General features: G+C 39.1%; 1 protein-coding gene and 1 long non-coding RNA gene across 4 annotated transcripts; one reads left to right on the forward strand and one right to left on the reverse strand.

Moving 5' to 3' along the window:
• The first annotated feature begins 74,693 nt into the window (after positions 1-74,693).
• GDA (guanine deaminase) lies at positions 74,694-206,147 on the forward strand. 2 transcript variants are annotated; one of them, XM_089913308.1, is made up of 16 exons: positions 74,694-74,882; positions 77,732-77,844; positions 82,613-82,619; positions 126,621-126,709; positions 134,082-134,253; positions 146,395-146,482; positions 148,227-148,332; positions 149,790-149,817; positions 150,964-151,071; positions 154,351-154,458; positions 155,700-155,797; positions 161,545-161,612; positions 193,029-193,175; positions 196,275-196,405; positions 204,145-204,172; positions 204,929-206,147. In XM_089913308.1, exons 1-16 carry the CDS (start codon positions 74,760-74,762, stop codon positions 204,997-204,999), a joined length of 1,485 nt encoding a protein of 494 aa, XP_089769434.1. In that variant the 5' UTR covers positions 74,694-74,759; the 3' UTR covers positions 205,000-206,147. The 2 variants fall into 2 exon arrangements, with proteins under 2 accessions (XP_089769434.1, XP_089769435.1); XM_089913309.1 differs by lacking the exons at positions 77,732-77,844; positions 82,613-82,619; positions 149,790-149,817; positions 204,145-204,172 and having other exon boundaries at positions 148,227-148,333; positions 150,931-151,071; positions 204,895-206,147.
• LOC149748976 (uncharacterized) lies at positions 152,712-155,605 on the reverse strand. 2 transcript variants are annotated; one of them, XR_016393573.1, is made up of 3 exons: positions 154,986-155,605; positions 153,553-153,659; positions 152,712-153,274 (listed from the first exon to the last, which is right to left on the reverse strand). It is a non-coding gene; the product is annotated as an uncharacterized LOC149748976 (long non-coding RNA). The 2 variants fall into 2 exon arrangements; XR_016393572.1 differs by having other exon boundaries at positions 152,712-153,659.
• Positions 206,148-288,358: the final 82,211 nt, after the last annotated feature.

Consider the following 288,358-nt stretch of genomic DNA (forward strand, 5'->3'; position numbering starts at 1 on the left):
CTGGAATTCTCATTCTTTGTGGGAATACAAATTGGCAGTGTCTTGGAAAAACAGTTTGGCAGTTTTTTATAATAATAAACATACACTTATCATATGACCTAGCAATCTCACTCCTACATATTTACCCAAGAGAATGAAAATGTATGTTCACACAAAAACCTGTACATGATTGTTTATGGCAGTTTTACTCATAGTTGCCTCACAATGGAAGCAATCCAGGTGTCCTTCAATTGGTGAATGGGTAAACAAACTGCAGTACCTCCATGCAATGGAATACTACTCGACAATAAAAAGTAATGAACTACTGATATACAAACAACATAAATAGATCTCGGTTGCATTATTCTGAATGAAAGAAATCATACCTATAAGGCTGCATATTCTTTGATACCATTTAAGTGGCATCTGGAAAAGGCAAGACTATAGTGGTTGCCAGGGATTGAGTTGGAGGGGAGGGACTGACTACAGAAAGATAGCAAGAAGAAATTTTGGGGGGTGATCAAACTGTTCTGTACTTTTTTGTGGTTGTAGTTACAAGACTATGCATTTTTGAATTTTAGTGGATATAAATTTTAAAATTAATGGGAAAAAAATCCCTGAGTGTTGGCAGGGGGAGATACTGGGAGTTACAAGAAACAATAAAGGGGGGGTATTCTAATTTATTATTTATACTGGGGGATCAGGGAAGACTCTGAGGAAGTGGTTTAAGCTGAGCTGTGAAGGATGTGGAGAGGAGTTGGCTAGGAGAGAGGTAAGGGAAGAGAAGGTTACAGGCAGAGGAAATAGCTTATAGAAATGCTTGGCAAGGCAAGAGAGGACTCTAGTTCTTAAAAGCTGAGAGAAAGCCAGTGTGGTTGTAGCCCAGAGCACTAGGGCAAGAGCGATGCGAGGTGGGATTTAAGAGAGAAGGCCTTATGGGCCATTTAAGGATTTTGGCTTCTATCTGAAAACAATGGGATTTTGCTAGCAGTTAGGAATAGCTTGATTAGATTAAGAATTGTGCTTTAAAAATAGGGCTGCATGTTGGAGAACAAATTGGAGAGGAGAGAAAGTAGCAGTTGGAAGATCTGCTTGGTGAAGTGACAGTTCCAGCATAGAAGAAAAAATGGTCTGGTACATAATCCTTTCATAGACTGTATGTAATTCACACCCTCCTTCTGGGAAAAATTAGCACGTCTAATAAATAGTTATGACAGTTCCTAATGAATTTTGATGAAATGAAGAGTTGTTCTGGTTAACTAGTGACCCATGTAGTTGACTACCAGCTGACTCTCAGTCAGGGATCTACTGACCTACAACCAGACTTATTCTTCCTTTCTGTATCTAATCCATTCTCTTTTCCTAGAAAATTTCCCTGCTAGAAATAGATATTTTAATTGACCTAAAAAGAGCATTTTTTTCTTGCATGCATGCAAGATTATAATAAAATGTTGACACATGTTTATTTTAAAAAAAGATTTTAGCAGAGTTTCTGGGTATAAGATCAATGTTCCAATATTAACTGCTTTCCTGAATATCATCAATAAACCACTAACAAACATAAATTCTAAATAAAAGATGCCATTTCCAATAGCAATTGGAGGAATTTGGGAATAAATACAACAAAAGTACATGTATACAATGGAATATTACTCAGCCATAAAAAAGAACAAAATAATGCCATTTGCAGCAACATGGATGGACCTAGAGGTTGTCATATTGAGTGAAGTAAGTCAGACAGAAAGACAAATGTCTGATATCGTTTATATGTGGAATCTAAATAAAAGGGTACAAATAAACTTATTTACAAAACAGAAGTAGAGTCACGAATGTAGGAAACAAACTTAGGGTTACCAGGGGATAATGTGGGGGAAGGGATAAGCTGGGAGATTAGAACTGACATATACACATTACTATATATAAAATAGATAACTAATAAGGACCTGCTGTAAAGCATAGGGAACTCTACTCAATACTCTGTAATGGCCTATATGGGAAAAGAACCTAAAAAAAAACCAGAGAGGATATATGTATAGGTATAACTGATTCACTTTGCTGTACACCTGAAACTAACACAGCATTGTAAATCAGCCATACTCCAATAAAAATTAAAAAAGAAAAAAGAGAACAAACTACTATACATAAAATAAATAAGCTACAAGAATATATTATATAGCACAGGGGACTATAGCCATTATTTTATAGTAACTTTAAATGAAGTATAATATATAAAAATATTGAATCACTATGTTATATATCTGAAATTAATATATTATAAACTATAATTCAATTAAAAAAAGTATGCAAGGTCATTCTGAAGAAATTATAAAACTTTATTGAAAGTATGTGGCTGTACTAGGACAGCCATATCAAATTACCACAGATTGGTAGATTAAAACAACAGAAATTTATTCTCTCACAGTTCTTTATGGCAAAAATCCAAAATCAAGCTGTTGGCAGGGCTGCAGTCCTTTTGAAAGCTTTAGGGGAGAATCCTTCCTTGCCTTTTCCAGCTTTTGGTAGCTCCAGGTGTTCCTTGGCTTGCAGCTGTATAAATCTTATTTCTGCCTCTACCTTCACAAGGCCTGTCTTCTGTGTCTTGTCTTCTCTTCTGTATCTTATGACACGCTATTAGAGTTAAGGTCCACTTGGATGGTAGCATCTTGAGATCTTTAATTATATCTGCAAAGACCCTTTTTTTTTTTCAAATAAGGTCACATTCACAGGTTCAAGGGGTTAATACATGGACATATCTTTGGGGGGCCATCATTCAAAAATAAAGAACCAAATAAATGGAGGGACGTACCATGTTCAAAATAATGAGGACGTCTATTATAATGATGTCAGTTTTTGCCAAATTGATCTTGCCAAGTTGATTTAATGTTACTGTATCTCCAAAGGTTTTTTCAATGGAACTTAACTAATTGGTTCTAAAAAGGACAAATAGCCAGGATACTTTTTTAAAAAACTGGGCTAAGAGATGTGATCAACTAGAGATAAAGATTTATTTGAAAACTGTACTAAAAAAGATCACATAGCATTGACACAAAGATAAACAAACTGACCAATGAAACAAATTAACCTATATATATATAACCTACAAATATATTGAAACCTGATAGATGTGGCAGTGCGATCTGTGGGGAAGGAATGATTTTTTAGGAGATGTTCCTGGAGCAATAGGTTATCCACACTGAAAAAACTGAAATCAGATCCCTACCTCACACGATATCCAAACATGAATTCCAGATGTATTAAAGCCCTACATGTAAAAGCCAAAACTTTAACAGTATTTGAAGAAAATACAGAAAATTATGACAGTCGAGCAGGAAATGACTTATTAAGCAAGAAACAAAAGTACTAACAATAAAAGATAAAAATGATAAATTTTACTACATTAAAATTAAGATTTTTTTGTAACTGAAAAGATATCATAAAGAGAGTAAAAAGATATGCTGATTGTCCTTTATATGCCCCCATAACTTGCTGTATATTACACTACTATATACCCCCATCCTCACCTCCTTTACCTTCCACTTTCAGGGGGCTTCTTGTCAATATCTCCTGTCCAAGGAGAGTTCCATCTCCTCAAAAAATGTCCTGCTGGTCATTCTTAATCACTTCCTTTTGGAGTTCTTAGATTGTTTCCATACCTTTTGCTATTTGTAAAAATGCTGTGAAGAAAAAAAGTAAAAAAGATATGCTGAAAACTTAGAGAAGACATTGGATACATACAACAAAAGATAGATATCCAGAATATGTAAAGAATTTCTGAAAAAACTAAAAGACCAACAAAATATTCATATATATTCTATTATATCTACATGTATTACTATATCTATTAAATTATATTCTAATATAAAATTGGGCAAAATGCATAAGCAGGCATTCTAAAGAGGAAATGTGAACGAAAAAACTTGCTCAATCTCATTAATTATGGAAATACAAATGAAAACATTAATGAAGTACCACATTACACCCACTAGATTAGCAAAAATTTACAAGTTTTAAAACATTGTATTCTGCTAGGCCTGAGAAGCAACAGAAACTGTAGTTGGTGGTAGTGGGTATTGGTACAAGCATTTTGGATCGCAATATGGCATTACCTAGTAAATTCCAACTTGTGCACACCATATGACTCAGAGATTCTCTTCCCAGGAGTAGATTCTGGGGCTTAGAGAACCTCTCAGCCTGTAGACAGCAGGCATGTATAAGAATGTTCACAGAAGCAAGGTTTGTAATGACAAGTAACTGGAATCAACCCACACATCCATCAGTAGGAAAATGGATGAATAAAGATGTAGTCATAGGGTAGAACACCAGAGGACCACGAAGAAGGGTGAACTACAGCTGCTCACCTAAGCACGAAGGACTGTATGAGACTTAATATTAAATGAAGAAAAAAGAATGACTTAGAGGAATATATTAATGTTTTATAAAAAAACTGTGGTCAGTGTTTTCTTCTGTTTTTCACCTGTCGTAATTGGCCTCAGCACTGTGTGAGGAAAGAAGTTTTTGAGGCCTGCTTTGGACAGTAGAAAGGGCCAAACTAGAAGAAAGGAAAATAGACATAGGATCTTGGATGATTTAAGACAATGGGTGAGAAAATACTGATTACAAGATCTACACAATGAAGACACAGAAGCAGAAGGGGAGAAGGTATTCAGCATCTGGAGGTTGGTTCCTCATGGGCATGGCTGTGGACCATGTTACTTCTGGTTGGTCTTCTGCTGGGATGGGCCTGGAATGACCATTGAAGTGTATGTCTCTGGCACCTTGGTTGCCAGGCTGAGTAACCAATATCTCGTAATAACTATAAATGGAGTATAACCTTTAAAAATTGTGAATCACTATGTCATACACCTGAAACTTATATTGCACATCACCTATACCTTAATAAAATACTTTTTTAATATTTTAAAATAAATAAATGAAATATCAAATTTATGGTAAATTTTGTATGTGAATTTTGCAAATCTGGTAATTTTGTGTATTTTGCCTTTTAAAAATATTTTCTTGTTCAGTCTTTCTAGTAGTTTGTCTATATATATGATTGGTCTTTTTACAATCTAGCCTCTAGGTTAATTTATCAAATATTTTCAAATTCTCCAGTATATGAATGTTTCATATTTATCTCTTTTAAATTCATTCTTTTGGTTTGATTATATATATATTGGATCTCTTGGATTTATACTCCACAGCTCTTATCTTTTGTTTATCTCTTTTATTGCTTCTTCATTTTTTCCCCAAGTTCTGGGAGGATTGCTTGGGGCTTAGATTCCAATTCACTGATTTGCTGGAAACTTGACAAACCAGGTTTTCTACTTTCTCAGTCTTTTCTGATTTCATATTTTTCCTTTTTAATTACTGCTTATTCTGATGTTCGATATGCAAAATCCTCTTCAACCAATCAGAGAATTTCCAAATTTTCATCCAGAAATATTTAATCTCATTATTCAGATTTCACCCAGATTAATACATTTTTTGACTTGTGCTACCTTTTCCTCTTTTCAGTTATTTACTGAATTAAAGAGGGAGGTCAGAGTTTGTCCAGTGTTGTTGGTCTAAGTGCTTTTAGAGCTTATGTGGGTTTGAAGTTCCAGACCAACTAAGCCTAAGATTAGCTGGGGCAGCAACCCCATTCTTTCTCTGGCAGAATTGCCTTTATTTGGAGAGATCTATAGCAGCCTTTTTTTTTTTTTTTTTTTTTGCGGTACGCGGGCCTCTCACTGTTGTGGCCTCTCCCATTGTGGAGCACAGGCTTCGGACGCGCAGGCTCAGCGGCCATGGCCCACGGGCCCAGCCGCTCTGCGGCATGTGGGATCCTCCCGGACCAAGGCACGAACCCGCGTCCCCTGCATCGGCAGGCGGACTCTCAACCACTGCGCCATCAGGGAAGCCCTATAGCAGCCTTTTTATTTTTTTCCCAGCATGGCAGTCCATTTGCAGTGTAAGATATTTGAAAGGACCCCAAGATCTCTGCTCCTTGTGGCTCTGGCATGTAGTGCACTCCCCAGAGCTACAGGCTGATTCACATTTGCCCCTTACAAGGTCACCGATGACTATTGTTGACTCCAGCCCTTGCTACTACAGTGAAGGACATAGTCAGATTTTGCTGAGATCTCTTTTCATTTAATTTCCAGACTTCAAAGAAACCTGAGGTGATAGGTCTTTTCTTTGTGGTATTTAGCAAAGATTCCTTCATTTCTTAATTACCAGCATTGCTATGTTTCCTATTTATGATAGCTATAGGTTATTTCAGTAGAAAACTTGGATGGAATATAAGGCAGTTAAATGTATCCTCAAGTCACCATTTTTAGCTGAAAGCCATCTCTGCCTTTCTGAAATCTGGGACAGCTACCAAACCAACACCCCCACGTACTAGTAATGGCTGGCAGAGTAGGGAATTGGGGGCAGAAGATTTATGCCCTATATTTATTACATTTCTCAGTCATCACCTACAAGCAGATGTCTTCTACAAGAACATCAATTCGGTGGCCAAGAGTATCTTGGAAAGAGGAAGCCAAGATATTTTCCATAATGCTTCATCTTCCAGTGTTTTTGATATCTCAAAGTCACCAGATCAATTAAATGTTCAGTAATGGCCATCTGCTTTCTGCATTCCGCAATCCCATCTGTTGTTGCTATCAGGGTCCTTCAGGATCACAGGTAGATACCTTTCTAACATCTCTGTTTTACCCCCTACAAACCGTTTCTTGTTAATAAGATTTACCTTAAGGTGGATGGAAATTTAAATAATTCCTTCCACATGTAAATTTTCTTCTTTTAAATTTAGATTGTCAGCATCCCTTTGCACACGCCCACCAACTAGACAGGAATTTTGACAAGCATGCCCAGGTTTTAATAGTGACATCAAGTTTCCTTTTAAAATTCTAGACACACATACTTGGCTTATCATTTTATATTTAGGTTTTATTTCCCATATAATTTTGTTCCTCAGGTACTGGCCAGATTTCCTCTTATTTTCAACTAATTACTGTGTAGTAGGCAGTGCTCAAATTCAGTGAGTTAGGAGCAAAACTTTTGGAAGCTTAGCATTTGGCCAAAGCCTTGAAACTTCAGCAAGAAGAATGCCAAGACTTCAGTTATTTCTGGGAAGTACATGCGAGATAGGACACTTGAGCAGAGAAGCCTGTTAAGGGCTGAGGTTTGATACAAGCGCTACTTTGGGGACTTAGCAGGAAAGCCTAGATGGAGTGACACTTAATGTGAGTGAACCCAGTCTTATTCATAAGAAGATTGCCAGGGGCTATTTTTTTTTTTAACATCTTTATTGGAGTATAATTGCTTTACAATGGTGTGTTAATTTCTGCTTTATAACAAGGTGAATCAGTTATATATATACATATGATCCCATATCTCTTCCCTCTTGCATTTCCCTCCCTCCCACCCTCCCTATCCCACCCCTCTAGGTGGTCACAAAGCACCGAGCTGATCTCCCTGTGCTCTGTGACTGCTTCCCACTAGCTATCTATTTTATGTTTGGTAGTGTATATATGTCCATGCCACTCTCTCGCTTTGTCACAGCTTACCCTTCCCGCCAGGGGCTATTTTACTGCTAACACTTATGAACAAAATCGGAAGCCTTCAAAATCTGTAGGTGACTAAACAAATTTGACAAGAGTAATAGAGTGCTACTGATGCTACAGTACAAGTGGTTATTACCATTCAATAAACATTTATTGAGTGACTACTGTATTCCAGTCACTGTGCGAAAAGCAAAGTCTACCAAGATGCTTAAGACCTGCCCACCAAAAACCTGATCATTTGGGGATAAGATTATATTAAAAAGAGGAGCCTATAGAATTCTGTGATTCAACCAGTTGTGTTTCATCTAACTCCTTATTGATGTTTTCAAATGTTTGATTTTAGAAAATTTGAAACATATACAAAAGGAGAGAAAACAGTGTAATGAACCTGGTGTATTCATTGCTCAGCTTTAAAAATTATTAATACACAGTCAAGCTCTTTCTATCTAGATTCCCTCAACTCTTCCCTCATTGAGATTATTTTGAAATATATCCTGAACATCATATAATTTCCTCTGTAAATATTTCAGTCTGTATCTCTAGAAAATAAGGACTCTTTTAACATACCCACAATACCATTATCATTACATGTAAACAAATTTATAATAATTTATTAATATCATCACATAAAAAGTTCCCATTGAACTGATTGCTTGCCCTATTTTAAAAAACTTTTTTTTTGTTTTTTTTATAATAACTTTTTTTAAAATTGGGGTATAGTTGCTTTACAATGTTGCATTAGTTTCTGCTGTACAATGAAGTGAATCAGCTGTATATATACATATATCCCCTCCCTCTTGGACCTCCCTCCCTCCCCCCCTCCATCCCACCCATCTAGGTCACCACATAGCAGCGAGCTGAGCTCCTTGTGCTACACAGCAGGTTCCCACTAGCTATCTCTTTTACACATGGTAGTGTATATATGTCAATCCCAATCTCTCAATTCATTCCACCCCTCCCCCCTCCCCCCATTTCCACCTGTCTGTTCTCTACATCTGCATCTCTATTCCGGCCCTGCAAATAGGTTCATCTCTATCATTTTTCTAGGTTCCACGTATATGCGTTAATATACGACATTTGTTTTTCTCTTTCTGGCTTATTTCACTCTATACGACAGACTCTAGGTCCATCCACGTCTCTACAAATGACCCGACTTTGTTCTTTTTTATGGCTGAGTAATATTCCATTTTATATATATATATATATATATATATATATATATATATATATATGTACCACATCTTCTTAATCCATTCATCTGTCGATGCACATTTAGGTTGCTTCCATGTCCTGGCTATTGTAAAGAGTGCTGCAATGAACATTGGGGTGCATGTATCTTTTTGAATTATGGTTTTCTCAGGATATATGACCAGTAGTGGGATTGCTGGGTCATATGGTAGTTCTATTTTTAGTTTTTTAAGGAACCTCTATACTGTTCTCCATAGTTGCTGTATCAGTTTACCTTCCCACCAACAGTGCAAGAGGGTTCCCTTCTCTCCACACCCTCTCCAGCGTTTATTGTTTGTAGATTTTCTGATGATGCCCATTCTAACCGGTGTGAGGTGATACCTCATTGTAGTTTTGATTTGCATTTCTCTAATAATTAGTGATGTTGAGCAGCTTTTCATGTGCGTCTTGGCCATCTGTATGTCTTCTTTGGAGAAATGTCTATTTAGGTCTTCCACCCATTTTTTGATTGGGTTGTTTATTTTTTTGATATTGAGCTGCATGTGCTGTTTGTATATTTTTGAGATTAATCCCTTGTCAGTTGTTTGCAAATATTTTCTCCCATTCTGAGGGTTGTCTTTTCGTCTTGTTTATCGTTTTCTTTGTTGTGCAAAAGCTTTTGAGTTTCATTAGGTCCCATTTGTTTGTTTTTGTTTTTATTTCCATTACTCTAGGAGGTGGGTCAAAAAAGATCTTGCTGTGATTTATGTCAAAGAGTGTTCTTCCTATGCTTTCCTCTAAGAGTTTTGGAGTGTCCAGTCTTACATTTAGGTCCCTAATCCATTTTGAGTTTATTTTTGTGTATGGAGGTAGGGAGTGTTCTAATTTCATTCTTTTACATGTAGCTGTCCAGTTTTCCCAGCACCACTTATTGAAGAGACTGTCTTTTCTCCATTGTATGTTCTTGCCTCCTTTGTCATAGATTAGGTGACCATAGGTGCATGGATCTATCTCTGGGCTTCGTATCCTGCTCCATTGATCTGTATTTCTGTTTTTGTGCCAGGACCATACTCTTTTGATTACTGTAGCTTTGTAGTATAGTCTGAAGTCAGGGAGCCTGATTCCTCCAGCTCTGTTTTTCTTTCTCAAGATTGCTTTGGCTATATGGGGTCTTTTATGTTTCCATATAAACTGTAAATTTTTTTGTTCTAATTCTGTGAAAAATGCCATTGGTAATTTGATAGGGATTGCATTGAATCTGTAGGTTGCTTTAGGTAGTATAGTCATTTTCACAATATTGATTCTTCTAGCCTAAGAAAATGATATATTTCTCCATCTGTATCATTTTTGATTTCTTTCATCCGTGTCTTATAGTTTTCTGCATACAGGTCTTTTGTCTTCTTAGGTAGGTTTATTCCTAGGTATTTTATTCTTTTTGTTGCAGTGATAAATGGGATTGCTTCCTTAATTTCTCTTTCTGATCTTTCGTTGTTAGTGTATAGGAATGCAAGAGATTTCTGTGCATTAATTTTGTATCCTGCTACTTTACCAAATTCATTGATTAGCTGTAATAGTTTTCTGGTGGCATCTTTAGGATTCTCTATGTATAGTATCATGTCATCTGCAAATAGTGACAGTTTTACTTCATTTTTTCCAGTTTGGATTCCTTTTATTTCTTTTTCTTCTCTGATTGCCATGTCTAGGACTTCTAAAACTGTGTTGAATTACAGTGGTGAGAGTGGACATCCTTGTCTTGTTCCTGATCTTAGAGGAAATGCTCTCAGTTTTCCACCTTTGAGAATGATGTTTGCTGTGGGTTTGTCATATGTGGCCTTTATTATGTTGAGGTACATTCCCTCTATGCCCACTTTCTGGAGAGTTTTTATCATAAGTGAGTGTTGAATTTTGCCAAAAGCTTTTTCTGCATCTATTGAGATGATCATATGGTAAAAAACTTTTTTTTTTTTTTGAATCACAATCCAAATAAGGTCCATAGTTCGCCAATGATTGATTGTATTGAAGTTTCTTTTAATCTATGGTGTCTTCCTACATCTCTCTTTTTTTCTTGAATTTTTTTTTTTATCTTATAGTTTCCCACAGTCTGCATTTTATTAATTGCATCCCCATGGTATTTTAAAGTATTTCTTTATATGCTGCATTTTATATAAATTGGCAGTTAGATTAAGAAGAGGCTTGATATATTTCAGGTTAGAGTTCTTCTTTTTTTTTTTTTAAACTTTTTTTTTTAAAGAAGATGTTGGGGGTAGGAGTTTATTAATTAATTTATTTATTTTTGCTGTGTTGGGTCTTCATTTCTGTGCGAGGGCTTTCTCTAGTTGTGGCGAGCGGGGGCCACTCTTCATCGCAGTGCGCGGGCCTCTCACTATTGCGGCCTCTCTTGTTGCGGAGCACAGGCTCCAGACAGGCAGGCTCAGTAGTTGTGGCTCACAGGCCTAGTTGCTCCGCGGCATGTGGGATCCTCCCAGACCAGGGCTCGAACCCATGTCCCCTGCATTGGCAGGCAGATTCTCAACCACTGCGCCACCAGGGAAGCCCTAGAGTTCTTTTTTTTTTTTTTTTTTTTGACACTACTTCATTCATGGTGTGTTTTCTTTCATGAGGAAAACAATGTCCTAGTGTCTTTCTTTTTGTGACTTTCATTAGAGGTTACAGAATGGTGATACAACAATTCTATCATTCCTTTTTCATTTACTTTTTGAAATACTTCTATAAACAGAAACTTCCCCTCATCAACTATTTGGTTATCCTGTAATACAGACTCGATAGGAAGGGCAGGAAAGGCTTGATTCTGTCCCTTTATTTATCAGATTTCAAAACAATGAGACATTCCCCTGGCATCTTCCAAAGGATACCAAGTATTTTGGGTTTAGTATAATTATAAACTCACAGTTTTAAACATATATAAAGTATTTCAATCCATTGAAGTTATTATGCTTATTGATGCTCAAATAACCTATTTTAGCCCAACAGAACTTGTTTAGATTGAGTCCTGAGTCCTTTTGACACAACCCTGGTGGTCTTCAATAGCTTCCTTGCTTTTTAGAAGAACAAGATTTCCTAGCATATATTTTACACTTCCTGTCCTAGACCCAAAGAGCCCTGGTTGTTTAAGAGGGAAATGATATTTAGAGATTATAATCTGGACACTAGGGGTGCTCATTGCTACTGAGTTGGTCATTGGTTCTTTGCCTTTACAGTGATTAGAGTTAGGGAATATGTTTGTTTGTTTTTTTTGTTTAGGTAAAAGACATCATGAATTCATACTTATCCTTTCAAGGCTAAGTTATGACTTGGTTTTTACTTAACCTTATCAATTATACATCTGTATCTCCTGGCAGTTCTCTATGATACTAGCCTAATTAGATGTTTTATTTTTCCCATACAGTACACACAGCAATCTCAGAGAGCAATTCTAACACTACCACCTCCAATATGATTACTGAAAATGGTTGAAAAAAATTTTTTGCAGCTGTTTTTGTCCTTAAAATACATCACTAATGTATCCCTTAGGAATATACATTTCTTGTGTTTTAAAATCCTTTGTTATAATTTCTCTCTTTGAGATTATTCTCCCAAGTACGAATTGTTAAAGAGGAAACCACAGGCTCAAGATGACATCACTTGTACTAAAAAGCCTGTTATACCAGATGTAGATTTAATACCTCACATATTGCTGTTTGGACCTTCACCAGAAATGTAATCTTAATCAGCCAGTGTGGAATTTTCTGGTCGGCACCAGTGGGGTAATCTGTCATATCGGCCCTCTCCATCCCTTAAAAGAAGAAGTAATTTGCATGGTAGACTTCCTCCTTCCCCAGCAAAATGTAACTTGGCCTGAAACAATATTTTCTTTTCTTTTGCTAACAGCTTCCTTGCCCCATCCTCCTCCTGCCTACAAAATCTTCTATTTTGTACAACCCCTTGGGGTGCCTTTTTATTTATTAGGTGGGATGCTACCCAATTCATGAATCCTTGAATAAAGCCAATTAGATGTTCAAATTTACTCAGTTGTTTTTAAACTATATATAGCCAGATTCATTTTTTCATATTACTTTCAAATTCAGAGCTTGTTTTTATTATTTAATTTTGTTTGCATTTTAAGTAAAATATCTACATGGTTCTAAAGCCAAACCTACAAAACAAGGCATATTTAGAGAAGTCTTCTATTCTTGTCCCCTCTACCATGTTCCCTTCCTCCTCCTATAAAACGCCATTTAAAAAAATGGTTTATCTTTTCATTATTTTAAAATATATAATTAAATAAATACATCTATAATAATTATTCATTTGGACCTTTGAACCCAGCCCAGCTACAAATGAATACAGTTGATTCAAAAACCCACATGAAGCAAAAGAACTGCCTGTGGGGCCCTACCCAAATCTCTGTCCCAAAGAATTATGAGAAATGATAAATTATTGTTTTAAGTAAATATGTTTCAGATGGTTTGTTATACGGCAATAAATAGATGATACTACAGTATATCCTATAGTTCATGCTATAATAGTGTATAGAATATTAATATTTATCTTTTAATGTGTATCAGAAAATAGGTTTTTTTTCCTTTGAGAATGTGAAAGGAACATCAAAATGGAGTTAGTACTGCTAAGAGAGCTCTTTAAAATGGAGGCAGGAGGCCATTGTGATTTATGCACATCTCAGCCCAGTTGGGATCTAAACTTTGACCACTTATTGTCTTAATGCAGACATCCAGAACATCTGCACAATATTCCAAAAACTGAAGATACTTGTTGGGCCCATATCGTAAAATAACTAGTGACAGCCTATCCCTGCAGGACAAATATTTCTTTCAATTTTACCCAAGTGGCAATTCTTAAAACCCCAAATAAAACTTTTTGTTTTTTGCAGCCTAAATACTGATTATTGTTTGACAGGAGTAACACGTAGGCTGAAAAATCATCGTTAATTAGGGCTTCCCTGGTGGCGCAGTGGTTGAGAGTCCACCTGCCGATGCAGGGGACGCGGGTTTGTGCCCCGGTCCGGGAAGATCCCACATGCTGCGGAGTGGCTGGGCCCGTGAGCCATGGCCGCTGAGCCTGCGCGTCCGGAGCCCGTGCTCCGCAACGGGAGAGGCCACAACAGTGAGAGGCCCGCGTACCGCAAAAAAAAAAAAAAAAAAATCGTTAATTAATATTAATACCATCATTAGGCTGACATTGGAGGGATTTGCCCGACAATCAACTTGATTACAAAGATACTCTCAATGGAGAAATGACATGAAAATACACCATTTTGTGGTGTTAGGGAGGAAAATAAATTTCCCTCTACCGTTCTGAGTCTTTGGCTGAGACCCCCTGTAATAAAAGACAGATTAAAAAGAGAAAAACAAGCAGAAGTTTAATAACACGTGTACCTCCTGTATACACTGGGAGAAACCCAGGAAAACTGATTAACTCCTCGAAATGGCCCAAGCCTCCACCTTAAATACCATCTTCAGCTAGTGACAAAAGAAAGAGTTTTGGAGTGAAGGGGAACCAGTAATCGGAGGATACCAGAAAAAGCAGGGTAAATAAGGGTAAGGTTTGTTATGCAGACTTAGATCTTATAATTTAGTCATCCTTCCATTCTTGATACAGAGAGGGAGACACACAAATGGAGGTTCCCTTTATAAATTGTAAATTTCCCTTACAGAAGGGTAAATTCTACTGTTTTCAGAGCTTCTCTTGGATCTGCTGTTTCTCAAGATAATCAGCTCAAAACAATCATTATGCCAAAGAGATATGTTTTGGGGTGGTACCTTCTACTACCCCTTACTGGATTTGTTTGATGGACTAATAGAGATGCTGCAAGAGTCTTTGGTTTAAGGGTGAATTTGTATATATGGCCTGAGGAGCCATAAGATTAGACTTCCTTCAAGGTGCCATAATGCATTAGTGTTCTCACCATTCATTCATTCAGACTGTTTTGTTATCCCTTTAGGAAGAGCTAGGAGTCCTGTGACTCTTTTATTGCTGAACTATTGTTTAAGCTATCATTACTTTTCTTGCTTGACTGCTTTTCCTTTCTTTCTGCATTCCCTCACTTCTCTAATTAATAACTGCTTGAGTCTGCTCTTTGGAACTTGGGGAAGACCTGGAAGACTAAAGCCTTTTTCTATAGGCAAGGAATGGAGGACACAGAGGCGCTCTTGTACTTGGGAAGCCCTGCAGGGTCCTGCTCAGTTTCAGTCCCCCGTTTTCTTTGATATTCCTCAATCTTGATAGGAACAGGAGCAAGACAAGAAAGGGAGTAAATTTTTGGATAGAGAGGTTAATCATAGACTTGGCAGGGGAACTCTGTTGTAGGGGGACTTGGTTTCAACCCCATGTGACTAGGAAGCCATGACACTATTTGAATTGATGGAGATACCTCTTTTTCTGTTGTCTGCATTCCACCACCTCTCTTTAGTTTGAATAAGCCTTCTTAGACAATATGGGTAGAGGAAGGCCCAGTGGGCATACTGGACTGACAATAATGCAGTGATTAATTGAAAAAAAAAAAGAAGCAAAATAAGGAAATGATGTGAGGACAGTGTTCCTGAGTTTGTGGAAAAGGCAGTACTAGTGATTTCTAGAGTGTACTAGCCTATAGCCACGAGACCAGTAGTGCACCTCCATGTGCCTGACAGGCATTTAGCACTGTTGGATTTGCTTTGATGCTGGTGATTCTGTAGTTCTACCCATCATAAACTTCTCTCTGATTTCCAGTGCTTTGGTTTCTTTGGAACAAGCTCGCTGGTTAAACGCTTCTGGGAAAGTGGAGACATGGTTACACAAAATACATAAATAGGTGTAGGGGAAGAAAAATAATTTTCCCCCTACCCCTCTAGGTTCTTGGCTGAGAAACCCCCTGTAATAAAAGACAGATTAACAGGAGAAAAACAAACAAGTTTAATAACTTTTTAACCTCCTGTACACATGGGAGATACCCAGGAAACTGTATAAATCCCAGAAATGGCACAAGCCACCACCTTAAATAACATTTCCAGCTAAAGACAAAATAAGATTTTAGGAGAGTGGGGTGGGCAGTTATGGAAAGTTATCAAGCAAAGCTTGGAAAACAAGGGTCTGGTTGTTATATAGATTTAAATGCCTTTCCCATTGATGAATTTCTTACAATTTAGTTATCCTTCCCTTCCTGGTACAGAGAGGGAGACTCTCTTAAAAATGGAGATTTCCCTTATAAATGTAAATTTCCCTTACAAAAGGGTAACCTACTCATTTTTGGAGCTTTTCCTGTGTCTGCTGTTTCTTAAAAATGACCATCTCAAGATAATCCTATGACAAAGAGACATATTTTGGAGTGGCCTATTCTGCTCCCCTTCACAGGCCAACTGGCTTACAGAAGTATCTCCCTCTTCAGGGTCATTTCTTGATTTATTTAATTCTAACTGGTTTGGTTCATGGGGACCATGCCTCAGAAAACTCTTAGGAATACTTTTAATAATAATAATTATCTCCCTGGTACAGTTGCATTCTCTCAAGGGTTTTAAATGCTTGTACACAGCCAGGGGCCAGCCAACAAATGGTCTCCTTCAGACTGGAATGACAAAAAAGATCGAAGGAACAAAGACAGCGTCAGGATTATGAACCTGACATCATTTCCTGCAAAATATATACCACAGAGGCAATTATAACTTAGAATAACTTGCAACATTGTCTTTGATCAAATCTCTTGCTTGGCCAGAGGTTGATCAAAAGGTAGAATTGTCAAACGGATCCCACATTAACCTTCCTTGGTAGATCAAGTGCCACTTATCTTGGGAAACCACATCAGCAAAATGAAACTTAACTTTTAGGTTTCATATTCTTGTTTATGTTCTATCAGCCCAGAATTCAGACCATGTGGCTAACCAGTTCATGATCGCCAAGTAACACAGGTGATCTCCTGTTCCTATGTAACCCCAGCCAATCAGATATTTTTATTCCTTATTTTCCTTGTCCCCTATTTTTCATCCAATAAAAGCTTCCTTCCTTCTGTCCCACCTTGCAGTTCTCCAAACTCTTTGAGAGTGGAGACGTTCCAGTCCATGAAGTGTTAAAAATTTGTTTCTATTGCCTAAATTGTCTTTTTAAATCATCTTAACAGCACATATTGGGCATTTAAAAATATTGAATTGATCTATGCTAGGTCTTTCTAAATGCAGAACGAGGATTGAGCTCTCATAATCACCAGAGCAATTTTCAAAAAATATATAGCTTTATGTTTAAACAGATCTACTGAATCAGAATTGTTGGGATATGGAGTCTGAGAATTTGTATTAAATAAAAGTCCCTCAGGATGATTTTAATGTTCAGCTAGGATTGGGGACCAGAAGTATATAACAAGACATATGAAAAGAATTTATTTTAACCCACAGAGACGTCAAAGGCATCCTGTTCTTCGCATTTACTTTCTTTCCTTTGACTCTCCTAAAACAATATCCATAAATAAATATTGAAAGCAAAGAGATTATTGACATCGTTGCTATGTGTCATGCCTTCCGTTTGAGAATGTTTCTGAGTTCTCGTTGATGTTTGGCAGTCTTGCCAGCACATCCTAAATTAAATCAGATAGCTGCTTCTCCTAGCAGGGCATTGGAATGACTCCAGCTAAGAATCGATCCAGTAACAAACAACTTAATTTATGATGGTATAAAAAGCCCAGCCTCAGAATATCTGTAATTAGGAAGAGTCCAACTGAGATTGAGCTGTGCTAAAATGAATATTCTCGTCTCCTTCCTTTGCACACTGCGTACACACACACACACACTTCTTATTTTCATAGATTCTCATAGCCAGAATACTGTGAAAAATCATTTGTTCTATCATGTGGGCTTTTAGGCTTTTTGGATGAATAGAATATCCTGAAACTGTGATAATCCTAAGGGATGAACTTGCCCTAACAGCCCTTGGAAGGTTAGAGGAGCTCAAGATAAAAGAAAATAGAGTCCTTTATAAAGATGTTCATGGTACTGTCAATATTCTGGCATGTTCTTAAACTGAAATGGACTCATTAATAGAGGTCTACCCCCCAGCCCTGCTCCCTGAGTCACCTAGCATCCCCTCCTGAATCAGCTAGGGCTAGCTTTAGGTATGAATGATACAAACCCCCATGTATTAATGATCTAAGATAGAAATTTATTTCTTTCCCATGAAAACAGAGTTCTGAGGTAAGCAGTCCAAGGCTGGTGTGATGAGACCACCATTAACAGGGACACTGACTCTTTTCTGTTGCTTTGCTATTGTCAAAAGGGGGCTTTTCTCTCATGCTCCAAGTATAGGAAGCCTGAGATCCAGGAAGCAGGTCCACGATCTTGCCGGCAGGAAGAAATGGGAGAGAAGAGAGCACAACTCCTTTTTAAAGGACACAGCGTTGGCCAGCCAGAGCCACACCTGTTTGCAAAGAGAGCTGGGATATGTCGTCTTTATTCAAGTCAGCCATGAGGTTAGCTAAAAGCTGGGGTTCTATTACTAAGGAATAACTGGAGAATAGATAGTGGGGGACAAATCAGTGATTTGATCCCATCTCTTTATAGGCAACCTTTGTTATCAATTTTTTGTGTAGCCTCAAAAGATAGTCTATATAAATAGTTAAGCATACATGTGTACATATCCACACCCCTGCTTCCTTTCTTAAAACAACTAGAAGCCTACAAATTACACTTCACTGTTTCTTGTTTGTTTGTTTTCTGTGTAAAGTATATTCAGGGGGTCAATTCCTATCTGTCAATATATAGATGTATCCTTTTTAAATGGGTGTGGAATTCCCCATTAAGGTGATGCACCATAACTAAAATACCACTAATGGCATTTAACTGTGTTTTGGTCTTTTTCTACTAGTATAAATATTCAACAATGGCTATAATTCTAAGTTTGCTCTCATGTGTAAACAAATCTATAGGATATATATATAGGAAAGGGAACACTGGGTCTAAATTTTGATAGCCGTTATCAAATTGCCTCCAAAGAGTTTGCTCCAGTAGTTTTTTGGGAAAGCGTTCCTAAGAGAGAAAATATTCTGAGATCTCACAATATTCTACCCGTACACTTGATGTACATTTATATTTTGCCTGGATATGGATTTCTAGGTGGAAAATAATTTTCTTTCAGAACTTTGAATGCTTCGTTCCATTGCCCTAGTTCAGTGTCATTCTGATTCCTAGACCGTTTTATTTGATACATAATATGTTTCTTTCTGAAAGTGTCAAAGACATGTTCATTCCTGGCATTGTGAAATTTCACAATGATGTGCTGTAGTTCTCATTTTCACTATGGGACCACCCACTTGCTGGGTCTTCCAACCTGGATACATAAGACTTTTAGTTGCAGGAAATGTTCTAGTACCCTTTCTTTTACGCTTTGCTCTATTTTCTCTGTTCTCTCTTTGTGAAACTCCTATTAATCAGATGTTGAAGCTCCTAAAATGATCATCTAATTTTCATATACTTCATATCCTATTGTCACCTCTCTGACTTTTTAAATTCTACATTTTGGTGTGATTCAATAGCTTTGTCTTCCAAAGGGAGACTTATTGAAGTCTGAAAGACTTGAGTATATGCAGGAAATAAGTCAACAAAAGAGGAGAGATTGAAGATACGGGAAAGACAGAAGGAAACTGATAGAATAGATTCCTGAAGGAGTTAAGAAGGAATGGGATCCTCAAATGGGTTCACTAGTTTTGCTTAAGATGAGGCGAAAAACCTCATTGTCAGATATGCTAAGATTCTGCACCCAAGTTTCAACATGTGGTTTCTTTCTTTCCCCCAACAACACCAAGCAATTCTTGGACATGAGCTGGGTGTCTTACAGTTCAACTCAATTCTGACACTATATCCAAGAGATAGTGTCAGATCCCACAGATTAAGGGCTCAGCCCTACAAGACTACCAACTCCCAATCACACTTCAAATGCCAGTCGCAAGTCCAGGTTATCACCTGTGCCTCTGAGCAACTGACTATAAACGAGAGGTTCCAAAGATTCCCTCCCTGGGTTCAGTTGATTTGTTAGAGTGCCTCTCAGAACTCAGAGAAACATTTTACTTACTAGATTACTGGTTCATTATAAAAGGATGTAACTCAGGAACAGTCAGATGGAAGAGATGCATAGGGCAGAGTATGGGGAAAGGATGAGGAGCTTCCATGCCATCTCAGAGAATATTACTCTCCCCAAATCCCCATATGTTCACCAACCCAGAAGGTCTCCGAACCCTGTCCTTTTGGGTTTGTATGGAGGTGTTGACCTAAAACAAATAGACTGCCAGCTATTTCTCCAGCAAAAATGGGTTTATTCAGGATCAGCAGAGAATTGCAATTTGGGGTCTGCAACCATGGTGAGCCATGTGCAAGTCCCCCACAGCAAGGGAAGGAGAACTCTTTTTTAGAGGGGAAAAGGAAGTTGGGAGGGCCTTAGTAAACAAAGTCCGTAGTTATTTATTAGTTAAGTCCTTGCCAGGAAAGGAGAGGAGTCTTTCTTCTTCCTGTTGGGCTCTGCTATCATCACAGGGAGAGAGCACTCTCCTTTCTGGTCTCCTGATTCTATTTAGTTGAGGTTTCTGTTTATTAATTTTTTGCAGAGGCATGAATGATTCATCATATAAGTATGATTAAAATTATTGGCTGTCGCTGTTTGATTCAACCTCCAGCCCTTCTCTCCTCCCCAAAGGTCGGGGGTAGGACTAAAAATTCCAACCCTTTAATCACATGGTTGGTTCTCCTGGCAACCAGCCATCATCCTTAGGTGAATCCAAAAGTCATCCATTAACATAACAAAAGGCATCTTTATTGCTCTCATCACTTAGGAAATTCCAAGAGCTTTAGGAGCTCTATGCTAGGAAAAATGGAGGAAGACCAAATACATATTTCTTATTATAAATCCCAATATCATAGATGCAGTAAGCAAAGCTATGCATAAGCACTAAAAATGGCATTGTGTAGTTTTAAATGTGGGCTCAGAGTCAGAGATCTGTGTTTAAGTTCTGCCTCTCCTAGTTACTAGCTCTGTAACCATGGCCTTGATGGTGGACCTCTCTAAGGTATGTGTGTATAGATGTAGATATAGATATAGATATGTATGTGTATCTGTATATATATATATATCCATAAGGAGAAAGCAATAATAATATAATACTAGTTCATAGGGTTGTTGATATTATAAGGATTATAGGACAAAAACGTATATAGAAAGGATTTAAGGGAGGAAGTAGAGATTGAGTGTATGGGCTCTTACACTTGGACTAATCCCTTTACTTTCTGTCACCATAACTACAAACATCTGTACTTGGGTTCATCATTCTATAGCCAACATTTATTGAGTGCTTAGTAGATTAGAGTTACTATGATACATAATCGTAATAAATGCTCATATGTTAGCAATCATATTATGTAGCACAGTACCTGGCATCTAGTAAGCATGTTGTGAATTTTAGCTCTCCAAAGATATGGTCAAATATAGATTATTTTAAATAAGGAAAAAGAAAATGATTTAACACCTAATAATCTCCACCTTCTTTGTGAAATATAGATCAAAGCAATCTATAAAAGTGTGGGTGTGAGTGTTTGGGAGAGTGATTGGGAGTGAGAAATAAGCTTAGATAAATGCAGTATAGCATTGTTAAATAGCGGTGAGGGTCTGTTGAGATTAGACCCCACAATTAGCTGCTGAGATTAGCAGTTCCATTGTCATATCATTAAGAAAACTAAGTCATTTTCTCCAGCAGTTCTCATCAGCATGGAGGCAAATATTTGGACTAATCCAGGTTAGAAATTAGAGGATGACTGCCATGTTGAGATAAGGGGATAAAAAATGATGCCACAGTAATTGTTGAAGCAAAGTCCCAGGGAGTCTAGACTAAATGAGGAAAGAAGTGAAGCCAGGGGGCTTCTCATATGTTTGGAGATAAAGTGGCGTCAAGATGGACAAGAGGAAAGAGTGTAGACTTGGTGGAAGTATGGAAGTGAGGACACGGATACCTCAGATTTAATGTGAGTTTGGGCAGAGTCCTCAGGGATCCAGTCTTGAGGACAAAGTCATCTCAGATCAAGATCTCAGATAAAGATTTAAGAAATTAATCTTTAAAACTCTACTACTTGCTGTAGAGGTACAAAGCTGTAAGAATGATCAATCTGTGGTTCATTTAGTTTTGGAGGAGTCATTTATATATGTTCCACAAGAATAGAATAATTCTGTGACTCTGTGACTTCTTATTTATAACCTTAAACACTCAAAAAGACAAAAGTGATGCAGGCACAAAAGTTTAAAAGGTAAATCTTTCCCCTTCTCCAATCCAGTTTCCAGAGGTAATCACCCTTAGAGATGAGTGTTGTCCTAGTTTGGGATCCCGCAGAAATAGAGCCTGAGACAAGGGCTTGCAGGACTATGGTGCAGGTACTCCATGTGGAAGGTCACGGGGAGCAGGAGAAAGAGGCAAGAAAGAAGGGGCGGCCAATATATGGCACATTATCAAGATCCTGAGTGTAAATTCCACCAGAATCTAGAAATATACAGTTTGACAGGTCCTCAAAGATTTAAACTTGTAGTTATCTTATGACTAGCATTTTCACTCATGGGTATATATATCCAAAAGAATTGAAACAAGGACTCAGATACTTGTATACCCATGTTCATAGCAGCATTATTCACAATAGCCAAAAGGTGGAAACAGCAGAAATGTCTCTCAACAGATGAATGGATAAATGAAATGCAGTTTATACATGTAATAGAATATTATACTTCAAAGTTGGTAAGAGACAAGATCTTAAATGTTCTCACTACAAAAAAGAAATGACAATTATGTGAAGTGATGGAGATGTTAGCTAACACTTTGGTGGTAATCATATTGCAACATATAAATGTATGAAATCAACACACCATGTGCCTTAAACTTACACAATGTTATATGTCAATTATATCTCAATTTTTTTTAAATAAAAATTATTCAGATTTAAATTTAAAAAAATGCAATTCTGTTAGATGCTACGATATGGATGAGCCTTGAAAACATTATGCTAAGTGAAATAAGCCAGACACAAAAGGATAAATATTAAATGATTCTACTGATACAAGGTACCTACAATAGACCAATTCACAGACAGAAAAAATAGAGGTTCCCACGGTCTGTGAGGAGGGGAGAATGGGGAGTTATTGGATTTTGAGTACAGAGTTTATGTTGGGGATGATGAAATGGAAATGAATAGTGGTGATGGTTGCACAACAATTTGAATGTACTTCATGCCACTGAATTGTGTACTTGAAAATTGTCAAAATGGCCAATTTATGTTATATATATTTTACCACAATAAAAAAATAGAAGTATGAAGAATGACTCCCAGACCTGTCCATTCAAAGTTGCAGCTGATGGTCTGGAGCATTTATCCATTAGCTTTTATTCCCCATTAGTTGAGTGTTTCTCATGGAGGTGTTCACTCACTTGTCCTTCTGGGTGGCCCTTTTCGCAAGTCTCAGTGGGCTCCCTTGAGAATCCCCAAGGCAGAGTTTGGAAGGGCCACAGGCATCCTCTTTTGGTGGGACATCATCAGCTTGAGTCTGAGCTTGTGTGGAATCGTCTGCCACAACTGTGGCTGATATCAGAGGTGGACAAAGGAAATGTGACACGGGGCCTCAAAAAGTCTCTGGCACAAGTATGTGTTCTTTCAGACAATTCTCTCATGCATTTAAAAATATACAAATAAGGCTATCTATATCTATACCTACACACATTTCTACACACTGATTTTTTTTCCATTGCAAATATGCAATCATGCTATTCGTGTTATTTGCTGACTTGCTCTTCTTATAGACATAGAAACTTAGAGCTATAGATGCACCTCAGTCTTTTAAACCACTGCAGAGCAGTCCATTGTACGGAGGTGCTATACTTTTTTAACCCACTGCATTTGTGCTCCTACATTTATCAATAACAAAATGACTCTTGCCAAGGTCACTAATAACCTTCATATCTTTAAATCCAATGAGTCCATTTTTAGTTCTTCTCTTATGTGGCCCTCCCTTGCTGTCATCATCTTTGTTGTGTTTTTCTTTGATGTGTGTATTATGGCGGGTATATTCTTTGCTTCAAGTCACACTTATTTCAGACATGATTTTAAAAGAAGTAGCAAATGTGATGATACATTCAAAGTCAAATCGTGATATAAGATAGAATAGGGTTTGTTTTTCTTGCCCTTTTTTTTAAAGAAAGTATGTTTTTCCAAGCTGTTTGCTCCTGAATTTTCTGTAAGCAAGAAAAAATTCTCAAAAATGTTTGACTTGATGTTTGAAGAAGATATCTGCTAATTATAGTTTTCGGGCATGTGCAACAAAATAACACACATGTGGATTACAGCATTCCATATTCTTTGCTGACACTGAGTGAAATAGGCTATTATTAGTTGAGAATTATGTGGGCAGAATACAGATGGGGGGGATTTTAACAATTAAGTGAAAAGACGTTTTCTCCTTTCAGTGTCAGTACATTTTATTGTATTTCAAGAGCCAGTCTTATTTAATTGAAATCATTTCAGGAGACTTAGAAATATTAATTTTGAGCTTCCATTAACTTTCAGAATTTGGATTTGGCGCTTGGGACTAAGAGTACAAAGTATAACATTTATATTAGTTGGAATGCAAAGAGCATAGGGGTGAAAAGCACAGGCTCAGCCATCCTGGGTGTTTTAATCATCTTGGGCTGCTATAACAAAATACCATAGACTGTGTGGCTTACACGACAGACTTTTATTTCTCACAGTTCTGGAGGCTGGAAAGTCTGAGATCAGCATGTTCTGGGTTTGGTACGGGCCATCTTCCTGGCTTGCAGTCATGAACCTTCTTGTTGTATTCTCACACAGCAGAGAGAGGAAGCTCTGGTGTCTCTTCCCTTTCTTATAAGGGCACTAATCCCATCATGGGGGCTCTACCTTCATGACTTTATCTAAGCTTAACCACCTCTCACAGGTCCTATCTCCTAATACTAACACACTGGGAGTTAGAACTTCAATATATGAATTTGGGGGTGGGGGAACACAAACATTCAGTCCATAATACTGGGATGTGTGTTTTGGCGCCTATTACCTGTATGACTTTGGTTATGTCACCTAACCTTAGTTTTCTCATCTGTGAAGTGATAGTCACATTTCATAATCTCATACAGCTCCTGTGAGGATGAAATGGGATGACGTTTCGGAAGTTCTTGATGAAGTACCTTTCGTTTATGTAGCTATTATTAGGACTCTTCTATGACTACAGAGTGTCAATTACTCTTCAGAACCATTCAGTATGGTGGTGATCAGTTGTGTTGAAAGAGGAGGCTCTCAGACACAGTGGAACCTGAAACTATTAACTGTGCCAACAAGGACACCTACTTGGAGAGGTGACCATCTACACTTGCTGCATTCTGACAAGGTTTTAGGATGCACTGAGGATTCACAGAATGCTAACTGACAGGCAGGTAGGCCAAATTCATCACGCTCTAACCCCCACAGGGAACTACAGAAGTGCAAGAAGCCAGAGACCTGATGCAAGTGCTTTTAACTTAGGATCCCACCAGGATTGGAGGGAATGGACAAGCTTCAGATGTACCCATGCAAATGGGTTTTATCTGCAGAGAAGCCCAGAGTGTCCTCAGGTTCTCAAACGGGTCTCCAGTTCAACAAACTTTAAGAGTCTCTGACCATAAAGAAACTTACAGTGTTTTCCAGAGCATCCCCCTTAACTAAATTTCCAACACCCCATACTTCTGAATGAAAAACTCGTGTTTTTCTTCCCTAGGAAAAGATTAAATTCGATTTTGATTCTCAAGATCTAAAATTTGATAATACATTTTTTGGAGGGAGTTTTTAATTAAGTAACAGAAAAGAACTATCTGTAAATTAGAAAATAATGAAGGAAAAAGAAGCTGCAGTCATTTTCTTTAATTTTAATATTGCAATGTAAATGGAATGTCCCCAGCTCACCAACCAGTGGGTATAAATGAGATCACTGGAACATTAATAAGGCCTGCATTTAGCTTCCTCACAGACCATATGTCAGGACCTCTGTTCATCTCCAATTTTTTGGCAATTTCATGGGTATCTCACTTGAGCTCAGGAATAAGTCTGCACATGTTCTAATTTTGTGTCACTACTGACGTCCATTGCTATTAGCCATTGTATTGTAGTTCTGTGGCTAGAATCCTCAGTGGGAATGCTGCTTCCTGGCATTCCTGCTCCACAGCTGCCTTGAGATTCCTGCCAAATGTCACCCTGTGCTGTGCAGAGATTGCAGACATGCTCTTCTCTCTAAGTAGCAGTTTGGCACATAGTGCTATTGTGTATGCAGTATGTCTTATAGGTTTCTCATCAAAATGCTTTAGCTTTCAGTTACAACTTCTCCATTCTTGCCTACAGGGAGTCCCTGACAGATGGGGTGGATAACAGACACTTTTTAATCTTTCTTTTCCACATCACTCTTTTCTCTGTCCCAGATGACCATGAAAAAGGTCCCTGCATTCTTTGGTGTGTGTGTGTGTGTGTGTGTGTTTGGGGGTGGGGGAGGGGACAAGTCTTACATACTGAGTGACACAGGCAAATAAATCTCTGGAGTTAAGGATTTGAGGATGTTACCAACATCTGCTTATGCTCAGCTTAGATACCTATTTAACTTTTTAATAAAAGTAATAATAAACCTTTTATATCAATTAGAATGCTTTGGGCTGCAAGTAACAAAATATTAAATTTACAGTGTCTTAAACAATAATGACACTAATATCTTCTACAATGTGCTCTGGATAAATGTCTAATGTAAGATTGTCTATTTTATTTACCAGTGTATCCCTAAAGCCTAGGACACCTGGCAAGAGTAAGTGCCCAATAAATATTTTTTGGATGAACAAATGAATGTCCACACAGTTCTTCTGGCTTTCTTTCACAAGCACAGGAGAGTAGCAGCTGCTCTAAATATCATGTTGTAACCAAAACAAGAATAAAACATGCTGGAGGATAAAAGACTCTATCCATATGTACCTATTCTAGCAGGTCTTTCCAAGAAGACCTCAGCTGACTTCCTATTCTTCAATGTCTAGAAATAGATTACAAGCCCACTGCAGACCAATCACAGTAAGAGCAATATGGGATTGTCATAATTGACTTAAGTCAGTCTTGATTCATCTGATGAGGCTGAGCACTTTGTAACCTAAACAAAATTGGTAGCTTGAACGGAGAGAATGTCTGTTGGGTTGCTAATCAACAGTGTCTGTCATACCCTTTCCAGTATTTCTAAACCCAGTTTTTGTATTTGTTCCATTTCCTCACTTGCAAACATATGTTGGTGATTGGAATAAAATAATCGACCATGTCCTCATTTTTAAAAGTCTTCCATTGGATAGAAATGGGCAGAGTATCTGGTCTGTGTATTTTCTAAATGAAGAAAAAAAGCCCAGCAGTCCAGATCTTCATTATCCTTGGAAACTAGACTATAGCAAGGGCCTCCAAGTTGGCCTACCTGCCTCCAGCCTCTCTCTGCTCTAATCCATCTGCCTCACAGCCAACAGAGTAATTTTTCAAATTCCAGACATGATAGGTTAATTTTTCTGCTTAAAAATTTCTGATAGCTCTCATCACCTCTCATTCATTAGTATCACAAACAATGCCCTTCACAATCTTGACTCATTCTCTCTCTTCAGTGTCATCTTCAACTCCCTTTCTTACCCTCTTCAGATTCATTTTGCCATGAAAGGCATTCTCACATATCTGTGCCTACTACAGTGGCATTCCCTCTTTCTGGAACGTCTTTCTCATTTTGTCTGCCTGGTCATCTTTATTTTATGAGCTTTCCTTGATAGCTCTGAGAGTCACAGATGCAAATATCTGTAGTTATCAGGTGGATGAGTGAGGTGAGGTAGGTATAAGGAAAAAACATGCTTCTGATCATTGAACTTAGTGTCTTAGAGACAATAGGGAGTTGTGGAGACTGTGGCCAACTGGAGAACATATGCTAAAGGGGGCGTTCATTACTCAGCTTCAGCAGGTTGTTGCCATGATGGAACGTGGGCCTTCACTTCCAAATATTCTGACTACTCCAGAGAAGCCAGAAATGAATATTTTATGTGAAATCTCCTAATTTTATACACGTAGAATTTTAATTTTTCAAAATATTGTAGACCAAAACCAAGCCAGATAGAGTGGGCCATCTGTTTTTCATCACAGCCTTGGTTACACCCTCCTCTGAGCACCCATAGTATAGGAAATTGCTGAGTGGCAGTTATGTAAGTTTCAATTTGATACTTTGATCCTGCTATCAGTGTAGCATATAATACAGTGGAGAATGGTTATTTGAGAATGGCTTGAGTTGTTCCATAAACCTTGGGTACAGGATGTCAGACTTCTTAATTCCTTCCCAGAGTCTGCCCCAACTGGCATTGGTATGACATGCAATTATTTATTGTTTAGGGCCTTCATCCCCATCTCTTCCCTGTGGAGAACACCCCTAACTTGAACAAACTACAGTGTGGGACAAGGCCATGGTGGGGTTTCCTGTCATGCTTCTAGTTCCATTCAGAGGCAGGCAGTTCCTTTGCTCTAGGCGCATACTCTCTCTGTCCCACTCAGCCCTTGGGACTCGGCTGTGGCTTCCAAGGACACGGTACTCAGTAAGGAGGCATCCATCTTTGGGGTGCTGTGTGAGAGCAGAAAGCAGATCCTCACCACTGGTGGAACCACACCTCTCTCCTTATAGTCTGGGGAAATCCAGTTCTTCCCAGAGTTGGGCTGTTCCTCTCCGTCAAACTTGGAGCATTTTCCTTTTCAGACAATCTAGATTTTTGCATCCCTGGGCTTGGATTTTGAAAAGCAGAGACCTCTTAAGAAGGAAGAGAAGGCTTAGCCCTTAAAATTAGAAACTCGGGTCCAACTATTGAGGCTTTAAAGAAAACATTACACAGATTAAATGTGCCTATTAACTTATAACACTAGAATATCAATAATTCATGATGCTACATTTGTTCACACAAAAACCTCCCTTACATTGTGTAGCTCACACACTTAGCAAGGCACCTGGTACTTAGTAGGTTCCCAACAATTGATCAATGAATTGACCTCAGTATACCAGGTTTATACTGAGAAAGAAAGGGTTGGAAAATGAGAGGGAAAGAGAAAGAGTGAAGAGGGGGCTGGAGGAAGAGGACAGGCAGGAGGGAGAGGAATGAACAATTATTGAGTACTGATCATATTTTGGTTCTTTATAGTTATTGCATTTAATCCCAAGAGAAATAATCATATAGGCATTTTCATTCATATTTTACGGGAGAGGATACGAAGGCTGAGTGAAAGGTTAAGTAATGTACCAAGATCACTGAGCTTCTTAGCTGAGCTGGGATTTAGACTGATATGCCTTTCACTCCAGAGTCCTGCTAATTATTACACCTGCCTGTCCAAATAATCCCAACTAATCTGGAGATACTTGAGAATCTGGTGGAAGCGGCCTGCATTTGTTGAATTGAAGATAATAGAAAACTCGCCTATTATTTGGCCTGGGGTCACCATGGAGTGAAATGCAAGAAGCTGAATGGATGAATTGGGATATTGGGATTGACATGTATACACTAATATGTATAAAATAGATAACTAATAAGCACCTGCTGTGTAAAAAAACTAATTTAATTAAAAAAAAAAAAGAAAAAGCTGGAACCTGAGAGATGGTTTCCGTAGAGGCCAAATGTGACTGTAGCATAGCATGGCTTCTACCGTGCCTCTGCAAGAAGTCCAAATGCCCTCAGTTAACCAGTTCTGTGCATTCTAATGGCTCTGAACTCAGTTTTCTTTTTTTTTGACTTTATTTTTATACTTTTTTAACATCTTTATTGGAGTATAATTGCTTTACAATGGTGTGTTCTGCTTTACAACAAAGTGAATAAGTTATACATATACATATGTTCCCATATCTCTTCCCTCTTGCATTTCCCTCCCTCCCACCCTCCCTATCCCACCCCTCTAGGTGGTCACAAAGCACTGAGCTGATCTCCCTGTGCTATGCGGCTGCTTCCCACTAGCTATCTATTTTACGTTTGGTAGTGTATATATGTCCATGCCACTCTCTCACTTTGTCCCAGCTTACCCTTCCCCCTCCCCATATTCTCAAGTCCGTTCTCTAGTAGGTCTGTGTCTTTATTCCTGTCTTACCCCTGTGTTCTTCATGACATTTTTTTTTCTTAGATTCCATATATATGTGTTATCATATGGTATTTGTCTTTCTCTTTCTGACTTACTTCACTCTGTATGACAGACTCTAGGTCCATCCACCTCACTACAAATACCTCAGTTTTGTTTCTTTTTATGGCTGAGTAATATTCCATTGTATATATGTGCCACATCTTCTTTATCCATTCATCTGTTGATGGACACTTAGGTTGCTTCCATCTCCTGGCTATTGTAAATAGAGCTGCAATGAACATTTTGGTACGTGACTCTTTTTGAATTATGGTTTTCTCAGGGTATATGCCCGGTAGTAGGATTGCTGGGTCATATGGTAGTTCTATTTGTAGTTTTTTTTTTTTTTGCGGTACGCGGGCCTCTTACTGTTGTGGCCTCTCCCGTTGCAGAGCACAAGCTCCAGATGCGCAGGCTCAGCGGCCATGGCTCACAGGCCCAGCCACTCCACGGCATGTGGGATCTTCCTGGACTGGGGCACGAACCCGTGTCCCCTGCATTGGCAGGCGGACTCTCAACCACTGCGCCACCAGGGAAGCCCTATTTGTAGTTTTTTAAGGAACCTCCATACTGTTCTTCATGGTGGCTGTACCAATTCACATTCCCACCAGCAGTGCAAAAGGGTTCCCTTTTCTCCACACCCTCTCCAACATTTATTGTTTGGAGATTTTTTGATGATGGCCTTTCTGACCGGTGTAAGATGATATCTCATTGTAGTTTTGATTTGCATTTCTCTAATGATTAATGATGTTGAGCATTCTTTCATGTGTTTGTTGGCAATCTGTATATCTTCTTTGGAGAAATGTCTATTTAGGTATTCTGCCCATTTTTGGATTGGGTTGTTTGTTTTTTTGTTATTGAGCTTCATGAGCTGCTTGTAAATTTTGGAGATTAATCCTTTGTCAGTGGCTTCATTTGCAAATATTTTCTCCCATTCTGAGGGTTGTCTTTTAGTCTTGTTTATGGTTTCCTTTGCTGTGCAAAAGCTTTGAAGTTTCATTAGGTCCCATTTGTTTATTTTTTTTATTTCCATTTCTCTAGGAGGTGGGTCAAAAAGGATCTTGCTGTGATTTATGTCATAGAGTGTTCTGCCTATGTTTTCCTCTAAGAGTTTGATAGTTTCTGGCCTTACATTTAGGTCTTTAATCCATTTTGAGCTTATTTTTGTGTATGGTGTTAGGGAGTGTTCTAATCTCATACTTTTAAATGTACCTGTCCAGTTTTCCCAGCACCACTTACTGAAGAGGCTGTCCTTTCTCCACTGTATACTCCTGCCTCCTTTATCAAAGATAAGGTGACCATATGTGCGTGGGTTTATCTCTGGGCTTTCTATCCTGTTCCATTGATCTATATTTCTGTTTTTGTGCCAGTACCATACTGTCTTGATTACTGTAGCTTTGTAGTATAGTCTGAAGTCAGGGAGCCTGATTCCTCCAGCTCTGTTTTTCGTTCTCAAGATTGCTTTGACTATTCGGAGTCTTTCGTGTTTCCATACAACTTGTGAAATTTTTTGTTCTAGTTCTGTGAAAAATGCCATTGGTAGTTTGATAGGGATTGCATTGAATCTGTAGATTGCTTTGGGTAGTATAGTCATTTTCACAATGTTGATTCTTCCAATCCAAGAACATAGTATATCTCTCCGTCTATTTGTATCATCTTTAATTTCTTTCATCAGTGTCTTATAATTTTCTGCATACAGGTCTTTTGTCTCCTTAGGTAGGTTTATTCCTAGATATTTTATTCTTTTTGTTGCAGTGGTAAATGGGAGTGTTTTCTTAATTTCACTTTCAGATTTTTCATTATTAGTGTCTAGGAATGCCAGAGATTTCTGTGCATTAATTTTGTATCCTGCTACTTTACTAAATTCTTTGATTAGCTCTAGTAGTTTTCTGGTAGCATCTTTAGGATTCTCTATGTATAGTATCATGTCATCTGCAAACAGTGACAGCTTTACTTCTTCTTTTCCATTTTGGATTCCTTTTATTTCCTTTTCTTCTCTGAGTACTGTGGCTAAAACTTCCAAAACTATGTTGAGTAAGAGTGGGCAGCCTTGTCTTGTTTTTGATCTTAGTGGAAATGGTTTCAGTTTTTCACCATTGAGGATGATGTTGGCTGTGGGTTTGTCATATATGGCCTTTATTATGTTGAGGAAAGTTCCCTCTATGCCTACTTTCTGGAGGGTTTTTATCATAAAAAAAAAACGACCAGCTTGCTGGTCGTTGAGTGAAGCTGGGTGTTGGTGTTGAGATGGAGATCTCTGGGAGATTTTTGCCGTTTGATATTTCATGGAGCTGGGAGGTCTCTTGTGGACCAGTGTCCTGAAGTTGGCTCTCCCACGTCAGAGGCACAGCATTGGCTCCTGGCTGTAGCACCAAGAGCCTTTCATCCACACGGCCGCCCTGCCGTGTCCACAACTATTGCGGCTTCGGCCGCTGGGGCCCCTCCAGACCCGGCAGCCTCAGTGAGGCCGCCCTCCCCTCGGGCTCCGGGGCAGTTCCGTGACGGCGGAGGGAAGAGACTCTGAGCCGGGAGTTCCAGCTCCGCGCAGACATGGGCTCTGTTCTGGGCGCAGGGGGTGGGACCGCTCTCTGAACTCAGTTTTCTAAAGGAAAGTGCTCCCCTGCTCTACTCTGTGCTCTACACTGTGAGCTCTTAAGAGGACTAAGCATTAGGGCTCTCACACTGTTCCTACGAAATTATACAGGATTATTCCTCTAGTTGAGAAAGAGTACCTTCTGTCCCCAGAATGTTCCAGACAGACAAGATCTTCTGGGGTCCTCAGCACTGTAGGGGACAGCTTATTCTTTTCTTTTACACCTTCTTTCTTTTCTATGCCTCCTTGATGTCTCTGTGTCTACAGAAACTCCTTTAAATTATTGCCTGTTGTAGCCAAGACAGCTCTGTGTATAAAAGTCTGGTTAGTTTCACTCCAGTGTCGCTTGGATTTCTTTTCTGTGGTGCACAGTTTACAATGTGAACCCAGATTAAGAGGGAATGAGTTGATCCATTACTGGTATATTAGTAGAATGTCAATTTAACAGAACCTACTCAAGCATCCCACAAAACAAAGGATTTTTTGAACAAAGCCTTCTGAATTTGCATGATTTATAAACTTGGGCTAGTTATGAGGGAGGTCAGCCAGAATTAAGAAAAACTCTGAATTATAGTTTAATATACTAGAAAGAACATTTGTTATTCTTATTATTTTCCTCTAAGAAATAGAATTAATTCAGTCTAAAGTATTTCCAAATCAAGGTTACCTAAGCCTGCTTTTACATGTAGAAGCTTTGCATTTTTGGTTGTTAGGATCACTAATTTATACTTAAATTAATACTACAAAGTTGTAAAATACAGGCAATTCTCTTAAGTAAGTCATTGACCTTCAACATGATATGAATTTTTTAAAAATCAGAAACATATACAAATGTAAATAACAACTGAACTGCTTGAAAATGAGGGAGAAGGTACACAAGCAGATCTTCAGATGGCAGGAATAGCTACTATTTATTGTGTTCCAGTGCTGTACCAAAAGGATAATCCTAAGAGGTGATGATTAGTATCCTAACTTTTCAGTTAAGTTACAGCTTTTGAGGAGGCTAAACAACTGGCCCAGAGCCACACAGCTAGTAAATAACAGAACCCCAGCTCAAGCTGAGTGAGCTTGTCACAGACCTTTGTTGCTAATGCCCACTTTACACTGTTTTCATTTTAGTGCTAAAGGAGATTTTAGAGTTGATCTAGTCCAGTGTTTCTCAAACTGAGTGATGAACGTATCCCTTATATATATATTAAAAAAAGGGGCTTCCCTGGTGGCACAGTGGTTGAGAGTCTGCCTACCGGTGCAGGGGACACGGGTTCGTGCCCCGGTCCGGGAAGATCCCACATGCCGCCGAGCGGCTGGGTCCGTGAGCCATGGCCGCTCAGCCTGCACATCCGGAGCCTGCGCTCCGCAGCGGGAGAGGCCACAACAGTGAGAGGCCCGCGTACCGCAAAAAACAAACAAACAAAAAAAACTCATGTGGATTCACAGTGTTGACATAAATTATTTTTATTATAAGAAGCTTAAATATGTATAAACTATGTTCCTTTTATGCCCATATTTCTTATATAAGCCTAAAGTCAAGCCACATTACAAATTAAATATCAAGAAAATTATAAAACCAGTAAAATTTAATAGCATTAACATGACAGAATGCTTTTCTGCTGAAACTAAATTGCCTAGATTAGCTTTAAAAATATCAAAAGATATCTACTAATCACTAGGGTAGAAAATCGGAGTCTGTAGCAATGGGATGTTCATATAAATGTAATGTTCAGAATGTTATTAATAATTTCAAGGCAGTGAGAGATGTTCAGATGCCAGTTTTAATGGAGTCTTTTATAACTCTGTAAGTTATCTTATTTACTTGAAGGTAAGGTTAGCATTCTGCCTTTTGGGAAATCTACATTAAAGAATATCTGATTGAATTATCACTGGACTGTGAAACTAAAATGTACTCATTATGTGTTAACTGCCTTACAAAACTGTTCTTGAACTATTGCAAACTGGTACGGAGGGTACCAGAAAGTGGATTCTCTTAGGTTCAGCAACTCTAAACTACTGCTATGCTGCATGATGGTTCAATGCTCTGTCTACTTGTCTCTTTTCAAAGTTTTGTGTACTAATTTAGTATAGTGTTAGCAGTTACAATAGGTAACTGAATTTTCAGTAATTGAACCCAGTAAAATTTTGCTTCTCACTCCACAGTCTGGTCAGGCAGCCTTCCATGTTACCCTCTCAGGGACTGGTTTCCTTCCATTTTGTGGCTCCACTTGCCTTTGGTCCTCAGTGGCCTTTCTGTTCAGCTGACAGATGGGGAAAGAGAGCAAAGGCTCTATGTGCTGTGGGGAGGCGAGTGGGTGCTTATTTGGGCCCAACGTGGAAATGGCACACATAACTTCTGCCAGTCACCCAACCACACCCAAATACAAGAGAGGCTAGTAAATGTAGTCCAGCTGTGTGCTGAAAAAGGAAACAGTAAATATATAGCAGAATATTTCCTCATTATAAAAAAAAACACTGTTTTTTTTTAGTGAACCAGAATTTCTTAGATGAGCCAGATTATAAACACAAGTATGAAAATGGGTCCCGTAATGATGTAGTAGTGACTAGATTAAGTGGCTATCCTGACCTACATATGCTTACACTAATATTTTAGATTATCCCTGAAGTGAAAACATTAAGTGTAAAAATTGTCTCTGAAAACTCAAAGGCCTCTAAGAAGATACATAGAATCCTCAAGGTCCATACATCCTAATTTTAGGGATGATCACCCTAAATGAAATCTCCATTCTAGTCTGTCTAGAGGGTTTCCTGGCGCCTGTTCATTCACCATAATTATCCCTAGCCTTAGGCTTTTGTTTATGCAGTTTACCTGCCTAGAACGCTCTACCCATTTCTTTTCAGAAATTTATCGAATTCCTACTGACCACTTGGCTAATGGTCCCACACCTCTAGGAAGGTTACCCAGCCTTCCTGTCATCCAGGATCTCTGATTTTGCAGAACTCTTACCTTACACAGAACTAAAAAGTTATTCATATCATTATTTAGTTTATGCATATATGTCTTGTTTCATGACCTGTTTCATCAAGTGATTTCCCAACCAGAGCCTGGAGGAGTTTTTCACTCCACAAAGAAATGAAGAAAGTAAGGATAGAATGCTGGGTTTTTGAAAAGGTTTAATTAATTCAACCTCCAAAATTTTTTTCTTGAGAGTACATATTTTCTATTTTTTAAATGTTAAAATGACTTTGCTTTTATAAAATGATGATTTGAAATACAGAGAGCAATCTGTCTTTCTCTCTGTTTCTCTGTCTCTCTCTCTCTCCCAGTGACGAGACTGAACTCAGAGAGGTGAAGTGACATTCCTAAGGTTACATTGCAAGGTCAAACCGAAGTGTTTCAGTCACGATATTGTGGACAATGAATGACAGGAAAATCAAACGAAACCCAAGTGTCTTAAGCAGTAAAGAAACATATGAAGAAGTCCTGAGGAAAGGCTTCTATGCAGGGTTGATTTATTCAGTGGCTCGATGATGTCATCAAAGGTCCAGATTCTTTCTGTATTTCTTTTTTTTTTAAATTTAATTAATTTATTTGTATACAGCAGGTTCTTATTAGTTATCTATTTTATACATATTAGTGTATAGATGTCAATCCCAATCTCCTAGCTCATCCCACCCCCACCCCCCCACCCCCGACTTTCCCCCCTTGGTGTCCATCCTTTTGTTCTCTACATCTGTGTCTCTGTTCCTGCCCTGCAAACCAGTTCATCTGTAACATTTTTCTAGATTCCACATATATGCGTTAATATACAATATTTGTTTTTCTCTTTCTGACTTACTTCACTCTGTATGACAGTCTCTAGGTCCATCCACGTCTCTAGAGATGACCCAGTTTCCTTCCTTTTTATGGCTGAATAATATTCCATTGTACATATGTACCACTTCTTCTTTATCCAATCGTCTGTCGATGGACATTTAGGGTGCTTCCATGTCCTGGCTATTGTAAATAGGGCTGCAGTGTACATTGGGGTGCATGTGTTTTTTTGAATTATGGTTTTCTCAGGGTATATGACCAGTAGTGGGATTGCTGGGTCATATGGTAATTCTATTTTTAGTTTTTTAAGGAACCTCCATACTGTTCTCCATAGTGGCTGTATGACAATTTACATTGTCACCAACAGTGCAAGACAGTTCCCTTTTCTCCACACCCTCTCCAGCATTTATTGTTTGTAGATTTTCTGATGATGCCCATTCTAACCAGTGTGAGGTGATACCTCACTGTAGTTTTGATTTGTATGTCTCTAATAATTAGTGATGTTGAGCAGCTTTTCATGTGCCTCTTGGCCATCTGTATGTCTTCTTTGGAGAAATGTCTATTTAGGTCTTCTGCCCATTTTTTGACTGGGTTGTTTGTTTTTTTAGTATTGAGTGGCATGAGCTGTTTATATATTTTGAAGATTAATCCTTTGTCCATTGATTTGTTTGCAAATATTTTCTCCCATTCTGAGGGTTGTCTTTTCATCTTATGTTTTCCTTTGCTGTGCAAAAGATTTTAAGTTTCACTAAGTCTCATTTTTGTTTTTATTTCCATTACTCTAGGAGGTGGGTCAAAAAGATCTTCCTGTGATTTATGTCATAGAGTGTTCTGCCTATGTTTTTCTCTAAGAGTTTTATAGTGTCCGGTCTTACATTTAGGTCTTTAATCCATTTTGAGTTTATTTTTCTGTATGGTGTTAGGGAGTGTTCTAATTTTATTCTTTTACATGTAGCTGTCCAATTTTTCCAACACCACTTATTGAAGAGGCTGTCTTTTCTCCATTGTATACCCTTGCCTCCTTTATCAAAGATAAGGTGACCATAGAGGTACATGGGTTTATCTCTGGGCTTTGTATCCTGCTCCATTGATCTGTATTTCGGTTTCTGTGCCAGTACCATATTGTCTTGATTACTGTAGCTTTGTAGTATAGTCTGAAGTCAGGGAGTCTGATTCCTCCAGCTCTGTTTTTTCCCCTCAAGATTGCTTTGGCTATTCAGGGTCTTTTGTGTCTCCATACAAATTTTAAGATTTTTGTTCTAGTTCTGTAAAAAATGCCATTGGTAATTTGATAGGGATTGCATTGAATCTGTAGATTGCTTTGGGTAGTATAGTCATTTTCACAATATTGATTCTTCCAATCCAAGAACATGGTATATCTCTCTGTGTCATTTTTGATTTCTATCATCAGTGTCTTATAGCTTTCTGCACACAGGTCTTTGGTCTCCTTGGGTAGGTTTATTCCTAGTTATTTTATTCTTTTTGTTGCAGTGGTAAATGGGACTGTTTCTTTATTTTCTCTTTCTGGTCTTTCATTGTTAGTGTATAGGAATGCAAGAGATTTCTGTGCATTAATTTTGTATCCTGCTACTTTAACAGATTCATTGATTAGCTCTAGTAGTTTTCTGGTGGCATCTTTAGAATTCTCTATGTATAGTATCATGTCATCTGCAAATAGTGACAGTTTTACTTCATTTTTGCCAATTTGGATTCCTTTTATTTCTTTTTCTTGTCTCATTGCCATGTCTAGGACTTCCAAAACTATGTTGAATAACAGTGGCGAGAGTGGATATCCTTGTCTTGTTCCTGATCTTAGAGGAAATGCTTTCAGTTTTTCACTTTTGAGAATGATGTTTGCTGTGGGTTTGTCGTATGTGGTCTTTATTATGTTGAGGTACATTCCCTCTATGCCCACTTTCTGGAGAGTTTTTATCATAAGTGGGTGTTGAATTTTGTTGAAAGCTTTTTCTGCATCTATTGAGATGGTCATATGGTTTTTCTCCTTCTATTTGTTAATATGGTTTTTCACATTGATTGATTTGCATATATTGAAGAATCCCTGAAATCCTGGGATAAATCCCACTTGATCATGGTGTATGATCCTTTTAATGTGCTGCTGGGTTCTGTTTGCTAGTATTTTGTCGAGGATTTTTGCATCTCTGTTCATCAGTGATACTGGCCTGTAGTTTTCTTTCTTTGTGACATCTTTGACTGGTTTTGGTATCAGGGTGATGGTGGCCCTGTAGAATGAGTTTGGGAGTGTTGTTTCCTCTGCAATTTTTGGAAGAGTTTGAGAAGGATGGGTGTTAGCTCTTCTCTAAATGTTTGATAGAATTCATCTGTGAAGCCGTCTGATCCTGGACTTTTGTTTGTTGGAAGACTTTAAATCACAGTTTCAATTTCATTACTTTTGATTGGTCTGTTCATATTTTCTATTTCTTCCTGGTTCAGTCTTGGAAGTTTATACCTTTCTACGAATTTGTCCATTTCTTCCAGGTTGTCCATTTTATTGGCATAGAGTTGCTTGTAGTAGTCTCTTATGATGTTTTCTATGTCTGCGGTGTCCATTGTAACTTCTTTTTCATTTCTAATTTTATTGATTTGAGTCTTCTCCCTCTTGATGAATCTGGCTAAAGGTTTATCAGTTTTGTTTATCTTCTCAAAGAACCAGCTTTTAGTTTTTTTGATCTTTGCTATTGTTTTCTTTGTTTCTATTTCATTTTTTTCTGCTCTGATCTTTGATTTCTCTCCTTCTCCTAACTTTGGGTTTTGTTTGTTCTTCTTTCTCTAGTTCCTTTAGGTGTAAGGTTAAGTTGTTTATTTGAGATTTTTCTTGTTTTCTTGAGGTTGGCTTGTATAGCTATAATCTTCCCTCTTAGAACTTTTTGCTGCATCCCATAGGTTTTGGATCGTCGTGTTTTCATTGTCATGTATCGCTAGGTATTTTTTGATGCCTTCTTTGATTTCTTCAGTGATCTCTTGGTTATTTAGTAATGTATTGTTTAGCCTCCATGTGTTTCTGTTTTTTATGTTTTTTTCCCTGTAATTGATTTCTAATCTCATAGCGTTGTGGTCAGAAAAGATGCTTGATATGATTTCAATTTTCTTAAATTTACAGAGGCTTGATTTGTGACCCAAGATGTGATCTATCCTGGAGAATGTTCCATGCGCACTTGAGAAGAAAGTGTAATCTGCTGGTTTTGGATGGAATGTCTTATAAATATCAATTAAACCTATCTGGTCTATTGTGTCATTTAAAGCTTCTGTTTCCTTATTTATTTTCATTTTGGATGATCCGTCCATTGGTGTAAGTGAGGTGTTAAAGTCCCCCACTATTATTGTGTTACTGTTGATTTCTTCTTTTAGAGCTGTTAGCAGTTGCCTTATGTATTGAGGTGGTCCTATGTTGGGTGCATATATATTTATAATTGTTATATATTCTTCTTGGATTGATCCCTTGATCATTATGTAGTGTCCTTCCTTGTCTCTTGTAACATTCTTTATTTTAAAGTCTCTTTTATCTGATATGAGTATTGCTACTCCAGGTTTCTTTCGATTTCCATTTGCATGGAATATCTTTTTCCATCCCCTCACTTTCAGTCTGTATGTGTCCCTTGGTCTGAAGTGGATCTCTTGAGACAGCATATATATGGGTCTTGTTTTTGTATCCATCAGCGAGCCTATCTCTTTTGGTTGGAGCATTTAATCCATTCACATTTAAGGTAATTATCGATATGTATGTTCCTATTACCATTTTCCTAATTGTTTTAGGGTTTTTTTTTTAGATCATTTTCTTCTCTTGTGTTTCCCACTTAGAGAATTTCCTTTAGCATTTGTTGTAGAGCTGGTTTGGTAGTGCTGAATTCTCTTAGCTTTTGCTTGTCTGTATAGCTATTGATTTCTCCATTGAATCTGAATGAGATATTGCCAGGTAGAGTAATTGGTTGTAGTTCCTTCCGTTTCATCACTTTAAATATATCGTGCCACTTCCTTCCGACTTGTAGAGTTTCTGGTGAGAAATCAGCTCTTAACCTTATGGAAGTTCCCTTGTTGCTTTTAATAATTTTTCTTTGTCTTTAATTCTTGTCAGTTTGATTACTATGTGTCTTGGTGTGTTTCTCCTTGGGTTTATCCTGCCTGGGACTCTCTGTGCTTCCTGGACTTGGGTGGATATTTCCTTTCCCACGTTAGGGAAGTTTTTGACTATAATCTCTTCTAACATTTTCTCGGGTCCTTTCTCTCTCTCTTCTCCTTCTGGTACCCCTATAATGCAAATGTTGTTGCATTTAATGTTGTCTCAGAGGTCTCTTAGGCTGTCTTCATTTCTTTTCATTATTTTTCCTTTATTCTGTTCCGTGGCAGTGAATTCCACCATTCTGTCTTCCAGGTCACTTATCTGTTTTCTGCCTCAGTTATTCTGCTATTGATTCCTTCAGTGTATTTGTCACTTCAGTTATTGTATTGTTCATTTGTTCTTTAATTCTTCTAGATGTTTGTTCTTTAATTCTTCTAGTTCTTTGTTCAGCATTTCTTGCCTCTTCTCTATCTTTGCCTCCATTCTTTTACTGAGGTCCTGGATCATCTTCACTATCATTTTGAATTCTTTTTCTGGAAGGTTGCATATCTTCACTTCATTTAGTTGTTTTTCTGGGGATTTATCTTTTTCCTTCATCTGGTACGTAGTCCTCTGCCTTTTCATTTTGTCTATTTTTCTGTGAATGTGGTTTTCCTTCCACAGGCTCTAGAATTGTAGTTCTTCTTGCTTCTGCTGCCTGTCCTCTGGTAGATGAGGCTATTTAAGTGGCCTGTGCAAGCTTCCTGATGTGAGGGACTGGTGGTGGGTAGAGCTGGGTGTTGCTCTGGTGGGCAGAGCTCAGTAAAACTTTAATCTGCTTGTCTGCTGATGGATGGGGCTGGGTTCCCTCCCTTTTGGTTGTTTGGCCTGAGGCAACCCAGCACTGGGGCCTACCTGGCTCTTTGGTGGGGCTAATGGTGGACTCTGGGAGGGCTCATGCCAAGAAGTACTTCCCAGAACTTCTGCTGTCAGTGTCCTTGTCCTCACGGTGAGCCACAGCCACCCTCTGCCTCTGCAGGAGACCCTCCAACACCAGCAGGTAAGTCTGGTTCAGTCTCCTATGGGGTCACTCCTTCTTCCCCTTGGGTCCTGATGTGTGCACTATTTTGTGTGTGCCCTCCAAGAGTGGAGTCTTTGTTTCTCCCAGACCTGTTGAAGTCCTGCAATCAAATCCCTCTAGCCTTCAAAGTCTTATTCTCTGGGAATTCCTCCTCCTGTTGCCAGACCCCCAGGTTGGGAAGCCTGATGTGGGGCTTAGAACCTTCACTCCAGTGGGTGGACTTTTGTGGTATAATTGTTTTCCAGTTTGTGAGTCACCCACCCAGTGGTTATGCGATTTGATTTTATTGTGATTGTGCCCCTCCTACTGTCTCATTGCGGCTTCTCCTTTGTCTTCGGAGGTGGGGTATCTTTTTTGGTGAGTTCCAGTGTTTTCCTGTCAATGATTGTTCAGCAGTTAGTTGTGATTCTGGTGCTCTCACAAGAGAGGGTGAGCACACGTCCTTCTACTCCACCATCTTGAACCAATCTCTCCCTTTCTGTATTTCCTTCTCAGCCATCTGGAACTGGGTGGCTTTGGTTTCAAGGTGGTACTCACGGTTCTAGATGTCATAAGCAGACATGCTGCCAGTGTTTGGCAACGTGAAAAGAGATGGTTTTTCTTTCTGTGTTTTTCTTTTGTAAAAGTGAGGAAACCTTTGACAAAGGTTACCAGCAGACTTCTCCCTCAACTCACTGGCTGAAATGTGTCACATGCTGAGACCCAAACCAATGACTGTGGAAAAAGGAATGGGGTGAACATGATTGGTCAGGATGTACCACTGAGTTGGTTTAGGGTCACCTTCCCTGAGGAGTAGAAAAAAAACAAAATTGGGTTTTGTGAACACAAAAGAAGGGGGAGAAATGGCTGTCAATAAACAATCATTAAGGCTCACTATGCCAGACTGATTCTAGGGGTCTTCCTACCGCACAAAATACTGGTTGAATGAATAGAGTGAAGTGAAAATATACATGTAGGAGAAAGATATTTAGAATATCAATTAAGACATTGAGAGAAGGAAAACTGATTTCTCATTCCTTTCTTTAGAACCATCAAATACTTTTATAATTTATGATAATGCACATTTGTATGAACCATATAGAAATTCCTCCTTCAGGCTTTCTTACGTTGCTATAAAGATAAATGAGCTCTATGAAGTCATACACCATAAATATAAGTTTTTATCACAATACTGATTATTACAACTCTATTTCTAAAGAGCTGTAGAAATTTCATGAAAAGAAAAATGAAACTCTAGGAGATGCATATAAAAGCCAAACAATTGCATAGATTTTTAAAGCAGCATTTTCCAGAAATATGTCAGTGCAATATAAATATATGAAAAAATGTTCAGCTTCACTAGTAATCAAAGGAATGCAAATTAGCATGAGAAACATTTTCACTCATCAAACTGGCAATTTTTTTCCTAAGCTTGCTGTTAAAGGTTGGTGAGTGTGTAAGAAAATAGGCATTCTTATATACTGATGGTGGGATTGTAACTTGCTGCATCATTTCTGGTTGTCATTTTAACAATGTGTGACAAAGGATTGTTTATTTTCCGTCTTCACTAGACCTTAGGGTCACTGATTGCAGGGACTATATTTGTTCTGCTGAATATTCCTGGTGTCTAGACCATTGCCTAATAATTAAATAAGTACATATCTAATAGTTATTGAGTGGTCACTAAATATTTGCTGAATTAATAAACAGATAATTTAAAAAGTAAGCATAGCCTTTAACCTGGCATTAAAGTTTCTAGGAATATATATGGGAAAAATAAGGATTATAAACCAAGAATCATTTATAAAGATATTTATCCCATTGTAATTTACAGTTTCAACAAGATAAAAATGTCAGTGGGAGAATAATGTTTAGCATAAGGGATTAGTATTCTAAATGTTAGCACATCCAGATGATAAGAGCTAATAAAAAAACATTGCGGAAGGTTATTTAATAACATTGAAGATGTTCATAAATGTGTATTATCAAATCAAGAAAGTTTTAACAATAGCATGACCTCTTTTGTTAAATACATGGATATGTGAAAATGCTTAGAAAAAGTGCTGTAAATATATACAACAAAATGTGCACAATGATTATTTATGATGGGAATATAGCTGATTCTTTTTCATTTTTTAAATACTTAACATGTATTGTTTTGTAATAAGGAAAAGAAGAATAAATGTTCTTTTGTTCAAGTGAGTGATTTGGAAAAAAAACCCCTCTCCATTTGATTACTCCTAATCAAATGTCATTTTATTTTGGTAATGATGGCTTGATAAAGATATATACTATATCAACCAAACTAAGCATAAAGAATCAATCTGTGGTACTTTTGTGGCAGATTGTGGGATGTTTTCCCACTGTGACTCCTGCAGCAGGTTTTAAAATGATATTTTAAAGATTACCGAAAAGAGTCACAAATTTCTGTGTAAACTGTGGAAAAAAATCTATTGTATTTGAAGTTAAGCTTCAACCTTGTATATCTTATACTCGAGAGCAGCAACTTAATGTTTTAAAAAGCTGCTTGCCTACTTCTCTTTCTTTGACAGTGCTATTTAAAGTGCGGTTAAGCACACTTATCAATAGGATGTATGAGTCATATCAATAATTATGAGCAACAGCAATAGTTTTCTCAAAGATGTGCAGCGTTTTTTTAAAACATTAAGCAAAATGGCATCTTTATGCGGTTGAAAGGTGTTGGGGGCTGTTTAGAAGCAATGGAGTCTTTTGTTTCCAGTCAATCTGTATCATTGTAGATGAGAAACAAATCAAGTCATCCATTAACATAAAACATTTTTTACCATGACGTAGTTGATGCACATATTATTGGGCGTAAATAAACTCATTGTCCCTAAGACATGATTCACGTTCCCTAACATGTTTTATATGGTCTAACTTTGTTTATCAGCAGCCTCCAGGTAGCTCCCTGGTTTCTCCATGGTAGATATTTGAATTTTTTCCTGCTCTTATCAAGCCTATGCTTTCACCAACCTGTCCCTTAATACATGACTTCAACACTTGCATCATTCAGAAAATAGAAGGCACCAGAAGGAGAATGACTGTACTTTGCTTCACTGAAACTACAGATTTACCTACCTTAGCACCCACCAATCCACTTTCCTTCCTACAGTGAATTCCTCTATCTGTGCTTTGGATCTCATCTTCCCCTGCCTTCTCAGGACTATACTCCACAAATTAGCCCCCTTTTCTTATCTCCAACTCTGACTTCAACCATAGGCATCTCAATATCCTCACAAGTAGCACATGGATAGCATTAATAAAATGGCAATTCCACATTTACTAAGCATTTCGTCTGTACTGGGCACAGAGCTTTGAATCTATTAGCTTATTTCTTTCAACCTCTTTGTATGGTGGGTGTTGTTTTCCATATTATGCAGATGAGGGAATTGAAGCTCAGAAAGGTTAAGCACCAGCTAAGATTATGCAACACACATGTGGCAGAGTTGGGATGCAAACCAAACTCTGTCTGATTACAAGATTATATCTTAACTGTTGTGTTATTTTGCTCTTGTTTGTCTCTGAAAAACCCTCTCTTGGACTCAGTCTCTATCTCATCATAGACAAAGTTCCTGGAAGACCTGTATTCACCTGCTCTCTCTACTTCACTCCTTACACCTCAACCCACTGCAACTTGGCCTGTGCAACATCGTCAGTTACCTTCTCATTTCTAAAGCCAGAAGGTCTTCTGAGTCCTCTTCACAACTTGATTTGTCAGAGACCTTGACTCTGTTGACAGTTCTCTCCTTGAAACATTTTCTTCTGTGGACTTTCATAAAATACCCACTTTGCTAGTTTTTTTCCCTACTTAATCTTTGGGGTTGCAAATTACTTCTTTTTTTTCTCTATCTTTGTGTTAAAATTCCTCAGATCTGTCTTTTGTTTGTTACAAATACAAATGTTTTCATTACAAATACTGTCCTAGGGATCTCATGCATTCCCATGGCTTTATGTCTATTTGCTGATAAATCCCTCATTTCTATCTGGAGCCCAGGTCTTTATTCTGACCTTCAGACCTGAATATCTGCTGCCTGTTTCACATCTGACTTTACCTGTCCCTCAGGTACAGAAATGGAGTAGTGAAGTATTGGGAGCATCCTATCTAGAATCACGCCGGGGCTTGAATCCTGGTACCACCACCTAGGACCATGTGCCTCTGGGAATTCAACCCTCTGGGCCTCCATTTCCTCACCTCATCTGCACTTACTAAGTATACACACATAACATTTTTCTCTTTTTTAAGAAAAACAGGTCTTATGCAAATAAAGATACTACTATACCATTGAAGGTTATTTTTCAAATTATTGTGCAGGCCACCTGCCACTCCATCAAGTGAGAAAATAATAGTATGTTCTTTATTTTAATAGTCTAGTATCCTATTTTTTATGGGTCAAAAACTGCAAAGGAGAGAGAAAGAGAGATAAAGGAGGGAGGAGGAGAGGGAGGAAGAATGGTTGAAAGTTTTAAAAAATAAAAAAAAAGAAAACCTGAATTTTCATAAAAATTTACACAAATTACTATTAATTAATGGTATCATTCAAGGTAATTGGTGTCAGTTATTCACTAAGAGGGACTTGTGGCATTCAAGCAGATTGGTACTCAGTAAACAATAATCAAGAATAGTGTTTCTCAAATACGGTGATCATCAGAATCACTGCAGAAAATTTAAAATATACCTATGTGAATTCCTCCCCAGATTTACTGAATCAGAATCTCTGGGGATGGGAGCCAGGAATATGTATATTTTAAAGCTCTCAGCAGATTCTAATGATCTATCTTATTTGGAAATCACTGTTGAGCAGGGTTTTAACCTCCAATATAATAAAATAGTCATACCTTCTTTAGAACAAATGAAAACTATTTTTAGTGCTCTATGAGATTTTATGTTTGAATCCTGGATACTTTGAGAGACGACTCAAAGGACTCATCATTAATGGCATTGACCTAGGTAAAGACTACATTTAGGAGCTTCAAGATGGCGGAAGAGTAAGACGCCGAGATCACCTTCCTCCCCACAGTTACATCAGAAATACATCTACATGTGGAACAGCTCCTACAGAACACCTACTGAATGCTGGCAGAAGACCTCAGACCTCCCAAAAGGCAGGAAACTCCCCACGTACCTGGGTAGGGCAAAAGAAAAAAGAAAAAACAGAGACAAAAGAATAGGGACGGGACCTACACCAGTGGGAGGGAGCTATGATGGAGGAAAGGTTTCCACACACTAGGAAGCCCCTTCGCGGGTGGAGACTGCGGGTGGCGGAGGGGGGGAGCTTCGGAACCGTGGAGGAGAGCGCAGCAGCAGGGGTGCGGAGGGCAAAGCGGGGAGATTCCCGCACAGAGGATCGGTGCTGACCGGCACTCACCAGCCTGAGAGGCTTGATTGCGGACCCGCCGGGGCGGGCGGGGCTGGGAGCCGAGGCTCGGGCTTCGTTGGTCGGAGCGCAAGGAGAGGGCTGGCGGCGTGAACACAGACTGAAGGGGGCTAGTGCGCCACGGCTAGCCAGGAGGGAGTCCGGGAAAAAGCCTCGAGCTGCCGAAGAGGCAGGAGGCTTTTTCTTGCCTCTGTTTCCTGGTGTGCGAGGAGAGGGCATTCAGAGCGCTACTTAAAGGAGTTCCAGAGACGGGCGCGATCCATGGCTATCAGCGCGGACCCCAGAGACGGGCATGAGACGCTAAGGCTGCTGCTGCCTCCACCAAGAAGCCTGTGTGCGAGTACAGGTCACTATCCATACCTCCCCTCCCGGGAACCTGTGCAGCCCGCCACTGCCAGTGTCCCGAGATCCAGGGACGACTTCCCCGGGAGAACACACGGTGCGCCTCAGGCTGGTGCAAAGTCATGACGGCCTCTGCCGCCGCAGGCTCGCCCCGCATGCCGTACCCCTCCCTCCCCGCAGCCTGAGTGAACCAGAGCCCCTGAATCAGCGGCTCCTTTAACCCCGTCCTGTCTGAGCGAAGAACAGACGCCCTCAGGCGACGACACGCAGAGGCAGGTACAAATCCAAAGCTGAACCCCAGGAGCTGTGCGAACAAAGAAGAGAAAGGGAAATCTCTCCCAGTAGCCTCAGGAGCAGTGGATTAAATCTCCACAATCAACTTGATGTATCCTGCATCTGTGGAATACCTGAATGGACAACAAATCATCCCAAATTGAGGAGGTGGACTTTGGGAGCAACGATATATATATATATATATATATATATATATATATATATATATATATATATATACTTTTTTTCCCTTTTTCTCTTTTTGTGAGTGTGTATATGTATGCTTCTTTGTGTGATTTTGTCTGTATAGCTTTGTTTTTACCATTTGTCCTAGTGTTCTGTCAGTTTTTAAAAAATTTTTTTCTTAATAATTATTTTTTATTTTAATAACTTTATTTTATTTTATTTTATTTTATCTTCCTCTTTCTTTCTGTTTTTCCTCCCTTTTATTCTGAGCTGTGTGGAGGACAGGCTCTTGGTGCTTCAGCCAGGCATCAGGGCTGTGCCACTGAGGTGGGAGAGCCAAGTTCAAGACACTGGTCCACAAGAGACCTCCCAGCTCCACGTAATATCAAATGGCGAAAATATCCCAGAGATCTCCATCTCAATGCCAAGACCCAGCTCCACTCAACGACCAGCAAGCTACAGTGCTGGACAACCTATGCCAAACAACTAGCAAGACAGGAACACAACCCCATCCATTAGCACAGAGGCTGCCCCAAATCATAATAAGGCCACAGACACCCCAAAACACACCACCAGACGTGGACCTACCCAACAGAAAGACAAGATCCAGCCTCATCCACCAGAACACAGGCACTAGTCCCCTCCACCAGGAAGCTTACACAACCCACTGAACCAACCTTAGCCACTGGGGACAGACACCAAAAACAAGAGGAACTACGAACATGCAGCCTGCAAAAAGGAGACCCCCAAACACAGTAAGATAAGCAAAATGAAAAGACAGAAAAACACACAGCAGATGAAGGAGCAAGGCAAAAACCCATCAGACCTAACAAATGAAGAGGAAATAGGTAGTCTACCTGAAAAAGAATTCAGAATAATGATAGTAAAGATAATCCAAGATCTTGGAAATAGAATGGAGAAAATACAAGAAACGTTTAACAAGGACCTAGAAGAACTAAAAAGCAAACAAACAGTGATGAACAACACAATAAATGAAATTAAAAATTGACTAGAAGGGATCAATTGCAGAATAACTGAGGCAGAAGAACGGATAAGTGACCTGGAAGATAAAATAGTGGAAATAACTACTGCAGAGCTGAATAAGAAAAAAGAATGAAAAGAATTGAGGACAGTCTCAGAGACCTCTGGGACAACATGAAACACACCAATATTCAAATTATAGGGATCCCAGAAGAAGAAGAGAAAAAGAAAGGGACTGAGAAAATATTTGAAGAGATTATAGTTGAAAACTTCCCTAATATGGGAAAGGAAATAGTCAAGTCCAGGAAGCCCAAGAGTGCCATACAGGATAAATCCGAGAAGAAACATGCCAAGACACATATTAATCAAGCTATCAAAAATTAAATACAAAGAACAAATATTAAAAGCAGCAAGGGAAAAACAATAAATAACACATAAGGGAATCCCCATAAGGTTCATAGCTGATCTTTCAGCAGAAACTCTGCAAGCCAGAAGGGAGTGGCAGGGCATATTTAAAGTGATGAAGGAGAAAAACCTACAACCAAGATTACTCTACCCAGCAAGGATCTCATTCAGATTTGACGGAGAAATTAAAACCTTTACAGGCAAGCAAAAGCTAAGAGAATTCAACACCACCAAACCAGCTTTACAAAAAATGCTAAAGGAACGTCTCTTGGCAGGAAACACAAGGGAAGGAAAAGACCTACAATAATAAACCCAAAACAATTAAGAAAATGGTAATAGGAACATACATATCAATAATTACCTTAAATGTAAATGGATTAAATGCTCCAACCAAAAGACATGGACTGGCTGAATGGATATAAAAACAAGACCCATATATATGCTGTCTACAGGAGACCCACTTCAGACCTAGAGACACATACAGACTGAAAGTAAGGGGATGGAAAAAGGTATTTCATGCAAATGGAAACCAAAAGAAAGCTGGAGTAGCAATTCTCATATCAGACAAAATAAACTTTAAAATAAAGACTATTAGAAGAGACAAAGAAGGACACTACATAATGATCAAGGGATGGATCCAAGAAGAAGATATAACAATTGTAAATATTTATGCACCCAACATAGGAGCACCTCAATACATAAGGCAAATACTAATAGCCATAAAAGGGGAGATTGACAGTAACACAATAATAGTAGGGGACTTTAACACCACACTTTCACCAATGGGCAGATCATCCAAAATGAAAATACATAAATAAACACAAGCTTTAAATGATACATTAAACAAGATGGACTTAACTGATATTTATAGGACATTCCATCCAAAAACAACAGAATACACTTTCTTCTCAATTGCTCATAGAACATTCTCCAGGATAGATCATATTTTGAGTCACAAATCAAGCTTTGGTAAATTTAAGAAAATTGAAATCGTATCAAACATCTTTTCTGACCACAACACTATGAGATTAGAAACAAATTACAGGAAAAAAACTATAAAAAACACAAACACATGGAGGCTAAAAAATACGCTAATAAATAACCAAGAGATCACTGAAGAAATCAGAGAGGAAATCAAAAAATACCTAGAGACAAATGACAACAAAAACACAACAACCCAAAACCTATGGGATGCAACAAGAGCAGTTCTAAGAGGGAAGTTTATAGCAATAAAATGAGCAATAAAATGAAAAAATCATGTTGCCAACAGACACATGAAAGGATGCTCAACATCACTAATCATTAGAGAAATGCAAATCAAAACTACAATGAGGTATCACCTCACACCAGTCAGAATGTCCATCATCAAAAAATCTACAAACAATAAATGCTGGAGAGGGTGTGGAGCAAAGGGAACCCTCTTGCACTGTTGGTGAGAATGTAAATTGATACAACTACTATGGAGAACAGTATGGAGGTTCCTTAAAAAACTAAAAAGACCATACGACCCAGCAATCCCACTACTGGGCATATTCCCTGAGAAAACCATAATTCAAAAAGAGTCGTGTACCACAATGTTCATTGCAGCTCTATTTGCAATAGCCAGGACATGGAAGCAACCAAAGTGTCCATCAACAGATGAATGGATAAAGAAGATGTGGCACATATATACAGTAGAATATTACTCAGCCATAAAAAGGAATGAAACTGAGTTATTTGTTGTGAGGTGGATGGACCTAGAGACTGTCCTACAGAGTGAAGTAAGTCAGAAAGAGAAAAACAAATACCGTATACTAACACATAGATATGGAAACCAAAAAAAAAAAAAAAATGGTCATGAAGGACCTAGGCGCAAGATGGGAATAAAGATGCAGACCTACTAGAGAATGAACTTGAGTATATGGGGAGGGGGAAGGGTAAGCTGTGAGAAAGTGAGAGAGTGACATGGACATATATACACTACCAAATGTAAAATAGATAGCTAGTGGGAAGCAGCTGCATAGCAGAGGGAGATCAGCTCGGTGCTTTGTGACCACCTAGAGGGGTGGGAGGGAGGGAGATGCAAGAGGGAAGAGATATGGGGACATATGTATATGTAAAACTGATTCACTTTGTTATAATGCAGAAACACACCATTGTAAAGCAATTATATTCCAATAAAGATGTTAAAAAAAAAAAAGACTGCATTTATTAGTCTCCATTGCAGCAAGGGGTTACCATGTGACTAAGTTCTGCCAATTGCATGAGAGTGGAAATGAGGCATGCAATTTGGGGTCTGGCCTTTCCAGCAGTGGATTTTATTGGGTTTTGTTCCGTAGGCCCTTTTGACAGCCTGGAATAGACTAAAGGCTCCTTTTAAAAATAATATTTGTATATGCATCAAGTAAATACTTAGGATTATGAGGAGACCAATTATATGACATACTGATATCAAAATATTAAAAGAATAAATTTGTGATACAGTGATATAGATGTTTATCAACACATTGAACAAGATTTAGCAGCAGGTTTATGGCAGAATTATGAACATTAGGGTTGCTTGGGGTGAAGGTGAGAGAGAGAGATATTTCAGTGTAGGGTAATGCTTGGATTCAAAGCACTTAGGTTTCTCTGGGTTCTAAGAGTAAATGGACTCTATTCTCATGTTTTCTAGACTCTAGAAACTTCTAACTTTGTCCCAATTCTACTTTGTCCCAAAGTCCTAATTCTCAAGCATCACTTAAAGGAAAATTATAGATGCATAATGGACATGGCTTTTCTGTGAATTAGGAAGGTAAAGAGCAGGTTCAGGAATGTTTTTAAGTAAGACGGGGACCTTTTAAAGTATTCTCATTCTGGTTTACTTGATTTTGTAAACCCAGCTAAAAGAAGTGGTATTTCCTTTATTGGGCTCCTCAGTACTTAATTCATTTGTCCATCCATCCATCCATCCATCCATCCATCTATCCATCCGTCCATTCATCCAACAAATATTTTTTGAGAAAAATGAATCTGCCATAGTCCAGACACTATACCGGGTTATCTAAAAAATGTTGGCGACTCATAAACTTGCCAGATGTTTTGTAGTGGGTGTGACCTGTAGTGGCAGGCCAGTGGCACCTCAACCTTAAGTCTGATCACATCTGCTGGTCCAGTTAGAACAAGATAGGAATTAGGTTTACAAAGCACTCTAAAGGGATAGTGAGGAACTAGTTAGTTTTTGGCTCCCTGTTTTAAGTTTGTCGTATAATTGCCTGATCTTTTCTGAGAGTATCTGGGTCTCTCTTTGAGCAAACTTCTGGCTTGTAATAGGTTAGTTCAAGGAGAGCATACGGTCATTCCTAGGAAATTTCCATAATAAAAAATTCCCTGTGACCCTAATGATTCAAACTGGCCATCTACCTTGCTCAAAATCACTGGGAAATATGTTGCATCCTAAGTTTCCATTTATTTGTGTCTGACTTAGCCTGATCTTTTAAAAACAACATGGCACTTGCTCTATTGAGCATTGCTATATTTAATGCTCATCTTGGAGTAAAGTAGAAATTATATCCTTTTTTTAAAAAGATATAAACATTTGAACCAGGTTGAATCAAAATCAGTTTTTTAATTTAAATTGGTTGATGGGAAAATAAATCTTTCTGAAATGAGCACAAAAAAAATATATGAAAGTAAATCTTTCCTGGGAGAATCTACAATACGTCTGTAGGTTTAGTTGTTTTTTCCTTTCAGGCTCATCCTTGGACATTTTCTCAGGTTACCTGCCTATATTAGATCAGATGAAATGATGTATGAGACTGGCCTTGTAAGCACCACTGTTCTGTGCAAAAAGAAGGCATTGCCACTGTCAACTAATGGCCTAAGAAGTTATTTCCTCCAAAAGAAGTTAGGTGGTTTTCCCCATTATGTATCTGTTTATCTTTTACTTTTGTCTTGTTTATTCTTTTGTGTATCTATATGTAACTGTAAACCATTTATTAGAGAGGACTTTGAATCCTGTCTCTCAATTCTATCAAGTATTTTTCATGGTGGATTCACTTGAGCCAAAGACTTCTAGATTTTCTGTTTAGTGGTTTACTGGATTTTTGTTACTTGTTACCCACATTCCCACAGAGAAGGGACTTCTGATAAATGGAAAATAATTTCATATCGGAAGGATATAAATGTAACTGGCATAGAAATGAATAGGTAAGATAAATGAGAGTCGTATGGCTGCTTCTGGACCTGCCTATTACCACCATATTATCCTTGATGTATTTAAAAGCTATCTTTATAACTAAGTAAATGGAAAATGGTTTATTTACCATTCTATGTTCTCTTAAATAAGGGGTTCAAATATTGGAGTGGTAAAATGTGGTAGGGTGGGAGTGTGTTGGATGGCTTTCTTGACATTCTTTTGAAAAATTTGCTTTACATTGGCAGTCTCTTTGCTAATCGTAATAGTAATAATGATAATTAAAAACTATCATTTTGGAGCACTTACTATGTGCTAGGCATTTTATATACATTATCTTCACAACAAAAAGGGAAAATAGATGCTATTATTTGCTTGCCAATGCCTATATATGTGTGTATATATATATTTATATATAGATATATAAAGTAGTAAGCACATAATGTTGATATAATTAGAGTGGATTAGTTATTTGCATTAGGATTTTGACAACTTGTAGGAGTTCTTTACCAGATTTCAAGCCAGCTCTAAACCCTCATAAAAGTCTTGTGAGACAGGCTGGCAGCCAGCATCTTTATATAGGCAGGGCTTGAGCCTGATTCAGTTTTTTGCCTACCACCTAACTTATTTTTAGAATGCAATACATAGTAATAAAAATAAAATAGTGAACAACAATATAATCAAAGTAATACAGATTTACTTCTCAGATTAGCTGTGCTCTCACTGGAATTTCTTTTAGGGTGTCTGAGGTATTCCTTGTCTGGCAATAGAGATGGAATAAAATTACACCAATTTTAGATAAAAATTATTCAAGCTTTCAACAGAATAGGCCAGCAGCCTCTCCCTGTGAGTAAGCTAGGCAGAGCTGGAGTCTCCACTGACTGCTTCACTCCTCCTGGCACATTTGCCTTGCCACAGTGAGCTTGTGTGTGCCTTCCACACCTGTGGGCATCCTCCGGCTGTGTCCACAATCCTTGGGTAACATTAATCACCACCCCTCTGCTTCCAGACCAAGTTAGGACTTGTTGGCACATGGGATGTAGTCAGGGTGTCACTGAAGAAAAATTACTTTTTGGGACCCACACAGGGCTCATGGCATCTGCTGCAGTATATTCTTCACATTCCCATATTCTGGTCTTCAGTCTTACAGCTCCACTGATGTGATATTGCTAGGAGCCTGGAATTCCTCGGATACAGGGAGACAGATTACTGCTTTATCTAGCTCACAACAGACTCCATGTAAAAACACAGTGTTAGGGTATTTAACTGACAATGAGAAATGTAACTGCCAAAAAGAATTTCTCTTAGTGAACTCTATATGAGAAGCTAAATCTTAATCAGAGGGTTGCTTGGTTAGCATTAAAGCAGGGCAGGGGAGTTAGCATAATGAGTTGAATATTTAAAGACCCCAGGGTCATGTTAGTCTGGGACCAGGAATCTTGTGGCCACCAAGATGGGAAATGGTAAATTCTTAAGCCAGAGCATTTCTGCCCCTGGAAGTTCCCTGCCCTGGAGATAACTAGTGCCTGCTGGAGGCTGTTGGATGATGCTGGAAATATTTCCCCTGGCCACTGGCACCTCCCCAGTGCACTGCACTGAGTAGGCACTAAGAGAAAGATAGTTAAACAACAAACCCCTGTAGCACATAGACGTAAATGCCTTTATTCTAATCCTACATTCACATTGGGAAGTGATCATATTTCTGAACTAAGATGCCAAGTACTTAAAAAAAAATTCATCTAGCTAGAGAATAAATGTGGTAGATTAAAATAAGCCAAGAAAAAAGGGGGTGGGGTGCAAATCCCATATAGATGTTTCAATTTCATTTGATGGCTTATTTATGTAGATAAGAGCATTTAAAAAAACACTTCCAGGAGGTTTAAATCTACCTAATATTCATAACTTAGTACACTTAAATGAATAATTTTTGGTGACATATAATGCTTGATTTACAGAAAATGACAAGATACAGAGAACAAACTAGTGATTACCAGTGGGGAGAGAGAAGTAAGGAGGGGCAAGATAGGATAGAGGGTTAAGAGGTACAAACTACTCTGTATAAAATACATAAGCTACAAGAATATATTGTATAGCACAGGGAATATAGCCGATATTTTATAATAACTTTAAATGGAGTATAATCTATAAAAATATTGAATCATTATGTTGTACACCTGAAATTAATATAATATTGTAAATCAACTATACTGCAGTTTTAAAAAATGACAATCAAGAACTTTACACAAGAAGCTGAGACCCACAGAGTTGAAGACATACAAATGGTTAGAGGTAGAAGCAAAATATACACGTGCTTAACTTTCAGTCCATAGTTGTTTGCATAATTAAGTACAGCTTATTTTTCTTCTATCACCCAGTTGATATGCACCAAATAAGGAATGGAATTTGGGTTTGAGAGAGAGGGAGAGGGGTAAGGGGTAATTTTTTTGAGAATGACACAATGTTAGGGGCCAGGGAACCTAAGTAGAGCCCCAGTGGAAGGTCATAGGGTGCAGAGAGGACCATAATGGACATCTTCAATTCTGCAGTTTTTTTAGAACTGGTCAGCGGCTCTCATGCCAGATTTTGGATAGCTTTATGTTCTGTTACTTCAACTACATTAGTTTTATAATATACAAAACACTCGTCATCAAGTACATGAGAGCTGCGGGAAGATGATGACCCTAAGACCTGGAGATCCTGGTTAATGGATAACTTATGAGAATGTAGCAAACTCATTTTTTTTTCATTCTGTATTTATTGAGTACCTCTGCCCAGATATGCCCTGGGCATAACCCAGAGGGCACAAAGATGAATAGCACATGGTCCCTGCCCTCAAGAAGCCACAGTCCAGTGAAGTCTTTCACTTAATCAGTTACAGTTACTGCATAATATACCCAATGATCCAAAGCTATATAAGACATGGTGATAATATAGAGGTAGGAGAACATAATTCTATTGGGAGTGGTCAAAGAAAGCTTTCCAGAAAAGGTGACCTATGAACTGGGTTTTGAGTAATGAATAGCCTTAACCATGGCCTTAAGCTGTTACCTCATCTCACCACACCCCTGCTTCATGAATCCTGTGCTACCTACTTTGCCACTCTTAACTGCACCATGGATTTCCTTAATTGCAATGCCTTTTCTCTATTACTTAAAAAATAAAAAAGCTTACTCATCTTTCAAGGCCTATCTCTAGCACCCTCTAAACCAGAGATCAGAAAACTATGGCTTGTGAATCAAATTTGGTCCACTATTTGTTTTGTAAATAAAGTTTTATTGGAACACGGCCATATTCATTCAAGTATCACCTTATAGCTACTTTGGTGTTACAATAGCAGAATTAAGCAGTTGTTTCAGAGATGGCATGGCCTCCAAAAGTATGTATCCTTGAGATAATAGTTATTTAGCTTTCATGTTTCAATTTCCTTATGAGTCACATGGCAGTAATTATTAAAGCTGCAGCATGTTTTTATAATGATTAAATGAGCTGTTGTGTATTTGATGGATGCTGTGATGTGGCACCCTCATCCCTCTTCTGAATGAGGATCTGTTTCCTCAGTTGTCAAAACATAGCACTTAGCTGTCAACCTTCTGCTGTGTTGGAAGAAAACTTCACTTCAGGTCATGACTCTTTTCTGGGGCAGTGCCCATCTAATGACTAATCACTCTGGCAAGTATGGACTTACCCCCCTACCCCCCAACTCAGATCTGTACCAGCACCAGAGGTCCCCATGGATCATAGAAATTCAGGCTTTTCCTGTGCTGGATCCTGCTACCTTCCTCACTGTTCCATAGGTGTTGATCTCAAGAGCATTCCCTAAACTCCTTCTCAGGGTCTACACCTAATGATCCCCACCTGTGATAGTAGGTACCAGGATTGGTCTCCAAGCATAGACACTAAGATGGCATTTTGGAGTGGATCACCATCTCCTGGCTGCCAATGTGAGTGCGGTTACTGGTAGGTAGAACGTGAATAGCCCAGGCATCTGTGCAGTTGTTTCACTAGTCATGATCTACGAGTGGAAGGGGATGTGCTGGCTGATGCTATGTGTCAGGCATTTGAGAAGTGAGAAGGAAATAGTAATCTTTTTTTTTCACTGTTGTGGGCTCTCCCGTTGCGGAGCACAGACTCTGGACGCGCAGGCTCAGCGGCCATGGCTCACGGGCCCAGCCGCTCCGCAGCATGTGGGATCCTCCCGGACCGGGGCACGAACCCGTGTCCCCTGCATCGGCAGGCGGACTCTCAACCACTGCGCCACCAGGGAAGCCCGGAAATAGTAATCTTAAGGGCAGTGAATTGGCTGGCTGTGGTCAAGTTCCACTGATGCCCTGGAAAAGGGTAGCAAAAGAGCTGAGATGGATTAATCAGCAATTAAATCCTAATTGTGAAGACCAGACGGCCTCCCTCGAAACATAAAAAAAAGGCTTATATCAGAAACTGAGGATAAGGGGTTCAAATACGAGGACCAAGGCCAGGATTTAATGGTAAGAGTAGCTGAGGCAGGTTTGTTATGCCAAGGTTGGGAAAAATGGGCCCCGGACACAAGAGGTGGGTGTATCTGTGTGGATCCCCCCCCCCTCCAAGAATCTTTAATTTCCAGATTACCCTGAACCCTCTGAGCCTGCACAAATGGGCCACTCTTCCTCTCTGTTAAGGGCTAGATACACACACACACACACACACACTCTCTCTCTCTCTCTCTCTCTCTCTCTCTCTCTCTCTCTCTCTCTCTCTCTCTCTCTCCCCCCATGCTTGAAGTTAATCCTCTGTACTCATTCAGGATCTCCGCCATCCCCCCTCCCAATAACCAGGTCAATAACTAGGATTAAATCACAGTATACCTCTGCCAAGGACCTACTGGAACGGCTAAGGGAGGAAAAGGACCATCCCCCTATAGTCTAACTTCAAGACTAGCCAACTGGGGAAGTATGCATGGGACTGGGTTCTGAGTGTGCCCGGCCAAGGTGGGTGGACGATAAATTTAGATATGAGAGTTTGCCAATATGAGAGCATTTGCCCACAGTAGAGGATGTAATAATATCCTGGCAAGGATCCAAGAGAAAGGATGTGAATGTGTTGCAGGCTGGCTCCCAGAGCATGGAAAAAGCAATGCCCCATACTAAGTGAGGTAGAAATGATGGAATTGATGTGCCAGACAGATGGAGAAAAGAAAGAACATGTTTACATGTTCTTTACACAATGGAGAAAGGAAAGAACGTGTTCAACGGCTCTTCTCCCTTGCCCAATTTGACAGTAAATGACATGTGCAGCAGTCTCAGCCTAGTTTTATTATTGCTATATCATTCTGAAGATGTCCAAATCAGTCAAGAGGATGCAGATTTGTGTCAAGAAGAGTACTCCAAGAATGTCCCATAGGGACACAGTAGTCCAGACACACTGGGAGATACACAGACCATTGAGGGTTCTGCTGGATCCAAACAGTTATAGTTTCTGCAATCCTCTTACCTCCCAACACCACATCCTCAACCAGATATCCCTGTATCTGTCCTAGGTGTGCAGTTTTGTGGCTCTGGCTTATGGGACCCCATTATGCAGGGACACCTTGTATAGTTGTGTCTGGCTATGAGATGGGGCCCATCATTTCCAAGGACAAAGTGTAACAGAGGAAGAAAAGGAGGCAGCTGGGTGCCCTTTGTGTGATTATCAATTTCGGGAGAACTGTTCTTCTCTAATAACAAGAAGTAATTTTTGCTTAGGAAGCAATCTCTGAGCTTTCTCTTTTCTGGTCTCCATCTATATTATTTATTGATTTGCAGGTTCCAGCATGTCAGCTATTTTACACGAATTCTTTTCTATTTTAATAATCAGTAATGTATATAGATACTATTCGGACATCCCTTGTGTATTGTTCTTTGGGAACGTTGAGCTGAGAATGCTTGCTTTTAGATTAGCCAAGTGACCTTAGCACACAAAGAAATTATTATCCATCATTTTTTTTTAACATCTTTATTGGAGTATAATTGCTTTACAATGTTGTGTTAGTTTCTGCTGTATAATAAAGTGAATCAGCTATAGCTATACCTATATCCTCATATCCCCGCCCTCTTGCGTCTCCCTCCCACTCTCCCTATCCCACCCCTCTCGGTGGTCACAAAGCACCAAGCTGATCTCCCCGTGCTATGTGGCTGCTTCCCACTCATCCATAAAAAGAAACAAAATTAGCTTATTTGTAGTGAGGTGGATGGACCTAGAGTCTGTCATACAGAGTGAAGTAAGTCAGAAAGAGAAAAACAAATACCGTATGCTAACACATATATATGGAATCTAAAAAGAAAAAGTGGTTTTGAAGAACCATCATTTGTTTTTAAACTCCATGGCCTTACATCGGCCTGATTTTCCATGGGTAGAATACATTTTCATGCTGGTTGCAGTTTAAGGAGAGTTAAGAAAGCTCCCTTATTTTCTCTTAGACTGACTTCCTAGAAATATTCTCCCCCAAAGTGTTTAAATTCCACTATAATCAACACTGTTGTACAATAATGCTATGAATGGGTCCAAAGTAGTCACTCTGCATAATGCAGTGCTGCTTTAATGCACGGTTCAAGACATAAGCCCAGGGAGCCTGCTGGAAGGACTGAAGCCAATGCCAAATCCCATTACGTTGGAATCTGAGCTATCACAGGACTGTGTTATCATCGTTTCATTCCATGTTTGGCAAACTGGTCTCTGGTTACTCGTTGAACTCTCCCTGTGTTTCTCATTTACTGCAGAAGAACCAGTCGGATTCTCTCTTTACTCTTTGTCTAAAGAGCGGAAATCATTGATATAATGGGGAGTAGGAAGACCATGAAAAAGAGAACAATAGGAGAACAAAGGGAAGGGTTTCAGCAAATAGGTATAAACACCAGTTTGGGGCTGAAACAGTTTGCTCAAATAAAAGACCAAATAGGGTGATGGAAAGGATTTTGAGTTAGTTGCCAGAGTTCTGAGGCTCTTAGAGAACCAGTGTTGCAGTCTTGGACATAGCAGTTAATGTTTGTTTATCTCAGTTACTTCATCTGTAAAATGCAAAGTACTATGCTTGCCTTGCCCATCTCCCTGGCTGATTGTGAAACCCAAGTTTATATTTCTGATGACTCTCTGTGAAACATACTGTGCTCTAGGAAGGCACTTGGTTTTGGTTATGGGTTTCTGAGTGTGTATAAATCATGCCTCAAAATCTATAGGGAAAGTAGTTGGGTATAAAAGAGTACATAGAACTGAATTAATATTTATGAGACATATCAAGAATAGAGGAGCGTCTACTTGACAATTTTGCCTGGTTGCAATCCTGGTGCTGCTATTATAGAGCTGAGGATGTCCCAGTTGACCAGCCTCCACTGGGGGAACTGTGGTTTTGGCGAAGAAGGTGGCTGGTCCAGTTCACATCCAACTATGATATCCAGTAACTTGGGTTTATTGTTGGTTACCTCTCAGTCGAGTGATATTTCTCTGGAAGCATAAGGTTCTACAGTTTAGGGAAGACAGTGTCAGCTAAAAAAGAATTCCTGCTCCATTTGCTTTGTTTTGTTTTTCTGTATCAGTATCCACAGTTAGCTATTCATTGGCAAGACTGACCCATTTTTACATCCACTTTTGAATAAATAAATTTTTACCCAAGAAAGAATTAAGGTATGGTCCTGGACATCATGGTCTTTTTTTTCCTTTGAGTTTTCAAATTTCAGTCAACAAAAGAAATCACATCATCAAATAATAAAAATAAATAATATCGAATACCTTCTATATTCTAACTGCTGTGCTAAGAATTATATGTATATTATTTCACCAATTCTAATAGTGAAACTGAGAGTAGGTATTTGTGTTTCTGTTTGGAGAAAGCAAGATTTAAGATGAAGCCACACACACGAGATTGCATAGTCATAAGGGGTAGAGCCAGGATTCAGATCCATCTTTCACTTATTTTGAATCCCAGATCCTTAATCACTTTGTTCTCCTATCTTCACCAAAGGGCATCTGCTCTGAGGAAGGTGTGCTGTGTACTGGGGATGGAAGGATGAATAAAGTAGTAATTCTGTCATCAAGTTCCATTTGATGTTTGAATGAGCATTATAAAAGCTATTATTGAGAGGCCCACAAGACTGAAATGATTACCGTAATAGTGTTTCATAGAAATAATAAATTTTTACAATTTGAGGGGAAAATATTCCATTTTTAAGCAGTAAAAATGATAGCAGAATGTATGTTATATCTTGACTTCAGCAAGGCGCCAGACAGTATTTCATAACATTTTTGAGGGAGAATTGTAGAACTGTCATGTAAATGACAGTGTAATATGGAGAATTCAGAGCTGATTAAACCCATACATCAAAATGTATTGACTAATACAGTCAAGATCAAGCTGGAGTGAGGTTCTGGAGGTGAGCCATTGGGCTCTGTCTTTACTCATGACCTACTCATCTCTTTTAACAGTGCCTTAGGTCATTGATTTGTTTAGCACATAACAAATCTGTGGATGGCATAAGACTTTGAGAAATAATTGACACATTAAATTAAACAAGGTCATTATCATTAAGGATAATGTAAAGCCTTTGATTTAGGTTCAGAAAGTCAACTACATTTGTATAGAATGATACTAATAATGGGCTAGAAAGATTTAAACGTGTAGTATGTCTAAATAACAAAATATGTATGCTAATGGAGCAGGTGTTACCTTAGACTGAAATAATAAAGTCTTATGTCCAGATCAACGAAGATAAGTTTCATTGTATTTATTTCTGTACTTTAAAAAAATATTCTGATAGTTCCAGGTGTCTTCCTTGAAATGAGATATTGACCAGATAAAGGCAACAGAGACATTTATTGAGGACCTACTATGTGAGGACCAGATTATGTGCTAGGTGTCATCCAAATCTCACAACATCTCTGTGAAACACTTTTAAAGAAGACGTAACAACTGAACCTCAGAGAGGTTAATAAGTTGTTTGCAGTGAAGCTGAGATTTGATGTCAGATTGATGTAACTCCAAAACTCATAGCCACACCACCACATCAGGCTCCCAGAGGGCTCTAAGCTCTGAAGGGAGCAACCTGGGGGTGGGAATGAACGGAGGTAGCTAAGAGTAGAGGAGAAGTGAATTAACATTTATTAGGCATCTACTATTTGCTAGACATTTTACATGCATAGTCTCAATTAATATAGTAACTCAACAAAATAGGTATTATCACATACCCATTTTAATATGAGAAAACTGAGGTTCAAATGGCTAAATACGACCTAGGCATTTTGAATGTATAGAAATATTGAACCACTATGTTGTATAACAGGAACCCACATAGTGTTGTAGGTCAGTTATATCAATATTTCAGAAGCAAGCAAACATGCAAACACATAGAAAAAGAGAGTAGATTTGTTATTAACAGAGGCAGGGGGGTAAGGGTGGGAATTGGATGAAGGCAGTCAAAATGTACAAATTTCCAGTTTAAAATAAGTACTAGGGATATAATGTACATGATAAATTAACACTGCTGAATGTTATCCATGAAAATTGTTGAGCATAAATCCTAAGAATTCTCACAGCAATGACAAAATACTTTTTTCTATTTCTTTAATTTTGTATCTATATGAAATAATGGATGTTCACTAAACTTATTGTGGTAATCATTTCATGATGTATGTAAGTCAAATTCTGTTGTACACCTTAAACTTATACAGTGTTGTATGTCAGTTATATCAAAATAAAACTGGAAGAAAACAATAACTTACCTAAGGTCACCTAATAAATAAGTGGTAGGGTCAAGATCAGGCTGCTCATCTATTCTATTCTGTGACCATGGTTTGCCGTCCCCACTTTCAGATATAACACATGGCACCCATACTGATTTTGCCCAGTCTGTAAATCTGTGTTGTAATTAACTTTTTAGAAAAAAAATCTCAATTTTTAAAACTTAAATTCAACTATTTTAAAAAATATTTATTTATTTTTGGCTGCGTTGGGTCTTCGTTGTTGCATGCGGGCTTTCTCTAGTTGCGGCGAGTGGGGGCTACTCTTCGTTGCGGTGCGCGGGCTTCTCATTGCGGTGGCTTCTCGTTGCGGAGCACGGGCTCTAGGTGCGTGGGCTTCAGTAGTTGTGGCGCACGGGCTTAGTTGCTCCACAGCATGTGGGATCTTCCCAGACCAGGGCTCGAACCCGTATCCCCTGCATTGGCAGGCAGATTGTTAACCACTCTGCCACCAGGGAAGTCCCTAAACTCAACTATTTAACTGGAAAATTGTATACAGAACCATAAATGAGAAGCCAAATCTATGTATGCCAAATCTATAAAAGAGAAACTGTATGCCAAATCTATAAAAGAGAAACTAACACCCCTTTGCTATAAACAAGAAGAGACCATAAACATAAGAATGTTATAAACAAAAGGATGTTGGATACTAGCTAGATATTGTTGCCTGCAGAAGGCTCTAACTCTGAGGTCCCCTTTCTCTTTGTTAGAAAGCGAAATTAGCCTGGTTACTAAGCCGTTTAGATCCCTGACCTGTAAAGAACTGAAGAATTCAAACAGAAGTAATTTTCTCACAATAATTATATGTAATTCAATGCTGTTTAATGCAGTGTCTGTGAGATAGCTGAAATCATCTCCTGAACCATCTGAAGACATCTCAGCTTTCACCAGTTGCTCACATCCGATATTTTTGAATATACTCTTTACCATTCTTCTTAATTGCCTTGAAGAATAGTAGGATGGTGCATCTGGTAGGGGGAAAAAAGGCTTAGGACAGTCACCACCATTTCAAATTCTGGAGGGCTGACATGTGGGAGATAGTACTGAGATAGTACTTATTTCTTATTTTATCCTCAAGAAAGTCAAACAAGGACAAATGGTGTGACACTTTGAAATACAACTTTCAGTTCAATGTAATATACAATATGAACATTAAAACTAACAAAATAAATGGCTATTGCTCAAAGAACTGAGTTCTTTGCTCATGAAAATTGATAGTGGACCATCTTCCAAGATTGATATAAAAGAAATGATTCTATTGTTTGGGGGATTGAAGTCAAATTAAAGATCATTTAGAACTTTAAGATCATTTTCCACTCCATCATTCTCTATGATTCCATGATGCTGCTAGTAGCTCAAAGATCACTGGACATTTAAGATCCTATAGCTGATCTTACCTAGACAAAGATTTTTCAACCTCAGCACTACTGACATTTTTTGACTAGAAAATTCTTTGTCCTCTGACTTCTAGGATGTTTATCAGCATTTCTGGCCTCTACCCACTAGATACTAGCAACACCCCCCCAGTTGTGACAACCAAAAATGTCTCCAGGCATTACCAAATTTCCCTTAGGGGGCAGACCGCTCTTGGTTGAGGATCACTGTTCGAGACCCACTTCTCTCTGTGCATATTTGCTCTTCTGAGATAGTAATCAGTAAGAAGTTTCTTAAATATTTATATCTTATATATGCCTTTACCATTGCACTTAATGCATTTAACAAACATCTGCAACATGCCAGATGCTGTGTAGCCACAGTGGTAAAGGAGACAGAGCCAGTCCACACAGAGCTCTGTGGTGGGTGGGTGGGATTGCAGGGGTCGAGGGGCGAAGAGACAGACCTGTATATGGTTTATCATAGTTAACCTGTGTTCCTGTCTGTTTCCACCATTATCTTGGGAGCTTCCTAAGGGTGAGAACCACGTCTTTGAAATCTTTGGGTTCCCAGGGCCTAGCTGAATGCCTGGAATATAGTAGGTGCTCGACAAAACATTTGCTGACTAAATGAATGAGAGGGTAGAAGATTGGGTAAGGGCAGGAAATGGTAACCTACCCAGCACATTAAACCACCACCACAACAAAATCAACCATGTTTAGTTGATTGGGGAAGGAGGAAAATTTATATAGTTTTTGTTAGGTCTTGTGGAAGATTAATATCATTGCATCTTTCCATAGTTTCATTTTTTTTAAATCATAGAGTTTTACTAAAAGCCAGGAATAGAGAAATCTCAGAATGAGGGAAGTGTATTTATAGGGGTATGGGTAGGGGGGAGGGAGGGGAACTTTGGCTCAGAGGATTTCCATACTTTCATTGTATGTTGTTTTTATGAGCATTGTCCCTTATCCTAACACATCTAGGAATATAAAAAAAAGATGAACCAGGCATGACCGGCCACCCCCTCTTTCTAGCACTTTACCTTAAGGTTGACAAGTAAAAATTTGACCCAGAGAAATGATCAAAGCAGTGCTTTTTGTTGTGGTTCATTTGAATTAGGCATTTTGGTGTATTTGGTGCAAATTTACTGATTTCATTACCAATTTCAAGATGGCATGAGGGATAAGTAAGGATTGGGAAGATTAATGATCAAATTGACATTGCAACTCTATATGTTTTACGTCATTAAACTATCTCTCCACTGAAATAACCACATCAATATGTCCCATATCTGGAAATGACATAATTTACATAAAGTAAGTACATGGCAAATAGAGAAATTCCTTATGGCACCAAAAATGTTAAATATCTTTCTTCTAAGTCATAATGGCTGAATCTCTGACCCAGATCTATGTATTTATGTCCTTCTAAGGGAAGAGCAGTCTGTAAATAAAAATTAAAAGAGTAGTTCACTCTGCACTTTATTTTTTAAAAGGTCCCTTACACTTGCGATTCTTAGTGTGAGGACAGGAACTATTTCACACTTATTTTTATATCCCACACAACACACAGCACATTGTCTTACTCATAGGAGGCACAAAACAAAGTTTATTGAAGGAAAAAAGAAAGCATGTTGCAATATAATTATTTCATGTACATCATGGATTCTGTCATACTTCACCAATATTTATACCTGTTATATAGTTGACCCTTGAACAATATGGGTTGGAACTGCTCAGGTCCACTTACTGTATATGTATTTTTTTTCAATAAATATATTGGACAATTTTAATGGAGATTTGAGACAATTTGATAAACTCTCAGATGAATCATGTAGCCTAGAAATATCAAAGAAATTAAGAAAAAGTTAAGTATGTGAAGAATGCATAAAATATATGTAGATATTAGTTGATCCTTACATAGGCATAAGGTGAGTGATATTTAATATAAAACTAATAATGTGTTAGTTTTCTTACTGTTTCATAACTTTGCTTTCAGAGAATTACATTACTGTTCACTATGCCTCCCTCTTTCATAATTGGTGAAACTGCACATCAGTCTGTCATCACAGGTAAGTGATTTTTTAAAAAATGAAGTTTCCAATACTGTATTATGAATATGATTGTAATACTGTATGCCATAAAAATTTTATAATGATTCATTCATTAGTGTATAGGGTAGGCTGTACAATCGATATGTGAAGCAATTGTATTGATTACACTAGGCTACCACATTGCTGCTGCTTTATTATCAATGCATGAATCGTTACACCTGTAAATAGATATGAATTTCCTTTTCATGTTATCTTTTCATTTTTGATGTCTAGTGTTAATAACCTCTACAGTATTTTATATCATATAAGACAATTTTGATATAGCTACTGACAGATGATTCAGCTTGTAAACAGACGATTCAAACTTACTGTAACGATAAATACAATACCGTACTGTAAATGTATTTTTGCTTACTTATGGTTTGCTTAATAACATTTTCTTTTCTCTAGCTTACTTTATTGTAAGAATACAGTATATAACACATATACCAACTATGTGTTAACTGTTTATGTTATCAGTAAGGCTTCTGGTCAACAGTAGGCTATTAGTAGTTAACTTTTGGGGGAGTCAGAAGTCAAACACAGATTTTTAACTGCGTGGGGGTCTGCACCCCTAACCCCCAAGTTGTTCAAGGCATCACATCTCACATTGCCCTCTATGGTGATTGTTGTGGGACTGGACATTGGTCCAATTAGGGCAGATAAGGCAAAGAGCTGTCTGTTGTTGTTTTCTTGGAAGTTTGGAGGAAGGTTGTTTGGTGCTTCCCTCAGTTGAATTTGAGAGAGTATGAAGTCTAGAGCTGTTGCTGCCATGTTGTAGCCATAAGGAGAGATATGCTAGAGAATTAAGTCTGTGTGAAGGAGGATGGAGGATGGGGGAGGGAGGGAGAGAGAGAGAGAGGGAGAGGGGAGAGGAACAACCGGGTGCTGTAGACATTGACGGAACCTGCAACCAAGCTGTGCCAGAAGCCAGTGAGATTATGTTTTTGGTTTTGTGAGACAGTATATTCTCTCCTTTGGCTTAAAAAGTTTGAACTGATTTTCTGCCACTTTCAACTCATAGTCTTTACTTACACATGCCCTAAACTCAAATTACATTTTCTTCATTTCACAGCATATTATAGTATTATACACACTATGGCAATTTTAATGCTGCAGTGGGGGGAGATGAGGGAATCTGAGTCGGAGGTTTAGGGTATATAATGTAACATTAATTCATCTAATATTTACTGAGTCCCTATTATATTCCATTGCACAAAGAATTCTGAAAAACACACCAAACTTATAAAAGCAATTAGAAAAACTGCTTTTCTTAGATGTTTTTATTCCCCGATTAGGGCTAGATTTTTGTTATAAATATAATCAACGGTTTTGCATTTCATAAGGAAGAGTCTTCTGTAAACGGTAGGTTCCTTCACTTATACGTAATATTAAAAATGATCCCTTTAGAAATATGCAGAGAGGAATTTTTGACATGTATAGTTTCCCAAATAATTTTATACATTCAAATAATACTATAAGAATTCCTCAGAACTCTTTTTTTTTCCTTTAAAAACATCATTATTTTATCATTTAATTTGAGTTTCAGTTAGCCTTTAATTTCCATATCCGAAGGGGCTCTAATTGTGTAGCTTTTCTAAGGATGGTAATATTTGGCTTTCTGCTGGGGTAGAGTCCAACCTTGACGTGGCTTCTAGAAGCATGGACTCTATAGACATGCAGTAGCTGTTATAGTATATTGACTATCATGTCATTAGCTGGAGCCAGCATTTTCCCAACTTTGGAACCATGATTGCTCAAGCCACTTGAGTTGTGCATTGGTATCCTTGAGGAAAACCAACCTTTCTCTGTGATCTCAAGAATTAACACCTAAGTAGTATTCACTTAATCCTCTAGGTCTCAGTCATTGATGTGGCATGATGGATATGTGTAAAATATACTCTTTTAGTTCAAGGCAGAAAATTAACAACTAATTCCCCAAAATGTGTGCCATCAGGTCAATGATTCCCTACCCTAGTTTGGTTTTTATCAACCTAGAGTCCCAGGATACTAAGGAGGATTATTCAACAAATTAAAAAACATATTCCTTAAGCTATTTCTGACATTTCACAAAGGCTAACAGAATTTGTCCAACTTGAGATAGATTGCATGGGCTGCATGAAATGTTAGATCTGCTTTTGTTTTGAATTATGTTAACTCAACATACTGATACTAGACAGTTCATGTTGATCAGCAAAATTTGATTGGTAGTTAATTTGGTCTTTAATGAAAAATAGGGAAATAATTTATTCAACAAAAATTTATGTCAAGCATCTATCTTATCTTCTTGATGGATAAAATGTTTTAAAACTTAAGATCTTAGCAGTCCTTGAGAGTAAAGAAGTATGGAGCCAGTGATAGTATGTGACCTTCCATCTTATAGATGGAGAAACCAAGCCAAAGAGGTGGAATGCCTTTCCCAAGGCACCACTGGCTAGTGGCTAAGCTGGAACAGGAGTCTATAGATATTGATTCTATCTGGTGCTTATCCTTTGATATTAAACATAGGAAAATATCTATGTTAGGGCAGAAATGTAGACAGAGTAACACCAGGTCGATAGTATTTGCTTTGAGCTTGCTGTCATGACATGGAAAGTGGCATAAGGTTATCTCTGCTCAGGCGCTATGTGATTCTAAGGGTCAGCAGTATGAGCGGGTGGAGGCAGCTACTTACATGGTACTGAAAGCTTTCCAGCCAGGAAAAATATCTTCCTGCACCAGCCTGGCATAAAACCTAATTCAAGTTGAAGCACAATCCTCTCGTTTTGAAGTTTTCCTTTCTTCATTAAAATTCAAGTGAAATATATGCCTTTTCCCAGATTTCTCCAAATTTAATTGCTGTTCTACAAAGTAGAGGTAGCTTCTCCCTAGCTTAGTTTTCCTTTCTACAAACTTCTAGGCTGTCTATTTTTTGCCTTTTCTATACTTGAACTTTTCTAAGAAAATCTCAAGGGTGCTAATGGCGATGATATATCTGGGTAGTGAGATATGAGTATTTTTTTTAAATAGTCAAATCTTGAAAAATGAACATATATCAGTTTTACAAAAGTAATAAAGTAGCTACTTAAAAATACAGACTTCTTTAAAACAAATAATGTTAAAGAAATCACATAACCTCTGCATTGTTATCAACATGTGTCACTTCAGCCTTAGTCTTAAGTGCATTTTATTATATTCATATAATTTACAATTTGATATGTAGTATATATGATAATATGCTATTTGCCAGCCATGCTAGGGAAATGTTATAATAACACTATGAAAACTAATCCTACTCCTAGAGGTGATGGAGAGAAAGAAGATTAGTATAAATTGCATATGGACAAGATAATATCTGTTTCATACACTGTTACATCCACAGAGCCTGGCAGAGTGCCTGTCATAATATAGATTTCCAATAAATATTGGCTGAATGAACAAACAGAAGAAAATGTATAGGGACTAGTACCATATTCTCATAAAAATCGGCTCAGTGAGGTTTGGGCCATTTCTCTGTTGCCAGTAAATGCAGAAGTGATATTCACAGACATAACTACTGCTACACAGATAATTTTCGGGAGCCAAGGGTGCTCCTTTGGTGGGTATGCAATCCTGCGTTCCCACTTAAGAAGTGGAAAAATCAAGATCATTATGATTTGCCATCTATCAAGGCTTCCTACTCAGGAGCAAACAGTTTTAAAAGAAATCCATTTATCCCATCTCAGATTTTTGGTGTGTGTGTTTTTTTCCCTAAAGCATAACGAGCTTGTCAGAGTTTCCATGGTGAACGTGGGGCACCATGGAAACTGATAGATTTAGCTACACGAAAAGAATAAATAAAATAGGCAGGCATTTATTTCACTATGCAATGACAACTTCTCTGCCAGATAGGAGAGGAAAGTGGCTTCTCATTTAACCCGCCTGACCTTCACTCTCCATGTCTCTTGAAAGTGTGAGTTATTCTCACTGGATCGTTTTACTGACTTATGTTGATTGGATTGTTCTTCTCCTTGAGGTCCATTAGTCTTACTTTGGTTTTTCTTCAGGGTAGATCTGTATGTCACTGGCAACTGTTGAAAAACCATGTACAATGTGAAAGTTGTAGATGACAACCCACAATGCGGTGACCAAATGAGTCATGGCAAAATTGAATGGAAATTCTTCACAGTCTACCGTGATGAGACGAGTGAGAATAACTGGAATTAAAACCCAGGTCTATCCTATACTAATTGGATAGGCAGGCCAACTGCCCTGAACCTCAGTTTCCCCATCTCTGAAATGGTTAAAATACATCCTCTTCCTACTTTATAGCGTTGTTGTGAGGTTCAAAATGAGATAGTAAAAGAGAAAGTTTTTTAAACAGTCAGGTTCTGTCTAGCAGGAGAGATTGACCAGCTGCAGGTATAGTTACACTGATAAGGTGATCAAAATGTCAAAACTGGTCATGCTATGGTCCTGTTCCTTGCTTCACACAATTAGAGTTTCAGTTTCTACTGGTCCCATCCAGTTGTTGTTGAGTTTGAGATCACGTGGCTCCATCTGAAGAAGGGAAAAATGTGATCTTAAGAAATGAAGCTTTTCAACTTTTCTGCATGTTTGAAAATTTTCACAGTAAAATGTTAGAAAACGAAATAAATGAAATAAAACTCTTCCTTAAATTCTAGTCCCAGTGAATTGCTCACCATTAGCACACACCTGCTATTCTCTTCTTTTTCATCACTAAAATATAGACAATAGAGTCATCTCTTGAAATCCAGCATTTATATGTTTATTGAGCAGCTCCTACTGGTCAGACGCTGTGTTAAGGGGGTACAGAGAAAGAAGGGAAGGAAGAAAACATGGTCCTTAAGGAAACAGCAATCTTCTCAGGGAGACAGACTGATAAGGAATACTTATAGCAACCCCACAAACTCAGGAGGAGCACTTAACACCTGAGAGAGAGAGGAGGTGTAAAGATTTCCTGGAGGTGGGCGGGAGTGCACAATTAAGATGAGGGATTTAGCCAGGGGAGAGTGGGCAGTAAAATGAGGCAGGCGCAGTATAAAGTGGTATAAGGGCGCTGCAGGCAGAGAGATCGTGAGCAAAGCAGATGCATGGTATGTGGGATACTGGAAAAAGAGCCTGAAGAAGCAGCCAGGGCTTCAGGAAGCGTCCATGACAAGGAGAGTCTCTTTTCTTCGGTAGGAAGTGATACGTAGGGGTAGGGCACTGAAAAGTGCATACCACCGTTGGATTCCCTTTAGAGAAACTGAGTTGGTGAGGGTTGAAAGGAGTCATTATTGGCAGGGAACAGTGATTCTAGAAAATAGCAGTGAAATGCACGTTGAATAATAATCTCTACGGCTCTTTCAGTTCTAATATTGCATGAATTTAAAATGGGCTACAGAAAGAGCTGATGAATACGAACAGGTATTTCCTTGAGACTCTGGAGGCACAATAAGCACCACTTGTCACATACTTTGCCCTGGTCAGAATAATTACACTAAACCAGAGGCTGGCTTGCGGTGTGCTTGAGCTGTGTTTCAAAGGTAAATATAAAAGCTCTGCACTCCTTTCTTCCTCCAAACCTCAGTAGCCTCCAGAACGTTTCCCTAGAGATAACAGGATGGGAGTCAAAATTGCAGGAGGACTGGGAATTTAAAGGAGTCTCCATCCCTGAGGGTGGAGGACAGGTGAGAATAGTTGGGAAGCCAAGATTTCTTGACGTGTGGCTGAGCTGAGGGTACTGGATCCTGAGCGAGGCGCCTACACCTTGGCTGGGAGTGGAAGTGAAATTGTGCCCTGCTTGGAAGAGCTAACACTTACCTGAGAAGTGCTAATGCCATGTCACCTGGAGGCCCATGGCCATATCTTCTGTTTAAGAAGATCAGCTTTATTCAAAGCTACACAATGACTAGTCATTCCATAAGGCCACATGAAACAATGTCAATAAACATCAAAACACAATTCCCCAGCAATTCCACTACCTCAACAGAATGACTGCCATTGTTTGGTACACTTTTTTTTTTTTTTTTTTTTGCGTTACGCGGGCCTCTCACTGTTGTGGTCTCTCCCGCTGCGGAACACAGGCTCCAGACGCGCAGGCTCAGTGGCCATGGCTCACGGACCCAGCCGCTCCACGGCATGTGGGATCCTCCCGGACCGGGGCACAAACCCGTGTCCCCTGCATCGGCAGGCGGACTCTCAACCACCGTGCCACCAGGGAAGCCCTGGTACACTTTTTAAATTCTAGCCATTATGCCCTAGGCTTTTCCTGATTTTAACCATAGCATAAATGGCATTAAAAAAAAACAAAAAATTGACATTTTATTATACGTAATTCCTACAAGGTTACATATATCCCGTATTGTTTTCAATAACTGCATAATATTCTACTAAGTAAATAGATTCTAATTCACTAGACTCAATTGTTGGACATTTAGGTGGCTTTCATTAAAAAATATATTAGCTGTATTTATGTTAGGAAACCAATATATGTTTTAGAAATACTTAATTGATTCCTCTTTTACAGTGACAGCCAGACATTTTCTTCACTTTTCTTTCTGAGGTTTGTGTATATACAAGCCTAGATCAAGAGGATGTTTTCAGTGTTCTGTCTCTTGCGACTGCAAGCAGGGAGTGTGGTCTGCATAATCAGAAGTAAGCAACAGGGAGAAAGGGCTGATGTCTCCCAGAGGCAAGTGCAAAGCTCTCAGCTTCCTAATCTCAGGGCTTCCTAATCTCAGGGCTTCCTAATCTGAGTTCTTGGCAGGTGATCAACCAGCTTGGTGTGCCTGGGACTGAGGAGTTTCCTGCATTGTGAGACTTTCAGTGTTACAGCAAGGAAAGTCCCCATGAGTTGGTCACCCTACACCTTGGTAAGGGGGAGGTGAAGGTACTGAGAAGGGAATGAATCATTTATATAAGCTACCCCTGTGTCATAAAAGCAGCAATTCAGAGAAAGCTTGCTCATGCACGGCAATGTGAAACCCTTATCCTTTATGTAGGAGCCAAAATCGATATTTATCTCAGGTTACTGCTCTGCTCCCAGAAGAACCATTCATTCATTCATTCATTCAATATGTATGAAACACCAGGCACTGTTCTAGGTATAAGACTCCTGTTCTTGTGGTGCTTCTATTACTCTGTGTGTGTGTATACTGGGGGAAGGGAAGCAGAAATAAATGGAAAAGCATAAAATAAATGAGAATGGATATGATAAATGCATAGCAGAAACAAAATAGTCTAATGCGATAGAAACTGCCAGGAATGGGGACGTGCTATTAGCTTGGTGTTGGAGGGAGGTTACTCCGAAGAGCTGACACTTGAGGCAAACCAGTGATCAGAAGAGCCAGTCATGTGAGTATCCACAGGAGGCATTAGGGGCAGAAGGAGCAGCATGCGCAAAGGCCCTGAGTGGAAACCAGTTATTCTTCCTGGAGGAACTTAGTAAAGTACTTTGTGCACATACTGTAGGGAAGGAATGCTGACCTAGAATCAACTTTAGCAACCACCCAGTCCCAGTTCCATTTTCACAAACAAGGATAAGGATGCTGAGTCCCACCTGCATTGACCATAGTCTCTTGATTCCTAATCCAGGACTCTTTCCACCAAGCCATGCCACACTGCCATTTTTAGCTACTTGGCTTGAGTACTTAATTTTCTCCCCCTGTACAACTGGAAGTAAATCAAAGAGATTCATTTATTTTAGGTATGAGAAAAACTGGAATTGGAGTTGTTTGTGGGTGGACACAAGGCCCAAAACATTGGCCTCAGGTGAAGAGAGGAACTTTGGGGTCGAGATTAGCCTCCACTGGTGGGGCCCCCATAATTCTGTAAGACATGCTTTCAGAACATGAGGTTAGGACAAATTCTTCAGCCCGCGGAAAATGAAAATGAAACTGGTTGGTAAAGTAGGCAGCCCTAACAGACCTGTCACCCTGGCACTAAACTCGTGCCCGTTCAGACCTTGTGGTTACTACAGGTTGAAAAGTTCCAGGGTTTGGCCACAAATAGCCCTAAGAGTTTAAAGGGCAGAGAAAGCAGATAGATGCAACTCTGGGCGTGCCAACTAAAGGAAGGTGGAGGAAGTTGGGGCCCGCGGCAAAAGCGAATTTAATGACCACTTAAAGGTACAGGGATGGAATCCTGAATCCTCCACCTCCTTCCTTCATCTCCCGCCCCCTGGGTGGGTGACGACAGCCAAGGGTTAAAAGAACCGCAGCGTGAACGGTGATTTTGGAAACTCAAAGAGTTAACGTATCAAAAACTAAAGCAGGGGAGGAGAGACTGGAGCCAACTCACGGGAGAAAAAATCCTATTGGCATCGAGGAGGCAGGGAGCCAGCCCCTGGGCGCGGTCTGCAGGGGGCAGGCGATCGCGCGGGGAAGCGGGGGCAGGACGAGGCCGGCGCTGGTGCCGGCTCGGCAGCTGCCCGCAGCCGCAGGGAGTCCTCGCCGCGCCTTCGCCTGGTGCGCCCTCCTTGGGCCGCGGACTCCGCACTGCGCTCCACCGCTGACATGTGTGCCGCCCGGATGCCGCCCCTGGCGCACATCTTCCGAGGGACGTTCGTCCACTCCACCTGGACCTGCCCCATGGAGGTGCTGCGGGATCACCTCCTTGGTGTGAGCGACAGCGGCAAAGTAAGCGGGTGCGGGGTCTTGCGCACCCTGACGGGCGGGCGGACAGGTGGAAGGAAGCTCGCCGCGTGAGCCGCGGAGCCCGGAGTTAGCTCCGTGTGGAGCTGGCGCCGCGGCGCTGGAATTGAACTTGAGCGTTTTGGCTTTGGGAGAACGCCGGGAGAGCCCTGGCACTGGGTTCGTGGGCTGGACTGGGAGTAAAGTGTTCCCAGGTGCTGGGAGCCATGGAGTACGCACACCCACGATTGGTTCGACAGCCGTGCAGGCTGTGGTGGCAGGGAGCGAGGCTGTGCCCTGCCAAATCTTAAGAGATCATTAATAAACTAGCACCGCGCTTCATTCATTTTTGTATCTCAGGAGCCTGACACAGTGCCTGGCACCACCTAGGCGCTCCGTAAATTTGATTGAATTTATTGTGAAAGAAATAACAGAAGAGTCATTTGATCAGTGTTGTTGAGCCCTTTTAGTGCATTGGAATAAGTAAAGAACTGATTTCATTCACCTGATCATTCAGCAAACAATACATGAATGATTCAGACTAGACAACTTGTAATACTAGAAAGGATAGTCTGAGATAAATTACCCACCCAACCCCATCCCCTAGCCATTTGCATCAAAGCAAGCAGTTCCATTTTAAGGTTCAAAATGTCTTCTATGAGAGTATCTTTCACACTTACATTTCCAAAATCAGGATTTCTGCAAACGACATAGGTAACTTGACTGTTCCATACACACCAGTGGTAACTGTATTGGCAGTGGCCTGGCCAGTTTCAGTGAAAGCCATTCCATTTTTAGGAGAAAAATTAAAGATAGAGATGGGTTATTTTTGAGCTTTTCCCCAACTACCGGTTTGGTTAGCATAAGTACACATATTTGGAACTTGCCAGCTTGAAGATACTATTCCTGACTAAAGATGCTTCCGAGTCAGTGACAGTTTTGAATCGTGACTCTTACATTTGGGGATAACTAAACCCTGTTTTCTTTTGGTGCTTAAAAATCTATACTCCCTGTGTATATTCGGGGAGCCTGCTGTTGTGTTTCCAAGGTGATGAAACTCTCAGAGCTCTCCTAAACGGGGAGACTCCAATAAACCCTGAGACTGATGAATTGTTGCCTTGGGTACTTGACCCTCAAGTTTCAGGGATGCCTTAGGCTTGGGACAAGTCCCAAGAAGCAAAGGAAGAGAGACTGCTAAACCAGGGAAAGATTAGAGGTATTTGCTTAATCACAAGGAACTGTTCAAAAATTAGGTTTCTTTTTACAATTTAAATTTTCATTTCCAAAATTTGAATTGGTAGGATAGCAGGTGAGAGAATTGACTAGGGGACTGTCTTTAACCGGTGGAGAGGAGGAAGAAAAGGAAGTAATTTATCTAAAAATTTACCTTTTCTGGGGGTTGTACAGAAGAAGAATAAAAGAGTGTCCTGAACATGAAATTAGTAGTTGAGTCAGGGAGTCTGTTCATAACTAAGGAGCATATTGAAGTTATAAATTTAGAAAAATGCCATTCCCCCACAAGACAAAATGAACTAGGGATCGGATACAAAGGTGAGTTAATCAACTGGATTAGATTTACAGTGTACAGTGTCCTAATCAGTGAAATGGTAACTGTTTTATTGCTCTCCTCCTAAGTGCGAGGCAGTTGATCCCTGACTGTGTGTAAAGGGTGGACATGTCATATATATTTTAAGACTTGATTTCTTTCATTTTGAAAATGGGACTGCCTCACCTTTAGAGTTACTGGGATAAATATATTATTCATTTAAAAATTTTCAAGGTTCTTACAGAAAATTATATTCCCATGAAGTAAATAAATATGCAGTTGATCTTTATATTTTTACTGAGCTCCCAAAGCTGTTCTCAAACCTTGGGATGAATCAGAAACATCTGGGGTGTTTGTTAAAATGCCAGTTCCTGGGTGTCATCTTCAGAGAATCTGAATCTGTAGGCCTGGAGTAGGTCCTAGGAAGTGGCATTCCAACAAAGGTCCCAGGAGATTCGGACACAGGTAGTGGATGGATTACATTTTGGGTAACCTCAGTATATAGGCTGTGTGATGCAACCAGTTATGTGGGGTCTTGGGTGCTCAGTTCTCCGTTTCAAGCCCTGGGCTGGGGTAGCATCTCAGAGAGACAGGACATGATTTCCTCTGTCCTCCCTCTCCCTTCTAGACCTAATCTTTCATTTCATGTAGGCCCAGAGAATGGTAATGATTAACTGCTTTTAGTTCATTAATTAAAACTCATTCAAAATTAGGTTAATTTAAAAAAAATTCTCTAGTCAATATTGGGCATTTTGAATTCAGAGTTAGTTTTTCTACTCAAGTGGCGTGTAGCTTTTTGAAAGAAAAACTCCAGCATGTGTAATTCATTTGCAGATAGATAATTAATTGTGAGACATTGTGTGCTCAAATATTACTAAATTATCTGATTCTTCCAGCAGGGTCAAATTGACTTTAAAGATAGGTAAAGATGTCTTGGGTCTTTTAAGCACACTTAGCTGAAAGCAACAGCAAGGAAGAGAATCGTTTTGGAAGTAGTGCCCTGGGGTAGCAGGAGCAAGTCCTATGGAGACCTAAGTTCAAGTCAGGTCTCCACCACCTACACGTTCAAAGTCCGTGGGTGAGACCTTAACCTCTCTGAGCCTCAGTTTCCTCCCTTGTAGAATCAGATACTTTTGCTAAGTATTAAATGAGATAATGTATGAAAATGCCTGTCACTTAGTGGATACGCAACACATACCATGTTCATTTTGTCCCCTTCCTTCCCTCTGTGCCTAGCAAATCCTTAACCTCTTGCTCACTGTAGCATTTTTGCATATTTCCGCATGGTGGCACCCATGCAGGCCAACAGGTAGAGGAGGAAGCCATGGCCTGGGATGAAATATGTGGGAGGTGGGGGAGGTCACTGGGCCTCTGGTGTGCAGCCTCACTGCTCATGCCATCGACCCTCTGGGGCACAAAGATGCATCTAGGAAGAAAGATCTAAACAGCATTTGCTGCCAGTTCACTAGCACATCATTTTCAGTGTCTCTTTTAGTCTTCAGTGTGATTATTTCGTCTTAAAGTTAGGAAAGTTGAGACTTGAAAAATCATGCATCCAGAGATGGATTTTGAATTAACATGGCCAAAGCCCATATTCTCTGTCTCTCTCTGTCTCTCTCTCTCTCTCACTCACTCACTCACTCACTCACTCTCTCTCTCTCTCTCTCTCTCTCTCTTTAATTGGGTATAGTTGCTTTGCAATGCTATGTCATATTCTGCTGTGGTCACCGCAGAGGATGGAGCTGAGCTCCCTGTGCTATACAGCAAGTTCCCACTAGCTATCTACTTTACACATGGTAGTGTATATATGTCAATCCTAATCTCCCAATTCATCCCACGCCCTTCCCCACCGGTGTCCACACGTCCGTTTTCTACATCTGCATCTCTGTTCCTGCCCTGCAAATTGGTTCATCTGTACCATTTTTCTAGAGTCCACATATATGCATTAATATAAGATATTTGTTTTCCTCTTTCTGACTTACTTTACTCTGTGTGACAGACTGTAGGTCCATCCACATCTCTACAGATGACCCAATTTTGTTCCTTTTTCAGAATGGCCATCATCAAAAAATCTACAAACAATAAATGCTGGAGAGGGTGTGGAGAAAAGGGAACCCTCTCACACTGTTGGTGGGAATGTAAATTGATACAGCTACTATGGAGAAGAGTGCGGCGGTTCCTTAAAAAACTAAAAATAGAACTACCGTATGACCCAGCAATCCCACTACTGAGCATATACCCTGAGAAAACCATAATTCAAAAAGACACATGCACCCCAATGTTCTCTGCAGCTCTGTTTACAATAGGTGGGACATGGAAGCCCATATTCTCTTTACTAGAGTAGCCCACCTCCCTGAGGCACAGTCCCTGACCTCAGTGAACTTGCACTTTTAGCAAGGGAGCTTAGAATTGTACCTGTAATAAAAGTGGATTGATTCCTGAACCAAAGACTGGGCTCCTAGCTGGAGATACGCTGATGAGTGAAATATGCAAACTCTGCCCTGCTCTAGTGAGGTTGATCATCTCGTGATTAACAGAATCTGCTATGACCTGTCAGAACTTGAACTAATCTGGGAGGTAGGGAAGAGCCTTCTAGGTAGAGGGAATAGCCTGTGCAAAGGCCCTGGGGTAGGAAGGAATGAAAACATCAAGGTGGTTAGAATCCAAAGTTCTAGAAGAGGATAACACAATGTAAGTCTGGAGAGGTAGGCAGGGCATAGGGAGTTGGGGGAGGGATTGTGCCATGACCAAATTTTGCATTTTTTTTTTTGAAGATCATTTTAGCTTCAGGATGTAAAGAATGCATTGGAGAGGAGTTAAGTGCAGACAAGGAGATCAGATAGGATCCTGTTGCAGTAGTTTAGGTGAAATGGGATGTGGCTTAGAAGAGAGAGGCGGTGTAATGTATCAATTAAGAAATGAACTCTCAAGAGTACTTCTATCCCTTATTACCTATGTGAATTTGAATAAGTTACTTAACAATTCTATTTCCAAGTTTCCTCATGTATAAAATGATTACTATAATCTACCTCACTGGGCTATTGAAAAGACTAAATGAATTAATAATTGTAAAGTGCATAGAATAATGCCTTGCAGCGTAGCGCATGCCCAGTAAACATCAGCAGTTATTATCAGCAATGGAGATGGAAAGAGGTGGACAGAATTGGTAACTATTTAGGTCAAATTAATTGGATTTGATGATAGGATTAGAAAGATGTTTGTGAATGTATTAAATAGTATGGTGGGATACAAATTGGTTGGTGGTAGGAAAAACTTGATGAAGGAAGCCAAAATTGAACTGGACATTAAAGAACACATAGGACTTGAACACGCAGAAGAGGGTTAAATAGCCCTGGTTAAGGGAAATGAATCAATGTTCTGTAATTTCTAAAACTTCTGGGAGGAGCAAGAGTTGTGTTTCACCTGGGACTGCATCATCATCTTGCTTTACCAGGAGTTATCATAGTCTGAATCACAAAACTTAGTGGTTGTGTGTCATCTTTTCCTTCTGCTTGGCCAGGTGAAGACCCATCTTCCTATAAGCTCAAGACCTCAGAATATCTTATCATTTTGAAGAGGGAATTTGGGATAAGCTATCCCTTCTGAGGCTGCTGAATCAGGGCTTCACTTTCATCAGAAACGTTTTCATGCCCAAGGATCACATTATCATCCTGTAAATTCCCATTTTCTGGAATGCAGATTGCTTTGTTCAAAATGCTCATGGCAGACCCTGTTGGTTACCCACTCACTAGCCATAACCACTTCTTTCTTATTAACACTTTCTGAGTTTGATAGCCTGCAGTATACTTGGCTCATGGATAGATCATGGTGTAAGCCAGTCATAGTAATCATAATCCTGTTTGCTGGATACTTATTTTTCCAGTTTCCTGGTAGCTAAGGGTGGGCAGCGATGACATTCCAGCATTCAGGAAGTCATCTCAGAGGTTTCCGGGAAATATTATTTTCCCTGATAATTAGACACAGACGTGGGAAGAGAAGTCCTTCCTTTTTTGGATACTTTCATGCGAGGAGTGGAGCTGCTGCCACCACTGTTTGAGACTATGAGGAAAAAGTTAAGAGGTTTTCAGAGGCACCAACCTAGTCCCTCTTTGAACATCATTGAATGCATACGTGAATTACATCATTGAGTAGTTAATGGTCCCTGGAGCTGCCTACTACCGTTGACTTCTTTTGCCAGATAATGAAATATCTTTATTATCTACCCTTCTGTCAATTGCAGCTCAAAGCACCTCTAACAATTATACCACTTTTTCAAAGAATCATGTTATTTTTCAAAGGACTGCTAGCTGCCTTCTCCTTTTTCCGTTTCTATCTTATCCTTATTTGCCAAAAATGTCAGTGTCTTTCCAGGCACCCATATCAGTATTCAGGTCCCCCCAGTTATCCCCTGGGGTATCTTTGTGCACACCCCTTTCCATTGTCATTGGCCCTGTCCAGCCTTCCATTGTCTCTTGCCTGAAGTATTACAGGAACCTCCTAACCGTTTTCTCTTCCCCCATTCTAATATCTCTTCCACATTACTGACAGTTACTTTCCTGGAGCATGGGTAGTGTCATATATCTTCTCTTTTGTAACTACCTATGGCTCTCTATTGCCTCTAAGATCCAAATGCCCCAGGAAGATATTTTAGACATGACATTTGGCCCTAACCTGCTTTCCTAATACTTCCTCCTGTTCCATCCTTCTCTCTTGCAAGTAGGAGTAGGATTACCATGAGGTATCCACAAGCTGAGGGATATCTATCCATGCCAACTTCTCACTGTTTCCCGGCACATCATATCTTTTTGCACCTCCACTTTGTTGGTGACATTCCCTAAGCCTGGAATAGTCCTCCTTTATATAATCCCTTTTCCATTCCACCTCTGTCAAAATGAAATCTTGCTTTTCCTCCAAGGCCCAGTTCTGATGTCCCCTTCTTCCCAAAAGCTTCTCTGGTGACCATCCCCCAGTTGAAATAAATTACCTTTTGTTTTTCCATAAAATTTGCATATATATTCAAACCAGTGTTTTCCTGGTGGTTAAGAGCATGGCTTCTGGAGTCAGATTATGTGGATTCAAATCCCAGCTCTGCCACTTACTTGGAAACATTTCCTAACATATTTGAGTCTTGGTACCCTCACTTATAAAATGTGGACAACAGCACCCTGAAGAAGAGGTAAGGCAGATGAGGTAGTGTGTGTAAAGCATTGGCACATAGTAATTGCTCAATAAATACTGGCCATTGTTATTATTTTTCTCTCGCTAAAGTGATTATTTCACTTTTGCCTTTGATTATACTTAGGTTTATAGAATGTTCCCACTCACTGAACTGATTTGAAGTTCTTTGACAAGTGGGAGGTGAACTGGAGAGAAGGTAACGTTTATTAAGTCATAATTTGTGTCAGACACTCTGCCAGATTCTTTATACGTCAACAGTTCTGAGATGAGAACACATCACCATCATCTTCTTCTTCATTATCCCTACTCTACAAATGAGGAAATGGAGGGTCAGCTAGTTAGTTGACTTGACTGCAGTCATGGTGAGTAAGTGGCAAAACCAAGAATCACACCCAAGTCTGTCTAATTTCCAAGGTTTGTGCTCTTTCCAGGAGTTCAGGCTGCCTCCTGTCATGAGGAGTGCTGACACTCTGTTGTCTTTAAGGCTCCTCAACATTGTCTTATTGTTTTAACACAAAGTAGGTGATCAGAAAAGTGTTTTGAAAGTGATGTGTAGTACAAAGACATTTGTGTGTGATGATTAAAAAAAAAGACATTTCTAATTCCAGAGAGTTTTTTTTAAAGCACTATTTGACTTACTCTTCGAGGCCTTGAAGCAACACTGCTGGGCATGACTGGAGTTTGCCACCCTTCTGGTTGTGTAAAGTTGTTTGTTAATTCCTGGAATTTCTTGGCAGTCTGGTTGATTCAGTGCTGTGGCTGTGAGGCAGCATAGGTGTTGGTGTATCTGACACATGGCTGACTGTCTGGGAGCTTCTGACAGGTGCAGAGGTGGTAGGCAGGATCTCCTGCAGGCCTATGGCATGCCCATTCACTTAATGGGCATTGATCTAACTATTTAGGGATAAAGGCCAGGTGGACTTCCCTTACCTGCAAGAAGAGAATCCAATCGGTCATGTGTTTACAACCCCCTTTTTGTAGAAAAGATTTAAGGCAGCTCTAGAGGGCACAGGCAAGTGGTGATGCTTTTATACATTTAAGGGAGAAGAGTCAGTTGTTGACATAAAACAAAGCTAGGAATTAGATTTAAAATGCATCGCGAAATGACCTACACTGTTATTGGCCTCTAACTTTCCTAGGTGCCAGCCATTAAAAGGACACATGTTACCTAGTTGGCAATATCTGTACTAAAAGCAATTGCTCAAGAGAAACACCCCTGTTCTTGATGCTGAGTTCGGATGGGAATTTCTCCTAGATGGACACTGTCTCTTATAATTATGCTTAGCAACTTTACAGTGCAAGGTAGCATTTCATAGGATTGCCTCTCTTGAGCTGAAGATGTGACAGGAAGAAGGGGGTCCATAAAACTATTCTGTAGGGCTGAAGCTCTGGGGAGGGGACAGTGAGAGGTGGTCCAGGTACCCAGGTCTTGGCTGATCTGAAATGTCCTAGAGATAGACTTCAGGATGTCAGAGGGGTGGCAGGACCCCATGTCTTCCAGGTACTCCTAAGAGTGGTCCTTTTGATGGGGTTATGATGAACAGCAAGAGGGAGGAGCCTCATAGTTATTTGGCATAAGCCTGGAGTGCAGTTTGTTTCGTGTTGCCAGTAAAATGCAGAACCACCTACCTTTACTGCTAATCCAGCTTTGTGGATGTTGAGGAGCCTCACAAGAGACTATTCAACAATTTCAAACCCATTTACATCGGTTAGAAATCCATTTCCATGGTGGCCGTGGCTGCCCTTTGTGACCACACGATGCTACACTTGGGTGCTAATCCCAGCCATCTGTCTGCCATTACTATGCTGTTCTGTCCAGGCTGGAAAGGGCTTTCCTCTAGGTCAGCTCAGTGGCAACTCCACACCCCTGTGCTGTTTGTTCTAGAACAACTCATACAGACTGCTGTGGTCACACTGGTCTTAATATTTAGCTTCCCCCTCTAGGGAGGAGAACAATGTGTTATTCTTTCCTGGTGCATCCAAGGCACTAAGAAAACAAAATACAAGAGAAATTCTCAGTGGGTCACTCAAATACTCAGTGGTAAGTTTTAAAAATGAGTTCCATGGTATATTTAAATTCTGATTTTAAAAGTTTGATCAATAAAAATATAAGTAGCACATTTGTTATATTAAGCAGATGTGCATTAAAATACTATAACATGAATAAAAAGGAAATAAATTTTGTGTGTAAGTCATTCTTACATTGCATTGGGTTTCTAGCCCATGACACTGGGTTATAAGCTCGTAGACAGGAGGTACATGGATGGCGCTATTGCTCACGTTAACAACTACGATAATATTGAACATTTATTAGACACTTGTTATGTGCTAGGTTCTGTACTCAGTGCTTTGCAAAGCATAATTCTCCTGACTACTTTATGAGGTGAAACTCTTACCGATTCCTGATTAGGTTCTTTCCCTACCTGGTTATTGTTCACATCAACAAGGTGAAATTACCCTTTTAGCAGCAAACAGAAACTTTATTCATTGGCCAAAGAACGGAGAAGGAGGAGCTCATGCTCTAAAATCACCTTTTCCCCATTACAGGCAAGGCAAAATTCCTATAGAAAAAGGTGAAGGAGGCTAGGGGGCACGGGGATCTTTTATTATCCTGACTTGTGGAAAGGGGTGGTGACTTTCCAGAATGCAGCTCATACCTATTTTCAGCCCTTGTATGGTCCTTCAGTGTCTGGGTCAGAAGTGGGTTTAACCAGTATGGCGCAGGTGGGAAGAGATCTTATTACAATGAGATGGTAATGAGCTGTAGAGAGACCTTTGTCCCAATTTTTAAGTCGGCTAGCTTATGCCAGTTTCTTGTGGTTAAGCCCTCTTGTTCTAATTATGTAAAAACAGCTAGAAGATACAGTCAGTTTTTGGTTTTCTGCAAGTTTGCCTGGAGTAGAGAGTTTACCAGAAGTGGGGCACTTCTTTGCCTCCTTGCCTAAGACAGGTGCACTTTTGCTTTACAGAGACAGTTTAGGTACAGATGAAGGACCCTTGACTTGATCCCCTGGGTGACAAAACTTTTCCTTATTTTATTGACAAGGAAGCTGAGACTCAGAGTGTTAATCCTAACTCTGAAATAAACATCTGATTACTATACATTGGATGACTTCTCTCTCCTAAAGCCACTGTGTAGCTCTTTGTTTTCAGATAGTCAAATGGCAAAGTTATAATAGCGTTTTGTACTTAAATTGTAAATACCAATTTAATCCCTAAGATTAAAGGTGAAGACAGATTCATCTCTTCTGATACATTTTTTTTTTTTTTTTTTTTTTTTTTGCGGTGCGCAGGCCTTTCACTGCTGTGGCCTCTCCTGTTGCGGAGCACAGGCTCCGGACGCGCAGGCACAGTGGCCATGGCTCACAGTTCTAGCCGCTCCGCGGCATGTGGGCTCTTCCCGGACCGGGGCACGAACCCGTGTCCCCTGCATTGGCAGGCGGACTCTCAACCAATGCGCCACCAGGGAAGCCCATGATACATTTTTTAAGACTCAGCAATAGGGAATTTACTGGCAGTCCGGTGGTTAGCACTCTGCACTCTCACTGCCGAGGGCCCAGGTTCAATCCCTCGTTGGGGATCTAAGATCCCACAGCCACAAGGCGTGGACAAAAAAAAAAAAAAAGATTGAGCAATAAATGTTGATCATCTCCCGCCAAATCTTACTTTGACGTTATTTCCTACCTTCGAAAAAGCCTCACCCTTTTCCTTTATGAAAGCATTGTTTCATTGACGTTATTACACTAACTTATTGACTCTAAAGGATAAATTACATTAACTTTATTTTTTTCTTTTTTAAAGTATCTCATATATTTTAAGCATCAAACAATATACTACATGCTGTGTTAGATATTTTATCTATTATCACATTAATACTCTATAATCATATGAGGTAGATTTTTTTTCTCTTATATTGGAGTAGAGTTGATTAACATTAACTTCTAACTGAGATCTGTTTTTCAAAATCTTTTGACTGTTGAAGTTGGTGCCTTTGCTTGTGAAATGGTGATTTGTTTTTCATGAATTAGTTATTCATGCACTGTTACCTGAAACTGTTTCATAATAAATACCCTTCATGCCTTCTCTTCTCATCATGGTTCTGCTCAGGTTGGCATCACCATGAGACCTGCTTCTATAGTCACAATGCTTTTTCTCTTCTCAGCCTGTTACTGGGTTTTAAAAAATTATTTTGACAGAATGAACTTTCCTCAGTAACCTCCACCTGAAAACCCAGCTGTGTTGACCTCAATTTATCAACCAGCTATTGATTCGTGAGTTAAAAAACTTTGAAGGCTAAACAATTATAAGGTAATTCTAATTTAAAGTGAGTCCTTCTAGACTTACATATACTGATATAGGAATTTTAAGAACCCAAAGATTTCCCAATAGTTTAAATGGACAAAAAAGTGTATGACCATACAACACTCTCCATTCACCCACACACTTATATACACACATATAAAACATATTTCTGGAAGGCAGTATTAAAATTAAAAACCTAAATAAGGGCTTCCCTGGTGGCGCAGTGGTTGAGAGTCCGCCTGCCGATGCAGGGGACACGGGTTCGTGCCCCGGTCCAGGAAGATCCCACATGCCGCGGAGCGGCTGGGCCCGTGAGCCATGGCCGCTGAGCCTGTGCATCCGGATCCTGTGCTCCGCAACAGGAGAGGCCGCAACAGTGAGAGGCCCGTGTACCGCAAAAACAAAAACAAAAAACACCCAAATAACAGTTTTGTGGAGTAGGAGTGGAGAAGTGGGGATGTGGAGAAGAATTTTCACGTTCCACTTTATAACTTTCTGCATTATTAGTTTTTGTTTTATAATTTTCCATAAAATTCACCATTTTAAAGTGTACAATTCAGTGTCATTTATCACATTCACAATGTTGTACAACCATCACCACTAACTAGTTCCAGAATATGTTCATCACCCCCAAAGGGAAACCCATTAACCATGAAGCAGTCACTCCCTATCCCTCCCCTCCTTCCCCTGAGCAACCACTAATTTGCTTTCTGTTTCTGTGAATTTGCCTATTCTGGATATTTTATATAGATGGATACATATAATGTGTAACCTTTGTGTCTGGCATTTTTCACTTAATTTAATGTTTTCAAGGCTCACTCACGTTGTGGCATGTGTCAGAACTCCTTTCCTTTTTATGGCTGATTAATAATCCATTGTATAGATATACAACATGGTGTTTATTCATTCATCAGTTGATGGACATTTGAATTGTTTCCGCCTTTTGCCTGTTGTCAACAATGCTACTCTGAACATTCACGTGCAAGTTTTTAAAACCAGTTTTATTGTTTAAAGTGATTTTATGGTTCCACATTGCTTAACTGTGGGATAATTCCTGGCCTAGCCTTGCTAACTGATTGCCCCACCTTTCATATTGTTTATGCCCTTGTGTCTTTGTTTATGCTCCTCCTTCACCTTCCTTCTGCTGGTTGAATGTACCTTAGAAACTAGTTTAGATTTAAACGTTACTTCCTCAATGAGGTCATTGCTGACATTGCTCCCTGCCTTCTGTTTGCAGGCAGAGCTGAACCTGGCTCCTTTGTGCCTCAGTTTCTGCTTGGCATCTCTTTGTGGCTCTTTATTTTGTGAGTCTCTCCTATAACCCAACTTGAAGGCAGGGGCCATGACTTGATCACTTTTGTATTCACGACTCCTAGCACGTGGTAGGTAGGCACTCAGATGAATATTTGTTAGATAAACGGTGCTTAGATTTTTTTTTACTGCAGGATAACCAGGTTGGAAAAGTTCACTTTAGGATCACCAAAATGTACAGCCAACTAAAAATATCTTCCAAATAATTGTTTGAATAAGAACTCTGGGTTTTTCTAATCTGGGTGTTTGATACAATGTACTTGGCCACTGGGAGCTATAATTAGTTTCATGTCCTAGTGAGTAATTAAGAACCCTGGAAGAGTAGATTCTAATTGGAACTCTGAGACCACATAAAGTTTTCAAATGCCTTTAACTTGGACTGTGTTAAGGATCTGGAATAATGTAGATTATATAGGCCTGCTTACTCCCTTTGGTTTTATATTATGGTTTAAGTGTTCACTTCTTCATAAAATGGTAATTTACTTGAAATGTTGCTTGTAAATTGCCACCTACAATTTACAGTCCTGGAACATGGTAGACCCTCCAAAAACAATAGCTCTTATTATCCATCTCCTGCCCCTCACAGTACTTGGTGCTTTAGCACAAAATCAGCATTCAATAAATGCTTCTGAGTAAAAGAATGAACAGAATGGGCTGCTATACTCTGAGAGTACACTATTCCTTTTGACCCTCAAATAGTCCTGGCTGTGTAGGCAGGCAGTAGTTAATCAACATGCTCATCTGGTTGTAGCCAATATCTGTGAAGGTGCAACAGAAGAAGTAATATTGTTAATGCCTTCCAAGAGTGGGACAGATTTTTTTCTTTGTGCTCTTTAACGTGGAAGTTGTTTCCCTCCTGCCATGTGGAGGGTGGTCTTATGTAAGCCCTAACTATTTTCTGAAGTGCAAAACACAGGGAGAAGCCGTTCCGGCTCCCTGGGACATGAACCTTCAGCTCCAAGCATGTGGACTCACTGGCCTGTGGAGTTAGTGCCCTTGGAGCTCATAACAACTGATAATGGCTGATGAAGAGCAAAGACTTAAAGGGGTTCAGGATAAAATTGTGAGCAAAAGGAATGCAGATACTGCCTTATTTGTACTCAGAGTCAATAATCAAATGAGCATGAATAAGTATATGATCTCTACAAAGGAAAAATGCGGAGTGCTATGGAGGTATGAAGCCAGAGGACCTGGCTTATTCTGAGGAGGTGTTTCAAGATGCATCCCTAAAGAAGTGACATTTGGTTGAGTCTGAAGTCTAAATGGAAGTTAACTAGACAAAGGAAAGGAGGGGAAAGGCCATGCAAAGACCCAGTGGGGTGGAGGAATTAGGAACCTGTGATGGAGGATGGGGGTGGAAATAGATGAAGCCAGAGAGATAAGCAGTAGCCACGGCAGTGTCTTTGTAGGCCTTTCCCTTTATTCCAAGGCCAATGGGAAGGCAATGAAGACTGTTAGAATGAAGAAGATAGATCAGATTTGCATTTTAAAAATATATAAACAGTCACACCTGTCAGAATGGCTATCATAAAAAACCCACAAATAACAAATGTTGGCAAGGATGTGGAGAAAAGGGAAACCTAGTACACTGTTGGTGGGAATGTAAACTGGTGCAGCCACTATGGAAAACAGTATGGAGGTTCCTCAAAAAACTAGAAATAGAACTACCAGCAATTCCACCCTTAGGTATATATCTGAAAAGAACGAAAACAGTAGTTCGAAAAAAGGCATGCACCCCAATGTTCATGGCATCATTATTTATAATAGGCAAGCTATGGAAGCAACCTAAGTGTCCATCAACAGGTAAATGGATAAAGAAGATATATATATAAATTAAAACAAACAAACCTACATATATATATATATGAATTGCAGGGTGGAGGACAGACTAGAGCAGAGCAAGAGTGGTTGCTGTAGGAGATGTGTTGGAAGGAATTGCAGTGAACCACGAAAGAGAGGTAGGTGGTGGTAGACTTGGAGAGAAGTAGGTCCATCTGTGAGACAGTAAGGATGCAAAAAACTCAATGGGATTGGGTGACAGGTTGGATACGGGGTGGGGACAAGCTTCCCCTAGATTTCAGGCTTATAAAACTGGATGGATGTGGTGGACATCATTGAGTTAGGGAACAGAGAAAGAGGTCAGACCCTGAGGTCTGTTTTGGTCATGCTTAGTTGAGGTGCCCTTGAGATATCTGAGTAGGAGATAGTGGAGTAAGGATTGAGCACCAGGAGGTAATGTCATAGAAGGCAAAAGATGGGGATACTTCAAGATGGAGGGAGTAGAGCAAATGTCACATGTTACTGAGAAGTAGGGGAGGAATAATACTGGAAAAATGTTCAATGGATTTAGCAACATGAGATTATTGTTGAACTTACGAAGACTTATTTTGGTGGAGAGAGAGGGTGACAGTCATCTTGGTTTGGGTTTGAAATGGGTGAAAGATAAGGAAATACAGATAGTGATCATAGACAACTCTTCTGAGATAACTGTGTAATGTTTTTACTTATCATAAAGTGCCTCCAATAGTGATAAAATACAAATAAGTTACGTATGTTTTATTCCCCCAGTTAAGTTATTTGAGACCTTTTCTACAAGTGTTTGTGCTTGTAAAAGTTACATAAGCACTAATATTGCCCATTTACAAATATTTGGGTGGACGCTAACGCCTTGGCAAATGTATATGTGCCAGAGTTTAGAATTAGTTACAGCCTTCTTAATAATCATTTTACTATCTTATCTCAGAAATGTAATTTAGCACCTCAGAGTCACTGGAAATCTTGATATTCAGTCAGTATTTTTGTTTCAAAGTGTGGGATGTTACTAGTGAAGCTATTTTCATTTTATTAAGACCAAACAGGGAAGGCATAATTTTTCTGTACATTTAAGGTTGTTTTGAAATTAAAACAAACAAAAGCAGGTAAGACAATCGAGACAGATGTTTCCTGTATTTTAAATGCGCTTTGATCCTGGGGAAGCATTTTTGGACTCCTGCCTTCTCTAAGGGAATTAAGAAAACCTCACCTCCTCCCTCTCTCCCAGGTGGATGACTGTGCAAGAAAGATTTAATCCAGTTGAAAAAACACCACATATAAATGACTCACATTAGGAAGGAAAACTGCAACCCTTATCTGTATGAATGGAGGCCTGAACAATCATTCTTTTTTTCTTTCTCTCTCCAGACAATCAAGTAGGAAGGAGAAAAACAAGACTTATGCTAGATTTGTGACAATTGAAATTAGAATAAGGAAAACTATCCGTGTAATCTAGACAGGATTGGATTCTTCAAAAATGCCAAATCATTGGGTATGTAGAGTGAGAAGACAGTTAAGAGGAAAATATGTGGAAAAGGAATGATGTGACAATTATGACAATATAAATACACATCAGTTTACATTTTTTTCATGTCTTTGGGCTTCCCCATCTTTGTGTCTTATCCTGAATGCCCTAACCCCTCACTCTTCCCTACTTATAACTTATCCATCACCTCCTCCAAAACACAGAAAAAAAGAAAAGAAGATTTCTCCTTTCTATGAGTTTTCACAGCTCAGTTCATAATGCCAATTTGGCTCTTAGAAACATGCCACTGTGCACTGTTCTCAGTTTCCTATCTGCACATAAATTTTATTTCCTCTGCCAGAAAATAAACTTTCAAAAGGCAAGAATTATTTCTTATACATTTATCTGAATCCTTAACAGTTTGATGGGCATATGATGTACATTTAAACAATATGTGTTGCCTTGAATCATTACCAGGTAAAATGCGTTACTGAACATGACAAAAGGTAGGCCAAGGAGTATATTTTATACAAATTCCAGCCAAATCTTGGCATTTTTCCTCCTAGCCTCTGTACCTAATGATTTGTTTGCCATGCACCCTGTAACAGGCCCTTGGTGAGCACAGGTGTGACTTTCTCAGATGAATTTGCAAGGTGTTTGTAAGTTAGTGGAGGTGTATGTCTGAATCCCTAAAGCTGCATGGTGGTTACTGGTCAGTATCACTTAACCAGCCATTGAGCCCATCTTGTCCTCCGGCGTCAGCACCTCAGTATCATTTCTTGTCCTTTTTGTATATGCAGTAACTCTCACGAAGAAGGTGAAAAGCAACCCACACTTAGCATATTTATAAAATGTTTCTATGTTCTTGAAAAATTGCGGACCCCAGTGTTTGTAACAGGATTATATACCATAGCCAAGATATGGAAGCAACCTAAGTGCCCATCAGCAGATGAATGGGTAAAGAAGATGTGGTAAAAATATATACAGTGGACTATTACTTAGCTATAAAAAGAGTAAAATCTTGCCATTTGTGACAACTTGGATGGACCTGGAGGGTATTACACCTAGTGAAATAAGTCAAACAGAGAAAGACAAATACTGTATGTTTTCATTTATATGTGAAATCTAAAAAAGCAAAACAAAGAAATATAACAAAACAGAAACAGACTCACAGACATGAGAACAAGCTAGTAGTTGCCAGAAAAAGGGAAGTGGAGAGAGGGGGGTGAAATAGGTGAAGGGGATTAAGAGGTATAAACTACCAGTTATCGTATAAAGAAGTCACAGGGATATGATCAATATGTTATAGTCAATATGTTACAGTAACTTTGTATGGTGCATAATCTATAAAAATATCGAATCACTACTTGTACACTGCAAACTAATATAATATTGCAAGTCATCTATACTTCAATTATTAAAAAAATGAGCAAGTGAAGATGTACTGCTATCAAAGCAGTTTCCTTTTACTAGCATTGCTGCTGCTGTAGATTATTAATTCCTTGAGGGCAAGGGTTTATGTCTTACTCCTATCACATTCTTCAGGCTGGGCACATCATCTGGTAGATAGAATGTGCTCAGCAAATATTTGATGAATGAATAAGTAAGCAAATTATTAATTTCTAGGAAAGGTAAAAGATTGTATAACATTTATTGTGTGCCAGGCACTAGTCTGAGTCTTTTACATATATTAACTCATTTAATCATTACAACAACTCTGTGAATTAAGTACCATTATATCTCCATTTTGCAGATGAGGAAACTGAGTCACCAACAGTTTGAGTGCCTTGTTCAAGCTCACATAGCTGGAAACTGATGGAGTTAGGGTTTAAATCTACATGGTCTGGTTCTAAAATCTGTACTTTTAGCAGCTCTGATTTGGGAGAAATTAAGTGCTGTACTGGTAATCAAATATTTGGGGATATATGAAAACCTTAGGATATAGTCACCAGTCTCTGTTATAAAATTTTTGTTTGCTTTTGGCTTTTTGTCTTACCAGAGAAAACTCATAAGGCATTTTGGCAGTTTGTCAGTAAACTTTCTAAAGCAATTATGTGTCCTTTCCAAGATCACTAATTTGCTAATCCTTACTCAGGTTTTTAGGGACGCTGTTATGTCGTTACAGGTCAGAGCTTTGGAACTGGGGGCATAGACACTGGCCTTGGGAGTGGGGAAAAGTAAACTAGTATCAGTGCTTGGCTCTGGCATCCTCATACAGGAGAGGGATTTGCAAGGCAAGTAGCGGGGCTTGTTCTGAATTTCTTTTATTAGCTTCAAGAGTTGAGTTTGTTGAGCTAATAAGCAGGCAGTTCAGTGAAACTCACAATATGTTGGCTGTGTGAAACCTAATGTCACGTCTATCTAGAGCCACCACAAAGAAAAGAGAGACAAACAAGAGGGAGTATCAATCACGTGGAATATTTCTGATTGGACTCAGACTTTATTTATTTTTTATTTTTATTTTTCTTCACACACACACACACACACACACACTGTATTTTATTTTTACAACAGATAAATAAACTGACACCAAGCATTGTAAATGGATGACCACAACAAAAGCAACAATGATTGAAATCACCAAACACGAAACACACTCATACTATGTCATAATATTGACCTTCAGTCCAGGAATCCTCCGCTGTAACAGCTCCTTTACTTTGCAGTGAAAATTGATTTGTATATTTTTTGCCTCTGAGTCCTTGTGGGATTTTTTTAAAAAATTCAAACAGAAAGTCACAAAAATTATAATCATCCTCATCAGTTCACTCAGTCCCATGTAATTAATTTTTTTTATCTTGATCTTTTGTTAGCACTTTTATGAATTCATCAATTTTCCATTAGAGCTCTGAAATGCTTATTCATTCAGTTCAGCAGTATAGTCAGTTACCAGAAACCTGTACTTGTCAGAGTCTTTTCCATGGATTCCTTGAAGATGAAACCCTTTTATAGGAACATTTTTGCAAAAGCATCAGAGTATACCCAGCACTGTCTGTAAATGACAAAAGACGTAAAAATGACCACGGTTAAAGATCTGATGAAAGTTCAGAATAATGCAACTGACAAGGAAAGATTTTATTTTATTTAATTAATTTATTTTTAATACATTTATTTAATTTATTTATTTTTGGCTGCGTTGGGTCTTCGTTGCTGCACACGGCATTTCTCTAGTTGTGGCGAGCGGGGGCTACTCTTTGTTGTGGTGCGCGGGCTCCTCATTACGGTGGCTTCTCTGTTGTGGAGCACGGGCTCGAGGCACGTGGGCTCAGTAGTTGTGGCACACAGGCTCAGTAGTTGTGGCGCACGGGCTCTAGAGCACAGGCTCAGTAGTTGTGGAGCAAGGGCCCAGTTGCTCTGTGGCATGTGGGATCTTCCTGGACCAAGGCTCGAACCCGTGTCCCCTGCATTGGCAGGTGGAGTCTTAACCACTGCGCCACCAGGGAAGTCCCAAGACTTCATTTTTAAAATCTACTCTTTTGGACATAGAGCCACAATTTGACAAACCTTGGCTGCTCTGCATGCATATTCTCTAGATGGCCACCATGATTTCCATACATGTTCATACCGACTTTTAAGTAGGCTTTGTAAATCAAACCTTGGACTAATTGTCCTGATGTAACTTATTTAAAGAGCTACTCCCAGTCGTAGGTACAAAGTCTTGGGAGTTCTGTTCGGCAGAAACAAACGGAACCAAAATTTTGCTTTTCTACTTTCATCCAACTCCCTATATAGTCAATCTGATTAAAACAAACTAAACACCCCAAAAACAAACCTGGCTACTGAGCTCACACTGGAATTGGAAATTGTGAAACATTTGGTTTTCCAGGGGCACTGGGAAGGTCTTTGTAATTAATGTGATAGAAACAAAGAGGTTTTCAATTTCACCACATATGATAGAAAAAAACAGTAATTTAAAAAATGTATCTTCCAGCTCTGAGAGCAAGTAAAGGTCCCCTGAACCTCCAGTATGAGGTGCTCTTGCTAATTCATACAGCTGTGTCCCAATGACCAAATGGGATGAAGAGAGATGAACTGTAAATTAAACAAACAGAACGAAGCATATATTAGGGAATATGACATCAAATAGCATTCTCTGGTTGCCATAAAAATACAACAGGAAAATTGGATTAGAACCACAGTTTTGACTAATGAATGCTGTGCTCATGAAAACACATAATTATCCCTGAGCTCTTGATGTGAACCAATTGCAGTAGCTTGGGTGAGGGGGCATTTGCACATATTAATTTTAAAGATAGAATACTGGTTGGCAAAAATGACTCTCCTAGTACTATATTAAAAGATACAGCAAGAAGCAGGGAATATACATAAAGACTGAAAGAAAAATAAAGCTCATTGCTGTTTTCATTGAGTACAGATTTCTTAGAACTTAATAACTGGATTTTTGTGGAACTGTATTTAAAAGAAATTTTATAGATTAAATATCGTGAAAAAATGTATTAGGCCATAAGTTGGGATTCCTGAACTAGAGAAGGGATTCTACTACTCATAGGATTGTGTGATCACGGGCTAGTCTGGATCCTTTGTGTGTCTTCCTTCCTCATCTGTGAAGTGGGTTTGGGGATAAGGTCCTCCAGAAAGGATTTTTATTTTCTTCTGTTGGGAGCTTGGGACCGTTGGGGTCACCGGGCATTTTGTCTGAGCTTACTGTTCATTGTTCCTCTTTCACCCCAGAGCCTCTTTTTAGTCTCTCTCTCTCTCTCTCTCTCTTTTTTTTAAACCTTGACACTTCCCCTGTGTCCTGCAAGCATTACCTAAAAAGTCTTATGCAGCATAGAGTTATTTGTACCTTTAGAGTATCTCACCCCCTTATTTATGGAAGCAGAACTTGCTGGTGTTACTGAATACTTGCTCTATGCCAGGCATTCTTTTGAGCATTTTACTTGTGCCATCTCATTTAATGCCAACAACAACTTTATGAGGAAGGTAGTATTTTTATTCTCATTTTATGAGTGAGGAGACAGAGGTCTAGTGAGATTAAGTAATGATTTGCCAATGTTACACAGCTGATAAATGCTGGAACTGGGATTTTAAAAAATACACCAAAAAAAAGAAAAAAGAAAATTCATACACACGATAGGAAATTCCAAGTTTACAAAAGGATATATGTAGTGGCTAGCAGGTCCTGTTTCTGTTCCTGTCTCCTAGACATGACAGTGCCCCTCCCAAAAGACAACCACTATTACCAGTTTCTTATATATTTTTCTAGAGATAATGTACAACATATAGAAGCTAATATATATATTTTATGTATTCAAATACTTATATATTTTTATATATTCATTTTTTTCCCACAAATGGTGGTCCACTAAATGTTTAATGCTTTGCTATATACTATCAGCCATCCATAGGTTCAGGTTCTGCATCTGGGGGTACAAAGGGTCAACTCTGGGACTTAAGCATCCCTGGAGTTTGGTACCCTCACAAGTCCTGGAACCAATACCCCATGGATACTGAGGGATGACTTTGACATCCTTGCATAACAGTAGATAAAGATTTGCCTCATTTTCTCACTTTTCCACAATTTTCCATTGCAGTGATGGGCCAGAATTTATTTCACCATTCCCTATTGATGAGTATGTAAATTATTTCATCTGTTTTGTTATTACAAACAGCGTGGTGCTGGGATGTGAACTCAGATAATCTGACTCCTATCCCTACTTCTTTGCCAACCTTTTCATTTGCTTTCTGCTAAGGAGTTTCCTCTGTACTCTGAAAATGATGATGAGAAACATTTTAAAATAGGGGAGTGACATGTCACCAGTGCTCTGTTGTTGAAAGAGAACTCTGGTGGCTGCAGGGAGGAGAGTCTAGATAGAGAGGAGTTTGGAAGCAAGGGTATTCTTTTTTCAGTAATTAACACCACTTTCCCCTTCACCATGTGGACAGTGTGATCTCATATTCTTCCATCTCCAGGGACCTCCATCCTTCTTCCACTCCAGCCACCGGCATGGCCTCATGTGGAATCTTCGCAGCTCTGACCACGACCTGTCCCTTGCCTCATTCCCAGCCCTCAGTTTTCATGGGAGTAGGCCTTACCCTGTTCTCCTCTGTCTGGATTTGATAGAAAAATAGAAATAACAAAACTAGAAAGTAACATTTCTTGAATTGTTACTCCATCCCTGGCATTTCTCATTCATGACCTCTTTTAATCTGAAGAATTATTTGTTTTATTTTAAAGGTGAGAAATTGAGCCTTAGGAAATTTAAGTAACTTGTCCAAGGATTTTCAGATAGTAAGAAGCAGAGCTTAGATGCAAACCCAGGTATTCATGGTTCCTGAACTTGCACTCAGCCCTCAGATGATGCTACCTATGGTTTTTTCAGAGGGATGGATGCCCTTAGCCCCCCTGTACTGGGTTAAGCTGAGGGTTAGAGTTAAGGCTGGAGCTAGGGTTCACCTTAGGATCGCCCCTCTATCTCTGATGCCCAGCCTGGATGTGGCCTGCCCCAGGCTGTTTGGGATTGCTGGCTCCTGGGGGACATGGGGGCTGGCATGAAGCTCAGCCCTGCCCAGTTTCTCTACATTCATATTGTCAGTTTCATGTTTAAGGATAAGCCTTTATCGGCCACTCTCTCTGTTTTGAAACTCCCTCCCTCTTTTTTTCTTCTTGTTCTGATTCTTTTCTTTCAACCTTTCTATATTTGAGTTCCTTTGTGTGTCTAGCACTTTGGTGCCAGAAATACCAAGGACCACGAGCATCACTGTCTTTTGAGGAGGTTATACTTTAGTGGGGAGACAAATAGATGAACTCTAGATTATACTGCAGTGAGTTTAGTGCTTGTATCAACATTAGCTTCCTATGGTGTTACCACAGACTTGGTGGCTTATAACAACACACATTGATTCTCTTACATTTCTGGAGGTCCAAAGTCTGAAATCCATTCCCTTGGGCCAAAATCAAGGTGTCAGTAGGGCCCTGTTCCCTCTGCAAGTTCTAAGGGAGAATCTGTTTCCTTGCATTTTCCAGTTTCTAGAGCTACATTTCTTGCATCCTTGATTCCTGGGCCTTCCCTCCATCTTCAAAGACAGCAGCTCGCTCCAGCGGGCACATTGCCTTCTGCTTCTGTGTCAAATCTCCCTCTCCCTCTCTCCACTAAGGACACTTATGATTGAATTTAGGGTCCACCCCGCTAGTCCAGAATAATCTCTCCATATCAAGATACTTAATTTAGCCACATCTGCAAAATGCCACATAAGGTAACATTCTCAGGTTCCAGGGATTAGGAACGGGATATTTTTGGTGGCCATTATTCAGCCTACCACATTGCTGATGGCAGGTGCATGCAGACATTGCCAAAGAGCAATTTCTTTAGCTTGAGGGGTCAGGTCAAAAAGGGCACCTGAGGAAGTGGTTGACCCTTCAGCAGAATTCTTAACTAGATAGGAGTGAGCTTCCATTCATTCCACTCCTTACTCCCCAGGCCTGTCTCCCTGACTTTACCTTTTCCAGTTCCTTTCCTGGCTCCTCTCACCCTTCTAGACTTTAAAAATCAGCCACAAAACCCCAGGCTTCCCCTGTCAGCACTTCTCACTCCATCTTCTCTTCCCCAGAAATGTGAATGGCGTTCACATTCACCTCTGCACAGATGACTCCAATATCTATCTCCAGACCTGTGAGTTTCAGTCCTCTGCCCACACCTGCTGTTGGACAGCTCTGTCTGCAAGTCCTTCTCCCCTGCGTCATCTCCCCTCTACACCTCCAACTCACATCTCCTTTGGTTGCCATAGTTCTGTCATTTCATCCTCATTCTCTCATTCAGAGACTTAGTATTTATATATATCCTCACTGTTTCTTCTGGATCCAGTGCACTACCAAGTTGTGTGGGTCCTTCCTTAACATTCTGCTCCATGTTACTTCTTCTCTCTCTGCTCCTCTCTACACTGGCCATTGCCTCTACCCAGATGAACCATTCAAATGGTTGGCTAAGGGTTCTTCCTGTCTCTAAACTCTCCTCCTAACTTACCTTACGATCATTGCTCCGTTAATTTTCATCTGTGACCCTTGTTTAAAAACTTCTAGAGAAAAAACTCTAAACTCCTTTGTGTGACACTTCAAGGTTCTTCAGAGGCCAGCCCTACATCACATTCATTTATTCATTCATCAGATGTTTAGTAGGCATTCATCAAATGTTTAGCAGGCATCTCTCATGTGTTCCCCTCATGCCAGGAAGTGGAGGTATGATAATAAGTAAAAATAGACATCTCCACCTTTGTGGAATTTGTCATCTAATGGTAAAGACAGATATGAATAAAACAATAATTATGAATATGTGTGAAATTGCAGCTGTCGTAAAACAGTAGTTCAGACTTACGTAATGTCTGTGATGTGTCTGTCACCAATCTAAGCATTTTACCTATGTTTCATTTAATCTTCACAACATGTACATAACTATTATTCCCACATTACAGATGAGAACACAGGCACAGAGAGTTTAAGTAACTTGCCCAAATTTATACAACCGGAAAGGACTGAAGTCAGGTATCCTGTTTCTAGATTTGTGTATTGAATAACCACGATGTTGTATTTTCATAAAGAATAGGTGCCTGGTGCTTAGAGAATTGTTAGTTGGGGGTGGGGTATGAATGAGGGGTGTTATGAGGAATTTGAGCTCATCAGGAAAGGCTTCCTAAGGAAGGACAGCTAAACTGAAATAGGAAAGATCAGTTGGGATTAATTGGGCTAGAGGAAAGAAAGGTGTTCCATGCAGGGGGGTGGAAAGAAAGGCCCGATGGTGGGGAGAGCAGGCTGCTTACAGAGTCTGAAATGAGACCAGTGTGGTGGAGCAGAGAGAGGGGGAGGGAGGAACAAAGAGTGGGATTTGGCTGGGGTGGGATTAGGCTGGGAGGCAGGTAGATGCCAAACCACCCAGCACCCTACAGACCATGCTATGAATGTTTTTCTTGACCCTAAACACAGTGGGAAGCCATTGAGGTTTTAAGCAGGGGGTAAGAGAGATGTGACAAAGGTTTCTGGATTGTGCCCTGAAATGATGTGGTCTCATTTTCTAGAACAGAAACTCTGGAAAGGGACTCAGTTCAGGAATAAGATCATGGACTTTGTTTGGACATGTTGACTTTGAAGTGCTTTGTGAGAAATACTAATGAGACATCAAGGACAATGTCAGATATAGGAATCTGGAGTCCATATAGAAGTCTGGGCTGGACCTTTAAGTTTGGGTGAGCAGATGGTGCCACACTAAAGGAAATGGTTCCTTCATTGTATGAAGCATGGAAGGGCTAAGCCTTGTTTCATTGACCATTCGTGACAGAGAGATGAACTTACTGAAGGAATTCTCTCCTGCTAAAGAGCACATTAAGACCTATTTGTGAGGTCTGTGTTAATCTTTTGCAGCAGATTTGAATGTGGGTTGATAATCAGCCAGAGTGGGAGGAATTAATTTTAGATTCCTTCTCTACTTTCTGCTTTTTACAACAGAATACTATTGGTAATCATTTATCTTCAATGATCGGAACTAGTTTTTGGAAATTGTGGTTTCAGTGTATTAAAAGGAGACTGGCAGGAAAAAAGAAAGAAAGAATAAAAAAGCTCTGTGAGCAGGCTTCTTAAGATTACAATGTACCCTCAGTGTTCACATCAAAATGGATTGTATTTGTTAGCTATTGCTGCATAACAAATTACCCCAAAACTTAGGGGCTTAAAAACAAAAATTTATTATCCTTACAGATTCTTTGGGTCAGGGATTCAGGATCAGTTTAGCTCAGGATGTCTCATGAGGTCTCAGTCAAGATGTTGGCCAGGGCTGAAGTCATCTGAAGGCTTGACTGGGGCTGAGGGATCCACTTCCAAGGTTCAAGTTCATTCACAGGACAGTAAGCTGGTGCTTACAGTTGTGGACATCAATCCTTGATTTCCCCCCATGAGAGCTTCTCCTAGGGCTTTTAAAGTATCCTCATGGCAAAACTGGAGGCTTCCCCCCATAATAATAATCCAAGAGTGAAAGAGCCAGGTGGAAGCTGTCCTTTTTATCAGCTAGCCCGAGAAGTCACATAGCATCATGAGTGCTTTATTCCAAGCACATTATGAAGTTTGGTACACCTCAAGGCACCTTTTGAAGAGAGGAGTGTTGAAGAATTTGTGGACATATTTTAAAGCTACCACATGGATGTTTAGAATCTGAGCTGTGGATGGAGCCTCCACTCTCATCCTGTGTAGGAACTAAATTCTGCTACAACATCCCTGACAGATGGTCACTCAGCCTCTGCTTAACACTTCCAACCATGAGGAGTCCACTACGTTGTGAGTCAGTGAGTTCCATTTATATCCAGTTTTAATTGTTAGAAGCTTCTTCTGTTCATGAACTTGAAAACACTATTGCTGACTATTTCATTATTGAAGCTAGTTTTGCTGCTCTAGAATGGCACTTTTATATCATGACTTTTCCATTATTTGCAATGATGGTAATCTTCTTGACTTCTCTCTTCTTCAGACAAAATACTGTCAGTTTCATTCAGAGTTTACTCTCATGTTTTGATTTCAGGGTCTTTCCACATTCTGGTCACTTTCCTATAAAAACATTTCAATTCAGTTCATCCCTCCACGACTGAAGATCAATTAGTCCTGTACCCCAAGCTAAGTGTAAAAGAACACCACAAGGTAGTCTTCACTTTGCATAATAATGAAGGACGAGAAAAAGGACACTGAAAGCTGAAATCATGCAAGTAATTTTAAGAATCAATGGGAAAAATTACGATTACTCTGAGACCTTTTAAAACTGTTAAAACATTAAAAACGTTCAGATCTAAATGCATGGGGAAATGAAATAAACAGTGAAACTAGTGTTCATTTAGTATACTGTAATTTAAAACATTAGAAACATAGATAAAGTGTTTCATTTCTTTGTTTTAAAAAAACTTAGCAAGAGTAGTTTGAACAGTGCTTGCCTTTTTCTTCTTATCATAAAACTGATAATGCAGAGTAAGCATCTTTTGTTTGCCTTGCAAATTGTCACCCTGCTTTATAAATTTGGATCAGCTTCCAATATTTTATCTTTTGAGCTCTGAATGTCATGTGAATATCTCTGAGACACATCTCAATGAATGAAGCTTTTTGCTGCTGTTGTTTCTTTTGAGACATCTTCAATCACTATCCTCCTTTGTGTCAATAAGTTCGCCTCCACTAAGTTCCTGGGGCCATAGATCTAGAGTATCTTGAATGGGGGCAGTGCCAACATTCCTAACGATAAGCTGTGTTTTCCATAACTCCATTTATGTTAGATTCAAGTTTCACTGTTTGTGCTATCATTTTTCATTTCTTTGCTGCACTTTCATCTTTGTCGAGCAGTTTGCTCTTTCAATTATTCATTTTGTAGAATGCTGTGTGAGTTTATTGCTGGAAGACAAGGAGGCAACACAACTACATGCTTTGTTGTCTGTGTATTGAACTGATGCACAGTGATGCACAGTGACCAGTCACCACAGACTTTGGAAGAAGTGATGTGATTGGCTACTGATCATGATACACATCTGTTACGTATATAATGATTTGTGGAATGGAGAGTGAGGAGCCACGTTTGCACTTCATTCAGTCACTCACAGTTAATATACCATGGTAACTGATATTTGAACCATGTTGTTGGGGGCTGGTTTTATTTAACTGTCTCAGTACCTGAGATTTATGTATATGAGAATCAGGCAAAGCGAGGACTGCCTATATTTATACAAATTTGACCTTAGAATCCGTTTCTATAGGCAACTGTTCCATACTGCTAATTTTGAACTCATCATTCTTGCTCTTATCAGGCCTCATAATCTTTACCTCATGCATTTGATTTTCCTTAAATATAAATGTTGGATTTTTACTTGTATTCCTGTTCAGCTTCGTCTTATTAGTCTTAGCCCATGGCTATCTTTTAAAAACTTGATTGTGATACCTAGGGAACAAACTGTCCCTTCCAAATTGTTATCCTTTTCACATTTAAGCCATTGATAAGAACAGGGCTGGGGCAGAGCTCGCTGATATGTCCTTAGAGCTCTCCAGCCACGCTTCCCTCATCCTATTAATCAACCATTTGAGTAGGAGTAGACAACCAGATATGAATTTCTCCAAATCTGCCTATTTTGAGCTTGTTCAACAAAGTTAACTTTCTGGTGCCATCGGGTGCCTTTCTGAAATCAGAGCACACTGTGTCAGCAGTTGCCTCCTGAAATAACCCCTCCGGTTACCATGTCAGAAATCAACATTGCTCATAATACCTTACGTTTATGGAGAACTTTTACAGTTCACGGAGTGTTTTACATATCTCCATTAAAAAATATTTTGTCTTGATAGCATTGAAAGGAGATGTGGCAGATATTCTTACCATATTTTCAAACATGATAAGTCAGAAAGGTTAAGGGATTTGCTTTGTTCACAGAGCTAGTAAATCTTGATTCTACCTAGATTTACTAGGTAGAATCTTGATTCTTTAGTTAAGTCTAGTGTATTTTTTGCCACCTCAGACTTCTCAGATGAAGTGCCTACAGTAAACACAAAAAGGGAGTTTCTGTAATGTTTTTCCTTTGTTGATTTATTAGACTAGTCTTATAATCCCCTCTCCCATAGAGTCTTGTATTGGTTTGCTAGGGTCGCCATAACAAAGCACCACAAGCTGGGTGGCTTAAACAACAGAAATTTATTGTCTTCCAGTTATGGAGGATAGAAGTCCAAGATCATAGTGTTGGCAGGGCTGGTTCTTTTTGGAAGCCGTGAGGGAAGGATCTTTTCCAGGTCTCTTTTCCTTGGCTTGTTGATGGCCATTTTTCTCCAGGTCTTCTTCACATCAGAAGATTCTTCACATCATCCAGAAGATTCCACATTCCAGAAGATTCTTCACATCATCTTCTCTCTATTCAAGTCTCTGTGTTGACATTTCCCCTTTTTGTATGGACACCGGTTATACTAAATTAGGGCGCACCCTAATGACTTCACTTTAACTTGATTACTTCAGTAAAAACCTCATCTCTAAATATTCTGAGGTACTGAGCATTTAGGACTTCAACGTATGACTTTTGGGGAGACAATTCAACTTATAGCAGGTCTCTAAGGCAGATTTTGTATTTGAAAATAATGATCAAAGGAGCAGGCTTGTGTAGCCAGTGTAGGTAGTACATGCCTGTATTTTCTTATCCATTTCTATGCAGTCTGATGAGATAAACTTTACCATCAGTTGATATCCCCTTTCAATTTTCAAAAGAGAGAGTGGGTGTTTTTCCTAAAGTCATTCTCAGTTGTCCACTTGCTGAATTTAGTCTCTGAAGATGTCTTTTGTAAGGCAGCTGCTGAAATTATTAGCTTGTTTAATGACTTCAGGATTCAGATGTGTCATTTAACCTTGGCTTTGAGATTTGTAGTGAATTCGGCTCAGTGCTTAGTTATGATTATACTCCCATCTAAGTAGATTCCTTATTCCACAAATTGGTTAAGGCGTCAAGGGATTCTTAATTTAGGGGACAAATAAATTAGAGAGTAACAATTTGTACCCCCAAAACATTCACAACTATCAGGTGCATGTAAAGATTGTCTGGCATGTTGTTACTGGCCTTTTATAAGAAGAAGGGACAAATATAATATCCTTTTAGATTACTAGCATCAGCATCAGAATACTATAAATGTTTCACCCATGTCACTCTGTTTTCTCATTGCCTCTACCCTCCTGTAGTTTTACTTCTTGGTCATTTGGGCGTTCCACAGAGCATTAATGCTCATATCAATGTGAGCATTTCATATGACACAGATTTTGCTGTTTAAAAAAAATTACATTTAGTGTGAGCGGAGAATTTTTTTGCTCATATATTTGCTCATATAAAAAAACAGTTATAATGTTTCTATAAGGTGTAATGAATGAAGACATGGTGAACCCTTCTGTTATCTTTGAAGCCCCTATATCCCATTTTCTTCCCTTCTACTCTGGCAAACTCATTATCCTAAATTTTATGTTTATCATGTCCTTAACTGTTCCTTATACTTTAAGTATTTGCATTTCTAAACAAATATACTGTTTAAGTTTTGTAGTTAAAAATTTTAACTCCCCATCCCATTTTCTTCCCTTCTACTCTGGAAAACTCATTATCCTAAATTTTATGTTTATCATGTTCTTAACTTTTCCTTATACTTTAAGTATTTGTGTTTCTAAACAAATACACTGTTTAAGTTTTGTAGTTAAAAATTTTAAACTTTTTAAGTCATTGAGAAATTATTTAAATAGTTACAAGAGTAATATAAATAACTCTCATATAGCCTTCACCCATGTTCCCCAGTGTTAACGTTTTACCATATTTGATTCACAGTTCTTCCCTACTCTCTCCAGATATATGTAGGTATACATATGCCAGTACATACACACGTATTTTTTCTGAGTAAGTTACAGATATCCTGTTCCAGTTTAAATACTTCAGTGTGTATTTCCTAAACGTAAGGATGCTGTCTTACGTAGTCATATGCAAAAATCTAGATCAGGAAATTAACATAGATATAATTCTACCACGTAATCCACAGATCCATTCAAACCTCGCCCATTGGTCCTATAATATCCTTGGTACCTTTTTTCCCCCTTCTGGTTCAGGATCCTCTCCAGAGTCACAACTGCATTTAATTGTCATGTTTCTTTAGTTGCCTTCCATCTGGAACAGGGCTTCAGTCTTTCTTTCTCTTTCATGTCCTGGATAATTTTCAAGAATACAGAATAGTTTTTTTTTAGGAATATCTCTCAATTTGGGTTCAACTGATGTTTCCTCATATTATGCATTTTTTGGCAGAAATGATGCTATATTCTTCTCAGTGCATTATATCAAGAGGCACATGACCTTGATTTATCCTATTATTCTTTTTTTTTAAACATCTTTATTGGAGTATAATTGGAGTATATACTCCAATTTATTGGAGTATAAAAGGCTTGTTGCTATGGAACAGAATAAACTGCTCTTTGGGCCATTGTGAAATAGCTTGGCCATCTAACAAAATAAGGTAATATATATTGCAACACAAAATCCACTCAGGCACAGTAATGGGAGATAAAATCAGATAAAAATGTGAGGTCTCAATGATTTCTGAAGCTTTTGGACAGAGATGGAAATTGCCATATTAGCTCAATGCATGTCAAACAGATTAATGGAAGAGATGAAGTGAGACTGCTTTTTAAAGTAAACTGTCAGCCTATAAAAGTAGAATCGAGTGAATTCATGTTACGAAGGCACCAAAGGGTAGCATGAAGGACTTAGATCTTCAGGTCCAATATTCTCATTTCACAGATGAGGAAACAGACCAGGATATGTGACTTGTCCAGGGTCACCAGGCGAGGCACAAGTATCTGCTGGACTTGACCCATCTTCCTTGAGATTCTTCCAGACCTCTGTGACTGCTTCTCTAACAGTACAAACCAAGAGTCAGCACACTTTCTTTCTTTCTTTTTTTTTTAACGTCTTTATTGGAGTATAATTGCTTCACAATGGTGTGTTAGTTTCTGCTTTATAACAAAGTGAACCAGTTATACATATACATATATACCCATATCTCTTCCCTCTTGCGTCTCCCTCCTACCCTCCCTATCCCACCCCTCTAGGTGGTCACAAAGCACTGAGCTGATCTCCCTGTGCTGTGCGGCTGCTTCCCCCTAGCTAGCTATTTTACATTTGGTAGTGTATATATGTCCATGCCACTCTCTCACTTTGTCACAACTTACCCTTCCCCCTCAGCATATCCTCAGGTCCATTCTCTAGTAGGTCTGTGTCTTTATTCCCGTCTTGCCCCTAGGTTCTTCATGACATTTTTTTTTTCTTAGATTCCATATATATGTGTTAGCATACAGTATTTGTTTTTCTCTTTCTGACTTACTTCACTCTGTATGACAGTCTCTAGGTCCATCCACCTCACTACAAATAACTCAATTTCGTTTCTTTTTATGGCTGAGTAATATTCCATTGTATATATGTGCCACATCTTCTTTATCCATCCATCTGTTGATGGACACTTAGGTTGCTTCCGTGTCCTGGCTACTGTAAATAAAGTTGCTATGAACATTGTGGTACATGACTCTTTTTTTTTTTTTTTTTGCGGTACGCGGGCCTCTCACTGTTGTGGCCTCTCCCGCTGTGGAGCACAGGCTCCGTACACGCAGGCCCAGCGGCCACAGCTGACGGGCCCAGCCGATCCGTGGCATGTGGGATCCGCCCGGACTGGGGCATGAACCTGCGTCCCCTGCATCGGCAGACGGACTCCCAACCTCTGCACCACCAGGGAAGCCCCATGACTGTTTTTTGAATTATGGTTTTCTCAGGGTATATGCCCAGTAGTGGGATTACTGGGTCATATAGTAGTTCTATTTTTAGTTTTTTAAGGAACCTCCATACTGTTCTCCATAGTGGCTGTATCAATTTACATTCCCACCAACAGTGCAAGAAGGCTCCCTTTTCTCCACACCCTCTCCAGCATTTATTGTTTGTAGATTTTTTGATGATGGCCATTCTGACTGGTGTGAGGTGATACCTCATTGTAGTTTTTAATTGCATTTCTCTAATGATTAGTGATGTTGAGCATCCTTTCATGTGTTTGTTGGCAATCTGTATATCTTCTTTGGAGAAATGTCTATTTAGGTTCTGCCCATTTTTGGATTGGGTTGTTTGTTTTTTTGATATTGAGCTGCATGAGCTGTTTGTATATTTTGGAGATTAATCCTTTGTCAGTTGCTTCGTTTGCAAATATTTTCTCCCATTCTGAGGGTTGTCTTTTGGTCTTGTTTGGGGTTTCCTTTGCTGTGCAAAAGCTTTTAAGTTTCATTAGGTCCCATTTGTTTATTGTTGTTTTTATTTTCATTTCTCTAGGAGGTGGGTCAACACAGATCTTGCTGTGATTTCTGTCATAGAATGTTCTGCCTATGTTTTCCTCTAAGAGATTTATAGTGTCTGGCCTTACATTTAGGTCTTTAATCTATTTTGAGTTTACTTTTGTGTATGGTGTTATCCAGTGTTCTAATTTCATTCTTTTACATGTAGCTGTCCAGTTTTCCGAGCACCATTTATTGAAGAGGCTGTCTTTTCTCCATTGTATATTCTTGCCTACTTTATCAAAGATAAGGTGACCATATGTGTGTGGGTTTATCGCTGGGCTTTCTATCCAGTTCCATTGATCTATATTTCTGTTTTTGTGCCAGTACCATGTTGTCTTGATTACTGTAGCTTTGTAGTATAGTCTGAAGTCAGGGAGCCTGATTCCTCCAGCTCCGTTTTCCTTTCTCAAGATTGCTTTGGCTATTCAAGGTCTTTTGTGTTCCCATACAAATTGTGAAATTTTTTGTTCTAGTTCTGTGAAAAATGCCATTGGTAGTTTGATAGGGATTGCGCTGAATCTGTAGATTGCTTTGGGTAGTAGAGTCATTTTCACAATGTTGATTCTTCCAGTCCAAGAACGTGGCATATCTCTCCATCTGTTTATATCATCTTTAATTTCTTTCATCAGTGTCTTATAGTTTTCTGCATACAGGTCTTTTGTCTCCTTAGGTAGGTTTATTCCTAGGTATTTTATTCTTTTAGTTGCAGTGGTAAATGGGAGTGTTTCATTAATTTCTCTTTCAGATTTTTCATCATTAATGTATAGTAATGCAAGAGTTTTCTCTGCATTAATTTTGTATCCTGTTACTTTACCAAATTCATTGATTAGCTCTAGTAGTTTTCTGGTAGCATCTTTAAGAGTCTCTATGTATAGAGAATATACATATTCTCTATGTATATATCATCTGCAAACAGTGACAGTTTTATTTCTTCTTTTCCGATTTGGTTTCCTTTTATTTCTTCTTCTCTGATAGCTCTGGCTAAAACTTCCAAAACCATGTTGAATAATAATGGTGAGAGTGGCCAACCTTTTCTTGTTCCTGATCTTAGTGGTTTCAGTTTTTCACCATTGAGAACGATGTTGGCTGTGGGTTTGTCATATATGTCCTTTTTTATGTTGAGGTAAGTTCCTTCTATGCCTACTTTCTGGAGGGTTTTTATCATAAATAGGTCTTAAATTTTGTTGAAAGCTTTTTCTGCATCTGTTGACATTATCATATTGTTTTTATCCTTCAATTTGTTAATATGGTTTATCACATCGATAGATTTGCATATATTGAAGAATCCTTGCATTCCTGGGATAAACCCCACTTGATGATGGTGTATGACCCTTTAAATGTGCTGTTGGATTCTGTTTGCTAGTATTTTGTTGAGGATTTTTGCATCTATGTTTATCAGTGATATTAGCCTGTAGTTTTCTTTCTTTGTGACATCTTTGTCTGGTTTCGGTATCAGGGTGATGTGGCCTCGTAGAAGGAGTTTGGGGGTGTTCCTCCCTCTGCTGTATTTTGGCAGAGTTTGAGAAGGATGGGTGTTAGATATTCTCTAAACGTTTGATAGAATTCACCTGTGAAGCCATCTTGTCCTGGGCTTTTGTTTGTTGGAAGATTTTTAATCACAGTTTCAATTTCATTGCTTGTGATTGGTCTGTTCATATTTTTTATTTCTTCCTGGTTCAGTCTTGGAAGGCTGTGCTTTTCTAAGAATTTGTCCATTTCTTCCAGTTTGTCCATTTTATTGGCATATAGTTGCTTGTAGTAATCTCACATGATCCTTTGTATTTCTGCAGTTTCAATGGTTATTTCTGCTTTTTCATTTGTAATTCGATTGATTTGAGTCTTCTGCCTTTTTTCCTTGATGAGTCTGGCTAATGGTTTATCAATTTTGTTTATCTTCTTAAATAACCAGCTTTTAGTTTTATTGATCTTTGCTATCATTTCCTTCATTTCTTTTTCATTTTTTTCTGATCTGATCTTTATGATTTCCCTCCTTCTGCTGACTTTGGGGTTTTTTTGTTCTTCTTTCTCTAATTGCTTTAGGTGTAAGTTTGGGTTTTTTATTTGAGATTTTTCTTGTTTCTTGAGGTAGGATTGTATTTCTACAAACTTCCCTCTTAGAACTGCTTTTGCTGCATCCCATAGGTTTTGGGTTGTCATGTTTCTAGGTATTTTTTGATTTCCTCTTTGACTTCTTCAGTGATCTCTTGGTTATTTAGGAGTGTATTGTTTAGCCTCCATGCATTTGTATTTTTTTACAGATTTTCCTGTAATTGATATCTAGTCTCATAGCATTGTGGTCGGAAAAGATACCTGATACAATTTCAATTTTCTTAAATTTACCAAGGCTTGATTTGTGACCTAAGATATGATCTATCCTGGAGAACGTTACGTGGGCAGTTGAGAAGAAAGTGTATTCTGTTGTTTTTGGATGGAATGTCCAAAATATAAATATCAATTAAGTCCATCTTGTTTAATGTATCATTTAAAGCTTGTGTTTCCTTATTTATTTTCATTTTGGATGATCTGTCCATTGGTGAAAGTGGGGTGTTAAAGTCCCCTACTGTGATTGTGTTACTGTTGATTTCCCCTTTTATGGCTGTTAGCATTTGCCTTATGTATTGAGGTGCTCCTATGTTGGGTGCATAAATATTTACAATTGTTATATCTTCTTCTTGGATCAATCCCTTGATCATTATGTAGTGTCCTTCTTTGTCTCTTGTAGTAGGCTTTATTTTTAATTCTCTTTTGTCTGATATGAGAATTGCTACTCCAACTTTCCTTTGATTTCCATTTGCATGGAATATCTTTTTCCATCCCCTCACTTTCAGTCTGTATGTGTCCTAGGTCTGAAGTGGGTCTCTTGTAGACAGCATATATACGGGTCTTGTTTTTGAATCCATTTAGCCAGTCTGTGTCTTTGGGTTGCGCATTTAATCCATTTACATTTAAGGTAATTATTGACATGTATGTTCCTATTACCATTTTCTTAATTGTTTTGGGTTTGTTATTGTAGGTCTTTTCCTTCTCTTGTGTTCTCTGCCTAGAGAAATTCCTTTAGCATTTCTTGTAAAGCTGGTTTGGTGGTGCTGAATTCTCTTAGCTTTTGCTTGTCTGTAAAGGTTTTAATTTCTCCATTGAATCTGAATGAGATCCTTGCTGGGTAGAGTAATCTTGGTTGTAGGTTTTTCCCTTTCATCACTTTAAATATGTCCTGCAACACCGTACTGGCTTGCAGAGTTTCTGCTGAGAAATCAGGTGTTAACCTTATGGGGATTCCCTTGTATGTTATTTATTGCTTTCCCCTTGCTGCTTTTAATATTTTTTCTTTGTATTTAGTTTTTGATAGTTTGATTAATATGTGTCTTGTCATGTTTCTCCTTGGATTTATCCTGTATGGGACTCTCTGCACTTCCTGGACTTGATTGACTATTTCCTTTCCCATATTAGGTAAGTTTCCAACTATAATCTCTTCAAATATTTTCTCAGTCCCTTTCTTTTTCTCCTCTTCTTCTGGGACACCTGTAATTCGAATGTTGGTGCGTTTAATGTTGTTCCAGACTTCTCTGAGACTGTCCTCAATTCTTTTCATTCTTTTTTCTTTATTCTGCTCTGCAGTAGTTATTTCCACTATTTTATCTTCCAGGTCACTTATCTGTTCTTCTTCCTCAGTTATTCTGCTGTTGATGCCTTGTAAAGAATTTTAAAATTTCATTTACTGTGTTGTTCATCATTGTTTGTTTGCTCTTTAGTTCTTCTAGGTCTTTGTTAAACGTTTCTTGTATTTTCTACATTCTATTTCCAAGATTTTGGATCATCTTTACTATCATTACTCTGAATTCTTTTTCAGGTAGACTGCCTGTTTCCTCTATATTTGTTTGGTCTGGTGGGTTTTTACCTTGCTCCTTCATCTGCTGTGTATTTCTCTGTCTTCTCATTTTGCTTAACTAACTGCGTTTGGGGTCTCCATTTCAGAGGCTGCAGGTTCGTAGTTCCTGTTGTTTTTGTGTCTGCCCTCAGTGAGCAAGGTTGTTACAGTGGGTTGTGGCTGGTCCCCTTCCTGGTGGAGGGGACTGGTACCTGTGTTCTGGTGGATGAGGCTGGATCTTGTCTTTCTGTTGGGCAGGACCACGTCTGGTGGTATATTTTGGGGTGTCTGTGAACTTATTATGATTTTAGGCAGCCTCTCTGCTAATGGGTGGGGTTGTGTTTCTGTCTTGCTAGTTGTTTGTTATGGGGTGTCAAACACTGTAGCTTGCTGGTCGTTGGGTGGAGCTGGGTCTTAGCATTGAGATGGAGATCTCTGTGAGAGCTTTTGCCATTTGATATTACATGGGGCTGGGAAATCTCTGGTGGTCCAGTGTCCTGAACTTGGCTCTCCCACCTCAGAGGCTCAGGCCTGACACCCAGTCAGAGCACCAAGACGCTGTTAGCCACATGGCTCAGAAGAAAAGGGAGAAAAAAAAAAAGAAAGAAAAATCAATAAATAAAATTATTGAAATAAAAAATATTATTAAAGGGCTTCCCTGGTGGCTCAGTGGTTGAGAATCCTCCTGTCGATTCAGGGGACACGGGTTCGTGGCCCGGACTGGGAAGGTCCCACATGCCGTGGAGCGGCTAGGCCCATGAGCCATGGCCAGTGAGTCTGCGCGTCTGGAGCCTGTGCTCCGCAATGGGAGAGGCCACAACAGTGAGAGGCCCGCCTACTGGAAAAAAAAAAAATTAAAAATAAAAAAAATTAAAAGTAATTTAGAAAAAGAAAGAAGAGAGCAACCAAACCAATAAACAAATCTACCAATGATAACAAGTGCTAAAACCTATACCAAAAAACCCCAAAATGCACAGACAGAGCTCTAGGACAAATGGTAAAAGCAAAGCTATATAGACAAAATCACACAAAGAAGCATACACATACACACTTACAAAAAGAGAAAAAGGAAAAATATATATATACACACAAAACGAAGAGAGCAACCAACTCAATAAACAAATCTGCCAGTGATAATAAGTTGTAAATACTAAACTAAGATAAACATAAAACCAGAAACAAATTAGATGCAGAAAGCAAACCTCAAGTCTACAGTTGCTCCCAAAGTCCCCTGCCTTAATTTTGGTATGATTTGTTGGCTATTCAGGTATTCCACAGATGCAGTGTACATCAAGTTGATTGTGGAGATTTAATCCGCTGCTCCTGAGGCTGCTGGGAGGAATTTCCTTTTCTGTTGTTTGTTCGCACAGCTCCTGGGGTTCAGCTTTATATTTGGCCCTGCCTCTGCATGTGGGTTGTCTGAGGGCATCTGTTCTTCACTCAGACAGGACGGGGTTAAAGTAGCAGCTGATTAGGGGGCTCATGCTCACTCAGGTCGGGGGGAGGGTGGGGTATGGAATGTGGGGCGAGCCTGTGGCAGCAGATGCCGGTGTGACGTTGCACCAGCCTGAGGCGCACTGTGTGTTCTCCCGGGGAAGTTGTCCCTTGATCACGAGACCCTGGCAGTGGTGGGCTGCACAGGCTCCTGGGAGGGGAGGTGTGGATAGTGACCTGTGCTTGCACACAGGCTTCTTGGTGGCTGCAGCAACAGCCTTAGCATTTCATGCCTGTCTCTGGTGTCTGCGCTGATAGCCACAGCTCACGCCCATCTCTGGAGCTTCTTTAGGCGGTGCTATGAATCCCCTCTCCTTGTGCACCAGGGAACAATGGTCTCTTGCCTCTTAGGCAGGTCCATACTTTTTCTGGACACCCTCCCATCTAGCTGTGGCGCACTAGCCCCCTTCAGGCTGTGTTCACACAGCCAACCCCAGTCCTCTCCCTGGGATCTGACCTCCAAAGCCCGAGCCTCAGCTCCCAGCCCCTGCCCGCCCCGGCGGGTGAGCAGATAAGCCTCTTAGGCTGGTGAGTGCTGGTCAGCACCGATCCTCTGTGCGGGAATCTCTCTGCTTTGCCCTCTGCACCCCTCTTGCTGCGCTCTCCTCCATGGCTCCGAAGCTCCCACCCTGCCACCCCCAGTCTCTGCCAGTTAAGGGGCTTCCTAGTGTATGGAAGCTCTTCCTCCTTCACAGCTCCCTCCCAGAGGTGCAGGTCCTGTTCCTATTCTTTTGTCTCTGTTTGTTCTCTTTTCTTTTGCCCTACCCAAGGACGTGGGGAGTTTCTTGCCTTTCGGGAAGATTGAGGTCTTCTGCCAGCGTTCAGTAGGTGTTCTGTAGGAGCTGTTCTACATGTAGATGTATTTCTGATGTACTTGTGGGGAGGAAGGTGATCTCCACATCTTACTCCTCTGCCATCTTGAAGGTCCCCTGTCCCATTATTCTTGATGTTAACTTTGTTCACTTGGTTAAGATGGTAATTACTAGGTTTCTCCAACATAAAGTTACTGTTTTTCTCTGTAAGCTAAATTTTGTGGGAGATATTTTGAAATTATGTAAATATCCTGTTCCTTAACAAATTTTCACCCACTAGGTTTAACATTCATTGATGATTTTTTGCATGAATCATTTATTACAATGATGGTTGCCAAATGCTCATTTTCTAATTTTGTCATTCCTTCCACATGTATTAAGTGGTATTCTACTGTAGGGAAGAACACTCTGTTATTCGTTCATTCATTTATTTAGACTCAAGAAGTCCTATTTTATTTACTGGGGTTTAATTCATTATTATTATTATTTATTTTGATGCTCAAATTGGCCTATATTTGGCTAGCAGGAGCTTCTTCAAGAGGGTTCCTAGGTGTTTTTTTTTTTACCACTTTCCAATCGCATCTTTAGCATTTCCTCACTTTTGACACTTCTATTCCAGACTTATGTTGTACTTTCTGTGCTCCACCTGTAGTGTCATTCTGGTTCTTTTTAGTGGAGAATGATATGTAGAAACCAAGATCTGAGCATTAGGGGTGCTGATTAATACAGGGTGTCATTGTTTCTAGGCCCTTTTAACAAGTAGACCTAGGAAGGATAGACATAGACACACACACACACACACAGTTTTCTTCTTGGTCATTTGTGTGTTCCACAGATTACCAGTGTGAGCATTTCATATAATATGGATTTTGATGTTTTTAAAAAATAACATTTACCGTAAGCAGAGCCCATGTGTGTGTGCACGTGCATACACCTGTGCACATATATGTATGTGTATATCCTTCTTAGCTCTATCTGCATATGTGTGTGCATGCATGCACTTACTGATCTACCTAAGTTAAAAACCATGAGTTGACACAAATACCTCCAATTCAAATCCAGTATGACAGAGTTTGTTTTAGCCTTTCCCCTTTCCATTTTTGAAACTCCTTTCTGAGAAGCCTGGCTCTCATTACTCACAATATATTTACATACTTGCCTGTTACCCTCATGTGTAATCACCATGGTGGCTGTCTCCTTAGCCACATCTCTGCACATTTAACTTGCCTCTTTGCCTCTGTACTTCTCCAGTCCCAGTTCCCTTGGCACTATTAGCCTTCTCAGTCTTGACCATCCCCTTCCCCCAACTGTCTCCATATTCCTGGCCCTAGCAGGCCCACCAACCTGAGCTGTATTAAGGGAAGGGAAGGAAGAGGAAAGACACTAAGAAATATATTATAAAGAAAAATAAACAAAAGGGGAGAGCTGTTTTATTTATTTCTGTGTGAAATGCTGTTTTAAAAATATATAATAGTGTTTAGTAGCCCTTACTTCGAGGCTGACTGTGGTTCAAATTCTAAATTTACCACCTACCAGGTGTGTAATCTTGGGCAAGGTACTTAACATCTCTGTGCCTCAGTTTTCTCACAAGTAAAATGGGGCTAGTAATAATACCTGTCTCATAGGATTCTGGTGAGGTTTAAGTGAGTTAATATGTATAAAGTGTACAGGACAGTGTCTTGCACACAGTATTTTTATTATTATCAGACAACCTATCATTGTGAAATATGTTGTTTTTTTCTAATAAAAAATTACTAAATACCAATGAATCATTAGTGATGTCTTCAGTAGAGATAAGAAAAATTACTATGGTTACTTTTTCATCTATCAAAAAGTATATGTTCTCTACAGGAAAATAAGGCAGCCAGAATTGGTACTTTTCCAAGAGTTTTTTTTTTTTTTTTTTTCAACCAGGCTGTGAAGTTAAAGGAAAAATCATTAAAAGTTATTGCCAATTAGAGATATTAGTTTAAGCCACTGGAATGGTTTTCAAATTATACAGTTTTAATTTGCATGCATCTTTTTAGGAGTCTGCATCAGAAGTTGGCAGTCTGTGGCCCATAGGTCAAATCTAGCCCACTGCCTGGTTTTTATATGCCCAGTGAGCTAAGTGTGGTTTTTACATTTTTAAAAAACTTATTTATTTTTATTGAAGTACTGTTGATTTACAGTGATGTGTCAGTTTCTGGTGTACAGCAAAGTGATTCGGTTTCATATATATATATATATATATATATATATATATATATATATATTCTTTTCCACTATGGTTTATTATATGATATTGAATATTTCCTATGCTATATAGTAGGACCTTGTTTTTTAAATCTATTTTATATGTAGTAGTTTGTATCTGATAATCCCAAGCACCTAATTTTTCTCTCCACCACCCCCTTTCCCCTTTAGTAACCATAAGTTTGTGTTCTGTGTCTGTGAATCTGTTTCACAATAAGTTCATTTGTGTCACATATTTTAGATTCTACATATAAGTGATATCATATGATACTTGTCTTTCTCTTTCTGACTTACTTCACTTAGTATGGTAACCTCTAGGTCCATTCATGTTGCTGCAAATGGCATTATTTCATTCTTTTTTACGGCTGAGTAGTATTCCATTGTGCATATATACTACATCTTCTTTATCCATTCATCTGTCAGTGGACATTTAAGTTGCTTACATGTCTTGGCTATTGTAAATAGTGCTGCAGTGAACATTGGGATGCATGTATCCTTTCTAATTATAGTTTTGTCTGGCTATATGCCTAGGAGTGAAATTGCTGGATCATATGGCAACTCTGTTTTTAGTTTTGTAAGGAGGCTCCACACTGTTTTCTACAGCGGCTGCACCAATTTACATTCTCAAAAATGTAGGAGGGTTCCCTTTTCTCCACACCCTCTCCAGCATTTGTTATTTGTAGCCTTTTTAATGATGGCTATTCTGACTGGTGTGAGGTGGTACTTCACTGTAGTTTTTTTTTTTTTTTTTTTTTTTTGCGGTACACGGGCCTCTCACTGTTGTGGTCTCTCCTGTTGCGGAGCACAGTCTCCGGACGCGCAGGCTCAGCGGCCATGGCTCATGGGCCCAGCCACTCCGCGGCATGTGGGATCCTCCCAGACCAGGGCACGAACCTGTGTCCCCTGCATTGGCAGGCGGACTCTCAACTACTGCACCACCAGGGCAACCCCTTCACTGTAGTTTTGACTTGTATTTCTCTAATAATTAGCAATGTTGAGCATCTTTTCATGTGCCTATTAGTCATCTGTGTGCCTTCTTTGGAGAAATGTCTATTTAGGTCTTCTGCCCATTTTTACATTTTTAAATGGTTTTAAAAAGTAAGAATATTTTATGACAAGTGAAAATTATGTAAAATGCAAATTTCATTTTCTATAAGTAAAGTTTCATTGGAGCATAGCCACACCTATTTGTGTATATCTTATCTATGGCTGATCTTGCTCTACAGTGACAGGGTTGAATAGTTACAACAGAGACAATACGGTCCACAAAGTCTAAAATACTTAATGTATGGCCCACTCTCACCACTATTATTCAACATAGTTTTGGAAGTTTTAGCCACAGCATTCAGAGAATAACAAGAAATAAAAGGAATCCAAATCAGAAAAGAAGTAAAGCTGTCACTGTTTGCAGATGACATGATACTATACATAGAGAATCCTAAAGATGCTACCAGAAAACTACTAGAGCTAATCAATGAATTTGGTAAGGTAGCAGGATACAAAATTAATGCACAGGAATCTCTTGCATTCCTATACACTAATGATGAAACATCTGAAAGAGAAATTAAGGAAACACTCCCATTTACCATTGTAACAAAAAGAATAAAATATCTAGGAAAAAAACTACCTAAGGAGACAAAAGACCTGTATGCAGAAAATTATAAGACACTGATGAAAGAAATTAAAGATGATACAAATAGATGGAGAGATATACCACGTTCTTGGATTGGAAGAATTAACATTGTGAAAATGACTATACTACCCAAAGCAATCTACAGATTCAGTGCAATCCCTATCAAATTACCAATGGCATTTTTTATGGAACTAGAGCAAAAAATCTTAAAATTTGTGTGGAGACACAAAAGACCCTGAATAGCCAAAGCAGTCTTGAGGGAAAAAAACAGAGCTGGAGGAATCAGACTCCTTGACTTCAGACTATACTACAAAGCTACAGTAATCAAGACAATATGGTACTGGCACAAAAACAGAAACATAGATCAATGGAACAGGATAGAAAGCCCAGAGATAAACCCACGCACCTTTGGTCAACTAATCTATGACAAAGGAGGCAAGGATATACAATGGAGAAAAGACAGTCTCTTCAATAAGTGGTGCTGGGAAAACTGGACAGCTACATGTAAAAGAAGGAAATTAGAACACTCCCTAACACCTTACACAAAAATAAGCTCAAAATGGATTAAAGACCTAAATGTAAGGCCAGACACTATTAAACTCTTAGAGGAAAACATAGGCAGAACACTCCATGACATAAATCACAGCAAGATCCTTTTGACCCACCTCCTAGAGAAATGGAAATAAAAACAAAAAGAAACAAATGGGACCTAATGAAACTTAAAAGCTTTTGCACAGCAAAGGAAACCATAAACAAGACGAAAAGACAACCCTCAGAATGGGAGAAAATATTTGCAAACGAAGCAACTGACAAAGGATTAATCTCCAAAATTTACAAGCAGCTCATGCAGCTCAATATCAAAAAAACAAACCATCCAATCCAAAAATGGACAGAAGACCTAAATAGACATTCCTCCAAAGAAGATATACAGATAGCCAACAAACACATGAAAGAATGCTCAACATCATTAATCATTAGAGAAATGCAAATCAAAACTACAATGAGATATCATCTCACACCTGTCAGAATGGCCATCATCAAAAAATCTACGAACAATAAATGCTGGAAAGGGTGTGGAGAAAAGGGGACCCTCTTGCACTGTTGGTGGGAATGTAAATTGATACAGCCACTATGGAGAACAGTATGGAGTTTCCTTAAAAAACTATAAATAGAACTACCATACGACCCAGTAATCCCAGTACTGGGCATATACCCTGAGAAAACCATAATTCAAAAAAGAGTCATTACCACAATGTTCATTGCAGCTGTATTTACAGTAGCCAGGACACAGAAACAACCTAACTGTCCATCAACAGATGGATGGATAAAGAAGATGTGGCACATATATACAATGGAATATTACTCAGCCATGAAAAGAAGCGAAATTGAGTTATTTGTAATGAGATGGATGGACCTAGACTCTGCCATACAGAGTGAAGTAAGTCAGAAAGAGAAAAACAAATACCGTATGCTCACACATATATATGGAATCTAAGAAAAACAAAAAGCTCATGAAGAACCTAGGGGCAAGATGGGAATAAAGACGCAGACCTACTAGAGAATGGACTTGAGGATATGCGGAGGGGGAAGGGTAAGCTGGGACAAAGTGAGAGAGTGGCATGGACATATATACACTACCAAATGTAAAATAGCTAGCTAGGGGGAAGCAACTGCATAGCACAGGGAGATCAGCCCAGTGCTTTGTGACCACCTGTAGGGGTGGGATAGGGAGTGTGGGAGGGAGACGCAAGAGGGAAGAGATATGGGGATATAGGTATATGTATAACTGGTTCAATTTGTTATAAAGCAGAAACTAACACACCATTGTAAAGCAATTATACTCCACTAAAGATGTTAAAAAAGAAAAAAGAAAGTGTGCTGACTCTTGGTTTATACTGTTAGAGAAGCAGTCACAGAGGTCTGGAAGAATCTCAGGGAAGATGGGTTAAGTCCAGCAGATACTCCTGCCTCGCCTGGTGACCCTGGACAAGTCACATATCCTGGTCTGTTTCCTCATCTGTGAAATGAGAATATTGGACCTGAAGATCTAAGTCCTTCATGCTACCCTTTGGTGCCTTCGTAACATGAATTCACTCGATTCTACTTTTATAGGCTGACAGTTTATTTAAAAAAGCAGTCTCACTTCATCTTTTCCATTAATCTGTTTGATATGAATTGAGCTAATATGGCAATTTTCATCTGTGTCCAAAAGCTTCAGAAATCATTGAGACCTCACATTTTTATCTGATTTTATCTCCCATTACTGTGCCTGAGTGGATTTTGTGTTGCAGTATATATTACCTTATTTTGTTAGATGGCCAAGCTATTTCACAATGGCCCAAAGAGCAGTTTATTCTGTTCCATAGCAACAAGCCTTTTGCCCACATTTGCCATCTGGTGTTTGAAGCCTGTATCTTGTGGAGATTTTTTTCATTAGCTGACAGTCATTACTCATCTGCTTTTGGCTTTAGTATATCTGACATTCTCATTATTGCTCATCCTAAATAGTCTCTGTTTTAAGTAAGAGAGCACTTGGAGTTGTTTGCTTAATAGAAGGGATTCAGTTTCCTCATCTGGAAAACAAGGGTGTTGGATGAGAAGGTTCCTGCCAGTTGACACCATCTATGATTTTATGAAACTTGGGTTTTAATGACTTATGTATGTGATTGACAGCCCACCTAGACTGTGGTCTGTGAAGAGGAAAGCCATGCCATAATAGGCTCTCTTGGTGATGGATAACTGAGTAAGTGAATGAATGGCTACATAAGCCCAGGTAATATCAGGATGAGAGAGCCATTGTCCCATAAAGGCAATACCAACGGTATTTTGTAATTTTCCACGTTCATTTTCCATAGTATTTTTAGAGGTTTCCTAAAAATAAATCTCAAGGCTGTGACCTACAAAGCCCCTTGCTACCTCCTCCATCTGATTTTTACTACTCTTTCTTCTGGTCTTTATACTGTATCCCCACTGGTCGTCCTGGTATTTCAAAACATGCCAAGCATCTAATTTAAGTTTAATTTAAATATACATATCAGGGTCCTTGTACTGGCTGTTCTCTCTGCCTGGAATGCTCTTCCAAGAATATGCAAGTGGTTTATTCCCTTCATGCAAATCTGTGCTCAAACATCATCTCTCAGAGAGACTATCACATCCCACATCTTATCCATTTACTTTGCTTTATTTTTCATCATAGCACTCACTAATATATTCAATGTGCCTTATATGCCTCTATCAATTTATTGTTCCTAGCCCCTGGAATAGTGCTTTGCACACAGGAGTCACTCAAGCAGTAATTGTTGAGTGAATACATGAATGAGAACAAGAAAAAATTATCTATTAAGTACTTAATTTGTGACTTAAGGTTCTCTCCAACTCCACTGTTAAAGTACACACCTGTCTATAACACAACTTGTAGTTTTTTTGCCTCTATGCCTCTGCACCTATCATTATTTACCCCTTCTATCCCTTTCCCTCTAATTCTGGATACTTATAAGTCCCAAATCCTACCCATCATTGTCTGAGTTCTGTCTTTTCTTTGAAACCTTCACTGACCAGGCCCACTATCTCTCCATCTGAACTGGTGGGGCCAGTGGCACTCTGTCATCATGCCCTCTCCCATCTGATTCATTATCTATCTCTCCGTGTCTTAACTCCCCAACCATAGGCTCTATGAGTAGAGATTATTTTTATGTATTTCTATTTTGTTTTACTTTACATTTTCATGTATATTTTAAATGGAATTGACTTTTTTGTTTTAGATAGAATAAAACATTTACTATTAACAATTTTGAATCTGCAAAGATATAAAGATGAAAGCAAAAATTACTTCCAAATTCTACTGTAAAGAGAAAATAACCACTGTGAACATTTAGACACACCAACCCAACACACACACACACACACACACACACACACATACCCCATATTCTTATAAAAAATTGGATACCATATGTTATCTAGTACCTTAAATATTTTTTTGCATTGTTTAAAAAAATTTAAGATTATATCGAGGATAATTCAGTAAATATGTCTTCACTGATAATTTTAATTGCTGCAGTTTCATCATATTTAACCAATCCCTTATTTGACTGACTTTGAAATTATTTGCAATTTTTAGCTATTGCAAATGTTTGATGTATATTTTTGGGGTAAGCGGGATGAGAGATTTGAAGAGAGGGTAGACTTGAAATCATCATGGTGGAGGGATGGAACATGAATTGACTAGAGAAATACTCTTCACGTTTTTTTTACTAATGTGCCCCCTAAAAGAATTTTGAAAAATTCTATTCGCTTTTGCATTTTTAAAAGTTGATATGTATAGTTTTTATTAAACTTTAAAATGTTTAAAGCTTATAATTTCTGGCAAATTGTAAATATATACATGTTAAAATTAAGCTATGCTATTACTTTTTAAAAGATGTCTGATGGAATCAAAATATAGTGGTTTGATATCTACCTTAATCTATTTTTCAAAAAATCATGAACTAGCTCCTTATTAATGATCTGAAATGGTATACAGTCCCTTTTTCTTATAGAATTACCAGTTCTATTCTCCTTTTCTTACAGAGTTTGTGCTAATACAGTATAGTTTTACACTTCAAAGCCTTTTACTGGTCAACCATTGCAGTGAAATTTGTGTGCATAAATTTAAATATTTAAAATTTCCTGGGACCACAAGGAAACTTTTAAATGTGTATTACCCATTTTGAAAAGTAATTTGTTAAATGTATTAATAAAATTAAAAAGCTGTTTTTTTTTTCCAACTAGGTAATGTATCTATGGATGAGTGTTACTTGTTGGTAGAATTAAATAGAAGCAGTACCAAGTTTTTTCTTATTTTTCGTTTTTATAGATGTAAGTGCTGAGAAACATTTTCACATTAATCAAGTAGATGGGAATGGGCAGAGTTTTGTTATAGCAATTTTCCTCAATCCTTTGAACTCCTTTTGAGTTATTTGATTAAAAAAATTGTGTATAGGGCTTCCCTGGTGGCACAGTGGTTGGGAGTCCGCCTGCCGATGCAGGGGACGCGTGTTCGTGTCCCGGTCCGGGAGGATCCCACATGCCTTGGAGCGGCTGGGCCCGTGAGCCATGGCCGCTGAGCCTGCGTGTCTGGAGCCTGTGCTCCGCAACGGGAGAGGCCACAACAGTGAGAGGCCTGCATACTGCAAAAAAAAAAAAAAAAAAAAAATTGTATATAAATTTATTACCAAAAAATACTTCTAATGATCTGTTAGTGGATAAGCAATTAGGCCTCCTGTCAGTTTTATTGACAGTAAAGACAGGGCTGGAGAAATGTCTTAGGGGGCCAGGCACAGACATTGGCTGGAGCACCTTTGAACTTGATGACTATGGATATTCTGTCTACTGTGTGGTGTGCTTGCCCCAGTGCTGCCTGGCTCCTCAGGTGCAGCCCAGAGAAGCAGGGCTGGGTTTCGTCAGGGCTGAAAATTCAGCACATGTGTGTTAACTAAAAATTTAAGAAATATGAAAAAATAGCTGGTGGGATCCAGGCTGGACAAGGAAAGTGGTGAAAGATGGACTGGGGGAAAGTAGAGAGGAGAAAGTAAAGGGAGGGCTCTTTAAGGTGGATGATTGTTCAGAATAGCTGAAGTGGCAAACAGGAAAAAGAGGAAATGGTGGTCAGTTGTGTGATTCCGTAGTTTTAGAGGTAGAGCAGTTATAGGTCGTGAACATGCCGAAGGTATGGCCATGACGTAAAGTTCATAAACTTCGTTTGTTCATAAACAGATCACATGAAGATGAGTTCGTGGAAATAGGTGCTATGATCTCAAAAGGTTGTCACTGTCGATAGGATAAGGAGTGAAGGCAGGGCTTGCAGTGGAGAGATAGAGTGTGGGGCAGGCGTCAACAGATTTGAACAATGAGAGAAGGTTGGTAAAGCAGAACAACAAAGAAAGAGGAAGCATGCCTTGAAAGCTGAAAGGAGTGGGTCTTAAGGGAGCTTTGCATGTTTACAAGAAGCTGCAGGAAAAATGGTTTAGAAATGACTATGGTGGGTATAGAAACTCATTGCCTGACCCTGATGTATGAATACCTGTCATTTGAGAAGTGTAGGGGAGGCCATGTCCTCAGGGAAGAGCCCCAGTTATCAGCAGGGAGAAACTCAGAGCAGATATTGAAGACACAGGGAAATTTGCTGTTGATGGATGGGCAGTAACAAGAAGTCACAGTGAAGTGGAGAGTGGTAGGAGCAGGTCAGGAACAAGAAAGTAGCACACAGCATTTTTTTTTTTTTTTTTTTCCAGTACGCGGGCCTCTCACCGTTGCAGCCTCTCCCCTTGCGGAGCACAGGCTCCGGACGCGCAAGCTCAGCGGCCATGGCTCACGGGCCCAGCCGCTCCGCGGCATGTGGGATCTTCCCGGACCGGGGCACGAACCCGTGTCCCCTGCATCGGCAGGCGGACTCCCAACCACTGCGCCACCAGGGAAGCCCTAGCACAGAGCTTTTTGAAGAGAATGTTACAGATCAAGATCCCTGCTGTGTATTTGAGGAGCAGGTGAATTCTAGTTTTCATGTTGACTGAAGAAAACAGAAAAGAGGGCAGGTGGATTTAGTCCAGTGGTTGGGCCTTTGCCCAACTACTCAACATCAGCTTTAAGTTCATTGAAGATGTGTCCTGCTTGGTTGAAATAATTGAGGTTTACATGCTGCAGACATGCTGAATTATTATTTTAACATATTTTTGCTTTTTATTGCCAGTATATCATTGGGATTATTTTTGTGCCTGTATTTATTATTTATTTAATAATTACATTACAAAAGGCATTGGCTTATATTATAATTTTCATTCCCTGTATATCTGTGTTTATGTATGTTGTGTATTTTGTCAGGTTTTGGTATGAGGATTATGGTAGTTTTTAGAAACAGAGAGGTATCCATTGTTTTCCACGCTCTGGAGCTCTTAGCACAGACATTATCTGTTCTTTGTAAGCTAGAAAGAACTTTGCTAAAAAACTCTCTGAATGTGTGCTATCTAATATGGCATAATAAACACCTGAAATGCGGCTAATATGACTGAGGAACTGAAATTTCAAATTTATTATTTTTATTTTAAATTTAATTTCTCATTTAAAAATTGATACTCATCTCAGTGTTTCAGTGTTTTGGGGACAAACTGGTTATGTGAGTTTATGTTTTGTAGATTATGTAAAGTCTAAATATATAGATGAAGTATTTCTAATGAAAATTTATCAGCCAGATTGAAATGTACTTTAAATGCAAAATATACCCTGGATTTTAAAGACTAAGAAAAAGTAAAATTAATAACTTTTACATTGATTTTATGTTGACATGATAATTTTTTGTCATGGCCACCTATGTTGTTAAATAAAAGATGTTATTAAAATTAATTTTACTATTCCTTTTTATCCTTTTAGTGTGGCTATTACAGAAGTTAAAATTATAAATGTGGCTTGCATTTGTGACAGGCATTATATTTCTATTAGACAGCATGGTTCTGAACCATGAGCTTTTCTAAAAGGTAGTAAAACTTCCCCAGTTTCTTTTTTTTTTAATTTTCATATCTGCTTTTATTTATTTATTTTTAATTAATTTTTATTGGAGTATAGTTGATTTACAATGTTGTGTTAGTTTCTACTGTACAGCAAAGTGAATCAGTTATACATATACATATATCCACTCTTTTCTAGATTCTTTTTCCATTTAGGTCATTACAGAGTATTGAGTAGAGTTCCCTGTGCTATGCAGCAGTTCCTTATTAGTTATCTATTTTATATATCGTAGTGTGTATTTGTCAATCCCAATCTCCCAATTTATCCCTCTCCTCATTTTCTTATAGAGTTACTGGTTCATTCAGGTTTCCTATCTCTCCAGAATAAATTTTGATCATTTATATCTTCCTCAAAAGTATTTATTTCAAATGTATGAATACAGTACTTTAAAATATTTCCTTTCTTCCTCCCTCCCTCCCTCCCTCCCTCCCTCCCTTCCTTTCAGTAATGGTAAATGGTAAATCAGCTCTAAGATACATTGATAAAATTCTCTTTTTGTGATTTCAATTAATTTTATATCTGCTTTGACATTTATTGATTCAAATATATTTTTAGAATCATCCAATTACTTTTCCTTATTTGTAGGAATTACATTTTTGTTTTCTCTTCTGATAAAAATCGCTGTTTTTTAAAAAAGGATATCATCAATGAATAGAGAAGTCAATATTTATTTTATTTTATTTTCTGTTCCACAAACTATTTTTCCTGCAGTATACTGCCTTGCTTCTAATTGTTTAGATAAATTTTATATAAAAGTTTTCTTTCAATATTTCATGTTCCATGAAACATTTATTTTTACAATATTGCATTTAAAAATGAAACAGGATATGTCCTGCACATATATTTCATTTTTCTTTGTCCTTTCTTGCTTTGCAATCCATTTTTACAGAGAAAGCAATCACACTGTACTTAAAAAGAATCAACAATAGATGCAATGTATCTACCATTTAAATGTTCCAGGGATGTGCTGATTTCTTAAATGAAATTACCATATTTAGCCTTCACAGTAGTTCTGTGAAGTATGTACTGATGGTATCCTCAGTTTGCAGATGGGGAAACCAGACCAAGAGGGATTGGAACCCATCCAGGGTTTCTCACCTATTGCCCATGGACTCACACGCTCCATGGGAGAGATCATTCTGTTAGTTTCTCAAGCACAATACTAGAAAAATATAGCAGACCTCTTTATAGCAGATGTCTAGCATCAGAACATCAACATAGTTCATGCTAAGATTCCATTGTCAGGCAATTATTACATGCAGTTATGTTCAGTGTTCATAAATTGTCCCATGGTATACTACTACTGTGTTCTGGACTTGGGTTTCCTATAACAGCCTAACAAAAATCTTTCATTCATCTGCAGTGAGGTACACTTTCTATAAACAATTGTTTCCTTTAATCATTTGGGGTGTGGGGAGAAATAGATACCAATTAGCCATTTTTAATACTGTGTATCTTCAAATTAGAATTTTTGAAGTCTTACTTATACCTATAGAATGGCAGAAAAGGAGAAACTTCATACAGTTTACTTCTTTGGGCAAGCAAAGGCGAATCCCTGTCTTTTTGCCTCTGAACTCTATCCCATTTGCTGCCAAATACCTTTTAAAATTAATTTAGCTATGGTATAGTCTCTTTTAAGATTTAGATATTTAATAACAACAAATGACTATGGTTCATTAATTTGTGATTCTTTTCTTTCTTTTTTTTAAAGATAGTGTTTTTGGAAGAAGCGTCCCAACAAGAAAAGCTGGCCAAAGAATGGTGCTTCAAGCCATGTGAAATAAGAGAACTGAGCCACCAGTAAGTCAGAGCCAACATTTTTCCCTTTTACTTGATGCTGTTAACTAGTCTCAGATGATAAGAACCTGTCTTGAGAGACAGAGAGGCTTTTTTTTTTTTTAAGGATGAGGTGGGAAAGAGAAGGTAAATAGAGAACATAGAGCTGAAAGACAGAAACTCTGAAAACTAGAGGCTGCCATCATTCATTTACTTCTTCAGCAAATATTTGTTGAGCTTATCATGTGTAAGAATAGGATCTGGAGGTGAAAATGATCTACAGAGCCTTGGTCCTCACTGGGTTTGCGGCCCATGGGGGACAGGGAGAATAAACAAGTGCACAGATATGTAAGTTACTTCCTTCTATAAAGGAAGTAACGAGGGAGCATGATAGAGATAAACTAGGGCTGTGGAGGGGAGTTTGGGGAGGAATAACTCCGACAGTGTGCTTAGGGAAGACCTATCTCCAAAAGTGCATTTGAGCTACGATTTTATGTTCCAGCTACTTTAGTGGTTAATATTTGTGCCAAATGTGTTTCCTGTTGATTGGTCTACTCTCTCCATAGCCTGGGTGATTTGTCTTATAGAAATGGGAATACTTTTTTTAAACTCAAAGATTTTGTCTGGTTTCAGGCCAAGTATGTTTCCAAAGTCAGTGAAAGTTCCAAAGTCAGCCAAAATCGTTTACATTCTACAAACACTTTTATAACTTGGGAAGTGGCTTTAGAGTAATGTAGTGAGAACGCTGAATTAGGAATTAGAACACCTGCTACGAATCCTCACCCTACAGCTCTGCAGCTGTTAGATGGAAAGCAAGCCATTTCCCCTCTTTGAGCTCGTCTCCTGGGCTGTTGGCAAAGGATTGTCCTAGATTGTGGTAGACACCTTGTCCACTGCAGGAGGACTGTGAATTGGGTTCCCCCTTAGGCTTTGAGGCAGAGGAGCTGGCCACAGTCCAGAGGGATGGGGTGACTGACCCTAAAGTTTTGTTGCACTTATACTCACGTCTCCTCCTCCTTCCCTCTCTGTGCTGCCTCCCTGTTGGCTTAGAAGCATGTGGCCAGTGGGCATGCAGATGAGTCCAATGGACATGGAGGTCATTTTAGGCACCTCTGCTGTTGCCATCTGTTTCCTCTGCTAGATTTTCTTGAGAATATATGTTGAGGAATAACTGACATTTATAAGTCACCTTCTTGCATTGCTTTGTCCTGAAAGATTAGAAGGTGGCTTGGGAGTGGATGAGATGGAGGTTGGGAGAGGGTGGGAGGATGGTGGAGTGGCTGGAGGATGGGCAGTGAGGTGAACACATCTGTGGGTCTTCATATCCTTTTGTCCCTCTTTATGAGGTTGCTTTTGGAGTTAAATCCATCTGACAAATGTATATGCCAGGAGACCTGTAAGCACTACACACAGAAAAGTGAGAAGGCAAGAAAAATTGTGAACTTTGGTGGAAGACTAAAATCTTTGAAGACAAATTATATTTAAAATGCAAAGTGATTTTTATATCAAACCTATAAGATAGGTACCGTTGAATTTCTTCAAGTCAGGATTAAAATACATGATGTCTCTGACAGTCTGTTTAATAGAGTCAGTGTACCTACAGGTATCTCAGCGCTGTGTGCATTTTTTTTTAAATGAAAATTACTGCTGGAGCACTCTGGGCCGTGCTTTGATAGGAGTGGATCAGACTATGACCATGGACCTGAGAGAGGTTGACAGGGCCAGGATTAGGGTGAGGCAAGTGAGGCATTCACCTTGAGCACAGAATTTAAGGATTTTGGGGAGGGCAAAAAACTTACTAATCAAGATAAATAATACTTTAATGCAGTTTAATGCAGTATTTTTAAAAATCAAAATTAATGCAGAAAACCCACAAAATACCAAACAAAATACCAAAATTATTAATAAGGACAAGATGTTGTTGTTTGTTTCACACCCCTGCATTTTTGTGCAATGAAAGAGTGGTTTTCAAACAGCCCAGGATTCCCAGGCCCTTGGGACCATCGCATCCCCAGCATTGCATGTTGATGAGGGTTGCCAATAGTGTGCAAGCAGACTGAGTAACTTAAGCTATTCTACAGAAGTTCATGTGTTTTGATTGTAGGGCTTTTTCTAGCATTTTCCACTTGGTTAAAAGACAGGTGGATGTTCTGACAAGTGTATATAGGGGCACATATTGTTCTTTCTCCTCAGGTTCTGGTACAGCCTAGGCAGCACTGCAAGTTTGGGATGTGAAGTTGATGGTTTTTATCTGGGGAAAGTTGAGATTTTCTGAGGAAGTTAGGATAGTGATTAAGTAAAGTGAAAAGAGCAAAGTGGAAAAGCAGGAGAAAGGAGAGCTTTCTCACCTTCTCCTGCTTCAGCCTTCAAGACCCCCTGCTTTGCCTGCAGTTTGACTTTTGATGGCAACCATTTAGCTGCAAGTGATATCTTGAGTGGAGTTCTAAGCCTGGCTGGGCCACTAATCATCCTTAAGCTTCCTTTGTTGTTTCCGTAGAATGAGTAGCTGGGCTCAGTGAGCGCTAATCTCACGTGCAGCTCTGACAGTCCACACACTCCTGCATGTACTGCTATCTGTAATAATCCTGGAATATAACTTTGATTATGTGAATGTGTCTATTAATAAGCATTTCATAATACCTCCTGTTTCGGGAAAAGGATTACTAGGCTTTCTGGATGAAAGTTAAACTTCTGATACAGTAAATCCTTGCTCCCTGTCGCCTCTGAAGACTTTGTATCCTGTGTTATCTCCTTTAGTTCTTTCATCTCTGGTACCTTCAGAATATGCTCAGGTTTCTCCTACATGGAAAACAAAAGGTGACTTTCACTCTTCCCCTACATTACCATTCTAACTTTCACTACCGAATAGTTTTTGCCCAGTATTTTCTCTACACCTGTCTTTCCTGTTCATGGCTCTCTCCTCAGCACCTAGGACAGTAACTAAAACATACTAGGACTGGGTAAGTAGTTAGATAATAAAGGACTGCATCCATGTGAAATCAGGTGTCATTGTATGGAAATGAGAGCTCGCAGGGTCTGGACTCTTGCAGTTTTCAACACTGGTCACTGTCCTGCACTCCTTCCCTAAATTGCTGTCCTCAACACCTCTCTATCATAGGTGTCTGTCTCCCTGACGATGATTCTGTCTAGATTGAGCACGACCTTCTCTTCCTCAATCCTACTCTTTAAGTGGAGGCTACTGCTCAAGGTTTAGTTTCATTCTTTCTTCCACAGAAATCTCCGGCACCACCAACTTCTAGGGTTACCTAATCAGGGGAGACTGTCGAATCTGAATGCCATCTTTAACTCTGTGACCTCTTACCGCATGTGTTCAATTGCTTTTTGGAGACTTGCAGGTCATACTTTGACTGTAGGCTTAGTATGACATTGTCCCTCCCTCAAAATAGACTTTCCTTTTAAATTCTCTGTACTTGATGTCATGTATTCAGCATCACACGCTCAGAAACTTACTCTGACTCTTTCCTCTGCTAACTAGAGCTAATAAAAATCAAGTTCTTTCTCTCATATTTATCCTTTTCCTTTCTTCAGAAATGCTCTCATGCTTGAGAGATTGAAAGAGTGTCCCCACACGTGCCTGCCACCACCAGACTCAACTTCCTAAACCTGGGGTTCAATATGTCACAGTTCTGCCAAAGAAGATAAAAAACAAAGGAGCAAATATTCTCATGATCCCCTCCCTCTTGGCTACAGAATAACAAATACATGTTAATTCACTAAATTGAGTATTCAAGACACTTTCTTAAAAAAACTTTTTTGTAGTTGTTTTTTAGGAAACATTTTTTATATAGTAAAGTGCATAGATCTTATATAATTTGATAAATTTTGGCAAATATATATTTGTCAAACATACCAATCAAGATATAAAACATTCCTTCATCCTAGAAAGTTCCCCGTGCGGCTTCCAGTCACTGTCCAGCCCCTTATCAGCAGCTACTGTTTGATTTCTATCACTTAGATTAATTTTGCCTGTTTTTGAACATCACATAAATGTAATAACTCAATATATACTCTTCTGGGCTTCCCTGGTGACGCAGTGGTTGAGAGTCCGCCTGCCGATGCAGGGGACACGGGTTCGTGCCCCGGTCCGGGAAGATCCCACGTGCCGCGGAGCAGCTGGGCCCGTGAGCCATGGCCGCTGAGCCTGCGCGTCCGGAGCCTGTGCTTCGCAACGGGAGAGGCCACAACAGTGAGAGGCCCGCGTACCGCAAAAACCAAAACCAAAACAAAAATATGTACTCTTCTGTGTCTGGATCCTTCCATTCAAAATAATGTTTTTGAGATTCACTCATATTGTTATGTATACTAGTAGTTCAGTCTTTTTCATTGCAAATAGTGTTTCATTGTATCAATAGACCACAGTTTGTTTATCTACGTTCCTGTGGTATTTGGATTGTTCCCCCCACCTTTTTGTTATTGGAGTATAATTGCTTTACAATGTTGTGTTAGCTTCTGCTGTACAATGAAGTGAATCGGCTGTATGTGTACATCTGTCCTCTCCCTCTTGGACCTCCCTCCCACCCCACCCACCATCCCACCCATCTAGGTCATCACAGAGCACCAAGCTGAGCTTCCTGTGCTTTACAGCAGGTTCCCACTAGCTATCTATTTTACACACGGTAGTGTACCTAACCTCCCTAATCTCCCAATCTCAATCCTAATTTCCCAATTCGTCCCACCCTCCCCTTCCCCCTATGTCCACATGTCCATTCTCTACATTTACGTCTCTATTCCTGCCCTGGAAGTGGGTTCATCTGTACCATTTTTCTGGATTCCACATATATGTGTTAGTATACAATATTTTTTTTTCTCTTTCTGACTTACTTCGCTCTGTACGACAGACTCTAGGTCCATCCACATCTCTACAAATGACCCAATTTCATTCCTTTGTATGGCTGAGTAATATTCCATTGTATATAGGTACCACATCTTCCTTATCCATTCATCTGTCATTGGACATTTAGGTTGTTTCCATGTCCTGGCTATTGTAAATTTGAGGCTAGTATGAATAAATCCCCCATAAAGTCTTATATGATCCTTTTTGTAAACATATGTTTTATTTCACTTGGGTAAATTACTAGGAGTGAAATTGCTCCTTCTGTCTCTCTGTGTTTGTCTCTCTCTCTTACACACACACACACACACACACACACACACACACACATGTCCTCTCTCACCCCTGATGTCCTCAACTAGATTATAATCTCTTTGAGGACAAGAAGGTGTCTTATTTTTCTTTGGACTCAAGGTGTAGCAGAGTTTCTTAAACATAGTAGATACTTGGGAAATATCATTTGATTGAACAATTCAACTACATGAAGAAGTCACATTGCCATTCCATGTTATGATGGTGGGGACAGTAAAAGCCCCAAGGACTGAAGTGTTCTGGAGAGGTCAGTGACTGACACCGAAGAGGAATCTGTATTTCCTTCTCCCTCTCTGCATGCCCCCACGTTGTAGGCCCACTTACTGCAGCCTTCTTGAAGTACTTGTAGGTTGTCACTGCTTTTCATTTCCAGAGTGAATGAAAAATTCAGAGGGTAGTGACCAAGAATACTGAGGCTACTGCCTGGGCTCTAGAGCTGAAGCTGAATGATTACTTTTTTCAAGCTATTTAAATTTCCTGAGCTTGAGTTTACTCTTGTGAAGATGGGGATTACAATACTACTTCTTAAGTTTGTTGTGAGCGTTACATCATCATCACAACTAATTTTTTTGGTGCTTTCCATTATCTAGGCACTGTTTTTTCAAACATTAACTCAATCTTCAAAACAGCCCTACGGTGAAACTACTATCTCCGTTTTATGTAAGGGGAAACTGAGTCACAGAGCAGTTAAAGAATATCCCACTGCTGGTTTATGGTGGGGCATAAATTCAAAATCAGGCAGTATCGGTCAAGAATGTGTATACTCAAACCTTATAATAAACTGCCTTCCACAAATAAGATGATGTACGTAGAATGCCATGCCCAGTGCCCAGTACATGTCCGACTTCAGTAAACATTGCCTGCTGTCACCATCATCATTAGCATCATCACCACCATTCCTAATTCTCATTTTTCTTTTTTTAATTTTTTTTTTGTTTTTTTTGCGGTACACGGGCCTCTCACTGCTGTGGCCCCTGCCGTTGCGGAGCACAGGCTCCGGACGTGCAGGCTCAGCGTCCATGGCTCATGGGCCCAGCCGCTCCGCGGCATGTGGGATCTTCCCGGACCGGAGCACGAACCCGCGTCCCCTGCACTGGCAGGTGGACTCTCAACCACTGCGCCACCAGGGAAGCCCCCTAGTTCTCATTTTTTTAAAATAAAGCATTTATAGATACCCGTGGCTTTATTTGTCTTCCATTTAAGTGGTATACATTTGAATTGATACTATATGGGATTCTTTATTATGTCCAATTCTGAGTTCCAGTTCCTTATGTATATAAAAATGTAACTAATATTTCCTTGCGGTGGTGGTGGTGGTGGTGGTGGTGCATACTGTATTTTAACAAATATCTGCTTGGATGCAATTAGACACTTAATAGACACCAGTGAACCAGATGATTTCTTTAGAAAAGCTTTAAGTATCTATTAGCATTGGGCTGCCTCAGTTCTGTGGGCAGTGCCACTGAAAACTCTAGAAAACATCGTTCTAGGACTTGCTGTTATAAGAGTTAACAGAAATAGGAAAATTGATGGGTGGAACAGTGGAGTGATCAGAAACATCTGGAGAATGGTTGTCATAGCATTGCATCTGTCTCTTCACTTAACTGTTTATACCACTCACCCACTGACACTCTCGTCTTCTCAGATTGCCCTTCCCTAACCAGCCTCAGTTTGCTCTTGTTGCTTGTTTCAGAACTCAGCCCCTCCATCACATGGGACAGGACTAGATTTCTTGCAGTCAGCCAAGGTCAAGATGTCCATTGGGACTAAAATTGTGGCCATTCTGTTTCTCATCATCAGTCATCCGTAGTGACTTGTGTGTAATTCCTCATCGTGGCTCTAGAAGCTTTGACCTCCTCTCTCATCTTTGCCCTCTGTCCTACAACCCCCAATTGTGAGAACAAAGTCATACGATTAAACTGTAGCTTCAGACATTTCTTGTGCAACGACTGCTTTGCTTCTGCTCAGTGCTGTGCTTTTCCCTCCTTTCATGATCTCTGGTAAACTTTACACCAAGACATTCCAATTTAGGACTGTTATCTCTCCTAGTAGAGTTTCATTTTTATTTTCTGATCTCTAAATAATAGAATAATTTACATTCATCTGATTGCATTGGCTCTAAACCTGGGTGGAGTAAACAATTAAATCATTGTATAGAGAAAATGTGATTTAAAGATATGGAAAATGACTAAAGATGTTATTAAATTCTTTTCTCCCTATCTTAATTTCCAGTGAGTTCTTCATGCCTGGGCTGGTTGATACACACATCCATGCCCCTCAGTACTCTTTTGCCGGGAGTAACGTAGACCTCCCACTTTTGGAGTGGCTGACCAAGTACACATTTCCTACAGAACACAAATTCCAGAGCATCGACTTTGCTGAAGAAGTATATACCAGAGTTGTTGTAAGTATCCTGCTTATGAGTATTGGTGCATTGTGTTCAGTCATCTGTAGAAACATCCATTTCTTGGGGGCAGATTTAAGTTATTAAGAATAGGCAGTTAAGGCTATACTAGACTGTACAGACTTCTTCAGTTCTTTCACAGCTCAGTGAGTTTGTGACCACTTCACCTACACAGCTAGCCACTAGCAAAGAGACAGCTTGAATCTAAATCCTCAAATCCCCTGGGTTCTCATTACTCTCACTTACTTCTCGTTTTACTTTACTAAATTTGGGTTTAATGCATATGTGTGTTCCTTTACTCTTGCCAATCCACAGTGCCGTTCTAGGTACCATATGGAATAGCTGTGTAACCTTTGGAAAGTTCTGTGACTCATTTTCCCCATTTGTAAAAAAAAACAGAGATAATGATAGTACCTACTTCTTAGGACTGTTATGATAATTAAGCAAGTTAATATTTGTTACGCTCTTAAAATAGTGCCTGACGTATGTATTTGCTTTACAGAATACCCAAGGAAATCTAAAATTAAACTTTCAAGTTACAGTGAGAAGGGTATCACGTTATTTTGGTAGCTTCGAAAGGAAGGAAAATAGGATGGTCCCCTGTTGCAGGGCGTGTGGGAATGTGATGAGCATTAACCCAGTAGAGGGAACTACGGAGCTAGCTCAGTCAGAGGACAGTGGCTGTGGTGTGTGCCAACTAAAGGCCCTGAAATGTCCTTCCTTCCACTCTATCAGGAAAATCAGTTCCCTTTATTCTACTCCAACCCTATGCCCAGTCCACTCAGCAGCCAGAAATAACTTCTGCAGCTGAGAATTAAAGCTGCCAATATCCTATCTGACCACTAACTCTTGTCATCTAGCATACTTAGTCTGAACATTCCTGCATTTTTATTGGACCCATTGATGGTTTTTCTCTTAATGGTGTGAGGGTGATAATATTATAAGCCTTATACAGTGACCTAGCCACGCTGCCAGTTTCCCAGATCTTGCATCATCCAAGCCTTAAAGAGTAAAAGCAAGTGCTATCATTTATATACTTGCCTTGCTTAGTTATAAATTCAGTGTAATTGTGGACTTTACATATTTAGCACGGATCCACGTGACACCAGAAAAACTGAGAAGGACTAAGGCTGTGTTGGAAGTTGCTGGTGCATTGTGTTAATGAATTGTGTTAACCACATCAAATCTTTTTATTCTCAAAATTTATTTATACCTTGCATTGTTCTGAAAAGCATTAGAGATATCTTAAAATTGCATTGTATATAAGAGAAGAAAATGAGTCATGAAATCACAGCAAAGGAAAAAAAGGGAGGAGGAAAAATAGAATAAAGCCAAGAGGTAAATGTGTACCATGGGGTTCCATGCACTTGTTAGGATTTGTCACACATTTGGCTTTAACTGACCCAGAGAGGGAAATCAAAGTATTTCATGTCAGTGAGTACAAAATAGGTGAAATAGGTATTATTCTCTACAAGTACTTTCGGTGTACACATCCTCTGTTTCTGATTATGAGCAGGCCCATAGACTTTAAGAGTTGGATGAGCTGAGAGTATAACTGACATTTGTTTAAGAAAGTTGAGATTTGTTAACTAGAACCTGTCCCTAAGGCTGAAGACTGCCTGTGGCAATGCAAAGGGGGTGCTAAGGCAGTACCCATGAACCAAGACATTTTTTGTTTTGTTTTTTATTTTCTGCCTCAGAAAACAGTCCTGGATCTATTCTTCAAGAAATGGGCAATCCAGACCCCAGAGTTTTGCACCACAGATTTTGACAGTGATAATTTAATCTGAAAGTAATTTAAAGTATATATTAGCAAACATCTCCTAAGATTGTTAAGAAAAAAATCCCAGTAAGTCAGTCCTGGAATATCTCCCTTTAAACATTGCAAACTGGGTGACAGATTGAAGTTTCAAATTGGACTTTGGACTGGAATGAACCAAAGACTCGAAAGTTCAGGAATCTGTATATTATATAGATTATAGTCAAGGGACTGGAGAGTGAGATTCTTGGTAAATATGCCAAGACAAACTGATTGCAAATATTTTCCTAGATAACAGAATGAATATGCTTACTCAATGGGGTTGTCAAATTCAGCAGATAAATTCAACTAATTCCAAAGAGGTGTCAAGTCATTAAAGTACAGGTGAAAAGACAAGGAGTCAGGCCACTCTTTTCCCCTATTTTAGCTCATGGAAGTTGTATAACCTGTTAAGGGGCCTGTTGATACTGGCGTTGAAGCTCAGTAGTAGTTGGCAATCTATTTTGAGCTCAAAAGGCTTGGTCTCAAGAATTGACAATTCTTATCAAGAATTGAAAGCAGGGGAAAGGTTGGGAAGCACAGCCAATATTTTGAGGTTATTCCTGACAGATTTCTTTATAAATTGGAAAGTCATCATTAATGGAAAAGCCCTCTCAAAAGCTTATGAGAAACTAGGGTGGAACAGATGCCCAGAAACCCAAACATATAACATGCGAAGAAGAAAAGTAGCTGCATTTTAGACGGCTTACCTAGTAAGATTTTTCAGCCAAATTCTTTCCTTACTTTTTTAACTACATAAGTCACACACATGTGGCTGAACGCAGTGGGAACCAACAGGAGTAGCTTTGGGGGTTCTTTCTTCTCTCCCTCTTTCCCTCTCTTCTTTCCTATTTTTCCCTTCCTCTATGGGCTCTCCCTGTCCTGTCCCTTAAATGTAATTTGGGCCGATTCTTGAACTTTCTAGTCTTTCTAGTTTGTTCCAGTCCAATTTGAAACTGCAGTTTCTCATCTAGAAGCTTTTCTGTATGAAAAGCGTTTTCCCCCCTGACTCAGAGGAAGAACTTGCTGTTGGTGAATGGGTAGTACTTCCGTTGTCATTGTTGCTAATTAGCTGAAATTTTCCTTTTTCATCTATTCTTCAAGCCCATTTTAGAAAGGTGTTTAAAGTGTTGAGAATTTAGAAAATGTCAGATTATACTTCTGTTTTAATTTTGAGTTTCATTTTATTTTGCTTAGTAAATGTAACGTGTGTGGTTATTTTCCTTGGGAATTAGTTCACTGTTATTTTATGACCCAATAAAAGGTCAATTTTTATGATTATTCTACACATTTTTAAAAAGACTCTGTTTTCTCTGTCAATATGACTTTTTAAAATATCTGTTAGATTAGGTTGTTAAAAGTGTTAAACAAGTCTTGTATCGTTTTCCTCTATAGTCTCCCACATAATAAGACAAAAAACTTAAATAGTCTTCCCTTAAAGATGCAGCCCCCCCACCATGTCCTGTGTTACATCGTGTGAGATTTTAGTTCCTGTTTTTTTTTCTTTGCCATCTACATACATTTAATTTAAAATGTTTTTTTAAGTTAATTTAATTTTATACAGCAGGTTCCTTTTTTTTTTTTTTACATCTTTATTGGAGTATAATTGCTTTAAAATGGTGTATTAGTTTCTGCTTTATAACAAAGTGAATCAGTTATACATATACCTATGTTCCCGTATCTCTTCCCTCTTGCGTCTCCCTCCCTCCCACCCCTCCAGGCGGTCACAAAGCACCGAGCTGATATCCCTGTGCTATGCGGCTGCTTCCCACTAGCTATCTACCTTACGTTTGGTAGTGTATATATGTCCATGCCTCTCTCTCGCTTTGTCACAGCTCACCCTTCCCCCTCCCCATATCCTCAAGTCCATTCTCTAGTAGGTCTGTGTCTTTATTCCTGTCTTACCCCTAGGTTCTTCATGACATTTTTTTTTGTCTTAGGTTCCATATATATGTGTTAGCATAAGATATTTGTTTTTCTCTTTCTGATTTACTTCACTCTGTATGACAGACTCTAGGTCCATCCACCTCACTACAAATAAGTCAATTTCGCTTCTTTTTATGGCTGAGTAATATTCCATTCTATATATGGGCCACATCTTCTTTATCCGTTCATCCGATGATGGACACTTAGGTTGTTTCCATCTCCTGGCTATTGTAAATAGGGCTGCAGTAAACATTTTGGTACATGACTCTATGTGAATTATGGTTTTCTCAGGGTATATGCCCAGTAGTGGGATTGCTGGGTCATATGGTAGTTCTATTTTTAGTTTTTTAAGGAACCTCCATACTGTTCTCCATAGTGGCTGTATCAATTCACATTCCCACCAGCACTGAAGGGTGTTCCCTTTTCTCCACACCCTCTCCAGCATTTATTGTTTGTAGATTTTTTGATGATGGCCATTCTGACCAGTGTAAGATGATATCTCATTGTAGTTTTGATTTGCATTTCTCTAATGATTAATGATGTTGAGCATTCTTTCATGTGTTTGTTGGAAGTCTGTATATCTTCTTTGGAGAAATGTCTATTTAGGTCTTCTGCCCATTTTTGGATTGGGTTGTTTGTTTTTTTGTTATTGAGCTGCATGAGCTGCTTATAAATTTTGGAGATTAATCTTTTGTCAGTTGCTTCATTTGCAAATATTTTCTCCCATTCTGAGGGTTGTCTTTTGGTCTTGTTTATGGTTTCCTTTGCTGTGCAAAAGCTTTGAAGTTTCATTAGGTCCCATTTGTTTATTTTTGCTTTTATTTCCATTTCTCTAGAAGGTGGGTCAAAAAGGATCTTGCTGTGGTTTATGTCATAGAGTGTTCTGCCTATGTTTTCCTCTAAGAGTCTGATAGTTTCTGGCCTTACATTTAGGTCTTTAATCCATTTTGAGCTTTTTTCTGTGTATGATGTTAGGGAGTATTCTAATCTCATACTTTTATATGTACCTGTCCAGTTTTCCCAGCACCACTTACTGAAGAGGCTGTCCTTTCTCCACTGTACATTCCTGCCTCCTTTATCAAAGATAAGGTGACCATATGTGCGTGGGTTTATCTCTGGGCTTTCTATCCTGTTCCATTGATCTATATTTCTGTTTTTGTGCCAGTACCATACTGTCTTGATTACTGTAGCTTTGTAGTATAGTCTGAAGTCAGGGAGCCTGCTTCCTCCAGCTCCATTTTTCGTTCTCAAGATTGCTTTGGCTATTCGGGGTCTTTTGTGTTTCCATACAAATTGTGAAATTTTTTGTTCTAGTTCTGTGAAAAATGCCAGTGGTAGTTTGATAGGGATTGCATTGAACCTGTAGGTTGCTTTGGGTAGTAGAGTCATTTTCACAATGTTGATTCTTCCAATCCAAGAACATAGTATATCTCTCCATCTATTTGTATCATCTTTAATTTCTTTCATCAGTGTCTTATAATTTTCTGCATACAGGTCTTTTGTCTCCTTAGGTAGGTTTATTCCTAGATATTTTATTCTTTTTGTTGCAATGGTAAATGGGAGTGTTTTCTTAATTTCACTCTGAGATTTTTCATCATTGGTGTATGGGAATGCCAGAGATTTCTGTGCATTAATATTGTATCCTGCTACTTTACCAGATTCATTGATTAGCTCTAGTAGTTTTCTGGTAGCATCTTTAGGATTCTCTATGTATAGTATCATGTCATCTGCAAATAGTGACAGCTTTACTTCTTCTTTTCTGATTTGGATTCCTTTTATTTCCTTTTCTTCTCTGATTGCCGTGTCTAAAACTTCCAAAACTATGTTGAATAAAAGTGGTGAGAGTGGGAAACCTTGTCTTGTTCCTGACCTTAGTGGAAATGCTTTCAGTTTTTCACCATTGAGGACGATGTTGGCTGTGGATTTGTCATATATGGTCTTTATTATGTTGAGGAAAGTTCCCTCTATGCCTACTTTCTGGAGGATTTTTATCATAAATGGGTATTGAAGTTTTTCGAAAGCTTTCTCTGCATCTATTGAGATGACCATATGGTTTTTCTCCTTCAATTTGTTAATATTGTGTATCACATTGACTGATTTGTACATATTGAAGAATCCTTGCATTCCTGGAATAAACCTCACTTGATCATGGTGTATGATCCTTTTAATGTGCTGTTTGATTCTGTTTGCTAGTATTTTGTTGAGGATTTTTGCACCTATGTTCATCAGTGATATTGGCCTGTAGTTTTCTTTCTTTGTGGCATCCTTGTATGGTTTCAGTATCAGGGTGATGGTGGCCTCGTATAATGAGTTTGGGAGTGTTCCTCCCTCTGCTATATTTTGCAAGAGTTTGAGAAGGATAGGTCTTAGCTCTTCTCTAAATGTTTGATAGAATTCGTCTGTGAAGTCATCTGGTCCTGGGCTTTTGTTTGTTGGAAGATTTTTAATCACAGTTTCAATTTCATTACTTTTGAATGGTCTGTTCATATTTTCTATTTCTTCCTGGTTCAGTCTTGGAAGGTTATACCTTTCTAAGAATTTGTCCATTTCTTCCAGGTTGTCCATTTTATTAGCATAGAGTTGCTTGTAGTAGTCTCTTAGGATGCTTTGTATTTCTGCAGTGTCAGTTGTTACTTCTTTTTCATTTCTAATTTTATTGATTTGAATCCTCTCCCTCTTTTTCTTGATGTGTCTGGCTAATGGTTTATCAATTTTGTTTATCTTCTCAAAGAACGAGCTTTTAGTTTTATTGATCTTTGCTGTTGTTTTCTTTGTTTCTATTTCATTTATTTCTGCTCTGATCTTTATGATTTCTTTCCTTCTGCTAACTTTGGGTTTTGCTGATTCTCCTTTCTCTAGTTCCTTCAGGTGTAAGTTTACATTGTTTATTTGAAATTTTTCTTGTTTCTTGAGGTAGGCTTGTATAGCTATAATCTTCCCTCTTAGAACTGCTTTTGCTGCATCGCATAGGTTTTGGATCGTCGTGTTTTCATTGTCATGTGTCTCTAGGTATTTTTTGATTTCCTCTTTGATTTCTTCAGTGATCTCTTTGTTATTTAGTAACGTATTGATTAGCCTCCATATGTTTGTGTTTTTTATGGTTTTTTCCTCGTAATTCATTTCTAATCTCATAGCGTTGTGGTCAGAAAAGATGCTTGATATGATTTCAATTTTCTTAAATTTACTGAGGCTTGATTTGTGACCCAAGATGTGACCTATCCTGGAGAATGTTCCATGCTCATTTGAGAAGAAAGTGTAATCTGCTGTTTTTGGATGGAATGTCCTATAAATATCAATTAAATCTATTTGTGTCATTTAAAGCTTCTGTTTCCTTATTTATTTTCATTTTGGATGATCTGTGCATTGGGGTAAGTGAGGTGTTAAAGTCCCCCACTATTATTGTTTTACTGTCGATTGCCTTTTATAGCTGTTAGCAGTTGCCTTATATATTGAGGTGCTCCTATGTTGGGTACATAAATATTTATAATTGTTATATCTTCTTGGATTGATCCCTTGATCATTATGTAGTGTCCTTTCTTGTCTCTTGTAACGCTTTTATTTTAAAGTCTATTTTATCTGATATGAGTATTGCTACTCCAGCTTTGATTTCCATTTGCATGGAATATCTTTTTCCATCCCCTCACTTTCAGTCTGTATGTGTGTCTAGGTCTAAAGTGGGTCTCTTTTAGACAGCATATATATGGATCTTGTTTTTGTATCCATTCAGCAAGCCTGTGTCTTTTAGTTGGAGCATTTAATCCATTCACGTTTAAGGTAATTATCGATATATGTTCCTATGAGCATTTTCTTAATTGTTTTGGGTTTGTTTTTGTAGGTCATTTTTTTCTCTTGTGTTTCCCACTTAGAGAAGTTCCTTTAGCATTTGTTGTAGAGGTGGTTTGATGGTGCTGAATTCTCTTAGCTTTTGCTTGTCTGTAAAGCTTTTGATTTCTCCATTGAATCTGAATGAGATCCTTGCTGCGTAGAGTAATCTTGGTTGTAGGTTCTTCCCTTTCATCACTTTATCATGCCACTCCCTTCTGGCTTGTAGAGTTTGTGGTGAGAAATCAGCTGTTAACCTTATGGGAGTTCCCTTGTATGTTATTTGTCATTTTTCCCTTGCTGCTTTCAATAATTTTTCTTTGTCTTTAATTTTTGCCAATTTGATTACTATGTGTCTCAGCGTGTTTCTCCTTGGGTTTATCCTGTGTGGGACTCTCTGCACGTCCTGGACTTGGGTGGCTATTTTCTTTCCCATGTTAGGGAAGTTTTCGACTATAATCTCTTCAGATATTTTCTCGGGTCCTTTCTCTCTGTCTTCTCCTTCTGGGACCGCTATAATATGAATGGTGTTGCGTTTAATGTTTTCCCGGAGGTGTCTTAGGCTGTCTTCATTTCTTTTCATTCTTTTTTCTTTATTCTCTTCTGCAGCAGTGAATTCCACCATTCTGTCTTCCAGGTCACTTATCCGTTCTTCTGCCTCAGTTATTCTGCTATTGATTCCTTCTACTGTAGTTTTCATTTCAGTTATTGTATTGTTAATCTCTGTTTGTTTGTTCTTTAATTCTTCTAGGTCTTTGTTAAACATTTCTTGCATCTTCTCGATCTTTGCCTCCATTCTTTTTCCGAGGTCCTGGATCATCTTCACTATCATTATTCTGAATTCTTTTTCTGGAAGGTTGCCTATCTCCACGTCATTTAGTTGTTTTTCTGGGGTTTTATCTTGTTCCTTCATCTGGTACATAGCCCTCTGCCTTTTCATCCTGTCTATCTTTCTGTGGATGTGGTTTTTGTTCCACAGGCTGCAGGATTGTAGTTCTTCTTGCTTCTGCTGTCTGCCCTCTAGTGGATGTCTAAAATGTTTTAAATTTGGATCCTCTGTCTTTGTTTTGGATGTATTTTCTTAGACGATGATAATCTTTTCCAATAAGGTGGGTGACAAACAATCCAAATCCTTGAACTACCAAAAATGGTGTTACTTTCTTCTGACTCTTGAATGATGCACTTCAGCTACAGAGAGAATTCTCTTTAAAATGATTTTCCCACCAGCATCCAGTGTGCTGATGTCAATCTGATTGTCATTCCCTTCTAGCTAATTTGCTGGCCTTCAGGATTTTCTTCATTCTTGAGGTTCTGAAATTTCACTTATAGATATGTTTTTGTTTTTTTCAGTCCATTTTCTTTAATATAGTATTACTTCTGTTCTGGGAAATGAATTTCCTTCTTTCTCTTTCTTGTGCATGCACGCTCATTTATTTTCTCTGCCACCCCCCCAGCCCATTTCCCTTGCTCTTAGTATATTCTTCCCTCCAATCTGTTCTTTCTTTCAGCAACTCTTCTTAGAAAAATAGTGAAACTTCTGTGTATACTTTTGCGCTACATTCTCAGAGAATGCCAGTGGCCCAAATTGGCAAGTTATTAAATTCACTCTCACTGTTACAGTAGCCTGTTCCTCTGTCAAGGATACAATGTCCTATCCTATGCACGTAACAATGCTTATTTTAGATCATTTTATGCCTCTTGTTGCTTTAATAAGTCTGACTCCTCATGTGTTCATTCAACAATATTTACTAGGCACACACGAAGATCCAGGCACTTTTCTGGTTGCTGAAGACTGAATTTGATGCCTCTGTCATGGTGTTAACTTTTCTCTTGGGTGTGTGATTATGGTAGCAAGCTAGCGCATCCTTTTCTATAGGTGACAGGCTATATAAACATCCTTTACCTGCAGCCAGAAATATTTTTTTTCATGTGCAAAGTGTCTTAAAGTTTGAAAAGACTGACATTAAAATCCAGTTTTCCTAATTCTCTTGTCCTTCATCACTAACTGACATCACTGGTCTCTCTTTTTTGTTGTTGTTTTTTTAACAGTTGGCTGAAGCTGAATAGAGGCTGCTAGGATACGGCATGTTCTTCCCTATTACTTTAAGTCCAAATTATTTTCCTCCTGCAGACGTTTACGTTTCTAATCCAGCCCCATTCTAGTCAAGAGTCCTCTTATTTCACAAATCAGGAAACTGATGTTGAGAATGTAAAGCAACTTTCTCAAGGTCACACAGGTCATAATATGTAAGAAGCAAGAACTCCAGTGCAGTTTTTCCTCTGCACTTTAAAAAGCTTCTGCTATGTGTGGGGGCTGGGGGCATATGGGAAATCTCTGTACCTTCCTCTCAATTTTGCTGTGAACCTAAAACTGCTCTTAAAAAATGTCTTAAAATTTTAAAAAAGAAGAAGGAAAAGCTTCTGCTTAAGACAGACCCTGCTCAGGTCAATCAGTACTTTTCCAAGTGCTGAGACAAGTCAGGCAATATCAGTTCTGATTTCTTTCTCAAACTCTTCCCACTGCCTTCTGTTCCTTTGTTTCACTCTGGTCGGGATTGTCTCTGGCACTGCTATAATCTGGGCATTCCCTTTGGTTCTCCTCTGTGTTTAATTCCCATTTTCTGGACCTAAGAAGTTCTTTTTCTTTGCATTACTCTCACATTTTTAAAAAACACATCTTCTAGGAGCTTTCTAAGCTCTTAAAGGAGAAAAACATTCAAGATTTTGTGTATCTAATCATATATATCTATTCTATTTTCACACTTGACTGATAATTTACCAGGGTATAAAATTCTACTTTAAAATAACTTCCCTCCTTAAATCAACTATACTTCAATAAAATAAATTTTTTAAAAATTAAAAAAAACTTTCCTCCAGAATTTTAAAGCCATTGTTCTGTTTTCAGCATCACTGGTGATAACACCAGTGCCATTGTGTTTCCTGCCATTTGTCTATGACTGGTTTTCTTTCTCTGGAACCTTTCAGAATCTTCACTTTACTTGTAGACTTAATATCTCACAATTATATGCCTTATTTGGCTTCTGTTTTTCATGCACTGAACTGAACATTCTATGAGGATTTTCAGTTTGGAGAGACTAGTATTATTTCTCAATTTCACCCCCTCCATTTCCTTAAAAAAAAATTTTTTTTTTTAGAACTTTTATTCTAAATTGTTAGATCTCTTAGATTGAGCATTTTTTTTTATCTTTTCATCCTTGACTTTTATATTTCTTCTCTGAGAAATTCTCTTCTAATTTAACCTTCTGTTGACTCCCATATTTCATTTTTAACATTTTTACTTTTGGAGAGCTCTTTTTTTTTTTTTTTGCGATACGTGGGCCTCTCACTGTTGTGGCCTCTCCCGTTGCGGAGCACAGGCTCTGGACGCGCAGGCTCAGTGGCCATGGCTCACGGGCCCAGCCGCTCCACGGCATGTGGGATCTTCCCGGACCAGGGCACGAACCCGTGTCCCCTGCATCAGCAGGCAGACTCTCAACCACTGCGCCACCAGGGAAGCCCTCCTCCAGTGTCCGTTGAACCTTAAATGTACATTCATATTTAAGTGTGATGCTCCAAGATGCTGATTGGAAGATCTGGGTGGGGTAGCATTTGTTGACTGGTAAACTTCATTATATGATGAACAGTGAAGGTAGTAAACAGCCCTTTAAATTGTGGGTCCCAAAAGTCGTGAGGACATCTTCCTTCTAGAGCCATTCATCTTCTCTAGGAAGAAGTCCTTCAGTCCTGCCAGGACTGGTGGAAACAGTACATGTGGCATTTTGGGGAAGATGACCAAGGGTCCCAGAGGTCAGCCAGATGTCCGCTTAAACCTCTTCTTTTCAGCCTATGCCTCACCTTGTCCTTTTGGGCTTGTACCCTCTAAATACTATCCAATTTCTACAAAGGGTAAATCTCTTCTCCAAGGAGCAGGTTAGGGGTGGTTGGCTGATTTCAGCAGGGTAAAGAGTCCTGCCAAGGTTTAATTATCTGTATACAGACTTTCAGCCAATTCCCTGTTAACAACCACATGCTCCTCTCTCTTTCCAAGTTGCCTCCAGGTTCTTATACTTGTTTTTTCTTCCGGGAAGATGTTGAAATATTTCCGCTGCTCATGTCTCCTCTCTGCTTATGGTTTAATAAATGTTATACTCCTTTACTAGTATTTTAGTAGAGATTTGCTGAGGAAGAGAGATGGATACATTTATCAATCTGCTAGGATGAACTAAAAATCTGGCTGAATAACTGTATCCTGTAATCGCTAGAAAAACCTCATCTATTCACTCCCAGATGTAATAAAGTTTGCATATTCTTAAACAGTCCTAAAAAATAAGGAATTACTTAGTATCACATTTAATAAATTCTGCAACACAGAACTGTGTGAATCTAGGAAATCGAAAGCATCAACTTCTCCTCTAGCTAACACTTTTAAAATATAAATACTTTTACCATTTGCCTTAACTACATTTCATATTGAGATGGCATGCCTTCAAATAAAAACATCTTAAAATTGAAAACTAAAATTCCATTTTCATCTGTATATACCATGTGACTCTTCTGGGCACAGGCGATTCATGGTTTTTGTGATTTATTTTTAGAGGAGAACACTAAAGAATGGAACAACCACAGCTTGTTACTTTGCAACAATTCACACTGACTCATCGCTGCTCCTTGCAGAAATTACAGGTGAGGAGATGAAAGGATGATTTACGGGCACGTGAAGCATGTCCAGACCATGCCAGCAGTGACTTATACTTGTGAGCAGTCCTACCTTTTAATTGCTAGAATTTAAGCACTGCATTTCTTGCAAGTAATTAGGTATTTGTGTATCACTGTGGCCCTTGAACTTTTTCTGTTAAGTAATTTATTTTAGTTTTTGGCTGCAGAATGATGTAAATGGATCTGAATTTTGTGTATTAATTTAGGGCTTTTTGGAGCAGGTTTACTAATTCTAGCAATAGCAACAGTTTATCTATCAGCAGATAGATCTTAGCTGTTGGCTAGACTCAGGGCACTATGCTAGATGCAGGGAACACAGTAAAACGGAAAATAGTCTCTGCCCTTGAGGAACCAGACAGGATTAACTGATTAATAGGTACATCCACTGATTAATGACTTTAGTAATAGCTGTAGTGCTTTTACTAGATGCCTGGTATTGTGCAAAGAACTCTACGTGGGTTAGTTCAGCTCAGTTGCAAACAGCCTTCTGGAGCAGTTATTCAGGTCCTTGTGTTACAGATGGATAAACTGATGCTCAGAGAGGTTATGTAACATGCCCAAGTCACACAGCTAGTAAGCAGAGCTGAGACTGGATTTACACTGATGATTCCAAAACTTGTACCCAGTACAGTGCCTAGCACATAGCAAGTGCTCAGTAAATACTGTTGACTGATGTGCTGACGCTACTGCTTGCTGGCCAAGGTAGTTTATACCAAAGACTTCAAGGGTGACACTGAAAGTAAATATTGCAAATTTTGGAGGAGACAGAATGAACCCAGAATTGGATCGCCTGGGAAGATTTCATTGAAGGGATCTTTAAATTGGTCTTTGAAGGGAAGATAAAATGAGGAGAGAGGAAAATGCCTTTCAGACAGGAAAGATGACATGGGGTTTGGGTATGGGGACAGGAACGTTCATAGTGGATATACAGGAGGCAGGGAACAGAGTAGCTGAACTAAAGGGAAGGATTCATGGCATGGTGGGATGGGAGAGGTTGGGCAGAGGGGATGGTTCAGTCTCTGGAGAGATTCAAATATGCATCAGACTCAAAAAAGTTTTCAGCGAGATGAGGTATGTGATGAAGGTGGTGTTTTAAGGAAGAGTAATCTAATGGCCAGGTATTACAGTGAATTACAGGGGAAAGAGAGAGATAGACTTCTGAAAGACTCAAGACAGAGGTGGAGACATTGCTGAAAAAATGAACATTGCCTCATGTAGCATCAACTTTCTAGCTGAAATAGAATTCCTCTAGCACCTTTGATAAGCATGAGGTTCTCCAGTGCTGAGAACTGCTGGTAGGAGTAAGTAAAATCCCCCACAGATAATGATATTGGCACTGCTACACTTAAGAATAGCGACAGTATCTTTTCTAAGCCCATGTGCCAGCCACTTTACATACATTATTGGGTATAGTCCTCATAACCCTGCACATAGCAGAGGACACTGGGCACATCTGGGTTTAGACCTTAAGCAAATAATATCCTTCATTCTGGGAGTAATCAGAGGAGTAAGGTGCTAACGGGAGAACCTTTACTACTTACAGAATTGATCGAGGTCTTGTTGTTATGGTTCTTAAATGGTGTGATGATCTTTTACATTCTCACTTATGTTTTTATAACGATTCTAATTTAAGATGTTTTAAAGAGGCTTAGGAAAGGTACAGTTTGGGAAAGAAACATGACTTTAGATTCTTTTTGTGTGTGTCTCACAGATAAATTCGGGCAGCGGGCATTTGTGGGCAAAGTCTGCATGGATTTGAATGACACTGTTCCAGAATACAAGGAAACCACTGAGGAATCAATCAAGGAAACAGAGAGGTATGTTTGTCTTGATTTGTCTTACGGATGGAGTTGGAGATGGGAAAAAGAAACCTCTTTAACCCAGGCAGAATGTGCACATATATCACTGCCTGGGTTTGCCTAACTTCATGAAATTGATCTGATCCTAAGGAAAATGTTGCATGTCAGTACTATTTTTGTATATCAAATCATATTTTAAAGCCTCTGGGAACTTGTTATAGGAGTCCTAGGGCAAATCCCTTTATAAAATGAAGGAGTTTTTAAAAAGTAAATGATTTACCCACTCCCTGTCATTCGTTGTAGATCGGGGCCTCTCCTGTAGATTAAACTTGCACTAAGTGTATGTGGCCTGCTCATTAAATTACTTTTGGTTGTGGGTCATCCTATTGCTTGAGATCATGTGCTTTTGTTATGTTCTTTTTATTTTACACGGGGATATGCTAGTGATACCATAGGTACTTTTTCTATATTTCTTTAATGGCTTTTCCATGGTGCCTTGAGGATTTGACAAGGAATTGTGTTGTATGACACTCAACATCCAAGAGATATAGAAGAAAATTCTTTAGCTTTAAATCTTGCCTAAGACCAAACATATCCTGATGCAAGTTTGAGAAGTCCAGCTTTTCTCCATTCCCCAGGCCTCCTTCACCTTAAGTGTGTCCTCTGTAAAGGGTGGCTTAGGTGCTGCTATGTTCCCATAGAGAGAGAAGGAAGCACACACTTTCCCTTTAGCATTTGGCCATATGCTCAACTTTTCTATGAATCTGTGTTTGTGGGAATAGTGAACCCTGATTCACATTTTATTCTTAAACAAAGGATTACCAGAAAGCAGCAAGCTATAGCTCATAAATATTTCCAGCCAGGGCAGAAACAGTCATTTCATAGGCCCTATGGATACCACCATCCCTGCAGATATAATTGGTAAGATCACCATCCCTGTCACTACCCATTTCACAACCATGTCTGGCCTATTCCTTCTGCTTTACTCCAACATCCATGCCCAGTAGGACTCAGCCTTTGAAAATAAATGATGCTATTGTGATTTTGTGAGCAAGCAGCTTCCACTTTAGGGAAACTGGGAGTAGAGAGCCCCATGGCTTCTAAACACCTCCAGATACATAGGACTCCATGACTCTGATATCCATGGAACATAACATACTGCAGTATTCCCCCAAACAGAGCTTAAGCTAGTAGAATGGCTTGAGTGCTGTGGGAATACTTGTGAACAGCCCGGCTGGTGTTAGATGATAAAATTGCATTTCCCTGTGATTTTGCACTCCATCGCTCTGGCTGCAAATGAGAAAGCAGGGTAATTACTGCTTGCTAATCCTTAATTAGTGGTGGTGAAACATGTGCAGCATTAGAAATGTTTACACGGAAATTAGGACATGTAAGGCTCATGTTTTCGTGCTTTTAAAAAATTAATTTCAAAAATGCCTGAATGTTCTAACTTCCCGTTTGTTGCTTTATTTCAGATTTGTGTCAGAAATGCTCCAAAGGAATGTAAGTAAACTTGTTCCCAGCTCGCTTTTTAATTGCCTTCCTGTTAGTTGTAGGATTTGTTCTTAAGCTGTTTGGTAGAGATTAGCCTGTGTACATTTGGCCTATTCCATGCATGCAGAAGTATTTTCCTAAAGCCTTAAATTGTTTTCATGGTGGATGCATCAACTCAGCTCAGGAAGGTCAGGCATTTTTTACTTTCTCAGTGGTTTTCCCTCCCTCTCCTCTGGGACCTTCTAATTTCATAGGACAGGCCGGTGGGGAGGCAGGAGAGAGCTTCATGCATGTAGACAGATTGGTGGCAACTGGATGCTGTGGCATGGTTTGTTGGCTACATCACCATTGGCTCTGGCCTCTTGTACCCCCTGATCTGGTCTGAAACACAGGTGGTGTCCAGCCCTGATGCCCCAGCCAGACTGCCTTGGTCCACAGATGCGTGCATGTCGTGTGGCCTGCAGGCACTCAGCCAGGCACCCCCGTTCCACAGTGCCCTGGTGTTGGTGATCCTGTGAAGACAGTGCTGTTTTCTGTCCCACCCCCAGCAGGCTTGTCTATGGCTCTGCTGTGCCGTCTCTTAGATTTGCAAACCAGACTCTTCCCTCACCAATTTTTAAGGTCTGACTGGAAGCCATAGGAAACCTCAGTATTTCTTTCAGTCTAATCTTGGGAGACCTAGGTGCAGCTTTGTGGATCCTTATCCTTGCCGCTCTTCTATGAGTCCTTCTCTACTGCTCAGCCACAAAGGTGACATCAGAGCCATGCCTGCAACTAAGTAAAAGTCCTCAGGGAGGCCATGGCCAGCATACCACCCCAAGATGTAGAAAGGGGAACAGGCCACCACTTCATTCTTAGTCTTCCCGGCACTCTCCCTTAAAACGTCTCCTCTGCCTCCTAATTCTCTTCATAAAAGCCACTCAGTCTAGGCCTGGTCTGAGCCTTCACGTGCCTTGCGTTTGAGATGGGATCTTCTTCCATTGAACTTGGTGCTACAGAATATACCCTTCCTTGTTCTCATCCGTGAGCCATTTCCATGAAATCCAGCACTTCTACCCACTCCTGGAATGAAGGACTGTCCCTAGAGATGAAGACATAAAATCATTTTGTGGTATGATATGCATTTCCTTACCAAGTGTTTTTGATTATTTCCAGTATTCTAGAGTGCAGCCCATAGTGACACCACGTTTTTCCCTTTCCTGCTCTGAGACTTTGTTGGGTGAACTTGGAAACATTGCGAAGACCCATGATTTGCACATTCAGGTGGGCGTTTTTCTCCTATTTGCCTCTGTCTAGACCTGCAAGACTTCTCTGTACCCTAAATTCTGGCAGTGATCTCGTAATCTCCAATTCTTTTACTGAGATGATGGAGGAGGTGGGTTTCCCCTTTTCTCTTTTAGTTCTTTTGGTTGGCAATTAACGTGACATAAAGCAGATTAACAGGAGAAAATCAAATTTATTATGTGCATACAGGAAATCCACATAAGTATGAAGAATTCCAAAGACAGCAAGGCAAGGTGAGGTATACATATATCCTGGACTAAGTAGAAGGAAACAGGGGTCTGAGGTTTCAAGGGGAAATAAGGTAATTCACTGGAAGATAAAAAGAGTTAATATTTGGTAAACAAAAGTTTTCTGAACCATTCAAAGACAATGGGACACAGACAAGTTTGATTAAATGGGCTTGCTAGGTTCCTCTTGTCTATTATGCCTAATACCTTACTACAGTTATCTATGGTAATAGCTCCTTCCTGGGACAGCCCTCCTATCTTAAATTCTTTTAGGTGGTAAGGAGGGAGTTCAAAGGTTCTTCCTGAGTCTTTCGGGCATTGATTGGTTTTTAACTCAAAATAATCTACATGGGCTTCCCTGGTGGCGCAGTGGTTGGGAGTCCGCCTGCAGATGGGGGGCACGGGTTCGTGCCCCGGTCCAGGAGGATCCCACGTGCTGCGGAGCGGCTGGGCCCGTAAGCCATGGCCACTGGGCCTGCACATCCGGAGCCTGTGCTCCGCGGCGGCGGGAGAGGCTGCAGTGGTGGGAGGCCCACATACTGCAAAAATAATAATAATAATCTACATGCCAGAGTGGCACATCATGGGGGCGGCCTGCCTTTAGCCCCATAAGATCTCAAGATACAGCATCACAGGACATAAGGTCCCTTACAGATATCACCTAAATCTAGTTCTTTAATTTTTTAGTTAAAAAAAGTTAAGAAACCTGAAGTTCCTTTTGCCTTCAATCTTCTCTGATCTGGCTCCGAGAGATGAGAACATCTTAAGTAACCAAGCAAGATCAATGGCAAACTGGTTACCTGTTCTCTGTAGGATACATTTAATGCATTTCTTTCCTGCTTTCTTTTCTATGATACTTTCTCAGTGTTCTAGTCCTTCCTTTTTGGAGGAACCGTCTATTATTTGAAAAGCAAAAAGAACCTAATTTCCACCTTACCAAAATGGATTTAAAAGCCCTTTTGTTCCAAGTTTCTTAATTTAAAATCAGGAACAAAACAGTGTATCTTACTTTGTCATTAAGCGGTTGCAATTTAGGGATAAAACACTTTCTAAATCTTCCAGCTGGGTTAAAATTGGGACCTCCCCTTCCCCCATCCAAACTTCATTACATACTGCACTAAAATTCTCCCTCTTAAGAGCTATCTTTAAACAAAGGGCGTGTCGGGGAAAGGAAACACATAGATCCTTTATCATTTTTTAGGGTGGAAGTGTTTTTTTTTTTTTTAAGATTTATCTTGTTAGGACTCATTAACTATTTTCATTTTTCCCCCCTTTTTCTTTTTTGATGGGCTGTGATATTCAATCCCACACAACAATTGCCGGGGAGGAAAAAGTTATCCTTGACCTATTTAGGGTCCCTGACTGGGCCTGAAAACTAAACTGACAAAGCTAAACAAGAGAAAAGCATACAAATTTATTTCATATAAGGTTTACATGGCACAGGAGCCTTTATAAGGAAACAAAGACACAAAGAAACAGACCTGAGTATTTTTATGTTAGGTGTGGTGACAAGTGTACAGTCCTGGAGGAACATAAGTTAAGGAGTACGAGGTAAGTGTATTAGCAAGGCCTGTTTCTTCTTGGTTCCCTTTGTCTTCAGAGATAAGGATGCTCCTTTCCACTATGTATAGGGCGGGCGCCTCTCATTTACGGGAGCCTGTGCTCCGGTCACAGGGGAAAAGGGTGGGGGCAAAATCAGAGTGACCTTCCTGCTTCTGCCATTTTCTCAAACCCCTTCGGCATAAAGTATTCAGTATCCCAAGGTGGCATATTTTGGGTTCGTGTGTCCCAATCCCAGAAACACACAACAAAATCAAGTATATACTTACTGGCGTTGTATATATGTGTATAAGTGCATATAATCAAATCTATCAAAATGACACAAATCTCTTCTGATGCCCATGCCCATTTCTTCAGTGGTCTGGAGTTCCTCAAGGCCAAGGATAGAACTCATTCTGCAGGTAGAACATTCTGTTTTTAGTCCATGGCTGTTGTTTTCTTTCATTTATTTGGTTATGCATACTCTACCTCAAGGAGAAAGGGAAATGGCATTGCTGTTCTTGGAAGTGGTAACTTGCTCATGAGTTATTTCCCATAATATATGGTCATCACCGGCTGGTCAGAAATGATTTTTGTTTTAGGTGAGGGGCTGGGATGGTGACACTTACGTTGTATCTGCAGTCTCAGGTTTGTGGTGCCCTGGAGCAAAGACAGTGTGGGGGCCAGGACTCACTTGTTTTCCTTGTGTGTGGATTCTCATAGGCTCTTTCTTGACGACCGCAGGACTGCCTAGCTCTGTTATTTTCCAACTGTTTCCTGCAGAAGAACTCATCCTGGAAGCTGACAAAGGGGATAGAATGGGGACAGGGTCCCAGAGTCCTAACCCTGCTTCATCCTGCGTAGCAACTTGTTTATGCTGTTTACATATTGAATTTCTATGATTTTTTAAATAAGAATAACACATCTAAAGCTAAAAGAATTTGGAAAATCACTCATCTATCCCAACGCTTTTATTTGAGAGATGAGAACATGGAGGCCCAAAGAGAAAACAATGGACTCAACCCTAAGGCACATAACTAGGGTCAGAACTTCGGCTAAAATTCAGCTTTTTATTTCAAATTTCAGCTTTCTATGAGTAAACCATGCTCTGTCCTTTTGATGGCCAATGAACTCTTCTTAAACGGCCAACACCAGAAGTAGTAGGTGACCGACCATGAATAGCTAGGCTCTTGACTCTCTACAAGGAGTACTTTTTATTTTTACTTATTCTTGCTATAGTTTGGAATTTGAAAAGACTTTGTCAGAAAAACATCACATGGGTTAGGGTTAGGATATTACATGTTCATATAATTACATTTTCATAGTTTCTTTGTCATATATATCTTATATAATAAGAATTGTTTCAAACAAAATACACAAGAATCTTCTTTTTTTTTACGTAGGCAAGTAGGAACCATCCATGTCATTTGGGGGTACGAAGTATAATTTCTAATGGTATTTTACATTAAAAAATTGAAAATATTTCTTTTAGAGCCATATAAGTGAAAATCATGATGAAGTTAAAGCTGTGAAAAACTTATACCCCGGTTATAAAAACTACACAGATGTGTATGATAAAAACAACCTTCTGACAAATAAGGTAAGTTGTCCATCATGATATAATCTATATGAAGTACGGCATATTTATCTAAATTTTAAAATCTCAGTAGTAATCTTCAGACTTCTATAACACACATGCATTTCCCAAACTCAAGTACAGAGTGTGCATACGCATGTGTGCATAGAATTAAAAATGGGCCTGAAGTTTCATCCCTAATGAATAAATCATTAAATTTATTGGTAAATAAATCTAAAAGCTTCTTTGAGGTGGGAATGTCATGTGGTCCAAGGACATTTTGTCAGTATCCATTAGTGACAATGTGCATTCCTTTGAGTTAGAAAATGTATTTCTGAAGATCCATTCTGTAAGGACTATGAATAGGGATGTTAATTACATATGAAAATTAAAAAATGGCTATCAGTGGGAAATTGTTTAAATTATAGAACATACATAATTAGAATTTTATCCAACATTCACAAAGAATGAAGTATACAGACTTACAAGGAAGAGTGTTTGTACAGTATTGTTTGATATGTGTGTATACGTGCGGGTGCGTGCTCACTTACCAAACACTGTCTGGAAGACACACATTGAACGTTAAAAGTGATCCTTCCTGAGGGAGAAAGCAGAGGACTTTTTACTTTTTATTTTTAAACACTCTAAGATTGCTTTGTAAAAGAAATGAGTATTACTACATTTATAATTAAACAATTTTAAGCTAATTAAAATTAATATGAGTGAGGAGAGACCTCATTACAACAATATACCCCCTGGCCTTGGCATTTAATGAAATGTATGAACTGCATGGAGAGTTTAACTATTACAGCAAATAAATTCTTAGGGACTTTGTGCTCAGAGATCTGAATGTGACTGATTTGAAAGGTTAATACTCTGCACAGATCTTGTTTATGCTACATCATAATTTTCATCCTCCTCTACATATATTTCTATATAATTAATAAATTAGCCTTCAATTTGCATGTTAATTTTACTTGCATAGAGGTCAACTGGACCAACCCTCATTTATTTTATAGATTAAAAAAGAGAGAAAAAGATCCACAAATGTGTGGGACTTTCGTAATCCAATGTTTTCACAGGCCTTTTCTGAGGTGTAACTTGGGCACAGTGATTTTATACATACAGGTACTCTCAATGTTCTTGTGAAGATGATAACAGATAAGTCACAGCTTTTATGTGCACCTATAATATCGTGCTGTGAGTGAGGACTGACTTAAGCATTTTTGAGTGGTAGACTCCACATAGGATGCTCTTCTCTCCAGACAGTGATGGCACATGGCTGCTACCTTTCTGAAGAAGAACTGGATTTATTCAGGGAACGAGGAGCATCCATCTCGCATTGTCCCAATTCTAACTTATCGTAAGTAGGCAATTATTGATTAGTAGATTATGAACATTTGGGTTGCAAAGTAGCAGCCAAATACCTTTGTTTTCTCAGTCATTCCTCCAGTATCTCTCTTCTGTGGTTATGTTCAATTGGGATGTGAACTAGATAGAAGGATACCTACCTATACTGTATTGGGGAGACAGCACTTAAAAGAGGCTATTTTTTGCAGGGTATGCATTTGAAGAGCACCACATCTCTTAAAATTTCTGAGTTTGCACAAAACAGAACAATAGGAAATAGAGTTCAAAACCAATAGCACTGAGAACTTAGAGCTAAGGACTGAAAGAGTGGGTGTGCCAACCAGGTGTTCCAGAGAGAGTGTACTGACCTCTTACTACTTTGTGTTGTACAAACTACTAGAAATGTGCACATTACCAGAAATGGTGCAATGCTACTAGAAGCCAGCACCCTTCAGAAAATGTCATGCTGTTATATCTGACGAGATGCACTTAGGAGGGAACTTGTCCTACTGTAATTCACGCAAACAAAATTTTTATTTATACCTGGTTCATAACCTTTGAAAGGTTATAGATGCATAAGGGAATCAGATGCAACTTGTGGTCTGGATCTTCAGAAAAAAAAGCCCATAGAGGGCTTCCCTGGTGGCGCAGTGGTTGAGAGTCCACCTGCCGGTGCAGGGGACACAGGTTCGTGCCCCGGTATGGGAAGATCCCACATGCCGCGGAGCGGCTAGGCTCGTGAGCCATGGCCGCTGAGCCTGTGCTCCGCAGTGGGAGAGGCCACAGCAGGGAGAGGCCCGCGTAACACCAAAAAAAAAAAAAAAAAAAAAAACAAACCCATAGACAAAAAAATGCATCTAATTTCAGGGAATTCATAGATTCCATAATGCCAGTCCTTGGGTGCTAGGCTAAGAATTCATGCTCCACGATTAGATACAGAAAGGATTTCTCATTTCTTGTGTTAGTTGGCTCAGAACAGAGCTAGAGGCAGGTTGGGGTGGATCATTCATATATTCATTCAATAAATTTATTAGCTTCTGCTAGATTTTTTTTAACGTCTTTATTGGAGTATAATTGCTTTACAATGGTGTATTAGTTTCTGCTTTATAACAAAGTGAATCAGTTATACGTATACATATGGTCCCATATCTCCTCCCTCTTGCGTCTCCCTCCCTCCCTATCCCACCCATCCAGGTGGTCACAAAGCACCGAGCTGATCTCCCTCTGCTATGCAGCTGCTTCCCACTAGCTATCTATTTTACATTTGGTAGTGTATATATGTCCATGCCACTCTCTCACTTTGTCACAGCTTACCCTTCCCCCTCCCCATATCCTCAGTCCATTCTCTAGTAGGTCTGTGTCTTTATTCCCGTCTTACCCCTAGGTTCTTCATGACCTTTTTTTTCTTTTCCTTAGATTCCATATATATGTGTTAGCATACAGTATTTGTCTTTCTCTTTCTGACTTACTTCACTCTGTATGACAGACTCTAGGTCCATCCACCTCACTACAAATAAGTCAATTTCGTTTCTTTTTATGGCTGAGTATTCCATTGTATATATGTGCCACATCTTCTTTATCAATTCATCTGTTGATGGACACTTAGGTTGCTTCCATGTCCTGGCTATTGTAAAGAGTGCTGCAATGAACATTGTGGTCCATGACTCTTTTTGAATTATGGTTTTCTCAGGGTATATGCCCAGTAGTGGGATTGCTGGCTCATACAGTAGTTCTATTTTTAGTTTCTTAAGGAACCTGCATACTGTTCTCCATAGTGGCTGTATCAATTTACATTCCCACCAACAGTGCAAGAGGGTTCCCTTTTCTCCACACTCTCTCCAGCATTTATTGTTTCTAGATTTTTTGATGATGGCCATTCTGACTGGTGTGAGATGATACCTCACTGTAGTTTTGATTTGCATTTCTCTAATGATTAATGATGTTGAGCATCCTTTCAAATGTTTCTTGGCAATCTGTATATCTTCTTTGGACAAATGTCTATTTAGGTCTTCTGCCCATTTTTGGATTGGGTTGTTTGTTTTTTTTGATATTGAGCTGCATGAGCTGCTTGTAAATTTTGGAGATTAATCTTTTGTCAGTTGCTTCATTTGCAAATATTTTCTCCCATTCTGAGCGTTGTCTTTTCATCTTGTTTATGGTTTCCTCTGCTGTGCAAAAGCTTTTAAGTTTCATTAGGTCCTATTTGTTTATTTTTGTTTTTATTTCCATTTCGCTAGGGTCAAAAAGGATCTTGCTGTGATTTATGTCATGGAGTGTTCTGCCTATGTTTTCCTCTAAGAGTTTAATAGTGTCTGGCTTTACATTTAGGTCTTTAATCCATTTTGAGTTTATTTTTGTGTATGGTGTTAGAGAGTGTTCTAATTTCATTGTTTTACATGTAGCTATCCAGTTTTCCCAGCACCACTTATCGAAGAGGCTGTCTTTTCTCCACTGTATATTCTTGTCTCCTTTATCAAAGATAAGGTGACCATATGTGCGTGGGTTTATCTCTGGGCTTTCTGTCCTGTTCCATTGATCTATATTTCTGTAGTCTTGATTACTGTAGCTCTGTAGCATAGTCTGAAGTCAGGGAGCCTGATTCCTCCAGCTCCATTTTTCTTTCTCAAGATGGTTTTGGCTATTCAGGGTCTTTTGTGTTTCCATACAAACTGTGAGATTTTTTTATTCTAGTTCTGTGAAAAATGCCAGTGGTAGTTTGATAGGGATTGGACTGAATCTGTAGATTGCTTTGGGTAGTAGATTCATTTTCACAATGTTGATTCTTCCAATCCAAGCACATGGTATATCTCTCCATCTGTTTGTATCATCTTTAATTTCTTTCATCAGTGTCTTATAATTTTCTGCATACAGGTCTTTTGTCTCCTTAGGTAGGTTTATTCCTAGATATTTTATTCTTTTTGTTGCAGTGGTAAATGGGAGTGTTTTCTTGATTTCACTTTCAGATTTTTCATCATTAGTGTATAGGAATGCAAGAGATTTCTGTGCATTAATTTTGTATCCTGCTACTTTACCAAATTCATTGATTAACTCTAGTAGTTTTCTGGTAGCATCTTTAGGATTCTCTATGTATAGTATCATGTCACGTGCAAACAGTGACAGCTTCTTTTCCAGTTTGGATTCCTTTTATTTCTTTTTCTTCTCTGATTGCTGTGGCTAAAAGTTCCAAAACTATGTTGAATACCAGTGGTGACAGTGGACAACCTTGTCTTCTTCCTGATTTTAGAGGAAATGGTTTCAGTTTTTCACTGTTGAGAATGATGTTGGCTGTGGGTTTGTCATATATGGCCTTTATTATGTTGAGGAAAGTTCCCTCTATGCCTACTTTCTGGAGGGTTTTTTATCATAAATCGGTATTTAATTTTGTCAAAAGCTTTCTCTGCATCTATTGAGATGATCATATGGTTTTTATCCTTCAATTTGTTAATATGGTGTATCACATTGATTGTGTATATTGAAGAATCCTTGCATTCCTGGGATAAACCCCACTTGATCATGGTGTATGATCCTTTTTATGTGCTGTTGGATTCTGTTTGCCAGTATTTTGTTAAGGAGTTTTGCATCTATGTTCATCAGTGATATTGGCCTGTAGTTTTACTTCATATCCTTACCTGTTTTAGAGTTCTTGCAGAAGCAGAACATGACGTGAGGATTTATGTACAAGTAATTTATTTGGGAGGTGATCTCAGGAAGCACCTTTATGGGGTGAGACAGAGAAGGGAAGGAAGACAGTAAAGAGCACGTCACCAAGCTAGTTACCACCATGGGTTCCTGGAATTTAATCCTTCTGGAAAACTCAGCAAGCCAGTGTACAAAGCAGACCTCAAAGACAACCTGCCCAAGGGGTGGGGGAGCTGGAGTAATTATACCTAAACTTACCAGTTACTGGTGGAGGGCTGCTGGGTGGGTTCGAAGGGGCATGAAGTCCCTGCAACCTCGGACCTTCCCCAATCAAGGGCAGAGCGGGCTCTAGTGGAGTGAAAGAGCCTCCAAGCAAAGAGTAGGAGGTGCCAGCAGTCAAAAGTCTAGGAACTTTGCAAATGAAAAAGTTCTACATCAGTGGCAGTATGGGAAAGGCACGAGTTTCTGGAGTGTTTTGAGAGGTTCCAGAGGCTTTTAGTTTTCAGACATAAAGTGGCCATACATAACAGGGAATCTTGCCTAGGTACAGCTTAGTGACCATAATTATGGTCTAGTGACCAGTTAGGGGAAGGGTTTAACATCCTGTGGGTTTAGTTACACAACATCTAAATTAAAACATGACCCAGTTTTGCAAACTGAGGTTTGAAGTTAAATTTCTTTATGGCTAATATTTTGGTTTGAATGGTCACTGTTATTCTTTCTCCAACCACTTTGAGAGATTTATTGCATGTGCACTGGCAGTTTGAAAATGATAATTATGTGGATTTTCAAGCAGACTACGTTGACCTTTGCATCTTCTCAGACTTTTAAGGATTGCTTTAGTTTTTCTTTGTCTCTTTAGAAAGGCGGCACATCTACTGAGTCAGGGTCACAAGCTCCGGAATTCAGTCCAGGAACCATCTCTCCTAGTTGCTGCTGTCCTCAGAAGTAGCATTTGAACCACCAGGCCCTGACTTACAACCTGCACCCCCTCTTCCAGCTATACCCCTCTTTCTTTGATCTTGCAAGTCGCTACTCATTCAAGGCAACAAATGATCCCAGGAAGAGAGGAAAGGCAACGCTTTATAATTTCTACTTCCTAGCATAGAAGGATGGGTTGGTTAAAAAAAAAATTAAAGACCTATAGTTGATAACACCATATTGTATAACTGAAATTTGCTAAGAGAGTAGAACTTGTATGTTCTCACAAATAAAAAAGGTAAATAGGGCTTCCCTAGCGGCGCAGTGGTTGAGAGTCCGTTTGCTGATGCAGGGGACACGGGTTCGTGCCCCGGTATGGGAAGATCCCACATCCCGCAGAGCAGCTGGGCCCGTAAGCCATGGCTGCTGAGCCTGTGCTCAGCAGCGGGAGAGGCCACAGCAGTGAGAGGCCCGCGTACCGCAAAAAAAAAAAAAAAAAAAAAAAAAAAAAAAGGTAAATATGTGAGGTGATAGATGTGTTGGTCGACTCAGCGGGGGGAAATTCTCTCGCAATGTATACATATATCAAATCATCATGTTGTACACTTTAAATATCTTAGAATTTTGTCATTTGTATCTTAAGCTGAAAAAATATTAAAAATTGCAAAAATTTTTGAACTAGTTGCAAGATTTAATTTCTTCATTTATTTTTCCTTACAAATGATCCCCTGCTCTCCCTTCTAATTCTTGCTGCTTTGTGCCCTCCTGATATTAACCTCTGCTCAATGGTTCAAACTCCTTCATGATCCTTTTTTTACTCCAGGACTCGGATGGTCTGATTTTTTTGTGTGTGTGTGGTACGCGGGCCTCTCACTTTTGTGGCCTCTTCCGTTGCGGAGCATAGGCTCTGGACGCGCAGGCTCAGCGGCCATGGCTCACGGGCCCAGCCGCTCCACGGCACATGGGATCTTCCTGGACCGGGGCACGAACCCGTGTCCCCTGCATCGGCAGGCGGACTCTCAACCACTGCGCCACCAGGGAAGCCGCTGGATGGTCTGATTTGACTAATGTGTTTATGTCAGCATTAGAGCTGAGATGGGAATCATAATTTTCAGTGATATCACCATCATTTTTGTTAGTGCCCTTCTCTTGTTGGACCCACGTGGGTCTCCTTGTTCTGATTGTCTCCTCTCTCTACAGGCTCAGCAGTGGCCTTCTCAATGTGCCAGAGGTCCTGAAACATGGAGTGAAGATAGGGCTGGGTACAGGTTAGTAGTTTCCCATTAAGAACCATGGCAAAGTGGTTAAGTGCATAACTTTCAAATGTGACTAATTTTCAAGTAAGAGTTCTGTGTTTTAAAAGACTTAGTTTTATTTTCTGGTAGTCATATCTAGAGCTAATAAAATAATGAGGTTGGAAGCAGTAAGGAAGTGTATGCGAAGGGAAAAGTTTTGATGACATTAACCTCTTGAAAGCCATTAACCATGTTTACTATTCAGACACGGGGCTATAAAGGATAAGTCCTTCTCAAGTGTTTTAGAGATTCTTTTCGAAAAGTCCTTGTTTTTTGTTTGTTTTGTCCTTCCTGCTAAATTTCAGTGGTTTGGATTTGTATGTTTTTGGTTTTCAATAGCTGTGTCATCACAAATACTGTCTCAAAAGAAAATTATTCAACTTTGCCAAATTCAGTCTATGCCATAACGGAGAACTCTAAGATATGTTAAAAAGCATGCTTTGCTTTTAAGCAGTTTTTAACAAAATGAGATTCTAATCCCCACAGGCAGTCTGACGTTTGCTAGGCTGAAGGACAGTCTAGGTGGCTGATGAATTAGTGATGTCTCCTTTTTTTTCACAGTACACTTGAATTGTTTTTCTTGAGTGTGTACACTGTGCAGCTCACTTGAGAAGTGTCAGTCAGGCCCAAATGTTTAGGCATCCGCTGTGAACCTTTTTTTTAATCACTGTGTGTGAATGAACCAAAAAAAAAAAATTTTTTTTAAATGGCTGTGGGGCACAAGGTCTTATTTTTCATTCTTGATGCGTTTGTCTTCCTGATATGGAAGAGCACCAGAATGTTTGCATATTGACAATAAGGGTTTTTATCATTTTCTGCAATGACTCAAGTCTCAGTTAATTTTTATACCAAGCAATATTGGTAAGACATACAATAATATAAAATGATTTATCTATAATTTTAAAGAGGTGTGCTAGATTAGAAGTTTTTCCTCAATTTTACATGAATCAGAGCAATTAAAATTCTTAAAATTTTGAATTTAAGCCTTGAATCATTGAGATTGTGTAGTACCTGGATATAGTCTCAGGTATTAAGGCAGGAAACCAGTTATTTTTAACTTCACAGAAAAGCTTTAAATGAATAAGAAAAAAGTGGCCAAGAGTTTTTGTCAATCAATTGAAAATTTGGTAGAAATGCAAAAATCATATGTACTGCTTTCAAATTTTCTAGGATTTTGGTCTCCATGATTTAAGTTCATCACATGATTTCCAGTTCTTGATTTTGGGTTGTATAGTGATTGTCTAAAATGATTAGGTAAAGCTATGTCACTTATTAGCTGTAAGACCCTGAGCAAATTACCTTAACTTTCTAAGGCTTTGTTTCCTAATTTCTATAACAAGAACAACAATAATTATAATAATGTCTATGTTACAACCTTGTTTTGAGGCTTAAATGAAAAAAAAATGTGTGTGAGGTGGTTAGCAAATATCTGGCATGTTGCAGTGGTTAATGAAGATTGGCTTAAAAGGGAAAAAGTAATGTTGGTTTCCAATTAAAGGTTTGATTAAATATGATATATTATCATATTAACTTGGACAGTTTTGTTGCATTTTACATAGTCTCTGTTATAACAGCCATCCTATGCACCAATATTACCTAAACATGACCTTTATGTATAAACCTGTCCTTCTGCTTTGGACTTCAGTAGATTATTTAACTTTAACTTATACTGTGGACAGAAAGCAGGTCCAAGAATGGATCATTCACCATGTCTATAAGAAACAGAGGCAGATCTGGACTTTCTCAAATATTAAATAGGAGAAACCCTTATGAAGCTTCACAAAAATATTGCAAAACAAGAGAAAGCAGTATCAAAAAGAAGATGAACATAGCTCTGAAAAGCATCTACTTCAGGATCCAGAATAAGAGTTCAGAAAATTGCTAGCATCCTTAGAGTACAAGAAGACATGGCAGTATGAAAAGACCATGAGTTTTGATGGAAAAGGACAATTTGAAAATGAAAGAAGAAAACTGAAAAAGAAAAGGAAAAAAGAATAAGAAGCATGTAGATAGACCCTCATACACTACTGCAGGGAGATTAAATGGTACAACCAACGTAGAGAACTGTTTGGCAGTTTCTTATAAAGTTAAATATACATACATCAGTAATTCCATTTTGGGTATTTACCCTAGAGAAATGGACACACATATTTGCACAAATAGTTGTACAAGAATATTTATAATATCTTTATTCATAATAGCCCCAAACTGGAAATAGTCCAAACACCTTCCAAGAGGAGGACAGATAGGCAAATGTGGCATATTTATACAATTAAATATTATTCAGCATTCTAAAAACAGAACAAAACGTTGATATATGCAGAATATGGATAAATCTCAAAAATATTTTGTTAAAAATGCTGGAGAGGGTGTGAAGAAAAGGGAATGCTCCTACACTATTGGTGGGAATGTAAATTAGTGCAGCCACTATGGAAAACTGGAGCTTCGTCAACTGAAACCAGAGTTGCCATATAATCCAGCAATCCTACTCCTAGGCATATATTTGGACAAAACTATAATTCAAAAAGATACATGCACCCCTATGTTCACAGCAGCATTATTTACAATAGCCAAGACATGGAAGCAACCTAAATGTCCATCAGCAGAGGAATGGAAAGAGAAGATGTGGTATAGAAGATCTAGATGCCTAGAGGAGACAAGATGGCAGAATGGAAAGACTAGAGCTCACCTCCTCTCACAAAAACACCACAATCACAACTGATTGCTGAACAACCATCGACAAAAAAGACTTGAACCTATCAAAAAAGGTATTCTAAAGACAAAGAAGGAGCCACAATGAGATGGCAGGACGGGTGCTTTCACTATATAATAAAATCTCATACTTGCCAGGTAGGTGACCCGCAAACTGGAAAATAATTATATCACAGAGGTTCTCCCACAGGAGTGAGAGTTCTGAGCCCCATGTCATGCTCCCCAGCCTGGGGGTCTGGCATCAGGAGGAGGAGCCCTCAGAACATTTGGCTTTGAAGGCCAGTGGGGCTTGAATGCAGGAGCTCCACAGGACAGCAGGAGACAGACACTCCACTCTTGAGGAAGCACACAAGGTTTCACAGGAACTGGAGCCCAGAGCAAAGTAGTGACTCCATAAGATGGTGGGCCAGACCTATCTTCAAGTCTTGGAGGGTCTTCTGGGGAGGTAGGGGTTGGCTGTGGCTCACTCTAGAGGCAAGGACATTGGTGGCGGATGCCCCAGGGAATACTCATAGGCATTAACTCTCCTGGAGATAGCTATTTTGGCACTGAGAACTGGCCTCACCCAACAGGCTGCAGGCTTCAGTGCTGGGATGCCTCAGGCCAAACAACAAACAGGGTGGGAACACAGCCCCACCCATCAGCAGACAGGCTGCCTAAAGTCATCCTGAGCCAAAAGCTGCCTATAAACACACCCCTTGACATAGCCCTGCCCACCAGTGGGACAAGACCCAGCTCTACCCACCAGGAAGCCAGCACAAGCCCCCAGACCAATCTCACCCACCACGGGGCACATACCAGAACCAAGAAGAATTACAATCCTGCAGCCTGAGGAATGGAGATGGCAAACACAGAAAGTTAGACAAAATGAGACAGCAGAAAAATATGAAGGAACAAGATAAAAACCCAAAAGAACAACTAAGTGAAGTTGAGATAGGCAATCTACATGAAAAAGAATTCATAGTAATGATAGTAAATACGATTCAAGATCTTGGAAAAAGAATAGAGGCACAGACTGAGAGGATACAAGAAATGTTTAATAAAGAGCTAGAGTCTTTAGAACAAACAGAGATGAACAATAAAATCACTGAAATGAAAAACATACTAGAAGGAATCAATAGCAGAATAAATTAGAAAAATGAATAAGTGAGCTGGAAGACGGATTGGTGGAAACCACTGCTGCAGAACAAAGAAAGAAGAATGAAAAGAAATGAGGACAGTCTAAGAGACCTCTGGGACAACATTAAACACAACAACATTTGCATTATAGGGGTCCCAGAAGGAGAAGAGAGAGAGAAAGGGCCTGAGGAAACACGTGAAGAGATAGTAGTTGAAAATGTCCCTAACATGGGAAGGAAACACTCACTCAAGTACAGGAAGCTCAGAGTCCCATAGAGGATAAACCCAAGGAGGAACACACCAAGACACATATTAATCAAACTGACAAAAATTAAAGACAAGGAGAAAACATTAAAAGTAACAAGGGAAAAGCAATAAGTAACCTTATGGGAGTTCCCTTGTATGTTGTCAGCTGATTTTTCAGCAGAAACTATTCAGGCCAGAAGGGAGTGACATGATATATTTAAAGTGATGAAAGGGAAAAACCTATAACCAAGAATACTCTACCTAGCATGGCTCTCATTCAAATTTGACAGAGAAATCAAAAGCTTTACAGACAAGCAAAAGCTAACAGAATTCAGGACCACCAAACCAGCTTTACAGCAAATGCTAAAGGAACTTTTCTAGGCAGAAAAGGCCACAACTAGAAACAAAATTATGAAATGGGAAAGCTCACTGGTAAAGGCAAACATACAGTAAACATAGGAAATCATCCACACACAAATATATCAAAACCAGCAAACATGAGGAGAGTACAAATGCAGGATACTGGAAATGGATTTGAAATTAAGAGACCAGCAGCTTAAAACAAACTTGCATATGTATATAGATTAATCTTTCAAAACCTCATGGTAACTGCAAACCAAAAATCTACAGTAGATACACACACACAAAAGAAAAGGGAATTCAAACACAACATTAAAGTTAGACATCAAATCACAAAAGAGGAAGGGAAGAAAAAAGACCTGCAAAAACAAACCCAAAACAATTAACAAAATGGCAATAAGAACATACATATCGATAATTACCTTAAATGTAAATGGATTAAATGCTCCAACCAAAAGACATAGACTGGCAGAATAGATACAAAAATAAGACCCATATATATGCTATCTACAAGCAACCCACTTCAGATCTAGGGACACATACAGACTGAAAATGAGGGGATGGAAAAAGGTATCCCATGCAAATGGAAATCTAAAGAAAGCTGGAATAGCAATACTCATATCAGACAAAATAGACTTTAAAATAAACACTGTTACAAGAGACAAAGAAGGACACTAAATAATGATAAAGGGATCAATCCAAGAAGATGTAACAATTGTAAATATATATGCACCCAACATAGGAGCACCTCAATAATATTAAGGTAAATGGTAACAGCCATAAAAGGAGAAATTGACAGTAACAGGGTAATAATGGGGGCCTTTAACACCCAACTTTCATCAATGGACAGATCATCCGAAATAAAATCAATAAGGAAATAAAGGCCTTAAATGACACATGAGAGCAGATGGACTTAATTGATATTTATAAAGCATTCCATCCAAGGGCAGCAGAAAAAACACATTCTTCTGAAGTGCACATTGCAACATTCTCCAGGATAGAACACATGCTGGGCCACAGTGCAAACCTCAGTAAACTTAAGAAAACTGAAATCATATCAAGCATTTTCTCCAACCACAACACTATGAGATTAGAAATCAACTACAAGAAAAAAAAATGGAAAAAACAAAAACACGTGGAGGCTAAACTATATGTTACTAAACAACCAATGGATCACTGAAGAAATCAAAGAGGAAATTAAAAAATACCTAGAGACAAATGAAAATGAAAACACAACAATCCAAAACCTATGGGACACAGCAAAAGCAGTTCTAAGAGCAAAGTTTATAGCTATAAAATCTTATCTCAGGAAACAAGAAAAATCTCAATCTAAACTTACACCTAAAGAACCGAGAGAAAGAAGAACAAACAAAGTCCAAAGTTAGTAGAAGGAAAGAAGTCATAAAGATCAGAGCAGAAATAAATGAAAGAGAAATGAAAAAAAGAAAAGATCAATGAACCTAAAAGCTGGTTCTTTGGGGAAAATAAACAAAAGTGATAAACCTTTAGCCAAACTCATCAAGAAAAAAGGGGAGAGGGCTCAAATCAATAAAATTAGAAATGAAAAAGGTGAAGTTACAATTGACACTATAGAAATACAAAGGATCATAAGAGACTACTACAAGCAACTATATGCCAATGAAATGGAAAACCAGAAGAAATGAACTAATTCTTAGAAAGGTACAATCTTCCAAGACTGAACCAGAAAGAAATAGAAAACATGAAGAGACCAATCACAAGTACTGAAATTGAAACTGTGATGAAAAAGCTTCCAACAAACAAAAGTCCAGGACTAGATGGCTTCCAGGCGGATTCTATCAAACATTTAGAGAAGAGTTAATAACTATCCTTTTGCAGAGGAAGGAACACTCCCAAATTCATTCTAGGAAGCCACCATCACCCTGATACAAAAACCAGCCAACGATACCACGAGAAAAGTGAATTACAGGCCAATATCACTGATGAACATAGACTCAAAAATTCTCAACCAAATACTAGCAAACCAAATCCAACAATACATTAAAAGGATGACACACCATGATCAACTAGGATTTATCCCAGGGGTGCAAGGATTTTTCAGTATCCGCAAATCAGTCACTGTGATACGCTACATTAACAATGAAGAATAAAAACCATATGATCATCTCAATAGATGCGGAAAAAGCTTTTGACCAAATTCAACACCCATCTATGATAAAAACTCTCCAGAAAGTGGGCATAGAGGGAACCTACCTCAACATAATAAAGGCCATATATGACAAACCCACAGCTAACATCATACTCAATGGGGAAAAGCTGAAACCATTTCCTCTATGATCAGGAACAAGACAAGGATGTCTGCAGTCACCCCTTTTTTTTTTTTTTTTTTTTGCGGTACGCAGGCCTTGCACTGTTGTGGCCTCTCCCGTTGCGGAGCACAGGTTCCGGACGTGCAGGCCCAGCGGCCATGGCTCACGGGTGTAGCTGCTCCGCGGCATGTGGGATCTTCCCGGCCCAGGGCACGAACCCGTGTCCCCTGCATTGGCAGGCGGACTGTCAACCACTGCGCCACCAGGGAAGCCCTGAGCAATCACCACTTTTATTCAACATAGTTTTAGAAGTCCTAGCCACAGCAATCAGAGAAGAAGAAGAAGAAGAAGAAAAGGAATCCAAATTGGAAAAGAAATAAAACAGTCATTGTTTGCATATGACATGATACTATACATAGAAAATCCTAAAGATGCTACAGAAAAGTGCTAGAGCTCATCAATGAATTCAGTAAGGCTGCAGGATACAAAACTAATACACAGAAATCTGTTGCATTTCTATACACTAACAACAAAAGATCAGAAAGAGAAATTATGGAAACAATCCCATTTACCATCGCATAAAAAAGAATAAAATACCTAGGAATAAACGTACCTAAGGAGGTTAAATACCTGTATTCTGAAAGTTATAAGTTGCTGATGAAAGAAATAAAAGATAACACAAACAGATAGAAAGATATTCCATGTTCTTGTATTGGAAGAATCAATTATGTCAAAATGACTGTACTACCCAAGGCAATCTACAGATTCAATGCAATCCCTATTAAATTACCAATGACATTTTTCAGAGAAATAGAACAAAAATTTAAAAAATTTGTGTGGAAACACAAAAGACAACAGAGCCAAAGCAAACCTGAGAAAGAAAAACCGAGCTGGAGGAATCAGGCTCCCTGACTTCAGACTATACTACAAAGCTACAGTAATCAAAACAGTATGGTACTGAAACAAAAACAGAAATATAGATCAATGGAACAGGATAGAAAGCCCAGAAATAAACCCATGCACCTATGGTCAATTAGTCTACTACAAAGGAGGCAAGAATATAGAATGGAGGAAAGACAGTCTCCTCAATACGTGTTGCTGGGAAAACTGGACAGCTACACATAAAAGAATCAAATTAGAACATTCTCTAACTCCATTCACAAAAATAAACTCAAAATGGATTAAAGACCTCAATGTAAGACCAGATACTATAAAATTCTTAGAGGAAAAACACAGGCAGAACACTCTTTGACATAAATTGCAGTAAGATCTTTTTGGATCCACCTCCTAGAGTAATGAAAATAAAACAAAAATAAACAAATGGGACCCAATGAAACTTAAAAGTTTTTGCACGCCAAACCATAAACAAAATGAAAAGACAACCCATAGAATGGGAGAAAAATATTTGCAAAGCAATCTCCAAAATAAACAGCTCATGCAGCTCAATATCAAAAAAAACCACAACCCAATCAAAAAATGAGCAGAAGATCTAAATAGACATTTCTCCAAAGAAGACATACAGAGGGAATTCCCTGGCAGTCCAGTGGTTAGGACTGAGCGCTTTCACTGTCATGGCCCAGGTTCAATCCCTGGTCAGGGAACCTGCAAGCTGCGTGGTACAGCTACAAAAAAAAAAAAAAAAAAAAAAAAGACATACAGAAGACCAAAAAGCACATGAAAAGATGCTCAACATCACTAGTTATTAGGGAAATTCAAATCAAAACTACAATGAGGTATCACTTTACATCAGTCAGAATGGCCATCATCAAAAAGTCTACAAACAATAAATGCTGGAGAGGGTGTGGAGAAAAGGGAACCCTCTTATACTGTTGGTCGGAATATAAACTAGTACAACCATTGTGGAGAAGAGTATGGAGAATCCTTAAAAAGCTAAAAATAGAACTACCATATGATCCAGGGATCCTACTCCTGGGCACGTATCCACAGAATAACATACTTTGAAAAGATATGTGCACCCCAATGTTCATTGTAGCACTATATACAATAGCAAAGACTTGGAAGCAACCTAAATGTCCACTGACAGAGGAATGGATAAAGAAGATATGGCATATATACATATATATATATATATATATATATATATATACACACACACATATACAAGGGAATATTATTCAGCATTAAAACGAGTGAAATACTGCCATTGGCAGCAACATGGATGGACCTAGAGATTATCACACTAAGTGAAGTAAGTCAGACAGAGAAAAACAAATATCATATGATATCACTTAAATGTGGAATCTGAAAAATGATACAAAAGAACTTATTTACAAAACAGAAATAGACCCACAGACATAGAAACCAAACTTATGGTTACCAAAGGGGATAGGGGGAGGAAGAAATTAGGAATTTGGGATTAACAGATACACATTACTATATATAAAATAAACAAACAAGGATCTACTGTTTGGCACAGGGAACTATATTCAACATCTTGTAATAATATATTCAGTATCTTCTAATACCCTCCAATGGAAAAGAATCTGAAAAAGAATTTTGTATATATATATGACTATTTAATAGAGTTTTATATATAACTGAATCACTTTGCTTTATACCTGAAACATGTAAATCAAATATACTTCAATAAAAAAAAAAATCCTTAAGCATTCCCTCCCATTACCAACAGTGTCAAGTCTAAATTCCTTAGGGAAGTACAGATATCAGGCACCACCTGGTCCCTCCTGTCCTTCCCACTCATCTCTTCCTGTATCTATGGAACAGAAACAGACTCACAGACATAGAGAACAGACTTATGGTTGCCAAGGGGGAGAAAGTTTGGGGGAGGGATGGATTGGGAGTTTGGGGTTAGCAGATGCAAACTATTATATATAGGATGAATAAACAACAAGGTCCTACTGTATAGCACAGGAGACTATGTTCAATATCCTGTGATAAACCATAGTGTAAAAGAATATGAAAAAGAATATATATATAATATAGTTTATATATATATATACATATATATATAAAACTAAATTACTTTGCTCTACAGCAGAAACTAACACAACAATGTAAATCAGCTATACTTCAATAAAATAAATTTTAAAAAGGGGTCCAATCAAGACGGCAGAGCAGAAGGACGTGGAGCTCACCTCCTCCCACAAATACAGCAAACAATGCTCACAGAATACCTACTGAACGCTGGCAGAAGACTCAGATAACAGAAAACTATCTGAGAAATTTCTCCACCTTAACTGGGTAGGATGAAAGAAGAAGGAAAAAAAGGAAGCAGGCTGGAACCTGTGCCCTTGGGAGGGAGCTGAAAAAAAGGAAAGGTTCCTGCACCCCAGAAAGCCCTCTCTCTGGTGGGGGACAAAAAGCAAGCTTCAGAGGCTTGGAGGAAAGCACAGCATTCGGTCTGTGGCTGGCAGAACAGAAAGAGAGCTTCCCAGAAGGTCTGTGCCACTGCCCTGCACTCCCCAGCCTGAGACATGTGTCTTCTGTTGCAGGTGGGGGCTGGGTGCTGAAACTTGAGCTTTAGAGGACAGACCTAGGGAGAGACCTGGGGTTGGCTGTGGGGACACAGCCTGAAGGGGCTGGAGTGTGGTACGGCTGCAACTTGGGATGTACATAGAAGCCTAGGCCCACCACAGAAGTGGAGCACCATTAAGGGGCACGTGAAGGGAGTGGCAGGGCCCACCATAGCAGCCATTTTCTCCGTGCTCGTTCAGGCAGCATAGCACGGCCTCTGTGAGCTCTGGAAGCATGCAAGCCAGTGGGTTGCCCACACACAGTGGTGGGGCTGAAATCAGAGCTGAGCCCCAGGGGTTGCACAACTTAGGAAGCAGGACTGAAATCTCTCCCTGTGGCTGCACAATACACGGATTTACGCCACTGCCACTGGCTTTGTAAACTCAGTGCCTGTGGGTCATCAGAGTGGATGGCGGGTTCTCCCGTGGCTGGGACAGGTCTGGCCTTAGCAGCTGTGGGCTTTGGGGGTGTGTTCATGTGGAGGCTGGGCCAGGCCAGGGTCTGGGCTGTCTCCATAGCTTCCATGGTGAGCCCAGGTGTGAGACTGCTGCAGTCCTGGTATCTGACTTCAGTGGATCTGCGTCTACAGATCTCTGCTGGTGGCTTTGTGATAACAATACCTGAGGGACACCAGGGCCAATTGCTGGCATTCCCACGGTGGAGGCAGAGCCAAGGGCAGTGCTAACCTCAGTGTACTTTGTGAGCCTGTACAAAGGGTGACAGGTGACACATCAAAGTGCACTCCCAGGTGGCCAGCTTTGGTGAAGGAATACTCCGTGGTTCCTCTCCCAGTGGGAGTGCTCCAACCCTGCTTACCTCACACCACAGCTCAGAAATGCATAAGAGGCTTCTACTCCAACAACTAGGGAGCAGACCCTGCCCCCACAGGCTGTGACAACCACAGAGCAAAGAGGAGGCCCCACTCAACATCCAGTACTGGCTCTGATCACCACAACACCAGTCACAACCCCTCATCAAGAGGATAATGGCCAGTACACACTGAGGAAAGAGGCAGCAGGCATCCATATTAAAAATAGCACTTGTACCAAATATATTAAACCTACACAGGCTAATTAGGGATGCTCCCACATAAAAATAGCCCTCCAAGACCACAGTAGATAATTGTTTCTCCTAAACTTATAGAGTAAGATAAATGTAAGAAAAATGAAGAAGCAGAGGAACCACTCCCAGTTAAAAGATCAAGAGAATTCCCCTGAAAGAACAATTAACCACACCTCTCCAGCCTAACAGACACTGAATTCAAAAAGGAGAAAATCAATATCCTGAAGGAATTTAAAAAGGCTATCAATAGAAAGGCAGATTATTGTAAAAGGGAAGTAGAAACTATAAAGAGGAGCCAAGAAAAATAAGAAAACTCATTTGTTGAGATGAAAGCTGAGCCAAAGGCAGTGAATACCAGATTGAATAATGCAGAAGAAGGAATAAGTGATCTGGAAGACAGAATAATGGAAATCACTCAAACAGAACAGCAGACAGAAAGCCAAATGAAACAAAAATGAAAGCAATATAAGAGACCTATGGAATAATATGAAGCATGTAAATCTATGCATAATAGGGATTCCAGAAGAAGAAGAAAGAGAAAAGGGGATTGAAAGTGTATTTGAATAAATTATGGCTGGAAACTTCCTAAACCTAAAGAAGGAAACAGATATGCAGGTACAAGAAGCACAGGGCATCCCCAACAAGATGAACTCAAACAGACTACACCAAGACATATTATAATTAAAATGGCAAAAGTTAAAGAGGGGGATTCTAAAGGCAGCAAGAGAAAAACAGAGTTAATTATAAAGAAACCCCTATAAGGCTATCAGCTGATTTCTCAACAGAAATGTTGTAGGCCAGAAGGTAGTGGCAAGATATATTCAAAGTCCTAAAAGGGAAAAATCTGCAAACTGGGTTACTCTACCCAGCAAGATTATCATTTAGAATAGAAAGAGAGACAAAGAATTTCTCAAGACAAGCAAAAGCTAAAAAAAAACCCACAGCAATACTAAACCTATCCTAAAAGAAATATTGAAAGGTCTTCTCTAAATAGAAAAGAAGCAAGAGTCTATAGGAAAGAGAAAATCACAACTGGAAATAAGTCACTTAAATAAGCCAGTATACAGATTTAAAAAAAATCAAAAAATGTTTGTGAAAGTGATGATAACCACAATGAACAGTAAAAAGATAAACATGGGGCTTCCCTGGTGGTGCAGTGGTTGAGAATCTGCCTGCCAATGCAGGGGACACGGGTTCAAGCCCTGGTCTGGGAAGATCCCACATACCGCAGAGCAATTGGGCCCGTGAGCCACAACTACTGAGCCTGCGCGTCTGGAGCCTGTGCTCCACAACAAGAGAGGCCACGATAGTGAGAGGCCCACGCACCGCGAGGAAGAGTGGCCCCCACTCGCTGCAACTAGAGAAAGCCCTCGTGCAGAAATGAAGACCCAACACAGCCAAAAATAAACATGAAGATGTAAAAGAGGACATCAAAATCATAAAATGTGGAGTAGGAGAGTAAGAACATGTAGATTCTTTTTTTTTTTTTAGAATGTGTTTGATCCTATATGACTATCAGTCTAAAGCAAGTATGTATAGGAAGGGGTTAACATACTTGAACAACGTGGTAACAACAAATAAAAAACATACAATAGATTCACAAAACGCAAAAAAACCAGAACACAAGTGTAATATAAAAGGAAATCATCAAACCATAAAAGGAAAAACAAAAAAGGGACAAAGAAGATATACAAAATCAACTGGAAAACAAGGCTTAAAATAGCAATGAATATCTATCAATAATTATGTTAAATGTCAATGGATTAAATGCTCCAATCAAAAGACACAGAGTGGCAGATTAGTTAAAAAAAAACAAGTGCCTACAATATGTTGCTTACAAGAGACCCACTTTAGGGCAAAGAACACACATAGATAGAAAGTGAGGGGATGGAAAAAGATATTTCATCTTTTGGGGACTGCAATACTAATATCATACAAAATAGACTTTAAAACAAAGGCCGTAAAGAAAAAGAAGGACACTATATAATGAAGAATCAATACAAGAAGAGGATATTACACTTATCAACATATACGCACCCCAGATAGGAGCACCCAACTACATAAAACAAATAGTAACAGACATAAAGGGAAAAACTGATGGGAATCCAATAATAGTATGAGACTTTAACACTCTACTCACATCAACGGACAGATCTTCTAGACAGAAAATCAATAAGGCACATTGAGATCCTAAATGATACAACAGAATAGATTTAATTGATATCTTCAGGACATTACATCCAAAAAAAACCACAACAATACATATTCTTTTCAAGTGCACGTGGAACATTCTCTAGGATTTACCACATACTAGGACACAAAACAAGCCTCAATAAATTTAAGTGTGTAGAAATTATTTCAAGCATCTTTTCTGACCACAATGACATGAAACTAGGAACCAATCAGAGGAAAGAAATGAGAATAAAATGATTACATGGAGACTAAACAACATGCTACTAAAAAACCAGTGGGTCAACAATGAATACAAAGAGGAAATTAAAAAATACCTTGAGGCAAATGACAATGAAAACATAACCATATAAAATCTATGGGATGCTGCAAAAACAGTTTGTTAGAGGGTAGTTCATATCAATACAGATCTTCCTCAGAAAACAAGAAAAATCTCAAACAACCTAACCTACCACCTAAAAGAACTAGAAAAAGAACAAAAGCTAAAGTCAACAGAAGGAAGGAAATAATAAAGATCAGAGAGGAAATAAATAAAATAGAGATTAAAAATTAGAAAAAAAAGATCAATAAAACCAAGAGCTGGTTCTTCAAAAGGGTAAATAAAATTGACAAAGCTCTGGCCAGGCTCACCAGGAAGAAAAGGGAACCCATATAAACAAAATAAGAAATGAAAAAGGAGAAGTAAAATCCAATACCACAGAAATACAAAAAACCATAAGAGAATACTATGAATAATTATATGCCAACAAATTCAACAACCTGGAAGAATGGACTTGTTTCCAGAAACATAGAGCCCACCAAAACTGAATAAAGAAGAAATAGATAATTTGAACAGACCGATCACTAGAAGTGAAATAGAATCTGTAATTTTACAAAACTCTCTATAATACAAAAGTCCAGGACCACATGGCTTCACAGGCGAAATCTACCAAACATACAAAGAACTTATACCAATCCTTCTCAAACTCTTCCAAAAGATTGAAGAGGAGGGAACACTCTCAAAGACATTCTGTGAAGCCACCTGAGAGCAAAACCAGACAAAGACAACACCAAAATAGAAAATTACAGGCCAATATCTTTGATGAATATAGACGCAAAAATTTTCAGCAAAATATTAGCAAACCAAATCTAACAACACATAAAAGAGATCATACACCACGACCAAGTTGTATTTATCCCAGGATCACAAGGATGGTTCAACATACACAAATCAATCAAAGTGATACACCACATCTACAAAAGTAAAGACAAAAATCACATGATGATCTCAAAAGATGCAGAAAAAGCATTTGATAAAATTCAACATCCATTCATGATAAAAACTCTTACCAAAGTGGGTAGAGAGGGAACATATCTCAACATAATAAAAGCTATTTATGACAAACCCACAGCCAATATAATACTCAATGGTGAAACGCTGAAAGCTTTCCCACTAAAATCTGGAACAAGACAGGATGCCCACTCTCACCACTTCTATTCAACACAGTATTCGAAGTCCTAGCCACAGCAATCAGACAAGAAAAAGAAGTAAAAGGTATAAAAATTGTAAGGGAAGAGGTAAAACTGTCATTACATGCAGATGACAAGATATTATACAGAGAAAACCCTTAAGATTCCACACAAAAGCTAATAGAACTGATAAATTCAGCAAGGTAGCAGGATACAAGATCAACTTAAAGAAAGCAGTTGTGTTTCTTCATACTCAAAATAAGAGAAAGGGAATGAAAAAAACAATCCCTTTTAAAATTCCATCAAAAAAATAAAATACTTAGGAATAAACCTGACCAAGAAGGTGAAAGACTTACATGCTGAGAATGATAAAATATTAATAAAGGAAATTGAAGATGATTCAAAGAAATGGAAAGATATCCCATGCTCTTGGATTGGAAGAATTAATATTGTTAAAATGGCCATACTACCCAAAGCAATCTACAGATTTAATGTGATCCCTATCAAATTACCCATGACATTTTTCACATAACTAAAACAAATAATCCTAAAATTTATATGGAACCATAAAAGACCCAGAACTGCCAAACAATCCTGAGGAAGAAGAACAAAAGAGGAGGCATAACCCTCCCAGACTCCAGACAATACTACAAAGTTACAGTAATCAAAACAGCATGGTATTGGCACAAAAACAGACATATGTATCAATGGAACAGAAAAGAAAGCACAGAAATAAACCCACACACCTGCAGTCAATTAATCTTTGGCAGAGGAGGCAAGAATATACAATGGAAAAAATACAGTCTCTTCACCAAGTAGTATTGGGAAAGTTGGACAGCCACATGTAACCCAATGAAGTTAGAACACACCCTTACACCATACACAAAAATAAACTCAAAATGGCTTAAAGACTTAAATATAAGACATGACACCATAAAACTTCTAGAAGAGAACATAGGCAAAACATTCTCTGACATAAGTTGCACCAATGTTTTCTTAGGTCAGTCAATAGAAATAGAAAGCAAATATTAATAGAAATAAAAACAAGGCCAATAAAAATAAAAGCAAGGCAATAGGAATAAAAGAAAAATAAAAGTAAAAATAAACAAATGGGACCTAATCAAACTTACAAGCTTTTGTACAGCAATCAAAACCATCAACACAATGAAAAGACAACATATGGACTCGGAGAAAACATTTGCAAATGATGCTACCAACAAGGGCTTAATTTCCAAAATATATAAACAGCTCATACAACTCAACAACACACACACAAAAACAAACAACCCAATCAAAATATGGGCAGAAGACCTTAATAGACATTTCTCCAAAGAAGACATAAAGATGACCAACAGGCACATGGAAAGATACTCAACATCACTAATTATTAGAGAAATGCAAATCAAAACTACAATGAGGTAGCACCTCACACCAGTTAGAATGGGCGTCATCAGAAAATATACAAACAACAAATGCTGGAGAGGGTGTGGAGAAAAGGCAACCTTCCTTCACTATTGGTAGGGATGTAAAGTGCAGCCACTATGGAGAACAGTATGGAGGTTTCTCAAAAAACTAAAAAGAGAGTTGCCATATGATCCAGCAGTCCCACTCCTGGGCATATATCCAGGTAAAACTATAATTCGAAAAGATACATGCACCCCTATGTTCATAGCAGTGCTGTTTACAATAGCCAAGACATGGAAGCAACCTAAAAGTCCATCGACAGATGAATGGATAAAGAAGATGTGGTACATATATACAATGGAATACAATTCAGCCATAAAAAAGACTGAAATAATGTCATTTGGTATTATCTAGAGATTATCATACCAAGTGAAGTAAGTAAGAAGGAGAAAGACAAATACCATATGATATCCCTTATGTGTGGAATCTAAAATATGATACAAATGAACCTACCTACAAAACAGAAACAGACTCACAGACATAGAGAACAGACTTGTGGTTGCTGAGGAGGGTGGGAGGGAGAGGGATGGACTGGGAGTTTGGGGTTAGTAGATGCAAACTATTACATTTAGAATGGATAAACAACAAGGTTGTAGTGTAAAGCACAGGGAACTCTACTCAATATCCTGTGATAAACCATAATAGAAAAGAATATGAAAAACAATATATATATATGTGTAAACTGAATTACTTTGCTGTATAGCAGAAATTAACACATTGTAAATCAACTATACTTCAATAAAATAATTTTTTAAATTAATTAATTTAAAATTAATTTTGTTAAGTGAAAAAAGCCAGGGACAAAAGAGCACACAACTGTATGGTTTGTTCCCTTCGTATGAAATCCAGGGATCAACAGAGCTAACCTACAATGACAGAAATCAGAAAGTGGTTGCCAAGGCTTGGGGGTGGGTGTGGGGAGGGGAATTGACTGGAAAGGGTCATAAGGGACCTTGCTGGAGTGATGGAAATGTTTAATATCTTGTTTTCTTGAAAGGTAGTTAAATGCCTATATACAATTGTTAACATGCATCAAACTGAACACGAGTTCTGTGCATTTTATGATATCTTAATTATCCTTCAGTTAAAAAACAAGAAACAAGCCATATAGAAAGCTATGAGATGTAGAATTATTGTTGCAGAAAATTAAATCAGTGGTGTGGAAAACAAAGTTGACCAAAGATCAAAGGGGGGGTTTGAGCATGATCCACATGGAGGGCAGAGAGCACAGCACCAGCACATGAGACTTTCCTGACCAAGGTTCCAGAACTAATGGAACAGAAGCAATAATAAGAGCTCTAAAGGATAAATCTTTTCTGAGGTTAAGAAAGAACCAAGAGTCATATTGCAGGAACTTACCCTGTTCTAGGCTAAACCATAATTGAACTCATTATGGCAAAATATTTGAATTATAAAGAAAAAGAAAAAAAGTTCTAAAACATTGAGGCAGGGGAAAAGTCAGTTATCAATAAAACAAAAACCAATTTGGTTGCAGTTGTTTTTGTTGGCCCACAAAATATCAAGAACAGGAGTTTGGAGACAAAGTAGTTGTTATTCAAGAATATTATACTGGACCACATTCTCCCTCATGTGTGAAGGCAACAAAATTCTCAGATGTACAAAGGTTTGGAAAATATTCTCCCCATGAACCCTTTGAAGAAATTAGTTGAAAATCTTTATCATTCAATGAGTGATGAGGCAAAATGAAGGGTCATGGTATAGAGGAGTAATGGTACAACAGGATGTCAGGGAAGGCTAAAATCATTTAAAACAGGAACAAGAAAAAACTGTAAAGGAGTTTAAAAAATGATAGTAAAACTCAATGTATTTCAAGAGAGAATACACACAATGTTAAAAGTAATATCCTTTTTAAAAAACTATCCGACTATGAGTCTTAAACTGCTCTAAAAACAAAGTCTTAATAAACAACAACAACAAAACATTTAAATAAATCAAAATGGCAACATAAATCAAGAAGGTGTTTCCCTCTGTTTGGGCAGAGGTTCCTGGGACCTGAATATATGATGCTTTTTTAAAAAAAATTTTATTGGAGTATAGTTGATTTACAATGTTGTGCTTGTTTGAGGTGTACAGCAAAGTGAATCAGTTATACATATACATATATCCACTTTTTCAGATTCTTTTCCCATATAGGCTATTAGAGCATTGAGTAGAGTTCCCTTTGCTATACAGTAGGTCCTTATTAGTTATCTATTTTATATATAGTAGTGTGTATGTATGATGCTATTTTTGAAACTGCATGTCAGGTCCTTCTGTTTTGGTATTTTCCCTATCTCATTTGAACGTCTTCAATATTTTATCATAAAATTTTAAAATAATATACAGGCTGCAAAAAGAACTTTCCAAGTACTAAAAATTATTCTACTTTCTGATTTTCTTAACAGAAACTGAGAAGTTGTGGTTTATGTGTAAGGTTGAGAGGATGAAGATATATTTGGCAAGTGGGCGCAAAATTATAAGTGTATAAAATTCTTTATCTCAGGAAAAAAAGGACATAACAAATTACCAAAAAAACAGTAACCTGAAAAAAAAAATGGAACAACTTTATATCAACAAGACCTACAAATTCATCAAAACAACATATATGGAGCCAGGGTTCCACTTTCTGGGGACAAATTCCTATCCTTCTAAACTTACTTCAATTAATCCCAAAGCAGCATTCTTTGATGAACTTGTAGATTCCAATCCAATGTTTACATGCTTTTTCACAATCCATTATTCCCTTCCTAATTTTTAAGTATCTTAGATGCCAGAGTACTCACTATAATCATTCCCTTGGAACTTCCTCGTTTCTCATGTCCCTCTTGTTTTCTTTGTATTCACTTTCGAAAAGCCCAACCCCCTTAGTTGTCTCAACTATTCCCCTTCTCAGTGTTTACAGCTGAGTAGCTGGATGTTGCTGGAAAAGAATTTTCTAGTGGTTTCATTTTAAATGTTGCTCTCAAATCCTAAGTGGCCCTTGGCCCTACCCAAATAGACAATTATGTTCCTCTAATATGTCCCCATATTCCAAGACAGACTTATCTCATTTCTTCCTAAACTCTTAATCCCAAATCATACCCTCCTCACTTCCAGCTAATGGCCTTATCTCATAAGTCTTTGAGAAAATAGAACAATCAGAAGCCCTACCTACATGTTCCCCACCACCAAATTTACATACCTTCCTCCATCTGCTTCCATTTTCTCTTCTTTTCCTTGCTATAGCTGAAAAAAATTTCTCTTCAAATCTAAGGCAAAAACTAAAATACTCTGAGGTGTGTTCTGTACTTTCTCCTCTCCCATGATCTCAATAAATTAATTCCACTGGTCACTAACTCTCCTGCATCATTGTTATCTCCTCCCTACTGGATCATTCCTTCAGGATACAAACATTCTCTAGTATCTCCTGATCTTTTAAGCAAAGACATGAAGAAAACCTCTCTCTTAATTAGACATCCTCTACTGGCTCCTGCCCCACCTCTCTGTTCCCCTTCACAGCAAAACCTCTTTGATGAGTGAGTACCCACACTGCTACCACTTCCTAGGCACTCTTTCATTCCTCCACCCACTTCAGCCTGGCTTCTTACCACCCTCCATAGTAACGAACCTTGTCCTTTCTCCCCTGAGCTGTTACCACTGTGATCTCTTTTGCTGCCAACTCCAAAGGACACCAGTCTGTCCTTAACACACTGGACTTCTCCTTGTCCCAACAATCTTACCTCGGATTCAGTGAAACCACACTGTTTTAGGTTCTCTTCTTCCTCTCTTGCCTGCCCTTCTTCATCTTTGCTAAAGGTCCCTTCTCTTCCTGGCTATTCAAAAGCTTTCCTCAAGGCTCAGTCCTAGGCTCTCCTCTTTTCACTTCCTTCTTAGGAGCTATCACCTGCAATCATGGCTTTACATGATTACATATATGCAGATGACTCAGGTTTTTATATCCAGCCCAGACTCCTCTTTGAATTCCAAACCTGTATTTTCAATTGCTTACTTTCTCCTTTATCTTTGACCCCTCCTCATAGAATCCCCAAACTTCATTATACCCTCAAACACATTTAAGCCTGGTTCTCTTAAATGCCTCTCCTTCTCAGAGAATTCAATTTCTCAAAGTAAAACCTTGGGCATTGTTTTGGGGACCTTCTCCCTCACCTCTTCCCCATGTTTAAGCCAGTACAATATCCAGCCTCATGACTTCTTAATATCTCCTGAATCCATCCTCTTTTCCCATATCAGCTACCACCACCTGATGCAAGCTGCCTGAATGCCTGCATTAGCTTCCTAATCAGTCTCATATTCATCCTGGGGCCTTCTAATCCAGTCTCCTCTCTTCAAAAGTATCGCAATGAGGGCTTCCCTGGTGGCGCAGTGGTTGAGAGTCCGCCTGCCGATGCGGGGGACACGGGTTCGTGCCCCGGTCTGGGAGGATCCCACGTGCCGCAGAGCGGCTGGGCCCGTGAGCCATGGCCGCTGAGCCTGCACATCCGGAGCCTGTGCTCTGCAACAGGAGAGGCCACAACAGTGAGAGGCCCGCGTACAGCAAAAAAAAAAAAAAGTATCGCAATGAAAATATGACCATTTCACTCCCTCCTGATTACCACCTTCAGTGGGATTTTGAATATGCAAACCTCTTTACAAGGCCACAAAGTTCTGCATGCTGTGACACCTCTCCATCTCCCAGCCTCACACCTCGCACTACTCTCTCCTCCCTACAGTGCTTTTAATCCCCTCTATGAATCACACTCCCTTCTGTCAAAAGACCTTTGTGCCTTCTGTTCCTCAGCCTGGAATACCCTTTACGTCTCTCTAAACATGGCTGAGTTCTCATTTTTGTCCAGGTTTAAATGTCATTGACTTAACAAGGTTTTCTCTGACCATCCTGTCTAAATGGGCTTTCTGGAGAACATTCAAGATGGTGGAGGAGTAAGACGTGGAGATCACTTTCCTCCCCACAAATACATCAAAAATACACCTACATGTGGAACAACTCCTACAGAGCACCTACTGAATGCTGGCAGAAGACCTCAGACTTCCCAAAAGGCAAGAAAATCCCCACGTACCTGGGTAGGGCAAAAAAAAAAAAAAGGAAAACCAGAGACAAAAGAATAGGGACAGGACCTGCACCTCTGGGAGGGAACTGTGAAGGAGGAAGAGCTTCCACACACTAGGAAGCCCCTTCACTGGAGGAGATGGCGGGGGGGTGGGCAGGGGGAAGCTTTGGAGCCACGGAGGAGAGCGCAGCAACAGCGGTGCAGAGGGCAAAGCGGAGAGATTCCCGCACAGAGGATCCATGCCGACCGGCACTCACCAGCATGAGGGCTTGTCTGCTCACCCGCCGGGGCTGGTGGGGCTTGGGCTTTGGAGGTCAGACCCCAGGGAGAGGACTGGGGTTGGCTGTGTGAACACAGCCTGAGAGTGCTAGTGTGACACAGCAAGCTGGGAGGGAGTTGGGGAAAATGTCTGGACCTGCCTAAGAGGCAAGAGACCATTGTTTTAGGGTGTGTGAGGAGAGGGGATTCCTTCCCTGTCTGTCCACAGAAGGCAGAGCACCCCCTAAATGAGCTCCAGAGATGGGTGCAAGCTGCGGCTATCAGCATGGACACCAGTGATGGGCATGAAATGCTAAGGCTGCTGCTGCAGACACCAGGAATCCTGTGTGCAAGCACAGGTCACTGTCCACACCTCCCCTCCTGGGAGTTGGTGCAACCTGCCACTGCCAGGTTCCTGTGATCCAGGGACAACTTCCCCAGGAGAATGCACAGTGCGCCTCAGGCTGTTGCAACGTCATGCTGGCTTCTGCCACCACAAGATCGCCCCACATTCCATACCCCTCCCTCCCCCTGGCCTGAGTGAGCCAGAGCCCCCCAATGAGCCGCTCCTTTAACCCCCTCCTGTCTGGGTGAAGAACAGATGCCAGAGGGTGACGTACAGGCAGACGCGGGGCCAAATCCAAACCTGAACCTCAGGAGCTGTGCAAACAAGAGAAAGGGAGATCTCTCCCAGAAGCCTCAGGAGCAGCAGATTAAATCTCCACAGTCAACTTGATATACCCTACACCTGAGCAATGCCAGAATAGATAACAAATCATCCCAAAACTGAGGCGGTGGACTTTGGGAGCAACTGGAGACTTGGGGTTTGCTGTATGAGTCAGACTAATTTCTGATTTTTATGTTTATCTTAGTATAATTTTTAGTGCTTGTTATCATTGGTGGATTTGTTTATTGGTTTGGTTGCTCTTTTTTATTACGTTAAAACTTTTAAAATTTTAATATATTTTTATTTTAATAACTTTCTTTTCTTTTCTTTTCTTCTCCTCTCTCTCTCTCTTCTCACTTTTCTTCTGAGCCGTGTGCCTAACAGGGTCATGGTGCTCCAGCCAGGTATCAGGCCTGGGCCTCTGAGGTGGGAGAGCTGAGTTCAGCACACTGGACCACCAGAGGCCTCACAGCTCCATGTAATATCAATTGACGAGAGCTCTCCCAGAGCTCCGTCTCAATGTTAAGACCCAGCTCCACTCAACAACTAGCAAGCTCCAGTGCTGGACACTCCAGGCAAAACAACTAGTAAGAACACAACGCCACCCATTAGCATAGAGGTTGCCTAAAATCATAATAAGGTCACAGACACCCCAAAACACACGACCAGACGCAGTCCTGCCCGCTAGAAAGACAAGATGGAGCCTCATCGACTGGAACACAGGCACCAGTCCCCTCCACCAGGAAGCATACACAACCAACAGAACCAACCTTACCAACTGGGGGCAGACACCAAAAAACCAGGAACTACTAACCTGCAGCCAGCAAAAAGGAGACCCCAAACACAGTTAAGCAAAATGAGAAGACAGAGGAATACGCAGAAAATGAAGAAGCAAAGCAGAAACCCACCAGACCAAACAAATGAAGAGGAAACAGGCAGTCTACCTGAAAAAGAATTCAGAGTAATGATAGTAAAGATGATCCAAAATCTTGCAAACAGAATGGAGAAAATACAAGAAACGTTTAAGAACCTAGATGAACTAAAGAACAAACAAACATTGTGTTGTGATGAACAACACAATAAATGAAATTAAAAATTCTCTAGAAGGAATCAATAGCAGAATAACTGAGGAAGAGAAACGGATAAGTGACCTGGAAGGTAAAAGAGTGGAAATAACTACTGCAGGGCAGAATAAAGAAAAAAGAATGAAAAGAATTGTGGACAGTCTCAGAGACGTCTGGGACAACACTAAATGCATAAAAATTTGAATTCTATGGATCCCAGAAAGAGAGGAGAAAAAGAAAGGGACTGAGAAAATATATGAAGAGATTATAGCTGAAAACTTCCCTAATATGGGAAAAGAAATAGTCAACTCCAGGAAGTGCAGAGAGTCCCATACAGGATAAATCCAAGGAGAAACATGCCAAGACACATATTAATCAAACTATCAAAAATTAAATACAAAGAAAAAATATTAAAAGCAGCAAGGGAAAAGCAAAAAATAATATACAAGGGAATCCCATAAGCCTAACAGCTGATTTTTCAGCAGAAACTCTGCAAACCAGAAGGGAGTGGTAGGACATATTTAAAGTGATGAAAGGGGAAAACCTACAACCAGTATTCCCCAGAAAGGATCTCATTCAGATTTGATGGAGAAATTAAAAGCTTTACAGACAAGCAAAAGCTAAGAGAATTCAGCACCATCAAACCAGTTTTACAACAAATGCTAAAGGAACTTTTCTAGGCAGGAAACACAAGAGAAGGAAAAGACCTACAAAAACAAACCCAAGGACATCCCTGGTGGCGCAGTGGCTGAGAGTCTGCCTGCCAATGCAGGGGACACGGGTTTGTGCCCCGGTCTGGGAAGATCCCACATGCTGTGGAGCGGCTGGGCCCATGAGCCATGGCCGCTGAGCCTGCGCATCCGGAGCCTGTGATCCGCAACGGGAGAGGCCACAACAGTGAGAGGCCCGCATACCGCAAAAAAACCCCAAACAAACAAAAAACAAAAACAATTAAGAAAGAGGTAATAGGAACATACATATTGATAATTACCTTAAATGTAAATGGATTAAATGCTCCAACCAGAAGACACAGACCGGCTGAATGGATACCAAAACAAGACCCATATATATGCTGTCTAAAAGAGACCCACTTCAGACCTAGGGACACATACACACTGCAAATGAGGGGATGGAAAAAGATATTCCATGCAAATGGAAATCAAAAGAAAACTGAAGTAGCAATTCTCTTATCAGACAAAAAAGACTTCAAAATAAAGACTATTAAAAGAGACAAAGAAAAACACTATATAATGATCAAAAGATCAATCCAAGAAGAAGATATAACAATTGTAAATATTTATGCACCCAACATAGGAGCACTTCAATACTTAAGGCAAATGCTAACAGCCATAAAAGGGGAAATCGACAGTAACACAAACATAGTTGGGGACTTTAACACCCCACGGTCACCAATGAACAGATCATCCAAGATGAAAATAAATAAGGAAACACAGGCTTTTATTGATAACATTAAACAAGATGGACTTAATTGATATTTATAGGACATTCCATCCAAAAACAACAGAATACACTTTCTTCTCAAGTGCTCATGGAACATTCTCCAGGATGGATCATATCCTGGGTCGCAAATCTAGCCTTGGTAAATTTAATAAAATTGAAATCGTATCAAGTATCTTTCCTGACCACAATGCTACGAGATTAGATATCAATTATAGGAAAAAATCTGTAAAAAATACAAACACTGGAGGCTATATACTACACTAGTAAATAACCAAGTGATCACTGAATAAACCAAAGAGGAAATAAAAAAAAAAAACTAGAAACAAATGACAATGAAAACACGACGACCCAAAACCTGTGGGATGCAGCAAAAGCAGTTCTAAGAGGGAAGTTTTTAGCAATATATCCCTACCTTAAGAGACAAGAGATATCTCAGACAACCTAACCTTACACCTAAAGCAATTAGAGAAAGAAGAACAAAAGAAAACCCAAAGTTAGCAGAAGGAAAAAAATCATAAAGATCATATCAGAAACAAATGAAAAAGAAGGAAACAATAGCGAAGATCAATAAAACTAAAAGCTGGTTCTTTGAGAAGATAAACAAATTTGATAAGCCATTAGTCATACTCACTAAGAAAAAAAGGGAGAAGGCTCAAATCAACAAACTAGAAATAAAAAAGCAGAAGTAACACCTGACACTGCAGAAATACAAAGGATCATGAGAGATTACTACAAGGAACTATACGCCAATAAAATGGACAACCTGGAGGAAATGGATAATTTCTTAGAAAAGCACAACTTTCGGAGACTGAACCAGGAAGAAATAGAAAATATAAACAGACCAATCACAAGCACTAAAATTGAAACTGTGATTAAAAATCTTCCAACAAACAAAAGCCCAGGACCAGATGGCTTCACAGGCAGATTCTATCAAACATTTAGAGAAGAGCCAACACCTATCCTTCTCAAACTCTTCCAAAATATACCAGAAGGAGGAACACTCCCAAACTCATTCTACGAGGCCACCATCACCCTGATACCAACACCAGACAAAGATGTCACAAAGAAAGAAAACTACAGGCCAGTATCACTGATGAACATAGATGCAAAAATCCTCAACAAAATATTAGCAAACAGAATCCAGCAGCACATTAAAAGGATCACACACCATGATCAAGTGGGGTTTATCCCAGAATTGCAAGGATTCTTCAATATACGCAAATCAATCAATGTGATACACCATATTAACAAATTTAAGGAGGAAAACCATATGATCATCTCAATAGATGCAGAGAAAGCTTTCAGCAAAATTCAACACCCATTTATGATATAAACCCTCCAGAAAGTAGACAGAGAGGGAACTTTCCTCAACATAATAAAGGCCATATATGACAAACCCACAGCAAACATCGTTCTCAATGGTGAAAAACTGAAACCATTTCCACTAAGATCAGAAACAAGACAAGGTTGCCCACTCTCACCACTATTATTCAACATAGTTGTGGAAGTTTTAGCCACAGCAATCAGAGAAGAAAAAGAAATAAAAGGAATCCAAATCAGAAAAGAAGGAGTAAAGCTGTCACTGTTTGCAGATGACATGATACTATACATAGAGAATCCTAAAGAGGCTACCAGAAAACTACTAGAGCTAATCAATGAATTTGGTAAAGTAGCAGGATACAAAATTAATGCACAGAAATCTCTTGCATTCCTATACACTAATGATGAAAACTCTGAAAAGGAAATTAAGAATACACTCCCATTTACTATTGCAACAAAAAGAATAAAATACCTTGGAATAAACCTACCTAGGCAGACAAAATACCTGTATACAGAAAACTGTAAGACACTGATGAAAGAAATTAAAGATGATTCAAACAGATGGAGAGATATACCAAGTTCTTGGATTGCAAGAATCAATATTGTGAAAATGACTCTACTACCCAAAGCAATCTACAGATTCAGTGCAATCCCTATCAAATTACCAATGGCATTTTTCACAGAACTAGAATAAAAAATCTCACAATTTGTATGGAAACACAAAATACCCAAATAGCCAAAGCAATCTTGAGAAACAAATCAGAGCTGGAGAAATCAGGCTCCCCGTCTTCAGACTATACTAGAAAGCTACAGTAATCAAGACAGCATGGTACTGGCACAAAAACAGAAATATAGATGAATGGAACACGATAGAAAGATAAATCCACACACATGTGGTCACCTTATCTTTGATATGGAAGGCAAGAATATACAATGGAGAAAAGACGGTCTCTTCAATAAGTGGTGCTGGGAAAAGTGGACAGATACATGTAAAAGAAGGAGATTAGAATACTTCCTAACACTATACACAAAAATAAACTCAAAATGGATTAAAGACCTAAATGTAAGGCCAGAAAGTATAAAACTCTTAGAGGAAAACACAGGCAGAACACGCTATGACATAAATCAAAGCAAGATCCTTTTTGACCCACTTCCTAGAGTAATGGAAATAAAAACAAAAACAAACAAATGGGACCGAATGAAACTTAAAAGCTTTTGTACAGCAAAGGGAACCATAAACAGGATGAAAAGGCAACCCTCAGAATGGAAGAAAATTTTTGCAAACGAAGCAACTGACAAGGGATTAATCTCCAAAATATACAAGCAGCTCATGCAGCTCAATATGAAAAAAACCCCCAAACAACTCAATCCAAAAACGGGCACAAGACCTAAGTAGACATTTCTCCAAAGAAGATATACAGATTGCCAACAAACACATGAAAGGATGCTCAACATCACTACTCATTAAAGAAATGCAAATCAAAACCACAATGAGGTATCACCTCACACCAGTCAGAATGGTCATCATCAAAAAATCTACAAACAGTAAATGCTGGAGAGGGTGTGGAGAAAAGGGAACCCTCTTGCACTGTTGGTGGGAATGTAAATTGATTCAGCCACTATGGAGAACAGTATGAGGGGGTCCTTAAAAAATTAAAAATAGAACTACCATATGACCCAGCAATCCCACTATTGGGCATATACCCTGAGAAAACCATAATTCAAAAAGAGTCATGTACCACAATGTTCATTGCAGCACTATTTACAATAGCCAGGATATGGAAGCAACCTAAGTGTCTGTTGACAGATGAATGGATAAAGAAGATGTGGCACATATATACAATGGAATATTACTCAGCCATAAAAAGAAACGAAATTGAGTTATTTGTAGTGAGGTGGATGGACCTAGAGTCTGTCATACAGTGTGAAGTAAGTCAGAAAGTGAAAAACAAATACCGTATGCTAACACATATATATGGAATCTAAAAAAAAAAAATGGTTCTGAAGAACCTAGGGGCAGGACAGGAATAAAGACGCAGATGTAGAGAATGGACTTGAGGACATGGGGGGAAGGGTAAGCTGGGACAAAGTGAGAGAGTAGCATTGATATATATACACTACCAAGTGTAAAATAGATAGCTAGTGGGAAGCAACTGCATAGCACAGGGAGATCAGCTCGGTGCTTTGTGACCACCTAGAGGGGTGGGATAAGGAGGGTGGGAGGGAGGCTTAAGAGGGAGGGGATATGGGGATATGTGTGTGCATATAGCTTATTTACTTTGTTGTACAGCAGAAACTAATATAACATTGTATAGCAATTATACTCCAATAAAGATGTTGAAGAAAAAATAATTACTCTAATAAAATTTGTTTATTTACCTATTTGACAATAAGTAAATAAATGGGCTTTCTACCTCCATTTTCTTTATCACTAACTGAACACAGTTTATAGTTAATATTTGTTTGTTCATGTCTCTTTTCCTTCTCCTCCACTAGATAGTAAGCTCATGTGGAACCTGTAACTTTCATTTATGAGTGCTTAAATAAATCAGGCACAAAGAAGGTGCTTAGTAAATCTGTCAGTAAATGGATGAACGCATAAGATGAACACACACATGTAAAATTACTTCCTTTTATTTTTCTATTGCCCTCTTGCTCAAGATTTTACTCTTATACAGTTTTCTTAGCTTCTTCTTGTAATAAATAATATCCTTATTTTGACTCTGGCAAGGAAGTGATAGTTCCACTCTTTTTCATGATAGTAGAGGTGGCATGGGGTTAGGGAACAGATTTTCTGAGAAAAAGCACCCATTTTCTTCCCTCCACCATTCTCCCATGCAGTCTCTACCCTTTGGTCCTCATTCCCCAGCACTTATATTATTTAACTGGATTTTCTCAGCAACTGTTAAGATAAATGATGTTATTTCTATTTTCTGAGAAAATTGAGGGTCATAAGTACTGAGTAAGAATCAAAGGTCAACAAAGCAAAAACCAGTCCAAATCCACAGTTTAAAACCAGGTCGGTAAAATGTGGAAGTTCACCGTTTCTTTTTCCAGCCTATCACTCTGCCTCTTGTTACAGATAAAGCGCGGATTCTACCTACATTACATGTGCTGTGGAGGAAAGAAGAAGCCTCACTGGGCAGGGCAGGGATCGGGAAGTTAGTATCATGCTGGAAATTCTTCGAAGAAAAGCTTGACTCTTACACATATGGTTCTGACTAAATATCATCGTTTGTGTGGTCCGGGGTTCATTCTTTCATCTGCCCAGTATTGTTCCATGTTGGAAGCTACTTCATTAACAACATCCAGAAGAATAAAGGATGATTAAGTCATCTTATAAGTCAGCAACATAAGATGGCTCTCAAAATTTTCTCAAGAAATTACATAGCATTATTTCCTAATCTATCCTTTTTCTTTGTAAATGGATAGTTCTGGTTATATACTGAGGAAAAGACTACTTTCTGTCATATTTTATAAAACCTGTTTTTATAACTGCAAGTATTTAAATCTTCCATGTTCACACCATCCTAAGAGCATTGCTTTTGTTTTTCTGTTTCCTTCCACTCTTCACCCACATATTTTGAAATATATATTCAATCTTTACATATTTCCATACCATGTAGTGATAGCATTTTATTCTGCTTTTAGACTGAACATTTTCTTTGTTCTGGTAATAAAGAATCAGTAGACAAAGTATTTCAAAGCTTAATGTGCATTATTCCCAAATTGCATTTGTTTTCTTAGTTTGATGCTCTGATAAAATGAAAGGCTAATTGATGGTTACTGTATATTAAAGTGGACCAGCTAAGTCGATGAGTAAAAGTTATCAAGGAACTGGATGATCTTCTGGCAATACTATTCTGGCTAAAGAAAAGTATTTAAAAAAAAATCATACAAGTTTATCTAAAGACATGTAAGGCAGTTGAACATAAAATTAAACTGCAATCTAGGATTATTATTTAATAGGCTATTATTTTTTATCTTTGCAATATATATAGGCACTAACAATTATATATGTCTTCCTAGACATGACAGAGGGAACCCTTGAAATATAAAGTGTATTTTATAAGCTATAGATGTACTTTTCCTCTAATAAAACATGTAAACTTACTTGACATTTATTTATACAAACTCATTAAATAACTTCTATATTCATTCTTGTCAAAGGTAGTATTTCAATTTAATTATGATTAGGGACTTATTTAAATCACTATAAAGATCTCATTCCTCATCTAATGATGCCAGGGACAAATATAAAGCTGTCTATATCAGCATTGCTCATTTATTACACCAATTTTCCAGAATATATAGGTCATTCTAAAAGCTCTCCCTGAAAAAAATATAAAGTAGCTTTTTAATTCTCAAAGTTCTCATCAGAATTAAAATAGGTCAAATTTTTAGAGCATAGAGCTGTGAGATTATTTTACATTATTTTTATTTATTTGAGTTTAGGGAATATTCCGAGATGTTTTTTCTCTTAGCTTTATTAAACATTTGGGCATTGTACTGGGTTGAACTGTGCTCGCCCTACCACCTCCCCCAAAAAGAGATGTCTACCACAAACATGTAAATGTAGCCTTATTTGGAATAAAGGTCTTTGCAGATGTTATTAAGGTAAGGATCTCAAGATGAAGTCATTCTGAATTAAGGTGAATCCAGTAACGAATGTCCTTATAAGAGGCAGACAATGAGAGGTACATAAAGACACAGAGGGAAGAAGGCCATTTGAAGATGGAGGCAGACATTGGAGTTATACTGCCACAAGCCGAGGAACGCCAGGAGCTGCGAGAAACTGGACGAAACTGGAAAAGATTCTTCCCTAGAGCCTTTGTAGGGTTGGTGGCCCTGCCAACACTTTAAGACTTCTGCCCTCCAAAGCTGTGTGAGAATGAATTTCTGCTGTTTTAAACTACCACATCTGTGGTAATTTGTTGCAGCAGCCCTAGAAAACTAATACAAGTATACATTTGATACTAACTGCAGGTTTTGAACTCCTTTAAATGTTAGTCTGTGTCTATTCTGTGTTTATAGATAAGATCTTTTCTTTGAAGTATATTAAAGAGTGAATATGTCATTAAAAACAGGAAAAATCCTAAAAAAAAAAAAAAAACAGGAAAAATCCTATATACCTAACATTCCATTTATCTCATAAAGTTACTGTTTTGGCTTTATTTTATCTACCACAGATGTGGCTGGTGGTTATTCATCTTCCATGCTTGATGCAATCAGAAGAGCAGTGATGGTTTCCAACGTGCTTTCAGTTAATAAGATAAATGCGAAAAGCCTCACCCTCAAAGAGGTCTTCAGACTAGCTACTCTTGGAGGCAGCCAAGGTAATGAGCATTTTATTTCTCACACGATGTACATACAACCATGCCAATGTGTCCTTCGCTGCAGTGTGAAGGCTCGTGATAGTGGCATCAGCAGGCACCCCGATATTCATGACTGTTGCATCTCATATAATATAACCAAAACTTAGCAAGTACATGTTCAAGCATGTGGTGGAGGCATCATTCTTTAAGCAAGTTCCCTGTTTTTGGCAGAAGAGATGTTCAGTATGCAATTATCATATTAATTGTTTTAATGGATACTTGCATTGGTCACATGCATACGAGTTCTTTAAAATAATCAGTTTTTTTCCACTGGGTCAAGTAACATACTCTCTATTGGCCTAAGTAGTAATAATAATAATAATAATAATAATGGCCAAGACTTATTGGGCCCTTACCATGTGATAGGCACTATGCAACATGCTTTATGGATGCTGTTATTTAATCCTCAGAACCACTATTAATTCCATTTTACCAACAAGGTACCTGAGTGAGGCTTACACACCTGTCAAGCTGCAGTGTGCCATGATTTGAATCCAGAAAATCTGATGCGAGAGTGCAGGCTGTTACCCGCCGCCTTCCACTGCAATATCTTCCTGTATAAATCTTGGCTTAGACTATGTATTTTGTTTATCTACTTAAGTACACTAATTACCCAAGCCTCTTTCAAAGGAGAAAGATGGAGAAGTACAGTTGATATGCAAATATTGTTCATCACCTTTTCCCAGTTCTCACATGTAACTGTATTTTTACTGAAAAAATAGAAAGTGGTAACTGTATTGCTTTCTGTCACTTTAAGTATTATAGTATAATCTGGATGGATGATAGTGAACATATCATGAAACCTTAGGTAGTTAGTGAGAAAAACATAGATCTTAAGACAGGTGTATATTTTTAATATATTTTAACATTTTTATATTTATGATATATACCCTAGATCTTATAAATGAAGTATGATGGAGGCCAGGGTATCCTGGGAAGAGAAACTTCCTGGCTCTTCTCTGAATGTTCTGGGCTATGATGAATGCCATAAAGAACATTTCAAGAAAGAAAGCAAAGGTCATGTGCTTTGCATTTCCCCCAGTCTTATAATTTCATTTTCTAAAGTTCCAAGTTTTAAAAGTTCTGTTCTTTAAACAAGTGTGACACTCCCTACCCCCATTTTCACATCTGAGTTGTCCTGCCATCTGATTTTCATGGTGTAAATGACTTGTATTTAAATAGTGCTTTTTTTATTCTAGGCTCTCTGTGAGTTGTTTCATCAGGATCCTGTATGCGACCAGGCCGGCATGGGGTGCTTACCAAATCATTTCTACCTTACCGTATAGCTTTCAAATCTATTTTCTGGGCCGCTGTTATGAAATTTCTTCTCAGCTTGTGTCTCTACAAGAGTCTGAGTGAATGAGATGAATGCATCCCTGTTTAAAGTTGGCATCTTCCCCGCTTTACATTCACTCTCAAGATCAAGATGTGCATAAATCACCTTCACAGAGCCAACATTTGCTCCAAAGACAGTAAAACTGCATTTCCTAAAATGCATTTGAGTTGCTTACCAGCCCAGCTAGGCCTCTCTGAAATAATGTGAATTTAGATCAATTTACAATTCACTGACAGTAGTTGTGGTTTTTTTTGGTTAGTTCATACCTGAACTCCCCAGGTTCTAACAAACAGTCCAGTTAATTTATATATATATATAATACCATCAATTCCTGGCAAATGAACCTGGTTATCTGGCCTATTAAACACACAGTTTTATGTTGAATACAGTCATCAAAAACTCATGTTTGTCATGCTGTTTGTCAAGGGAAAAACGAAGTAGAGTGTAATCGATGAAGGAGGAGAAAATTTCCAGTGATTTTCTCTTACATTCAGTTCTTCCCCCCACCATCAGTGGAAGTCACCTAACCCCTTTTAACATTTCTAATTATGTTTGCACCTCTTTAAGAACTCTTTAGCTAAAAAAATATTTTTCTTTTCTGAGAATAAAAGAGTTGCCCTTTAAATAACCATTTAAGAACAAGCAAGATTTCTAAATCTGTGCTTAGAGCATTGCCAAAAGACTTCTGGATATCCATACCTAGAAATATAACGTAGTGGGTATTGTCTAATAGAAATATGGTGTCTAATATTTTCACATAGGACCGTATTCTGACAGTGCCAGAATACAGCAAATACATGTAAAAATTCAAGTAAGTAATGCTGCACTCCAGTTGACCTTTCTTTCATGCATGCTTCTATTTGGAACACTCTATCCAGATTCTGGCTTTAAGGAGCTTTAAATTCAATACCTTCATTGACCAGGAAAACCAACTACCCTCATCTGAAACTAAACCATAAAAATGAGAGATGTTCTTCCTCGACATCCACTATTCATGGAATAGGAATTCTAGCTGGGAGATGGATCAATTCAATAGACATTATTGACCTATGCCCTATTTTAGAGAACCATTCTTCTCTGGCAACGAGAAAATCTTTAAGGTTACAGAGAAATTAGTCTGCTTTCAAAAGCACTGGGACTCTTGAGTTATGAAAATCTATTTACTTTCAGAAGTGAATTTTTTCTATTCAAAGGATTTAAACTAAGGAACTTAGGATGGATATGCCTGCATTGAAAAATATGCAAAAAGATAATTATTTTTTACTTACTTGAAGTTCATTTCACTGCCACAAAAATAGATCTTGTCAGCTATTTCATAGAACAAAAAGAACAAAAAGGGCAAGGAAAGGAGTTGGAATGTTGGAAGGAGAATAGGAGAGAAAGAGAAAGATATTATGTCCATCATCATGTTTCTTAGAGAGGTGAATGGAAATCACAGACCAGTTGGACTGTGAAGGGAACTGATAGAGCTGAAACAGAGAGACAACATCAGAATTACGATCATGGTGTTGAAGAGAACTCTTTTTATTCTCAGATTTTGCTTTCCCTGTGCTTACTCTGCCTTCTGTAAGTCGAAGTCTTGCGACCTATTGGAATGCTTCACTATTAAGATACTAATTTTTTTCTAGTGACACACTGGCAGATTCTGTCCTTGCAAATTGGGATATTTGCATGGTCCAATGGCTAAAAATACTAACTGTTTATTAATTTATTCCATCCTGTAGCCCTGGGGCTGGATAGACAGATTGGAAACTTTGAAGTGGGCAAGGAATTTGATGCCCTCCTGATCAACCCCAAAGCATCTGACTCTCCCATTGACCTGTTTTATGGGGATTTTGTTGGTGATATTTCTGAGGTACGTAAAAGGAAGTTGATCAAAAAGCATTAATTTCATGAACTAGTCAGTCACAACAGCTTCCCTATAGAAAAAAAATAGACACTGAAACATTTATTGGAATGCAGGAGAATCTTATAAGGGAAGCTAGATAATTTTTTTTAACATATTAATTCAAGTATCATTGTTTTACACTGATGTGTTAGCTGCTGCTGTATAACAAAGTGGATCAGCTATACGTATACATATATCCCCATATCCCCTCCTCTTGCGTCTCCCATCCACCCTCCCTATCTCACCCCTCTAGGTGGTCACAAAGCACAAGCTGATCTCCCTGTGCTATGTGGCTGCTTCCCACTACCTATCTCTCCCACGCCTGGTAGTGTACACAAGTCACTGCCACTCATCACTTCGTTTCATCTTACCCCTCCCCCTCCCTGTGTCCTCAAGTCCATTCTCTACATCTGCGTCTCTGTTTCTGTCCTGCCCCTAGGTTCTTCAGAACCATTTTTTTTTTTGGTTCCATATATATGTGTTAGCATATGGTATTTGTTTTTCTCTTTCTGACTTACTTCACTCTGTATGGCAGAGTCTAGGTCCATCCACCTCACTACTAATAACTCAATTTCATTTCTTTTTATGGCTGATAATATTCCATTGTATATATGTGCCACATCTTCTTTATCCATTCATCTGTCGATGGACAAGTAGGTTGCTACCCTGTCCTGGCTGTTTTAAATAGTGCTGCAGTGAACATTGTGGTACATGGCTCTTTTTGAATTATGGTTTTCTCAGGGTATATGCCCAGTAGTGGGATTGCTGGGTCATATGGTAGTTCTATTATTAGTTTTTTAAGGAACCTCCACACTGTTCTCCATAGTGGCTGTATCAATTTACATTCCCATCAACAGTGCAAGAGGGTTCCCTTTTCTCCACACCCTCTCCACCATTTATTGTTTGTAGATTTTTTGATGATGCCCATTCTAGCGGGTGTGAGGGGATACCACATTGTAGTTTTGATTTGCATTTCTCTAATGATTAATGATGTGGAGTATCCTTTCAAATGTTTCTTGGCAATCTGTATATCTTCTTTGGAAAATTGTCTATTTAGGTCTTCTGCCCATTTTTGGATTGGGTTGTTTTTTTGATACTGAACTGCATGAGCTGCTTGTATATTTTGGAGATTAATCCTTTGTCAGTTGCTTTGTTTGCAAATATTTTCTCCTACTGTGAGGGCTGTCTTTACGTCTTGGTTATGGTTTCCTTTGCTGTGCAAAAGCTTTTAAGTTTCATTAGGTCCCATTTGTTTATTTTTTTTATTTCCATTTCTCTAGGAGGTGGGTCAAAATGGACCTTGCTGTGATTTATGTCATAGAGTGTTCTGCCTATGTTTTCCTCTAAGAGTTTTATAGTGTCTGGCCTTACATTTAGGTCTTTAATCCATTTTGAGTTTATTTTTGTGTATGGTGTTAGGGAGTGTTCTAATTTCATTCTTTTACATGTAGCTGTCCAGTTTTCCCAGCACCACTTTTTGAAGAGGCTGTCTTTACTCCATTGCATATTCTCCTTTATCAGAGATAAGGTGACCATATGCGTGTGGATTTATCTCTGGGATTTCTGTCCTGTTCCATTAATCTGTATTTCTGTTTTTGTGCCAGTACCAAACTATCTTGATTACTGTAGCTTTGTAGTATAGTCTGAAGTCAGGGAGCCTGATTCCTCCAGCTTCGTTTTTCTTTCTCAAGATTGCGTTGACTATTCGGGGTCTCTTGTGTTTCCATACAAATTGTGAAATTTTTTGTTCTAGTGCTGTGAAAAATGCCACTGGTAGTTTGATAGGGATTACATTGAATCTGTAGATTCCTTTGGGTAGTATAATCATTTTCACAATGTTGATTCTTCCAATCCACGAACATGGGATATCTCTCCATCTGTTTGTATCATCTTTAATTTCTTTCATCAGTGTCTTATAGTTTTCTGCATACAGGTCTTTTGTCTCCTTAGGTAGATTTATTCGTAGGTATTTTATTCTTTTTGTTGCAATGGTAAATGGGAGTGTTTTCTTAATTTCACTTTCAGATTTTTCATCATTAGTGTATAGGAATGTAAGAGATTTCTGTGCATTAATTTTGTATCCTGCTACTTTACCAAATTCATTGATTAGCTCTAGAAGTTATCTGGTGGCATCTTTAGGATTCTCTATGACAGTATCACATCATCTGCAAACAGTGACAGTTTTACTTCTTCTGTTCTGATTTGGATTCCTTTTCTTTCTTTTTCTTTTCTGATTGCTGTGGCTAAAACTTCCACAACTATGTTGAATAATAGTGGTGAGAGTGGGCAACCTTGTCTTGTTCCTCATCTTAGTGGACATGGTTTCAGTTTTTCACCATTGAGAACGATGTTTGCTGTGGGTTTGTCATATATGGCCTTTATTATGTTGAGGTAAGTTCCCTCTATGCCTACTTTCTGGAGGGTTTTTATCATAAATGGGTGTTGAATTTTGTTGAAAACCTTTTCTGCATCTATTATCATATGGTTTTTCTCCTTCAATTTGTTAATATGGTGTATCACACTGATTGATTTGCATATATTGAGGAATCCTTGCAATTCTGGGATAAACCCCACTTGATCATGGTGTGTGATCCTTTTAATATGCTACCGGATTCTGTTTGCTAGTATTTTGTTGAGGATTTTTGCATCTGCGTTCATCAGTGACATTGGCCTGTAGTTTTCCTTTTTTGTGGGATATTCGTCGGGTTTTGTATCAGGGTGTTGGTGGCCTCGTAGAATGAGTTTTGGAGTGTTCCTCCCTCTGCTATATTTTGGAAGAGTTTGAGAAGTAAGGGTGTTAGCTCTTCTCTAAATGTTGGATAGCATTTGCCTGTGAAGCCTTCTGGTCTTGGGCTTTTGTTTGTTGGCAGATTTTTAATCACACCTGCAATTTCAGTGCTTGTGATTGGTCTGTTTCTATTTTCTATTCCTGGTTCAGTCTGGGAAAGTTGTGCTTTTCTAATAAATTGTCCATTTCTTCCAGGTTGTCCACTTTATTGGCATATAGTTGCTTGTAGTAATCTCTCATGATCTTTTGTATTTCTTCAGTGTCAGTTGTTACTCCTGCTTTTTCATTTCTAATCCTGTTGATTTGAGTCTTCTCCCTTTTTTTCTTGAGTCTGGCTAATGGTTCATCAGTTTTGTTTATCTTCTCAAAGAACCAGCTTTTAGTTTTATTGACCTTTGCTATTGTTTCCTTCATTTCTTTTCCATTTATTTCTGATATGATCTGTATGATTTCTTTCCTTCTGCTAACTTTGGGGGTTTTTTTGTTATTCTTTCTCTAATTGCTTTAGGTGTAAGGTTAGGCTGTTAAATATTTGAGATGTTTTTTTCCCCTGAGGTAGGACTGTATTGCTAAAAACTTCACTCTCAGAACTGCTTTTGCTGCATCCCATAGGTTTTGGGTTGTCATGTTTTCATTGTCATTTGTTTCTAGGTATTTTTTGATTTCCTCTTTGATTTATTCAGTGATCTCTTGGTTATTTACTAGTGTATTGTTTAGCCTCCATGTGTTTGTATTTTTTACATTTTTTTCCTTAATTGATATCTAGTCTTATAGCGTTGTGGTCAGAGAAAATACTTGATACTATTTCAATTTTCTTAAATTTACAAAGGCTTAATTTGCGACCCAGGATATGATCTATCCTGGAGAATGTTCCATGAGCACTTGAGAAGAAAATGTATTCTGTTTTTTTGGATGGAATGTCATACAAATATCAATTAAGTCCATCTTGTTTAATGTGTCATTTATAGCTTGTGTTTCCTTGTTTATTTTCATTTCAGATGAATTGTCCATTGGTGAAAGTGGGGTGTTACAGTCCCCTACTATTATTCTGTTACTGTCGATTTCCCCTTTTATGGCTGTTAGTATTTGCCTTATGTATTGAGGTGCTCCTCTGTTGGGTATATAAATATTTACAATTGTTACATCTTCTTCTTGCATTGATCCCTTGATTATTATGTAGTGTTCTTCCTTGTCTCTTGTAATAGTCTTTATTTTAAAGTCTGTTTTATCTGATATGAGAATTGCTACTCCAGCTTTCTTTTGATTTCCATTTGCACGGAATATCTTTTTCCATCCCCTCACTTTCAGTGTGTATGTGTTCCTAGGTCTGAATTGGGTCTCTTGTAGACAGCATATACATGGATCTTGTTTTTGTATGCATTCAGCCAGTCTGCGTCTTTTGGTTGGAGCATTTAATCCATTTACATTTAAGCTAATTATCAATATGTATGTTCCTATTACCATTTTCTTAATTGTTTTGGGTTTGTTTTTGTAGGTGTTTTCCTTCTCTTCTGTTTCCTGCCTAGAAAAGTTCCTTTAGCATTTGTTGTAAAGCTGGTTTGGTGGTGCTGAATTCTCTTAGCTTCTGTTTGTCTGTAAATGTTTTAATTTCTGTGTCAAATCTGAATGAGATCCTTGCTGGGTAGAGTAATCTTGGTTGTAGGTTTTTCCCTTTCATAAATTTAAATATGTCCTGCCACTCCCTTCTGGCTTGCAGAGTTTCTGCTGAAAAATCAGCTGTTAAGCTTATTGGATTCCCTTGTATATTATTTGTTGCTTTTCCCTTGCTGTTTTTAATATTTTTTCTTTGTATTTAATTTTTGATAGTTTGATTAATTTGTGTCTTGGCATGTTTCTCTTTGGATTTATCCTGTATGGGACTGTCTGCGCTTCCTGGACTTGATTATTTCCTTTCCCATATCAGGGAAGTTTTCAACTATAATCTCTTCAAATATTTTCTCAGTTCCTTTCTCTTTCTCTGGGACCCCTATAATTCGAATGTTGGTGCATTTAGTGTTGTCCCAGAGGTCTCTGAGACTGTCCTAGATTCTTTTCAGTCTTTTATCTTTACTCTGCTCTGCAGTAGTTATTTCCACTGTTTTATCTTGCAGGTCACTTATCCGTTCTTCTGCCTCAGTTATTCTGCTATTGATTCCTTCTAGAGAATTCTTAATTTCATTTATTGTGTTGTTCATCATTGTGTGTTTGCTCTTTAGTTCTTCTAGTTCCTTGTTAAATGTTTCTTGTACTTTCTCTATTCTATTTCCAAGATTTTGTATCATCTTCACTATCATTACTCTGAATTCTTCTTCAGGTAGACTGCCTATTTCCTCTTCATTTGTTTGGTCTCATGGGTTTTTACTTTGCTCCTTCATCTGCGTATTTCTCTGTCTTCTCATTTTGCTTAACTTACTGTGTTTGGGGTCTCCTTTTCTCAGGCTACAAGTTCATAGTTCTCGTTGTTTTTGATGTCTGCCCCCAGTGGGTAAGGTTTGTTCTGTGGTTTGTGTAGGCTTCCTGGTGGAGGGCACTGGTGCCTGTGTTCTGGTGGCTGAGGCTGCATCTTGTCTTTCTGCTGGGCAGGACCGCGTCCAGTGGTGTGTTTTGGGTTGTTTGTGACCTTATTATGATTTTACGCAGCCTGTCTGCTGATGGGTGGGGTTGTGTTCCTTTCTTGCTAGTTGTTTGCATGGCGTGTCCAGCACTGGAGCTTGCTGGTTGTTGAATGGAGCTGGGTCTTAGCGTTGAGACGGTGATCTCTGGGAGAGCTCTCGCTGTTTGATTATTATATGGGGCCAGGAGGTCTCTGGTGGTCCAACGTCCTGAACTCGGCTCTCCCACCTCTGAGACTCAGGCCTGACACCCGGCTGGAGCACCAGACCCTGTCAGCCACACAGCTGGAGTGCCTTCAGAGTTGGAGAAGCTGGCCTGCAGTGGCTCTCCTTCTGTGCTGCACATTAGAATCACCTGCTTCTTCCTTGTTTTGCCCCAAAGGCAGTGTTCCACAGAGAAAAACAGTCCCCTTGAAAATAGTCACAGCTCTGAGATGGCTTTTTTTTTTACGTTGTGCTTAGTCAGGTTTCACTTGTTCACAGGGGGTTATGTGCAGAGGCCTCACACCCGGCTCTTCCTACTGGGGTTCCTAGTTTGGAATCTAGATCCTTTTAAGTTATTATAATTTCATGACAATAATGGTATTAAAGAAACATTTGTATTTTGAATATATTTGTATATTTGAAGGTATTTGGCTATAAGAAGCCATAATATAGCTACCACTTATTGAACACACTTGCTGTGTGCTAGATGGCATGGGATTAATACATTATTTTTGTTTAATTATCAGAACTATTATGAGAGCCAGGTGCTATTAATATTACCATGTCGTTTATGGGGCAGTGAGGCTTAAGGGAGGCTAAATGGTTTACCTAAGAACTCATGGCTAGTAATTAGTAGACACAGTTTGGATTCCATCCCAGGACTTTCTGACTTCTGGAATCTGGGCTCTTGATCACAATGCTACATGGATTCTCTTAATTATAAGAAAATGAGTTTTTTTACTTTGTCCTCTTATCATGTTTTTCTATGTATAAAATAAACTAGTTCTTACTTTAATAACAATTCTTTTTGAGACAGTTTTTCTTTAAAACTTAGCTACTGCCATTTATAAATTGATCCATTTATGAGAGTAAATGTGATACTAAATGTAACATGCTGAGGTTTTTTGAAGAAAGGGGCTGGATTATTTGAAGTTGATACCATTAGTTATTTACATATTACTTATTCTTTTACTTTTTTATTAGAGTGAGTTTCTGGGAATAGGGCTTAGACCCATTCATCCAGTCATTTTTCTTCTATTATACACCTCTTGAAATATTTAAATTATTATATTAAATTAAATTCTTTTTTTTTTTTTTTTTGCGGTACGCGGGCCTCTCACTGTTGTGGCCTCTCCCGTCGTGGAGCACAGGCTCTGGACGCGCAGGCTCAGCGGCCATGGCTCACGTGCCCAGCCGCTCCGCAGCATGTGGGATCTTCCTGGACCGGGGCACGAACCCGTGTCCCCTGCATCAGCAGGTGGACTCTCAACCACTGCACCACCAGGGAAGCCCTAAATTAAATTCTTTAATTTTTGTTATCACTTTCCTCTGAAGATTTCAAGGTTCTATGTTAAGAACTTTCAGGCAATGGGAAACATTTGTTAATAGTCAGTACTTTTTTTTTTTAGGCAAAAGACCATTTCTTTTTCATTAATAAAAGTAGATTTTGGGATGTTCAGTCGATGCCAGCTTAGGTGAGACAGTGATTGTTAGCCATAGAAGCCAACTCCTATGAGTAGAGTTAGGTCTTCTGGGGCATAGTTTAGCATTTTGACTTGGGATACTGGATTGTTGGTGACAAATAATTCTTCCCCTTTACCCTTTCTGCCTAACTCTGTTATTGGAATAGCCATCAGTGTATCCATTTCTGGGACCAAGTTCCAGCCAGGCTAATGTATACAACAGAGAGAAATACCTTTTAAATGGATGGATTACGTGTCTTATCTCAAGGCCTTTTTCAGGTTTAAATTCAAAATATTTTCACGGTAACTCTTGGATATGGAATGCAAGACTAAAGAAATTCACATGTGGAAATGCAAACAGACATTGATTAATCAAGATAGCATCTTTTATGTAAATATATAAATAAGTTTCGGCACTGAAATTAACACATTTTTCTCCTCTGGGTTTAGCCATAATTTTGGTAATATATATATTTACAAAATAAAAAGTTCTGTGTTTAGAAAAAAATAAAAACAGATTTTTGCCATTGAGAAATATATTTATATTTCTGGATTTTGCCAACCACTGTTGGCTGTGAATTTGCTTTTCTAAATGCACAAAATATTCTTTCTCCTTCTTATTATTATTTTTCATTTTAGGCTATTATCCAGAAGTTCCTCTATCTAGGTAGGTATATATGTCTCTATGCTAAATAAAATCTTTCTTTGTCTCTTGGGTATGCTCTCTGCATTTATTGTACCATATGTTAAGCCTTATATGTGATCATTTGCTTTGATTCATTATATTTTTTAACATTCCTCGGCATTGAGCCCATTTATGGCACAATATTTAAAGGCACTATTTGAAATGAATACGCTCCTCTAGAACATAGTCATAAATCCTAAACTGAGGAATGGCAGGCCAAGGAGAAGAGATCATCCTGTACCTTCTTCCTACACTCGTTCTGTAACCCCAAGTCTGCCCTAGCACATTGTATTTGTGATTGTGGTGGAGTCTTGCCACACATGCTTTTTAACGTACTCACATTCAATTCTATTCACTGAGAGAGAGAAATAAATAGTGCAGAAGATTCTACTCTTCCTCCCACTCCGTTGAGTGAGCTCTGAGTTCTGAGTGAATTTGGGGTGGGAGAGACACATGTGGTATTTCTTAAAAAAGCTCAGTTCTTGCAGGCCCTTCATCTCACCATGCTGCTTATGATTCTGGGGTGTAAAGATAAGTATTTCTTTTACACTTGGGGCTGGAAAAGGAAACCACTCACTTCAGCCGAAAGAACGGTGATTGGGGGTTGATTCAATTTTATGTGAATTCTGCTTTAGGCGTGTATTTCAGACTCTAATCCTCAAATTAGGTGCAGCATCTTCTTTTGGTCATATCTACCTGTTCAGATTATAAACAATGATTCCTTGATTTTTCTTTCAGGAGATGACCGAAATATTGAAGAGGTGTATGTGGGTGGAAAGCAGGTGGTTCCCTTTTCGAGCTCAGTGTAAGACCCTCTGCATCTACGAGTTCTCCTGGGGTAACACAGTTCTGTGTTTTCTTGTGCCCAGGCGGAGTTAGGAAGTCAAAAACCAGTACCTTGTTCTTGGGATGACTGTCTCCTTCTGTGTCTAGTTACAGTATTCACTTGACAAATCGTTCAAAGGAAGTTGCTCTAATTCTCAACTCTCTGGTTGGGACAATTAAAAATTTCGCCTTTTTGAGCTGTTTAGATTTACTTTAAAGCTCAAACATAAGGGAATGTTATTATTGGTGGTGTTCTTATTATGAGATTTAAATAAAATCTATTTCACATTTGGACATGTGGAGAGAAAAGATATTCTTATAAGGTTAGATATTTTGAGCTAGTAAATGTGAAAATTAGAAAACAGAAAATGAACCAGTGAGTATATTTTTGAGGGAGAAAAAATTAGACTATGAACACGCGTTGGAAAATGACTTCAGATTGTGTTTGAAAATTATATACTGAGCATACTAATTTAAAAAGAGAACTTGTTGAATTTTAAAATGTGTTTCTCGATTGACCTTGTGTTCTGGAAATATGCACTTAATGGAATTTGCATTTCAGAGATATGTTATTGTTGTGCTTTGCCTTCTTTGGGGATGAAATGTCAGAAATTGAATGCCACATGCTTTCTTAATATAGTTCTGTGCTTCAAAGTGTTTGACAGAAGTTGGGTATTAAAGATTTAAAGTTTCTTAGGAATATTATTCATATAACTACATGGCATAAATAGCTATACTTTTGTGTACTTTAAAATCACAATGTATAATTGTGTGATGCTATTATTGCTACATTTTTATTAGAAGAGAAACAAATTTCATACTCCACTGTTGTGTAGATTGGAGTCTTTCATATATTGGGACAAGTGCTGGGCATCCAGGAGCTGTCAATACTAAAAGGAAGGGTTTCATTGCAATGACCCGTTCTCCCAAAGAACTATTCCATAGTTGCTGGAAATTTCATACTCAGATATCAATCTGTTAGAACTTTAAATGAAGGACAAATCCTACTACATAAATATTATTTAAAATCTTTAAACCTTGCATATTGAAAGTACTCTATTTTTCAATTTTATCTTGTCTTTTTCATTCCTAATAATTTTCAGGACATTAGAATTTTAGGATAAGGAAAAATATTTAGATGTCCCACTACTGTTTATATTAATAGGACTTAATCTGTACTAGACATCTAGAAACATTAAACAAAGCAAAGAGTGTTTTTATGCTTCCTAATAGTGTGCTTTCCCATAACGTGGAATTAAAAACAAATTATGACTTCATGATAAATCCTTAAGAAATATTGATATGAATATTATTTAAATATTATAGTTTTCTCAGTTAACTCCAAATCCTATAAACCAACAAGGAAAAGGAGTAGTTTTCTTAATATATCCTAACACTCATACCTAGGGCTTAGGGCTTAGGGCTGACTCCTTATTATCACCTTACAGTAAAGAACTTTATGTAATATATCTGCAGAATGAAGAAGAAAATTTGTTCTCTGGTACTATAAATTTTATTCTTATATAGTCATGCTAATTCAGCAGTAATTTGCTCAGTCTCTGGCCTCTCACCCCTGGAGAAACACTTCTAGACTTGGGTATACCCTACACCTAAAGATAGAACAAATATTTGGTCTTATTTAAAAAGCAGAAACAAAAAACCAGAGTTTGTGTTGTGAGGTATTAAGTAACTCAGTAAACCCAGTTTCCAGTCTCAGTCTAGAATTCCTAGTTCCTGAGCCATGTCAAAGATGCCCCACCAAGTTTCTTTCCATTTCTCTATAGTGCTGGTAGGTATTTTCTGCTTTATCTCCCCAGTCCCTGCCAAAGGAACTTGGTTACCTAGTTTCTAACTCACATGAGTGGGCTCAGGAATTTGGAATGACATGTGCAAGATCCAGTAATAGGCAGAAGCTGTTCTTAGCCTTTGCAACATCCTGCATTTTTACCTTCCATTAAGGGTGTACATTTTGATGTTGAACATCAACTTTCATTTAGATTTAGGACTTACATGCAGCAAATATAAATAAGTGTGGCATCAGAAGCAGGAATAATGGCCATATACAACCAATCTGTCAAATATTAAGTTTAGCCCTGATAATATGTTAAGACCTGAATATCTTTTCTAGTACGAATAGAATGTGTTGAAATGTTTACATGTACTTTGATCTCCCTGCATTACTTATAACTTATGTGTTTTATTTCCCAGAGTGCAGTGTTGCTGAATGTTGCATATGCTTTTTGCGGTACTGCAGGCATTAGCCATACACGTGCCCAGATGTTCTGCACTTTGAAATGTTGCCTTTGCTTAATGTGGGTTGACTTTCTGAATTGCGGAAAGGCAGTATTCCAAGCCAATCCTATTTGTCACTTTATGTGTGAATATTTTGCTCTCTGACAGGAAAGGAAGAATTAAAACATCTTCTCAGTCCCCTCACCCTACTCTGCACTATTTGCCTCGGTTTCATGACATTTTTAATGGAATACACTTTAACAGGTAAAAACGTATTCAATAGTAGTGACTATCATACATTTAAAAATATTTTTGCAACCAGAACAGAAAAGCAGGCTAATCAGCCAACATGAATTTAATTTTCAAAAAAGAGTAAAATGTAGGATTAGAACAGGAAAGGTTGTCCTAGTAATTGTAAACTGAGACCAAGGAAACTCTGTCCCCTTATTTATTCTACCAGCTTCTTCTGATCTAATTGTCAAAGGTTTTAGAATCCAAGAGAGTATCTTAGAATAAGCTTCCTTCATGCTAGGAGGAGGTCTTTCTAAATTAATATTATGAGCATTGAACCCCATTGCATCTCTTTTAATTTTTGTGAGAATTCTGCACGGTCAAGAAAGGAAGGCAGTGGGGAAACACCCCTGTTACGTTTAGCTGATTTGAAGTGTGCCCTTGAATATCCCTGTTGGCAGCTACAGTTGAGATCTCAGAAGGGAAACAATGGCTGTGAGATCCAGCAATGTATTTTGAATTTTCATTCCCTTCCAGACTCTTCCTATTTTTAATTTTTTCACCTCAGAACCAGATATATGGAAAGCTTTAAAGACAAGGTGGAAGGCACATTGTATCAATTCTACACGTGTGCTATACATGGAAGATATCCCGAGCTGGATGCTCCTGTAGCCTGCTGGACAGAGGTGATGATGCTGGAAGCAATCACATGCTTTTTTTTTTCTTTTAAAGAGTGTTCTGAGTTATTGAAAGGTAGACTACAAAATATGTCATGGGCAATGTCTTGAAGAAATGTTTAAACTGGTGGATTTTTGTGAAATTTTAAGGCTTATATTCTTTGCAATTTCAGATCTACTTAGCCACTTTAGGTATGACTTTGGACCCTGACACTTTTTTAATGTCTCTAAAGCATGGAAAGAAGTGCAGAGATGAACAGACACGTATTAGAAACCCTGGCATTGGTCCCATGCATGTTTTCACGCCCAGCCCCTCCTTCCTTTCCCTCCTACAGTCTTGAGTGTGAGAGATCAAGAGGTGAGGAGTTAATTTGTAAATCTGGTACAAATTGAGTGAAATGCAAAAGTTGAACAGCTCAATGGTGAAACTAAATGTAAATTCCAAGATGGTTTCCACAGTCCACCGGATTCAAGTGACTTGAGTAACAGCCATTATGTGATTGATGTGTTCACTTCCTACTCAAAAGCCTGTCAGAAAGCATTCTTTATTGAAAACCACCTTACATTGTGTTAAACTTCTGATCGCTGCTATTAAGAATATATATACATATGTATTCATGGGAACATTTTTTCTCAATATTTGTATGATTTGCTTATTGTTCCTATGCTGAGTGAGCTCCTTTTTGCTTCAGACAAAAATAAACGAGATTTTGTGTTGATGTTGTTGTGAGTTCTATCAATCTGATAGAAGGGGGATTAATCTTAAAGTGGTTTCTCCTTTTAATGTGAATTTTAAGATTGAAGGGGGTCAACTGTCTGATGATGGATGGAAACTAAAATTTTTGGTGGTGAGCATGCTGTAGTATATACAGAAGTAGAAATATAATGTTGTACACATGAAACTTATATAATGTTATAAACCAATGCTATCTCAATAAGAAAAAAAGAAATATCATAAGACTGGAAAAAAATAGAATATTTAGCTGTGGGCCAACATGTATCTTCTATCCTATAATAGTCACTATACACAACTTTTAAAAATTAAGCTATAGCTATAATGTTCAGCTCTTTAGAATCAGATTACTGTTGCCTTTGATTTAAGCATAGTTGATATTTCTTATTTTTTAAGCCACAACCCAGAATGAGACATGCACTTTAATATCAAGAATTAGTTCACACATACACATGTGCATGAGCATTTAAAACAAACGTCTCACAAAATGCTACTTTCCCTATCTGTGATACCCTGGGCTATTTCTCATTCTATTCTATTCTCTGTAATTTTTTAAACGCTGATAGCGAATTTCCCACTTGGTTTCTTGAACCTCCAATGGGTTATCACCAGCAGTGAGGAAGCAGTTTCCAGTGTCATTTGAGCTGTATACTTTAAGTCTCCATGACTTCATTCTGTGATTTGGCCATGACATGAGGGCCTGCCTTAGGATCATGAGGATTAAATAAAATAATACATAGCCAGCACTTAAGATAGCAACTGGAACAAAGTGAGTGCTCACTGTATGGTAGTTATTATCTTTAAAATGAATACAAACTGAACAGAAATAAAAATAATTTAAAATGTGTTTTTCTCAGTTTAGTTTTTAGAATTGAAATCAAGTGGTGTTAAGGATCTCTCTGTACATAAAAGTATTCTGTAAGGATTAAATCTGATTTTTTCTGGCAGTATTCGGCACTATGTTCATTATTTTTTATTTATAACAAGAAGCCTATGAGAGTAGTAGATTTGGTCTATAAATTCTCCCTCAATGTTCTGAGCAACTTACTAAGCATCTTTTTTTTCTCCTAAGGAACAACTTAGTCAAAATACCCAGAAGAGAATGTTCACGTGCATTATGTATAGCAATAAAGTCTACCTAATTTAATTTGCACATTGTAGGCCAGAGTTCTGTAATGGGTACTTCATAGACAAAAACAAATTACTGCATGGTACTCAATTCAGGATTTAAATAAAATAAGACATGAAATATATATAACTGCCATTTAGACATGAAATATATATAACTGCCAGTAGCAAAAAGGGCCTGTAGTAGGGTATTTTAAGACTCCATGAAAAGGCACTCGAAGGAACTGGGCCCACAAGCAGTTAGTTGTCACTAACAAGGAGTAGGGTTATTTTTTCAAACCCTGTTTGTAAATGGGATAAGTGAAGTATTCTGTTCTTTGAAATGACAGAACATTATTTTAAAGTATAGCTAATTCACTAATTCAGACTCATCTCCTTTTTTTCACTAATTCAGACTCATCTCCTTTTACCATCAAGGCTGCCTACACTATCACTGTAAAGTCACATTAAATTTGTCATACTCCTTGAATTTTTTCATGCTTCTATATTAGTAAGATCTATATTTCAGCCTGGAAAGAGAGAGAGAGGTGGCTAAAAAAGCATTCTCTAGGGCTTCCCTGGTGGCGCAGTGGTTGGGAGTCCGCCTGCCGATGCAGGGGGCGCGGGTTCATGCCCCAGTCCGGGAGGATCCCAGGTGCCGCGGAGCGGCTAGGCCTGTGGGCCATGGTTGCTGGGCCTATGCGTCCGGAGCCTGTGCTCCGCGGTGGGAGGGGCCACGGCAGTGAGAGGCCTGCGTACCGCAAAAACAAACAAACAAAAAAGCATTCTCGGGCGTCCCTGGTGGCGCAGTGATTGAGAGTCTGCCTGCCGATGCAGAGGGCACGGGTTCGTGCCCCGGTCTGGGAAGATCCCACATGCTGCGGAGCGGCTAGGCCCGTGAGCCATGGCTGCTGAGCCTGTGCTCCACAACGGGAGAGGCCACAACAGAGAGAGGCCCGCGTACCGCAAAAAAAAACAAAAAAACAAAAAAACATTCTCTATGGCAAAAACTTTGTAGAGAAATTTTCAGTGGTAACTAAGAAAAAATAAAACATTTTTGCCCCAAGGTAAAAAGTGCTAAAATATGAACAGATATCATGGAATTTCTCAAGTCACTGGGGCCTTCCTCAATTGCCTAGATTCTGCTCACCCTATAGGGAATAAAACAAACATTTGTTTCCCTATTTGTAGAAAGAAAGCTCAAAGTCATAGCAGTAAAATCTAACATAAGAGAAATAAAGGCCCTAGAAAGATTACCATTTATTCAGATGATAAGAGGTTCTCATACACTTGCTTAAAAACCTAAACTTGAAGCTTCACTGTGAAGTTAATTTCTGTCCTTTTAATCCTGCATAGTCTCCACATCACACTTTTGTTTTACTGCTGTCAAATAAAGCCATGATCCATAAATGAGTAAACCAAGGAAGAATTTTACTCTTGATTTTTTTCATGACTAAATTTGCTTCCTGGAGTACTTGAGAGACCTGAAAGAGCTTTGATGTTTTCTTTCTCTTTCTGCAAGAGTTGATTCCATCCACACCTGAGCTGGGGAATAAATGCAGAGATGTCTTTGTGCTTGGAAAGCACTTTGAAAACATTGACTGAAGCACATGAACAGATAAAGACATGAGAGGCTTTTGTTATTTCAAAGGATAACTTAAGAGGCTCAGAAAAAGCAGCACACATACTTCTTTCAATTCATGAACACTTTCCTCCTGGCTGAACTATGAAAGATGAATCGGGCTTTGAAAATTATGTATTCTGAATTAATTCATATAACCACAACAAAACCTTCAGTATCACAAACATGTCCCAGCCTGGTGCAGTGGCACAGTATGCACTCAGTAAAATCTCATGGCAAAGTTTTGGTAGTGTGCATGTAAAAGAGAAGCTATGGAGTTTGGGTTGTTTGTGGTTGCTTTTTTAAGCTCAGTGATAGATCTGTTGATATCCAGGACAATTGCTTATTGAGTGGCTTATTTACTGTAACTTATAGAGGGAAAAAGACACCATTATGAAAAAAAACCTGTACAAAATCTTCATGTTCCCTATAAAATTAATGCCCAGGTAAGAAAGAAGTCAACATTAATGCATATACAACCTTCATTTAATGTCATTTGTGGTACTGTAGACCATTTAGCATGGCATAATTGATTCTAAAGGAAATCAGAATTGGCTCACCTCCTCTCACGAGCACACCAAAATCACAACTGCTGAACAACCATCAATAAAAAAAGACTGGAACCTACTTAAAAAAAAAGATATTCTACATCCAAAGACATAAAGAAGAAACCACAAGAGATGCAATATGATCAAATCCCATACCACCTGGGTGGGTGACCCACAAACTGGGGAATAATCATACTGCAGAATATCTCCCACAGGACTGAGAGCTCTGAGTCCCACATTAGGCTCCCCAGCCGAGGGGTCCGGCATTGGGAGGAGGAGCCCCCAGAGCATTTGGCTTTGAAGGCCAGTGGGGATTGATTGTAGGAGCTCCACAGGACTGGGGGAAACAGAGACTCCACTCAAGGAGGGTGCACACGAGGTCTTGTGCACATCAGGACCCAGAGCAAAAGCAGTGACTTCATAGAAGCCTGGGCCAGACTTATCTGCTGGTCTTGCAGGGCCTGCTGGGGAGGTGGGGTTGGGGGACAGCCGTGGATCTCTCTGGGGCCATAAAATATGGTGGCGGAAATAGCAGGGAGTGCACATCTACTTGAACTCTTCCTACAGGCAAACATACTGCTTGGATCAGTAGCAACAAGACCTGGCCTGTAGGCTCCAGTGCTGGGACGGCTCAGGCCAAACAATCAACAGGACAGGAACACAGACCCACCCATCAGCAGACAGGCTGCCTAACACTAAAGACAGTCATCAAATCACAAGTGAACAAAAGAGGAAAGGGAAAAAATGACCTACAGAAACAAACAGCAATGAGAACATACATATCAATAATTACCTTAAACATAAATGGATTAAATGCTCCAATGAAAAGACATAGACTGGCTGAATAGATACAAGAACAAGACCCATATATATGCTGTCTACAAGAGACCCACTTCAGATCTAGGGACACATACAGACTGAAAGTGAGGGGATGGAAAAGGTATTCCATGCAAATGGAAATCAAAGGAAAGCTGGAATAGCAATACACACATCAGACAAAATAGACTTTAAACACTGTTAACAAAAGACAAAGAAGGACACTACATAATGATCAAGGAATCAATCTAAGAAGAAGATATAACAATTGTAATTATACATGCACCCAAAATAGGAGCACCTCAATACATAAGGCAAATGCTGACAGCCATAAAAGGAGAAATTGAGAGTAACACAATAGTGAGGGACTTTAACACCCCACTTTCAAAATGGACAGATCATCCAGACAGAATATCAATAAGGAAACACAGGTTTCAAATGACACATTAGATCAGATAGACTTAATTGATATTTACAGAGCATTCCATCCAAAAACAGAAGAATACACATTCTTTTCAATTGCACATGGAACACTCTCCAGGATAGATCACAGGCTGGGCCACAAAACAAGTCTTAGTAATTTAAGAAAATTGAAATCGTATCAAGTATATTTTCCAAACACAACACTATGAGATTAGAAATCAACTACAAGAAAAAAAACTGTAAACACTGTAGTGGAATAACTGAGGACATGGAAAGGAGACATGACCCATGAGGCCCCCCCCCCAGCAAACTGGGGGCTGGCGAATAAGCCAGAACTGCAAACAGTCCTGATTGCTTTGAGCCCCCCCCCCCGGCAAACCGGGGGCATGCAAATAAGCAAGAGTTGTGAACAGTTCTGAATGCTTTGAGCGCCCCCCCTGGCAAACCGGGGGCCTGCAAAAAAGCACTGAGTGCTTTGGGCACTGATCCATGAGATGTCCTCAGTATAATCAGAGTGGTGGGAATGCAAGGAAATGTCCTTGTGCTACTTCAGTATAATCAAAATAATGGTGGGAACTTTGTGCTGCTTTCGCGCTCAAGGACGAAGCACGGCAGGTGCTCATGAAAGCCAATTATTGCCTGTATAATTAATAAAAACATAGGTTGCTGCTTTGGCACTTCTGAAATGTTAAGAAAACAAGTCTTAAAGTGTAAATCTAGATAATGCTTTAATAAAAGTTACCACAGCAAGACAGACGGCGCTACTTTGCCTGAGCGAGCGGCAGCCCTCTACTGCTGTGCTTTGGCACAATTCATCTCGTGTGATGAGCTTACTTTCGGCCCTGTCCTAAGAATAAACTACAATACTTGGCGCCCGAACAGGGACCTGAAGGTAAGTAATCGCGTGATCGCGGGACCGAAGGGGAAATTGGTCCGCTCAGAGTAAGCGAAACCTTCGGCAACAGTAGAGTAACTGTAATGGGGAATTCCCATTCAGTAGAATTTCAATACATTAAACTCCTGAAACAGTTATTACGGAGTTCAGGAGTGAAAGTGAAACAAGAATCTTTTGATGAATTGTTTGCGCTGGTTCGTAAACATTGTTACTGGTTTCGACCTACTGGTCATAACCAGTTGAATTTAAAAGTTTGGAAACAGGTTATGCGAGCCTTAAGAAGAGCTCATCAGCGTGGAGACCCTATATCTGTCCGTGTTTGGTCTCTTTGTAAATTAATTTCCCTTTCCCTGGAACCATTACAATCTGAAACTGAAAGTGACTATGGGGCGCGTCCTCAGCGTCCGAATTCTGCTCTTGATCATTCTGCTGCTTTTCGTACTCTGTTTCGTGAGTCTCCTACAGAGGACTTTCCTCCGCTGCCTCCTCCCCTTGTGTCTGAGACAGGAGAGGATTTTTCGGATTCCAGTGATGAAGGGGCTTTTTCTGATGGTAATAAAGATCGGGAGCAGGCTAGCAAACAAAATGAAATGCCACTTTCTCAACAGAATGAGATTTCTGATATACTTTCAAAGTTAAAAAATTTGATGACTAAACTGGAAGAAAATAAAAGCAATACTACTACTCCTTCATATCAGGAGCCATGTCCTACTATTCCTTCGGCTCCTCCTTTAGAATTAGCAGCTTATCCTGTTGGAGCCTCTCGTCAGTTTCCCTTTCCTCTAAAACCTGAATCTAATAGACTGTTGTTGGAAGAAGAGATTAATAAACAAGAAAAGCAATATTCTAAATCAGTTTTTGCTTTCCCTATTGTTAGACAAGCTATGCCTGCTAATAATCAATTTCCGAATGGATATGTAAATGTTGAGTATAACCATCATGATATAAAAATTTTAAAAATGCTAAAAGAAGCCATTAATGCGTATGGGATGCATTCTAATTATGTTCAGGGACTCTTGTCTGGTTATGCTACTGAAAACATGTTAAAAAATTGATATGTTTTCCGAAGCATACCTAGATAGAAGACCTTGAAATAGTCACTGTGAACTTTCTCCCCAGACTGAACAAGAACTTAAATGGATAGAAAAACATATACATGATGCACAATTGGATCGGATTGAATCTCTCGATCATTTACGACTTATTGTATTTCATACTCCTCATTCTCCTACTGGTTTACTACAACAACAAGATAATCTCATAGAATGGATATTTTTAGCTCATAAAGCTCAAAAGAAATTACAATCTTATGTACAAAAAATAGCTGATATTATTATTAAAGGTAGGTTACGATTAAAGCAACTATATGGTCAGGACCCACATGAACTTATAGTCCCTTTTTCAAACAGAGAAATACAAACCCTTTTTCAACTAGAGGATAACTGGCAAATTGCCTGTGCTCATTATATAGGTAAAATACATAATCATTATCCTTCTGATAAACGTTTACAATTTTTGAAAAAGACTAATTGGATTTTGACAAAAATAGTTCAATTAGATCCTGTTATAGGACCAACTTTTTTTACTGATGCCAATAAAACGGGAAGAGCAGGATATGCTAACAGTCATGATCAAAAGGTGTTACAATCTCCATATGTTTCAGTTCAAAAAGCAGAACTATTTGCTGTAATACTATTGTTACAAGATTATCCAATTGCTCTTAATATAATTACAGACTCTCAGTATGTGGAATTTACAGTTAAAAATATTGAGACAGCTTTTATCCCAAATAATGGATCAGAACTGCATTCTTTATTTTTGCAAATACAACATATAATTAGACTACGTACTGCACCACTTTATATTACTCATATTTGTGCTCATACTCATTTACCCGGTCCATTGGTAGATGGAAATGATTTTATTGATACTTTAGTGGGTACCGTACAATTAGCTACAGCAGAACATCATGGATATCATACTAATGCCAGAAGATTGAAAAAATAAATTTAATCTTACATGGAAACAAGCAAAAACTATCCTCCGTACATGCCCACAATGTGCTGCTATTAATCAACCTTGTTTGAATATTGGAGTTAACCCTAAAGGCTTATCTGCTAATGCTATCTGGCAAATGGATGTAACTCAATATCCTGGTTTTGGAAAGTTAAAATATATTCATCATTCTGTAGATACCTACTCTCATTTCTCATGGGCAACTCCATTATCTTCTGAAAAAGCTGATGCTGTAATAACTCATTTATTAGAAGCTTTTGCTGTATGGAAATTCCCAACAGCATAAAAACTGATAATGCTTCTGCATATCACTCTCAAAAATGTCAGACTTTTTTTGCCACACATAATATACGGCATGTTACAGGTATCCCAGGAAACAGTACGGGACAAGCGGTTATTGAACGACAAAACGGCACTTTGAAAGAAATGCTTATAAAACAAAAAGGGGGAGATGAGGTACAAAGTCCTAGGAAAAGAATACATATTGCTTTATTTACTCTTAATTTTTTGAATCATGGAGAAGATGATCTTAGTGCAGCTGACAGACATTGGACAAAAATAAGTACACAAGAACTTAGACAGCCTGTTTTTATATTAAATGAAAATACTAACACTTGGGAACCTGGTGAGGTTCTTCGTTGGCGTCGAGGATATGCTTTCGTTTCTGCAGGAGCTGAATCCTATTGGGTGCCGGCTAAGAAGATAAAGCTTCGGGATGGCAACTAAGCGTAGGCTTGATGTGATGGGAATGACGAAGGGATTTGCGGAGATGGATTTGAGCAAGAGAGCATTCCGTGTGCCATTGGATCAAACAAAGAGGGCGTCTCCATTGACTTGGGGGCAAGTGAAAAAGTTTGCAGGCACTGCTGAAAATCTTGTCATTTCACAGGGTAAACCCCTCACTAGTACCAATCTTTTTGTAGCTATGTTGGCAATGTTGTCTGCACAGGTAATAAGCATATCAGCCAATGAGATAAATTGTACTAACCATACTTATTGGACTTATATTCCTAACCCTCCTCTTAATATGGGGGTTACCTGGTGGGATGCCCCAATTCTCGTATATGTAAATGAGTCTGGATGGTTGCCTGGTCCTTTTGATGATAGAGGCCCTTTGAAGCAGGAAGAAGGAAGGATAATAGAGAATTACACGGTGGGTGTTAATGGACCTCCTATTTGTATGGGAAAGGGAGATCATTGCCTTAAAATGAATTATCAGGCATGGTTAAGTGTTGTCAAAAATGAAAGCAGATATCATGGGTTATATCTTTTGAGTGCTTATAGTTTTAAAAGTTGTAATTCCACTCTTAATGAAAATGTTTCTGCACCTTATTTGCCTCCATGCCAGGTGCCTCTTATGGATCGATTATCGGATTGGGTCCATTGGACTTGATGCCAAGGAGAAATGGCTCGGGTTCTTGTTAATACTTCTTGGGGAAGTGTCACTGATTGAAGCCCTTTTGGCTCCGCCCGAGGAAAAAAGGGTTTGAAGAATTTATACTGGCATAAAGAGGATAACACTATTTATAGCAATTCTATTAATGATACCATAGTATGGCATGCTGGAGGGTTTTCTCCTCCTGGTCCTCATTTAAATGGATATCCTATCCAAAAGGACTTATGGAAGCTTATGGCAGCTCTGAGAAAGATTAATGCCTGGGTAGGACATATGGTTAACAAATCTGAAAATCATAGTTTGATTTTTCATAAAGATGTTACTCGGTATACTCGTAGTTGTGTGAAATTACCTTATATATTGTTAAAGGGACCAGCTGTATGGAATGAGACTCAAGGTATTATAATGTGTAAAAATTGCTCTCTATATACCTGCATTAACGCTAGTATTTTAACATATCTACTGAAAGTTTGTATATCTTACGAGCTCGGACAGGTCTTTGGCTTCCTGTCAATCTTGGAAGGGAATGGCAAGAATCTCTTCCTATGGCTGTTTTGCAATATTTAGCTGATGCATTAAAAAGAAGTAAAAGATTTGTAGGAACGTTGATTGCAGCTGTCATGGGTATTATAGCCATAACAGCTTCTACTGCAGGATTGCTAATGCTCGTTATAATAATAATCATATGTTTAACTGTAGTCCGACGACGAGTGAAAGCTACCCGCCATGCAACATCACAACAAGCTGCTGTGTTTTCCTTGATGCTGCACAAGCTGCAAAATAATTCCATGTAGTTTAGTACCGAGAGTAATGCTGCCGTGTTCTCCTTGATGCTGCAAAAATTGTAAAACAAAAAAGGGGGAAATGTAGTGGAATAACTGAGGACATGGAAAGGAGACGTGACCCATGAGCCCCCCCCCCCCAGCAAACTGGGGGCTGGCGAATAAGCCAGAACTGCAAACAGTCCTGATTGCTTTGAGCCCCCCGGCAAACCGGGGGCATGCGAATAAGCAAGAGTTGTGAACAGTTCTGAATGCTTTGAGCGCCCCCCCCCGGCAAACTGGGGGCCTGCAAAGAAACATTGAGTGCTTTGGGCACTGATCCATGAGATGTCCTCAGTATAATCAGAGTGGTGGGAATGCAAGGAAATGTCCTTGTGCTACTTCAGTATAATCAAAATAATGGTGGGAACTTTGTGCTGCCTTCGCGCTCAAGGACGAAGCACGGCAGGTGCTCACGAAAGCCAATTATTGCTTGTATAATTAATAAAAACATAGGTTGCTGCTTTGGCACTTCTGAAATGTTAAGAAAACAAGTCTTAAAGTGTAAACCTAGATAATGCTTTAATAAAAGTTACCACAGCAAGACAGATGGCGCTGTTTTGCCTGAGTGAGCGGCAGCCCTCTACTGCTGTGCTTTGGCACAATTCATCTCGTGTGATGAGCTTACTTTCGGCTCTGTCCTAAGAATAAACTACAACAAAACACACACACACACACACACACACACACACAAACGTGGAGGCTAAAGAATATGCTACTAAACAACCAGTGAATCACTGAAGAAATCAAAAAGGAAATCAAAAAATACCTAGAGACAAATGAAAATGAAAACAGGACAATCCAAAACCTATGGGATGCAGCAAAATCAGTTCTAAGCAGAAAGTTTATAGTAATACAAGCTTGCCTCAGGAAACAAGAAAAATCTCAAATAAATGACCTAACCTTACATCTAAAGAACAAACAAAACCCAAAGTTAGTAGAAAGAAATAATAAAAAATCAGAGAAGAAATAAATGAAATAGAGATGAAGAAAACAATGGAAAAGATCAATGAAACTAAAATCTAGGTCTTTGAAAAGATAAACAAAATTGATAAACCTCTAGCCAGACTCACCAAGAAAAAAAAGGGAGAGGGCCCAAATCAATAAAATTAGAAATGAAAAAAAGTTACAACCAACACCACAGAAATACAAAGGACCATAAGAGACTACTGCAAGTAACTATATGCCAATAAAATGGACAACCTAGAAGAAATGGACAAATTCTTAGAAAGGTACAATATCCCAAGACTGAACCAGGAAGAAACAGAAAATATGAACAGACCAATCACAAGTACTGAAATCGAGTCTGTGATTTAAAAACTCCCAACAAACAAAAGTCCAGAACCAGAAGGCTTCACAGGTGAATTCTACCAAACATTTAGGAAGAGTTAACACCTATCCTGAAACTATTCCAAAAAATTGCAGAGGAAGGAATACTTCGGAACTCATTCTATGAGGCCACCATCACTTTGATGTCAAAACCTGACAAAGATACCACAAAAAAAGAAAATTACAGGCCAATATCAGTGATGAATATAGACGCAAAAATCCTCAACAAAATACTCGCAAATCGAATCCAAGAATACACTAAATGGATCGTACACCATGATCAAGTGGGATTTATCCCAGGGTTGTGAGAATTTTTCAATATCCACAGATCAATCAGTGTGATACACCACATTAACAAATTAAAGAATAAAAACCATATGATCATCTCAATAGATGCAGAAAAAGCCACTGATAAAATTTCACATCCATTTATGATAAAAACTCTCCAGAGTGGGAATAGAGGGAACATACCTCAACATAATAAAGGCCATATATGACAAACCTACAGCTAACAACATAATCAATGGTGAAAAGTTGAAAGCATTTCCTCTAAGATCAGGAACAAGACAAGGATGTCCACTCTCACCAGTTTTATTCAACATAGTTTTGGAAGTCCTAGCTACAGCAATCAGAGAAGAAAAAGAAATAAAAGGAATCCAAATTGGAAAAGAAGACATAAAACTGTCACTATCTGCAGATGACATGACACTATACAGAGAAAATCCTAAAGAGGCTACCAGAAAACTACTAGAGCTCATCAATGAATTTGGTAAGGTTGCAGGATACAAAATTAATATGCAGAAATCTGTTGCATTTCTATACACTAACAATGAAAGATCAGAAAGAGAAATTAAGGAAATAATCCCATTTACCACTGCATCAAAAAGAATAAAATACCTCTGAATAAATCTCCCTAAGGAGCCACTTTGAAAACTACACAATGCTGAGGAAGAAACTGAAGATGACACAAACAGATGGAAAGATATACCGTGTTCTTGGATTGGAAGAGTTAATACTGTCAAAATGACTATACTACCCAAAATAATCTACAGATTTAATGCAATCCCTGTCAAACTGCCAAAGGCATTTTTCACAGAACTAGAACAAAAAATGTTTTAATTTGTATGGAGACACTAAAGACCCTAAGTAGCCAAAGCAATCCTGAGAAAGAAAAACAGAGCTGGAGGAATCAGGCTCCCTGACTTTGGACTATACTACAAAGCTACAGCCATCAAAACAGTATGGTGCTGGCACAAAAACAAATACCGATCAATGGAACAGGATAGAAAGCCCAGAAATAAACCCACACCCCCACCGTAAATTAATATATGACAAAGGTGGCAAGAATACAGAATGGAGAAAAGACAGCCTCTTCAATAAGTGTTGCTGGGAAAACTGGACAGCTACATGTAAAAGAAATTAGAACACTCTCTAATGCCATGCACAAAAATAAACTCAAAATGGATTAAAGACCTCAATGTAAGACCAGATACTATAAAACTCTCAGAGGAAAACATAGGCAGAACACTCTTTGACATAAATTGCAGCAATATCTTTTTGGATCCACCTCCTAAAGTAATGAAAATAAAAACAAAAATAAACAAATAGGACCTAATAAAACGTAAAAGCTTTTGCACAGCAAAGGAAGCCATAAACAAAATGAAAAGACAACCCACAGAATGGGAGAAAATATTTGCAAATGATGCAGCTGACAAAGGATTAATTTCCAAAATATACAAACAGCGCATGCAGCTCAATATCAAAAAAAATAAAGAACCCAATCAAAAAATAGGCAGAACACCTAAATACACATTTCTCCAAATAAGATATACAGATTGCCGAAAAGCTCATGAAAAGATGCTCAACATCACTAATTATTAGAGAAATGCAAATCAAAACTGCAGTGAGGTATCACCTCACACTGGTCAGAATCGCCATCATTAAAAAGTCTACAAACAATAAATGCTGGAGAGGGTGTGGAGAAAAGGGAACCCTCCTACACTCTTGGTGGGAATGTAAATTGGTACAGCCACTATGTAGAACAGAATGAAGGTTCCTTAAAAAACTAAAAATAAAAAAAAAAAAACCCAAAACTAAAAATACAGCTGGGTGTATATCCAGAGAAAACCATAATTTGAAAGGATGCATGCACCCTGATGTTCACTGCAGCACTATTTACAATAGCCAGGACATGGAAGCAACCTAAATGCTCATCGACAGATGAATGGATAAAGAAGATGTGGTACATATATACAATGGAATATTACTCAGCCATTAAAAAGAATGAAATAATGCCATTTGCAGCAACATGGATGGACCTAGAGATTATCATACTAAGTGAAGTAAAACAAAGAAAGACAAATATCATATGACATTGCTTATATGTGGAATCTAAAGAGATGATATTAATGGACTTACTTACACAACAGTAACAGACTGCCAGACTTCGATAACAAACTTATTGTTACCGAAGGGGAAAGGTGTGTGTGTGTCGGGGGGGATAAATTAGCAGTTTGGGATTAACAGATACACAACCCTATATATAAAATAGATAATCCACAAGGACCTACTGTATAGCACAGGGAACTCTACTCAATATTCTGTAATAACCTATATGGGAAAAGAATCATTGTATGTATATGTATAACTGAGCCACTTTGCTGTACACCTGAAACTAACAACATTGTAAATCAACTATACCCCAATATAAAATAAAAATTAAATTAAAAAAAATAAGTGAATGGTGGCACATTCCTCCCAAAGAAGGACCTGCTCCCTCTGCAGAGGCAGCCACACTTTGATTCCATGGATTGGAGACCAACTGCAGGACAACCCTGGGAGCCATGAGCTGAATATGGCAGGATCATGTGACTGAAGGAGCCTGTGTCACAAGTCAGCAGTGGAAGAGAGTGTCCCCAGTCTGGGAGTACATGGATTGAAAGAGGACAAACTGGTCCCACAGAAAATCCATTAAGTGTTAAGACACTGCCATTCAGATAGTGAAATCCAGATCTGTTAGTTTATACCTTGGCTGAGTCCTTTCAGTGCTCTCCCCCCTGTACTACTGGACAGACCAAACACCAAGCAGGGGCAGCAGGAGGGGGGCCTCCTGGCGAGAAAGAGCCCTGTGACCTTTGCAGGCAGGATCAGGCTTCCCTGCTGCTGAAGGAAACTTGAACTCAGGAGAATGAGTCGAGTCCTCCACCACAGCGTGCCCCACCATTACTCCCTGACCTGCTCATGGGCAGAGAATAGGTAGTGGCATGGCACTGCTTTGATCTCCTAGTCTTACTGGCACCGGGTCAGAGTGCTCAGAGCTCAGGCTGGTTTCCTCTGCCTGCAATCAGTGTTTCCACTTGCCCAATGCACTGGATACATAATTAAACTTTCTGTTTGTGCAGAATCATGAGCAGAGCCAAGTTAGAGACACTGTTTTAAAGAACCCAACCCACAGCCTACTGATGGTCTGTCTTGTTGGCCAGGCACTTGTTTGGATTAGCAGGGAGACACTCCACAGGGTTCCTTGTGGTCAGCTGTGGCCCACAGGTATTGGCAACTGGAGACCGAGTGGTGGTCCCTTTGGAGTAATGGAAGGCCTGAAGACGGCCACAAAAATGTCTGCCCAGCCTGTTCTGGAGGTGCTGTTCAGTGATCTGGTGATGGTGTATGAATGTTTGAGCCAAGGCCTGGGTCTCTGTGGGTCTCTGGAAGATTCTGGTATATGCTATCCTGATTGTTGTTATAAAAAAAGAGTCAACATACTTTAAGGAGCTAGTAAAAAGAGCTAACAAAATATTTTTTGCTCGGGTTGAAGAATGTTGTAACGTCCATGAGAGGATCAGACTGATTCCACAAACTGATGGAGCCCTCAAGTCACCTGGAGAGGAGGTCAGTCCTCCGAATCACAGACTGAATTTGGCAGCATTTAGTAAATATCCAAACAGGTTCACATCTTTATTTGAGGACACTGTAGACCTTCTCCAAAAAGAACAGAAAAGCGAACCCCCTAAACTTTCATTTCATGGAGTAATGATGGCTGGACTTCAAGAACAGACAAAACCACTTGAAGATGCATTAAAATCCTGTCGCTCCCTGGTGACTGATGCGAAAAACATCTTAGAAGCATCTCAGAAGAATGCAGAGCAATTTCGGAGGGAAATCATGGATAGTCTGGATAAAAATACTAATTTTCAGGAAGGTCTGTAACTGCTTTTCCAAAGAGCTGCCAGGTGGAAGGAAGGAGTGCAAGAATTGAAGGAACAGGAAAAAAATATCTGAGGACTTGAATACGTGAATGAAACAAGTTGTAAACGATAAGGAGAGCCAGTCAAAATATCTAAAACTACACACAGAAAGCATTTTATGTTGGCAACTTGATATTAGACCAAAAGAGTAAATGAGAAAATGGAGATCACCTAGACTATGAATCAGTTGATTTGAAGAAACTCATTGATGCTGTTTACTTAAAAAGGCTTGAAGGACAAAGTCAAGGACACATTTTTGAATTTTGTGAAGATAATCAACTGAATAAAGAGCACATGGTCAAATAAAAAGTCATCAGCTTGAGGAAGCATATTTACAGCTTAAAAACTCACACCTTCGAAATGAAATCTAAAAGCTTCAGCTGAAACTTCAAATACTCCTTGAACTACCCTAAGAACGTAATGTAACTTCACAGAAAATCAACTGAGGAGGGAGTTAAACACTTAATAGACAAGAAACTTCCCAAAGTGAATGAAAACATCAGGTATCTACATCGGAAGTGTGACTCCTACAGGCAGATAGCAGCAGACTTGGAGAACGAATCAGAAAGAACCATTTCCTTCCATCGAAGATGGATTATTAATCACGAGGAAAAAAAGCACAAGGAGGTTGGTTGGTAGCTCTGTCGACTGAGAGAAAGTTCAACGAGCTAAGCAAAGAATATGGCCACAAGGGACAAAAATTGGCTGATGCCGAGTTTAGATCCCAGCTTTTGCCCAGTGGCTCCCCCACTGTTCCACATGCAGCCCTGGGCAGAGGCCTGAGAGGGTCAGAGAATCCCCTGGACCATCAGGTCCCTGAAAAGGAGAATTAAGCTGTGAGGACTCAGGGATCTGGGTCACCTGCAGATTTGATTCAGGTTTGCAGCAGGTGATTCCCAAATATCTACAACCACAATCTGTTTCCTCTCTTTGAGAAGAATAATTTTGATTTACCTTTATAGTTTAACTGCTGTTATTTAATTAATGCTACATTTGTTCTTACTGCCGAAAACAGTGTTTTCCAAATATAGACAGTTTAAATATAATTCTTAAGGATACTGTATTCCCACTTCAATCTTATTTCCTCTAGAATCAGATGGTGTATTTTATTTTGATTGAAATTAAAAGTCCACTATACTAAACCATAATTGAGGGAGGTTTGACATCACTGGATGAAGACATTTGAAACAATAAAGATCACTTCTATATGCTATGAGTTTTTATTAAATATCTATAAAAGTTACTTAATATTTATTTCAATAAGTTTTAATTGGTTTTAAAAACAATGGAAAAAACCCCCACAAAAGACCGAAATAACAACACCCCCACCTAAACTTAGCAATATTTTTATTACTTTAATCCTAAATTTACTGGTTATTTTAGGGGAGTTAACATTTTGCAACCATTTGTTTCTTTTGTAACTTTTCTAACTTTTCCTAGCCTTTATTTTGCTTAAGATATTCTTTGCTGTTTAAATACTTGTAAATTTTATGCAGTCAAAAAAGTCTTCATTTATGAAAAAAAACTGCATGTGCTCTCCTGCCAGCAGGCAGTCATTGCTGAACTGTCCCTTACAAAAGGTGACAGTCATTTCCTCCACACAGGATGCTCTACTGTGATACCCCATCCCCACCATCACAGATGATTGGCCAAGTATTTGTATTTGATCCAAGCTACTATACCAATCCAATGATCTCTCCCTAGAATTAGAATTCAAGACCTAAATAAGCTAAGTGGGTTTGTCGCTGGAGCCGTAATGGCATTATATTCAGAGGCTGAGTATATACTCCCATTTGGGAATGGATGTTTAAAGCCATCAATGAGCCAGATGAGTAAGCAGATTCAGCCTGTAGAGAGAAGTAGAGCAGGGCAGACCTGTGCAGAGAAGCAAAGACAAGAGACCACATGGCCCCAGAAGACAGCAGCTGTGTTGGCCCCTTGATATCTTATTTTCACCCTCAATTAAGGCTCCCCAAACGCCTGTGTATACTCCCTTTTTATTGTATTAAATCCTCTTTGGCTTTTTTTTTTTTTTTTGGCATAAACAAGAAGCATTTATTTCTTACAGTTCTGGACACTGGAAGTCCAAGATCAGAGTACCATCATAGTCGGGTTCTGGTGAGAACCCTTCTGAGTTACAGACAGCTAATTTCTCATTGTATCTTTTTTTTTTTTTTTAACATCTTTACCGGAGTATAATTGTTTTATGATGGTGTGTTAGTTTCTGCTTTATAACAAAGTGAATCACCTATACATATACATATATCGCCATATCTCCTCCTTCTTGCGTCTCCCTCCCACCCTCCCTATCCCACCCCTCTAGGTGGTCACAAAGCACCAAGCTGATCTCCCTGTGCTATGCGGCTGCTTCCCACTAGCTATTTTACATTTGGCAGTATATATATGTCCATGTCATTCTCTCACTTTGTCCCAGCTTACCCTTCCCCCTCCACATGTCCTCAAGTCCATTCTCTACGTCTGCATTTTTATTCCTGTCCAGCCCCTAGGTTCTTCAAAACCTTTTTTCTTTTTTTTTTTTTTTAGATTCCATATATATGTGTTAGCATACAGTATTTGTTTTTCTCTTTCTGACTTACTTCATTCTGTATGACAGACTCTAGGTCCATCCACCTCGCTACAAATAACTCAATTTCGTTTCTTTTTATGGCTGAGTAATATACCATTGTATATATGGGCCACATCTTCTTTATCCATTCATCTGTCGACGGACACTTAGGTTGCTTCCATGTCCTGGCTATTGTAAACAGAGCTGCAATGAACACTGTGGTACATGACTCTTTGAATTATGGCTTTCTCAGGGTATATGCCCAGTACTGGGATTGCTGGGTCGTATGGTAGCTCTACTTTTAGTTTTTTAAGGAACTGCCATACTGTTCTCCATAGTGGCTGTATCAATTTACATTCCCACCAACAGAGCAAGAGGGTTCCCTTTTCTCCACACCCTCTCCAGCATTTATTGTTTGTAGATTTTTTGATGATGGCCATTCTGACTGGTGTGAGGGGATACTTCATTGTAGTTTTGATTTGCATTTCTCTAATGATTAGTGATGTTGAGCATCCTTTCATGTGTTTGTTGGCAAACTGTACATCTTCTTTGGAGAAATGTCTATTTTGATCTTCTGCCCATTTTTGGATTGGGTTGTTGTATCTTTACACAGTACAAAAAGCAAGAGAGTTCTTTGGGGTCCTTTTTTTTTTTTTTTTAAAGAGTATTAATTCCATTCATGAGGTTGGCACCCTCATGACCCCTAATCATCTCCCAAAGGCCCCACCTCCTAATACCATCCCACTGGAGAGTAGGATTTCACCATATGTATTTTGAGGAATGCAAAAATTCAGTCAATAACAATATGGTTGATCAGTTTGACTCAAAATATCAACTTTTTGTGGTAAATGATTACAAGGCAGCTCAAAAGTCCAGCTTTAGTATAAAAGAAGATCTAACACTGTAGCCCGGAGGTGATCTCTTTTCAATCATTTTTTTTTTGAATTTTATTTATTTATTTATTTATTTATTATACAGCAGGTTCTTATTCATCATCTGTTTTATACATATTAGTGTATATATACAACTCGTGAATAAAGACCTGCCTCCCATTACAATGGGATTTTAAAATTCCTTCTGAGGCAACTGTTATGCTGGCACACATTTCTTAAGGTCAGTGAGGGGGTTGAGGGGTGGGGGTGGGGTGTAATCAGGGGTTTCTTCTGCCATTTTGACAAGTTAGAGTTAACAGTCTTCACTGGTAAGGGGAAATAAGCTTCTGTTACCACAGTCGGTTAGTCTGATTACCCTACTAGTATTCTTTATGTTTCCACCTATGAAATAAGCCTCTGCACTTAGATAGCTGCCACCTCCTGCCTACTTCTCAGTTACACACCAATAGTAGCTGAACATCTCTTAACAGTTTATAAGGGGAGGGAACAAGTGACTTATGCAGTGGATTCCGCAGTCCTTGATAGGGTGGCACCAGTTTCCCAGAGGTAGGACACCCCAACCAGATGTACTCCCAACTCTGAGGAGGAACAGATTTTTCTGACTTCCTCTCCTACTTTTCCTTTAAAAGTGAAAAGTAAAACTAAGATTGAGTTAATAACAATAGCAAACAGTGTGTGCTTTGCCGGGAAGGAAGAAACTTTCCTCTACCGTTCTGGCTGGTCTAGGAATTAAATTGACTTGAGAGAGATTAACAGGAGAAAATGAAACAAAAAGTTCAACAACATGTATACATGGGAGAGAGCCAGAAAAACTGAGTAACTCACCAAAATGCAAGAATACATATGATTCTTTCAAAGTGAATGAAACTGGCTCTTTGGTACAAGATGTAAATTGGTATTTTTCGAGTACAAGTTGAGATTGCAAGCGATCCAGGAAGATGGAGATACTGTTTAAGCAGTGTACCATCTAGTGGCCAAAGCTTGAACAGATTGCTCTGTGAAGCAATCAATGTCTCCCACCAAAAGGGCCAAGGTGCAGAGGAAAAAAGAGGCTAAATTAATCTTATCGTGATACCCAGAAGAGTAGAAATTCATAATTTTAATAAAGGCTTAAAACAATAAAAGAAAATTTAGAGTATTATTTTTCTAGTAGGAACTTAGACTTTCTTTTTTTCCTGTACAAGGAAATTAATAAATAATTTCTTAGGTTGAACCCAGACTCTATAATAGACCATGCATAAAGAAAATTATATTCTTGATGCAAACAAATATCATTTACTTACTGTCCTTAATGAAGACAATTTCACAAGGAAAAAAAAAGGAAACAAAATCATGATATCCCAAATTGCTTGCCTGAATCACTTTAGTACATAGAAGATAAAAGGCAAAGATTTGTCCATCAAAAGGAATCTTCCTTGTGGAAATACTGCAAAATGATGAACTTCCATGGTCATCTTGAAGTTGGATTAAGAAGTAAGGATGTAGTAAAAACCGTTTTACACATTCACCATAATAAAATTCAACAACACTGCCTGGAATTTGCTCAATTATTTTAGATACATGATTCAAACCATAACGTTTCTCCTAGCTTATGCAAACCAACTACCAGTTAAAGACATCAGCCTTTAGGCCAGGATTACACAGTGAAATGAAATCATCATCCGGGAAATGGGGAAATGGTGCTATAAGGGTCCCAAGAAGGATGTTAAGAATTAAGTCTTAGAAACTTAGAACCTCAGATTTGGAAGGAAACTTTAAAGATCATCTTGTCTGAGCTCAGGACATTGGTCCACCAGAGACCTCCCAGCTCCATGTAATATCAAATGGCAAAAACTCTCCCAGAGATCTCCATCTCAATGCTAAGACCCAGCTCCACTCAACGACCAGCAAGCTACAGTGCTGGACATCCTATGCCAAACAACTAGGAAGACAGGAACACAACACAACCCATTAGCAGAGAGGCTGCCTAAAATCATAATAAGATCACAGACACCCCAAAACACACCACCGGACGCAGTCCTGACAACCAGAAAGACAAGATCCAGCCTCATCCACCTGAACACAGGCACCAGTCCCCTTCACCAGGAAGCCTACACAACCCACTGAACCTACCTTAGCCACTGGGGGCAGACACCAAAAACAATGGGAACTACAAACCTGGAGCCTGTGAAAAGGAGATCCCCAAACACAGTAAGTGAGGCAAAATGGGAAGACAGAGAAAAACACAGAGATGAAGAAGCAAGGTAAAAACCCACCAGGCCAAACAAATGAAGAGGAAATAGGCAGGCTACCCGAAAAAGAATTCAGAGTAATGACAGTGAAGATGATCCAAAATCTTGGAAATCAAATGGAGAAAACACAAGAAACGTTTAACAAGTACCTAGAAGAACTAAAAGAGCAAACAAACAATGATGAACAACACAATAAATGAAATTTAAAATTCTCTGGAAGGAATCAGTAGCAGAATAACTGAGGCAGAAGAACGGATAAGTGACCTGGAAGATAAAATAGTGGAAATAACTACCAAAGAGCAGAATAAAGAAGAAAGAGTGAAAAGAATTGAGGACAGTCTTAGAGACCACTGGGACAACATTAAACGCAGCAACATTCGAATTATAGGGGTCACAGACGAAGAAGAGACAAAGAATGGGACTGGGAAAATACTGAAGAGATTATAGTTGAAAACTTCCCTAATATGGGAAAGGAAATATTCAATCAAGTCCAGGAAGCGCAGAGAGTCCCATACAGGATAAACGCAAGGAGAAACACGCCAAGACATATACTAATCAAACTATCAAAAATTAAATACAAAGAAAAAATATTAAAAGCAGCAAGGGAAAAACAAAAAATAACATACAAGGGAATCCCCATAAGGTTAACAGCTGATCTTTCAGCAGAAACTCTGTAAGCCAGAAGGGAGTGGCAGTACATATTTAAAATGATGAAAGGCAAAACCCTACAACAAAGATTACTCTACCCAGCAAGGATCTCATTCAGATTCGACAAAGAAATTACAACCTTTACAGACAAGCAAAAGCTAAGAGAATTCAGCACCACCAAACCAGCTTTACAACAAATGCTAAAGGAACTTCTCTAAGCAGGAAACACAAGAAAAGGAAAAGACCTACAAAAACAAACCCAAAACGATTAAGAAAGTGGTAATAGGAACATACATATCGATAATTAGCTTAAATGTAAATGGATTAAATGCTCCAACCAAAAGACATAGACTGGCTGAATGGATACAAAAACAAGACCTGTATATATGCTGTCTACAAGAGACCCACTTCAGACCTAGGGACATTTATAGACTGCAAGTGAGGGGATGGAAAAAGATATTCCATGCAAGTGGAAATCGAAAGAAAACTAAGTAGCAATTCTCGTATCACCCAAAAGAGACTTTAAACACTATTACAAGAGACAAAGAAGGACACTATATAATTATCAAGAGATCAATCCAAGAAGAAGATATAACAATTGTAAATATTTATGCATCCAACATAGGAGCAGCTCAATACATAAGGCAAATGCTAACAGCCCTGAGAGGGGAAATCAACAGTAACACAAATATAGTAGGGGACTTTAACACCCCACTTTCACCAGTGAACAGATCATCCAAAATGAAAATAAATACGGAAACACAAGCTTTAAATGATACATTAAACAAGATAGATTTAATTGATATTTATATGACATTTCAGCCCAAAACAACAGAGTACACTTTCTGCTCAAGTGTTCATGGAACATTCTCCAGGATAGATCATATCTTGGGTCATAAATCAACCCTTGGTAAATTTAAGAAAACTGAAATCATATCAAGTATCTTTTCGCACCACAACGCTGTGAGACTAGATATCAATTACAGGAAAAAATCTGTAAAAAAAAAACCAACACATGGAGGCTAAACAGTACACTACTTAATGACCAAAACATCACTGAAGAAATCAAAAGGAAATCAAAAATTACTTTGAAAAAATGACAATGAAAACAAAGCGACCCAAAACCTATGGGATGCAGCAAAAGCAGTTCTAAGAGGGAAGTTTATAGAAATACAATCCTACATCAGGAAACAAGAAATATCTCAAACAACCTAACCTTACACCTAAAGCAATTAGAGAAAGAAGGACAAAAAAACCCCAAATTTAGCAGAAGGAAAGAAATCATAGAGATCAGGTCCGAAATAAAGGAAACAATAGCAAAGATCAATAAAACAAAAAGCTGATTCTTTGAGAAGATAAACAAAATTGATAAACCATTAGCCAGACTCATCAAGAAAAAAAGGGAGAAGACTCACATCAACAGAATTAGAAATGAAAAAGCAGAAGTAACAACTGACACTGCAGAAATACAAGAATCATGAGAGATTACCGCAAGGAACTCTATGCCAATAAAATGGACAAACTGGAAGACATGGACACATTCTTAGAAAAGCACACCCTTCCAAGACTGAACCAAGAAGAAACAGAAAATATGAACAATCACAAGCACTGAAATTGAGACTGTGATTAAAAACCTTACAACAAACCAAAGCCCAGGACCAGATGGCTTCACAGGCGAATTCCGTCAAACATTTAGAGAAGAGCTAACACCTATCCTTCTCAAACTCTTCCAAAAAATAGCAGAGGGGGGAACACTCCCAAACTCATTCTACGAGGCCACCGTCACCCTGATACCTAAACGACAGATGTCACAAAAAAATAAAACTACAGGCCAATATCACTGATGAACACAGATGCAAGAATCCTCAACAAAATATTAGCAAAGAGAATCCAACAGCACATTAAAAGGATCATACACTATGATCAAGTGCAGTTTATCCCAGGAAAGCAAGGATTCTTCAATATATGCAAATCAATCAATGTGATAAACCATAAACATATGTGATAAACATATGTATAACTGATTCACTTTATTATAAAGCAGAAACTAACACACCATTGTAAAGCAATTATACTGCAAAAAGATGTTAAAAAAAATTAAAAAATAAAGATCTTGTCTGGCCAGATGGCTGATGCCTGAATCCCTTCTTTAACATTTCCAACAATGAATACCCAACTTTGTTTAAGCCCTGAGAGTGATGGGGAGCTCAAGGCTATGTCTCAAAGCTCTTTCCATTCTTGAACCACCAAATTGGAAAATCCTTTCTTGAAGAGACAAAATCTTACAATCTCTTACCCTACCCCATCCCATTGTTAACCCTTACAAGAACAAGTCTACTCCATCTGCATGTGACAGTCTTCACATATTTGAAGATACCTACTATGTCCCACTGAAGCACTTTCTTCTCCAGATGAAGCATCCCCAGTACTTTATATCTCACTGTTCTTCATCTTTTCATCATTAAGACCTCTTCTCCCCGAACAATACCCAGATAATCCATTACTCCCTTTAAATATGTTGCCATGGATTAAAGGTAAGTTTTTAAACTTGGGTGGCCAGCAAAGAAAGATACAAATCCTTAATTCTGGACCAATGTTTCTCAAAGTATGTTCCCTAGAATATAGGTTCTGGGATATGTCTCATGAAAAAAAAGAGTTTCTATGGCCAAATAAATTTGGGAAATATTGCATCCTTTTTCCATATCCCCCTTTCCCTGAAGATTCACTATTTATAGTAGCACACTATTGATTTTGAGGAGTTCTTCAACATGGTTGGAAGGTGATTCTGCGGCCTAATAATTTTGTCTAGCTTTGTTTTACACATTATTTCCAAAATTATTAGGCTACAGAACCACCTTCCAGTCATTTTTCACCAAAAGATACCTATTAATATCCCACTAATATTTGGGGACCTTTTGCAAAAAAGTTTTTTAGATACAGGACTTCAATCCATGGGGGCTGACCACTTTTTGGTATTTGACCACATGACACTATAGATGCATATTGAGCTTTATTATCTACCTAAACTTTTCATTCTCTTTCAAACTGCTCTGTTACATCATATGTCTTCTCATCATCAATTTTTTTTCCCCCCTGGAGTTTTAGATCCAGCTGCTGGACTTTTCCTCAACCCCTACTGAACTGCATGGTGCTCGAGTCAGTACACCTTTTCGACCTTTTAGTCTTCGGATCCAGAATTTACTATGCATACCAGTTTTATACCACCTTCAAATTGATGAGCCTGCGTCCTTTCATCAAGAGCAGGCAGTCACCAGAGATTTTCCCATTATTTTATCTTTACAACCTTGTTACTAGGTGATGATGCTTCGAAAGTGATGATAATTGAGAGTCAGGCAATATTAATCTCATTTATTAAAAAAAAAAAAATCAGGTGGCCAAGCTAGTCTCTGAAGGTGGACCTTAATGAACCATGCCTCCCTGTATTCATGCCTTTGTATAGTACTCTTATATACAGTCTGGGCTGGACCTTTGACTCACTTTGATCAACAAAATTCAGCCAAGTGATGGTGTGCTTGTTCTGGGCATAAACCTTATAGAAGCCTGGAAACTTCTGTTTTTGTGCTTTTTGGGAGCTCTGTGCCACAATTTAAGAAGTCTGCTAAAGCAGCCATTTGGAATGACCACACAGAGAGGGCACATGGAGATAAAGAAGTCCTAAGATTACATGCAGAGAGTAAGAGAGAGAGACTTAGCTTTTCCATCATCCCAGTTGAGCCTTCCAGTCATCTCTGCCAGATGCCAAACATGTAAGCAAACCACCTTGGCTGTTCTAGCCCAGGTGAGCCTCCAGATGACCATAGCCCAGATGCCATCACAGAATAGGACTCCCCAGCTGAGCCTCATTAACCCTCAGAATCATGAGAGAAAATAAAAAGATGGTTCTTGTAAGCCATTCTATCTGGGAATATTTTTTTACAGTCCAATAGATAACTCAAATAGGCAGGGTAATATGTACAGTGTCATGGCAGTTATCAATTTGTTGCCTGTCAACCTTAAATTCATCTTTTGTTGCCTGATCTATAAGAATGCGACTGGCCCTTTAAACATTCTTCCTTTGGCAGTTGACATATTAAGCTTCATCGGTAGAGGGCACTGGAGAGACATTCTAAGAGGAAGGGTTCCCTAGTTCCTCAGTAGAGGGATTTCTTTCCAGAGCTAGACGCCTGTGGGGCACAACTCTCCCCACAGTTGGGACCAATTATTTTCTCCAGCTCTTGACTCAGGCTGTGGTGATGTGGCTAGCAGTCCCAGACAGTGCAGATGTACATCCCAGCCTGGGCTGCTTCCCACATGCTTTCCTCAGACCCACAGCTTATATATATATATATATATAAAGAGAGAGACACACACACACACACACACACACACACACACACACACACGCTGTGAATATTTGCTTACTTCAAGGAAGGAAGATCGGAGGGCAGACAGGTTGGTTACTGAATTTTACTTTATATGCTTCTATATTGTTTGAATTGCTGGTAGGCAGCAGTGAGCACCTGATTTGGGCTTCAAACTGATCCAAAATTTCAAGGCCTCTCTTTGGCTTGTCACTGACACATGTTTCTGTAGATTTTTGTTTTTATGATCACATATAAGCTGTTCATTAGAGATCATACACAAATCCATATTCTATTACTAAATCAAATATACATAATCCTCCATACATACTAATTTAACAGAGAGAATGCAGAGTGACACTTCCCAATGTGTCTTATACTGTGTTCCCTGAAAGGAAGGAACAATTAGAATAACTAGGACCAAGGGTCTTTTGCCCAAGCTAAGTAGGCCACAGTTAAAAATTCTGATATTTCAATTGTCTAAGTTGAGCATGATTCATTATTACCCTTTGGGTCAAATTATTCAGCTGACCATGAATGTAACTAATGTCTTCCTGTCTAAGAAACAACTGACACAAAACAAAACAGTGATGTGAACGAGGAAAAACTGGAAAGTTTGTTGTGGGCAAAAATGCAAATCAGAGCACATCAGATGTTTTATTCAATTGTGATATAACTCAATGCTCAACCCAGAAAGTGAATAAAGCATATTAAGTTGATTTGTCTCTGTGAATTTTAAAGCGTACGACTAGCTTTGTACACATCTCAAGTGTCATTAACAGTGCTACTCAGTCTAATTGTAAGACTCTCACAGGCATCTTGTTGTGACAATAACTGAAAACAATGTCAACTATTTCACTTTCCTAAAATCACTGTACCTTCAGTTCAATAAAAATGTTTTCACATTTGCGAATTCATATTGTTTTTTCCATCCACGAAGAGAAGACTTTGATACATATAGTCAGCCCTTTGTATCCGAGGATGTGGAACCCCAGGGATACAGGGGGCCAAATGTACTAGCCATTTTATATAAGCGACTTGAGCATCCATGGGTTTTGGTATCTGTGGGGGTCATGGAACCAATATCTTTAGATACGAGGGACAACTGTATACTATTTACTTATTGTAATGGAAACTGCTCATTACATTTCGAGGCTTCATAATCTCGGAAAGGATTTGTCTTTAAGGGAAAAAAGAAAATGTACCTGATCTGTGTTTTAAGACTTTGGGGACAGATGTGGGTTTGCCTAGAGAATAGACATTTACAACTTCTGGATCAAAAAGAGACTATGACATTTGTATTGATCAGGATTCTTTGTTGTAAGCAACAGAAACTGACCTGGGCTAATTTAAGAATAGCTGCTTAAAAACTCATCGGGGAGGCTGAAGAATCAGGCTTAGAAATCAGGCACTGTCCTATGTGAGTCTGACTTGCTGGAATCACAATCAAATAGGAGCGGTCTGTCCAGGGCCCTGCTGACACCACTTTCAGTGGACAATGCCAATGCTGAACACTACTGGGTGCTCTTGCCATTGTGGAACACCACCAAGGTGAATGATTCTAACTACCCTTCTACTTTGTTCCTGGGCATTTGATGGGCCAGCTTGGGTCATGTGCCCCTACCTCTCTAAGGGGCATAAGTAGGAAGACTTCATCCTGAGTTTCCTCAGTGAGGTTGGGGTACACCACACCGAATGAAGGATTCTTGCAAATAAAAAAGGGAGTTAGATGTAGGGACAGTCCGGATAAAGTAAAAACTGCCTACAATATTTATTTCTATGATACAGGCAAGTTCTGACTACAAGTTCCATTAAATTTCTTATCTCCCAGACCAATATTTTTATTCCTCATATCAAAAGCCCTGCCTCAGTTCCTGCTTCCTGCCTAAGTCTCAGAACTCCTGACCCACCAGTAGTTTTACGCCCCCCACCCCCCACCCCCGCCGCAAAATCACTATCATTTCCTTCCATTTTATGTTAGATCTTTCTTCCCAGGTCACGAGAGACACTCCTCACTAGTGTTTGAAGAAGGATAAACAAAAATGGGAAGAGGCAGAGGCAGAAGGTCATTTGCCCAGGACAGTCCTTGTTCTCCCTGTCAGAGCTGCAGCAGGAGTGACGTGTGTTCTGATACCCATTGTTAGAAATCTGAATGCATGTGTTATACAAATGGGCTAAAGGTGAGCTCTGCACATTGGCCCTGTGTTTACTTCTTCACAGCAGTTTAGGACTATTAGCCCAAAGCCCACCAGCACCAAACTCAAACATTTACACATCCAGTTGCTTTAAATATAGCCCAACTAAGAATGGAGACAAGATGGCAGTGTAGAAGGACGTGAGCTCAACTTTTCTTACAAAAACACCAAAATCACAATTAACTGCTGAACAAACATTGATTTTAAAAAATGCTGGAACCTACCAAAAAAGACACCCTACATCCAGAGACAAAGAAGAAGCCATGATGAGACAGTTGGAGGGGTGCAATGCAACAAAATCAAATCCCATACCCCTCAGGTGGGCAACCCATAAACTGGAAAATAATTATACCACAGAAGTTCTCCCACAGGAGTGAATGTTCTTAGCCCTGTGGCAGGCTCCCCAGCCTGGGGAGTCTGGAACGGGAGGAGGAACCCCCAGAGAATCAGACTTTGAAAGCCCGCAGGTTTTGATTACAGGAATTCCACAGGACTGGGGGAAACAGAGATTCTACTCTTAAAGGGTGCACACAAGGTCTTGTGAACACCAGGACCCAGGGGAAAAAGCAGTGACCTCATAAGAGCCTGGGCCAGACCTACGTGCTAGTATTGGAGGGTCTCCTGTGGAGGTGGGGGGCAGCTGTAGCTTACTGCAGGGACAAAGACACTGGCAGCGGTAGTTCTGGGGAGTACTCATTGGCATGAGCCCTCCTGGAGGTCACCATCTTCTCATCAAGACCTGGCCCCACCCAACAGCCTGTAGGCTCCAGTGCTGGGATGCTTCAGGCCAAACAACCACAAGGCAGGAACACAGCCCCATGAATCAGCAGACAGGCTGCTTAAAGGCTTCCTGAGCACACACTGGCCTGGTAAACACAATCCTTGTCACTGCCCTGCCCACCAGACGACAAGACCCAGCTCCACCCACCAGTGGGCAGACACCAGTCCCTCCCACCAGGAAGCCTGCACAAGTTTCTTAGACAGCCTCATCCACCAGGGGGCAGAGAGAAGAAGCAAGAAGAACTACAACTCTACAGCCTGTGGAATGGAAACTGCAACCACAGAAAGTCAGACAAAATGAGACAGCAAAGGAATATGTCCCAGATGAAGGAACAAGATGAAACCCCAGAAGAACAACTAAGTGAAGTGAAGACAGGCAATCTACCTGAAAAAGAATTCAGAGTAATGATAGTAAAGATGATCCAAGACCTCAGAAAAAAGACTGGAGGCACAGATTGAGAAGACAGAAGAAATGTTTAACAAAGACTTAGAAGAACTAAAGAAAAAACAAACAGAGATGAACAATACAATAACTGAAATGAAAAATACACTAGAAGGAATCAATAGCAGAATAACTGAGGCAGAAGAATGGATAAGTGAGCTGGAAGACAGCATGGTGGAACTCACTGCCATGGAATAGAATAAAAAAGAAGAATGAAAAGAAATGAGGACAGCCTAAGAGACCTCTGGGACAACATTAAATGCACCAACATTCACATTATAGGGGTCCCAGAAGGAGAAGAGAGAGGGAAAGGACCTGAGAAAAGATTTGAAGAGATAATAGCTGACAACTTCCCTAACATGGGAAAGGAAATGGTCATCCAAGTCCAGGAAGCACAGAGAGTCCCAGGCAGGATAAACCCAAGGAGGAACATGCCTAGACACATAGTAATAAAACTGAAAAGAATTAAAGACAAGGAGAAAATATTCAAAGCAACAAGGGAAAAGCTATAAATAACATATAAGGGAATTCCCATAAGGTTATCAGCTGATGTCTCAGCAGAAACTCTGCAGGTCAGCAGGCAGTGGTATGATACATTTAAAGTGATGAAAGGGAATAACCTACAACCAAGAATACTCTACCCAGCAAGGCTCTCATTTATATTCAACAGAGAAATCAAAAGCTTTACAGACAAGCAAAAGCTCAGAGAATTCAGCACCACCAGACCAGCTTTGCAACAAATGCTAAAGGAAGTTCTCTAGGCAGAAAAGAAAAGGCCACAACTAGAAACAAGAAAATTATGAATGGAAAAGCTCAATGGTAAAGGCAAACATATAGTAAAGGCAGGAAATCATCCACACACAATTATGATATCAAAACCAGCAATCAGACATAGCTTTTTAAATCTATTTACTTTGTCCTATGCTTTAGGTGCTTCTGCTATAAACAGCAATTAGCTAGGTTTATTATTATCATCATAATCATCATTATTATAGTTCATATGCTATACCTCTTCTTTCATTAGCAAAGTTCATCCATTTATATTTATTTTTATTACAATAGTAAGATATATGATTTAAAAAAAACAAAACCAGCAATCGTGAGGAGAGTACAAATGCAGGATACTGGAAATGCATTTGAAATTAAAAGACCAGCAACTTGAAACAATCTTGTTTATATATAGACTGCTATATCAAAACCACATGGTAACCACAAAGCAAAAATCTACAGTAGATAGACAAGCAAGAAAAACAAATCCAAACACAACACTACAGTTAGACATCAAATCACAAGAGAAAAGAAAAAAATGAGGAAGGAAAGAAAAAAGACCTGCAAAAACAAATCTTAAACAATTAACAAAATGGCAATAAGAACATACACAACAATAATTACCTTAAACATAAATGGATTAAATGCTCCAACAAAGACACAGATTGGCTGAACGGACACAAAAACGAGACCCATATATATATGCTGTCTACAAGAGACCCACTTCAGATCTAGGGACACATACAGACTGAAAGTGAGGGGATGGAAAAAGATATTCCATGCAAATGGAAATCAAAAGAAAGCTGGAGTAGCAATACTCATATCAGACAAAATAGACTTCAAAATAAAGACGGTTACAAGAGACAAAGAAGGACACTACATAATGATGAAGGGAGCAATCCAATACAAAGATATAGCAATTGTACACATATATGCACCCAATATAAGGCAAATGCCAACAGCCATAAAAGGAGAAACTGACAGTAACACAATAATAGTGGGGGACTTTTAACACCCCACTTTCATCAATGGACAGATTGTCCAGACAGAAAATCAATAAGGAAACACAGGCCTTAAATGACACATTAGAGCACATGAACTTACTTGATATTTATAGAGCATTCCATCCAAAAGCAGCAGAATACACATTCTTTTCAAGTGCACATGGAACATTCTCCAGGATATATCACATCCTGAGCCACAAAGCAAAGCTCAGTAAATTGAAGAAAACTGAAATTATATCAAGCATCTTTTCTGACACAAAGCTATAAGATTAGAAATCAACTACAAGAAAAACAACTGTAAAAAAAACAACAACAAAATATTTGGAGGCTAAACAGTATGCTACTAAGCAACCAATGGATCAATGAAAAAATCAAAGAGAAAGTCAAAAAATACCTAGAGACAAGTGAGAATGAAAGCACAATGATCCTAATCTATGGGATGCAGCAAAAGCAGTTCTAAGAGGGAAGTTTATAGTGACAAAATCTTACCTCAGAAAACAAGAAAAATCTCAAAATAACCTTACCGAGGAGGGCAGAGTCAAGATGGCATACTATGAGGATGCACAATTCGCGTCTCCTCACAACTAGGGCACCTACCAGGCACCTGTGGGGGACCATGGACACCTAAGGGGACGGGAGGAACCCCCAGTCACTGGGTAGGACGTGGGGTGTGGGGAGAGTGAATGGGGAAGAGAAGTGGAGGCAGGATGGGACTGGCGACCCTGAGGGGTGGCTAGGGGAGGGGAAGGGATCCCACGTCCGAAGGGGGAAATTGGGGATCCATTGGGAGGAAAGAAGATCAAAAGGGAGCGTGGCCAGGATTCCCCTGCCCACCTGGGCACCCAGGAACCTGCTGAGATCCCAGGTCTGATCCTCTGGCTACCTAGGCCCCCTCCAGCCATGTGGGCCCTGAGGGAGTGGGAAGCTGAGAAGGGGCAGCAAAAGTAAAGGCCGGACTTCTGGGACTGGTACCCCTGAGGGGTAGTTGGGAGAGGGGAGGAATTCCTACACCCAGCGGGACCCACCCATGGTTAGGGGTCCAGCGGTGACGGGGGAGACCCTGGAAGAGACGGTGGGGGAGTGGCACGAAGGAATGGAAGGGAACAGGGTCAGTGCTTTCCCTGTCCACTTAGGCACCAGGAAGCCTGCTGGGCTCCCAGGCCTAATTCTCTGCCCTCGGAGCCTCCCTCCTGCCATGCAGAGCCCAAGCCCTGCACTTATCCCAAACCCAGGGCCCTACCTCTACACTCAGAGACCCCCTCCAATGAGCTGGACCTAAACCCCACCCATACACCCCGACTCAGGGCCCTACCTCCAAACTCCAGAACTCCACACTCCAGAGGCCCTCCTTTCAATGTGCTGCCTCTCCCCTTCCGTGCAGGTCCTAAGCAGAGGCCCCACCCCACGCTTGAACATCACCCCGCCTTGGCCCCGCCCAAAGCTCAAACGTCACCCCCAACCTGCCTAGGTCCCGCCCCACACTTCCTAAGTTCCACCCCCGCCTAAATTCCATCCCCATAGCCAAGGCTTGTTTTTAATTTTTTCCTCTTTGAGATGGGGGTTCTGTTTTACCTTGTCGATTCACTGCTGTTGATTCTTTTATATTTTTATTATTCCTAAAAAAGTTTTTATTTTTCTAATTTTATTTTATTCCTTATACTTTGTTATTGTTCTCTCCTTTAGGCTTGCCCCCCCCAACTTCTTTTTCTTTTTTCTGTTGTAGTTTTATTTTACCTTGTTGAAGTTGTTTCGATTATAGTTTTATTATTCCTAACATATTTTTTATCTTTCCAATTTTATTTTGTTTTTTACTCTTGGATATTGTACTGCTTTTTTTTCTTTCTTCCTTTTTTTTTTTTCACCATGCCACAAAGCTCGCAGGATCCTGGTTCCCAGGCCGTAGGTCTGGCCCAAGCTCCAGTGGTGGGAGCTCTGAGTCCAAACCTCTAGACTAACAGAGAACCTCAGACGTCAGGGAATATCAATCAGAGTGAAGTCTCCCAGAGTTCCTCAACTCAGCCCCAAGACCCAGCTCTATCCAACTGCCTGCAAACTCTAGTGCTAGACGTCCCAAGCCAAACAACCAGTAAGACAGGAATACAGCTCCACCCTTACAGACGAAGGAGCAAAGTAAAAACCTACAAAACCAAAAAAATGAAGACAAAATAGGCAACCTACCTGAAAAAGAACTCAGAGTAATGATAGAAAGATTATCCCAAAACCTCGGAAACAGAATGGATAAAATACAAGAAACATTCAACAAGGATCCAGAAGAATTAAACAGCAAACAAACAGTGATGAACAGCACAATTACTGAAATTAAAAATACTCTACAAAGGGCTTCCCTGGTGGCGCAGTGGTTGGGAGTCCGCCTGCCGATGCAGGGGACACAGGTTCGTGCCCCAGTCCGGGAGGATCCCACATGCCGCAGAGCGGCTAGACCCGTGAGCCGTGGCCGCTGGGCCTGTGTGTTCGGAGTCTGCGCTCCACAGCGGGAGAGGCCACAGCAGTGAGAGGCCCACGTACCACAAAAAAAAAAAAAAAAAAAAAATTACTCTATAAGGAATCAATAAGAGAATAACTGAGGCAGAAGAATGGATAAGTGAGCTGGAAGATAAAATGGTGGAAATAACTGTCAGAGAGCAGAATAAAGAAAAAAAATGAAAAGAATTGAGGACAGTCTCAGAGACCTCTGGGACAACATTAAATGCACCAACATTCGAATTATATGGGTCCCAGAAGAAGAAGAGAAAAAGAAAGGGACTGAGAAAATATCTGAAGAGATTATAGTTGAAAACTTCCCTAATATGGGAAAGGAAAGAGTCATTCAAGTCCAGGAAGCACAGAGAGTCCCATACAGGATAAACCCAAAGAGAAACACACCGAGACACATATTAATCAAACTATCAAAAATTAAATACAAAGAAAAAATATTAAAAGCAGCCAGGGAAAAGCAACAAATATCATATAACGGAATCCCCATAAGGTTAACAGCTGATTTTTCAGCAGACACTCTGCAAGCCAGAAGGAAGTGGCAGCACATATTTAAAGTGATGAAAAAGAAAAAACAACCACCAAGATTACTCTACCCAGCAAGGATCTCATTGGGACTCGATGAAGAAATTAAAACCTTTACAGATAAGTAAAAGTTAAGATAATTCAGCACCAATAAACAAGCTTTAAACCAAATGCTAAAGGAACTTCTCTAGGCAGGAAACACAAGAGAAGGAAAACACCTACAAAAACAAACCTGAAACAATTAAGAAAATGGTAACAGGAACATACATATCGATAATTATCTTAAATGTAAATGGATTAAATGTTCCAACCAAAAGACATAGACTGGCAGAAGGGATCCAAAAACAAGACCCGTACATATGCTGTCTACAAGAGACCGACTTCACACCGAGGGACACATACAGACTGAAAGTGAGGGGATGGAAGAAGATATTCCATGCAAATGAAATCAAAAGAAAACTGGAGTAGCAATTCTCATATCAGACAAAAGAGACTTTAAAATGAAGACTATTACAAGAAACAAAGAAGCACACAATGATCAAGGGATCAATCCAAGAAGAAGATATAACAATTGTAAATATTTATGCACCCAAAAGAGGAGCACCTCAATACATAAGGCAAATGCTAACAGCCATAAAAGGGGAAATCAACAGTAACACAATCATAGTAGGGGACTTTAACACCCTACCAATGGACAGATCAACCAAAATGAAAACAAATAAGGATACACAAGTTTTAAATGACACATTAAAAAACATGGACTTAATTGATATTTATAGGAAATTCCATCCAAAAACAACAGAATACACTTTCTTCTCAAGTGCTCATGGAACATTTTCCAGGATAGACCATATCTTGGGTCACAAATCAAGCCTTGGTAAATTTAAGAAAACTGAAATTGTATCAAGTATCTTTTCCGACCAGAACACTATGAGACTAGATATCAATTACAGGGGAAAAAATGTAAAAAATACAAACACATGGAGGCTAAACAATACACTACTAAATAATCAAGAGATCACTGTAGAAATCAAAGAGGAAATCAAAAAATACCTAGAAACAAACGACAGTGAAAACATGACAACCCAAAACCTATGGGATGCAGCAAAAACAGTTCAAAGGGGGGAATTTATAGCAATACATTCCTACCTTAAGAAACAAGAAACATCTCAAATAAACAACCTAACCTTAAACCTAAAGCAATTAGAGAAAGAGGAACAAAAAAAAACCCAGAGAGCAGAAGAAATCATACAGATGAAATTAGAAATAAAAGGAAAGGAAATGAAGCAAACAATAGCAAAGATAAATAAAACTAAAAGCCAGTTCTTTGAGAAGATAAACAAAATTGATAAACCATTAGCCAGACTCATCAAGAAAAAAAGGGAGAAGACTCAAATCAACAGAATTAGAAATGAAAAAGCAGAAGTGACAATTGACACTGCAGAAATACAAAGGATCATGAGAGATTACTACAAACAACTATATGCCAATAAAATGGACAACCTGGAAGAAATGGACAAATTCTTACACAAGTACAACCTTCCAAGGCTGAACCAGGAAGAAATAGAAAATATGAACAATCACAAACTTGAAATTGAGACTGTGATTAAAAATCTTCCACCAAGCAAAAGCCCAGGACCAGATGGCTTCACAGGCGAATTCTATCAAACATTTAGAGAAGAGCTAAAACCTATGCTTCTCGAACTCTTCCAAAATATAGCAGAGGCATGAACACTCTCAAACTCAAAGAAGCCACCATCACCCTGATACCAAACCAGAGAAAGACATCACAAAGAAAGAAAACTACAGGCCAATATCTCTGATGAACATAGATGCAAAACTCCTCAACAAAATACTGGCAAGCAGAATCCAACAGCATATTAAAAGGATCATACACCATGAATAAGTGGGGTTTATCCCAGGAATGCAAGGATTCTTCAATATACGCAATCAGTGTGATACACCATATTAAAAAACTGAAGGACAAAAACCATATAATAATCTCAATAGATGCAGAAAAAGCTTCCGACAAAATTCAACACCAATTTATGATAAAACTCTCCAGAAGTAGGCATAGAGGGAACCCACCTCAACATAATAAAGGTCATATATGACAAACCACAGCCAACATCGTTCTCAATGGTGAAAAACTGAAACCATTTCCTCTAAGATCAGGAACAATACAAGGGTGCCCACTCTCTCCACTATTATTCAACATAGTTTTGGAAGTCCTAGCCAAGGCATTCAGGGAGAAAAATAAATAAAAGGAATCCAAATCAGAAAAGAAGAAGTAAAGCTGACACCATTTGCAGATGACATGATACTATACACAGAGAATCTTAAAGATGCTACCAGAAAACTACTAGAGCTAATCAATGAATTTGGTAAAGTAGCAGGATACAAAATTAATGCACAGAAATCTCTTGCATTCCTATACACTAATGATGAAAAATCTGAAAGAGAAATTAAGAAAACACTCCCATTTACCACTGCAACAAAAAGAATAAAATACCTAGCAATAAACCTACCTAGGGAGACAAAAGACCTGTATGCAGAAAACGATAATACACTGATGAAAGAAATTAAAGATAATACAAACAGATGGAGAGATATACCATGTTCTTGGATTGGAAGAATCAACATTGTGAAACTGATTATACTACCCAAAGCAATCTACAGATTCAATGCAATCCCTACAAAACTACCAGTGGCATATTTCACAGAACTAGAAAAAAAATTTCACAATTTGTATGGAAACACAAGAGACCTCGAGTAGCCAACGCAATCTTGAGAAAGAAAAACGGAGCTGGAGGAAGCAGGCTCCCAGACTTCAGACTATACTACAAAGCTACAGTAATTAAGAGAGTATGGTACTGGCACAAAAACAGAAATACAGATTAATGGAACAGGACAGAAATCCCAGAGATAAATCCACACACATATGGTCACCTTATCTCTGATAAAAGGGAATACACAATGGAGTAAAGACAGCCTCTTCAATAAGTGGTGCTGGGAAAACTGGACAGCTACATGTAAAAGAATGAAATTAGAACACTCCCTAACACCATACACAAAAATAAATTCAAAATAGATTAAAGACCTAAATGTAAGGCCAGACACTATAAAACTCTTGGAGGAAAACATTAGCAGAACACTATGACATAAATCACAGCAAGATCTTTTCTGACCCACCTCCTCGAGAAATGGAATTTAAAAAAAAGGGACCTAATGAAAGTTAAAAGCTTTTGAACAGGAAAGGAAACCATAAACAAGACAAAAAGACACCCCTCAGAATAGGAGAAAATATTTTCAAACGAAGCAACTGACAAAGGATTAATCTCCAAAATATACAGGCAGTTCATGCAGCTTAACATTAAAAAGCGAACACCCCAATCCAAAAATGGGCAGAAGACCTAAATAGACATTTCGCCAAAAAAGATATACTGATTGCCAAAAAACACATGAAAAGGTGCTAAACATGGGACTTCCCTGGTGGCGCACTGGTTAAGAATATGCCTGCCAATGCAGGGGACGTGGGTTCAAGCCCTGGTCCGGGAAGATCCCACATGCCGCGGAGCAACTAAGCCCGTGCACCACAACTACTGAGCCTGTGTTCTAAAGCCTGTGAGTCACAACTACTGAAGCCCGTGTGCCAAAACTACTGAAGTCCATGCACCTAGAGCTCGTGCTCCGCAACAAGAGAAGCCACCACAATGAGAAGCCTGCACACCACAAAGAGTAGCCCCTGCTCACCGCAACTACAGAAAGCCTGTGTGTAGCAACGAAGACCCAACGCAGCCAAAAAATAATAATAATAAATAAATAAATACCAAAAGAAAAAGGATGCTCAACATCACTAATCATTAGAGAAATGCAAATCAAAACTACAATGAGGTATCACCTCACACTGGTCAGAACGGCCATCACCAAAAAATCTACAAACAATAAATGCTGGAGAGGGTGTGGAGAAAAGGGAACCCTCTTGCACTGTTGGTGGGAATGTAAATTGACACAGCCACTATGGAGAACAGCATGGAGTTTCCTTAAAAAACTAAAAATAGTACCACCATATGACCCAGCAATCCCAGTACTGAACATATACCCTGAAAAAACCACAATTCAAAAAGAGTCATGTACCTCAATGTTCACTTCAGCACTGTTTACAATAGCCAGGACATGGAAGCAACCTAAGTGTCCATCGAGAGATGAATGAATAAAGAAGATGTGGCACATATATACAATGGAATATTACTCAGCCATAAAAAGAAACGAAACTGAGTTGTTTGTAGTGAGGTGGATGGACCTAGAGACTGTCACACAGAGTGAAGTTAGTCAGAAAGAGAAAAACAAATACCATATGTTAACACATATATATGGAATCTAAAAAAAAAAAAAGTTTCTGATGAACCTAGGGGCAGGACAGGAATAAAGATGCAGATGTAGAAAATGGACTTGAGGACATGAGAGGGGGAAGGGTAAGCTGGGATGAAGTGAGAGAGTAGCATTAACATTTATATACTTCCAAATGTAAAACAGATAGCTAGTGGGAAGCAGCTGCATAGCACAGGGAGATCAGCTCAGTGCTTTGCAATCACCTAGAGGGGTGGAATAAGGAGGGTGGGAGGGAGATGCAAGAGGGAGGGGATGTGGGGATATACGTATGCATATAGCTGATTCACTTTGTTATACAGGAGAAACTAACACAAAAATATAAAGCAACTATACTCCATTAAAGCTGTGGAAGGAAGGAAGGAACGGAGGGAGGGAGGAAGGAAGACACACAAAAAAAAACCTTACCTTACACCTAAAGCAACTAGGAAAAGAAGAACAAACAAAACCCGAAGTTAGTACAAGGAAAGAAATCATAAAGATCAGAGCAGAAACAAACGACATAGAGATGAATAAAAGAGAAAAAGAGAAAAGATTAATGAAACTAAAAGCTAGTTCTTTGAAAAGTTAAACAAAATTGATAAACCTTTAGTCAGAGTCCTCAAGAAAAAGAGGGGATGGGGAGCTTCCGGGCCGCGGAGGAGAGCGCAGCAACAGGGGTGCGGAGGGCAAAGCAGAGAGATTTCCGCACAGAGGATCGGTGCCGACCAGCACTCACCAGCCCGAGAGGCTTGTCTGCTCACCCCGGCGGGGCTGGGAGCTGAGGCTCGGGCTTCAGTCTGAGCACAGGGAGAGGACTGGCAGCGTGAACACGGCCTGAAGGGATTAGTGTGCCACAGCTAGCCGGGAGGGATTCCGGGGAAAACTCTGGACCTGTCGAAGAGGCAAGAGACATTTTCTTCCCTCTGTTTCCTGGTGTGCAAGGAGAGGGGATTAAGAGCGCTGCTTAAAGGAGCTCCAGAGATGGGCGTGAGCCGCGGCTATCAGCGCGGACCCCAGAGACGGGCATGAGACGCTAAGGCTGCTGCTGCCACCAAGAAGCCTGTGTGTGACTACAGGTCACTCTCCACACCTCGCTTCCGGGGAGCCTGTGTAGCCCACCACTGCCAGTGCCCCGGGATCTAGGGACAACTTCCCCGGGAGAATGCATGGCGCACCTCAGGCTGGTGCAACATCATGCTGGCCTCTGCCGCCTCAGGCTCGCCCCGCACTCCGCACCCCTCCCTCCCCCGAGCCTGAGTGAGCCAGAGCCCCCGAAGCAGCGGCTCCTTTAACCCCTTCCTTTCTGAGCGAAGAACAAACGCCCTGCGGCGACCTACACGCAGAGGTGGGGCCAAATCCAAAACTGAACCCCGGGAGCTGTGTGAACAAAGAAGAGAAAGGGATATCTCTCCCAGCAGCCTCAGGAGCAGCGGATTAAATCTCCACAGTCAACTTGATGTACCCTGCATCTGTGGAATACCTGAATACACAACGAATCATCCCAAATTGAGGAGGTGGACTTTGAGAGCAAGATTTATGATTATTTCCCCTTTTCCTCTTTTTTGTGAGTATGTGTATGCTTCTGTGTGAGATTTTGTCTGTACAGCTTTGCTTTCACCATTTGTCCTAGGGTTCTATCCGTCCATTTTATATTTTTCTTTTTTTTTGCTTAAAAATTTTTTTTCTTAATAATTATTTTTTTATTTTAATAACTTTATTTTATTTTACCTTACTTTATTTTCTTTTATCCTCTTTCTTTCTTTCTTTCTTTCTACTTTTTCTCCCTTTTATTTTGAGCCGTGTGGATGAAAGGCTATTGGTGCTGCAGCCAGGAGTCAGTGCTGTGCCTCTGAGGTGGGAGAGCCAACTTCAGGACACTGGTCCACAAGAGACCTCCCAGCTCCACGTAATATCAAATGGCAAAAATCTCCCAGATATCTCCATCTCAACACCAACACCCAGCTTCACTCAACACCCAGCTTCACTCAACAACCAGCAAGCTACAGTGCTGGACACCCTAGGCCAAACAACTAGCAAGACAGGAACACAACCACACCCATTAGCAGAGAGGCTGCCTAAAATCATAATAAGTCCACAGACACCCCAAAACACACCACCAGACGGGACCTGCCCACCAGAAAGACAAGATCCAGCCTCATCCACCAGAACACAGGCACTAGTCCCCTCCTCCGGGAAGCCTACATGACCCACTGAACCAACTTTAGCCACTGGGGACAGACACCGAAAACAACGGGAACTACGAACCTGCAGCCTGCAAAAAGGAGACCCCAAACACAGTAAGATAAGCAAAATAAGACAGAAAAACACACAGCAGATAAAAGAGCAAGATAAAAGCCCACCAGACCTAACAAATGAAGAGGAAATAGGCAGTCTACCTGAAAAAGAATTCAGAATAATGATAGTAAAGATGATCCAAAATCTTGGAAACAGAGTAGAGAAAATGCAAGAAACATTTAACAAGGACCTAGAAGAACTAAAGATGAAACAAGCAACGATGAACAACACAATAAATGAAATTAAAAATACTCTAGAAGGGATCAATAGCAGAATAACTGAGGCAGAAGAACGAATAAGTGACCTGGAAGATAAAATAGTGGAAATAACTACTGCAGAGCGGAATAAAGAAAAGAGAATGAGAAGAACTGAGAACAGTCTCAGAGACCTCAGGGACAACATTAAATGCAACAACATTCGAATTATAGGGGTTCCAGAAGAAGAGAGAAAGAAAGGGACTGAGAAAATATTTGAAGAGATTATAGTTGAAAACTTCCCTAATATGGAAAAGGAAATAGTTAATCAAGTCCAGGAAGCACAGAGAGTCCCATACAGGATAAATCCAAGGAGAAATACGCCAAGACACATATTAATCAAACTATCAAAAATTAAATACAAAGAAAAAATATTAAAAGCAGCAAGGGAAAAACAACAAATAACACACAAGGGAATCCCCATAAGGTTAAGAGCTGATCTTTCAGCAGAAACTCTGCAAGCCAGAAGGGACTGGCAGGACATATTTAAAGTGATGAAGGAGAAAAACCAACAACCAAGATTACTCTCCCCAGCAAGGATGTCATTCAGATTTGATGGAGAAATTAAAATCTTTACAGACAAGCAAAATCTGAGAGAGTTCAGCACGACCAAACCAGCTTTACAACAAATGCTAAAGGATCTTCTCTAGGGAAGAAACACAAGAGAAGGAAAAGATCTATAATAACAAACCCAAAACAATTAAGAAAATGGGAATAGGAACATACATATAGATAATTACCTTAAATGTAAATGGATTAAATGCTCCAACCAAAAGACACAGACTGGCTGAATGGATATAAAAACAAGACCCATATATATGCTGTCTACAAGAGACCCAATTCAGACCTAGAGACACATACAGACTGAAAGTAAGGGGATGGAAAAAGATATTCCATGCAAATGGAAACCAAAAGAAGGCTGGAATAGCAATTCTCATATCAGACAAAATAGACTTTAAAATAAAGACTATTAGAAGAGACACAGAATGACACTACATAATGATCAAGGGATCGATCCAAGAAGAAGATATAACAACTGTAAATATTTATGCACCCAACGTAGGAGCACCTCAATACATAAGGCAAGTACTAACATCCATAAAAGGGGAAATCGACAGTGACACATTCATAGTAGGGGACTTTAACACCCCACTTTCACCAATGGACAGATCATCCAAAATGAAAATACATAAATAAACACAAGCTTTAAATGATACATTAAACAAGATGGACTTAATTGATATTCATAGGACATTCCAATTCAAAACAACAGAATACACATTTTTCTCAAGTGCTCATGGAACATTCTCCAGGAGAGATAATATCTTGGGTCACAAATCAAGCCTTGGTAAATTTAAGAAAATTGAAATTGTATCAAGTATCTTTTCCCACCACAATGCTATGAGACTAGATATCAATTACAGGAAAAGATCTGTAAAAAGTACAAACACATGGAGGCTAAACATTACACTACTTAATAACGAAGTGATCACTGAAGAAATCAAAGAGGAAATCAAAAAATACCTCGAAACAAATGACACTGGAGACACGACGACCCAAAACCTATGGAATGCAGCAAAAACAGTTCTAAGATGGAAGTTTATAGCAATACAATCCTACCTTAAGAAACAGGAAACATCTCGAATAAACAACCTAACCTTGCACTTAAAGCAATTAGAGAAAGAGGAACAAAAAAAACCCAGAGAGCAGAAGAAATCATACAGGTGAGATCAGAAATAAAAGGAAAAGAAATGAAGCAAACAATACCAATGATAATAAAACTAAAAGCCAGTTCTTTGAGAAGATAAACAAAATTGATAAACCATTAGCCAGACTCAACAAGAAAAAAAGGGAGAAGACTCAAATCAACAGAATTAGAAATGAAAAAGCAAAAGTAACAATTGACACTGCAGAAATACAAAAGATCATGAGAGATTACTACAAGCAACTCTAGGCCAATAAAATGGACAACCTGGAAAAAAATGGACAAATTCTTAGAAATGCACAACCTGCCAAGACTGAACCAGGAAGAAACAGAAAATATAAACAGACCAATCGTAAGCACTGAAATGGAAACTGTGATTTAAAATCTTACAACAAACAAAGTCCCAGGACTAGATGGCTTCACAGGCAAATTCTATCAAACATTTAGAGAATAGCTAACACCTATCCTTCTCAAACTCTTTCAAAAAATAGCAGAGAGAGGAAACTCTCAAACTCATTCTACGAGGCCACCATCACCCTGATACAATACTGGACACAGATGTCACAAAAAAAGAAATCTGCAGGCCAGTATCACTGATGAACATAGATGCAAAAATCCTCAACAAAATACTAGCAAACAGAATCCAGCAGCTCAGTAAACGGATCATACAGCAGTGGGGTTTATCCCAGGATTGCAAGGATTCTTCAATATACGCCAAGCAATCAACGTGATACACCATATTAACAAACTGAAGGAGAAAAACCATATGAACATCTCAATAGATGCAGAGAAAGCTTTCAACAAAATTCAACACCCATTTGTGATAAAAACGCTCTAGAAAGTAGACATAGAGTGAACTTTCCTCAACATAATAAAGGCCATATATGACAAACCCACAGCCAACACTGTCCTCAATGGTGAAAAATTGAAACCATTTTGACTAAGATCAGAAACAAGACAAGGTTGCCCACTCTCACCACTATCATTCAACATAGTTTTGGAAGTTTTAGCCACAGCAATCAGAGAAGAAAAAGAAATAAAAGGAATCCAAATCAGAAAAGAAGGAGTAAAGCTGTCAAGGTTTGCAGATGACATGATACTATACATACAGAATCCTAAAGATGCTACCAGAAAACTACTAGAGCTAATCCATGAATTTGGTAAAGTAGCAGGATACAAAATTAATGCACAGAAATCTCTGGCATTTCTATACACTAATGATGAAAAATCTGAAAGTGAAATCAAGAAAACAGTCCCATTTACCATTGCAACAAAAAGAATAAAATATCTAGGAATAAACCTACCTAAGGAGACAAAAGACCTGTATGCAGAAAATTATAAGACACTGATGAAAGAAATTAAAGATGATACAAATAGATGGAGAGATATACCATGTTCTTGGATTGGAAGAATCAACATTGTGAAAATGACTCTACTACCCAAAGCAATCTACAGATTCAATGCAATCCCTATCAAACTACCACTGGAATTTTCACAAAAGTGGAACAAAAAATTTCACAATTTGTATGGAAACACAAAAGACCCCGAATAGCCAAAGCAATCTGGAGAACGAAAAATGGAGCTGGAGGAAGCAGGCTCCCTGACTTTAGACTATACTACAAAGCTACAGTAATCAAGACAGTATGGTACTGGCACAGAAACAGAAATATAGATCAATGGAACAGGATAGAAAGCCCAGAGATAAACCCACGCATATGGTCACCTTATCTTTGATAAAGGAGGCAGGAATGTACAGTGGAGAAAGGACAGCCTCTTCAATAAGGGGTGCTGGGAAAACTGGACAGCTACATGTAAAAGAAGGAAATTAGAACACTCCCTAACACCTTACACAAAAATAAGCTCAAAATGGATTAAAGACCTAAATGTAAGGCCAGAAACTATCAAACTCTTAGAGGAAAACATAGGCAGAACGCTCTATGACATAAATCATAGCAAGATCCTTTTTGACCCACCTCGTAGAGAAATGGAAATAAAAACAGAAATAAACAAATGGGACCTAATGAAACTTCAAAGCTTTTGCACAGCAAAGGAAACCATAAAAAAGACCAAAAGACAACCCACAGAATGGGAGAAAATATTTTCAAATGAAGCAACTGACAAAGGATTAATCTCCAAAATTTACAAGCAGCTCATGCAGCTCAATAACAAAAAAACAAACAACCCAATCCAAAAATGGGCAGAAGACCTAAATAGACATTTGTCCAAAGAAGATATACAGATTGCCAAGAAACATTTGAAAGGATGCTCAACATCATTAATCATTAGAGAAATGCAAATCAAAACTACAATGTGGTATCACCTCACACCCACTAGAATGGCCATCATCAAAAAATCTACAAACAACAAATGCTGGAGAGGGTGTGGAGAAAAGGGAACCCTCTTGCACTGTTGGTAGGAATGTAAATTGATACAGCCACTATGGAGAACAGTATGGAGGTTCCTTAAAAAACTAAAAATTGAACTACCATACAACCCAGCAATCCCACTACTGGGCATATACCCTGAGAAAACCTTAATTCAAAAAGAGTCATGTACCAAAATGTTCACTGCAGCTCTATTTACAATAGCCAGGACATGGAAGCAACCTAAGTGTCCATCAACAGATGAATGGATAAAGAAAATGTGGCACATATATACAATGGAATATTACTCAGCCATAAAAAGGAACGAAACTGAGTTATTTGTACTGAGGTGGATGGACCTAGAGACTGTCATACAGGGTGAAGTAAGAAAGAGAAAAACAAATACCTTATGCTATCACATATATATGGAATCTAAGAAAAAAGAAGAAAAAATAATTGGTCAGAAGAACCTAGGGGCAAGACAGGAATAAAGATGCAGACCTACTAGAGAATGGACTTGAGGATACGGGGAGGGGGAAGGGTAAGCTGTGACAAAGTGAGAGAGTGGCATGGACATATATACACTACCAAATGTAAAACAGATAGCTAGTGGGAAGCAGCCGCATAGCACAGGGAGATCAGCTCGGTGCTTTGTGACCACCAAGAGGGGTGGGATAGGGAGGGTGGGAGGGAGGGAGACGCAAGAGGGAAGAGATATGGGAACATATGTATAACTGATTCACTTTATTATAAAGCAGAAACTAACACAACATTGTAAAGCAATTATACTGCAATAAAGATGTAAAAAAAAAGAAAAAGAGAGGGCTGAAATCAATAAAATTAGAAATGAAAAAGAAGAAGTTATAATGGACACCACAGAAATACAAAGGATCATTAGAGACTACTACAAGCAACTATATCCCAAATAAAATGGACAACCTGGAAGAAATGGACAAATTTTTAGAAAGGTACAATCTCCCAAGTCTGAACCAGAAAGAAACAGAAAATATGAACAGACCAATCACAAGCACTGAAATTGAATCTGTGATTTAAAAACTCCCAACAAACAAAAGTCCAGGGCCAGATGGCTTCACAGGTGAATTCTACCAAATATTTTGAGAAGAGTTAACAACTATCCTTCTGAAACCCTTCCAAAAAACTGTAGAGGAAGGAACACTCCTGAACCCACTCTATTAAGCCACTACCACTTTGATACCAAAACCCGACAAAGATACCACAAAAAAAAGAAAATTACAGGCTAATATCACTGATGATCATAGACGTAAAAATCCTCAACAAAAATTTGCACAAACCAAATCTAACAATACATTAAAAGGATCATACACCATGATCAAGTGGGATTTATCCCAGGGATGCAAGTATTTTTCAACATCCACAAATCAATCAGTGTGATACAGCATGTCAACAAATTGAAGAATAAAAACCATATTATCATCTCAATAGATGCATAAAAAACTTTTGACCAAATTCAATACACATTCATGATAAAATCTCTCCAGAAAGTGGGCATAGAGGGAAAAAAACTCAACATAATAAAGGTCATAGATGACAAACCTACAGCTAGCATCATACTCAATAGGGAAAGCAGAAAGCATTTCCTCTAAGGTCAGGAGCAAGTCAAGGATGTCCACTCTCACCACTTTTATTCAACGTAGTTTTGGAAGTCCTAGCTATGGCAATCAGAGAAGAAAAATAAATAAAAGAAATCCAAATTGGAAATGAAGAAGTAAAATTGGCACTATTTGCAGATGATATAACACTATACATAAAAAATTGTAAAGATGCTACCAGAAAACTATTAGAGCTCATCAATGAATTCAGTAAAGTTGCAGGATAAAAATTAATACACAGAAATCTGTTGCATTTCTATACAATAACAACAAAAGATCAGAAGGAGAAATTAATGAAACAATCCCATTTACCATCACATCAAAACCAATAAAATACCTAGGAATAAACCTCCCTAAGGAGGCAAAAGAACTGTACTCCGAAAACTCTTAAGATGCTGATGATAGAAATTGAAGACGACACAAAGAGATGCGAAGATATACCATGTTCGTGGACTGGAAGAATCAACAGTGTTAAAATGACTATGCTACCCAAGGCAATCCACAGATTCAGTGCAATCCCTATCAAATTACCAATGACATTTTTCACAGAACTAGAACAAAAAATGTTTAAATTTGTATGGAAACACAAAAGACTCCAAATTGCCAAAACAATCCCAAGAAAGAGAAAGAGAGCTGGAGGAATCAAGTTCCCTGACTTCAGACTATACTACAAAGCTGCAGTCATCAAAACAGTATGGTACTGGCATAAAAATAGACATATACATCAGTGGAACAGGACAGAAAGCCCAGAAATAAACCCACGTACCTATGGTGAATTATTCTATGACAAAGGAGGCAAGACTATACAATGGAGAAAACATACTCTCTTCAATAAATGGTGCTGGGAAAACTGGACAGCTACATTTTAAAAAATGAAATTAGAACATTCTTTAACATCATACACAAAAATAAACTCAAAATGGATTGAACACCTAAATGTAAGACCAGATACTATAAAACTTTTAGAGGAAAACATAGGCAGAACACACTTTGACATTAATCGCAGCAATATCTTTTTCAATCCATCTCCTACAGTAATGGAAATAAAGCAAAAATAAACAAATGGGACCTAATTAAACTCAAAAGCTTTTGCACAGCAAAGAAAACCATAAAACAATGAAAAGACAACCCATAGAATGGGGGGAAATATTTGGAAATGAAGCCACTGACAGGGGATTAATCTCCAAAATTTACAAACAGCTCATGTGGCTCAATATAAAAAAACCCAACAACCCAATCAAAAAGTGGGCAGAAGACCTAAATAGACTTTTCCCCAAAGAAGATATACAGATGGCCAAGAGGCCCATGAAAAGATGCTCAACCTCACTATTATTAGAGAAATGCAAATCAAAACTACAATGAGATATCACTTCACACCAGTCAGAAAGGCCATCATCAAAAAGTCTACAAACAATAAATGCTGGAGAGGGTGTGGAGAAAAGGTAACCCTCCTACACTGTTGGTGGGAATGTAAATTGGTATAGCCCCTATGGAGAACAGTATGGAGGTTCCTTAAAAAACTAAAAATAGAACTACCATATGATTCAGCAATCCCACTCCTGGCATATATCTGGAGAAAACCATGGTTCCAAAGGATACATGCACCCCAATGTTCACTGCAGTGCTGTTTACAATAGCCAAGACATGGAAGCAACTTAAATGTCCATCAACAGATGAATAGATAAAGAAGGTGTGGTACATAGATACAATGGAATATTACTCAGCCATTAAAAAGAATGAAATAATGCCATTTGCAGCACCATGGATGGACCTGGAGATTATCATACTAAGTAAAGTAAGTCAGACAGAGAAAGACAAATATCATATGATATCACTTATATGGAGAATTTTTAAAAAGTGATACAGATGAACTTGTTTACAAAACAGAAAAAGACTCACAGACTTAGGGAATGAACTTACGGTTACTGGGGGGAAAGGTGTGGGGGATAGATTGGGAGGTTGGGATTGACATGTACACACTGCTATATTTAAAACAGATTACCAACAAGGACCTACTCTATAGCACAAGGAACTCTGCTCAAGATTCTGTAATAATCTAAATAGGAAAAGAACTTGAAAAAGAATAGATACATGTATATGTATAACTGAATCACTTTGCTGTACACCTGAAACTAACAGAACATTGTTAACCAACTATACTCCAATATAAAATAAAAAATTTTTAAAAGTCACAGTTAAGAAAACATAAATTTTAATAAGTGTGTGTGTGTGTGTGTGTGTATACCCAACTAAGCCTAGTTTTGCAATCTAGAACCTGCCTGCTTTATATACCTCATGAAACTGCACCAAACACTGTGCTAACCACATAGAGGATAAAACCCACAGCTATAAAAGATTCCAAACGGTCTTGGTCTCTGCTGCCCTTCAGAGCTCTCTGACCCAGAGATCACTGCCTTGCTGCTGAGTGACACGGCCTAGACACATAGCCCCTTCTCCAATTCCCCTCTCCCTGAGAGTTCCCTGGTCCTTTCTCCTTCTGGGTGGTGGCCCTGCACCAGTGTCTCTGGAAGATCTTCTACTGTTAGGGACGTCCTCTCTCAGGTAGCCCTGTCCTAGAACTGCCCAACAAGCATATTGTCCAATACTACCATCTCCTGGTCTTGGCTTTTCCTTGATCAGCCCTGAAATTCTTAGACACACCATAGCACCTTACCTTATCTTATCCATTATTCAGAACTCCTCTAAGATCAGGACTAAATTTCAACTCTACCAAGGGTTAAATAGGCTTCTGTGTACTAATCTGGAATCATAACCATCAGAAATAAGTAGAGTAACCAGTTGTTTTGGTTTCCCAGGACTGAGGGTGTTCCTAGGATGTGGAACTATCAGTGCTAAAACTGGAAAAGCCCCCAGCTAACCTCAATTAGTGGATCACCCTAAGAACAGCTGTTTCTATGGGAAAAAACATTCTGCACTCCAAACAAGTAATTTCAAATTACCTTAGTGAATACAATCTCTGGCACCAGCCTGTTGGAAACTATTTGGTTCATCTATACAGTGTGATCTGGCTTGTAAACAGGGCAGACATGGATATCTTAATATGATTTTCTGACAGCTTTCACTGGAAGTCTTAATGTTCAGGAATATTTTATAGAGGCCAAACCTAGGGTACCAAGGATATAAGAGAATATCCATGACTTGGCTGAGTCAAAGGAATATTTTATAGTGGCTTAAGAAAAGAGCCAACAAATGGTTAGTGTCTTTCTTTAGAAATTTTATTTAAAAGTTTGATTATTTCTGGGGACTTCCCTGGTGGCACAGTGGTTAAGAATCCACCTGCCAATGCAGGGGACATGGGTTCGATCCCTGGTCTGGGAAGGTCCCACATGCCGCGGAGCAACTAAGCCTGTGAGCCACAACTACTGAGCCTGCGCTCTAGAGCCTGCGAGCCACAGCTACTGAAGCCCGCGCACCTAGAGCCCGTGCTCTGCAACAAGACAAGCCACCACAATGAGAAGCCCCGCAACGAAGAGTAGCCCCCGCTCACCACAACTAGAGAAAGCCTGCATGCAGCAATGAAGACACAATGCAGCCAAAAATAAATTAATTAAATAAATTTATTTTTTTTTAAGTTTGATTATTTCTGGTTCCTGGTCAAAATTCATTGCAAGCAGGCTGATGAGACAATGCTGGCCAAGAGCCCGGTTGGCAGGGCAGCTGCACTTAAAGTCTTGTGGGAAATTCTGTCACCAACAAAATTTCAAGGTCAGCTCTGCAGGTGGGAAAGACTCATGGCTGGAAACTGCTAACACCAACGAAACCAAACTCAAAGCCTTCTGAGTCATGCAAATCAATTTGGGGGAAGGTTCATATTTTCAGGAATTCCTGAATCTATTTTCTTTCTGACTAGAAAAAATAAAAACAAAACCCATAAAACCCCAGCTCTATGAGCGAAGAGTACTTCTTCCCTACATTCCTACATTTAAACTCCTTGCTTAATATGTTTTTAATAGAACATTATTTGAATCTGTGGAGGCCAAGCTCATCATGATGTTTGTGTATGTTTGGGTTTTCCCTAAAAACAGAGCCTAAGAACATGGGTATAAGAAGTTTATTGAAAGGTGACCCAGGAAGCAGGAGTGAAGGAACTAGGAGTGTGAACGTGAGACAGGGAAGGGAGAAAAGCAAATGTAAGGGTGCATTATCAAGGTTACTATCATGAGCAGTGTGGGCTCAGTCCTGTTGGGAACACTGAAAAGCATACAGTTTCTGTGGATAGGGAAGCTGGGAGCAGCTTGGCTGGGCTGTTCTGGCTGGCAGTCTTTCGTAAGGTTGCCATCAGATGTCAATTGAGGCTCTCCACAGGGCTGCTTGAGCATCCCCACAGCATGGCAGCACCATGGATGGTGCTGGCTTCTCCAAAGCAAGTGATCCAAGAGACCAAAATGGAATGTGCGGTACGTTTCATGATGTAGCCTTGAGAGTCACACATGGTCTATTCCTCCATATGCTATTGGTCACACAGACCAGCTCTGATTCAATACGGAAGAGACTACATGAGGGCATGAATTCCAGGAGGAGAGGATTACTGGGGTCATCTTGGAGGTTGGCTTCCACTTAGCCTCAGTTTCCTTATCACTGGGAATAATTATAGGACAATCTCATAGGGTTGTTAAGAAGATTAAATGAGATAATGCATATGAAGTCCTTAAAACATTTCTTGGTATATTAAATGCTTAATAAATATTAGTTATTATTATTGTTACGAGCCTCTTCTCTTCCTTCTACTCAGTGGCAAACCATCCTCACAGAAGCCATACACTAATTTACAATCATTACTGACCACATAACCAAAAGAGCTTGAGATTGCTCTCTATCTGAATTAAATAACCTAGTGTAAAATTTACGTTTTTGAAGAGCAGCAGGTTACCTGAAGGCTTGAGAGCTCTCTCAGCTCAAGAGCTGTGGTATGATTATCACTGCATTCATAGCTCTGCATCCAGTTCAAACCATCCTTGCTTGGAGGGCTTAGCTATACTTTTCTCCTCTCCTGGCACCACCCTGGTCATGCTAAGTAATGATCACCTGAGAGCTGCTGGAGCTTGTAACAACTCACCTGTGTTCATCCCACAGGGTCAGGGGGTGGCAAAGAGAGTGCTTCCTTGTGGGCTTGAATCCCTCTCTCCATCCCACTCCCATGGCTGTAACCTGGCTTCTTTGGAATCAGAATAGCATCCTGCTGACTTCTTTGGTTTGATTCCTATTCTTTGGGGACAGCTCTGTGGATGGATTTTATTACTTTATGTCCCCGAAGCTGCTCAAATCCTCACCAGGTCACATGTTAATGTATTCTCCTTTGTCCCATTCTTGGCAAGAGCAAAAGCTTTTTGTCTGATTGCTAGAGGTGCAAAATATCCCCCTTGTCCTGTTGTACTTTGGGGGATAATGTGATAAGATTGATTGCTTGTTGCTTTTCTCCCGCCACTCACTATTAAGAATTGTATTTGCTTTCCCATTACTTGGCCATGGCTGTGCTTGTTTTGACATCCAGTAAAAGTCTTTAGCGTAGAGCAGTGGTTCTCAACCCTGTCTGTTCATTAGAATTGCCTGAAAGCGTTTAGAAATCCCAATACCTTGGCTGTACCCCAGACCAATTACATAAGGATCTCTGGGCATGGAACCCAGGCATCAGTATTCTTTCCAGGTTCCTAGGTTGACTCCAATATGCAGCCAAGGTTGAGAGCACTGATTCTCAAACTTTTTAACCTCAGAACCTTATCATTCTTCACCATTATTGGGGCCCCTGAAGTGTTCTTGTTTATGTGGATTTTTATCTGTAGATATCTGTTGTGTTAGAAATTAAAATATAAAAATTTTATGTATTAATTTACTTAACAATAACAGCAGTAATAAGCCCATTATATGTTAACATAAATAACATTTTTGTGAAAAATAGCTGTATTTTCAAAATTAGAAGAGTAGCACATGTTTGCAGATCTTTTTAATGTCCATCTTAATAGAAGACAGTAAGATTCTCAAATCTGCTTCTGTATTCAATCTGTTGAGACTTCAGTACGTCATGCAGCCCCTGGAAATTTCCTCTCTATGCTCATGCAAGAACGAGAGTAAAAAAGGCAAATTTTTATGAAAACAGTTTTGACTTCATGGACCCCCTCAGGGTAGCCAAGCCACACTTCGAGAACTGCTGCTCTAGAAGGCTAGAGAGTATGTGACACCCCCTCCCCCCGCCGCGGGTTAGTTAACAAGCCCTTTCTACCACTTCACCCTTTTTCCTCTTCACTTTCAATTACCAATCTGTTCTCTTTGCCTTTATTACTATTGGCCTCTAGAGGGTGCCCAAGGCCGTTTACTCCAACACGATCAGGTGTGCTCGTCAAGTTGAAGAACATGTATTGAGCTTCTAAGATTAGGGCAGGGAGATCTTGGTGGGCTGTGAAAGAAAAGGAGTAAACATTTTGACTTCTATCACAGTCTCTTTCTCATGTTTCATTCATGGTGACTGTGACAGACCTCGGACATAAGTTGAGCCAGAACCGTATACATGGTTGGATTTGCAGGCAGTGAGTATCCTCCATTGTGAGAGCGCAAGCGTTTGCTGGGCATGCTGCACACTATCTTCCATCCCTATGCTTGCAGAGTCTTTAGAGCCTTGTGCTCAGAGTGTGGTCCCAGGACCAGCAGCAGCAACGTCAGCTGGGAGCTTCCTGAAAATGCTGAATCTCAGGCTTCTTCTGTTAGGAGAAGGATAGGGGTTTATTCATCTTTGCGGGCCTTGCACATAGCAAACCCTCAGTATATGTTGACTTGAAGTAGTTTACAGAACTAGTTAAAGAAAGGAGGAGCAGTGATTGTAGCAGAAGACAGTAAGCTGAGATGTCAGGATGGGGATCTTGCAGGAGCTATAAAGCAGTAGAAGACTCAAATAGTTTTGGAAATAAACTTGATCTACTTCTCTCTTTTGCCTTGAGCTCATCAGGGTCTCCATCCAATATTACTGCTTACGGCTGGCCCCATAGGCCCCACCAGGTAAGGTCAAATTACCAGTTTGTCAAGATGTGGACTGATGAATAGCCACCCTGTGGCAGGGTCAGGACCTGGTCCCTCTGCTCTCAGGTATCTCTCCTATACCCAGAACTGCTGCCCTTCCTTATCCTGGATTAGTTAGCTACTGCTGCATAACAAATTAGTTAAAAGTTTAATGGCCTAAAACAATAACAAACATTTATTATCTCACGTACTTTCTATGGATCAGGAATCCAAGAGCAGCTTAGCTGGGTGATTTTGGTTCAGGTCTCTTCAAAAGCCCTTGGGCTTTCATCATCTTGACTGGTTAGAGAATCTGCTTCCAAGATTTTCACTCACATGGTTGTTGGCAGGAGGCCTCAGTTCCTCACCACATGGACAGCTTCATAAGCTGCTTGAGTATCTTCATGATACAGCAGTGAGTTTCCCTCAGAGCCAGGGATCCAAGAGAGAGAAATGCAGAAGCTGCAATGTCTCCTATGACATAGTTTCAGAAGTCACACTCCACAATTTCTACAATATCCTATTGGTTACACAAATCAGCCCTATTCAATGTGTGAGAAGACTACACAAGGGCATGAATACAGAGAGGTGGGACCACTGAGGGCCATCTTGAGGGCTGGCGACCACATGCCCTTAGACTCCGATGTTTCACTTTCGTCATTAAGACAGACTTCTTCTCCAACACATGTCTACGTATGTAAACAGTATGCTGAACAAGCCTGGGTCATGGCACAATCAAAACACAACTTTATTTAACTCACCTGCATTCCTGCAAGAATATTCCATGGGGGTGATCGTCCCTAGTTCCTGCCAGGACCATGCCTTCACAGCTCACTCTTAAGCAACAATTAGACCCACTGTCATTCAGAAGCCAAACCTACTCTTGATTCAGAAATTAGAATATCTAGTTCAAAGTATAAATTCAAATACTGAACTTGATTTAACTTTGAGGTATTATATGTAACCTGAGTTGATAAAATCTTCGTCAACTCTCAACGAATTCTCAGGCCCATGCAAGTGGAAAACCACATGTAAAAGAATGAAGTTGAACCCCTTAAACTTACGCCACATACAACAATTAACTCATGAATGAAATGAAAGTGCTAAAACTATAAATTGTCCTTTTTCAATACTGTTTTGTCTATACTGGGTCCCCTGATTTCCATACGAATTTTAGGATCAGTTCATCAATTTCTGCAAAAAATGCAGCTAGGATTTTGATGGGGATTGCATTGAATCTGTAGATCAGTTTGGAAAGTATTGCCATCTTAACAGTAAGTCTTCCAATCTAAGAACATGGGATATGTTTGCATTTATTTCCATTTATTGGGACCTATTAACACTTTAATTCCTCTCAACAATATTTTGTAGTTTTCAGTGTACAAGTCTTGCAACTTTTTGGTTAAATTTATCCCTATATATTTTATTCTTTTTGGTGCTATTGTAAATGAAATTATTTTTTTCAGATTGTTCATTGTTAATATATAGGAATACAACTGCATTTTGCATAATGATCTCATATCCTGCAACCTTGATGAACTTGTTGATTAGGTCTAATAATTTTGTGTGTGTGTCTATTACTCATGATTTTTAATATAAAAGATCATTTCTTTTGCAAATTGAGATAGTTTTATTTTTTCCTTTCCAAACTAGATGCCCTTTATTTCCTTCTCTTGGCTAGAGCTGCAAGTACAATGTTAAAAATTTGGTGATACAGGACAGCACTGTCATGTTCCTGACCTTAGGAGGAAAACATCCACTCTTTCCCCATTGAGTGTGATGTTAACTGTAAGCTTTTCACAGATGCCGTTTATCAGGTTTAGGAGTTCCCTTGTATTTCTAGTCTGTGGAGTGTTCTTATCATGAAATGGTGTTGAATTTTGTCAAATACTTTTTCTGTATCTATTGAGATGATTGGGTGATTTTTGTCCTTTATTATATCAATATGGTATATTACAGATTGATTTTCAGATGTTACGTCAATGTTGCATTCCTGGGGGAAAAAAATCACACTTAGTCATGGTGTATAATCATTTTTATATGTTGCTGGTTTCAGTTTGTATTTTTCTGAGGATTGCACATAGTGCCTTTGATAAATATGTGTTGAATGAATGCATGCATGCATAAGTGAATGAATGTTTAGAGAGGGAAGGCATCCCTCATAGAGGCAGGCCCTAAAATACATGCACACAAATTTTGCACATGATTTTAGGAAATTAAAGGATACAAAATTAGTAGCTCTGAAGAGTTTGGTAGGATATATTATTGCAGGATCACCGTGTGGAAAGGAGATGGTAATGCTGGAATCAAAAGACAGGGATAACGGAGGCAAGAATATAAAATGGGAAAAAAGTCTCTTCAGCAAGTGGTGCTAGTAAAGTTGGATAGCTGCACATAAATCAATGAAGTTAGAACACACCCTCACACCAGACACAAAAATAAACTCAAAATGGCTTAAAGACTTAAACATAAGACATGGCACCATAAAATTCCTATCAGAGATCACAGGCAAAACATTCTCTGACATAAATCGTACCAATGTTTTCATAGGTCTGTCTCCCAAGGCAATAGAAATAAAAACAAAAATAAACAAATGGGACCTAATCAAACTTATAAGCTTTTGCACAGCAAAGGAAACCATTAAAAAAAAAAAAAAAAGAAAGACAACCTATGGAATGGGGGAAAATATTTGCAAATGATGCAACAGACAAGGGCTTAATCTCCAAAATACATAAACAGCTCATACAACTCAACAACAACAAAAAACCAAACAACCCAATCAAAAAATGGGCAGAAGACCTTAATCGACATTTCTCCAAAGAAGACGTATATACAGATGGCCAGTAGGCCCATGAAAAGATGCTCAACATCATTAATTATTAGAGAAATGTAAATCAAAACTACAATGAGGTATCACCTCACACTGGTCAGAATGGCCATCATTAAAAAAGTCTACAAATAACAAATGCTGGAGAGGGTGTAAAGAAAAGGGAACCCTCCTACATTGTTGGTGGGAATGTAAGTTGGTGCAGCCACTATGGAAAACAGTATGGATGTTCCTCAGAAAACTAAAAATAGAACTACCATATGATCCAGCAATCCCACTCCTGGGCATATACCCAGACAAAACTGTAATTCAAAAAGATACATGCACCCATATGTTCACAGCAGCACTATTCACAATAGCGAAGACATGGAAACAACCTAAATGTCCACTGACAGATGAATGGATAAAGAAGATGTGGTACATATATACAATGGAATACTACTCAGCCATAAAAAAGAAAAAAGCCATTTGCAGCAACATGGATGCAACTAGAGATTATCATGCTAAGTGAAGTCAGTCACAAAAAGAGAGACAGGACTTCCCTGGTGGCACAGTGGTTAAGAATCCGCCTGCCAGTGCAAGGGACACGAGTTTGAGCCCTGGTCTGAGAAGATCCCACATGCCGTGGAGCAACTAAGCCCATGTGCCACAACTACTGAGCCGGCGCTCTAGAGCCTGCCAGCCACAACTACTGAGCCCACGTGCCACAACTACTGAAGCCCGCGCGCCTAGAGCCTGTGCTCCACAAGAGAAGCCACCACAATGTAAAGCCCGTGCACTGCAACAAAGAGTAGCCCGCACTCGCCTCAACTAGAGAAAGCCTGTGCTCAGCAACAAAGACCCAACGCAGCCAAAAATAAATGAATAAATAAATTTAAAAAAAGAGAGAGAAAGACAAATACCGTATGATATCACTTATATGTGGAATCTAAAATACGGCACAAATGAACCTATCTGCAAGACAGAAACAGACTCACAAACATAGAGAACAGACTTGTGGTTGCCAAGGGGGAGGGGGGAAGGGAGAGGGATGGACGGGGAGTTTGGGGTTAGCAGATGCAAACTATTACATTTAGAATGGATAAACAACAAGGTCCTACTGTATAGCACAGGGAACTGTATCCAGTCTCCTGGGATAAACCATAATGGAAAAGAATATAAAAAAAGAATGTATATATTCTGAGTATAACTGAGTCACTTAGCTGTATAACAGAAATTAGCATAACACTGTAAATCAACTATAGGTCAATAAAAAGAAATTGAAAAAAAAGATAGGGATGATAGCTTTACTTTGATAATTCCTGGATGAGAGAACTTGTATCGTTATCTTATTTAGATAGGCTCTGTTTCTTCATCTATATAATGGAAGTTGGGGGTGGGGGGAGAAAGCTTGGGGAAGGGGTGTATTTGAACAAATAATCTCTCAGATACCTTTTAGTTCTAATAATCTATGATTCTCTAAAATATCACGTGAAATTCATTTTTAAGGAGAACATTTTGGGAACTCCCTGGCTGTCTGGTGGTTAGTACTCGGCGCTTTCACTGCCAGGGCCCAGGTTTAATCCCTGGTCAGGGAACTAAGATTCCACAAGCTGCCTGGTGCAGCCAAAAAAAAAAAAAAAAAAAGGAGAACATTTTTTTGTAGTTCTCATTTGATGTCTCTGGAGCTTTGGGGAGAAAAATATATCGATGATTTTCAATATAGTATGATAAACGCAAAACTTATTTACAGTAGCACAGAAAAGAAAATAGCTAATCGTCTTTAAGGGAGTATGATTAAGCTTAGAGGAAAGAAGCCATTTGAGCTGGGTCCTGTGAACAGGAGTTTGTCAGCTACAGAAGGCAGGGTAAAAAGAGATAGTTTTCTCTATTTCTGCTACCGTGTTGGTCTCTGAGTTTTTATTTTAAAATTTTCAAGAGGTAATTTAAAAAATTTGCTTCTAAAGTGTTCTCATAAATAATTTATGAAAGAAAATCCCTTAGTCTAAGATAGAATTTTATATAGAGAGAGAACTCAGTAGTGTGGTCTTATCTTATTCCTGAACTCTGAATTTTCTGGACTGAGTATGTGATTGAAGTTAATCTGAACAGGCAGCAAGACCTGTAATTTTAGGGTCTTTAAAAGATAACTGAAGTCTTATGGGTGTCAGTCAGATTGGGCCTTCAACATAACTGCACAGTTCCTCCCAATTTTATTTCCAGTTGTTATGTCAACACTACTCCAGCAGGGGGCAAGCTTTTAAAATTAAGCGCCTTCACAAATAAGATTCCATAACCTTTTTACTTTTGGTTCACGGACTTTAATTTTTGTGCATTTATCTCTACCATAATTTGCTTAGGGTACAGGAAATAGAAGTTATTTAAAATGAGATTAATCCTTAAATCACAAAACAAGAAGTCATAGAACACTTTAAAACAATGAAAACAGGTAGTAATGAGCACTTAGCTTTATGGAACTAGCAACAAAGACTGTTCAAGCATGCAGGATAAAATGAAGACAAAGCAACTACCCAGAAAGCAGAGACAAAAAGAATGCCTTTTGAAAACATTTTGGGAACATTTATGTTCAACTGAAGGTGCTTTAACTTAGTCCAAACAATTGTTTACATTTTTTTTGCCTTTAAACATCTTTGCGTTGATAAACAACAAATGAGCAGTCTATTAATTATGACTGCAGGCATACATCATGCTGGGTTAAGTAGGTCATTAGACAAGGACTCAAGGGACCCAACTTCTATTTTTATCTCCCACACCCTCCTTGCTAGTCTAATCACTTCCCTTCTTTAGGTCTCATTTTGCACAAAATAGAGACTATCATTTGCCTGCCTCAGTGTGTTGTTGAGCTAATCAAGGATAACACATATAAAAGAGCCTTTTAAAACAATTAAGCTGCATGCCAGTTAATTTTTAAAACAAGGAACACTTGGTTTTACAACTCTCCTCCTGACTGTAGAAGACCATACATTCAAAGGCAAAAAGTCTGTGTGAGTTCCAGAGCCTTACCTTTTAAGGACAGAGGCCAGCTTCACTCACAATTTTCATGTAAAAACCTTAATCATTGAGGCACAGGGTCTGATGCTAACAAAAAACTTTTTCTCACTGAAATGGTAAGCATGGGCCTCATTAGTGATTGTCCTAAAAGCAAATTATCTGTGGAAACTAGCTCCCACATTGCAGCACTGATTTAGATATACATATTAATTCATTTTATTTAACAAATACATATTGAGCACTTGCTCTGTGCCAGGCACTGGGTTAGACACAGGGGATTCGTCAGTGAATAAAACAGACAAAAATCTCTGTTGTGTTGGAGCTTCCATTTCTGTGTGGGGCAATAGTTACTAAGGTTTTTGTTTGCTCATTTAATAGGATATAGAAATATTTTAAGGGAAGCTGGATTTTCATTTATCTAGAAATGATGACCAAATTTCTGGGTCCTAAATATAAAATCAATGTTTTTATTTAATTTCATCTTACTCTTGAGGGAAATTTCATGAAGAATTCAGTTTTATCCAGCAATCCCACTCCTGGGCATGTATCGGGAGAAAACCATAATCGAAAAGATACAGGCACCCCAGTGTTCACTGCAGCACTGTTTACAATAGCCAAGACATGGAAGCAACCTAAATGTCCATTGACAGATGAATGGATAAAGAAGATGTGGTAATATATACAATGGAACATTACTCAGCCATAAAAAAAAGAATGAAATAATGCCATTTGCGGCAACATGGATGGATTATCATACCAAGTGCAGTAAATCAGACAAGGACAAAAACCATATGATATCAGTTACATGTGGAATCTAAAATATGATACAAATGAACTTATTTACAAAACAGAAACAGACTCACAGACATAGAAAACAAGCTTATGGTTACCAAAGGGGAAAGGGGGTGGGGGAGGGATAAATTAGGCATTTGGGATTAGCAGATACGAACTACTATATATAAAACAGATAAACAACAAGGTCCCACTGTATACCACAGGGAACTATATTCAATATCTTGTAATAAACCATAATTGAAAAAAATATGAAAAAGAATACATATATATATGAATCACTTTGCTGTACACCAGAAACTAACATAACATTGTAAATCAACTATACTTCAATAAAAAATTCAGCTTTGTTTATGGTCAATACTATTTATTCAGCACCCACTGCAAACACAGTCTAACAGGAAGAAATTAAATACTTAAAGTGGTTTCTGGTTTAGTCTGTATCATTTTTCCCATTTATTTTTCTCTATTTTTTCTGAAACTTCTTCCCTATCCTCTTCTTACAGAGATTTGAAAGAAAACAGCCTTGTAATGGGAATTTAATAATAACTAATATCTTTACAGTGATTTTTAGTTTACAAAAAATTTTATCATACATAGTCTCTTTTGAGACAACCAGCAATCCCACCCATAGAGGCTACTTCTGCTTTGCAATTGAGGAAACTAAGATTCAGAGACAGTAAGTAACCTACTCAAAGTTGCACAGCTAATGAGAGGCACTGCTGGGGTTCAAAATCACATTTTCTGTATTCAGATCTCTAGACCTTTCCTCAAGCCCATCTCTTTCCTTTCTCTTTAGAAAAAGAGAAAATCAGACAATATCACCTGACTCTGGTGTTCAATACCTCCTTGTTAATAAGCATGCCCAAAGTCAGCCTGTCAAGAAAAGTTTTATAGTTATTAGGCAGATGAAGGCAACTAGAATATTTTCTCCTTTAAGTTTGGGTAAATTCCTGAATCCTAGAGTCTAAAGGTTAATGAAATCAGTAATTAACACCTCTGGTACAAACTACACTCAAAGTCTACTTTGAGTGATTTACCTTCATTTCTAACTTAAGCTACAAAAACGCATTAATATAAGGATAGGAATGGGAATTTCTTCCAGACACTCTACAATGAAAGTTATGTTAAGGTGAAGAACTTTTATTAAAACTGATTCTAGCTTAATTTCTATTTAAAGGAGATATTAATATGGACTGAGGTAGCAGATATGATCTGAAAGCAAACAAAAGCATTGATAATCCATTAAAATAAAACATTAAGCAAACTACTCCAAAAGGCTAGGAATGGCCAGCTTTAGGAAAAGAGAACTAGAACAATGCATGGGCTGGTTTAGAATGTGACGCAGAGCTAGGCATTTATGCCCATGGGGGGATGTGTTGCTGGCTAAGTAATTCACAGTTTTCTAATTCTGAGTGACTGTGTTTTATCTTCATGTACCTGTTGGTGATCACCTATGTGGTGCCCAAGGTGGACACTGCCTGATCTTCCAGTCTGTGCAAGGGACACATTGGATCACGAGGAAGAAAGTAAAAAAAAAAAGAAAGAAAGAGAACAGAAAGACATGGAGTTGGTGGTACACACAGCACCCACAGGCCAAATTTATGCCACGGACTTCCTAGTCCTGGATTAAGAGGAGATGGGACTCAGAAATTCTATGTCCTTGTCTTGTTTTGCTTTCTGTCAGACTCTTGTGTCCTGGGTCCACCACAAGCATTTGTGGGCCCACGGTAAGAACACAAAGGAGACCCACATACCTTATGTCTAAATATTTAAAAGTTATAAGTCAAGTGGACAATCAGATAAATGGCATACCTTGACAAATGTACCTTTATAATGACCTAGAGGGCCAGTCTGGAATTTAGAATTTTCAGACTCCCCAAACCTCCTCGTTGGAATACAGTGGCATAGGGAGAGCTGGGCCCTGACATTTGCCCAATTCTCCCACCCACCCTGGCCCTGTCCTCAACTCTGAGGGACAGTGTGGACAACCCAGACTGCCCAGCTGGTCCTTGGTTACCCTATGGCCAGGGGTTTTCCCACCAGTGGTGCCATTTACTCCCTCAAGGATAGACTTGGGGATGAGGTCTGCAGAAGCCCTCAAAAGTGGCAGGAAGCCATTGGTCAAGGTGGGGAGGGGACTGCTGGATTCCAGATGGGCACAGTCCTTTGGCCCCATGGATCTCTCAACCCATAAGCAGGGATGCCTCATGTGGCAAGCCAGAGCAGAACCGTCTAAATTATGCGTCCCAGGTCAGGGCCCCTCTTGCCTGGGTCTAAGAGTGATACTTATGTGTCCTGGTGTCCACTCCAATTTACTAATCATGCAAAATGCACAGAATGTTCTCTTTGAACCAGCCTTGGAGGCAGGAACTGATGTGCCACCACCCAAAATGTGCAACCATGCATGTGTTATCCTGCTGTTTCGGGTGGACTAAATAAATAAACCCAGTTCCCAGCATTCTGTGTGGTCAGACATCACCTAATAAAAATGTGCTTTTTAATTGTCATTTTTATTGTTTGACTTTTGCTGGTGGAGGGTTTAAGCTCAGAAACCACTAGGTCTTAATTTGTTTTCATCCATCATGGCTGGCTTCCTTTCTCCTGTCTCATTTTGAAATTTTTGGACTAGCTTCACCATTGGGTTAATGTAAAACTAATTGCATGTTTCTCTGTTTGCTTTGGTAGTGTGAGCTTATCGTTTTAGACACTATCAGGTGGTAATTATGTAAAAACACACGAAGAAATACTGGTACATTTCTATTCTCCCCGACTATTTTTTAAGCTGTTTAGAACGGGGCCCTAGAACGGGGCCCAGAACCAAGATACCGATTCCCTTCAGCCCTCGGGCAGCTGGTGAGGCCTGGTGGCTAGAGGCTGGCCTAGCCTGTGACTGCTGATTCCATTTTCTAGAAGCCTCATTCATTTACCCCAATGTGTCATCAATATCTTACCATTTTCTAAATATGCCCTGAAGTTAAAGAGGTTTGGTAGCTTTACAAAAGTTGTTTCACTTTGAATGTATCTGGGGATACGTGTATTCAGGGTCACTCTAAGTTACTAATCTAAACAATACTGGTATTTCCTCCAATTTAGCAGTTTACTCACTCACCTTAATCTTCTGAAATGCTTTTCCTTCCTCCTCCTCTTAATTTCTCCCAGTCCCACTTATTCCTCAATGTCTTCCTAAGTTATTCAATCATCAAACAGTTACCAAGCTCATAGTTCCAGCTTCTCCATGAAGCCTTCCTTGACCACACTTGTCGGCCACAAACTCTCCCTCTCCCTCTTTGAGACTCATAATGTATATTATCTCCACTATTTATTTACACACAGCACCTTGTTATTTCAGTTCTGCTTTTACATACATAGATCCAGTCTTCCCAATGAGATTATAGATCCCTGAAAGAAAATACTAAAGTTTTGTATTTCTCACTCCACCTACTGAAGTGTATTTTGCATCTATATAAAATCTGTTGACTAACTGATCATGACTACATTAATAATAAATATCACTTACTGAGCACAGTGCTTAGAGCAGAGTCTGTGAAGAGTCCAAATGAACTGGACTGAATCCTTATTAACTGTGCCACCTCAGGCTACTGAAAACTGTTTCCTCATCTGTAAAATCAAGATCAGAAGGGGACTTCCCTCATGGGATTGTTTGAGAATGAAATGTCATAATACCTGAAAGCAGTACCTAGAAGAATTAGTATTCAGAGAACATTAGATGGCAATGATAAGAATCATAGTGTTCGAGGCATGGGGATGAATTCTTTACATGTCTTACCAATTTAATTCTTACTATAATCCTATGAAGTAAGAACTGTTACTATACCTATTTTACAGATAGGAAAACCGAGGCTTAAGGAACATAAGTTTCCAGCCCAAGGTCACAGAAGAGGATTTGAAGTCCAGGCAATCTGACTGCAGAGCCCACCTTCTTAATCACTATAGGATGCCAATGGCAAAGACAGCAAAATCAGAAACTAATGGCATTGCCCCCTTTAAGCCACTTGCTGAATAAACATGTTGGGAAAGTGCAAGAGTACATGTAAAGCAGTCCTGTGCCCTAAACTGGAATTGGGATTCAGATTTCTCTGAGCCTGTGAACAACCTGGTAGGGAGGGTCGCCAGAAGTCAATGTCAATGAGGTTTTTGGCTGAACCCGGAGTGGGAGGGGTGGCGTGACTTGGTGCCTGATGTTGAGAGACTAGGGAAGGGAACAGAGCATGGCATTTGATTCCATACTGTCTGAAGCCTCCTGGGCAAGAGGCTGCGGACAGATGATGAAACAGATGTTTTCACAAGGGAAGCTGAGACACAGAGTTATAAGCAACCTGGCTGCAGGCCTGGTGACAGGCCGTGATGCAGAGCAGGGTGAGTGGTGTTCTCCCCACAGTTAGGGCCGGGCTGTGCTGCAGTGCAGGCTGCAAAGGGGGCTGTGCTGCCTGGGCATCCTCAGCACCAGGCAGGGCACGTTGGGGGCAGACATCTTGTCCTCACTGAGGGCTCAGGCAGGAGCGGTGGTGGAGAGGTTCCTCAAAGTGGCTTCCTGGGCAGAGCAAGAGTGGAAGAACTGGAAAGCCATGAACACCTATAAGGTACCTTCTGGGATTTACATTGAGCTACACTCCAGCATTACGTAGATGAATGCAACACAGTAAAATCCAAGTTACTACCTCTTATGGGCTGAATTGTATCCCCGTAGATGTGTATGTTGAAGTCCAACTCCCAGGACCTCAAAATTTGGAGATAAGACCTTTAAAAGAGGTGATTAAGTTAAAATGAATCTGTTAGGGCGGAACTTAATCCAACATGACTGGTGACCTTACAAGAAGAGGAAGAGACGCCAGGGGTGCACTTGCATAAAGAGACAACCACATGAAGAGGCAGCAAGAAGATGGCCATCCACAAGCCAGGGCCTCCTCAGAGAGGCCCTGAGGAAATCAACCCTGCCAGCACCTTGATCTTGGATTTCCAGCTTCCAGAACTTTGAGAAAATAAATTTCCACTGTTTAAGCTACCCAGTCTGTGGTATTTTGTTATGGCAGCCCAAGCAAACTCATACACAATCCCTAAGACGATCAGTTTCATGCCCTCAGGCTGGCAAGACCTGGGGCAACTTGAATTAGACCCACATTTAACTCTCACCATATGTGAGGCAGGCAGTATCACTCATTTTTACAAAGTAGGAAACCAAGGTTCAGAAAAGGTAAATAGCCTGCCCAGGGTCACAGAGCTCCTAAGTGATGGAGGCTGGATTCAAATCCAGGTCTTTGTGACTCCCCAATTCGTACTCTATGTGACACTGCTCTCAACCGTGATGTGTTTTACGCACATACTAATCACTAAGTGATGAGCAGGACAGGCACATCTCCTACTGCCCTGATGATGCAAAGAAAACTGGTTCTTCATTTATGAATTCACTGCAATTGACTGTGTGGTAACATAAAATCCAGAAAGATCTGCTAGCAAAGGAATATTTGATTTTTCAAAAATACTAAAAAGAAAAAAAATCCTAAGTAATTGCTGCTCCCTGCCATAAAATGATTCTACTAAAATGATGTCGAGTGGAGCCTGAGGGGGTAACTAGATCCACAGGCCTATCCCCAAGTACGCGTGCATTGGGCAACCAGGGGAAATAAAGGAAATGGGACAGGGAGGAGAGAAGATAGGGATTTCCCTCCATTTCTCAAAGACTATGTTCTCGCTGTTGTACCCCTAGGGCCTTACGGGGCTTGGAATACACGACTTTCAATGTATGCTTGTTGACTGACTGAACAAGTGAGCAAATGAGCAAACATTCGAGTTCATGAATGAACTCGACCCCTTAATAAGAAGAGAAAAATCCTTAGGCCTTTTCAATGACCTAAATTTGTCAAAGTATTTTGGGCTTTTCCTAATTTACTTTCTGTTTCACTTAATCAAATAAGATGTCACTTAAAAGGGAAGTAAAGATTAGACAGAAGAATTAAGCCATAGACCAAAGCAGGGCAAAAAAGGGGCTCCTGCCTGCATATTTGAATAGTATAAATGAAAATGTGTCTCCTTGTCACCCTTTACAGTCATCTTAGAAATCAACTTCACCCCACTGTCTCAGTGGGTAAGCTCGGATACATTTGTTTCAGGTGGATGTTTTTGGCCTGTGTATGGTGAACTATAATCAGAGATGCTGATAGCTCAGAAAATGGAATACAATGGTAAATATAGGCCACAGTCATCCAAATCTTGTGAGCCGCATAGAATTTCTTCAGGCTGATGATTTTTAAGAGCTGTCTTCAGAGCTTGCTGTTATTATAATTACGTTATTAAAAATAATTATCTAATAGGCAGAGCACAGAGGATTTTTAGGGCAGTGAAACTATTCTGTATGATACTATAGTGGTGGGTACATGTCATTATACATTTGTCCAAACCCACAGAATGTACAACACCAAGAGTGAACCCTAATATAAACTCTGAACTCTAGGATAATGACATGTCAATGTGGATTCATCAGATATTACAAATGTACCACTCTGGGGGGTGACGCTGATAATGAGGGGGGTCTGTGCATGTATGGGGGCAGAGGGTATATATGGAAAATCTCTGTACCTTCCTCTCAGTTTTTCTGTGAACCTAAAACTGCTCAAAAACACTAAGTCTATTAAAAAAATTATCTGCTAAAATAATAATATAAAAGATACCCCCTCTTCCACACGCTAATCAGAAAAAGTGGCTAGAAAGCTTATGAATGGGAAAACAAAGCGAGATGTCCTTAAAGTTTTTAGGTACTCTTCTAAAACCAACACTTTACTTTAGTACCCTTTACTATAATAAAATGCAAAACTTCCTGTGTACTCTATTCAGATTTTGATAACATCTGAATGTTATCAACATTTGCAGGACAAAAGAAGTGTTTTTTCACCCTACCTTGGCATATTACAATTATTAGTGCAGTAGCTAAAATAATCTTGTTTTTATCTTAGATGTTATTTATCTATTAGTATGAAGAATGTAATACATTAGGGTGAGTTACTTTGTGTTGCTACCCGCCCAACGTTCATTGGGGACAGAGATGCTTCTAGCAACTCAAAAAGTTTAAATAGTTTTTCCGCTTTTTTCGGTAAAATCATCAAGTTATTATTAATTTTTAACTCTATCTGGGAAAATTTTAATGAGCTTTCAATTACAATGTTTCTATTTAACTTGCAAATGGATGATACCTCCATCCTACTGTCTGCTATTATTATAAACACAGCTTTGAGTCTAAACAATCCAATGCTGATTAGAGGTTTTCAGCATTAAGCCTTGGCCTCATTTCTAAAGTTTAACAAATAACACAATACATAATTCTCTGGCATGTCCAGTCCTTTTGTGTCAGGCAGTTGAAGCTCTCTCTACTCACATGACAAGCAAACAGAAAGCATACTATAATCAACTGAGCAGCCTATGATCAACTTTGCTCAGAGCTGTCCCTAAACTCCCTGTAAGTCCGTAATGCTTCTCAGACAAAAGTATGGCAAGGCATTTTTCTCTAATGAAGAGAAAATCTCTGATTAAGAGCATCTGATGTTTCTTATTTTTTAAGTGATTATGAATTGAATTAGCACAGGGCCTAGCCACAACTGTCTCTCCTGTATTATTTTCACTCGCTTCTGCTACACAAAGCCAATCATTTGTGAGGTGCTGGCCTTTATAATGTGACCATTATAATACATAATGGGACCATTATGTTAATTAATTAATTGAGCAATAACGCAGACAGCCCATTCCCATTATCCTGAAATAGGACACCTTCCAGCCACGTCCGTGAAATCAGTAGACGCAGCAGTTATTTCCATGTTTCTTGCGTGTCTGCAGATAGTCAACCAAACAATAATGCACTTGAAAATATGAAGTCACAGCTGGTAGCTAACAGCTCTGAACTCAGGGCATCTTCACAAGCTTGGTTACTTTCTCTCTTCATTGACAGCACATGTTTAAGTTGCAAATAGTAGCAACTGAGCAGCATCTCAGCTGTCTTCCCATGACAGACATTTTCAACCATTTGGTGCCCCCATACCTGCAAAGATCTAAGTAAGTTAACAGTATGCAAAGCTTTTAGACCACTCCAGTGACAGGACTATCACTCTGTCTGACTCCAGAATCAACTCCAAACCACTTTGCTCTAACGTCAGTAATTTCTTTCTTATCCCAAGCAAGGTTATCTTATGGCTAACATGTTCCCCCCTCTGGGAAAATGTTCTTATTAGATGGATGAATAAGGTGGCTAAGAATGAAGAAGCTTACTCCTCAAGGAGAATCTGTCCAGGAGAGTCACTCTGACCCCCCAAAAGCCCTGGGGGGGGGTAATATGTCTAGAGCATAACTAGATTAATTGAATTTCAAAACCTTAAATAATTTCTGGTGGTATGGATGCTGTGTGCCATGCCACAGATCCCCCTTCTAGGACTGAAGGATTTATTCCTCTAGCTGTTTCTGGCAAGGATGTCAACTGACTGTCCTCAGGGCTGTTCCACCCAACGTCACATCCCTTCCTGGGGCAGCCAGCATCCAATGATTGGTCCATGCTTCCTCCTCTCAAATAAGAACAACTCTGAAAAGCCATCCTGGATTCAGTGCTCCCTGTGGGGTCCCCTAGACCTTGATTTAGATGACATGACAACACTAATGATTTCCCTTCCTAATCCCACTTCCTTCCCATTCCCTTCCTTCCACAAGTTTTGATCCTTAAAGCACTCCCTAATAAACAATTTGCATACTAATTTCCACCTCAGAGTCCATTTCCTGGAGAACCAACATGCAATATCTGGCTTTCCCATTTCCTTACCTTATACGACATACTATCACTTTCTTGCAGTTGTAATTAGCCAGTGGAGGATGTGTTAATCATATATATGTATGATTTCCACATGGAATTTCTGAGGGATTAGATCCTGCCTACTTTACACCACTTACACTACTCTATGCTCGCTGAAAATCAAATACAGTTACAATTTAATGAAGACTCACTGAACAGAAGAAGCTCCAGGGTAGGGTGGGGTGGTAAGTATTACTACTCACAATAAGTGGTAAATATCCTATTTGGGGCTAACTAGTAACTTCAGGGGACTGCAAGTGAGTTAAATTCATTTGGGGCTAGCATTATGCACAGGCAGCTACATTAAACACTGGGAAGTGCCTGCATATTGTTTCCCTTTGGGTACGTTTGGAGTTGGGGAAACTGACTTTTTGCAAAGCAGTAAAGTGAATAGTTTGTTGATTTTAAAATTCCTTATTTCAAGAAATTTTTGAAAAATGTCTTCCCATTATCTGTTTTTCACTCTGCACACAGAATTTTATATGTTAGCCTTTTGGATTTGTTTAGTTGATCCAAAGTTAGAATTAGTTAAGAAAATGATTACTAGTAAGTAATGTTATTGTCAAACAAATAGACTTAGGAATAATGTAAGCCATAATTAGTTGGTGTCATCTTACCCCTTAAGATCCAGGGGGCATAGGCTCAACCCTTTATCCCATATGGAAAGTCCAAGGCATCCCTCAACAATTCTACGAATTTCTGGAGGGCTTATATTCTCAGTGTCAGCTCTGACTCCAAGTTCCTATTCTGTTGAATTTGCTGAGTTTGGAATTGATCTTTTCATCATCTCTTGTTTTCCTTATTTCGTACCATGTCAATACAATGTAGAACCCAGTCTTTCTTCCTCCCTCCCTCTCTCTCACACACATACAGTCCACACAAGGCATTCTTGTATGTAGCCAACTTTACTAGAGTTTTGAAAAGATGAAAGTTACTTTACGAAGATTACAAAAACATGCATATGATATTCGTCATCCTTGCTTTTTAAAAACGTCTTCCATCCTTTTCTACAACAATTGGCACTCCAGCCTCCCTCTCTTCATTCCTCCCTCCCTGTGTGCGCACTCTCTTTTAAAAGAAGGAAAAAAATCCCCTCATTCTGTTATAGAGAATAATTCAGCCCTAACAGACACATATTAGGTCATTTTGACTGCAAGTGACAGAAAACCCAATTCAAACTGGTTTATGCAAGAGAATCTGTTGAATCTTATAATAAAAGTTCAGGACTAGATCTTGTTTCAGGTATGGTTGGATACGGGGACTCTGCCCTGCTTGCAGATCAGTGTTCCTTCTTTCAGTCCGTCGGCTCCATTCTCCCTAGTACTGACTCTCTCTCAGATATCTTTTGCTCATTGTTGCAAGATTACTGTACTAACTTTTCACATCTTTCAGCATTCAACACCAACTTAAAACATGGGCCTGCCTCAATCCCAGAAGTCTCAGCAGTCTCACTGCATTGCACTGGCGCAAGTGAATCACGTGCCGATCCCTCAGCCTATCATTGTGGGTAGGGGCATGCAGTGCTCCAGGGGTAGGATTAGTCTGATTCAAACCACGTGGAAAGGGAATTCCCTGGCAGTCCAATGGTTAGGACTACTGTCACTGCTGAGGGTCCGGCTTCGATCCCTGATTGGGGGAACTAAGATCCCACAAGCCCCACAGCTCGGCCAAAAAAAAACAAAAGAAATGTCCAAACCACATGGAAGGAGTGACTGGCTCCTCAGAAGGAAACCAGTTACGAGAGACATGGAAGGGTGAAACATCACAGAGCAACAGCCGGAAACATCAAGATCCAGTAAACGCCTGATGCACCCACACGGTCAGCTTAGGCATCCCTCTGAATACCTAAGGACTCCCTGCAGTTTTAAAATAATTACCTGCTCAGTTAAGTCTGTAGACAAAGGCCATCTTTCTACTCACTGATAGTTTAGAGAAGGAGAGTTCATTTTTACAGATACTCTAAAAAGGCCTGCAGGCGCCAGAAATGTTCCATGTCTTGATGGTAGTAATGTACATGGGTGGATACAAATGTAAAACTTCATCAAGAAGTACACTCAAGGTTTGTGCATTTTACCATATACGTGTTATTACACTTCAGTTAATTTTATTTTCTAATTTTCTTCAAGATGACCAACAAATGTCCAGTGTGATTTGGAGTGCAATCAAGCCTCTTATCTTCGGTCTGCCTTTATACTAAGCCTTATTCACCCAAGGTGAAGACATAGCCTAGCTGAGGTCACCAGGATAGGAAATCCAATATGGGTTTGGGCTTAAGTCTTAGTTGGTATTAATACAGTTGTGTTTGTCTGAAGTCTCTTTTGGGACATATATATCCCTCAGAAACTTAATATATTTACATAAACATTTAGAGGCTGAAGATAACCTGAAAGATAATGTCTATAATTAAGGCTTCTAAATATTTTCCTAAATTATTCAGGTTAACATATTTAAGGCAGAAAAATAGTTTGCCTTCTATCAGAAATAGAGTTAATCAAAGTCATTAGTCCTTAGTGAAACAACCTCATCAGATTTTCCCTCAGAGCAGATTATAATGGACTTTGAATCCTGTACTACCTATATGACTTTGGGCAAGTCACTTGCTTGTGCCTGAGCTTCAGTTCCACACCTGTAAAATAATAAGTGAGGTTCCCCTCTTCCAAGGCTGCTCTGAGAAACAGAGATGGCATGCACAAAAGGTCCTTGTGAAATGGTTAAGTCTTATTATTATTCTGATCCCCCCCACCAACTGTTTTTGATAAGATTAATCACATTTTTTTCAGTGCCTCTTTTGAACTTATCTTCTTTGAATGGGTTTTTCCTTCATAATTACTTCTAAGTTTAAGTGATTCAAGGGGTTGGTCCAGCAACCCCTTCCATTTTCCAATACATTAGAACACCTTGCTTGAATTTCATCTTACATTTTTCAGATGCTGTGTCTATATGGTTTCTTATCTTTCTAGATCTTTTGCAGTTCAATCTTCTAATTCATTCTGCTTACAATATTATTCCTCTTTGAAATTTCATTGTCAACTGTGGCCAACCTGAGTAAGGACAATTCTTGATTTCTCTTCATCTGTTTCAATCATTGTATACTTCTCTGACTGTACAAGTACGATGAATAAGGAATAATTGTTGGTACAGAGAAAGTGGCAATTTTCTTTTTGAAAGGTGGGATTATTCTTACATAAGGAAAAGCTTACTGTTTTTCATAAGCTTCTGCAGAGAATTATGACAAAGGAGATTTAATGAGAGTTGTAAGAACATTTTACAGATTAGTTCACTACCTCAGGTCTATGTACAGAGTGTCTAGCAAGTAGAAAGCATAATTTTAGGTACTTAACTTATACTTTTATCTAATTTAATCCTTCTACAAGTTTGCTATTGTTTTCTTCCTTTTACACGTGTGTTAACTTGTCCAAGGTCACATGGTAAGTTACATGGAAGAGACATATTTGGATAGAGATGCATCTAAATCTAATGCTTGTGCTTTTTCCAAAAGATATTCTTCAGAGACCCTTATCTGGTAGAGTTCAGTGGATCTCCAACCAGGTAAAGGTAAGACATAAGCTTTGGTAATAGAATACTGACTTGCTAGCCACATGGTTTCTGTACAGGATTCATATATTTCCTTTTAACTAGGGTGTAAGTCAGGAAGGAAGGAACAAAGGAAGAAAAACGGTCACTTTACTTCTACTGAGGACTGCTCAATAATAATAATAATTTATAAAATGCCAGTCTTAGATTGCTTCAATAGGAACTTCTATTACTTATAAAGAAGGTATCCTAGAAAGTGGGTTATTCAGTGTAAGGATGGATCACCAAGCAATTAATAGAATTAGCCTTAATGAAAATTACAGTGTCTAAGATCCAAGACCAATAATTGCCACCTTCCAGGACAGTAAAACCTGGACTCAAAAGCCTTCTGGGAAACTGTAATTTTATAATGTAATTACTTCTTTTAATATTATAGTGTAAAATTGAAAACTTTGAGAAGACCATCTCAGTATGTCCTCATGGGGGCACATCTGTATTATAAGTTTGCAAACCCAAATGGCTAGAATGATACAGTTATCAACATTTAAACATGCTAACATGCACATGACTAATATTATTGACATGTTGAGCTATATTCAGGTATTTATTAAATTAGCATATTGCTAGGAAAAATGTATAATTAAAAGTAGATACTAGTGCCTTCCCCTTCCATCCTTCGTCATTCTTTTGGAAAAGCAGACATTGTCAGTCACTATAAAGTCAAAGATGATCCTTATCCTAGACTCAGAGGCCCGGAAAGTATTACTGGGTCAGGGAGTTACTCAGATTTACAGTGCAAACAAGTTCCTACTCTGAGTGGCTGTGTGCATCACAGCTTTCACATCCCTGCTGTTGAACCATAGCAGCTACTACTGCATTTCTGGGACCTTTTGTTGTTGTTGTTACTGCTTCTCATCTGTGGTTCTCCAGATCCATTGCTCAAGATTAACCAAACATAACACACAAAGATCAATGTTCAGCTTTGAAATATAAAAGCATTATGTCCAAATGTTAAAAACAAGGTCAGCAATAAATCATGTTGGAAAGAAGCAGAATGTCATAAACACAAGACAAGAGATTATAAATCATAATTCACAACACAGGGCTCCACCATCCTAAGAAGTTTGGAAGAAAACGGACAAAACGTTCAGAGGGTCCAGAGGGAAAGGCAAAGGGGAAAGGTCACAAGCCCAGACAGACTAACTAGGTGTCATAGTAACATTGGTTTGCTCGTTTATTGTTTTTCATCCTGGTGAACGCGGTGCTGATAATACTAAACTTTTTGTTTGTTTGTTTGGCTGGTTTTCAAAGGTCACTCTAGGAAGTGCGATATCAGTTACTTAGAGGACCCTAAATTTCATGTGCTCAGTTAAAGATGTTCCTAACATCTTAAGGGCAAAACACTGAAAATCTTATAGTAGAAAGAGTAAACTTACACTGAGTTCTTCTGGTATCCCTTGGGAATGTGGCATCATCCCGACTTCTTTCAATACATGGTAGCAAATCACTGACACAAAGAGAAGAATGATTCACTATAAGTTAGAGAGAAGCCACAACCACAAATCTAAATGTCAGCTTTCTAGGTCAACTACAAAGCTAATAATGGTATAAAACTACTAATGACTGTACATCATATTTTCCTTGTGATGAAACGTAATTACAATATGTTAATATTTACAAATCACATTGAGGCTCACAGATGAAGTGATAAGTACATAAATATTACATAAATAAGCGATTACACAAGCAAGTTATGCCTCTGAAATTGTGTACTGTAAATCTGAAAACACTAATTGCTTTACAGGACCCAGGCCCATAGACAACATGGGAAGCGATGCTGTTTAGAATGAAATCAACTCCTCTCTACCAAAGAAGAAAATAAGGTTCCAATCTACCTAATTTTTTATATACCACTGGAGAGATTCTGAACACACAGTATCAGTTCAGGATAGTTGATTAGAGAACATGTATAAGTAAATGGCCTGATCTTTTTCTATTATGTGTTCATGTGCAGGCAGTGCCTAAAAATAACTTTTAAATATTTAAAAATATTTGATGGCCAGTATAGTGATAGGGAAATATATGTGGGGGTAACTCATTCTTTGACTCATATTCAGGTGAGATGTAAATATAAAGTACTGCAAATATCCAAATGTGATTATGGAAAACTTGATTTTCATGAATTTTCTTTTTTTAAGTATAGTATTTTAATCTTTTATAAATAGGAAGGAAAATGGGGAGAAATGGGGAGCAGGAAATCACATTTCTAGTTAATTTTTTTTTTTTTTTTTGCGATACCTGGGCCCCTCACTGCTGTGGCCTCTCCCATAGCGGAGCACAGGCTCCGGATGCGCAGGCTCAGCGGCCATGGCTCATGGGCCCAGCCACTCCGCGGCATGTGGGATCCTCCCGGACCGGGGCACTAACCCGTGTCCCCTGCATTGGCAAGCGGACTCCCAACCACTGCGCCACCAGGGAAGCCCCCTAGTTAAATATTTTTAACTCACAGCTTTGGAAACTCAAGATTCCAGGTCAGTTTGGAAGTTTAAAGAAAGCAAGAATCCAGTCTGCCATATTATACACAGCATCTGGGGATGTGATAAGCTTACTTTTCCCCCCATTCAACAATTCTCTACAGACTCAACTGTAACAATGAGGAGCAGAGAAAATTGTCTTTTTTCTCACTTGATTGCTTTAAAATGACTTATGGCAAAATACCTTAAAATTGCCCTAGAATCAAAGGGCTTTTCTTTGTAGTTCTTCACGAAAATAACTGCACAGGTATTAACTAACCCAAAAGAGCTTTGGTTCTGGGCCCAGATCACACACTAGGAAATTTAGCCCTATTTTACTGGCTTCTTTATTTTTTTATAACATCTTTATTGGAGTATAATTGCTTTACAATGGTGTGTTAGTTTCTGCTTTATAACAAAGTGAATCAGTTATACATATACATATGTCCTCATATCTCCTCCCTCTTTACTGGCTTCTTCCATATTTTCTGAATTTCCTACAAGGGACATATAACACTTTTATAATCAGAAAAAAATCACATGAAGAAATTTAGTTCATATCCAAAACTTGCTCAAGGTCAAAAAAAAATGAGAGGATAAGCTGGATATCATGTTGTAAGTTCTATAAGCTCCACCACCTGAGTCTGTGTATAGCCTTAACAACTATTTCTTATGTTTAGTAGCAAACATTTTGGATGATATAAACAAACACTATTACTTCTTCGCCCCTTACTGATGAGCACTGAAGCATGTGTGCACTTACATAATTTTCTTCAGCATGGAGGTTAAAAAATAAATTATCCAGCAGCTTTACAAACAATGTGAAGGCTGTGTTAATAAATCTGAAGCTCTGGACAGCGTTAAGCCATCTGCGATTTTTGCTAGGGGGAGGCTGACAGGCCTATCAAAGAGAGCAAGGATGAACTTCTCAACTGAAAATTATTATTTTAGGGTGTGTAAGGCGAGGCAACACATTCTCATAAAAATTTGGAGAGACTGAAGCAGCAGGAGGCTGAAGATTTACCACCAGCTCTGATACTTACAAGCTCTGTGACCCTGGACCATTTACTTAACCTCTCTGAGCCTCTGGTCTCCATTTATAAAATAATAATAGGACCTATTTGGAGTATTATGGCAAGGATTAAACTAGTTAAAGTGCTTAGGACATCTACTAGGACATGGAAAGTGCTCAAATGTTAACTCTTATAGAAACCAGAACGGTCTTCTCCACTTACATAACAATGGTGTAAAAACGAAAAGCAGAGTTTGAACGTTTTAAAATATATTCATTACACAGTAGACTAGGTTGGACCACTAAGTTCCCTTACCTTCACGCTAACAGTACTATTTGGTATTCGAATCTTCAGCAGCCCCTAAAACGATGCCACCTGAGTAGTTGCTCATCCTAGAAGTGGCAAATGGAAATTCCCTGTGCGAAATTAGAGAAAGCCTATGCTTGCGTTTAAGGCTCTAGAAGGTTGTTTCTAGAGAGAAAATCTTGTTCCGTTGGAGGATAAGAATCTGCTTATAACATTAATGGTAAACCATTCCCAAATATTCACTTAGAGTGAGAGAATTGCTAATAACTTGCCCCATGTTGATTTTTCATGACTGCCCCATACAACAGGTATTGTTTTAATCCCTGAACAAAACTGAGGCTCAGGGAGGTTTTGCTCCCTGTTACACAACAAGTAAACGGCAGCCTGGGCACTCTGGTGTTTAACTGTAAGTGGGGACATCCATTTATTTGAGAAAAAAACATGTTAGTCTCACCCTTTAAAAAAAAAAAAATGCTGGTGGTGCGGAGGGCACCACTGAGAAAGAGAACAAGGAGGAAAAATTCAGTCAGCAGTTTCTTTCCCTAGAGGGCAGAGCCAGCCACAATTGCCCCAGAAGCAAAGCCGGAGCTGGCAGACGCCAGGGTGAAAGGACAATCTTCCCGGGAATCTAAGGAGAAGGTGTGCCTTCAAAAGGTAGTCGCCGCGGTACTGCTCCCCTCCCCCACTACCCACTAACCTGTGTGTCGCTAGCTTGGGTTTGCCAGCCGTCGCCAGGGAGTGGAGCAAGGCTCTGTACTATAAACAGGAGTGAGTGCCAGAGCCCCCGGCCAGCCTCTCCAAGGCCGGACTGCCAAGGAAACCTGGCGTTGTGACAGCAAGGGCAATGCCGCACGGCCAGTGGTCACCGAAGAGCTACTCTGGGGAGGACAACCACCCCGCCCCTCAAGGCTCACCTTGAGTGAGGTCTCTCCCATTAGCGAGTTGTGTAGGCTCTTAAAATTCCTCTAGCCTGAGTGTTTCAGGAACCGCCAAGAAGTCAAATTGTGTGTGCGCGCGCGCGTGCGCGCACCGGTGTGAGCGTGCCCGTGTGTGCGTCCACGTGGGCGCGCGCGCGCACAAATGCCCAAGGTTTTCTAGAGAAAAGGTCGAGCTCTTGACCCTCATGGGAAAAACCATATTCAGGAGAAGAACATACCCCTGTCTTCCAGAAAAGAACACCGAGCTCACCACTTTTATTTCTGGAGCAAATGAGCCCAGGCTCTCAGCCCAGTTACCTCTTACAAAACCCTAAGGCACTTAAGAGAGACCACAGGGGAAAAAAATAACTCAACCCCTTTTCTAATCTAAACCTAATCCTCCTTAAACCTCGCCTGACCCGGGCTACCAGGAATGCTGCCAGTGCCAAATGATATGATGTTTATTCAGCTTAGGTTTTAGCCTGCTGCTCCTGAGCCACAAAATCAAAGGGGAATGTTCCAGCCACCACCTGCTGATGAATGGGTAAACAAGGGCCCGTCAAGAAAGAGGAGCCCCAGTGTTTGAAGACAATGCCTTTGTGTAGTTCTGCTCACATAAGGGCACAGCTCCTAAGGAACAGGCTTGAGACATGCATAAATGCCGTGCCAACTAGTTCAGGAGCCGGGGTGCAGCTGTTCCTAATGCACCCTTTGCCCCCTGCTACCCCTCAAACCACAAGAGAGTACCCGGGACACCATGTCCCCTCTCCCAGAAGAAGCTGGCAAGGTACAGTTTGTGAACCAGTTAGGTTTATGTTGGAAGAGCATTTTCCACATCATTTTCTGAGAAGCCTCAGCTCTGTAAGAGCAACATAGAGCTCAGAACACGACCTGACTCCCATTTTACCAGAGCAGTGGTTTTGATCTGTTTTAAATCTGGGGGACCTGCATGAGATTTGGGGGGTGGGGGGAGCTGCTAAAACAGAATGTTTGAAAAACATTCTTGTAGTATCAGATTCGGTACATCATTACACAAGAGGGGTTTAAATGAAATAGGTCTTATAGATCCTGAGATCCAGCAAGCTGGTTTTGTTCTGTTTTCTCTGCTTCCTTCCTCTGAACAAATATCTCCTTATTACTCTTAAAATGTGTGATCAGATCAGCATCATCCTCTCAGGAATCATAACCCTGGGAAGAGTAGCTAACATTTATTCAGGGTCTGTTGTGTGTCATGTGATGTGCTGGGAGTTTTCGTGCATTATCTTACTGGAACCATTGCAGCCCTCTGGGTGGAGGATTGCTCTCCTTGGCTCTCAGGTGAGGGCAGTGAAGCAGAAACACAACTACAGCAATAACAACATTCACAACAGCAGCTTGCCTCCATGCACTCAGGGCTCTTAAATGATGGACCAGAACTGTAACCCAGGTAGTAACTCAAAACCTGAGTTCTGATTCTGTATAATGTCACCTCTAATGTTTAACAAGCAAGAGGTGTGTGTGCGTGTGACTGTGCATGTACGTGTGTGTGTAAATCAGATGTAAATTATTTTTACATCTTAAAAATAAATCTGCTCAATAGAGAAAGTCTGAAAGTAAAAATAGGAATAAAAAAATTACCCATCATTCCACCATTCCAAGACCACCAACTGTTAACATTTGGGCATATTTCCTCCCAGTGTATTTTTATGTATAATTTTTAGTTCTGCACATTTAAAACAGCTGTGATTGCCTATGCATATTTTATTTTGCATTTGTCACTTAATATGACAACAAAATATGATGATGTTTTTCATAACATTTCAAATTCTCTGCCATTTTTACTGGCTAAATAATAGTCTTAGGTGGAGCAATTCAGTTTAACAAACATTTATTGAGCACATAGTATATAATACTGTTCTTTTCTTCAAGGAACTAGCAGTCTAGTATAGGGAAAATAAGGCACATAGATAACTATATGGTTATAATAACTAACACTACTGAACA

The sequence above is a fragment of the Delphinapterus leucas genome, chromosome 6, assembly GCF_059928025.1.
Source record: "Delphinapterus leucas isolate spDelLeu-1000000601 "Yukka" chromosome 6, BTC_Dleu_Yukka2, whole genome shotgun sequence".
Taxonomy (NCBI): domain Eukaryota; kingdom Metazoa; phylum Chordata; class Mammalia; order Artiodactyla; family Monodontidae; genus Delphinapterus; species Delphinapterus leucas.

Bases quoted from the DNA above. Each gene is read 5' to 3' on its own strand.
- GDA (XM_089913308.1), top strand. From the start codon at position 74,760: ATGTGTGCCGCCCGGATGCCGCCCCTGGCGCACATCTTCCGAGGGACG. The intron at 146,483-148,226 runs GTGAGGAGATGA...TGTGTCTCACAG, and splicing joins GCTCCTTGCAGAAATTACAG to ATAAATTCGGGCAGCGGGCA. The intron at 204,173-204,928 runs GTAGGTATATAT...TTTTTCTTTCAG, and splicing joins CCAGAAGTTCCTCTATCTAG to GAGATGACCGAAATATTGAA.